We start from the raw sequence: 257952 nt of genomic DNA, 5'->3' as shown, positions 1-257952 counted from the left end.
GAATGTTTCTCATCCTGCCTTTTAGTTCAGCACCACCATCTAGCTAAAGGATGTATTGATGAGGATACTGTTGGATGTCCTGCCAGAAACAACATTAGTTCCTGCTAACATAGCTTTACGTTGTATGTTCCAGGTGGCCAACCCACCAAAGGAAATAGTTTTGTTTAACAAAGGTGGAGAGGCTTTGCCCTTGTGTAATATCACATACAGAGAAAGAAATATGAGTTGAACGTTACCTACATATGAAAAAAGGGGGAATAGAGGGAAAGAAAATGGAAGAGTGTGTAGAGAAAAGATAGTTTTACTAACAAGCAGAGTCTGAGAAAGAGTTTGTTTGCCCAATATGCGTCTGAAAACATTTGAAAAGTGGCCCAGGGCCCCAAGCTTGTGTCAACAGCTGCAGTATTCCCAGATCCGTATCAATAACTGAGTAAATGAGAAAGAGAACTGTTCTGCAGTCTAAAATGCTGTTATTCCAAATCTGTAATGTTTAGAATGACCTTTTGTATTTATTTTACTCATTCTTAAGTTTCATCATTACGCATTGGGAATCAAAAGTGCATCTCAAAATTCTAGTGCTCTCAGTCTTAAGGTGGAAAGTAACCATTATCCTTCTGTAAGAGACTCTACTAGTTGCTGAGTTCATCATCAGCTGGAGCAGGGGAAGAGTCTCACTTCAGCCACGTTACTCACTTCTCTGGGGTACTGGCAACACTTCCTTCTGGTCTTAACAGTTCAGGCTTTTTGGAAATGTACATGCGGTTCTTGCTGTGTGTCTTGCTCTGAGTGAAAGGGTTGCTCTTAACTGTGGTAGGGGGTGGGGATGATTTACAAGCAATGTGATAATAAAGGATGCAGCACTTCTCAGCAGTCTGGCAAGCCTAGTAGGAACAACCACATACCTTTTCTTAAGCAAAAACGTGATACTCCTATAGTATGAGGAATTATGCAGAATCTGTATCCTTTGCCTACCGCATGGGGCTGCTAACCTACCCGTATGCTGTAGGAAGTGACGTTGGCTTTGCCTTCTCTTAACACTGCCACAAGCAAGTCCTGCAGAAAGGTGATTTTTTTGCTCAGCTATCATCCCTTCTGCTTAATACTCATTTTTGAGACTCTGCCTCATTGGCCTCTATGATTGTTCCCAGTGTACCACCAGAAAAGTGTCGAAAAGACCCAGCGAGACCAACTGTAAACCCTGACTCTCTATCAAGCATCTTACAAACATGTACCTTGCATTCCAGTTCCTTGTCCTTGTGTTCCACCCGTATGTATTACTGGTACCTGTTACTACCCAGAATTACAAGGAACCATGAGTAGGTCTGCCTTAGTTCCATCTTAGATCTGTGTAGTGAGCCACAGGCATAGGCTTGAGATTCTTTCTTTGATCATCTTTATGGCTCAGTCCTCTGACCTAGCTGCTCCTGTGGTGAGGGAGAGATCCCATCACACTTGTACCTTGAGTGCCTCTTGTAACAACTCTTCTTCCAATACCTTCAGAACTTCATGCTGGAGTTCTGTCTGTATTTTCCCCACAGCGGTGTCCTAGCCACTGCAGGCAGCATCAGCTGACTTGGGAGTATGTGTCTTGTGATAGAGATCACATGCCCTCATAGTAGGCTTCTCTGTCTCCCCATCCCAATAGGATTAGTTCTCCCATCACCATCGTCAATGAAGCCTTGCTTCTGATTCACAAGAGAAGTCTGAGTTAACTCAGACAGTGGTGTTAGTGTTTCTGGAACAAAGATATTCTGAAAGTTGGCTAAAGGTTTGCCCATTTATAAGGCCTTTTTTCGGGGAAAGTGTGTCTCCTTCACTGCCATTGGAGTTCCCAGCAGCCATAAGCACTGAAGCTCACCTTGGAGTTCCTCTAGGCAGTTTAGTAGCATTGCCTGCATTCAGAGAGGTTGTGCCCTATTCCAGGTTTAATGGTAGCTTAGTAGCAATAAATTTCATGCACTGCCTCATAAAAAAGGCAGGTGGGAAACAGACTTCCCAAAGACCAATTGTAGATGCATGTATAGCAACTGATTCAATTTTTAAAAAATATGAACCTCCATTGTTGCCCTGTCCTGTAGTAACCTTTCTGCATCACAGATTTCTTGGCAGCAAAATCATCTCATGCTTCATGGCTTCTAACATTTTTGTTGTATGTAATTCCTTTTTTTATTGTTACAGAATACAAGAGGGCAGGTTTTTCGTAACAAGGTCTCATGATATGCCATCCATTTTTGGAGTGATAGCAGTAAATTTAAGATCAAGCAACCTGTATAAAGAGCTCGGAATGTTCCTTGCATCTACATAGTATCTTCTTTTCCCTGAATTCCACTTGCATTGTAATTCCCATTTGCTTAATTTTGTTAGACTCCTCTGAAACTCATGAATTCTCTGGTCTCAGGCCAGACCAGAAATCAACTAAGCTATATAATTTTGTAGCACTTGCAATTTTTTTCCAGTTTACTACTTTTTCCAGAAAACTGACATGCTTATTAAACAGCAGAGGTCTCAGTGTAGAGGCAGTCTTCTAATCCCCACTCTCAGGTGAAAGTCGACCTCCCCCTCCCACTGTGACAGAATGCTGATTATAAAGGGAAAGTCTACCTGTTTTCAAGGACATTTTAGTATTTTGAGATAAAGATCTCTTGATTTGATTTGGTGTGTTAGACTGAGAACAAAATTTCTCTTGCACATTCAGAGACTGGAGTGCACCACTCATGGGAATTTAAAAGACAAGATATCCACACCACAGTAAATGGAAAGGCTTGCTTCCCAGCAACCCTGTGCTACTAGTCCTGTAAAAACGAAACATTACTGGAAAGCTTTGCAAACGTTGGTCATGTAAACAGATCTTTGTACACAGCAGCTGGATGCTCTTGGAAGGATTTAAGTCATCTGCCAGTCCATGAGAGACTCCCCCTGGGAATCAAAAAGCATGGGACCAGCTGGCCAGGGAAGCAGGCTCAGGTAGGGCATCTCTTTGGTGGGTGCCGCAGCTGGCTGATATGTGAAGGAATCCCACAGGTCAAGGGGAGGTTGCGGTTGTTCAGTGTCCTTCTTTGGGGCTTTGCTTTGTTTTCTGGTGTCTGTCTCCAGCCAGCTTGCTTAATGTTAAGGCCAATTCTTTCCCACACCATTCCTCTATCCTTGACTCCACTGCATGGATTACCTTTCCCTTTAAAAGGTCTAGCTGTTGGCACCTCTAGTGCTTGGCTGTGGTTTGTCTGACTGTAATACCTATGTCCAGGCTGTAGTCCTACTTTAGCTCATTGGCTCTTTTCTTTCTAGTTTGGTCCCGAGCACAGTGTTCCCCTGAAAGTTCGCTTCGTAGCGCTGGCAGGGAAAAGTGGACCAGAGTTGTGCAGATTATGCAGTATTTGGAGGTTCTGGAAGGTGCCACATTTTAACATAATTTTCATGTGTGATTAAGGTCTTAGCTAAGCTAGAGGATAGGGTTGTGCACTTGGTTCTGTCTTTAGATGTGATGTTACTTGAGAGGTATTGTGTCTACCTTTGTACGTTGATGCATGGTGATACATCGGTGGTGGTCGTCGCAAGAGAAATTAAAAAGGTAAAGGTACTACACTTAGGTGAGATGATGCAGCGAGTACATCACTGGGGGTGCTGTTGCAGAATGTGCTTGGGCAATACAAGAGGGGCTGAGCTTGCTGTGGTTCTGTCCCAGTGAGCTGACAGCCTGGACAGTTGTGGATTCTGTGTAAGTGTTTAACATGTTGAGCAAGATCTCTGAGGAAACCAGCCAACCGTTGAAATCTCACATGCTTAAAAGCTCCTGTTCCAGTAAGTTTTTCTGTTTGCACATCCTGATTCAGAACTGGAACGTCTTCTTGGAAAATACTCTGGGAGATAAACAATTGTGCTTAGGAAAACTTGATGACTACTTCCTGCTGGCAGAAGCTAGCTCTTCTTTGGAGCAGTGCCAGCTTTTGAAAGGAAATACCTTGTCTTATTTCATAGTCATTCCCCAGGCTTTGAAATGCCTTCAGAAGTTCAGAGCCCCTGAAAGTCCTGGCAACTTTCTTGGTTTGTAGTTTTGAAATGAGTTCTTTGTGTTCTTCCATTTGGGTGCCTTCACCTAGTTCTGCATTTTTTATGCAGAAGCCTGCTTCCAGCTGCCATAAGAGACCAGGTGCGAAAAAAGGCAGAGGAAAATTATCAGGAAATGTCAAGTTAGGAATCAGTTCTATCGCAACATAGGTTCAGCGTGACCCAAAATGTGAGGGGTATGATCAGAATTAGCTGTCTCCCTCTGAGGGCACGGGGTAACAGCTGGTGTTCACAGAGGGACAAGTCTATTATGTTTCCTTTCTGGTGGCCTCATTTATTTGCTCTGTTAGCACTTGACTTTAATGATAACTCTTATGTAAATGGTCAGGGACAGTTGAAGCCCTTTGTATACCAATTAAATAGATCGTAGGGTAGTACTTGAATGTGGAAATGCAGTGCCAGTCAGATGTTCTAACTCAGGTGAGTCTTTAATATAATAGATAAATAGAGTGAATAGTTGCTTAACTCACTGTCGCATGAATGAAGTAGTTGTTAATGTGGTAACTCGTTCATTTTAGCCAGCCACATTTTAAGAATGTTTTTTGCCTTTGGTAGTCAGAAGTGGTGAAATCTGTTTGTTGGCTTTGATCATAGCAGGGCTTCATATTGCAGGGCTTATCTACTGCAGTTAGTACTAGTAGCTAATACATGATATACTTTAATAATATGCTTCAAATTTATTTTGTGTTGTTTACATGTTGTTCACTTTAAATAGTGTGTTGCTTGAAGTAAAGACATATGAACAGCAACTTGTACCATATATTTACTCCAGAAACACTGCTAACTATGTTGAATTAAATACTAAGTGTCAATATTTAGATTTTTGGTAAATACGATTTCCAGAAATATGCAGGGTATGTTATTCACGTGTTATTTACATTGGATGCTTCTTCAGTATTATGAGTGAAGTAACTGCTAAGTACTGGCATAATTGAACCCATAAAATTAACAGTAATTGAGGATTTAGTGGGATTGTGACTGGAAGTGAGTAGAGATGATATAGAGCAATCGGGGGGGGGGGCAAGAGCACAGTGAAAGACATTTATATGGATGCATTGGAGGGTGCTTCTTGCAGAATGTATGGATATTGAGAATCTTGCAAAATATGGCTCCAGATTTTTTCCAAATTCATTCTGTTCCCATCTGTCCTTGCAGAGGCGATGATCAAACGGCATATAGCAACAATTTCCTAAGGTTATTTCTTAGTATTCTTTTTTCTTTCTTTGGTAACATGATCTGCTGTGCCTGCATGCTTGGTGAGGACCCTGAAGGGATGCATGTCTGCACTTTGTTGCAACTCTCATGTAAACTTGTACTGCATATTGGACAATAGTTTGCAAAAGAAAAGGCTGTAGTTATCTAAATAAGGGTATTTTTAGTGCAGTGCCTGATTCATTATTATCTTTTCCCTTCAGTAGACAACTGCATATACAGAGAGTGAAGGGTTCCCAAATCAGAGTGTTTCCTCTTCATATAGATTTAAAAGACTACACATTGTTTAAGACATTGGAAACATTAACTTTTCAAACATTAACAGAGAATTTTGTTCAGAAATAATTTTTATAATTAAAGTTGTCATGGCTAGTCTGTTTGTTAATTTGGATTGCGTCAATGCTGAAGCAATGAAAGCTTGCTTCATTACAATGAGCATTCTTCCATACAATTTAGTTGGATAAATTGTGTTTCGAAACTTTAAATAGCAAAAGGCAAAGCTGCATGGCCCTTTTTCTTAATATAAACCTCCACTGGTTTTTATTTTCTAGTCTTCAGTTGAGCTGGCTAGTTACAATAGTTTGATACTGTAATTTAGAATAATTGATGATAACAATGAAAACACGGTTTTCTTAAATATAAAACCATTTTATCCATTACAGTTGGCTTCCTGTTCCAAATTTCAATAGTAAAGTTGGACTGCATGAAAATGAAAGGCTATCGGAGACATCTTTAGTTCAAAATAATGTTTCAGGAGATATTTTGGCAAGTTTAACACATACTCGGTGTGTTTCGCCAAAGGGCAAAGGAACTCCCCAGGCTTTTTGAGTCTAGGGGGTCACCTACTGGTTGCTCTGCCTCAGTGCATCCCGACACCTCCCTGAAGTGCCAAATCAGAAATTACTTAAGGAGCGCAGCGTATCAAAAGATGAAACTGTTGATGCTGCTTCAGGAATGGAAGCTCGTCAAGCACTCAGATACGTTTGAGTAAAGCTTTCAGTCAGTCCTAAGGCTTTGTTTGCGCTGTGCAGTCACGTCTCCAGAGGCGTAGGATAACAATTTTACTTGCTGATGAGGGCAGGCATGTGCATGGCCTTGATTTTACTGGAAAAAGGACATCTCTTGCTTCTATTGCCCATTAGGAGGGGTGGCAATTTAATTTGCTTATGAAATGAGCTGTAGCAGTATTGGTCTCTGCAGAGCATGATGCTAAAACATGTAGGGAATATGGACAGTAGTCAGAGTTATCAGTTACTGAAATCATCTGGAAAGGCAGATGTGGGAGTGTGAGTGAGACAAACAGCTCTCCTTATCCGTCCTGTCGACACTTGGTCTGCTATGAGGACTTCCCAGGTACAGTTTGCTGTGAAAAGAAGGATCTCAAGTTGGATTTAAGAAATGCTTTAATGAAAAACTCTCTGTGCATCCAAACCTCATTCTTGTTGTGCAGAACTCTGGCACGAAGTTGCTTCTGATGCCCATTTAAAACTAGCGTAGATGGCACCACAGTGCACCGTGCAATGAAGGTATGTCCTGAATCCCTCTATGATATTCTTTAATCTGCACAAGGGAACCTCTGACTCACCACCTGCTTCTGAAACTCAAGAGTCCTAACAGCCCAGAATTCCAAGGTAAATGCTAAATAAATATCTGTAGTGTAGGAGGAAGATGTTGAGTCAAATAGTTTACAATTACACGATGGGACCCTTTTTCCTTCACTTCAGTTTACCAGTTTGATTGAAGCAAAAGGCAGATGCTTCTTCCTTTAAGTAGAACAGATATAAGTAGAATTGTATCACAGCAAAAACTGGCTTCAAAGAGAAATGAAGGTTGCAGCTAATCTCAGTTAAAATAAACATTTATAACATTCATAAACCGTTATAAAGAATTCTTAGAATACTTTGACTAGTTTTTAAACAGGAGTTATCAACAAATCCACTGGTACTATCCAGCCTTTCTTATTTTGGCGGTGTTTAAAATGTAATGGTTTATCATAATTCTTCCATTTTAATCTGGGTGTACTGGCATGTTTCTTCCTGATTAGTCAGTGGTGTTTTTCTCAGTTTCTCTTGTGTCTCTGTTGCATTAATAGGTGAAGAAATCTGGCAGAAAATAAACCCCCTTGCAGTCCAGCTGGTCCTCAGATGTCAGGGGGGCTGGAGGTGGCTGGGCTTAGATTCTGGGTGATACCCAATTCAGCACTGTCAGTCAGTCACATTCAATGCACTGAACTACCACGATTACAGATTCTCTAACAGTACGATCACTATTAGTCTAGTTGTGCTCAATGACTCTTCACAGCCAGATTCACTAATAGTGCAGTTTATTGAAGCAACAGAAATACAGTTTCTTATCGGCTTGCCGGTGACAAATGCACTGTCTGCAAAGCACATGGAAGTATAAAGTGCTGAAATACAAAATAACAAGTTTGTTCTCTAAATTTCTGAGGGAATCACTCGATATAACCAAGTGTTCCAGTCGTACCCAACAGGCATCCCTGTGGGGGGAGGAGAGAGGTTCAGCCCGTCAACTTGGTCCCAGTAGTCTGCAATGATATCTTCCCTAATATCCCTCTTCCTTGAGGTCATTTTCTACTACTTTAGGTGGATCTTGAGTGACTCTAGTCATACATACCTTTGTAACTGATTGGTGTAGAAATCCCTTGCTTTGATTTAAAGGTAGAGACCAGGAGAAATTCAGAGCGCCTGCTCAGTGAGAGGTGGTCGTACCTTGGAGGCAGGCAACTTTGGGATGGAGGGGTGTGTGTTGGTATTATAATGAGGTTATAATGAGCAAAGTTCATCCACAGGGCACGATTTTGCAATTGTACAGTGCTGGCCAGGGCATGGTTCCATGGTTCCATCTAGTTCCTGGACCTGCAGTGATTTATGGACAAGCTTGGCCATGGAGCCTTCGCTCCACTCCCTCCTCCAGTTATCTCTCTTAGAGCTAGTGCACCGAACTCCCCAGTGTTGCCAACATCTAAGATTGCAGGTCATGTTGCTTAGGGAATGATCACTGAATGATCACTTTCAGCATGCAACTATATTTCACCCTGGAAGTTAACTTTTACGAAATGTGGATATAACTTTAGCCTCAATAATTTCACCCCCAGTAATTATTCCACAGTCTGATCTGGACTTTGAGTTTGAAAGGAAAGAGAGTGTCTTAAGCATGGGCAAAAAAAAGAATCACTGTGATCAAGCTAGCATGTGAATTTATAACCTAGAACTGTTCAAGGTAACTGTGTACATTTCCACCCTCTAGTTAATGTGAAGTAATCTCATGCCCACAGTTATTTCATGGTAACTTGCTCATGTACCCATATTCTCAATCCTTCCCCAGGTGCTTTGGAGCAATACTTTAGGATTTAGCACACCTGTCTGCAGTCATCGTGCACAGCCCGATTTTTGCAGTTAAATGTGTTTCAGACTAGTATTTGAAGTCAAATGCAGAAGTGAGATATTATTGTTCTTAACTGGGTAGGAAGGATATGATTCTTTAACTGACTTTGTTAGTATAAAACGAATGCATTACATGGGTTACTGATAGGTGCAAGCTGGCACTTACACAACTGTTTCTAACTGTCACTGCAGTAAAGTTCCTCAATAATCACAGTAGTGAAGGTGATCCCTTTTAAGGGAGAATGTGATCACTTCAGAAACAGGATTGAAATTTTGTGTCTGTAATAACAGAAAATTGGGTTTATTGATCCAGGTTCTTACCAGGCCTAAGCCTCTTTCTCACAGACTTTCTCCCCAGTACTCAAACACTGCATTGTATCACTGGGACTATGTGAACACAGAGCAGCGTACCTCCGTTACAGGAAGTCCTCAAATTCTGTGGTAAGTGTGAAGAGCAAAGGGAAGCTCTCCCCCCGACTTTGTCAGGAGGGCCAGGGCAGGCAGCACTGCAAGGAGCTGGGTGGCAGTGCAGGGAGCTGGAGAGCACTCCCACCCACCCGCAGACCTGCCTGCGGGGTGGTCACGCCTGGGCTCTTTAACCCCAGAGCGGCTCGCAATTTTGTGCTTAAAAGCAGTTTTTCATGAGTTGCAAAACGTTATTGACTGTGGTATAGAATATTTAATGCTGTAGCCTTTCCAGCCTTCTTTTGGCCACTGGTTGTAATTTGTTCATATGTAAATAAAGTTTTCATTTTATTCCACTACTTTCTGAGATTACAGGATTTTTTCACTGCTTATGTTCTTCTGCTTCACAGGGATACGTCAAGCACTTTTATGGAAAATACATCTTAATCAAATCATGTGTTTTAACTGGGCGATTAAAAGTAACTCTATCACCATAAGGAGCTAAGATTTCTATACACTTCTTTCTCTAATTCCTTGCCTAGTCTCAAATACCATAACATGCTTCAGTGACGTGTGTCTGTTTAACGAGGAAGAGCAATAAATAGGAGAATAAAAGGTTAATGGGATGAAATTCTGGTTGTTTCAAAGTTAGTGGAGCAAGGCTTTTGCTCATGGAATGAAGCCAGAAGGAACTTCCTGTGGCTATCTAATCTGAGTTTCTTCAATACAGGTACATATAGTTTCATAAAAAGGATTCTTTCATCAAGCCTGAATGTCATGGCTTGAACTAAAATAAAGTATGGTCTTGCTTGTTTATTAATAACTCAAGTGATTAAAAAATTACCATAATTGCTAGCTAAGCTGTAGTAGTAACCTGTTTCCTTGTTTAAAATGGACCCTATCTGCAGCTTGGCTTTATAAAGCTTCAGGTTTTAGCCAAATTCATTTGGCTGCTTTTCCTGTATGAAATTTTCTGTCTGGACAGACAATCCATGGGACCATGATTACTACTTTAGTTTTAATTGAATGAGCTGAGTAGGTTGCACTTCCTAGACTCAGCTGCTCCTCAGGCCAGAGAACTAAAATGCCCCTTGGTGTTCTGTTAAATGTGACTACTTCAGTATCCATTGAATGGCTTGACTACATGCTCTTTTCTAGGGATCTTTTCCAGGAATCTTTTCCTTACCTTGCAATTCTGCAAAGTAAGTCTATTGTTTAAATGAATATTGTGCCAAGGGTGATGATTAGATTTCATGAGATCTGCATTTCTAAACATGGTTATTTTTATGCAGTATTGGCTTGCACTGTAATATCATGGATTGGATTCCTTAGTAATAAGTCAAGACTAAAGTAGTTCCTGCTATGAATCAGAAGTCTCAATTTTGTTTTAGGTATGTTTTTCTTATTTACGCTGCCACTACAGTGACTTCTTTCACATTGCACCTTGTGTCCTTGGTGTGACTGAGGGAATAATTCATCTTATCAACTTGACAGACTATGTGGGTACTTCATAAAATTGCATCAAGAATAAATGTTCTTAAATCATGAAACCAGTTATTTATCAAACATAATCAATTTCCATTGTTCAGAGTAGGGTCAAAATCCCATCTCACTCCAGCCCTCTATCCTGGAGAAACTTCAAGCCTTCTATTTTGGAATCACTGGATTTCCTTACAGAAGCACACCTCTCCTGTATCATCACAGCATTGCCGTGGGAACTAATAAGATGCCCCAGCTTTCAGGAATTGCTCTCAACACTACAAGTTTAACTATTGTTTTAAATGAGGTAACTGGGCTGCCTTTGCAAGTTGTTTATTTTGTCATAGTTATAGCAATGGCCTGGAACCGTGATTATTGTCTAACTTAACTTTAAGATGTATCCACTTATATATAATCCTTTTTATGTTCATTATGTCAGTGCTCAGCTCTTTCAGCATCTTATTTAGTACCATCGGTAGCTCATCATTTCGGCTGGAATTCACTTGGTGACATGTCACTTGGCCCTCTGTGTCAGGTGACAGCCCTCCCAGGACATTACGCCTGCTCATCTACGTACCATCCGTGCTGGGTATGGTCATAAACCTTTCTACTGCAGATAAAAGCCTGATGATGCTTTTGTGACTACCAAAGATGAGAGGAAGGTATGAGGTGTTATGCTGTCATCACCGATTCTCTGCCTCTATAGAATAAGTAAGTAGGAGGATGAGAAGCTGTTGTGCACGGTCTGAATGAATCTGTGAGGTACTGGAGGGAGAAACCACTGTCCTTTCCATCAGCACTTCTGCAGTGGTGAGAATTGATGGAAACCAGTTTTTCCAGGAATAAAATTTCTGTTCATCGGTTGTAATTGCCAAGAAAAGAAGGAAATGAGGACCAGGTTGTTCTATTGAAATATAACCCATTTTTTCACATACAGCTTATTCTCAGTCACATTTCCCATTTGCCACTCTATGCTCAGAACACTTGTATTAATTGGAGACAGCAGCGGCGGTTTGTTGGTTTTTTGTGTGTTTGGGGGCTTTGTTTGTTTGTTTGTTTTTTCAGTTTATGTTTGTTACGGGTTGTGGTTTTTTTTTTTTTTTGAGTGTCAGCTTGTGACTTACATTGAATACCAGGTAGTTAAAGGTAAAAGCAATCTCAGTACTGTCTACGTGGGTACAGCAGCACCCGCAAATACTCACAGCCTAAATACGAAAAGGTCATTGCTCACCAGCGGGGGGAGTTAGTCACTGCGCTCTGCAGCAACAGGTTGTCCTCACCCCTGGAGATGGGTTTCCCATTGAAACGTGGCCACGCTGGGTTATCTGCGTTATCGGATCACTTCTTATGATCAATCATAAGAGTAAGAACTACCTTTGCTTACTGTTTAACATATCTGAGCAGCCCCTTTTAAGAGATTTTTCTTTTTTCTTTACAAAGTGGGTGAGAGATGAACTACGCTCCGAACAAGGTCTGGCTGATACAGAGACAATCTTAATCAAATGAAAATTCAAAATTCACAGTAACTGAAATACTTTGAATCCATGTTCATTGGCTAGTTTCTTTATTTCTTTGAAAAGGGTCCTATTTTCTTTTGTTATGCTAGAATCTAAGTCAATACATGAGGAAAAAAGTTTATTGAAAATTCACACTATTACCGGCTGAAAGTTGGGTAAGTCTTTTGAGTTTTTGACATTATGGCCGTGCTTATCGCAAACTGGATCGTCGGAAACTAACAGCATTGCAGATTGTCAGGAGGCTGGGTTCTGGTAACGTGTCTGAAGAAAACACTTAATTGCAAATGTCATCTGCCCTTCACTGTACTAATAACTGATATTAGGTTTCGGGGAGGGTCCCTCATAACTGGAGGACAAACAAGTTAGTGCCAAAACAGCAGGGCTAAACATGCTTTGTTTCCAAGATATTTGTTCTTAATATCTCTGCGCCCCCGCCCTTATCACCTCCCTTCAATAACCTGAGTTCTTTTTCCTTTCCTTTCACATTCCTTAAGCATCCTCATCAAGCAAAAGACAACATATGCTGTGATTAATCTGCTGCTGTGCTCATACTTTTTTTCTGGCTACTGCCACGCAGAATGTGTAACAGCTGAACTCCACCAACCTCTGCCCCCCGCCCACCGAGGGACACTATTCTCTACCAAACATTTACATGCACGCACATTTACTTTACGTCCTTTCCTAGGGATAACCCCTTAAAATGCAAATGTAGTTAGTTACAAAAGCTTCATGTTATTTAAATGGGACACAATTAGAATGGATTCTTTTTTTTAAAAAATGTAAAATCAACAACGGACTGTTCTTTGGATAGTAGAATTGAAAAAGCTCAGTTTCTTAGATGTTTTCCTGCTGCCCTAGCTTCCCCCATGTCCTTTTTGGATACTGCTGCAGAACCCAGAGTCCAGAGCCTCTGATTTTCACAAAATTTACAGGAACGTACTATCTTAAGACCTCTGCTCTGTCCTCTAAGCTTGGTTAAAATTAGCTAATAGGTTCAGAAGAGCGACAAGGCTGACGGCAGATAGCACAGGTTTAATTTCCTTATGAAATGAGGCTAAAAGAGGCTCTAGAAGGGATTCTCCAGTGTGCTGTATTTGTGGTTGACTGCACAGATGTGACAGAAAGCAGCTTTCAGATGTCTTCAGCCAAATGTATTTTCAATTACAGGGATGGCAGGAGCAGGGAAGCTGGGCTCCTGCCTCATTTAATGGTGAGAATGGCTGATGGACATGTTGCGAGTGGCTACTCAATGTTGTTTTCTTCTTGCCTGATGTTCAGAGCTATACTCCCCGGTGCAATATTCCAGCTCTGCTCTCAGCACAAAATAATTAGTTATGTTTTGGGCTTTTTCTATAACGTTCATCACAGCAGTATGCAGGCACTTCACTAACATTGTTTTCTCTCCAGAGCAACATAGCGGGAGGGTGGTTCTATAATATCCATTTCTTTGCAAGGGAAATGAGATGTAGAAAGTTTTGAGTCAAAGGCATCCTCTAGTGTTGATTGCCCTCTTCTGAGATGCCTGGGGCATGCTTTCTCAGGCCATTTGGCATTATACATAATTTTGTTATGTTCAAATCGCAGTTCTGACTGTCCTCAGTCAGTTACAAATGCTCTAGAGTTCTGTATTTCAGACCCTGGGCCTCAGTTTGTTATGCAGGGAAAAGAAAAGAAAACATATCTGAAGTATTATGGCATAACTGAATTGCGACCTGTAAGCTGCCAGCTGGGAAGGAAGCCAATTACAAATATTTGATTGCTTTAATGATAGACAGTCCATTCTCTTCCTGCAACCTCCTGCTTGGATTTCTGCCCAGGTAGAGGGAACTTGGTGAGCCGAGACCTAATGCCTCGTGTCACTCCTCAGTATTCAACTATGAGGCTACTGCAAAGGCAATTTCGCTGTGTCTATAGTCCAATTATACGGGTAGTTTAGTGGGGTGGATCAGATATTCAGCAACTTTTATTTTAGGGGTAGGATGCTGTCCACTTGTCACACAGAGCCCCATTCCCATATTTTCCACTAGTTATTTTCCAGATTTATTTGGCTGGCGATTTCTGCATTCCTAACTCTCACCTAACCTGGAGAGGCCCTACTTCTAGGCTGTTTCCTAGGAAATATCAAAAAAGTACTGACGATTCTATTTCATTAACAACAGAGGCAGGGGTCTTATCTGTAACATTTTGTTAACTATACTTCGATTTTTATCTACAGTGGGATTCTCCTGTGGAGCAAGACCCTGTGGGAAAAATGTACCCACGTAACAGAAGAATTTCACAGTACACGTGGACAGGGGACAAGATCATCATTTAATTGTCTAATTTGGATAATCCCTATTTTCTTGATATTTAAATTTGAATCTAATCTAATAATATCTCAAGGTATATGTTTATGGAATTTTAAAAGATTAAATAGAAGAAAGAGGAAAAATTAAAGACACATTGTTCACAGATGCCTTGTGAGGGACATTTAAGTTCAATGCATTGAATATTAAGACAGTTGCCTGACATGTGAGCTCCTACACTGCTGTTGCCCTACATCCACTTTATTGACCAGCAGGGAAGGACACAGCATTCTTGATTTTTCAGTTTCATAGCTAAGAATCAGGAATCTCAGGTTCTTCCCAGTTTTTGTAGGACTAGAACTCTGTGTTCCACACACACTGAGCTCTTCTTGTGGTCTCTTCCAGCTCCTAGACTTCCAATTCCCTTCTCCACTCCTAAAGCCACTCTTCCCAATACTATTTTAGCTTGCTGATTCAGTTTAAAAATAACCTTCTCCACTCTGTCCCTGCCCCCTGTTCTGGGCTGCCTTTAGCCCTGGTCTCTTCCCTGATCCAGTTTGCCATACAGCTCCACTAAAGTTACATTGGCATGATTAAGAAGAAATCATAGAAAAGAAACAAATGTCAAGGGAATAGACGTTTAATATAAATACTTCTCCCAAAATAGGCAAATTTCTGCCAGAAATGGCAAGTCATACTCAGCAAAAAACTCATCAATTAGCACAGCAAGTGCTATGGCTGTCCCCGGTCTCTGACTGTGCCTGGGACAGAGGGGAACAAATACCATGGTGCTGCGTGGTTCCTCCCAGCTGTGCAACGGCGTCGTACTGGAGGGCATTCTGTAAGGGGCACCGTTTGTTCATTACCTTCCGTGTGCCAACCTGTGCACACCCCATTGTCCTCTGGCACTGAAATTCCGACTCTTACTGCCGATAACCTGAAGACATGCCCATTGAGCGTAGGACAGTTGGGAGGCCTTGAGTTACAACAAGTTATGACATAAGCTGTTTACCTTTAGTAATAGAACACTGAAAAAAATTGATTGCAACGGCATAAGGACCTTTGCAGGAAGAAAAATACCCAGTGAAAAAAGACATCCTGAATCTGACATGCAGGGCATAAACACCTCTCAATGACTGGAAATGCATTGCTGTTGCCTCTTCTGGAAGGGGTGAGAAGACAGCGGGTTAAAAAGTCTGGGTATCGTTTGCCTAAGCCACTGAAGTTAGTGAAGAGAGAGAATTAGCTGAATGGCAAGAGACTTTCTCCTCACGGCACATGCACAGCCCAGGTTAACAGTGACCATCTCATCATCATAACAGCAACCCCTGCATACATCTCTGCTTTTGCTACAGCCTGTGAAATGATTTATCTGACTCAGCAGGGAAAAAGTCTCCTGGAGTTCTCAGTGTTCAACCTGTTCCTATGTTGTAGGAAACCCTGTGTTGTCTAAGCATCAGCCATTTGCCTCACAGGTGAAGGAAAATCAAGTAGAGGTAGTTTCTACTAAGGGATTAAAATGCTTCTATTTAGTACCCGCGATGCTCTGCGTTTCTGAAATCCCACTGAAATATAATCTAAAATTTGCACGTGCTGACCACATCTAAATTTGTGTAGTGCATTCTCTGTTGTCACCAGGCTAAAGCACCAGTCGTGCTCCTTCCAGCTCTTTCTAGGCATGCGGTAGTTTTGCAGCCTTTGATTCATTTTGCTGAAGTCTTAGGTTTGTGGGGTATTTTGTGGCTTGTAGTAGAAACCCAGGGCGTATGTTCCTTCTTGACCCTTCTTCACTGAAGAACTCTTCAATGATTTGTTAAGCTATCGCTGCTTGCTGTCACGCTAAGGATGCCACTGTTCTTGTCTTCTGGTGTAGCAAGGTATATTTAGGAAAAGAGCTGGCAATTTGCAGACCATGGTATTATTCCTTGTGCCAGTGGGTTAGGGACTCACCCCAGAGCTAGAGGTGGCTTCCAAACATTGTGCTTCATAACCGACATCTTGCATCAGTTTGTCTAATCCCCCTTGTAACTGATTTATACTTTTAGGCTCGGTAACACCTTATGTTAATGAGTTCCACAACTTAGTTGTATGTACTTTTAAAGGAAAACTGTATCATTGGCCGCCATCCAGTATAAAAATCATTACCCGTAAGCCTTTTGCACATTATTCATGGAGGTTTCATAGACTTGCACTAACATCAAGCCAAGGAGCCCGGGTTACCTAGTCTCCTCTAACCGGCGCAACTGCCGAGTACTGAGTTCGAGGAGCTGGATCAGCCATTCCTGCCCTACACACAAATGCGGAGCCTTGTCGGATGCTGGCGTCTGCTGGAAACGGCAAGCGTTACCGGAACGCCGTGCACAGGCCACAGCGGAGCAGCGTCTCTCCAGGGAGGGCCGGTGACTTGGGTACATTTGGTTACCCCCCAGGGGCCGTGTCTGCCCAGGTCCGTGTCCCCCCCCCGGCGATCGCGCCCGGGGCTTCGCGCCTAACGTGCTCGGGCGTTCCCCGGCGAGGGGCGGCTGCGGGCCGCGGAAGCGCCGGGAGGCGGCCCGGCCTCCCCCCCGCCCCAAGCCCGCCGCCCGCTGCGGGACGGGCAGGCCGACAGCCCCGCCGCCCAGGGGGAAGGCCCCGACGGGCGCGGGCCGCGGCGTCCGCCACAGGCCGCCGCTCGCCTCCCCGGGCCCGGGCCCTGCAAGGCCCGGCTCTGCAAGGCCCAGCCGCGTGGGAGGCCGCCTCGCCGAGCGCCGCGCCGGGTGTTCCCCCGCCCGCTCTCCGGGGCTCCCGGCGGCGCTCGGAGCCGGGCCGGGCCGGCTGCCGCTGTGCTCGGCCGGGCCCGGCGGGGGCCGCGGGCCGTGTGTGAGCGCCGAGGGAGGGACGGAGCGGGTCAGAGCGGCGCGGAGGGCGGGGATAACCCCGTGGTGGCCGTCACGTGGAGCAGATGAAAGGGAAGCGGCTTGGCAGGGCGGAGAGGAGCCGGGGCGAGGGACGGGGAGCGCGGCTTGGCAGGCGGCGGCGAGGAGCGGGGCGCAGCGCGGCGGGAGGGCTGCTGCCATGGGGCGCTGACCCGCCCGGGACCCCGGCCCCGGAGCTGGAGCCGCTCGGGAGCGATGCGCGGCGGCGGGGCGCCGCTCCCCCCCGCCGCGCGATGAGGGGCTGCGGGGCCGGCGCGGGGCTGGCCGTGCCGCCGCCGCCGCCGCCACCGCCGCCGCCGCTGCTGCTGCTCCTCCTCGGGTTGCTGCTGGCCGCGGCGCCGGGCGCGGCGCTGGGCAAAGAGACGGCGTTCGTGGAGGTGGTGCTCTTCGAGTCCAGCCCCAGCGGCGACTACACCACCTACACCACCGGGCTGCAGGGCCGCTTCTCCCGCGCGGGGGCCACGCTGAGCGCCGAGGGCGAGATCGTGCAGGTGAGCGCCGGCCGGGGGGGCGCCGCCTTGCCCCAAGATGGCTCCGCGGGGCCCGGCCGCCCCTTCACCTGGCGGCACAAAGCCCGCGCCGGGCCGGGCCGGGCCCGCCGCCCCACGTGCGCCGCCGCGGCCTGGGGACGCGGGGGGCCGCGGTGACAGATGCGCGCCCCGCGTACAAAAGGGCCCCGACGCGGGGTCCCCGCGGCCGCCGAGCCCCGGCCTCACCTTGGCCGGCCGGCGCGGAGCCCCGTTTGACAGCGCGGGGGCGCGGCGGAGCGGGGGGCCGCCTTTTCGCGGGGGCGCGGCGGGCCCCGACGGCCCCCGCTCCGCACGCAGCCCCGCAGCTCCGTGGGGCGGGGGCGGGCCGGCGGTGCGGGGCGCTGCGCGGGGGCGGCCGCTGGCTCTGCCCGGGCGGAGGTGCGGGGCGCTGCCGCCTCTGTGGCGGGAGCGGGCCTGCCCCGCGCCCGGGGACGGCCACCGCGCCCGCCCGCGGGGGGAGCCCGGTGCAAAACCGGCGCAAAACCGGCGCAGGAGCGATCCGCTGCGCCTGGTGCTCCCTGGCCGTCCCCGCATCCCTCCGGACACGGGGTGTTACGGGGGCTGCTGCGTTCTGCCCCGCTGTTGCTCCCGCACTCGGGGCTGATTTTAAGCGATTCTTTCATAACGTGAAATTTCTTCTAACGCTGCTCTCGCCTTGCTCACCAGAGAAATGATTTCTGTGTTTATCTGAACGCAGCTATTCTTTACTCTGAAACTCTTGAAGGGCTTATCTAATTCCTTTGTAGTCGCTTGTAATTGTTGACTTTCTTTTTTTTCCCCTTTGGCTAAGTAAAGAAAAATGACTTAAATGGTGTTTTAATAAGTTTGACTGTTAAGCGATTGCCAATAGCGATCCTCATTTCTCATTAACAGCTGTGGAGTTTGTTTGCCTGAGTTCCATATATGTACACATGCATACACGCATAAATATATATGAAATTTTAAAAGAGCTAAGTGGTGGTCAGTAAGCTCTAAAAACAACCTGCAAAGCTCTACAAGCACAAATACATTACTATCAAAGTAACTTTTTTTTTTAGCTTCTTCTAAAGTAAAGAATACTGCTTTTGAGTGTTTGGTATTTCAAAACAGTTTCAACTGGAAGGATTTCTTATAAAAGTTCTCTTGCAGGCAAAAAAGTTGTGAGAATAAGCTGCTGATATAAGGGTGTTTATTTTCCCAGAGAGAAGATGGGTGGACCAATTATATTTCTGACATTTTTAACAAAGGTAGTGCGAGGAGGGGCTGGAACAGACAGTGGCGTTTTCTGACATTTTGGTGCATTATCAAACAGTGTGTGTGACTGGGGATAACGAGACTCTGAAGTTTCTTTTTGTGTCAGGTGTTAGTGTTAAGAACAGAACAGAGGCCATTTACTGAGGTCATGCTTTCCTTGAGATTGCAAGTGGAGAAAAAACATACTGTTTTGTTAAGGCTGAGTTTTGCATAACTTGAAACAAATGCATTAAACGGACTTCTGTAGGCCTTATTGTGTGCAGCATCAGCTCTCTGCTTCCTTTTCATACCTGAGTAGGCAGCACCCCAAATAGGAAAGACTACGGTGAAAGCCAAATTATGTGGCCCATCTTTTACAGTCATTTATCACTCAAAAACTGTTTTGCATATTCATCTGTACATACGCTGGATAACATACATCATGAACAGGCTATTTTTTCCCCTGAGCCACTGTGTGTAATAGTTTTGGGTTTTTTTTCAGAGAAGGGAATATGGCAGACGTTGCTCCAGAGCAGCTAGGCTGAATGCTGTCAGTCATATTTTCACTGCTTAGTTTTTAGATTACTTATAGCATCTTTGGTCAGTGTCATGCTTCCTTCATCTTTTCCTGAAAGTGGGTTTTTCAGAGCCAAAATTTATAAAGATGTCCACAGCATTATCTTGCCTCCCTTTTTCAGCTAGGCTGTGTATTTATGGAACTATGTGAATCTGCGGTTCTGGATCATTGTTTAAAGCTCACTGTGAGATTTAGAAAAGGACTGTGAAGCTAATGCCACTGAGAACCTGTTCAACAGTAGCTAGTGGTACATCAGTCAGCGAAGCAAGCTCTTCTTGGCCCCAACCACTTTGTCTGTGCACACAGCTCTTTCAAGATTAAGATGCATTTTTCTTTAAACTGGAATATTAAAAATTCTTGAAAATCAGGCACACATTAAAGAATGGATCAAAGGAATTGTGGTTTTGGGACTCCACAAAGACTTACTTTTGTTTATGTTAATAGCACCAATTACTCATTGGTCTTGAAAGTCTGAACAAAAAAAAACCCGAATCACAAAAACCTTAAGAAACAATGCACTTTCAGCTTTCGATAGGTCATACATTTACTCCTAAACTGGTTATTGGTCAGATTCCTATCCGGTGGTGGTATGCTGTTACATTGTCTCTCGTGTTATTGTGAACAAGTCTTATTAGGGTCAAGTGTCTACCAGAATAACTCTTCAGAGAGATGAAATGTTCATATGTTTTCTTTCATGTGGCCACAGTTCGTATTCAGCAAACTCATCCTTAGGTTGCTGTGTCAGCTGGTCCTTAAACTGCTCAAAGGTCTAACCATCTCAGTGGTATCTGGTATACTGGAATATTGTGTGTTTCTTGGAGCAACATCCTGGCCATTAGTATGGTTGAGATTGGAAACTGAAAATGTCTGATTAGCAAGTGATTGTGAAAATAAGACTTTGTTGAAACCTTTAAAATGATATTTTGCTTTAAAACAGATTGTGACTGGTGAACTCCTTATGGTTGAAACTTCTTGTAGCATTCAGACCAAAAGCTCAGATGTAGTTCTGTGTCAGACTAGATGCTATGTGGCCACAGACTTACAGTGTTAGGCCAATAAGCATCACTGATTTGACTAGCAGTGGCTTTTTTGCTCAGAGTGGGATTGCATATTTTAATTCTACTTGCACTTGGCAAGATTCTGGTCCAGTTGCTTATTCTGCTTGATGGCTACGGTGTGGAACATCAAATGCTGTGTTTCTCATAAAGTTGTGGAGCTGATCATGCTGCTCAGGTGAGGTGCTGCGAGAAGAGGATCGAGTTTAACGTTTGTTTTAGATTGCATTAAAAATTGTGACATGTTGAAAACTTTGATTGATATGCACTCGTCATTGTTAGTTCTCTCTTAGTCTTTCTTTTTGCTACTCCTGCCTTAGTTAGGTACACTGCTGAGTACAGTAACATAGGTGTGTTACCAATATATACAATTTTGGAAGAGAAGCAGCATGGAGGAGAGACATAGGAATATTATGCCTGGTTTTTCTGTGCGATAAAAGTTTGGGTTTTGGTTGGTTTGTTTCTGCTTGGAAGCCTCAGCAAGGGAATAATGAACTTTATGTAGCCATTGAACTGGAGTGATGCGTAGATTACATGATAATCTCCGGTTCCATATTTTTTTGTGCTCCAAAAGTAACAGTTTGGGGAGAACAAGCATAACTCCGTGCTTTAAGCTCCAGGAGGAAAATAGAAGTGGGACACTTCCCAACTTCTTGCTTGGCAGTTCCTTGCAGCGATGCTATTATCCATCTTCCTTCTCTTGCAGAAGATGGGGAGGCTTAGAACTGGAGTGCAGGACTGTGTGCCTGTGTGCTCCTTCCGTCTCCATCCCACCCCTTGTTTACTTGAATAGCTTTGAACCTTTTCCTTTGTTTTCTCAAAGTTCAAAAGTTGCTAAAGACTGTAATATTCTGTCAGTTAGGCTTCAAGCTCCGAAGCATTAGCGAAGTTTTTAACGGCATGGAAAACAGTGACTCGAAACAACTGTGCAGATATATAGATGTCTGGCAATGATCAGAGGAGGCTGAATTGGGGGTATGTTTGTGTCCTTTGAGAATGGAAGACAAAAATGTGTATTTTCAGGGTTTTTTGGTTGTTGTTTTGTGAACAGGCAGGTTAAGTTTCTTCTTGCTTGAGTTGAGTGCCTGAAGGCCATTCAAATTGAGGAAGTGGAATTATTTGTGGCTTTGAGTCACTGTCTTCTTGGGTGTTTTCTTTGCTAGTTATCCTCTTAGAATATGAAGACACCTGTGACTGGGTTTGTGTTAGTTTCCATACCTTAACCGTAAAGCTGTGGCTTACAGTAATGATACTGAAGACATCAGGGATAATATGTTTCTCTGGTAAAACTGAGTTCCTATTACCAGTCTTTGGGGCTTCAGGTTTGCTTTGTCATCATGTCCTTGGAATGAAGTATCTTGGAGTTGAGCTGTCATTGGAACATGGCACTTTCATTCTGGTGGAAAACAAAGAGCTGACACCCAGTGGATGCTGAGAACGGGGCGAGCAGAAGGGCTGTCCAGCATTTCCTGTTTCTCGGTTTTGGTACAAAGGCAGGAGACCTGGAATGTACCTGTTCTGTCTTGTATGAGAAGTGGGACTAGGTTACAGGTTTTGTCCTCTCCGATCGTCAGTCTTCGATATTATGAACAGATGCTTACAACTGGCAAATGGTGTGAGGCAAGTGAGAATAGTCATCTTTGAGGTGTGCATCTTCAGCTGTTGGTTCTAAGCGCTGTCCTGTTGGGGCGTCTCACCTGAACTTGCATCAGGCAGGACCATGAGCCGCATTGCCATTCTGAAGGCCTGCTGAAAGTTAAGAAGGTTGTGTTAGACAAGGCTGAATCATGAATGGAAGAGATTTAATTGCTGCTGTCATAAAAAAAAAATTCTGAGCTTTCATAGAATGTATTTCCTGTTTAAAATTTATTTATTTATTTATTTTAATACCAGCAAGTCACTGATGGCTTCGTTTTGGTTATCACGGCATCGAGAGTGTGTCTGTTGTTACGTAGTCAGAGTGGTGAATAACTTCTATACTTGTTGCTTTGCTGCTTTGTGGATCAGAAACCTTGTCTAATCTAAGCGTCAGTTTTTCTTTTGTTTTCTGGTTATCATTGCATTAAGACTTGACTATCCAGCTGGTAGAAACAAGACTCTTCTATACTACAACATTGGTATATGCATGGAATAGCAAAATATTTTACAAGTTTCGATTGTGCATTTCTTTAAAGCATATGTGCAGGTTTTGAAACCTGAACTGGAGGTTGAGTTGGCAGGGCTTGTCAATCCTCCCTGTTATGGGAGAGAATTGATAGGTGAAAAAAAGATGAAAAATGCAGGTTTAGTCCTGTGGACAGCAGGCTCCCCTTTTGTAGTTTCTGTGGTGTGCTGTGCCTGATCTGAGCTTGATCAGTGCTTATTCTTCAGTGGTTTCTGACAGAAGAATGAAGACTGCACATGCCCAGAATTTCCTGGCTTCTTTCAGGGCTTGGTTTCCCTACTCTGTTGCTACTGGTTGAGTTTTTTATGCTGTGAAAGGGAGGCATTTTTCATGGGGGTGCAACAGGTCTGGGTCCTCTACAGGAGAAGGCCAAGATTATAAAGGAAGTGTAATTCACATTTGAAATAAGATATTGTTAAGGTAAAGACTTGCACGGTTTTTTGAACCTGGTCAGCCTTTGGAGCATGTGTAATGCACAAGCAGCTTGCTTGCAGCAGAGGTGGTGTCCTGGGCTTGATCTCCAATTAGATTAGGTGTTGCCCAGTTTTTCATCCCTCCCTCTGTTCCTCCCTTCATTTTTTTTTTAAGTTTCAGTCATGCTTTAGTCCATTGTGTACTGTGGTGTGGGGTAGTACACAGGGAGAGTTGAAGACAGCCCATTGGAGTGTTTTGCATAGGTCGTTCATCCTCTTATATTTTGTCTTGACACTGGGCACTGTCTTCACACTGTGAGCTCCAGCCCAGTCACATCGTTGCTGCTTTAGTTCACAAGAAGTTGCCTGTTCTCATTGGCTTCTGGATGCAGTATCGTAAATAAGGATCTTTATTTTTTATTAACTCTTCAATGTTGCAATAGCCAAGATGTCTCTTGGTGGTGGTGAATGGTAGTGAAAGGACTTCGTAACTCCTTCTGTGCTAGCGACCGGCTGTTGTGTGATGTCCACTTGCAGCTGCAGTGCACTGCTTTGAGAATCCTGTACTTGTGCCGTCCTCTTAAGGTACACTGCAACTGTGGAACAAAATTTCAGAGGGTGGTGTCAGAGACCGTGGTGAGAAGGGACACTTGGCTGCTTAAACCTTCTGCAAGAACATCCTTCTCTCTCCTTCTGTTGGACAGTTTCATGTCTTCTTTCATATCTTCCAGAAAAAGAAACACCTTATGCAAATAGTTAATATAAACTCAAAATTACCGTGGAATTTTAAGGGCTAGCAAATCATATTTACCTAGTTAAAAACTTTGGACTTTCAAGCTTTAGACTATTAGAATACCTTATAATGTATTAATGGAGAGTTAAGGGCACCCGTGCAAACTGCTTCTAAATGAGTCTAAGGCAATAGTAAATAAATGTTTCTAGGCATTACTTCAGGAGAGAAGGCTGTTGAAAAGATAAGGTACCAAAATCTATGATGAATTACTGCTTTTGGAGGAGGCTCCAGTGTCTGTGGTATTTGCACGCGGTTGCAGCAATACCCGAATCGTTCTACCAGAGCCATGTCAGCATGCAAGACTGAGACAGTCCCTTGAGGAGAAGGTGGGAGGCACAGTATAAGAGAACGAGGTAAAAGATATCTAAATATGGAGGAGAAGGTACAATGGAAAGAGAAAAAAACGCTAATGTGACCTATTTAGAGGAAGAAGAATGAAGTAGGTTAATATAGTAAATAGAAGCCGAAAACTTCCAGCACTTGGTCTTGTACTCAGGCCAACCAGTGCAATTTCTGTTCCTTTCCAAATAAAGGTGGGGAGATCAAGTGGGGTAAAAATAGTTTTTGGGAGTTCAGATGACTTTTCCATGTAGACCCTAAGTTCAGTTAAACCTTCCTGCACAGACGTTTAAGGTCTGTGCTGTTGAAAACCTTGCCCTTGCTGGCAGGATGCTGACCACTTCCTTTTGCATGTAGTCCTATTGCTTCTTCAGGAGGTGGAACTAGGAAAAAATCCCAGAGAGGAGTGGTGCTCAAAAATTGTTAAACACGGAGCCATTTGGAGAGCTTTTTTTCATTTAGATGTATTTATGTTGAGACTATATCTATGTGACTATAATGGTTTAGATACAATTACAGCCTGCTTTATAGTGTTACCGGCACTTGTGGCCAGCCGTGCCCCACGGATAGAATTGGCACTTGCTCTCCCTGAGCGCTCCACTGATGGATGTGATTATGGGACAGGGTAACTTCTTTTTAATTGCTTTGCCTAGTGAAGGGCTTCTGAAATGACTCCAGGTGAAGCATGTAGAGGTTATGATTTGATGTGGCATAACTTGGTGAGAAAGAAACACATGCAGCATTGCTGCAAGCAGATCTTATAGGAAAGTCTTGAGTAGTTGTATAAAACCATTGATTAGCATACATAGTAATTTTCTTCCAGTTTATACCATCTTGTGGTGGAGCATGTATTTAAAAATGCTCCCTTTTTTTTATTACAGTCTTCTAGTCCTTGTTTTGGAATTTCAAAGTGAGGCCCTTCTGGACCAAAATAACTTTCATAAACATAGTTTTTCAAAGTGTGAATGCTTTCAAGAGGCCAGCATCTTACTGGTTAAGAAAAGGTAAGATCTGGTGGCAGTAGTCTGCTGTATGTTCTACCCAGTTATGTGAGTGGTACATGTATTTGCATTAATACACTTAGTACATTAGAAGTGCTCCATTTAGGAAGTGTTAAATATTAACTTGTACATACTATCTCATCTTTTGGGCATCTGCACTTCAGTATTCAAATGTGGTCAGACCAGAGCTTGTGGTGCCTACATATGAAAACAGAATGAATTCAAGTTGAATGCTTGGCCTTATTTCTCATGTTTCCTGGCTTGAAGGGAGAGCCCTTCACATTAAAGGAGATTGGCAAAGGAAAAAGAGATTGTTTTTAAACAAAGACATGTTTTGAAACTGTTACAACAGCAACGGAAGATTCATGTAAAAAAATAAATATTTTTTTTCTGCATTTTTCTTGACTGCTTGACACTTGATCCAGAGGTGTCCAGGGGAGCATGATCCTGCAGATACCCAGGAGAGACTGGCAAAAATTGCACTTCACTGCGCTTATCCCATTGATGGAGCTATGCTTGTGTTAGGATTGAGTAGTAGTGCTCAAGAAAATAGGGTTCTGGTGGCTTAGGGTGTCCTCTTCACAGTGGCAAATTGCTTTCATTCATTTTTTTTTAATTTCCTTTTCATGCTGCTTTAAAAGACTTTTGTTGTTGCACTTGGCTTTAAGATGAAAAGCCAGTTTACAAAGGTTGATTAGGTGCCTGTTATGTTCCAGACACAAGTACACCCTTAAATATGTAGCTTAATATATGCAGACTCTCTAGGCTTCCCAGACCCATGTTACTCTGCATTAATGTAAGGAGTTTTTAAAGCTACTGGCCAACTTAAGCTTTCTGTTGGTTTTCTTGAGCTTAAGCTGTTATTTTGCATAATTTTCAGTAGTAAAGCAAACTGAAGAGTCAGTGAGGAGGTGACTGGCCTGACAAAGAACTAAGGGGCATATTTTAGAGTCTGCAGTCATGGTTTGAGGACAACTGTTTAATTAGCTGTACAGGCATGCATGTTGCAAGTACGTGCCTCCTACTGTGAATTTATTGCATGTGCTTGGTAAGCAGCTTTCAAATGCTTCTGATTGTAGTGTTTGAAAAATTGCTTTTAATTCAGGAAAGACCCTAGTTTGTGCCAAGATCTGTTTTCCTACTTTGAGGCTTTTGATGCTTGCCTGCCTTAAAAGAAATATAATAAAAAGTGTATTAAGTGTGGGTGGGAAGAATCCTCCTCTGTTTCTCTCTTTATCCATTCCCCTCCCTGCCCCCCCACCCCCCACCCCAGCAAGCAGAAGAGACTCTAACCAAGCTTTCTATTGAGTTCACCTTTGGAACACAAGGTTTCCAGCCTTAAACAGTGCACTTTGTTGAAAGATTAAGAAAAGTGAATTTGGAGGGCTGACTTGGAGTTGTAGAAGGTGTTCTGTTAATTTTTATACACTGATAGATCAGTTCTAAAACTCTGTAGTTCATGGAGAGGAATGTCTTTTAAAGGCAGTGACTTATTTTTGAATTATTTTTTTTTCCCCCTGCAGAGACTGCCCTTGAAGATTTATAGACTTTCCATTTGGGCCTAATGGTGGTTAAATGGTGGCACTGGGAATTGAGCCTTGATAGGTTTTACTTTAATAGTGACAATAATAATATCCATATCTCCTAGATAAAATATCAACAATATTTATAGAGAGTGCCAGTTGCACACACTAATACTGTCTGTTCTTGCTGCACTGAAGTTTTACCTGTCCTTGCTGGCTTTGGAGATCAGGATAGCGGTTAGGATGTGCAGTACAGCAGTTGCTGCCCTTTTCATAGGCAGAATGGGATTTCTCCAAAGGCAGTCTCTAAAGGGTGTGTATGCTATAACAGGAAAATGTATTGGTTCCCATTGCAGTGTTGTATTTTACAAGGGTCCAGCATACTTTTGCATACCTGTTTTGTATTTATTTAGAAGCCTGTTAGAGCAGATACTGTCTTGCACACTGTGAGGATAAAGGGGAGATGAACACTTTATGGTCTGGATGCCAAGCTGGCAGATGTCCCGAATGATGCGTAGCAAGGCTGGGAGCGAGAAATGAGCCCATGAAACAGAGCCAGGAGATGCTACTGAGTTCAGTATTTAATAGGAGCCAAGGACTGGAGACCTCTTTTAGCTCAGAGGCAAGGTATCCCCAGTCTGCTAGCTGGCAGTGTTTTGCCTGTTTAAAAGATAATATCTCTTGCATCCCAAAACTGTCTGAGGAAAAGACACTGAGGAGTAGTTAATGCAAAAGAACTTCCAAGGTGTGATCTTATTTGGGTTTTTGCTTTTCGTTTGAGAAAGCTGTGCTGGCAGAGTTCCTCCTCCCCCACCACATTCTAACTTCCAGTGATAATCTTTGTAGGTTTTGATACTGGGAATTTACAGAGATTTTTCTGTAGTGGAATAACAGGGTTGCAGTTGCAGACTGGGATAAATTTCTCAACCATGCGTATCTTGTTTATATTCAGTTGCCACCGGGAGCTGAATCTCCTCAAATAACAGTAGTTAAACAAAGTGATCCGGTCTCCTTTTGTCCACCTCTCTTGTTATCTGCAGGCAACTATGGAAAGATAAGTAAGATTTGAAATCTCTCAGGACAGCTTTGGTATTAAACATAGATCTATTCCACAATAGTCAGCCAAAATGTATGGATGGGTGTGTGTGTGTGATGTATGCAGTATGATTAACTGAAGTTACACCAAGGTGAAACCAGCAAAATCTCTGTTTTTGAAGACTGCGTAAGTTGTTTCAGGGGCTTGGAGAGGAACGTGCCTGGAGCCATCCCAGATGTAGAGGTAGTATGGGAAGATACTACCATCCTTGTCAGTAAAAGGGCTGAAGTGTCCTCAAAGAGTTAAGCTCTAATTAGCTCACTCTTGAGGTATTTAATATCCTTATTAAACTCAACTGCTGGTTCGCTTTTTTTTTTTCCTTCTTATGGTGAATAAAATTTGTTGAAGAGCTGAGCCTCTGCCTCTCAGATCAGAGGCTCACAAGTTGAAGCTGGCAGTGCTAGAGGCTAGTTCCTATCTGTGTGACAGCATTTTTAATTTAACAGGACTGGCTTTGATGTTCTCGAATATTTATAGGCAGCTTCAGATCACTCCAGTATGTATTCTTTTTAACTGGAGCAGAAGTTCCTCCTCACACAACAGAATTTCTTTCCCTCTGTTTACTCTTTGGTCCCTTTTGGATTTGCAGTCATCAGAGTGGTTTTATGTTACAAAAATACTGTGTAAATAATTACTTGCGGGAGGAACCACTTGATTTCCTTTCTAGTTTTTGCAGCTTGGGGGTAGTCCAGTTACTGCATCTTAGCTCCTTGTTTGAGCCTCACTACAGACATTTACGTTGTAGAAGAGGCAGATGCAGTGAAACAGAATCTGAGCAAAATGCAGTTATCGTGAAGCGTTCTCCTGCTGTCTCTGGGAGCTCAGGTGTGCCTGCAGTGGATCAGACCCGAGGTCTGCTTAGATCGGAGGTGTCATGGGTCCCCTCAGAAAGACACAGAAGTGTGTCTCAGACACCCTAGAGGAAGAGCAGGTTATAGCCATGGTTTGTGGTCTAAAGAGGAACTGAGAACTTGAGGTTAGGCTCTCAGGGGGAACTGATCAGAAATGGTGGAAAAGAAGTTTTAGTTGGAATTTGTCGATTTATTAAAACGAATCGTTCCACTTGTATGGTTTGACTTGCATGAAACTCTGACCAAGCTCAGGCAGGAATCTTAAAAAAGATACCTGATGGGCCAGCTATCAGCTAAGTTCTTAACCTTGTCTAAGCCTTCTTTGCCTCGGCAGCTTGCCAGACACACCGTCTCTGACTCGAGGTCTTCCAGGGCACCCGCAGCCCGGGAGGTGGGCTGTCTCAGAGCTGGCACTGTATGTCCTTTCAAAAACAGAGATGTAGGGGGTTTTGCCACTTCAAATTCACTAGTTTTGGTGTCTTAGAAAGGCCTGGTTGTGGTTTGAATCTTTGCCTTGATTGTGCCACAGGAGGAAGTGTATCTGTCATATGAAAGTGTTTCCTCAGACTAGCTTTTGCAGTAGACTTCTTTTTTCCTCCTTCCTTTGTCATGTTTCTCATCCACTTTATCCTCTCAGCTGTCTGTTGAGGATCTTGTGTGGACTACCTTTTTGCTGATGTTCCACCCCAGAGAAACCTTTTCGTGGCCAACTGGGACAGCAAAGCTATGGGTTTTTTTCCTAGAACTTTTCTGTGTGGATACCGATAGTTCAGGCAGATTTCTGTGTCCTGCTCTGCTGCGCTTCGCTTTGTTGTGAAGTTCTGTACACTTCACGTTACACAGTGATCTCCTGACTAGAATTATCTTCTCGTAGGCTTATTTGGAACTCCGTTATCAAAGTAGCAGATTTTTTGTGTGTTAATTTGAATGGTTTCACTTTGTAAAAAGTTCTGTCTTTCAGTGATGATAATTTGCTTTAATGCATGGCCTACAGCGGAAAAGGTTTGTGGGTTTAGACATTCCTGCTATAGATGCACTTCTTTGTTGGTACAGCCTTTTCTAGTTCTGCAAGTGAAATCAATTATGTCACTGCCTACATAGCTAAATAGTGCTGGGAAGCAACCACAGGAGGAAAGTGCTTGATTGTCTATTTGATGTAAATAGTTTGCTCAAAGAGCAAGGCTTCTCTTGCTGCAGAAATACTGCCGGGAAACAGAGATCTGTAACTTACTTGTGTAGCAGTGAGAGTTTCTAAAATATGCCAGTAAACAGAACTTTACTAACATACAAAAGTAGGGAAAGATCTTGATACTACTTCTTCCAGAAGAAAAAAAAATCTGCCTTTGGTATCTAACTTTTTCACAGTTAATTTTAAGGGGAGACCTCTTTAGAAAGTGAAGCAGCTGTGTGGTTTCTTCAGGAATTCAGTATTCGTACACATTCTGCTAATGCTGATATGAAGTTGTCATCTAAACTGTGTGGCTGTTGGAGTGCAATTTCAGTGCTTGCATCTCGGGATGGGAGGATGTGATTGTGACTTCATTTTTCTTTAGTTCTGTCCTCCAAATTGTTGTTAACAAAGGTGGTTCTCCTCCTCCCTACATACCCTGCAATAACCTTGTAAGACAGGAAAATTTTGGAAGTATGGAAATCCTGTCTCTGGAAAGGATTTATCCAACAGTCATAGTTAAGTTTTTGTTTGGTTTTGGTAGAGCTTTGCTAGAGCTGTAGGAGAAAGCTGGTCCTAATGATCTAAGGCGGTGCTTTACTAAATTTCCCTCTGTCCTGCCTCTGACATGTGGTACTATTGCTAGTCCAAAAGAGTTAGAGAAACCAAAAGAGACAAAACACAAGCAGTGTATGATACAGTTCTGCAAACTTTTTGGGGTGGGGGGGGGGAGAGAGGAATTCCCCTGAGTGTGGCGTTTTTTTTGAGGCTTTACTGTTCAAGTAGAATTCACATCTTTCATTGAGTTTAGATTCAGTAACTTCTGGAAACGTTTTGGGATGTTTGCACAACCTAGCTAGAAAGTATATCAGCAAAACCACTTATTATGATTAAAGAACTGGCTCTAAACTTGTCATTTAAGAGTGAGCAGTAAATAGTACCAAGGTTGTGGGTCACACAGGAATGTCATTGCAATCTGAAGTTTAACTTTCAAATATGTTAGTCAACAGAAAGTGTGTTGTAATTTGAAAATAGGTATACCTCTTCAAGGCTGTGAGTAGAACTTCCTTTGAAATAAAGTCCTTGAGAAGTTTTGAAGGATGCCCCTTCCCATTCCGGATTACCCAGTACTCAAATTTCAGTTAAAAGCATAGTAGACAGAGAGGGTCATTTTGCTCCTTATCATTGCTTAACATCCAAGTTAATAACCATCATTATCCAATACTAAGATGAAACTGCAGTAAAATAATAATAAAAAAAAGAACAGCTTACTGATTTTTTGACTTTGTAAAGCAGGGTTTTTAATTTCTATAATTTCTTTACTGTTGCTTGTTTTAAGATCAGTTTTACAGGCCTGGTGGCTGCTGTTGACATGTCCTTGCACTTAACAGCTGCTTCTACTTTGCAGATGTTCCCATGGATAAACTGTTGCATTACAACCACCTAAACGTGAGCTACTGAGCACTGAGTTGCCATCCATGAAGTGGGAAGTTAGCATGTCCTGTGTTCACTCTTCCCCAGCTGCAAAACAAAATGTCATCTTGAAGCCACCACATTTTTTTTCCTTAGTATATACTTGGTTATTTGAGCTCACCTCTCTGGAAAGGGCTTTGGGGGTGTAAAATGTAGTTTTGTGGCAGTAAGTCTGATTGCACTGACACCTATTTTGCAAATGAGTGACCCCCTTCTCATAGGGGTTGCTTCCTCTGCCTGTGGTCGTGTGTCAAAGCACCATCGTTGTCAGTGTTCTGTAACTGGGATGGATGTCTCCTCGCCCTTGTTCAGGTGTGTGCTGGTCCCTCCTTGCTGCTGAGCAATCTTGCCTGAAGTCATCAAAATCAAAGCAAAAGTCGCTAAAACGATCCAAATGTGGCAAGTGATATCCCATGATACAAAGCAGGGGAGAAGGAATGGGTTTCTGTGTGTAGAAAATCTGTTCTTGCTTGCTCCTTTCCTGCCCTTTTCAAAAGTGGTTTGAAATAGTATCAAGTGTTCAAGGGTTGGATGGGCTTAAACGACCTCATGCACTAGCAGGATGTTCTGTAGAGTGTTGTGATTGTGCCCATATTGTCTCAAGGTGCAGCTTTTGTTGTCCAGAGTTACATTGGGAAAGAATCATTTTTGTGCTTGTAGCAGAGGCCTTGGTCTCGTCAGCATCCATATTTAGTTACTGGCACAAATGAGAACTGTGTTCTTGCCGTTCAGTTGTTCTTACAGTTTCCAAATCTGTTTCTCTAATGAATATATTTTTCAGTGACTTTCGTGGTCTGAAGTCATTGATAAACACATATGCAAGCAGTAGCTGGAGCCATTGTGGTTGAGTCTGCAGCTTCGTAGTCTTCTTCCTTTCAGGTTACTCGCATGGTTGGACTTTTTAAGTGAACTAAATGGCATGTCCTGCTTGACAAAGGTTGTTCTGCCTTATGTTTAGAGAAAGAATGGACTTTGGAAAATCTTCTACTTTGGAAGGGGTTACTTCCATCTGATGAAGGCTATAGAGCATCTCCTATGATTAGAGAAAAGTTAGTTTGGAAAGCATAATGTTTACACAAGTAAAGGATGCTTTTTGAGATTTTTTTTTTTTACTGGGCTTTAAACTTATTGAAGTGTTTTAAAGTATGATTGTATGAGGCTTTTGACTTATGTGACTGAATTGTGCGATTTTTGAGGCAATGCATTTGGGCAGCTCAGACTATTCTCTTCATATTTAGTGTGGTTTTTTTCACATAACATTATCTCCTTCCACCTTTTTCCCTGCTGTGTTATTGTCATGCATGCGTCAAAAGGCTATCAAACACTTGCTGCCTTGGTGTTTTCTGACTTGCTACCTTAGAGATTTAAAACTCTCTGTCTTACTTTTTTTAAATTACAGATTCCCTAACATTTTTCTTCCAGTGAGGATATGGGCTCCAGTGTGACAATCTTAAGCTTATTTAGTGTAGGCATCCTTTTATTAATTAATTTTTATATATCCTTTTTAAGTAATCCACAAGCTGCAGGTTCACACCTCCCCTTGAGGATGTTCTGTGCCACCCATGTGAGAGGGGACAACACTGATACCTATTTCTGGGTATGGCTAGGATTTTAGAAGTGCTTATGCCAGCACTGATGTGTGATGTTGTTGCCCTGTGGGGACACAAAGCTAGAATATTTTGAGATGTGGGTCAGGACTGATGGTGTAAATCCTAGTATTCTCAAACACAGTTAAGTAGGCTCTGCAAACAGTTTTTCCATCTCTTGTGCTTTGTGTTAGGAGCAGACAGTAGCATACATCTTATTCAGTCCTATTGCAAAGACCTTTTTGCAAATCAAATACAAGTTATTTTCAATCCATAACTTGCAATTAGTGTATTTGAATTGGAACTAGAATTGGTGAAGCTAGGAAAGTATTTGCACCCTATGTAAGTGATACAACATACTGTTGCTGTTAAGGATATTGCTAGCGAATAACCTCCTAGATAAAGACTTTTGTCAGACTAGGTTGCACTGTCTAGGAAGCTGAATTATACTTTTTAGCAGTTGTACTATCTAAGTGCTGCTGAATTTTGAAATCTTGTCTTTATAAACATATTCCAGCTAAAATGGGCACTGCCGTCTTCAAGACAGAATACACAAACTGATGCATCTGTTCTGGAGATTAATGCCAAACATATTCTTAAGGCGGCAGAATTCTGACCTAGGTTAGGACTAGTTCAGCTGGGAAAGGCTGAGAAGAGTAGTAGGAGTCCTGAATGTCTGTCAAGGGAAGGTTGTGGGACAGGGAACCTCGTTTTTTTTGTAGCAATTTTGCCAGAAAGAAAATAATAAAGGATGATCAGAAGAATAGAGAGAAACTGAACAAGCCTTAGAGGAGAGCCATCCTAAAGCAGTCACTGGGCGTATAACAAACTGTAAAAACTGAACAGCTGGAGAATACCCTTTAGCACTTTTTCTGCCTTCAGAGGCATGGTAGTTATGGCTACCCTGCCTTAAGGAATGGTTCATGAACTGTACGATAGAGGAATGTAATCTTTGTATCAGTACAATAATGTGGCATTTCCATGCCCGTTTCCCAGTGCAGAATAGCATTTCTTAGCCTGGAAGAGAATCTGCAAGTTACGTCACAGATTTTTGCTGTTCATGTTATATGGAATTACCACCACAAACTGTGCCTCTGGGAGGAGGAGTTGGTTTTATTTACCTTTTCAAACTGAGACTGCTCCTAGAAGAATATAGTAATTTTTTTTTTTTTAAAAAGTGCTCCTTAGAAATAAATTACATTTGCATTAAAAATATTAAGGTAAAAATACTTTTCTGAAGAATTTCAGGCATTTTCACTGCTTCTCCTTTAGCTTCTTAGTTCTTAAGAATACGGAATACCTTTATAAGCATATAGTAATTTTGAAAGCAATTAAGAATGTGCTCTTTGACTGGGACTTCACGGGTACCTGCGTTTTTGTTTTGGTTTCAGTTTTTTTACTGTCCATTTAGAAACTTGTCAGTGAAATTTCCTTGCAGATGCTGAAGGAAGACTGTTAACAGTGAATGAGGTGAATTATTGGAAGGATGAACAAAACGGGTTAGAACAAAACATATGCTCTGCTTTGCTACAGGTGAGCATATGCTGCCTATCTGAAGTGCTGGAAAGGATAGCTTTTAAATCATGCATGTTTTAGAAAAATATTTATAATATGTCTTCTGATGTTGGCCTGTTCCTGTCTCTCATTAGCTGGTAGGGAATTGCATCTCTGATGTTAAGACTCTAGGATCATGTTTCTATTACTGAGGCAGGTACTGGGTGAATAAACTTCATTCACGCTGTTCAAAACTTGGCAGCTAATCCTGGCAAAGCAGCAGTGCTCCCCTGCTGTCCTCCAGAGATCCAGATTGCTTTTCCAAGCCCACGTTCCTGCTCTCCGGGGTGGAAGTGGCTGGCACTGCCTGGGGAGGGGGAGGGGGAGCAGATTTCCGAAGAGGGCTCCGTTACTGATTATAGGCGTTGTTTCCAGGACTGGCAGCATGGTTACAAGAGCCCCAATGGATAAGGAGTGAATGATGCTAAATGAGGATGGGTGAGCGAGTGATTAAAAAAAATTCTAGGCTTGACCTCTGTTCTCTTTCCTGGTGTCTTTTTCTTGCCTTTGATTTCTCACTTTCTGATTCCTTCTCGTTCCTGTGTGAATTCTCAGTGCATTGCCATGGACACACGCTACTGTCTTTGAACTCTGGGGTGAAACTGATTTGCAAGGTAGAAAATTAATTAAAAGTTCATGATCCTAACATTTTGACCCACACTTCTGCAATACAGATTGCTATTCTGCCTTTGCATTAGTCTCAGTTAGTTGAATAACTAACTGAGCAAATATATTAAGAGCCAAGACTGCCCTTACAAAGAATGTGGTAAAGAGGAGGAGGAGCATAAGCAACAGTGTATAGGATGAGCTCTGCCATAGCATGACTCCTAGAGTTTTTTATCCTGTGTCTGATCTGGTCATTGCTGAAGAACTAGGAACAAATAACAAAAGCTCTTCAGCCGTGTAAGTTAAGGAGTGGAAACTGGCACCACTGTGTGGTGAAAACAAGCTGAGAAATCCAGTAGTTCTTAGACTAAATGAGGATCTTTTCATGCTGTCCAGAAAGGATGGCAATACTGAACGTGGAACAATGGAGAATGGTTGAGGAACGAAGAAGAAGGTATGAGTTTCTATATCTGAGGTGAAAGTATCAAGACCTAAGTTTTCTCTTAGTTCGCGTGGTGGGAAGGGATACAAGACTGACTCTGACATGGCAACTGCTGGATGTCAGTAGAACATTAGGTATGAAGAAGAGTGTTACCTTAGCTGGGGGGCAAGTACAAGAATTGTGCCCTGAGTTACCTTCTTTCACCCACGGTTCTTGTTACATGTGTGAGGTAGATACCCTGGCAAGGATGGGCCTTAAGGTGATAATGTGACTTAATGGATCCTTGGGCTGTGTTCTGTGAACTCTACGTGCATGATTAGCAGCTTGAAGGTAACTGGGGAAAAATATGGAATATGGGGAAGCTGAAGGACGATGAAGAATGAAGAGAAGGACTCTAAGATTTGATGGCATATTGTCTAACTTTTCTAAAGCTTCTCTAGCTTTAATATGGGGAGGTAATCTTGCATGTTGCAGATTTTACATACGTGGAGAGAGACTAGCAAGAGATTATAATGGTGACATGTTTGCTTGGAGAGGACTGGAGCATAGAGAAAAACTAGAGAAAAGGTTGAGGCGAGTTTTGCTGGTAAGCACTGCTTTGAAGTATTTGGCAGGGAGTGGAGTGTCGGGATTGTTGGACCAGATCAAAGGTTGTTTTGAAGAGATGCTAAAGGTTGAGAAGGTAAATCACGCTCTATTCTGTGGAGTCCTAGAGGTGTAGGTGCCATCAAGAGGTGATGGTAGACTTCTAGGAGAAGGAATGGGCATGGAGTGGGAAAGGTCCACATATGGCTTGCCTTCTATGCTTCTGGTAGTGGGATGGGCTTGTAGTGAAACTTAGCAGGGTGGACTTTAAATAGGTGAGATTCAAAAGGGATGTGACAGAGCGTGGAACAAAGTAGTGAGTGGGTATGCAACACAAAGCAGACGAGAGGTGGGAGACATTTGAAAAGCAAGGAAAACGAATAAAACTGAAATTTGTACAGAATGCTGAGAATAGGGAGATGAGAAGCTTGTAATAGTGATTAGTATATGGTGAAGAAGAAGTGAGAGTGATGTGCTCTTCTATGCTAGAACTATGCTGTGGTTTTCCTGAGCCATGGTTGGTCCTCTGAGTCATGCTCAGATAAGAGATGGGACAGTTGCTGCTCTTGAAAAATGATCTAAACCTGCATGCATTGTTTCTGAAGCAGCTTCTCTGCAGGGCAGCAAATGATCTTGGTATGTTCTCAAACCTATCTTAATTTTTTGCCTTTTCAAGGGATTGTTAGAGTTCATCTAAGTGAAAAACAGCAAGCTTGGTATGACAGCAGTATGCAGAACTAAATCCTGTCGTATGAGTGAAGAACATAACTTCCTAAATAAAGCTTCTGCTCATATGTACGCGGTGCATTGTTTGTTTAGATTGTGGGAGTATTCTAACCTTGGGCTTCTTGTGATTGTGATGTGGTGTGAAAATACAGCTTATATTAATAAATCAAAACAAAACCCTTCCAAACAATTTGTCTTACCATCTGCACTGGTGTGGAAAGCTGGAGAAAATGAAAACTTGGGAGTTTTCAAGCAATCTGCTTCTAAAAATAACTTTAAAGTGGACTATACAAAGGAGAAAGTCCATGTCATAGGTCTTTCTTGAACAGGTCCATGGTAGAGGGCTTTTTCCTAATTTAAACAGGACTCTATGGTTTCAGTACCTGTCATTCAGTAATGATTACAGATTAGTAGGTGCTATGGTATGCAGGGGAAAGTTCTCAAGGAATGGTCCGGTGCCCAGCTTTCCAGAGGGTGAATAAGTACTGGGTGTCTGTCTTTTGTCTTCCCTTGGAGCCATAGCACTGAAATAGTGCATTAAATTTTTGTAGATTATCTGAGATAAGATTAGTTTCTGATGTATGATGACAGTTTTTATATGCTTCACCTGTGTGAGAGAGTAAGCAGGCAGCATAAATGTCTTACTTCTTCAGTGCTGACAATCTTCCATATACGTGTAGATAATTTTATATAGAAGATTCTGTTTACTTCAATCTAAGCTGTAAATCACTTAATTTAAATTCTTGATACAAAGATATATTAGAGCAGGCAAGAGTTCTAGAGCAAGGAAGAGTATCAAGGAGTCAGATACCTATACTCTTCATTTAAATTTCTGGTTCTGTAGAACAATATTTGCAAGTGTTTCCCTTGAACAGTGGATTAGAAGACAGGAAAAAATGATATTAAACTCTAACTAATTCAGAGTTAATCTTCACATAGCTGAATTTCTCTTTCCCCTTTTTTTGAGGGTAGAGAAGGAAGCTTTGGGTTGTTCTGAAATGTGGTGCTTTTAGTCCTATGCAGTTGGGGGTACCTGATAAAAGCTAATTGCCTTCGTTATATCTAGGCACAGATGTGCAGTGAAAGAGAATTAAGAAGAGAGAGAATTTCTTGTATGTGATATTCCTTAAGTGGCATTTTTAGTATAACAACTTATCTCTGATCCTTTGATGTGGACCAGGTCTAAAAGGACATTGAAGGGAAACACCAAGGTGTTGTTGGCATTCTCAGCCCAGCCCTGCGGGGCCTGTTAGAATAACTGCTGGTGCCTGAGTCATGGTTACCCCTCATGGTGACTGTATAGGTGGCACTATTTCTGTCACGCTTCGATATTTCATGGTGAAGTTATTTCCAGATGGGTTGCAGGCAGAGAAACTAGGGTTGGTGTTTCTCATATCAAGAGACCGTACCTTTCTTGATTAAAGCTAAATAGTAGTGCTTTGGAAATCAGTTCTGTGCCCTTCATAAAGTCACAATTAGAGATTTGATGGAATTAAAGTTCAAGTAAAGCAGATCCAAAAATTAGCTACTCTGGCGTGCATGTCGTAAAGTTACAGCAGGATTTACTTTTTTTGCTCTAGTATTGCACAAAGGAGGGGTCTTATACATAAATAGTTGCACCAGTGTGCTAGTCCGTTAGGTTGATACCCTACTTCTATAGTCCATATCATAGAATCCTGTGCTGAAATTTTGTCATCAACTTTCATTTTATTGCAAATTTTGTAATGTGAAGTGTTTGCCTACTCCCTTTCCCCAGCCTATTTGCCCAAACCAAGTTTCTGAAATTGTTAGATTTTAAGCCGCTGCTTGGATTGAAGAGATTTCTAGAATGAAATTGACAAAGCCAGAGCTTCATTTTGCACAATTAAACATTAAAACAATCTTTTAACTTTCACAATATGACTTAATGGCTTTTTTGGGCCTGACTCACCCCCTTGCTTCAGTCACCCATGCAAAACTGTTAATCTGTATTGCTTTTTTTTCCCCTCCCATAGTAAGTGTTCTGTTCATAAAGACTGCCTGTGTAAACTTAATACTGCTTCCAGGTAATGGTGATCTCCTGTTATCTTATTAAATACTTTGGATTCTGTCCTGTCTGCCAATTCAGCATTGGTAAGGCTTGGAGCATGAGAATCTTCAGCACCATGTTGGACACTCAGCCACAGGGGTTACTTCATGACATCCTGGTTCCCTGTGACTTACTTGCTCTTGTAGCTCAGTCCTAGCACCAAAGTTTCACAAACAGCCACAACCGTGTTTTCACAGTGCGGTTGAACTGAGTTCGCTCTGGTTTATCTGTACAGGAAACATGCTGTAGTGATTTGCCCAAAGCTGCCCTGGTAGTCTTTGGAAGAAAGAAGTAAAATTTTAGGGTCTCCTAACGTCGAGCTTGTGCTGGCTCTTCAGACTCTGCCAGTGAGCGAGTGGTGCAGCTGGTGCAAATTTTAGCCAGTAGTTGTGAAGTAATCCAGCACCTGGAACACTGAATGTTTTGAGCTGGGATTAAAAAACCTGAATAATGTAGAACTGGCTGTTATCTCTGTATGTTCTGGTGTGAGTTGCTTACCCATTTTTTGTAGAGAAGATGGATGAAGGAGCTCTTTAGACAGCAGTTTGGTTCAGCTATATTAGCGGTACTCTTTAGCCAATTTCAGGTTTGTGTAGGATTGTTTGGCAAGTAACTTTCCAGCTTGCAGTCAAATAAGAAAAAATTCTTATAGGCAGAAACCTCTGTACATTTTTAATCCATTTTTCTTTTGTCTATCCATCTTGTGTACTGAGATAGGTCTTGTAGAAAAATAACAAAATTAATGACTATCACATTAAATGTTCACAGAGGGTCAGAATTTTACAGGTTATCTTCAGTTCTGACTGTTCTTACTTTTGAAACCATGGTTTTTTCCTTACAGTAAAATCCATTTTGATATGGATCTAGCAGCTATCCTGTCATGAAGTCTTTTGCATCTCGGTAGTCTGTGTGGTAAATCTATGGACAACTAGAAGAAAAAACCCTCAAACAAACAAACAAAAAAACCCAGCACAAACCCCTAAAAACTTTTACTACTGATCGTGATCCCTGAACAAGCTTCTTACACTGGGTAGTTCATCTGTTCCATTGTTATTTTTTCTTATTTCATTGAATGAAAGTTCAAACTCAAAGTGAGTTTGAGAACTGTCTGTGCTCAACATTCTGCGTGGGAAGCAGGAGAGATGGGGCTGTTGCTCAGAGTTCAGTGCACCCCAGCAAGTATTGCTGCTTGTACTTCTGGAGTGTGGGAAGCAGAGTGATAACCCACAGGGAGGGGAGTCTAAAGATACTCTCTGAACTTGTAAGACAGAAGGACCCCCACAGAGAGCAGTGCCAAAACATCAGTGTCCCTACAGCAATTGCCTGAACTAGCTACTGAAGAGTTATTGGAGACTAACTCTGTACCCAGAGAAATGTGAAGAAGCAACTCGTGGACTGAATGTAAAACGCTCTGATAGTTTTAGAAGCAAAACTGCAGCCTGTGCCTCTATTCATCAAATGCAGGTCTGGGGCAAAAGCACTCAGCTATACTTCATTCCTTAGCACACCCAAAGTATGTGCATTTAGCATGCACACACCCCTTGGCATATTATATTATGGCTTGTGCTTTCCACACATGCACCCCTGACTTCCCTAATGATCCTCTGTCCTGCTCTTAGAGTGCTGGGACTATGCTCCAAGTAGGTGAGGCTGCTGAAAACGAGGGGGAAGAAAGGAGAAATCTTAATGCCACCAGGCACAAGACAGTGTGGGAAGCTAACTGGCATGCAGTTATTTACTGTGGCAAATTCTGAATCTTTATTATTAAAACTATTCATCATAGATTCTGAATAAATAGCGTTCAGTCAGGAGGATGATAAGAAGTCAATGCTGTGCCGTAACCACTTATCCATCCCTTCCCTGGCAATGGTGCAGCCACGGCGGTGCGCCACCAGGGCTCATGCTGCAGCACATGGTGTTCATTTTATCCTTTGGAGGAAGGGACTTAACTGCTTTATGTACCTGCAGCGCTCTCCAGATGAAACCCTTTGCCATGCTGCAGGTGTTGGGGAACAACTGACAAAGCAAGGAGGAGTTAAATGTACCTGAGCTCTAATCCTGTGTGTTGCTAACAGAGATGCAGTTATTTGAAGTATCAGCTGGGGGTATGGAGAGAAAAGTTGATTTCGGAAGTAAAATGTCCAAACTAAAAATGCAGAGATATCCTACACTATGTTGTAATGCGGGTGAAGGCTTTGGTGCAGTATACCTACCCAGGTTTTGAGTGTTTTGAGTATAGGTGTGCCTTAGGAAGGATGATGCTCCTTTAGTTGGAGTGTAACATTGTACAAATATAAAAGTCAAACAAGGTCCAGCACAAAAAAATAAAGTGTAGAATAATGCGTAACTGGAAAAATGGCATCAACAACCTCACTGTAAGCAAGAGTTTTGTGTGTAAGTAATAGACAACCTCTGCTGTTAATAACCAAGCAAAAAAAAAACCCAAACCTTGGATCCAGTAAAATCCTAATGGGTTTTGCAGATTCTGTAATTGAAATACCTGAGTATATATGCTGATGTCAGACAAAATGGATGGACTTGTTTGACATCACAGTTTACCATCACCAGTTAACATAAAGATGAGTGCCTTTCCCTGGGTCTCTGTGTGTTGATGGAAGGCTAGTTATAAGTGTTTGCATACAATTGGCTGTGAACCATCTAGGCCTGAAACAAAACTGAGAACCAAGGGACCACAAGAAGCAGTGGGCAGTGGTTGGCCTGTGTGCGCCAAGTGGTGGGGAAATAACCGCAGAGCGCAGAAACTCAAGCTTCAGGAGGAACCCCAGAATAAGAGGCATTTTATTGATTCCATTTTCCAGTAAGAGTATAATTTAGTGTCCTCCTCCACCTTTCCAGTTGTCTTACAGCATAAAGACATCCAGGCCATTTTAATATTTTCTGCAAAGAGTTATTTGAGGTTTTGTTTGTGACGATGCCTGTCCTCCAGCTTGTCGCTACAGTGAGAATGAGTGGGAGGCGAAGGGGGCAGTTAATTTTCTGAAGTTTGCAGTGAAGTGCTGAATTTGTGGGATCCTTTGACGGTCCAGCTTGAGAAGGTATTTAGATATTTCTAGCTGACACTACATTACTGAGAGAAATGAGGTCTTCCAGCTGTGTAAGTGAAATTCTGATGTGTTTTGGGAAGTCTCTGTGTGACTCATAAATTTGTTTTATAAATTCTAGTTTCTCTACCCTTTTCCTCCCCTCAAAAAAAAAAAAAAAAGAGGGAGAGGAAGATGGCTATTGGCAGATCACTTTTCAGTTAAGTCATTAATACAACAAACTTAATTTTGAGGCCCCTAGTGAATTTTTTCTTTACACACAAATCCCCTGCTGAGGGCACAGCATACTGGGTACTAAAGGGTTAAATCATCTTGCTTTGGAAGCAGCTGGGCAGTTTACACTCCTTGCTGGGCTGTACAAAAATACTTTTCCTTTGAAGTACTGGGAGGAGCGGCTAAGGGTAAAACCTGGAATGGGGTTGCAGCTAACAGTTTGTAGTGGGCTTAGCTTGGAACAGGCAGCTGCCTGCAACTGCAGTATGAGATGGCAGAGAAGGTCACGGTTTCTTTCACTCTCGCCTTCACTGTCTCAGCATGAAGGCTTTCTTTTTGAAATTCTTCAAATGCTATTTAGTTCTTGGAAAATTCTTGGATTGGGACAGGTTGCAAGAAATATAGATTAAAAATATCCTTTCCCATAACGGCAGGCCAAATATAGGGGTCCCATTGGAAGTTCCTTGGCTGCCTCTGATTTGATGTGGTAGTGAAGTACACACTGCTGCTGTCTGGGGTGAGAAAGATTCACCTGCACTGAGTGGTAGGAAGGAAGTCAAACTCTTGAACAATGTATGTTCTAGAAAGAGCTTTCAGAAGTCCTTTTTTTCCCAATTTGCTAGAACCTGTGAAATCTCAGACCTGATGACATACCTTAGACATGTTGAAATCTCAGTTTAGCAATAAAACAGCTGATGGCAGTTCTGGTGCTTGCCCTGGATGACTGAAACCAAATTGGAAGACACCATGTTTGTAAGAAAAGCCATTAGGTTTATAGTGCTATACAGCAGGAAGCCACCTTCTTTATTGTATGCAGCACGGTACATAACTATGGTTGACATTGCTTGATAGGGCTTCTTAAAAGCAAATCTTTTCATAGATGAAACCTGATGCAAGCTGGGCTCCAGTGCACTCGCTGATCCTGCCACTGCCAGCAGTAGAACCAGACTAACTGAAGTTGCTCTCTCATTTTCTACGGTAATACTTTGCCTCTTGGTAATAATTTCTTGACAATATTAATATGCATTTTTGGGGAAGTTTGGAATCTGAGAGATACTATTGTTGCCATTATAAGAAACTGAGGAAAAGAAATTTCCTTTTAGCAGTCAGTGCCATTGAAGGGACAATCAAAAGCGGTTTACCCACCAGCTAATGAGGGGTAACATTAAAATGCCTGGCTGTATCTGTTGAATAGATGATGATAGTGCTGTATGTCAAATCTCCAAATTTCAAGTTAAATTTATCTTAACTGCCCCTAATAATCCGGTCCCTTCATCTTTACTCATTTAAGGATTTGACACTTAGCTGTTGGTAGGAGCAGCAGGTTTATTTCCCTGCTGCTCTGCCACTCACTCTTTAGCTTTTTAGCTTTCTACCTTTGCCTTTTCTCTGAACACAAAAAGTGCCAAGAATTTACTTGCTAAAATAAGCAGAATCTTCCCCTAGGGTTTCTGCTGTTGTATGAATTCTATAGAGGGTTCTGTCCTTGAAATGCTTGCTTATTAATACCTGAAGTACCTTGCTTTCCCATTTAACAATTCAAATGCCAGGGAAAATATATAGTAATATAGGCCTAAGAATCTCAGAAAGGATGTTCTGCTCCCATCTCAGAGCTGTGGCTGAAAATCTTCCCTTATAATCTACACCAAACACATTCATTTTCTAGAAAGTGAGGGTTAGTGCCATGGCAGAAGTTTAAGTAAAAGGCCCCAGAACAGGATTTTGGGGATACTGTTTTTTTTTTGTGTTGTGTTTTGTTTTTTTTTTTTCCCCCCTGAGAAGCTGCTACCTGTGTTAGATCTCTGCTTGCAAAGGGGAGTTGCCTGGCTCCTTCTGTGTTGGCTGTGCAGGTCTGTTCACGTGGCTTTGCAAGTGCAGAAGTTAAAGAAAACCTCCAGTCCATTTGCCACGTTGGATGATTCATGATAATTGACCCAGTTCAGTTTGATGCCAAGGATGTTTCCCACTTCTGTGTTATAAAGGGCATAAGCTGATGGGCCTCTGTATTGTTATTAAATATCCTTAACAAAATGGAGTCTAGAGAAGCAAGAACGCAGAACTCGGAGTGTCTAGGTTTTGTGGCTGGCGTACAGTGACTTTGTTTTGCATAGCTGAAAGACTAACAATAAGTTATCACACTCAACGACTTTTTAGCAGGAGGAAAAATGTAGTCTGTCCAAATGTTGTTACAGTGGCGTATGTGTATTGACTGTGTGTTTTTATGTGTCTGCCTCTCTGGGGTCACAGGGGCGCACATGCTGTTTCAGTGTGTTAACAAAGCTGCTCTTGGACAGGAATGGGTGCTACTGCCTTTCCCAAAACTGTGCAGGCAAAGCAGATATTATCAGCGCTGGCCCTGGGGCATAAAATAGAAAGATCAAAGCACATGGCAGCAGCACACAGAGGCTCTTCAAAGCCTGAGCAAGGCAGGATTGATAGAGAAAAGAAGAACGCTCTTGCTGATGTAATCACAGCCTGTGAGACAGGTTGGGGTTTTTTTTCTTTTTCTTAATTTAAACAAAGACACAAAGACAGTCCTTGTTTGTTTAGAGAGGTGAAGCGTGTGCCACAGAGATAGAGCAGGGATACCTGAGTGTATAGAAGGTTTCCATGGGTAGTATGGAGCTCAAGCATTTTGAAGTAACTGCAAACTTGCAGTTTTCCTTCTTTTGCTTTGCACAACTTCCGCATGTGGTATTCTCTCACTTGTGGTGTCCATGTGGGATGAAGTAGGAAAATGGCAAAGGAAGGAATGCTTGTTTTCAGGCTGCCTTCCTTATTAAAATGGAAACTATTTTGTTTTGAGAACTCCAGTTAAAAAATTCTGGGATTTGTATGAAAAGAAGTCGAGCACAGACAAGGTGGAGTTAGAGGGGAAGTGATAAGCCTTATCCATTGTCAAGAAGCGCAGGCTTGTTCAGGCACAAACTGTGAATGGGGAAGAAACAGTTGTTCTCCCCCTTTGTGTATGTGGAAAGGAGGAAGGAGAGGTGTGACTTTTCTGGAACAGATGTGCAGGGATGGAAGGAGTTTCCAATCTTTACAAACCTCACTTCTTTTTATGTGCTGCAGCTGCAGAAGTGTGTTTCTGAACCTCTATTTTGATTATAAAGGTGAGGGATAGAAAACAGCTTTTCAAAGGGAACCTTCTGAAATAATGAGCTAGAGCATGGTAGAGCTGCTTTTCCAACCAAAGGTGTATCTGTACAGTATACTGCAGATGACCTGAGCTAGGTCTGATATCCAAAAGCTATGTGACCTTGTGGGCATGACACAAAGCCTGAATGAGTAAGTATTACCAGGGAGGCAACATATATTAGTTAATGTAGTTGCATAGATTTTGTACATGTTTGGAGCTCAGGCAGAACAATCTCTTCTGCTTGGTTGGTGAGCAAAGCCTGAATGCATCTGATCTTAGCATAGATTTAGCGTATGTCTGTGTGACAGAGGGCCTGATCCAATCCCAGCAGGAGGGAGAGCTGCACCCACTAGTCTCTGGGAAGCTGTTAACTCTGAAACTGAAAAACGACTTCACCATTCTGCATTGTTTCACTTACTGATTGTTTTAGAAGAAAGATCTAATGGGATTATCTCAGTCCCAAAATGTATTCCAGGATGCCAGAAACCACAGTGGTTATTTCTATCTGGCAAAATCTCCAGCTTTCCTTCCCCCACAGCCATGAGACTATTTGCAGTGCAGTTCAGATTAGTGCTCAAAATCGTGGCACTCTGAAAATCTATCATGAGGGAAAGGTGGCTGCCTACATTGTTGACTTTCATACTTCATTCTGGGGTTGAAGCTACATTTATAGTCTGCTAAATCAGTTTATTACCTTAATAAGAGTTCCCTGCTCAGAAAGGGATGCATCCTCTTTATTGTGGAGTATGTGGGATGGTACTGGCATTCCTGTGTTGTCTCATGTGGAAATCTGTCCATTTTGCTGGTCGGCATCAAAACTTGTTCCCTCCACCCCCCTGAATCTCTCTTCTGCCATGCTGCTTCCACAGATGTGTCTGATTTGATACTTGACACTAGTAGAAAGAGCTTCAATACACTTGAAATACTCCGATTTTGGTTTCTAGTTACCAAACCTTCAGGCACCAGGAAATTTGCACATTTTACAGAGCTCTGAGATGGGCTCTGACATGTACTTTTGTTACTGCTGCAGGCACTTTCCCCTCATGATATGGAGAGGCTAGAGAAAAATTCTGGGGTGGGAATCCTAGCAGTTAGCATGACTTTCTGGAACTTATGCATCCGCTTTAAAATATTTCCTTTTTGGGAATCCCACCCAGATATGTGCGGGACAGGCTGTTCCAGTCTGTTGTAGTAGACGGCAGAGGTTTCTCTACCCTTAGAGGAAGATGAATTGGAAGGTTTTGCCATCAGTATGGCATTCCCATGCTTTTGCTTCTAGTGAGTGATAGAATGAAAAAAAAAAAGGGTTTAACTGATTTTCTGTATACTCTACTGAGTTTGTGCGGCCACTTCTGTCACCAGTATCCATGGCCTTTTGATTCATGCAACCAAGTGAATTAACGCAACTGCCATGCCAAGTTAACCAAAAGATTCCTCTGCTTCAGTGACTCTCTGGCAGAAGCAAGTAGCAGACACTTGTGAAGGAATGTAAGATTAGAGCAAGCACATGGTGAGAATTCTGCAGTACAAGTTTCCAGGCTCTACCAGCTTCTGGCTTAGGACTTCCTGTTAGCATCAACTAATCCGTGAGAGCCCTTGATGGCGTTTTCTTCCACATTTTTTTCCAGTCCGTTACTTTGCCTGTAGCTTGCTTGTCTGAATTTGAGAGAGCACAGGGAAGATCTCTTTTGGTTTGGAGGGCTTGTGAGGGTTGCTGCGTACTGTGACATTGTATTTACCCTTATTTTTGGATAGCAAAGAAGTCAGAGTTGGGCCATGTAGTTGGAGGAGGTCTAGGACAACAGTTCTTTTGGCGAGTCTGGTAGGTACCCAGCTAAATTGCTCCCTAACAGGAATGGAGGGAAGACAACTAAATCTCCAGAATTTTGCTCATTCTCTTACTGTTCAGCATAAGTTCTGTAGAGGTTTTTTTTGAGCTGCAGGGGAAGAGACGTTGCCAGGAAGTAATTGTTCTTTCTGTCTCTTTCTAATTCTGTGCAGCAGCTGCCTGGTCTTTAGCTGCTATTAATGTTCAGAGCTCTTTGAACAAAGGAGCGTTAGGCTGATGTAACTTCTTCCTCTGTCAGACATTCCCTCTGAAGCCATCTTTTGTCTCGATGGCCCTATTGTAGCCATTCATATACTGATGAATGAACAGGAAGCTGATGATGATAGTGAGCAGATGAGTTTGATCTTGAACAGGTTTTACTCAGACTCCAGCTTGAGGGAGTTTATATAGGAACTGAGCTGTACCACCGTCAGCTACAATGTCTGACTTGTTCATTCAAATTTTCTTTTGTTTAAGGAAACCGGAAAAGAATATTGATCTAGGAGAAAATGTGCTAACTTTTAAAATTGAAAAACAATATTGCAGATTCAAATCCAGGAATTCTGTCTGTCACCTCTTCATGCAAAGAGAAATTTACTTGAATGGCTATGTTTTTATTTCGGTGATTGTGAGTTCTGTCATGTTTGGTTAGAGGTGATGGTCTCTCATTTGTTGTCCTGTTTGTGGCAAACCTCAAACCTGGCCTAAAGATGCTGAGGAAGATAATTTATGGTGCCTCAGGTGACAGTGATTGGTAGGAAGGGAGAACTTCTTCCCTCCAGCTCTTCCTCCACACACATTTTAAAGTGTACTACTTTAGGCTGATGACAAAACGTATCCTTAAAGCCTAACGTGAACAGCATTAGATGTGGTGGAGTTCTTGCCCTTTTTCTTCTGGACTGGGGGAGGACAGCAAGGGGAGCTTATCAGCTGAAGTACGAACAAACGTATCCACATTGCAGAGTATTAAATTCTAGCACAGCAAACTGGTTTATAAAGTTAGTTACTGAAAGGTGATGTGATCTTGCACAGAAAACTCTTGTTAGTCTGGGTGAATGTATTAAACAGGGAGTGGAATGCTACTACTGGCCTGATGTCCCTCCAAGAGGAATGATTGGGGTAAGGGGCTGACTCCTTAATATCGAGAAAACTTTACTCACTTGAGCCTCCTGGGCCTGAAATTACTCCACGTTCTGGCAGGAAGAGGCAGATTTAAAGTCACTAATACATTATTTTTGTACTATAGTAGCTGAGATGGCTTGAGCTGCTCTGAAAAAAAAGGGCAATACTATCTTGTGATATTAGGCACTAGAAGGAAGCCAAAATATGATGATGTTTGAGTTAGATTGTCTGTCTGAAGACTGATGATAAATACTTTTGTCTACTATTAACTACCTGATAGGCCATACATGGTATGACAGTCACCGAAGCATCCTAACCAGAGCTCTTCTAACACAGCTGGTTTTTTTCATGTGGCCTTTGGTGCTTGCTTTTATATTAGCTTTCTATAGATATATAGCTAGCCTATTTTCAAAATGCCTGATGAAATGAAGGGACTTTAACATGAATTTTTAAAAATGTGCACCAACAGTTATGTAAATATTATGGACAAAATTAGCAGTTCCCTAGCAGAGGAGTGCAGAGATGTGTTTGTGAGTGTGTTTGTTCTTTTCACAATGCCTGTCCTTTTCTGTGGTGGTTTGTGGTTTTTTGGTTTTTTTTTGTGATCAGGCACAGATTCCATCGACCTTGTTTTTATTTTTGCGTATGTCACATTTTCTGCAGACCCTGCTCTGTGTTTACCTCTGGCTGAACGTGCCGTGTAAGGACCTTGGTTAAAGGGATTCTCCCCAGCAAGTCACAGCTGTATATACAGCGGGTTATGTATCAGTGCTGATCTTGGGAAGGATCCTGGTTAATTTTAATGCAAGCTGGAGGCATACACCAGGAAGAACAAAGAGGGATCGTAAAAAGCTTCTCAAAGTTGTGGCTAAGATTTCTTTTCCTTCTTAAGTGTATTCTGAAAACCTTACCCTGTTAGGAGTACCGCTGAAAATTTCATAAGAGTGTCGCAGTTACTAGGAAAGGACCAGAGAGCAAAGCAGAAGACTTTGTGGGCACCACTGGGCTCCAAGAGCTTGAACGTTGTGTGCAGTTCAAGTCGGTGCATCGTAAAATAGGAAAGGGAGACTAGAAAAATGAAGAGGTAAATCACAAGCTGTGGATCCACCTCACCATGTAGTCATGATCATGATGCTCACTGAAAAAGATTGAATTTTGTCTGCTTGGAAAAGAGGCTGTTGACAAGAGACTTTGAGTGAAGTCTGACATAGAGGCAATGACTAAGGAACAATTACTGGCTATTCCTTGCAATATAAGGACTATCAGAGCATACTCAGTGAAATTCACATAATAGCTTTCAAGTCAGCAAAACAATGTATATTTTTAAAACAGTAAGTTGTATTGCTTGCTGTAGGGTAGTGCAAAACCCAAAAGTATGAGCGTCATCCAAAAGGGGTTAGGCAAAATCACGGAACATGGATGCATTGCTTACTATTAAACACAATGTTCTGGGTGAAGCCTCAGCTCTGGAAGTCTTTTAATGACTTAATTAAGAGGCTGTATCCAAAGAAGAATCATCCTGTATCTGTTATGCTTTTCCTATTCTCCAAACTTCTGCAGTTGGCTACTGTTGGAGATAGGATACTGTGCTGGTTGGATTTTTGGTCACACCCTGTATGGCTGTTTTTATGACTTGCCCAACATTGCGTAGGAACTCTGTGGCAGAGGAAGCAATCCAGTCTCTTGGGAAGCATTCAGCTGCTTTAACCACAACACTGTATTTTCTTTTCTCATAGTATCTTACCTCATTCATTGCACTGTCCAATTTTTCTAACATGTGAGGGAAACGTCCTGCAGACAGCACTCATTCACCCTGCACTCCCCACACTCCTGCATTCTTGGAGTACAGTTTACACCATTAATTTCCCAATCGGTGAGGCATACCTCAGTGGTGAGGTGCGCCAACAGTAGATACACAGCACTAAACCCAAGCCAATAAGCTTTGCTGGACTTATTAGCATGGGCTGTATGCCAGTGCTACAGGAGTTGGGTAAAAAAAGGAAAAAAGGGGGTGGGGTGGAAGAGAAGTGAAGGGGTAGTCTGGAAGAGAAGAGAGATGAGGCGGTAGATTAATGGCTATAGGAAGGAGGAATCCAGAAAGAGATGGGGAAAGGAGGAGGGAAAACTGTTGTGTATCCTGAAATACAGCACAAGTATCTAAATTTAAGGCTGAATTGGGCTACCTTACATCTTGCATTTGAAGTATGAAACACTTGCTACTCCAGCCTTGGCATTCCTGTATGATTTATATATAAATGAACATGTAGAGCACCAATGTCAGAGAAAATGATTTGGACAAAAAAGCTTAGGTAAATTTTAAATTTTAGAAACTTCTAGTACCTTGGTTTTTTCCCCCCCATATATAGGGTGCTGTAGTATGATAAGCATGTATATTAATATGGTGTCAGAGAAGAAGCTGAGGAAAGCTGTTCTGTTTTACAGTTCTGTAAAACAGTTCAGTTTTGCAGTTCTGTGTTCAAAGTGAAGTTGAATTTTGCTCTTAGATCAGGGATTTAACCTCTTTGTAATGAAAGGGGAGTGCATCGGATCTCCAGGATTTCAGAAACTTTCATTATTGTTAGTTTGACTTTAAATAATATAAAAGGAATCCTTCAGGGACCAAGTGCAAAGTTTCTACAACTGCCTTTGAAAGACGGAAAAGAATGAAGGACTGACAATTTTTTGATTGCAGAATAGTGTTCTGGTTCAAAATGTCAAAGCATAGGCTGTGAGCAGTGAGTGAATCTGTACATCAGTCAGCCTTGTATGCTGATGAAGTGTTTTGAATAGTGCACTGCACTGAGATGTGGAGACCGGTTTACATCTAAGTTGGTTATTTGCTGTGCAAAACAAAACAAACTGAGTCTGCAAGAGAGAAGAATTTCACAGTGTGTGAAATGAGAATATTTGCAGTGACTGTTTTAGCAGTGGGCTACATTAGAATTAGGAATAGCTTTTTATTTTGAAGTCATTCTCCCTACTACAGAACATTCTTCAGTGGTGACTCAGTGTAGAGCTAATCTCACTCAAAATGGTTGCCAGTTGCCACTTAGAACAATAGGACTGAAGCCACAGGCTGCCATCAGGTGGCTGTTTCTAAGAAGGGCATTTTTTTTCCCAGTGGATTTGAGTGTTTCTTCCCCTCTGATAACATAGAAGGTCTCAATATTCACTGAATTCATGTAATAGAAGACTTTGAAAGCAGTGTAGTTACTCATTACTTTATCTGAAATGGAGAACCCAGTGCACCAGATATTTTCTTTTACAGAAAAAAATCCATTAAACCTTAACCTGTTTTCAGGAACAACTCTTTGCACCTGATTAATATGCCATAATACTGGCCAATACTTTTGTTTAAGTACTCAATTCCTCTCTGGGCAGGAGCATCTTTTCCCTATACTGTGAATGAGGAAGTTAAGCAGAGGGAGAAAGGAAAGATTTCCATACAGTTGTAAGGGAAATGACCTCACTGGAACAGAAGTCCAACCACCTCCATCGTCCATTAGGGTGAGATCCGGAGAGCAGGCTGGTCTGTTTGCTCCGCCGTGGTGTCATGCAGCAATGCAACACAAGTCGGCCTGTGTGTTCCTGGCTGCACCTGGCCTCAGGAGCCATCAAGTGAGGAGACTGGACGTAATAGAGGATGGCTGGTGTCTTCCTAAGAGCTGCGTTGCTTACACTGGGGACTCAGAAGTGGGGTGAGTGGCCCTCAGACAATCCTGGATCTGTGGAGCTGGGGGAGATGTCAAAGGAAGTGGCGGAATGCATCCAATTCCTGCTGTGAGACAAGCTGAAGTACGATGAGAAAATCACCTTGCCTTCCGATAAAGGAGATCATGTTCCTTTGCATACAGTCTATTCTGGAGCCTTGTTTCATGTAGTTGCAGCAGAGGCTTTGGCTTCACCTATATTTTCATTTTAAATAGATTGGAGAGATTGTGCTGGTATCTGTTAAAACATTAGACCTGACAAAAGCGGTGTATGTAAAACTAGATCTGATGTTTGGACTTTGCCCAGTGAATGTGAGTGCAAAGCAGGGGCAGAGCATGAAGGAGGCTGTGAAGGTAATTTCTTGAGAACCTGAAGGAAGGAGAGAGTCTAGAAGGAAGAGGAGACGGTCTAGAAGCAAACAGGAGGCTGTACCTGTTTGGAGACCTGTGCTTTCAGAATCAGTTGGCTCCTTTCCCTCTAAAATTTCCCTAACACCTTAAAATGTTTTCACATGGGTAGGAGTCATAAGTTGGAAACAAATCCATTGAAGTACACTGGGTTGTCCAACTGAAAAACAGGTCAAGTGATAGATCTCGGAGAGCAGAGTTAAGGAAAATTTGGAGCACAAAGTGGGGAAACTGGGATATGAGAAGGCATGTGGCAGCTGGAGTTTGAAACAGAACTTCTGTAAACTTCACCTGTTTGTGCATTGCTCCAGGATGGCTTATAAAACATAAACACAAATCTGACCAAAAGGTAGACTTTGAAAAATCATTTAAGATGGAACTCTGTATTTTCAGATTGTAAAAATTGTCACAGGTATTTTCTTGAGCATTTTTTGGTTGCTGTAATGTAAGCTAAAGTTAAATGTAGAGAGAGGGAGAGTGCTTTGTAATTTATGATAAAATTCAATACAAGAATATGATATTTATCATAGGTGACTTGAGTCACCTATTTATAAATCTAGAAAACTTAAAGGTTTAGCTTCAGAGAAATGCATGCAAAGGTAAAAAGTAAGGGGAAGTGTCTGAAATATTCTAACTCTGTAGCAGGATAACGAAGGAAAATGTGTAGTTAAGACCCAGAATACCCATAGCTGATTTCAGTATTTGTCTTCCTCTTATGGCATAAGAGAGATGTGTGAAGGGATTTGCAGTAGACTGGGTCTGAACTAGGCTAGGGAGTGATCTGTGTCAGAGGAGTGAGGAAAGACTGGACAAAGTATGCAGCACAGACCATTTCATATCAAGACAGAGGAATAAAGAAGATTCCTTAGAAATAATGCAACACGAGGAGCAACTGAGAGAGAATGTGGAGGAGAAGATAGGGTGCTGGGAAGTCTTGTCCGGGTGGTGAGAGGAGCAGATGCAAGAATCTGACTTCTGTTGGGCCTGTGCCTCAGGGATGTGCTGCTTGCTCTGGGAACTGAGAGATCATTACTCCCACCACTGAGCTGAGAGCATCTCTCTGAAGCACTGTCTCAGAGGGCTGGTGATTTTTTTTTTCCAGAGAGTAAGCCATGCTAGGAGTGCTCACAGAAGGAAACAAAGCTGGTATACAGTGCTTCAGTTCTCAAGGAAGTTCTTCTCTGGGGTACTCAGTATGTTGAAGACATGGTGACAAATACCCAGGTAAGCACCACAACTCCACATTTGGTCATTGCGTTGTGTGGGACAGGTGGAGGTCAGTTCTGCTGTGTGTGCACGCACAAACTCCCTACCCTCTGCTCTGCTCTTAGAGATATAAAACTCTGAATAAATGTCCAGTATGTAGGGTTTTCAACATGTCCATGGTTTCAGTCTCTTAAAACCCTCTGTTGGTGATGCAGACGCTTATGTACTGAATTTAAGTCTGATGACAACAGGCTTTCTTTTTTTAATCAGCTTTAGCACATCACTTTGAAAGACAAAAAAAGAGTATCGTGTTATGGGCTGTTTAATGTGCCTTGCCGTAGTGGAGGGCAACAGTATTTTCGTCATGTTCAAAAACTTTCGAGAGCGTCTTCCGAGGCACAGGCTGAAGGAACTTCTGTTAGCCAGAGGTTGTATGTTTTACAGAATCTTGAAAGAGTCTTTATATAAATATTCAAAGATTAGTTCACATACTGACCTAAGAAATAGGGTACATCTTTAGGGTATGAGCTATTATGTTTCAGCCTTGAAAAACTTTTTTTCATGGTAACAGGAGTGCAGGTCTAATACTGTGTCACTCGTGTGTCTTTTGCTTCCTTGGTGGTGATTCCAGACTGGCTTTTAGTCAAGGTGGTAATCAGGAACTTTCTAAATATTAAAACCTTCCTTCCTGTAGACCTTTGTATTGCAACCCAGAGGATTTGTTCAGACCATGTAACTCTGTGGCATTTGAATTTTCACTCAAGCTACCGTTGTGTGCTGATATCAACTGAAGCTTCATGCTCCAAAATGCTAAAGAAGTGTCTGTTCATCCTTAGCAAGTGCCAGCTGCTTCCTTTCTTTCTGTCTTTCAGGGAAGTGTCTAGGCATGAGGTGGGAGATAAATATAATGAAATTATTTATATCCTACCATTACCGATAATTTAACAACTGTATTTTGAAGCTGTGTCAGCTAATTACGCTGCTTGTCAGGGGAGGTAGACAGTCATTTTTCTGAAGCAGAGTAGCCCCTAGCTTCTGGGAACTACAAAAGTCAGAATTTTAATTTTTAATTTTTTATACATAAGAGCAATTTTGATTCTTCTTTCCTTTCTGATTTTACTTGATCTGTTAGATTTCACTACTGCATTTGCAGCTTCTTTTCCTGTATTTGAAGACTAGGAGTTTAATTTTTACATGCGATCATCATGTGTTCACCTAGTAAAAAGAGCTAAAGTTCTGAGAATTCTGAGAACCTGAATCTGTGGTTGTTCATACATTGGTTTCCAATTTTTTAATGCAAATGTTGCAGGTGGCTAGGGGTCTGTGTTATTACCTTGTACTTTCTTCAAGAAAAATGATATATGCTTTGTTGGGTAATATTTGCAGGCAGTTTTCATTGTGGGACAGTCCCAGGCTCCAACTGTGAAGATGCGTTTGTATTTTCTGTGAGAAGTAATGAAACTACAGCTGGCTGCGCATTATCTGCTGTACCTTTTGCATCTCTGTTATGCATGTAGTTACTGAGCCAAAATTTTGATTTTGAACCGAGCAGAAAGTTGATCCTTGGTGCTGCCTTCTGCTTACTGCTGCAGTGAGTCTACAGGATGTATCTTGATGAGTTTAAACAGTAGTTCAAATATCTGAAGTGCAAAATGGGTGGAGAGAAGGATTAAAATATCATAACCCTTCTCTCTTGTGCTTTCCCTGTTGCAAAGTGCAAAGCTACCCATTTTGTGTTGCCGCCTAGAGCAGCTCCAGCACTATCCTCCATCTCTGAATTTCATTGCAGCCCCAGGGGAAGCTGCACCTCTGTGGCTCTCTCACAGCTGCTGGACTTTGATGGGGACATGCTTGCGCTCTTTCCACTGGCCTCCCTTGGCAACCAGCCCTTTGAAGATGACCTCTTGCTGTTTGCCTGTTGTCTCTCTTGTGTTGGATTATAGATGAGAGGTTGGCGTGAGGGGAGGGGGATGGAATGGAGTGTTGTGTGTTTTAAGCCTCATTTCTTTCTGCATTCTCAACTTTTTTTTCTTGTGGCTTTTACCTTTCTATATGGATAAAATGTTGTCTTGCATATGGCAAAATGGTTTCTGGCAGAAATGCAGAGTTTCTGCTTTGCATTTGTATATAGGACAAAGGAAGTTTGATTAGTTTTGTGGTGAGGACACTGCATTCTTCCTGTAACAATCTACTCCCATTAGTTCCCTTCCCCCATCCCTCTTTTTAAGGACAATATTGTTCTTAGTTATAGGGCAGCCTTTCTCTGTGTGCATGTTCTGTGTTCCTCTTCCCTCCCTCTGGCCCCAGTGAATGCACCCTCTCAGAGAGAGCAGAAAATATATCACCTTGTTAATGAAGGCTATGGTGTGAAATGGGAAGGGATGTGCTAGAGCCCTGTGGCTGGGTTACATGTTGCACGGACACTGACTGCTTTTGGGAATCCGAACAATGAGGCTTTGCTAAATACTGGCAAAATCCTTCATGAGAGTCTTATAATGAAACAGTAGCTGTAGGATAAGAAGTAAGGTACTATCAGGGATCAAACAAAGCACAGGAATAAATGCCCAGTTTTCACAACAGTGAAAGGTGAACAGGTGAGGTGTTTTAGTACAGAGCACTGTAACTAACACTGTTTACACACTTTTACAAATTTTACCATCTCCTTTCTCACTTATTTCCTCAATGATGGGAATCACTTTAATCTACCTGTGTCAGCACTCAATCTGTCTGAGGTTTCTTCAGGCTTTATTAAAGTTCGGGCATGGAGAGCAGAATGGCAGTTGACATTGCCATTGAGTATTGATGAATAAAGCCAGGAGTTACCCATGTTATAGGGTATTTTACAGCAAACAGGAAGAAAATAACTTGGATGTGCCTGTGTATGGAGTTAGAATGCCTCAGTGCAGCATACTACCCAAAATTAGAAGAATAGGATGTGGGAGGTATGTGTGATCTCTGCATGTAACTAGTTCATCCTTATCTGGAATATTGTTTTTTAATTGGACCTTCTCTTTGGAAAACAATCAGCAAAACCAGTCTTTGTCCTTTCACCCAGCTAGAAACAGTAAACAAAGATGTAAGCTAGTAAAAGTAATAGATTATTTACTTGGAAATCAGAGACTTCTTGGGACAAGGGCAGGGATAAGTTTGTGTTCCCTCTGCTACTTCTCTGAAGGAAATCCAATGTTGCTGTGTTGTCTCTGTCTTCGTGTAATTTGTTCATCCTTATACAACCTGAGCAAATGTAGACCATGCAGATTATAACTCTGTGCTTTGTATTCTAGGAGCTACTAATGTAGATGGTATAGCCTATTCCATGTAGGCAATTGATTTATACCTAATTTTTACTCTGAAACAAAAGTATGATATTTACTGGTTTTCATTTTGTAGTCCTCCTTCAGCCTGTAAGAGAGCATTTCCTTCCCCCTTCTTTCATGTCCTAGTATAACTTGTCTATTTAAGTGAGCTGATTATTGTCTAGGCATAGAATCATAGAATGGTTTGGATTGGAAGGGACCTTAAAGATCATCTAGTTCCAACCCCCGTGCCATGGGCAGGGACACCTTCCGCTAGATCAGGTTGCTCAAAGCCCCATCCAACCTGGCCTTCACCACTTCCAGGAAGGGGGCATCCACAACCTGTTCCAGTGTCTTGCCACCTTCACAGTAAAGAATTTCTCAGGCAAATCTACCCTCTTCCAGTTTAAAACCGTTACCCCTCGTCCTGTCACTGTACTCTCTGATAAAGAGTCCCTCCCAGTCTTTCCCTTTAAGTACTGGAAGGCCACTCCGAGGTCTCCCTGCAGCCTTCTCTTCTCCAGGCTGAACAACCCTGACTCTCTCAGCCTGTCCTCATACAGGAGGGGCTCCAGCCCCCTGATCATCTTTGCAGCCCTCCTCTGGGCCCGCTTGTGCAGGTCCATGCCTTTGTTATGCTGGGGGCCCCAGCGCTGGACCCAGCACTCCAGGTGGGCTCTCACCAGAGTGGAATAGAGGGGCAGAACCTCCTCCCACCCTCGACCTGCTGGCCACGCTTCTTTTGATGCAGCCCAGGATGCGATTGACTTTCTGGGCTGCAAGCACACATTGCCAGCTCCTGTGTGGTTTTTCATCCGTCGGTACCCCCAAGTCCTTCTCCGCAGGGCAGCTCTCAACCACCTCATCACCCAGCCTGTGGGCATGTTTGGGATTGCCCCGACCCAGGTGCAGGACCTTGCAGTTGGCCTTGTTGAAGTTCATGAGGCTTGCACGGACTCACCTCTCAAGCCTGTTAAGGTCCCTCTGGATGGCATCCCTTCCCTCCAGCGTGCCAGCCTCACCACACAGCTTTGTGTGACCTGGAAACTTGCTGAGGATGCCCTCAGTCCCAGTGTTCATCTCAAACATGAAAAATATGTTAAATAATACTGGTAGTATGGACCCCTGAGGGATACCAGTCGTCACTGGTCTCTGCCTGGACATCGAGCCATTGACTGCATCTCTTTGAGTGTGAACATTCAGGCAGTTCCTTATCCACTGAGTGGTCCACCTGTTAAATCTGTGTGTGTCTGTTTTAGAGACAGGGATGTTGTGTGGGACAGTATCACATGCTTTGCACAACTCCAGGTAGATGATGCCAGTTGCATGTTGTAGTTCTGCAAGTCCTGGTATATGCATGTTGTTTTGATGCATGGCATCTATTGAGGTTACTTTGTTTCTTTTTTTAAAGCAAAAAGGATGCCTGGGAAATAATCAGTGTTATTTTTAACTCATCTTTCTTTTCTTCTTCCCTACCGGTCTCCAGTCATCTAGCACAGTTCCCCACAACTGTGTATGCAAGCAAACCAGCTGTGCTTGTTAGCTGCTTACTGCAATATACACAGAATAATATCTTCTCTTGCCAGGAGTCCTAGAGGAGTCTGGAGAAGCAAGTCAGCTTTTAAACTCCATATAACAGCAAGGACTTCCTGGAAAGCCAGGGTCTAGACCAAATTACGTGTCAGAAAAATGAACTGTACTGAGTTTGGAAATCACTCACAAATCAGTCTACACAAGTAAAGAATAGTCACTGTTGGTCTGGAGACTTACAGTATTGTGAAATTTTGGGTCAGCGTGAGATCTGTCAATCTGCTTGCTAAACCTTCTTGCTAAAATACAATCTCTAAATGACTAGCTCAGGGATTTTTTTCACAGAGCTGTGTGCTTTTGTAATATAAAATACTACCTTCTCTGGTGTGCGCACATGTCTCTTAATTCCCTCCCAACGCTTGGAATTTTGAACCCAGCCAAATTCATTCCTTTTCTAAGTGTGCATCATGTGTGCTTTTGGCAAGGGAGTGCAAATGGAAATTTCTTTTAGGGTTCCTTATATGAACAGTTTCAATCAATTGGGGTTTTTTTTTGGCTGTTGAACAGTTATATTAATTCTTTCTGGGCCCCAAACACTCCCCGTGGTCGAAAAAATAGACCCCATTATATTGTACAATGTTTGTCAGGGTCTCTTCATACTTCCTACTCCATTTTCTGCAAGAAAACTTACTTGCAAAGTATTTGTAACTCCATATGAGGCCTTTAACTTAAGCCAAGGAGATTATATGGCACTGACTTGATGCTTCCAGCTTTAAGTCCCCACTTGAGTGCTATGGGACAAACGTAGCTGTTCATGAGATGTATGGTAATCCTATTCTTCCCAGCTAGTTATGATTATGTCTGAAGTTCTGGCCATTAGTGCATTTTTGGGGCCTGTCTTGATTTATATAGGGCCAGAACTCTTTTGTTTTACTATATAGCTACTGGCAGCCTTCTTCTGCCAAAGTAATCTACTAAGGTATCATTTTACTCCTAATTTTCCCTCCAGCTTCCCCCGTCCTTCGTGGCACTGTGCCTGCATCTTTTGCCAGCATCTTTCCACCCATTTAAAGAGGAAAAAAACACAACTATAAACATGACTTTGTTCCCCATTGCTCTGTCAGTACTGTGGTAGGAGAATTTAGTGTAATCAAAGCACTTAAATTCTTGAGAGAAGAAATCTGCCCATAGATTATCTCGGGTATGCACATCTTTTCATGGAGTTTTGCATTTGAGACCCTTTGAAGGAAGGAGAGGCCAGCTTTCTGTTTGAATGGTCTGGGAGCTTCCCTTGTAAAGTGTTTGGAATAATTAGTGTCTGGCTGCTTTGTTGCAGTAGATCACTCAGCTGTATAGCGTGGGCAGTACACTTGATCTCTGCCTGTGCAATAAATCTGATGCAGATGTGCTGAATTTACAGTTTTGTACACATCTGTTACTGTGCGTGTGCTGAGGGTATCTGTAGCGTCTCTCTGACTTGGGGCAATCCTAGCAGGAGCATATCTGACAGTACACTGCTACTGCCAGGTATGTCTTTCACCTGGCAGTTTTCTTCCTCTCCTGAGGGATTTGAAGCTGGGCCATAGCGCAGGTGAATTGCTCACAAGTACTCCACATACTCTGTGAGTCACAGGTTGGGTATCCCTGTGTCAAAGGAGTAAGGGAATGATGTGGCTTCTTGCTTCAGGTCATGAGTGCGCTGATCAACCAGATCGGTGCCAAGGTCTGGTTCCCTAGTTAACAAAGCCTACTCTGGCTGCTCTTCAAAGTTTACCGCTCCTTTTCACAGGATCTGGTGGACTGTGCATAGTACTGGCCTGTCTGCATTGTAGAATTTTTCTGCATGGTGGATGTATTCAACTGCATATCTCTGTTTTTACATTTAATTACAGCATAGACTGGATTTCTCATCATTCCTTTTGGCATACTTCTTGGAGTAAAGTGGCCTGTGAGAGGATTTCAGGAATGCTTGATGCTCTTGCTATAGGGAAAGTTCGGTGGAAGCCACTTGTGGGTTCAGCGCTAACCACTGGGTTGAACCACATGGTCACAACTGATAGCCAAGAAAAGCGCACTGCTGAAATGCTCAGGTCCTATAATGTTATATTTTGTGGTGATTTGGTTTTTGGCAGGATATTCTTCAAAATGGAAAAAAAGTCTGAAAGCAAAAAGAAACTGTTTTAATGGAGTTTTGTACTTGTGCCACAGGCTGAATGTTCCCCTCTGCACAGCAAAGGAGGAGCACAGGGTGATGAGGAAACGCTTCCAGCTTTCACCTTTTTAAAAAAGGCTGCTATGTTTCAGCTGCAGCCAGCATAAAAACCTCACGTTTTATCAGGTTGCAGAAACAACGGCAACTCAACTTTTTTTTTTTAAAAAAAACCTACTCTTTAGTTCTTGAAAGATTCCCCCCCCCCCCATTTGTATGGTTTTGGATTGCTCATCTGTAATGGCACATTCTACTGATGCCTTTTTCAAAAAGCACTGATACAGAGAAGATACAGCCTGAGTCTTTTCTTTCTGGTGGGGTCTTAGTAATGCTGGGTTGGAATCTAGCAGTCAAGAACCTTAAATTACTTCTTTGGCAACACATTGCTCTGCCAATACAGAGGAGTAAACAGAGATGGAAAAGTTAAGTTCTTCATTCAACCGTATTTGATAGTAGTAGGAACAAATACAGTCTTGTGGTGATGCAGTTGTATTAGTAACTGCATTATGTTGAAGATCAAAATCACAGCAGTGGCAACAATCAGTGGGAAATCTCTGTCAGCTGAGATGACTCAAGCCTATCCTGGAGAATGAGTGCAAAGTAATTTTTGTGTTCCTTAAGAAGCAGTTTCTCTTTTAATAGGTAAGAAGGTAAAATTTCAGAGGAAATGCAAAAAATGAGTGGTGCTAACATTAACTTGACTGTTTTGCAGCCTTCTGGGTCTCATATTGATTACTTTAATATATAAGTAATACTTCATACAATTAGTCCGGTCACTATTCTCACTAGGGAGTGTTAGTCCAGTGTCTTGCCTTTGCTCTAAAAAGGCTTACTTTGTGCCCTCATAGAAATCTTCCTAGACAATTACTTTTTTCCTCTATACCCAGTGCCACTTTTTGACCCTGTGCTCTGTTCCTTTGAGAAGATTTGAAGTTGAATTTCTTCTCACGTCAATAAAGTGGAGACTACTTTTTTTTTTAAGTAATGGCAGTATGTAGCAAAGGCTCAGTTAGGTTTTATCTTGTTACTGAAGTAGACAGAAGTTGTTCTGATAGTGAGCTTTAGATTTTCTTCCTTTAGATGCTCATCTTACATGATTTAGGCTCAATTGGGCAAATTCCAAATTCCTGGTGGAAAGTATGCTTGATACAATGGACAAATTAGGTGTTTTCCAGTGGAGTTAACGAATGCATGAGTAACTGTTCCATGTCATAGACCTATCAAATCTGTAGTTCCTGCTGGGACAAAGCACAGACTTTGTTTGACAGGACTAGGTCAGTTTCTAGGTTGCCTTGGTGCAAGGCAGTATATGTGATGAGCTGACTTCTCATCATTGCTCTGACAGGAATTTTCCATGCTTCTCATTTAATATGAGCTAGTACTCTGTGTTGGGTTTTTTTTTTTCCTTTGGTTAGTTGTCACTTATGAATGGAAGAATCAATAGATTTATTCTGACCTGTACCGCTATAGTGAAAATACAGAGTGTCACACAGAATCACACAGAATCATAGAGGTTGGAAAAGACCTTTAAGACCATAGAGTCCAACCGTTAACGTAACACTTCCAGTTCACCACTAAACCATGTCACTAAGCACCACATCCAAATGTCGTTTAAAAACCTAGAGGGATGGTGACTCAACCACCTCTCTGGGCAGTCTGTTCCAAACCCTGACAACCCTTTCAGTGAAGTAATATTTCCTAATATCCAATCTAAACATCCCCTGGCACAACTTGAGGCCGTCTCCTATCGTCCCATCACTAGTAATTTGGGAGAAGGGACCAACACCCACCTCACTTCACCCTCCTTTCAGGTAGTTGTTGAGAGCGATAACGTCTCTCCTCAGCCTCCTCCAGACTAAATATCCCCAGCTCCCTCAGCTGTTCCTCATCAGACTTGTTCTCCAGACCCTTCACCAGCTTTGTTGCCCTTCTCTGGACACACTCCAGCATCTCAATGTCCTTCTTGTCCTGAGGGGCCCAAAACTCAACACAGTACTTGAGGTGCAGCCCCACCAGTGCCGAGCACAGGGGCACTATCACCTCCCCGCTCCTGCTGGCCGCACTATCCCTGATACAAGCCAGGATGCTGTTGGCTGCCTTGGCCCCCTGGGCACACTGATGGCTCATGCTCAGCCGGCTGTCAGCCAGCACCCCCAGGGCCTTCTCTGCCAGGCAGCTTCCCGGCCACTCCTCCCCAAGCCTGTAGTGTTACGTGGGGCTGTTGTGACCCGAGCGCAGGACCCAGCACTTGGCCTTGTTAAACCTCATACAATTGGCCTTGGCCCATTGATCCAGCCTGTCCAGGTCCCTCTGCAGATCGACACTCCCACCCAACTTGGTGTTTGTCTGGAAACCTACTAAGGGTGCACTCGATCCCTTCATCCAGATAACTGATAAAGGTATTAAACAGAACTGTTCCCAACACTGAGCCCTGGGGAACACCACTTGTGACCAGCTGCCAGCTGGAGTTAGCTCCGTTCACCACAACCCTCTGGGCCCAGCCATCCAGCCAAGTTGTTTACCCAGTGAAGAGTACACTTGTATAAGCCATGAGCAGCCAGCTTCTCTAGGAGGATGCTGTGGGAAATGGTGTCAAGGGCTTTACTAAAGTCCAGGTAGGCAACATCTACAGCCTTTCCCTCATCTGCTATGCAGGTCACCTTGTCACAGAAGGAGATCAAGTTAGTTATGCAGGACCTGCCTTTCCTAAACGCAAGGTGACTGGGCCTGATCACCTGGTTGTCCTGTATGTGCCATGTGATGGCACTCAAGATGATCTGTTCCATAATGTTCCCTGGCACTGAGGTCAGACTGACAGGCCTGTAATTCCCCAGATCGTCCTTCCAGCCCTTCCTGTAGATGGGCATCACATTTGCTAATCTCCAGTCAACTGGGACCTTCCCAGTTAGCCACGAGTGCTGATAAATTACCATCTCACTCACATCCTTCGCTTGTTTTCTAATGTTTTTTTGAGTGGGAAATTGGTAACTTGCCACAAGTTCTTACTTCATTTCTTATTTCTAGCATCACTACATGCCTGATATCCCACAGATATCCCACTCATCTGAGGGCACTGAAAGATTCAAGAGCCAAGGGCTAAACAAAAAATATTCTGTAGAACCAAGTAATTCGGGGGCAACCTGATTTGGAAGAAAGGTCTTCAGAAAACATCTAGTTCTCTAGGAATAGGAAAAAGGACAAAGTGAATGCACTGTCATAACTTTGTTTGCTCATGTAATTTTTTTCCATATAGTTTTTTGAACTTTGCATTTTTGGCAAGCGGGTATTCAAGTGTGTGTACATATTTGCCTTTACTGATGTGTCTGGTTCTGTTAGGGTTACACCTTGCTATTGGGCTATCAGAAACATTTTTGATGCTTTATAACAATTGTTGGCAATCTTAAACACACATCTTGTACATCCAAGACTGTAGATGAGGAAAATTAGAGCAGAGATTAGCTGTTCTGTTAGGTGTAAAAAGAGCTGTCTTAGCAGTGTTACACCCAATAGAGTAATTTGCTGTTGATGCTAAGAAAAGATTATCACTCTAGCAAAAGGTAAAATCTAGAGCAGAATCTTACAAGGAAACTTGAAATCCATCACTTTCATTCCAGAGTTCTTGTATGTGTCCTGTGGAAGTAAGCTTTGCAGATAACTTTCCAAATCTGCGTGCATGTTATTTCAGTTCACTGTGACAGCTGTATCAATAGTGTGAATGAACCAACCCTACTGTTCTCCCACCCCCACCTGCAATACATGCGAACAGCTGTACGGAATTGGACAATAGGTTTGCAGTCCAGTATGTGGTCTGAAATTGGCTAGCACCAGCCAGCTTGGAGGAAGGTGCAGACAGCAGATAGTGGCAATTCTGTTCTCTGAGATTTTCTTTTTCCTGCCTTTACAATTTGGTTATTGTTGAAGCTGAATTTAATATTTAAAACTTTCTTACTCAGTCTCACTCCTGCCCCTGTCACTTTTATGTTTCTTTATTTACTCCTTCCTATCGACAGAGAATGAGGATTGAAGCTCTGCAGAGAACTGGAAATTTTTGCCCTACTGAGTTTTCCTTCTATATGCTGTTTATTCTGTTGGTGCAACAAGTCCAACTTTAATACAAATAAAATTTTATTTAACGGGATGCTTATTCATAAACCAGTTGCATGTCTAATGAGATATGTATATTAAACCATTTTATGTACCCCGCAATAGCTTGCTGAAGTTGCAGCATGGCCAATAGCTTTTGCAAATTACTTTTACCTTAATTTGGAGGATGGAACTTAGAATCAAAGAACAATAGAAAAATCTAGGCTCAAAGGGATTTCTGGAGATCATCTGATCCAGTTTTCCATTGAAAACACATCCTTAGCATCCTTATTGATGGCCTTGTCAAGCGCAATCTGGAATATTTCCAGTGGGGGATGTTCTGCCACTCTTCAGGGCAACCTGTTCCACCCTTGAATTGTTCTTACAGTGAAGAATTGTTTCCATATATCCAAACAGATTTTTCCCTGAAGTATCCTTGAGCCTGTTGCCTCTTGTCTGGTCATCATGCACCCTCATGAAAAGACTACCTCTGTCTTCTCTATAGCTACCTGTAAGACTGATTAGATCTCCCTGAGCCTTTACTTCTCTAGGCTGAATGAATGGAATTCTTTCAACCTTTTTCATATGTCAAGTTCTCCAACCCATTTTTTATCTTGGTGGCCTTGTACTGGACCATCTCCAACAAAAACCGGACACATTATTCCAGGTGTGGTCTAACAAGTGCCAAGTACAGTGGAATAATCACATTCCTTGATCTACTGGCTATAAATGTGCTCCAAGCACAGCCTCAGCTGTTGACTCACATTCAGTTTGCTGCCCATCAGAAGCCCCATGAATTTTTCAACCAGGGCTATACCACAGCCAGTCAGACCATATGCAACCTCTACTGCTGCTCAGTATTACTCTATCCTACATGCAAGACTTCAGATTTATCTCCATTAAACCTAATGCAATTCTTGGTGGCCCAGTCTTCCAGTCTGCCACAGTGACTGTGTCTTGCCAGCCCTTCCTTCTGGCATATCTACCACTCCTCCCAGTTCGTTGTCATCTGCAAACTTCACTGAGAGTGGATTCTGTCCTCTCACCTAGATTGTTTATGGTGATACTGAATAGTATCAGACCTAGTATCAGCTCTGGAGAAACTCCACTTGAAGTGACCAGCTGCCACTTCAACTTTGAGCCATTAACCACCACTCTCTGCAGTAACTGCAGACTTTGAGCCAGTTTAGCCAGTTCTCCACCATCTTGTGGTCCAGCTGTCTAGTCCATATCTTAGCAGCTTGTCAGCAAGGATGTTGAAGGAGACTGATGTCAAACACTGCACTAAAATCAAGGTAGATGACATCCACAGCTCTACTGTCATCCATGGACCAAGTTGCTTCATCAGAAAAGGTATTGAGAGTGGTCAAGCATGACTTATCCTTGGTAAATCCAAACTGGCTTTTTCAGTCACCATCTTGTCACTCAGGTACCTGGAAATGGCTTCCATAAGGATCTGTTCCTTAATTTTTTTGTGTGCTGAAGTGAGGCTGACTGCTCTGGGGTTTCCTAGATCTGTCTTTTTGTATTTTTGCAGTTAAGTGTAGTTTTTGCCCTTTTCCAGGCATCGGGGGCCTTCCCCTGATCTCCATGACCTTTGAAAGATAATAGAGAATGGCTCTGCAATTATGACAGCCAACCCTCATAGGACACTTGGATCTCATAGACACCTGTATGTCTGGTTTGCATTGATGATCCCTAACTTGACCCTCCTTTACTGCCAGCTGTTTGTTGCTTGCTTTGTTATTGCTTTGTGTCAACCCCATTTAGTGGCAGACACATACTGCTGGTAATTCTTCTTGCTGTTAAGATACTTTTTAGTTTTGACATCTATTGCCAGTTTGAGCTCCAGCTGAACTTAATGTTTTCCTAACTAAATCTCTGCATTTCTGAGCAATATTTCTATATTCATCTTTGGGAGTATGCCCCCTTTTCCATCTCTCCTTTCCAACCAGTCTCTGGAGATTCTAGCAGCAAAATACTGGATTGTCTCTGGATCAGACACTCTGCGTCCTCTAGCACTTCATTTGTGAATGAAGTTGTTTGTTGGAAATCTGTTTGGTGCCCTATTTTTATTTCATTTGGAAGAAAACATGTACACTCAGTCCACTTTTTGTGTTTAATAGGACTGGTTCGACAGGGGAGCTGTTTACTACAGAAGTCCCAGCAGAAATGTACTAATGTTTTTTGGTTTTTTTTCCCTCACTGTAAAACACTTATGTTGATTGGTTGCCTTATTCCACTTGAGCCATGGTACACTCCAGACTTTGGATCAGTCCTTTAGAAGAAGCTTCCATCGGGGATGGAGTTGGAGGAAGGAAATGAGACCTAGAGCTTGGAAGTGGTGGCTGGACACTGAGGGGCTGGGTAGCTAAAAGTATCTGAAGTCTGCACTGAGTTACCTGGCCCTGCTTCCGTACGCCTGGGGGAAGCTAGGAAGGGAGCTCACTTCCCTTCAGTTACCAGGTGCTCCTTCCACATACACCTGGTTGGGGGGAAAGCTTTGAGATGAAACTGCGTTTCCCTGAAAGACTTCCTATTTGGGTTGGTTTGGTTGTTTTTTTTTTTTTAATTTTTTTTTTGTTTTTGGGCTTTTTTTAACACTGCAAGACCTCATAAATTTTATTTCAAAAGCCAGTCTGGTGAAGGAATGTGAATTCATGCGGAGGGCGATGAATCCACGCCAAGTGCATTCCGGGTTGGGAAACCTATGTAGTGTATCTGTTGTTTCAGGCCCTACAGCAATAAGGAATTCAAGTCTTCACAAAAATACTCAATAGTTCTGCTCCATATTAGAGGCTTCTGCAGTGTAGTTTTTTGAATTTGCTTTTTACTGCAACTATTTGAAACTCCTGATAGTTTTCCCCCTCATAGAAAATAATTAGTTTTATTGTTGCCTTTGTAGTTTGCCCATGATACCTTCTCTTTAGTGTGTCTAAAGTGAAACATGTCTGTGATCCAGAAACACCCTGGATCCTTCCTGGGCCTGAATTTTTGTTTAGATGTTTTCATTCAGCCTTACCCTTTTGTATCCTGTGATCTACTTAGGCTTTAAAGTGGAAAGAGGCCTTAACCCATGCATTCTGGCCCCCATGCCCCAGACCCTTGGCTTCCTCTTCTGAAGGGCAAAGCAAGATGTCTGCAGCTAAGGTGCTTCAGCAAAGACGTGTTTGGGGCTCGACATGGATATAGGATGGAGGAGTGCTTACCCAGCTTTTTTAAAAAGTCAGTGTACCTTCACTTTGTTTGTCTTCCAAGAGAGAAAACAAATTTGGTGCCTTTTCTTTCAATTTTGTGTTGACTTTTAAAGTGGTGCCTCCAGCAGTTCTCACTTGCCTGGAGCCATTTCTCCCCTGATGAGAAGGAGCGTGTTACCTGCGTTGACGTGCTGTCCCTATCTGTTACACCATAGGCACCTAAGGATGGGGTTGTCTGACCTTGTGTATGTGAGGGAACAAAGAAGCGTTTAAACTATAAAGGAGGGATTTTTAATAATTTCTTACAACAAGATTGACACTTGAAACTGGCACTAAAGTTGGCATTTGCAGAGCTCGACTTCCCAGCTGGAATTCAGCTTTACTAGTGAGCTTGGCAGAGCCTGACTTTTCAAGTGAGTTAACCAAGGAAATACACTTTTGGCAGAAAGGAGACCTTTCTGTCTCCTGAGATATGGAAGGGTCTCCTGGGAAATGTCTCCCTTCTCTACTCAGCTCCTTCCTAATCTTTTATTAAAGTAATATGTTGATCTCTATGGAATTTTTTCGGATTTAAAACAGAACAAGCAAACAAATGGATTGCATGTGTAAGGTTGGGAAGGGTGAAAGTGAGCTTTGATAGTGAAACAACGTTGGTAGAGGAGGGATCAGAGCTGCTGTTTCTATTTGAAAATGTTAACTTTTGACTTGTAACTTTGGTACATATTTCAGGGAGTGCTTAAGTATAGCTGATACAGACCCTTGACCAAGGTCTCAATTTCCTCTTTTCCTAGCACACTAATGCACTGCGTGTGTCTTTTGCTGCAGAATTGTGTCCAATGTTTAAGGTGCAGTTAAGTGCTGGAGCTGCGGTTTTTTTTCATGTTAAGCCAAACAAAACCACCACTTTCTACCAAGCTGAAAAAGTCCATTCAAACATTAAAATTCCACACTGTTACTCCAGTTCTAGATGTTGTTTTCTAGAAGTTCATGCTGGGAAAAAATGCTTACTATTTCAGCATGGGTTTTATTTTTGATTTTCTGTTCCTTTCAGTGGCCAAAGTTGTCATGCCACAGTTACCATCTTCCTTTCTAACACTTTTCATTCTGTGCAGTGAAGTCTAGTCAGACAGCTGATTCTATTGGTGTTTATTGCATGAACATCTCCCCAAGACAGAGAGTAAGAAAACCACTGCTTTGTCTGAGAATCAGGGTTAATTCACTTGTAAACCAGTGATGAGAACGGGACAGGCACGTGACTGCATGAGTCCTGTTGCAAGCACCATCTGCCCCAGAGGATGGTGTTTTGCCACATGTAGGCACCTAATCAGTAGAAGTAACACCAGTATTTTAAGCTCGAATTCTTAAATTCACTACCTTATGTTGCACTTTAGTTGATGTCCCTGTTTCAGAAAATTGCAGTATATTCTATCTGCCATGATGTACTCGGACTACTACAGTGTAAGCCTGTGGAATCCGAGCAGAATCCACTGACTGCCTCTGGCTTGATGTGGTGGAGTGCTTTTGTGGACAGAAAGTTTTCTGTTGATGCAGCACATGTCTTACTGGCCTTTGTGTTGACTCTCTGCTTTTTTCTCTATCTTAAATTCATGTTTTTCAGAATCGTGCTAGTGGGTTGACCCTTCTGATATGCACCTTAAACTTAACATTGTTTTGTATTTGAGAATGCAGACAAAAACCTACCATGCCTGCCTTCTCATCTTCTTTTACAGTCTTTAGGACAGGGGTAGGTCTCAAGAGCTCTTCTGTGTTATTTTGTGGTCTTAGGTGTTCTAGAATTTGTACTAACTATGAGACTACAAAAGTATATTTCGCTCTTCTCTGCTCCCGGCATGGATCTGTGAGCCATTTTTAAATCTCTCTTTTGTTAGTTTTGCCCTTACTTCTTCTGTCTGGTAAATTTTCACTTCTGTGAGTAAATTGGTTCTGTGTGCTTAGAGGGATGGTAGTTGCCCAGAGGATGGGATGTGGGTGCTCAGGGTAATGTCAGTGTCTCACCCAATCCCTGCCCCTGCAGCAGTGTCATCTCTGGTTACTGTTGCAAAACCATGAGATTTTGTTATACCTGGGTTATACAAATCTTTCTGTCAAATACGTAGCTAAACAAAGGGGAAAATATTTCAATTTTGTATTTCAAAATGTGCTGGTATGTCAGAGGCAAGAAGGAACCTTAAAAGAATGGAGATGCTTACCAGGATGGGATGTAACTTTAGTTTGGACAGGCAATATCAAGTCTGGTTCTGCTAGCATATACTTCAGAATTTTATAGTGCGTACTCCTTCTTGGCCACGAGGAAGTCATACTTCAGTGTTTTGGAAAAGGATGCCTTGGTACCCTGCCCTTTGTTTCATGAACTGGGAACTAGATGTGATGCTTCTCTGCATATTAATCCTCTGCTGTAGAAAGTGTTACCAACTGAAGTTCCAGATCAATGCAGAGCCCTCTGACATGTATGTAAATCTTTACCTGGCTTCACAGAGGTCCGTTTATTCATGGTATGCTGAATTACTAATAAAAATCAGGCACAGATTCTGGTGGTGCACACTGCATGTGAGTAGATACGATTGCCTTTTGTAGTACACTCAATGGAACAATAAGAATAAGCAAAAGTTGAATGGGTATCTAGGAGACTTACTGAACATGAGACATGCTTGTTTTTTGTTTGTTTTTGTTCTTATTTATTTATTTATTTATTTTTAATTCAGGTCATCCTCAAATATGGGGTGAAGACCCAAAAATGAATGAAAAATACTTACAGCTTGTACCTCTTCCCTTATTATTTGTCAGGAGATAAAACACCTGATTAGTTCTAGGGGATTAAGCACAGAGGGAGATATTGGCAGCTGATTCGAAGGAAGACTAAAATTTAATTGAGAAAAGGATGGGAAGGATAAATAGGTAATTTTAGTGAAGAGGTTCTTGCTTAATTTGATTGTTACCGATCTCGTATTGCTGTGACCAGAGCACACATTGTAAACTTTGTATGTGCCTTGCTATGTTTCCGTACTGCCGTATCGCAGGAAGCCTTTCAAGAGGGGAGCAGAGGTCATGCCGGTAAAGTTACACAGCTGCTGAGAGAAGGCATGCATATAGCACGGGCCATCTTTTAGCTGTTTTTTGCCCAAAGGGGTGGAGGAAAAAGAGCGATGTTTTGTGGCTGGTGGGATTTAAACAGTTGAATTTATAATGAAGAATTCAACCAGAAGAAAGTTTGGGAAGGTAATGCTGAGTCTCAGAGGCATGTTATTGAAGTTTTTAAGACTGTCCAGGTCTCGTTATCTAGATCTGGCTTGTAGTTATTAGAACTGATGTCTTTGCAGGAACGGGGAATAGTTGGGATCTGTTAGGGTTGTGTTGTTTTGTTTTCAGTGGAACTGAAATTAGGGAATCTGTTTACAGTGTTGACATGCTTTGCCTTTCTGCAAACTACTGGGACTATGTAAGACACAGAAATGCCAGCCTGGTTTTATCCAAGCTAGCACAGGCCCCAAAGCAATATAATGGGATCACCCTGATACATGTGGACATGACTGTCTCACTTCCACACCCAAGCTAATAAATATTTGGTGGCATAATATGCCATGTGGATTTAATGGCTTGAAGGTTGAAGCTCACTTGTGATCTTCACATGGTGTGAATGTACCCTTTGTCTTTTTTTGTTGTTGTTGTTTACGCCCTTTGGGATCCTTAATTGTAGTGTGAATTGGGAAAAAAAAACCCACTCCAACCTTATGAATGGACAACTGAAACTGACTTTCCTCTTAGCCATTGGAGTCTCAATATGAAGTGTGAATGAAATACTCTTGGCTGGGATGTGAAGCCAGAGAGAAATTCATGCAGAGAAGCGATCTGTGAGTGGAAATTGCACGCTCAGAGTGACGCACCACAAACATGACTCTAACAGTGGTGGTCAGAAAGGTTACTTGGTGTGTTCAGGGAGAAGAAAGTTGCATTAGGTAAGATGGAAATTGATGAGTTGAAGTATAAAGAAGAGATGTGCGTTTCCTGTAGAAATAAACACAATAAGAGATTTTTGGAAGTGTTGTAAAAATGATATCCAAACCCCCAATTTTTTGTTGAGGTGGGGAATTGAATGTCTTCTCTTGGCAGGTGGGGTAGGGACAGAATTTTGAGGAAGGTGATCATATTGCCCATGGTAATTTATCAATGGGATCAGGACGAGGTTGATGGAGAGGCTGGTTTGAATGGAGATTTAAATGATCTGCATTAAAAATCTGAAATCTGAACAATGTGAACAGATGAGAGCACCCAGAGAGAAGATGAGAAGAGTGCCATCACAGAAACCGACGAGGAGCCCAGAGGAAGAGGTGCTGGAGGGTGGGGATAGAGGTCGTGCTCCCAAGTTCTGGTCACGATAATATTAGTAAATTGGTAGATTGTACAACCTGTCATTGACTGCATAATGGCATTTTACTAAAAGAGCTGAGACTGGGTACTTGAATTTGAGTTCCCTCGATGTGTTAATAGTGACACAGAGATGATGACTAATGTGTCTGCCTTATCACTTAGCTGAGTGTTTGTGTTGGTCCCGTAGATCAACAGATTCACTGGAACAAATAGTCTAGGAACAGTTTGGCTTTGCAGTGCATGTGTTTTTAATTGAACAGTACAATGTTTTTGTCAGTTGTCCCTTCCTGAAACATACAGACTTTGAGGGAATACTGCTGGCATAATATAATTTATTTCGTTAATTATTCTGGTGAGATTTCAGTGTGATGCAATAAAATCCTTGGGAGTTCATAGCCTGCAGATGTACCTAGTAAGTTCTCTACATTTGCCAGCACAGAGCCTGCAGCACTCTATTGGTTTTGCTTACTGCTTACACTTGGTTTTGCATTTGGGTTTGAGGTTTCTCATGTGCAAGATCATTTTGCCATTGTGTGGTGGTTTAATAAATTTTGGTCTCTTCCCTGCTTCAGTCTTCTGTGCACTGCTAGGAAATGTTGAGTAGACATTCTGTGCCTGGGTCGCTGGACTACAAAATGGAATCCACTTGCTGTGGTCACGTTTGTCCTTGCACAGCAAGGTAGTAGCCAGCGTGGCCACGTTGGAGGAGAATTCTTCTGTGACAGCTCTTTGGTTTTGTTTGCTAGCCAGAGCACAGCTTGCTTCTAGTAACTAGTTCATAGTACAACCTTACTATAGTCTGTGAGTAAAAGTGTGTGTTCTCAGTGGGTTCAACTCACGGTTTTGGACAAGAATTTGAAAACTTCTGTTCCTCAGGGTGAATACAACTGTGTGAATGGCATGAGTCCTGTACTGAGGAGATGAGTTCCTGGTTGATTTTTTCCCCATTGTTGACAAACTTGTCAGGGATTCTTTTGTTTAGGTTTTTACCTCAGGACAGAGTTCAGAAACTTCTTAGGAAATGCTGTTCTTTGGACCTAGTTCAAGGAGCAGGAACTGTTGGTATTTGGAAAAGGAGTTTCAGAATGCCATATAGTGGTCAGTAAATGCTGAGCAGAAGTCACCTCTTGCCAGAAGAATAATTTATATTTCTCAGATTTCTTACAGTTCTTCATTCTTACCTGTTCTGTAGTCCGGCTTCATATTCCATGTTCAATTTGAAGTCTCAGGCAGCTTTTCAAAGAGACAGCTCATTTAGTTACACATATTGGTCTTGGTTTTACTACATGTTCCAAAATTCAGCCTCTGGATTTCAAACTTAGTGCCTGGTACCTACTGCATGATACACATGCTGCAGATGATAGTAGCTAATACTGTCATGCATATTTTGTCCAAGACAGCGGTAAGCACATGATGCTCTCTGAATCCTTCTCAATGCATGCAGTTTCTCAGAGTCTTATTTCTCGACTGATCTGAGAAACTGAGGTTAGAGGGTTTTCTTCTAGTCTTTGGACAACATTTAACTTTGCTGGAAATGAGAGTGTACTGGATATGCTGTCTGTTCCTACCTTCTTCTCACTGGAAGGTAGGAGCCCTGCAAAGCTACAGTGCAGCAGTGGCCATCCTTTATGATCTTGGAAGCTGCATATCAACTTTTTCATAGAACAAGCAACAGAGTCCTGCAGTTCCATCATGGAGAACCATAGGGGCAATGAATGTGGTTTGCAGTTTGTCAGAAAGAGATGAGTGCTTTTTTAGGGGTCTCATTATTCCATTTGGGCTGAAGCTAGAGTCAAAATGATTTAGTAATTTCAGCCTCAGCAGCTTCTGCTGGCTTATGGTCTGCTGGAGGCAGGAATCAAATGGTGTGGCAGTCTCCATTTCAGCAAAACTCTGCTGTTGGTCTATCATATGGACCTGGAATGAGACTCAGAGAAGCCATAGTCTGGTTGGTACCTTCTTGTGTGCTGGTTGCTCCATATTATTGCTGCCATTCACAGAACCATAGAATCATAGAATGGTTTGGATTGGAAGGGACCTTAAAGATCATCTAGTTCCAACCCCCGTGCCATGGGCAGGGACACCTTCCGCTAGATCAGGTTGCTCAAAGCCCCATCCAACCTGGCCTTCACCACTTCCAGGAAGGGGGCATCCACAACCTGTTCCAGTGTCTTGCCACCTTCACAGTAAAGAATTTCTCAGGCAAATCTACCCTCTTCCAGTTTAAAACCGTTACCCCTCGTCCTGTCACTGTACTCTCTGATAAAGAGTCCCTCCCAGTCTTTCCCTTTAAGTACCAGAAGGCCACTCCGAGGTCTCCCTGCAGCCTTCTCTTCTCCAGGCTGAACAACCCTGACTCTCTCAGCCTGTCCTCATACAGGAGGGGCTCCAGCCCCCTGATCATCTTTGCAGCCCTCCTCTGGGCCCGCTTGTGCAGGTCCATGCCTTTGTTATGCTGGGGGCCCCAGCGCTGGACCCAGCACTCCAGGTGGGCTCTCACCAGAGTGGAATAGAGGGGCAGAACCTCCTCCCACCCTCGACCTGCTGGCCACGCTTCTTTTGATGCAGCCCAGGATGCGATTGACTTTCTGGGCTGCAAGCACACATTGCCAGCTCCTGTGTGGTTTTTCATCCGTCGGTACCCCCAAGTCCTTCTCCGCAGGGCAGCTCTCAACCACCTCATCACCCAGCCTGTGGGCATGTTTGGGATTGCCCCGACCCAGGTGCAGGACCTTGCAGTTGGCCTTGTTGAAGTTCATGAGGCTTGCACGGACTCACCTCTCAAGCCTGTTAAGGTCCCTCTGGATGGCATCCCTTCCCTCCAGCGTGCCAGCCTCACCACACAGCTTTGTGTGACCTGGAAACTTGCTGAGGATGCCCTCAGTCCCAGTGTTCATCTCAAACATGAAAAATATGTTAAATAATACTGGTAGTATGGACCCCTGAGGGATACCAGTCGTCACTGGTCTCTGCCTGGACATCGAGCCATTGACTGCATCTCTTTGAGTGTGAACATTCAGGCAGTTCCTTATCCACTGAGTGGTCCACCCGTTAAATCTGTGTGTGTCTGTTTTAGAGACAGGGATGTTGTGTGGGACAGTATCACATGCTTTGCACAACTCCAGGTAGATGATGCCAGTTGTTCTTCCCTTATCTACCAGTGCCCCGTCGTGGGCTGTCATGGAAGGCTTCTAAATTTGTCAGGCACTATTTGCTCTTAGTGAAGCTATGTTGGCTGTCACCAGTCACCTCTATATTTTCCATGTGCCATATCATAGTTTCCAGGAGGACCTCCTCCATTGTCTTGCTGGGCACAGAGGTGAGACTGACTAGCCTCTAGTTCCCGGGTATTCCTTTTTTCCCTTCTTAAAAATGGGGATTACGTTTCTCCCATGTTACGTTTCCTGATCCTCCTCTCTGACTAGTCTACATGTTTGTTTCTTCTGGTCATGCCTCTTATTACAGGAAAGAAAATTTATTCTGTAGGTACACTGTTTCCGTGTGGGTCTAACCATGAAGCTCACCTGAGCCCTATAAACATTAGTTTGCTGATAACTATTTTGGAATGCTAAATCCTGCCTTGCCCTTCCCTTCCCAAAATACATCAAGTTAATACTTGTATCATGGTTGAAAAGCTGGAGTTTTTCTTCTAATTAGTAAAGTCTAAAATCGTAAGGAATTGTTAGCTCTGGCAACCCAGAGGTCTAGCAAAGCTTTTTAAGTGATTTGTCGGTTCTTGTCAGAATTGTGGCGGTTATTTGAATTTTGAGGGCTCTGCTGCTTCCAGGCCTATGATTTTTGTCTGCTAAACTGTGCATAGGTCCTTTTCCAGGCCACCTAGCTTTTTGAAGAAGACAGGAGTGTTCAGAAATGCAACTTTGATTTTGCTAAATGCCTGGGAGCTCTGTGCCACATAGAATAGTGCCCTGTGTGTGACGGTGAGATGCTTGAGCTACCATATGCCCAGTGCTTGACTGTTGCAAATTCCTGACTGTCTTGAAAACCCTATTAGGGGCCTTTAGTATTCTACACTGCAAATATTTAACTGTCTTTAGAATTGTGTGTGATTCACACTTTTTTGCTTCTAAATAGGAAGGCTGTCTTCTCAGGTGTTCGGGGCGTTGTTATTGGAGACGGGGTGTCCACCAGTGTTGTCATTGAGAGGGGAACAAAATTACCGATTTCTTTTTAAAGGCAAGGATGCCCAGGCTTTTTAAAAGGAAGAGAAGAGGCTCTTTCAACTTTGGGCTTATCCTCATTTCCAGGGACATAACTGCAGAATGTGCTTGGTGACTATGATCTAAAGGGCTATTCACACTTGGAAGCTGCTATGGAATAACAGTATTCTGGAGAAGAGTGGCTGTGGAAAGAATTTTTTGTTCCTCTTGGCCTTCTTCCAAGATGTTTTCTGGACTAAAGTGGCTAGAGGCAGTATTTATTGTATGGTTGGGAAAAAAAGACCAAAACTTTTCATCTCATTACAGCGTATAGAAAGATCCTGAGCTGTTCATATGGTGGTTTGTAACACTATAATGCCATATCCTGGCACACAGAAAAAAAAGGACAAAAAGGTGGAAGTTTTCTTTTAATCATCAGGACCTTTTTTTTAGGTGATAGAGTTACAGAGTAAAATGTTCCTCCTCTGTTGGTTTACTGTTTGTCTGCTCTGTAACACTAACCCACTTAAAATTTGTGCGGCTCTTTTTGAAGTTATTTTAAACCCTCAGCAATGTATACAGATTCTGTAACCTTGGATAATAGCACCTGAGTCGTGGTTTCAGTTTTGCCCTTTCAGGCGTGTGGAAAGTGCCCCAGCACATTTCAAGGATTTTGAACTAGAAACTTCTTAGATAGGGGTTATGGTTTCAAAGCTCAATTGATACAGCATATGTCAAGGGAATTACATCAAGGGAATGGTTCTCTGTTTCTTTAGATATTTAATATAGACTAAAGCTTTGTGTTTTCTTAAAGGATCTCATTGACTTCTTTTGGGGTTAATTATGTTGGAATATATGCCCTGGCAATTTTGGAGAAAGAACTCTTTGCCTGACTCCCTTCCCTGTTTTTATGTCTGTGCTGAATAGTTTATCCATCAGATGCTGAGTTTAAGGAGTGGTTCATCTTCCAGTGATAGAGTACCTGTCCCAAGCTTTTAAACAGAGTAAGTTGAACGGCTAATCCATGTGAGACTGTGGACAGCTCAGTAGCGTGGAATGGTAACTCATAACAAAAAAAAAGTAGTAGTATGAATTAAGAGTTGGGCAGAGGGTTCTATTCTGTCTGCCTGGTATTGTGGTAGCCTGTTTTTCCCTCAAAATAGGGGTGAATTGGTGATGAATCTTGAAAAATAATGAGTGGTAGGAAAAACTCTGTATTGTGTCAGGTCACTGACGTGTTTTCCATATTTTGCGATAATTACTCAAATTATTCAGAAAGTCAGGGCCCCACAAGATAGTATAAATAGGTCTCCTTGTATTGAATCACTTGCAAAATGAAAGTCAAGGGTCAAGACATGGGAGAAAAGGACAAAATGATAAGCTGGTGATGCAGAAGAGATGGCAGGATTAGTGACCATTACATGGTGCTACTTTGCATGGATTAGTGAGAGATATATATGTAAATTATTGAGCAGTATGATCTTCTATTATGATATGGTATGATTATGATTATGCTGATTATGATCAGCTACCAGAAAACAAAATTGTCAGAGTGTTGATACCAGTTTGTGGTTTTCTTCAGCTAGTTTGGCAAAGGTGAGATTTAAGGAAAGGCATGAGGCTGGATAAAGTACAGACTTTTTTTGCAAAGAACTTTTTCTGCATACATGTTAAAGCATGGAAAACTGTTAGGCAAGGGTCTGTGAAAAATCTGACATTTTAGTTGAGGGAAAAAGAGAACAAGGAGAACATAGTAAATAGTGTAAGAAGTTAATTGTTTCACACCCTATACCCAAAGATATTATCCTAAAGAAGGACAGCAAACTTGGAAAAGACAGTTTAAAAAATTGATGCATAGGAAGCTCCTTGCTGTAGTAAAATGAGAGGAACTATCTAGTGTTGGAAGGAGGAGGAAGAGATGTAATATCTGAAATTAAAGCAAATAATGTATTGTTGCCTTGTGTAAGAAACACACATATCTGAAAGGAGACTGCAGTTTCTCACTTCACGATACCTCCCCCTCATTTGGGCTCAGAAAAAACTGGAGGCTGTTCCACAACAGTTAGGAAGTTTCTTCTATCTTACTTTGAACTACATGACAGGCATGTTCCAAAGCATGACAGACAGTAAATATTGTGCAAATATTAAAAAAAAAAAAAAAAAAAGATAATGACTCTCAAACATTGGTTCTGGATCTTATGACATGTAAAGCTTTTATGAGTGCCTCTACAAAACAGCCTGTATTATTTTGTCAGTTTGCAAGGAAAGGTGGCTTGCAATACAAAGTGGAGCTTTGTATTTAATTATTTTATATCTGAGAAAAGGACTTATCACATTTAATTGTGAGCCTTAAATGATTTTTCACAAGCAAGATGACAGTGAGCTCACATAACATTCCGAGATTTTGTACTCATTACATGCTTCAGAAACATACTGAATTCTTCATATATGCAGCCCTATGTTTCTGTTTATCTGGTGTACCTTAATAGATAAAAGTGTGTTTGTTATAAACTAAGGTATTCAGAAGCAATCTGTATGTTTTTTGATTCTACTGATTGGCTAAATGTTTCTTTCTGATTCTATTTCAGATGCATCCACTAGGACTGTGTAACAGCAATGATGAGGAAGACCTATATGAATATGGCTGGGTAGGAGTGGTGAAACTGGAACAGCCAGAGTTGGAGCCTAAGCCATGCCTCACTGTCTTAGGAAAGGTAAGGAGGTAGTCTGGGGTAAATGCTGCATGTAACTGTTTCTTGGGAGTGTTAGTTCCTTTCTGAGAAAAATCAGCAAGAAATAAAAACAAGACAAAACTCCCTTTACTCCCAAAATATTCCCGTTTTGCCTGTTTTCACACTAGATGCTTCGGGGAAGATAATTCATAACTCAGTTGACAGAGATGGTGATGGGGAGCTGAGAGCACATATTCCCTTTCTTTGCCAGGTTCCTACAGAGCTCAGACTTATGCAAAAATGGCTGTTTAGCAGAAGCAGTACTGGAATAGAAATACGGTGAACTGCAAGTGTGATGCTAACTTGATCAAAGGAAGCTTCTTATCAAAAGCAGTCAAAATGAAAGCATTTTATTGCTTTTTCTTAGGTATAGTTTTCTCAGAAGAGATATATTAATTTTGATTTTTGGGTGAAGAGGAGTCTTCAACTCTATGAGAGATTTCTTTGCTTTAATTGCAGGATAGATACCTCTAATAACAAGTGAATCTTATTGTATTGGTCAAAGAAATAAAAATTTTCATCTTGCTGGAATCTCCCTGTGGAATATGGCCTCTGGAATCTAAATTCCTTGCAAAACATTTCCCTTTGTTTTATGGGGTGAAATCAGTCAGATATCATTACTGCTGCCAGATATGTTAAAAAGGAAAGCAGAAAGCTGGCCTTTTTTTGTTCTCAGCTTAGAATTTTTGAGGATTGAGGTTATTAGATGTTGATGTTTGAAGTCTAGAGTAGTTGGAATTGTGTGAAAGAGCATAGGCCACAAGTTCTAATGAAAAGGAAAAAGAAAAGGCAAGGAAAGGAGAGAGGAAAGGAAAGGAAAAAGGAAAACAGAATAAGGGAGGGGTGGCCCTAAACAAGGAAGGGAAATGGAACTTCTTCCATTTAGAAAAGGAGGAAGAAATTAAGGAGTGCAAGTCTACCTTTCGTTCCTCACTTAGTTTGATTTATCCTGCCCCCAAGGTGGCTTGTCCTGCACTATTTGTTCGTCCAGACAAATACCGTGTTTGCCTTTCGATAGAGTTGTGGTAAGCTCTTGCTTTTCCAGAATTCTGTACAGTAGGCCTGCCCAACTGCAGCATCTCTTGCGGCGATAATGTGGATATTAGAAGATGCAGGGCTGATGCAACATTTCAGAAACATGCTGGCCTCTTGGATATATGAAGTGTTGCATTTCAGCTTTGCTGGTGTTGCTGATATCCAGATATTGTGCAAGTGAGATAAATGGCAAAGCAACCCCTTGTTATACAGGCATCTGCACGAATGACTCAGGTGGGTAACAGAAAGACTTCACCGAATGCAAATATTCTTACCTCCTTAAAACATGTAGTAAAGTGCATAAAATTGAGTGTATGGGGCATTTGAACTTCTAGACTACAGGAATTCTGCTTTGTCTAGTGAAGTCTGACTGTGTGATCAATTATACCTCCTGCTGGAAGCAGGTTTATCTCCCCTTTTCAGTTCCCGTTTGTTTCCTAGTGCTGGAATTGCCATTTGGGATCTTCTAGTATCTATTCTTAGATCTTAGTTGCATTAGAAGCCATTCTGTGAAACGAAAGCCAAATCTTGTATGTTGGGAAAGTGATGTGGTTGGATCAGTTTGACCTATTGATTTGATAGTAGGAATAAAGTTGGTGCCAGGAAGGTGAGAGAAGTAAGGGCTTGCTTTCTTTTAAAACTGTCATGGGCATAATTGAAAGTCTGCCTCAACAATTTAGGGCAAAATAAAAAGACTCTGCCAGGGCACTTGGCTGTGTGTGCACTTCCCTTTCCAGCTTATGGCACATGTCGGCAGTTCTGTTTCATTTGGACACTTTTCACTGAGAAATCTATTTTGGGTATCCTCACCTTTGCTATGAGCTAAGAGGGTACACATGGAGAGTTTTCCTGGCTCAGCTGACAATTACTTAGTCCATCGTTATTACATACATAAGGAATGGATAACCTTGTCAGCTTAAACCTATCATAAATGAATGTGTTTAAAAGCTCAACCTAACTCAAACCATAGAAGTCCTGCTTTAAGGGAGCCAAATTAAACTTGTTTTACTAAAACTGGTGAACATTTGTGTTGAGTAAAATAGTAGTAGAAGCAAAAAGATTACTCCTTGTGTCTCTATGGTGGAATGCATGCATATATGAGGGAATAAATTATGAGGTTTCGTTTAGTTTAACAGTAAAGGAAAAGAAAGAAAACTGAGATGATAGTGTGGAAAGTTTGGAATATTGTGAGGCAGAATGTAGAGACTACTTTAAAGCTTTTTGTAGAGCTCAGTTCCATGATATATGTATCTGGTACAAAGATGTATGGTTTTATTCTTATGGCTGTTTTTAGTTGTTTTAGTCTTTTTTGACTTGGGTGGTTTGGTTTGGTTTGGGGTTTTTTGGTGGTTTTTTTTTTTTTTGTTCTGTTTTTTTTTTTTTGTTTTTAGTAAAACCCTGGACTGTGTTTTCAGAAGCTTCACTCCACTTGTTTATCCATGTGCTAAGTGGGACTGGTAGCTGTACAGAATTAATGTGTCCATTTCCATATAGGTTTTTTAATTGCTCATCCTTCTTAGTCAGATTTATATGGTGTAATGGAAATGAAAGAGTTTTGAAAAAAAAAAGTTATCTCCTGTTAGAGTGCCCGTGAAAACTGAGCCCTGATTGGGAAAGGGGTGTGTGTGGCAGCTGTGATTTAACATTGCCTTTGATCACAGTGCAGCCCTGTTTGAGGCAATGCTGCATGCAGGCAAAGCAAAGGCCTGGGTTTTACTGATCTCATGAGCTCCTGAATAGGGCTAGAAGGGGAATGACAGAGGAAGAAGAAAGCTTTGGAAATGAAAAGGAAACCCCGTGAACCCGACCAGCATTATTGGCTGGATTTGCCTACCAGGGAGCCGCTCAGTTTCTGCCAGGCTAATTCTGCTCCAACTTCTCTCCCCCACACCCCCGACCCCACCTCCCCCTCTCCCTTTCCTTCTTTCAGACTTTTTTTGTTTTTGAGGCATGGCTGTAGTAACTTGGTTCTCAGGCTGGGAACCCACTGAGCTGTTGCCATGGTCACTGGGAAGCTCTTCGTGCCATGTGCTTCAAAGGGAACCTTTCCCCTCCTGGAATTCCTGCCTTCTCTGCGTACAGCACAATGAGACTCCTTCTCCTTTGCCTGCCAGCGCACGTGTTCCAGCAGTGTAACTTTGCTCTGGAGGAAGGGAAAAGCAGTGCTGCCTACGCTACCCGTTGCATGCCTGCATCCACTGTATTACGACCGCAGTACCTGCATGTGTCCTGCACGTTTCAATATACAGCCCCTCTGTTGTTCCCCCACCCCAGTCGTTTCCGAAGCAAATGACATCTGTCAAGACAGTGAAATACAACCAGCGATGCCATTGTTCTTTTATTTCAGTATGGGACAGATAGTGAGAAAATGATGATGATTTGCTTTAAAGCAGCATTTCTTCCCTTTTTGCAGGCTTGAAAGTCCACAGGGGAGGATTTTGTTCTTGTTTCTCTTCCAGGGACTGCTGAAGGATTCTTCTTCTGTATTAATAGGATGTGTGTATTTGAGGATGTGCATCTGAGTAGAACCTAACAAAGAGAGGATGTCCCTGCTACTACAGCTTCCTGTTTTCTTCAGATCAAAGGACTCTGTAATATGAGGAAATTCCTAACCATTCTTCCAGTATCCATTCACTTCTTTTCTCTCTTTTAAGAGTTTATTTACAAAACCATTTACAGAAATACTAACTAGAAGAATCTCTTGTTTTGCCACATCATCATTATGACTATAATACTTAGGTTGGGGCCAAAATCATCATAACTTGAGTCTACATCAAACAGCCTAACTGTGATTCCTAACCTTTTGTCTAACAATTTAGTTTAAATGTAAAGATTCTTATAAGGTAGTCAAATGAGAAACCATGGGGCTATATTTGTAGTTTAGTTCCTGAAGAAAGAGTGATCTGTTCTAAGACTTGAGGAGCAAGAGGGCCTGTGGGGAGTCAATTTTAATCCTTTTCTTTTGGAGTTACTGAAAGTAACAAAAAAAGAAAGGCAAATTAAACAAAATCAACTTACACCTTTATATTAATAGCCTAAATTAAGCATACAGTTATATGTCCAAATTAGAATTGCAGTGACTGTGTAATCATACCTTTTGTTTCTGTACAACATGAATAGTTTTATATACAGTTTGGATAATTTCCTGGAGAAATTGAATACATTCAGTTGTAGAAATGGATGTGAAATTTAGGCAAATGCTCTTCTATGCTAAACTTTTTCAGAAATTAGGACTGAGCTGTGCAGTAGATTAAGATCTAAAATTAACGAGAGACATGTCTAAAACCATTGATCAATGTTACCAAAACTTTGCTTGTTCGGGTACTTTCAGCTGGTAGTGACAGCTGCAGAATCGCACCCTATGATGGGTCCTGTGCCACATGCGATAGAAGATACTGTCACTTTAGGAAAACTTCTTACATTCATGGAAGTAGTTGACATTCCACTTCTGGTATTTATTCCAGAATTCAGGGACCTTTGCTGCCTTCTGTTTGTCAACCCATGTTTCTTCTTTGTAAACAGCATCTAAAAAGCATTTGGAATTCATTTTGAGGCAGTAGTCTCAAAATTTACAGCAAAATTTAATTGGCATGGCTGAAAGTATTATGGGTGACTTTTAAACTGGCTGGTTTGTTTGTTGGTCAGTTTGTTTGTTTCACTGTGTGGCTACATGAAGGTTTGTGTTGGGTAGTGTCCAGTAGAGGTAGGAGCAAGTAGGAAGAGGAGGGTAAAGGGACTGCTCTTTCTGATGGCAGTGCTGGCCTAAATGCATGTCAGACTGCAGACTGAGACCAGTAGAGACTTAACATTGGTTGTTTTGAACTCTCAGGCATTCTGTGTCAAGAAGGAAGTTGTTATGAAGCAGAAGAGAAGTTTCTTGCATGAGACTATACTCCTTTGGCTGTAGACTAGTAGATAAATCTACATTGCACGTGCCAAATATGCCAAAACCGTGGTCAAAACACAAACTACATTTTTTATCAATCCCATTGTTTTGTAATGAAAAAAGAGTATGCGTTTTGAGGGGGGGAAATAGCATCCTGGTTAGTGTTAAAGACTCTGAGCTTCTGAATCAATCCCATTCTTTAAAAGCCATATTCTTTAAGACTCTTCATTAAATTAGCATTTACATTTTTAATTTCCATGGTCTGTTTTCTTAGCACTGCCTAAAATTAGAGTTAACTCTAAAAAGTAGTAGTATATATAATTGTAATCCCTGCCGTGCATGTGTTTTTCTTACTGTATTTGTTCTAAAGAATATATTGAGAAACACAAAGAATTACCATTTTCCTGAAGCACCAAAGAAGAACATAAGTGCTGTAATATTGTACTGATTGTTTCTTTTTATTCCCCACTTCATTATTATTTCTAACATCCAGGACACCTGAAATGTTAACATCCATTTTAAGCAACCATAAAACATCTTTAAAAATTAATATTTGAAGTGATATTGTTCCTTGTGCAAATATATTTGGTGTCATTTATCTTTTGACATTCTTGTTCCTTACTTCCCCAGTGCTAGCAGTGTGATCAGACCTCTACAGCATACAGACATGATGATTTCTGGAGTTCTAACAAAATTGCATGGGTGCAGTCAGAAGAGAGGACAATACATGGTTTTTCAGGAAGAAGCTGGATTTTTATAATGACAGGCAGAAATAGTCAGTCCTCATAATCTTCCTGATGTGTGTGTATTTTACACACAAGTGTGTGTTTTTGAACAAAAAAATCAAATCATATAAAGCGAAATGCTTTTGCCAAAAGCTCAGTGTATTTCTGCTTCCCATCTCTTCGCCTCTTTTTGCATCCCCCACAGATCATACTCTAAGAACAAGCCTATTTTAACATTTAAAAAAAGGGATTTAAATGGGAAAGAAAAAGGAAGGACTGTTGCATGTAAGAGTGTTTGGCTGCAGAGGACGTGGCATGAAGCATCAGTCTCATCACTATAGTTGAAGTCTTGAGTTCATACATACCTTTCTCATGTCTTCCCTCTCTAAACCCTCTCATTCCATGATTACTTTCCACCTTAATTTCAGCAGTCCCTTTGAGGAGAGAAGGGAAAGGTTGAGTACAGGTAAGAGAACTGACAAGCAAGCAAATTAAATTCTGGAGACAGAGGAGAGGTTTGTGTTGTGTATGGATCATACGGTGAAAGATGTGAAAGGAAAGAAAAGAGCTGGATCAAAGCCAAAGAGGGGAGTGCTCAAAGGAGTGGACAAACAAGGGCGGAATCAGCGTATGCGGTTCAGAAGAAGCAGATCTATCAGGTTTTAATTCATGGATTGATGGTGGGCCCTTTTCATTGGCAACTAGTGCTAGCAGTCTGTTACTGTATTATTCTACTAACTTCCTTTTTGTGTTCCCTGCGCAGTTATGAAAAGCAACAGCTATTCATGAAGAAAGGCTGTCTCTTATGTTTCTCCCTCTGGGCACTCCTTAGATTTGCTATTGTTGGATTGATTACTTTAAATAAATGTCCACTTTTAGAGTTGAGTCCTTAGCAGTCCCCACCACCATCTTCACTCCTTTCCAACCAACTGTGGAACACAGCTGCTTCTCCCTTAAGCTAAAGAAGCAGCTGTTGTTGCACAACACGTGTTACTGGAGTCTTTGCTCAGTCAGAACTCCCAGTGAAATTAACGGAAGTCCAAGCTGAGTAAAGACTAAGAAACAATTTTTAAAGATATAATAATAATAATAACAACAACAACAACAACACTACACATATGCTGGGTATGTAAATGTTCTATGTCTCGTAAGTTTTTGGACCCTCATGATTCTATGTGCCTTGTGAGCCTCTCGGACATTGAGAGATATTTTTATTTTACATGCAGAATCTACCTATTTCTCTAACAGGAGAAATGCACAATGGCAGACATGTTGGAAGAACTACAGAAATGGAGTTTGAAGCAGAAAAGTGAGTGGGCAAGTAAGTGCAGCTATGTTGGAGTATAGAAATGAGCACAAAAGAAGGCTGGCAAGCAGAATCAGATAAATGGATCAGAAACTGAAGAAAATAAGGAGCAGATATGGAGGCAGGGAATGGAATTATTTAGGATTTCGTAGATGAGTGACACACCTAATTTTGGTGCACTAAGAGAGACAGAAGGCTTTGAAAGAAATTGGAGAATGTGGGGAATGTAACCAGAGCTGGATCAGAGGGACTCTGATATTCAGAGTAAAAGATGGGCAGATACAATCAGCAATGTTAGAAAATAGTGAGTCATAAAAAATTGCAGACATGAAGTGGGAATGTTTTGGAATGATTTTCACAGCATTAAAAGGGAGGAAAGGGAAAATCTAACACAAATTGTGCTTCATATCCTACTCCTTTGACATAATTTGCCAGAAGTTTGTTTCTGCTCTAAATATTTTGTCTTCATGATGGACAGGTGGATATTAGCTAGAGGAGCCTGTTTGGATGACATGGTGATTTGATGTTTGTACTAAATTCAAGGAATCAACTCCATATGAGTCAAGTGATCATAGTGTGAACTCAAAATGAGTATGAATTGGGCTTTTCAGTGAATGTAGGGAGCACTGGTCAAGCCATTTGCAATTCTAGGAGGTTATTTCTTGAAGATTAGAGCTGGATGTATTTGTGATATGAATTCTCTAGACAGATTAGGCATATATGATCAACATTAGCATAGCTGTTGTCTTAGACTTGCTCAATACAGATTTGAAACTCTCACCAACACTATTAAAAATATCAAAAGCATGTATGTATTCTAGTGCTTTAATGTCTCAGTTGTTGGCCTATTGGTGTTTTGTTCAATTGGTAAGCCAAGAGAATACATCACAGATGATTAATTTTTCTAAATACTCAAAGAACTTGGTCAGTTTTGGACAGGAAAAAAGATGGACCTTAGCCCTGAGGATCCAAATAGTGAGCTTTTAAGAGGTCATGGTGGGGAGGAACACATTTACAAAGAGCAGAGAATGCATAGACTCTTGAGTCCATGAACAGTGTTGAAACTCCCAGAGGGTCCCTTCAGCTGACTGTAAGGGACTAATGAGCCAGCCTGGCTGTTTATGGGCTGTGGTTAACCTCTTGCAAGTTAGGATTTCCTGTCGCCAGCAATGAGCTGTGACCGCCAGCACCACAGTGTTAATGATGAGGTAGGGGCTGATGAATGGCTGGACTCCAGACAGCAGCCCTCACTGGCAAAGAATCAAGTGGCTAGAGGGGGAAAAACACTGATGTCTACAAGAGAAATAATGCAAACTCCAGAACCTATAATTCCCATGTTTAAAAAAAGAAAGGGAGAAAGAAACTGGGGACAAATTCAAACCAAGTGAAGCTTTTATCTCTGCATTCTGAATAGAAGATTGTTTTTCAGCAAAACTGGCTGCAAAAGCCAGGCCAGTTAAAACAATATGCAGGCTGCTTGCCTCCAAGTAACCAGAAATTGTTGGCTCAGAGTAGCCTGCTCTGAGGAGCCAACCTGCTGGGAGACGTTATCCAAGCAACGGCCTGAATGTAATTCCTCCCGCTGTGGAATGGCTCTTTGGCAAATGAAGACCCTAATTAGAGATGGAAGGGTTTCTATTTTGTTTTTTCTTTAATCCTTACCCTGAGGCCTCTGCAATACAGCCATGTCTCTGCTTGTGTGCAGAGAAGTTTCCAGTTTCCCTTTGTAACAAAAATCCTCCACCTTTTTTATTCTTTTTTTTTTTTTTTTTTTTTTTTTAAAGAATCAACAAACTAACAACAAGGGCCCACCACAGTTTGGGACCTTGAAACTAAGCTAATCCAAACCCAGGGATCACTGTTTGAGAGAAAGTCCATGTCATCTTATATTAGCTGGCCCATAGAAAGTTGCTAGATAAACTGGAGTACTGGCCCACTATGCATCTTTTTATTATTGAACTTATTACCCAAGCTGATTCTTCTAGTGGAGAGGGAGAGGGAGGATCTCACTGAATCAGTAGTATTCTACTGGATACCAAAGGAATTTTACACACCTGTGTTCATTCAGAAAGGTTGAAGTCCCTGGCTGGGGGTTACATGCACATTCTGTAGTCTTGGATGCAGGTGCTCATCCCTTACAGAGCGGACAGAATCTCCGGGGAAATGCGCTACAGCGTTTTAACTCTAATGTGTGTAGAAATGAAAAGACATTTGCTGCTTGACGACTCATCTCGGTGTATAGGATGTCTGTTTGAACACACTCTCATAGACTGCATGCAGGCACTTAATAACCCTGCAAGGAGCACTGCATTTTCTGTCACTGTTGAGACTTGGATCTACTGTGCTATCACCTCAGGTTATCTCTGAAATGACCTTGTTTACAGTAGATATCAACCTAAGGATGAAGGCCAGCTACTTAAGGATGAGGCTAAGCAAGACAGATGATACTAAGCAGAAGACACTGTGAATTTTCATTCCTATCAGTTACTTACATTAGAAAATAGGTATATACCCAAAATTGGCCCGAATCACTCCTAATTTTTCATACTTAGTCATGCTTCCTTTCATTTCTTCTCAGCACTTTTGGTGGGTCGTGGTCATATTCTTATCTTGTCTTACCTTCCAGATAGCAGTATGGTATTAATAAGCACAAAGCTCTTCAGCCTTTTGAAAAAATTCTGGTTAATTTAGATGTGTCAGTATATCTTGGACAGACTACTGTACATGCCTCAGACCTGTTCTGTACTCTTTACATAATTTCACACAGGCTGAATGTTTAAAATGTTTCCTCTTTCCTAAAATATTTAAATATTTACCTATAGCTGTGGGTTAGGAACCATGGCCCAAAACTGTTGTTTTGTTGAAAAGAACTTCCTGCAATAAGGTGAAGCTTTTTTTCTCAGGAGGATTGAACTTGCCCATTGAATTGCCTGAGATTGGATGGAATTCCTGCAGGACTTAAAATTTTTGAAAGCTTTGCCTTCTCCCATTCTAAATGCAAGACGTAATTCTTGTAATTCTTTGTTTTCCCTTTTGACGTACATACATACCAATTTATATTTTTAAGGTAGTTTTCTATGAGAGCGCATGCCTTGTGTATCTGAGAAGGGAGGAACTTTTGTACATTCTAACTACTTACATAGCTTGGGTACTACAGGGATGGCTTCTTACAGTGCTCTGGGTTAATAGTTCCTTTAATGTACAAGTCCTCCAACACTTTCTCATATCTCAATTTTTTAATGACTTCTCTCAGCACCACAGCATGCTTGTATGTATGTTTATATAATTATCTTAGGTCTGGTTTGCTGTTTCTAGTTCATCTACTTTCGGTACACCTTCAATGCAAAGATAAAGTTAAGAATTATCTGGGTTGGCTCTAGTGGTGTTTTATGGTATACGATTCTTTAGTACATAATTCCTATTATATACTCATCTTGTGACCATTATATTTTGGAGGTAACATTATATAGGAATTGTTGCCCTGAAAAAGCTTGAAGGGTTATAAAATGTAGGAGCATTTCTGTGTAACACCATCAATTGTCGTGAACGCACCCACCCACTTCAGAACCTAGCATGCTCTGTGAATATGTTACCTAGTTCAAGACCTCAGTCCCTTCCTGTGCCCTCCTTGAGTGCTCACCCTTCTCTCTGTGACTGTGCCTTCTCATAGCAACCAGGCTGCTGGCCCGCAGAAAGGTCTGTGATAGCAGAGGGCAGGTTTTGTGGAACGGAGGCCCATAACTCTCAAATCTGTCTCAAGAGATTTGCAACCAGCAGGCTTCGCTGTGTTCAGGATTAAATAAATGTCTTTTTCATGTTGTTTTTACTTGGTCTAGACTCAGAACTGATAACAGTGTTTCTCTGTAATCCCAGGAAAGAGAGATACTCTTGGTTTTTTCTTCTTCATTTTTAACTACATGAGGGCTTCTCAGTACTGAGTGGTATGGATCACATTGGTATATATTATTAATGTGATTACGTACTGCATGAGCTGATATTTTTCTTCAACCAGAGCACACAGTTTTTAAAGTTTTACAATTTTTTTTTTTATGGAGAAGTACCTTGGTTTTTAATTGTGATTAGATTTTTAAATTTAAAAATACTGCTTTGTACTTTCTGAACTTCTTAATTGGTAACGCAATGGTTGTAATGCCATATAAAGCAGTATTTATAGGGCACATGTATAAAACATATCTGAAAGTCCCACAGAGGTTGAGTATTCCAGTCAGAAAGGGGTTTTATGCTGGTGTGATACTCAGAGATTTTACTATCTTGTCATATTCTGCTTTTGCTTTCAGACAGAAATCTGGAAGTTTCTTTTTCGTTATCTCAGACGAGGTTTGAAATGGCATCCTGCTTATGCTTGGCTTAACTTGGTTTCTGGAATTACTGGGGAATTGTACATTAACAGGGCTGAGGCATCATTTGGTTAATTTATAACTTCTTCTGTTTGCAAAGTAGATGGTGTCCTTTTCTCCTTCCTCCTCTGTCCTGCAGATTTGGCCTGTGGCCTGGCTTTCTAGCTCCAGTGGTGGTTCAAGGGGCAAGGTATTTTTGGTGGTTGTCTGAGCCTGATAGCAGTGTAGGGGAGAGAGAGGGGATGCCTGTATTGTTCAGATGTTGGTGTCTGTGTTCTCTGTAGCTCTGAGAGAAAAAGAGATTTTGCGGTTTGACGATTGTAAGGAAAAGGTGTATTGGACATAATGCTGTGGGGTTTCTGCAAGATTCTCAGTGGTAAGCAGAGTGCAGCAGACTGTTTTGCTGGAGTGTCTTTGCCTGTGGCTGACATTGCATGCTTTTGCAAGTACAATTGTGAGTCTGTGCTAGAAATGGGTTTTATTCTGCCAAGGAGATCACATTATATTTTCTTTTCCCCAACTGTAGCTGCTGCTAACTGAATATATTATGGATAGTCAAACATCAATAGGAAATGCACATCCTTGCATACTTTAGCAGATAGTGTTCCAGATGTATTTTCAAAATCATCTGAATAGTAATATCCACTGTAGTTGACGTTTAGCAGCCAGTATAGTGGTGTTCTTAAACATGCTGACAGATTTTACTGAGCTGTTTTTTTTTCCCTCCTCCTTAATGGGGCGTCTCTCTTGTGCCAAATTATGGGGAGAAGCATCTAAAGCATTCCAGTAGAGGGGTACTTTCCTTTTTGCAGTAGTATGTGTAGTGCTGTAAAGCCTGCTGTGCTGTGATATGGAATCAAGGTGGAAAGAACTTTCTGAAATCCATGTGTGTCTTAGTCCTGATAGGAGATTACACTTGGCTTGAAGAGAGAACGTTTACACCAAGCAGAAGTCACAATCACACAAAAAACAGGCTTGGATTTTATTGCCTAGCTTCACATGATGCCATTTCTGTCGCATTGAAAATCTAATGCTGCCATCCATAGAACAGGGGTGCAGTTTATACCCACTGCTCAGCTTAATAGGGTTCTTTAAGATATACCTCTCTTCTGAAGAAGTTAAGGGCTTTGAGAGCATCAAGGTCAGAATGCCATTCAGCTGACTGAAACGGCAAACAGGCGGTGGCAACACCTGCTTGTCCAGACCTGCAGATTGATCGTGCATTTTATGTAAGAACCAGTGGTCTCTTTCTCATCTATAGAACTTTCTGGGTTTGTCCATACTTAACTGAAGACTACTTAAAACTCAAGAGTCTCTGCAGAAGTTAAACCCTGATAATGTAGGCTCCTGATGCTTATTTCAGCACCGAAGTTGTCTTCTGCTAATAGAACAAAATCAAATGAGGACAAATCTGGAGAAGGCAACTAGAAAAGCCGATATTCTAAAACCTGGTACTGCGTTTTCTGTATCATAGCTCTGGTAATTTTTGTGTACATCTTTGTGGTCTCACTTGATCTTGATATGGAGAAACCAGGTGCAAATCAGTTGGTTTGTGAGCACTAAAATTATTGGAACGGATTTTGCTACTTTGAGTCTGCTCGACAGAAGACCACGGCCACTGAATTGGTATATTCAGTATTAATTTTGGTGGAATATTGCAGATGGAAACCTCATCCATTCAGCTATATTCCCCAGCAGTCAACATTTGAAATTGTTGAGCTGCCTTTCCAGAGCAATAAAGCAAGACACTGGACCTTTTCACTGAAAATCAAGTCCCTTGGAGTTACAGAGTATACAAGTGGCTTGATACTGAGCATTGCTTACATGTTACCAATATGCTCTGTGAGAGGCTGACTGCTTATTTCAGAAGACCAAAGATGGCTGATGAATAGAATTAGCTATAAAAAAAGATTCTACTTCACGCTGCTTGCATAATCCCACTCTTTTGGCAGATTAATGACCACTAACTCCACAATGTGGAGAGTTCTGACATGGAATATTGGATCTGATGGGCTGGGTTAAACAGAAAATATGCCTTGAGTTCAATGATTTTTAGTTCATAGAGGAGTTGAGGGGGGAAACCTCAAAAACTGACAGAGGGAATGCAAGTTTGGTCAGGCTGGCTCAGTTCGCGGCTAAATAAGGATGTATAACCAATTTTCTTGACAAGTTGTTCAAAAGTCTCTGCACAGAGTTAGAGCATCCCAATTATCATATTTTTCTGCCCCAAAAAGCATGAGATGTATTGGAAAAAAAGAAAAAGGAGAAGGAAATGAAAGAGGAAAAAGACACAGTTATACCTGCTGGAGCTGTGCTGTTTTCCTCAGTTCTGACTAAAACCAACATTTTGCTTTTGGGGTCCATAAGACTGTCTTCTGCATATGGTATCCTCACTCTTTCTTCTGCTTCCTGTCTTGTTCATTTTGGAGGACCAGCTAATAGTACATGCTGGCACCTGATGGAATAGAGTTGTTATAGTTTGCTAAAAGCAGTTTACTGGCACCTGTACTGGTTACCACCTCAACCATTGCCCAATCTACCCCTCCCTGTCTTTATAATTTTCTTAACCCAGAGAATAAATCAACTCCCTCATGTACCACATACCATAGTTATAATTAATATTTATCTACAGTGCGCAAAGTTCCAGGAAGAGAATTCCTAGAGTTGGATGAACGATCCAACTAATCCAGGGAGACAGATACTTAGTTCTTAATGTAAGAGCATTTTTGAGAATATAGAGTTAGAACAACAGGATATATCTGTGGGTTTATGCAGGCAGACAATACTTTTAAAGCTTTAAATACTTTTCTCCCTTTAGTCCATCAGTTTTATCTGGGATGCTAACGTTAAAGAAAAAAAGTGTATTTCTAAATAGTAATCTTGTTCTACCAATAGCCATTTTCAACAGAAGGTATTGACTTACTATCCTAATAAATGTGTAATGTATTACTATGTTGATGTAAATGGAAGGGCTAAAAGTGATTAATGGACTTTGTTTTCCCCACCTATGGTTCCAAGCGTCAGTTCTTCTCTCATCTGTAATTTATTCACTTCGCAACCCATCAGATTAGTGTCATGTCCTCATATGTAAATACAGCTGTATATTGTGAGGGAATTCTAACTCTGGCAAAGAAGTAAATGTGATGAATAAAGGCCAATGTTGTTGGTATGGTATGATTTTTCTCTTGAATGGGGACCTTGTTAAGCAGCTTTTCTTCTTATGTTGGTTTCTTCACTGCTGCATAATAACTGACATTAATTGGAATGAGGCCAAACTAGAAAGCAGAGGAGGTGGTGCTTGCAAGGTTCGTATCTGCAAGCATGTAAGGTCCTTCTAGATGTCAGCAAGTGGCCGACCTTCTTACTGTTTTGGTTGTTGCTGTCCTACCTGATTTGAATGAATGAGAGGAAGCAGTGCACCTGCTTAATAATCATCTGGTCCCTTGGGTTGAAAGTTTGTCTCATCAAGGAAGTTGTTGCTTCCTTATTGTATTAGTCTGGCCCACAGGAAGGGAGTGCAGAGCTCTTCAAATTTTCTGGTGTTCTTTGAGGTAATAACTAAAATTTCCTCGGGCCTGGAGATGTGAAGAGATACTTTCGTCACACTTACGTCATACGTGTTTACTCTCATCCTCTCTAGATTACAGGGTCTAGTAAATTCTTTGACATTTTAATCTGAGACAGTATTAAATGTGCATCTTACTGGTAGTGGTTATCAACAGTGAGTTCAAGTAGCTGTCTAAAATACACTCTAAAATAACTTTTCATCAGCCTTCTCCATGAGCTATGACAATCTCTATGCAAGTTAAAACACTACAGAAAAAGAAATTAAGCCAATATTATGTTTTGGAAAAAAAATCTTTTAAAAATGTGTAATAAACACACCGCATCATTTTGTTTACATTTTTCTTTGAGTATAAAGTAGCCAAATGTATTCTTCAGCAGAGGGCTTCTGATAAAATCCTAGGCTGGTGATGTTTAAGGAATTGAGGAAGGGCAAATTCAAAGGTGGTATTTGTATCCCTGATCATTTTTACTTTAGAGGTGCACACATCCAACATTCAACTAGAGAAGACAGCCATATGTCTACCATGAAGAATGAATGAAGTCTAGCAAATGGCAGATCTCTTTTTAATGTTCATTTATAAAGAAAAACTTACGGTGTCATTTGAAAAGATTCCTAAAGTGGCTGAAACTCTTAACAATGCACAGGCAAGGTGCATATTCTCTATATGTTATGATATAGACAAGTACAAATGTTTGCTCATTATTTTAACAGCCTTCTTCATAAGTTTGATTGCCTTAATCTGCTGTTGTAATCTTCTCCCCTCCTGAACAAATTACTTAATCCAAGTTATAATCTTAAATAATAAAGTTTACTGTAAAGGGTTAGCAAAATAAGCAATCCAAAAGAAAACAGACCTTTTTGCACTTTCTCTGCGTTTTCATGACTGGTGTCAGTAAGTACTACTAGACTCTGTCCAGGCCCAGCTTGCACGTGCTTAGGAAGATGGGGTTTCAGGGTTCCTTTATCTCTGCGCCAGGGATACCTTATGTCCATCTTTTGATGGTACTATTTAATCCTGAGAGATTCAATTCTGTTGTACAGTCCTGGGCTTGGTGCATTTAGGGCAAAATAATTCATTGCTTTCTTGCATTTTATTCTGATCCATGTGTTTTGATCAAATCTATAGATTGAACAAGGACTGTGAGATTGACAAGGCTGGACATGCTGCAATATGAGGTTTAATAAGTTAAAACGGGACCCCTAGACACTTGTCTTTTTTGTCCTTTTTATTTTTAGCCCATTCAAACTAGGTATTATGTTTAGTTTTGTAGTATTATTAATGCAGAAGACAGTAGATTTTTGAAGCTTGTGTTTTTCGGCTTTCTAAGGGGAAACACTACTAACTTGCTTGATTGTTCCATGCCTGGCTTATGATTAACTGAAATGTCTCTGAACCACTTTTAAGCTGTTGTATACTACGTCAGAGACAAAGAAGAAAAAATCCAATAGAAACTGCTGTGAAGGACTTGAAAATAGTAATTTTAAATGGCACTAATATAAAAAAAATCTGGTAGTTACTCTTAATTCTATTACCAACAAGAATAGAGATTTTTATGCAGTTCTGAGCTAAGCTGATTTTGCATGTACTTTCAGGGGCTAAAAAAATCACAGAACTTGAAATCAGTACACAAAAACTTTAGTTCAAATGGAGGCTGGATCTCTATACAAGTAAAATCAGTACACAAGAAAAGGTTAGAGTGGATATTGGAATACAGTTTCTAGCATTTGCTGCTGTGATAATTGAAATAAATTGCTGCAAAATGTTCAGTGCAGTTATGGATGGAAATTCTCTGCACTTTAATTACAGCTTTTGTTACTCCAGATTGCTAGGATAAATTCTAAATACAAATATTATTCCTCATCAAGTAGTTTGCTCTGCCTGTATCACCACTCCATAATGTTATCATGCTGTAAATGGGCCTCTTCCTGTTTCTTTGCCCTTTCAGGAATTCTAAAGTTTTATTCTTCCCCTCTAATTGTGCAGTATAGGCTACTTCTGTATGGCCAGTCTGTTACCTACATCCACTGAAAATGCTTCTTGTTACTCTGTCTTCTCTTTGGCCCCTGTGCTTCTGGTGATATTGTAGCTGCATTTATTGGGACATTCTGAAACGGGTCTGTGAAAGGAATTTGCTAAAGTTACTGCTGCTCAGAAGATCTGAAAACCAGAACTGGAGATTTTTTCACAGAATCAGACTCACAGAATGGCAGGGGTTGGCAGGGCCCTCTGGAGCTCACCCCGTCCCACCCCCTGCTGGGGCAGGCACCCCCAGAGCAGGGGCACAGGGCCGCGTCCAGGCGGGGGGTGAATGTCTCCAGGGAAGGGACCCCACAGCCTCTCTGGGCAGCCTGTGCCCCTGCTCTGGCACCCGCACAGGGAAGGAGATTTTTCTCATGTTTAGCTGGAACTTCCTGTGTTCCAATTTGTGCCCGTTGCCCCTTGGCCTGTCGTTGGGCACTATTGAACAGAGTCTAGTCCCATCCCCCTGACACCCACCCTTCAGATATTTATAAGCATTGATAAGATCCCCGCTCAGTTTTCTCCTCTCCAGGCTGAACAAACCCAGGTCTCTCAGCCTTTCCTCATAAGGGAGATGCTTCGGTCCCCTGATCGTCTTCGTAGCTCTCCGCTGGACTTGCTCGAGCAGTTCCCTGTCCTTCTTCAACTGGGGAGCCACAAGTGGACGCAGCACTCCAGATGTGACCTCACTACGGCAGAGTAGAGGGGGAGGATAACCTCCCTTGCCCTGCTGACCACACTCCTTCTAATGCACCCCAGGACACCGTTGGCCTTCTTGGCCCCAAGGGCACGGTGCTGGCTCAGGGTCAGGTTGCTGCCCACCGGCACTCTCAGGACCTTCCCAACAGAGCTGCTTTCCTCCTCCTGTAAGTGTCCAGACCTGTGAGGGCCTTCTCAGCGCACTGCAGTCAGTATTGACGGGGCCTAAAGGCAGGGCTGGTACATGGGAAAGGGAATTTAACTTAATCAGAGCTATCTCTGAGTTCATACAATGAGCAATATGAGATTCAGGCTGTGATATTCTTACACAATTTCCTCATCTGGGGAGCACACAGGGAGCTGGTTAGAGCTAATAGAGGAAAACAGGGCTGCCAGTGGACAGCATGAACCCTTTTATTGCATGCAATACGATTGCGACAAGAGATGCATACAGGAGGACTCCTTGGTTTTGTAACAAATCTCCACAGTTGGAACTTCATTCCTAAAAATGAAAGAAGAAACCGAGGCAATGCCTCTTTTTTTCAGTCATATAGTCCCAGATTTTTATTACATCTCCCTTGCTGTGTTCTACTGAATAGTTTGAGAGGTTGTTTTTTAAATAAGGCAGTTCTCAACCACACCACTTAGACAAAGTTGCATAGGTTGCAAGTGCAAACCATCATTATTTTTACACCATCATTACATATAACACAAGGGGGAAATGCCCGTAACAATCAGTTGCCCCCTGTAAAAATAACGTGTCTCCCTTCCACAAAAAGTACAGTAGTTTCAGACAGTGAGTCAAGGTTATGCTTGTCCAATAAGATTCCAGGTGACTTGTCTCTAGTCTATAAAGACCTACTTGTACCTAACCTATATTTTGTGTTTTACTATGTTTGTACTTGAGGACAAAAGAATTTTTGAATTGCCAATACAGGGCTTGCTGAAGATCGTTGTCATTTCTGGTCCTGCTTCTAGGACCAAGGTGTGCTTCGTGCTCTTTACATGAGTATTTTTGTGCAGTTGAGCCCTGTGTTTGTGCATGCCAGGCATCTAGTTAGCTGCTGATCTATGCAGAACATGTAACTTCCCTGGAGCTCCAGTCGGGATGTGGGGGCACTTTACAGAAAAAAATAAAAGTTATGATGGTGGTGCTTGCATACAGTGGCCACACAGAGCAAACATCTCAGAGGCCAGTGCTCTGTAGTAGTGTAGTATTTCAGACTTGGAATGCAATGAAAGACGGGGAGGTGGTTGTCACTATGATCACGGAGTGATCATTTGAATCACTAAAAGTCCATTTATCAATTTTTTTGTTTTGTTATTTTAGGGGAAAAAAAAAAGGAAGAATAGTGCTATGTAGTGATAGTAATTTATTTTAAACCACGGAAGACAAATCATCTCAGAAAGGGACATGCCTGGCACCTTTACTGCTTTCTGTCAGTTCCATTGGGAACTGAACCGAGGAAATGCTGTGTGTGTTTGCCTCGGGTGTTGTAAAGGCAAAGCACGTACCCCTCATCCAACGTGCATTTTGCTTTTGATCTAGCTTTTTGCCACTTTGCTTAGGAAAAAAAAATTATTTAGGAGCAGTCTTTAAATGCTGGATAGCCCAAAATGAAGGAAGTCACATGCCTATTATAGAGTGGCATTATTTTAGGCGGCACTTACATTGCTGTGTTATTTGGATATTACAGACTGGCATTACTTTAAGCGGGACTTACATTGCTGTGTTATTTTGAGCTGTCTTGAGTAGCGGACAGGATATTTTAACGACGTTTTGCCTTTAATTACCCTACAGGTTGTTGGGGGTGAGGAAGGCGGGCGGAGCGCCTTTGCAGGCCGCCCCCCCGGGAGCGAAGGGGGCGAGCACCGGACCGCACAACCGCGTCCGCGCTCAGGGCCCGGCCCGCTCGCGCTCGCTCCTCAACCAAGTGCAGCCGTTTTAAAACCGAGCCGGCGGGGGCGGCGCTCTCATCTCCTGCCAGCCGAACCTGGCGGGCCGGGCGGGCTGCCGCCAAGCCGCGGAGCCGGGAGCGCCGGAGCGGCCTCGGCGGGGCGTGCCGCCGGCGGGTCGCCTCGTCCGCGGCCCCCGCACGTTTCTCCGGGACCGGGGGTCTCGTACAGGGCCGCGCTCCCCCGTGACTGCGCTGACAGACTGGGGCGCGTCTTCCCAGAGCGACCGCAGCGGCCCCGTCCTCGGGATCGGGACTTAAACCGTGGCACGGGAACGAACTCCGTGTTTCCCGGCGCTCCCGGCGGCCGCCGCGCACCCCCCGCTCCGCGGGCGCAGCGTCACTTCCGCGACGCGGCGGGGGATGTTTGCGGGCAGGGCCCGCGCGCCCCGCAGGGGCGGCGTGTGCGGGGCCGCGCTTCGGCTCCTGCCTGCGGGCAGGGCCGGGCCGGGCGCGTCAGGCTGGACTGAGCTGGGCTGGATTGAGCCGAGCCGAGCGCTTGCGAGCCTTGGGCCGGGGTGGCCGCTGGCCGGGAATGGCGAGGGTGCAGAAGGAAGGGGCGCCAGTGAGAGCCGCTGGTGGAAGGCGGCTCGGGCCTGCCTTTGCCTGGGGCCTGGCACAAACCGCCGGTTGCAGTTGGCCGCATTTAAACGAGCTCAGCAAGTTTGCAGACGGTCCGCCCCGCTCGCTGTTATCTGCTCCGGCACGGTTTTTGAACTCAATTGGTACTTTTCATCTCTTAACATCTGATTTTGCAATACAAAGTAAGGAATACCGATTACATCTCGGTGGTGGGAAACTTAATGAATTGCTGCACCGTGTACTGCTCGTTCGGTGTGTTTGCAAAATGAAGGTGGTTGGGTGTTTTTTTTTCTGAACCAACCTGCGAAATATCTTTAAAAATGCCTTCAGAGATCAAAGTGCCTTGCTTGTTGACTGACCATCCTGAAAAAACAGTCTGAATGGCCTGAACGCTTCTACAAGCACTGAGTGTCTGTAAGAGGTGCCTTCTAGGGAAACCTGGATGAGCTTTCACCTCAGGGCCGCTGCAGCGGAGAGCGTGTAGTACATTCCTTTTAACTTTTCCTCCCCAACAGCTATTAGTGATTAGCCAGGTGTGCTGACTTCAAAGAGGACAAATACCTGCTGGGCTGAGAAGGAGACCCTGTTTGGGAGTTGGCTTCCCTCGTGCACTGTCTGAGGGGCTTGGTTAATTTGAAATAAAAACAAAATATAAGAGTAGAGCAAAGAAAGTGACCTGTAGGTGTTCAAACTAACACCTCTGTACTGACCAACGTTCTTCTTTGGAAACACTGAGTGATATTTAATAATTTATCACTTTCATATATTTCTTTTATAGCCCAGTTTGAGTTCAGGTTCTGTTAGTCTCTGTGAAGAGCCAGTGTCCTCTTGTTTGGTACTGTGATGGCGATAGCTGTCATCGCTTGGAGAAATAGTTACTTGCATTCTGCATCTGACAAAGGCAGTTTGAAAGGCTTTTAAAGTTACTGGGAATGTTTGCTCTGTGGTGCCATTGAGCAACGTTCGAACAGAACGTACAGAGGCATAGTGGCAAAAACTGGTAAAAATGCCGTGTCTTAACCTCGGTGGTTAAAACGCTCTTTTCTCTATCCCAGAGGATTTTAATATGGTCTAGTATCTCCTCTGTGCTGTTGGTAACTCCAGGTTTGGACTACTTATTATGCACTTAAATAGGACTGATCTTATCTGCGTAAGAAGTGTTCTATGCAACAGTTCTGACCTCTAATGGTCAGAAAGAGTGGCATTCTCTGAGGCAAGGGTTGTGAGATGCTAGAGTTTGTCATGACTGAGAATGACAGTAAAAAGGTGTAAAGAACCTGTTGTACCTTTATTTTCTACATTAGTGAGCTTGTCTCTCCACACCAAATCACAGGGAAGATTTTTAATGGTGCTTCCAAGTAACATGGAGAAAAAGAACATAATTTAACTTTAAAAAATTCTTATAAAGTCTTCAGAGAGTGTAAGTCACATTTGAATTCCTTTAAAAGCTTGTTGAAGGAGGAGTTTGAGAAGGAAGGGCCAGAGAGGTTTTAGAAGCTATAGTGAAGTTTAACTACATTCTATGCTGGTTCAGGAACTCCTGTGTTTGTAATTACTCTGTCATTGGTTTTAACTACACAGAAGCACCAAATGTTAAGTTTGCTCTCTGGAGATGAGTAGAGGGAGTAATTTTTGAGGTAAGAAGTCATCTCTTGGGGTGGGACTGAGGATGCTGTCTTTCTTATTGCAGGCAAAACGAGCAGTACAGCGAGGAGCCACAGCGGTCATCTTTGATGTTTCTGAAAACCCAGATGCCATTGATCAGGTATGAAGAAGGGAGCCTAGTTTTCTTACAGCGTCTCTTGGGTTTTTTTAGGGTTGCTGAGGCAAAACTTGGGAGCATAGAGGTCTCAGAGCACACCTACCTTAAGACATGCAGCCTCTGACCCTGGACAACATGGTGCTGTGGTTTTCCTGCTTCTCTTCTGGCAGGCAAGAAGCAATGGAGGTGTTGAGAATGTGGTAGAAAGAGAAAAGTTTGGGGAGTTATATATTTTTCTCCTAGCCTTTGCTAGAATCCAGGTCTGGGATTGAGGTTTTGAGAAAGCATGGAGGCAGATTTTTTGTGGCCCCTTATCTAGTCAAGGTTTTCTTTGCCCAGCTTGTGATTGATATTACTGTTGAGCAGCTGCTATTTTTGAGGTTGCAAAATGGCGTTCAAACCTGGTTCTAAACAAGATTCCTATAAAACTTATGAACATTTTTTGTTGTTGTTATTCGCAGCTGATGATTTCTGGCCTGCATATTTTGTGGACAAACAGGGTTTTTCTTTTTTTGGGGTCTCGGTACAACTTCCATCTTTTCATTTGAAGTGGGTGATGTAATAGCTCTGTGAAATGCTTTTACAAGATCCTTCCAGCCAATTCTGAGTTATTTGAGTAGAGCGAAGATACATAACAAGCACAAAAATAGTCTGTATTTGTTTTAGTTTTGTTTTGTCTTGAAACAAAATTGCTGTTTCTACTACAGCAGAAGCAAGTGAAGCTGAATGTTTTTAAAAGCAGCCTGAATTTCTTGGGGAAAAGAGAGACCATCAGTGTTTACATTGAAAAAGCTGGCTTTAATTCTGAAATGAGCATCTGTTGGGCAAAGGAATGCAGACCCTGTGCAATGGATGCTTTGAGAACTGTGGTCTACATGTGCATCGAGGCTACAGCCTTGATCTTGCAAACCTTCTTAGGGGTATTTTTTCCTCTCTTATACACAGAAAAGTTATTGGCACAAAGATGTAATCTGTCTTCTTCCAGTTTTTTCTCTGTATTACAGGTTCTTACTTTCAGCCATCCTGCTCTGAACTCACAAAGCTGAGTTACTGCCTCTTGCTCTCTTCGCTCTTCCAGCAGCAGCTGTCCTTCCTTGATTCTTGATGATAAACTGTGTGCAACTGTCCCCACTAGCTAGGAAACTAGTGTAGCGGATGAATATTTTGGGTGTACCAGTAAAATGGAAGGAGGTTGGTGGCTTAGTGCAGTAGCTGACAAAGTAGGCTCTGTTAGAGGACAGAGCAGCAGCCTATGCAAACACTCATAAACAGGAGAGGAATGACTAGACCTAGCTTTCATACTCTAAGCGTAAGAGTTATTTGATTGGCTCCCTTCTCATGCTGCTCTGGACACTTGTGTTTCATGTGTTTTGGTTCTCAGCCAAAGTCTTCAGAACCCTTGACATAAGTGGATACTAATTAATTTGTCCCTAAAATAAATACTCACAATGGAATTGTGGAAAACAATGACAGATGGATAACAATAGAGGAAAAACTGATGTGAGTTAATCTGGAGTATCTCTGAATCAAATGGAAGTATTCTAAGACAGTGAAGGGAGCTGTTTAGGAAGCTTTCCCAGGTATGCTTTTTACCAAGCAATAGAACAACTAAAGGAGAGTGCTTTCAAAGGGAGGAGAGGAGTATTATGAAAGGCGATCCTTCCTGGAAGTCAGTGAACAGAAATAGGAAGCAGGCCTGACCAGGAGAAAAATTGTCCTTGGACAATTTGGTAGCAGAGTTGCTACCAAATGAAAGGGCTTTACATACAGATTTTGTGGGTTTTATTCCCATTGATCTGAGAGTCTTTTGCTGTAGACTAAGAATGAACCTTATATTTTCATAAATACTCTGTGAAGTCTGATTTGTTTCTTAGTTTTACTTTTGCATAGTTTCAAGAGGAGTAACAGCACCCAGAGTGTCATATTTAGCAAAAGTCTGGCAGTGTGCAAAAGCTACCGAGGAGTCAGGTGAATTCTTTCTTAGACAAGACAGCTTGAGAGACAATATGTGTCTGGGAGTGTAGGGACAGCGATGGGATTTGGCCTTAGGCCAGCAAGCCTTGTAAACACATAGGATCCCTGGGTTAGATTCAAGCACTTGAGCTAATTTTTAGCTTTCCAAAAGACATAAGTCCTAAAACTAGTTTGATCAGTGTTCTCAGAAGCTCAGTCAAATACTAGGAAGAATCTGTGTTAAAGCCTTGATGAAATCTGTCACCATCGTCTGAACAGTTTAAGTAGGGTACTTTGTAAGCAGGATGGTAGACCAGTCTATTGGTAATTATTTACATGTTTTAGCCAGAAACAAGAGGTAGATATCAACAATGTAGATATGGTATCTTTGCCATATATTACTCTTGTTCAATTTGCTCACACTCCTGTCATCTCATTACTTTCCCCTGTACCATTTCCATCTGCTTGTCAGTGCCTTGATTGTTTTATATCAACCAGCCTCTATACTAGGATTTTTCTTGTGGGTCAGAACAAGCTATATAAGTTTATCATGCTGGTGATGTTTTGTAAGAGAACAATTCTCTGGTCTTGTTATTCCCCTCTCTGGTATATAGTTTAGCAGATTGTTTTTCTGGATTTGTTGGCCAGAGAAGTTACGCAGTCTCCACACTTGAAGGTTTTCCACATCTGACTAGATAAAGCCCTGAGCAGCCTGGTCTGATGACATAGTTGACCCTGCCTTGACCAGGAGGTTGGAGTTGGGGTGTACCTTCCCACCCACATTATTTTCTGGTTCCATGATTTGGCCTTTCAAAAAACTTAGCTGGACCTGGAAGGAAGTTTCAGGGTGAATTAAGCTCTCTGCTCGTATGCTTTAGCCCTTGAGGCCCCCGTCCTGCACTTAATAGGTCTAGTGGTGGCTAGAACCCTGATGACTGTTTGAGTGAGTTTACTAAGTTAAACAGCAGAAATTACAGACTTTAATAAATGGGCTAGGTACAAAGAGCTTGAAAGACAGGACTCTGACATAGTATTGTTCAGAAAGCGAAAGAAATTTGTATGTGAATAATACAACTACAAAGCTGAAATAAGAGAAGGTTCAGAAAATATAGCAAGGCCAATATTTTTGGAATGTGCACTTTTTTTTATTCTTCATTATGAGGTTTAACTTACTACAGTATTAACATATGCACTGGCACATAATGCGGTTAAGTTATAGCTGCTGTTCAGAAATTACATTTGCTTATCCTTAGTGTTAGTTTTGATCAGTTAAAAAAAAGCAACTTAAGTCAAAAGTTTAATTCAGGTTCAAGTCCATTGCATACTTAAGTGAAGGTCTATGCTAGAAGAGAACAATTGGTGCTTGCATCAATTCCACATTCATATTCCTTTACTCTTCTCTCCATTTTCCAAAAGAGAGGTAGTTTTCCTGAAATGTGCCTTTTGAGTAGATTATTTTTTTGTTCTAGCTGAACCAGGGCTCAGAGGACCCTCTGAAGAGACCAGTGGTGTATGTGAAGGGTGCTGATGCTGTCAAGCTAATGAACATAGTTAACAAGCAGAAAGTGGCACGAGCAAGGATTCAGCATCGCCCCCCACGGGTGAGACTTTAAGAAACTTTATCTAGATATTACACTGCTGTTACTTCATGCAGTGCTTGTTAACTGCACTGAGTGTGAAGATGTTTTGATGTTCCCCATGAGCATTAATACATGTGAAATTCTGTTGACCTAAATAAATTGAGCAACTGCCCTGTGGACAAGCAGCTACACTTGATGTAAGTATAGAATCCACAATGTGGCATCTGATGTCTTTCATAAGGATTCTTTTGAATATATAAATGTCTGAGAATTTTATATAATAGAAGTTTTCCCTTTTCTTAATTAACTTAAACTAGTGCACACTCCTGGTAGTTCAGATTTGTAAGGTAGTCTGCCTTGTATTAACTAATAATTCTGTGTGGTATTTTAAACATGGGTTGATTATTTGATATCTGATATTTGTAATTGTAATATAAAATAGTTTTTCTAGAGGTTTTCTTTGAACACTCCCTACATGTAGTTTACAGAAGAACAAAGGTAGAGGTTATCCATGTCCCAGTTACCGCTTTGGTTTTGTTGTATTTTTATGGAATTCATCTGTTAATTAAATGCATTTGAGAAGTGGGCCATTCACTTAAAATGCGAATGTTGATTTTCACTCAAGTATACAAGCAAACCAATAAATCACGAATATTTGTGTTAGTGTGATTCACTCTTAAATAAACTGGGGGTTTTAGGATTGGTTCAGAGACACTGTAAATCTGACATCTCGTGACTGGCATTCTGCGTATTTCACTGACTTGCAATGACACATGAAACCCAGGTTTTGTCTCACAGAATCCTAGTTAATGAACAGAACAGCGCATACTTTGACTTTCGCCGTTGTGACTGTGTACATTTGACAATGACAAAGTAGAGAAGAGAAAGGAACAGTAGATTTGAGTATGATCTGAAAGAAGGAAAATTAATATTTTTGTTTTAATTTTTAAGCAACCCACCGAGTACTTTGATATGGGAATTTTCCTGGCCTTCTTTGTGGTTGTCTCTCTTGTTTGCCTCATTCTTCTTGTCAAGATCAAACTGAAACAGCGACGTAGTCAGGTAAGAGCAGTAACGGGATATTTACTGAATGCTGAAAATCAGCTTCTCTCACTTTGTCCTAGAACAATGCTGGGCATTGACTTAGAACAGCCATCTTTGTGGAAAGGGTGTTATCCATGGATGTAGGCCTTTGGAAAAATTCAGAAATGTCTTCAAAGGAGATCTACACTGCTGTGTGATGTTCATTCAGTTAAATCCTGAAATGAAAAGAGTATGGAAGCAGTCCATTTAGCCATTGGGAAGGAAGAACATTTCTGGTTGTTCAGAGGTTGTTTATCAGCAGCACTGATAAACTCTTGTTGCTGTATTGTGGAGAGAATATCAGGATTGAAAATAAATTGCAGCTTTTTTCGATAGAGTAATACTTATTGATTCTTAATGGGAGAGGTTTGCAAGGTAAAAAGTTGGTTAGGAGAAATTCTAGGTGAGATACTTTTGTGTTTGTCCTGTCAAACATGAAAGGGAAGGCAAATGGAAGCTAATGGAGCCTGAAGTTTGTAGTTGTAAGTTGTCTGGTATGTACACATAAATGGAATGCAAAGCACTGTAGATGCTTAGGTCTCTTTCTTTGAACATATTGAGTAGGAATCCAAAGATGTTATGGGCCAACAGCAGTGTTAAAAAGGGAGATGATAAATTCTACAGTAAAAAGAAAACCACCCACTGCTTTCCTGAACGTCTACTGTTGATTCAATTTGGGGGGAGGGGGAAACGATACAGCTAATTTAGTAACATTTTGTTTTAATCCCTTTCTCAAGTATTGCTTATGATAATATGGTGATAACAGCATAATGCGCCATTACAGTCAATACTGACAGATCAAAAAAAGTTCCTGATCAAGTCTTAGATATTTTGCCTTGAATAGTTGCTGCCTATTAATTGAGCAGTTGCAGTATATCCCAATTGTCAGCACTTTCACCCTGTTTCAATTCAAAGTAGCTTATCATTCTCACTGCTGCGTGTGGCATACATTCATGAGGCTTCTGACCTAAATTCTAATTAGTCTTCTCTCTGCTTAATTTATGAAGTTTTACGTTAGTCTGGGCCTGACGTGATTTGGTAAGATACATTGATTTGATATGGTGGTGTTTCTCTGCTACTACGCTCTAGTCCCTTATGCAGCAGTGTTGCCTTTTTTTTTTCTTTTTCTTTTTTTTTCCTTCTGTTGTAGAATTCCATGAACAGGCTTGCAGTGCAAGCACTGGAAAAAATGGAGACCAGGAAGTTTAAGTCCAAAAGTAAGGGACACCGGGAAGGTAGCTGTGGAGCACTGGACACACTCAGTAGCAGCTCCACCTCTGACTGTGCCATCTGCTTGGAGAAGTACATTGATGGGGAGGTAAAGGATAAATGGTTTCTTCAGCACGGCCTGAGAATGTAGCTGGTTTATTTTAACACAGTGGTAGACAGCTGGCTGTTGGGTGTATTGTGTACTGAGGTTGTGCTGCTTGCCAGACGTTGCACTGGGTAGCCAACTCGGCCTCAACTGCATTCTGCAGCTCCCAAAGAAGTCTCAAGGCCTTTTCCCCATACGAAAAAGTGAGATGTGAGGGAGGTCGTTCTGCAAGGCGCTACCTCCATGCTTTTCTGAGGAAGAACTAAAAAGTCAGGGTTACCTCAGCGTTTAGTTCTCTGTGTATTTTTAGCAAATTGTGTGCTAAGGTGATGATGCATGCAAGCTCTGCTGGATGTAAGGGGTACATTTTGTGTTTTGCTTCTCAAGCTTTGGTTGCACCTTGTCTTTAAAATGTCAGGTACACAGATGCCAAAAGGTTCAGGAACCATTTTTTTGACTCCTCGTTTACCATTGCTGAATTGACATCTGTGTTTGCCTTCTGTAACACGTTTCTATGCGGGGGAAGCAATGAAGGAATGAAATAGAAAATAGGCTCCTTAGAATAGAGGCAGTCAATAATCACAGCTTTAAAGCTGCATATAAAAATTATTTGAGGACATTTTATTTTTAAATTATTCATAAAAGATTAATCATTTTTAAGGCAATAGAAAATACTAGCTGCATTATTTGAGTGCTACAAGCTACAAACAGTTAATGAAGTTAGCTGATGGGAAATTATTCAGAGTAGCAAGGATGAAAGCAGGCAAGAACTTCAGAAGGGTTGTACAAAACTGACTGGACAGGAAATTCATGCGTGAACTTCAGCATGAAGTGTTGTACATAGGGAAGAGCTTCACATATGTTAGCGATGGGTTGTGAGGTGAGCATTACTGCTCAGGAGCAAGATCTTGAAGCTGGTGTGGATAGCTTTGTGAAAGCAGATCGGTGCTTTGTGGCAGCCAGAAAGGCAAATCAGATATCAGAAATGAGCAGGGGAAGTCTAGAGAACTGATCAAAAAACATAATTGCACCACCACGCAAGTTCAGTCATGCTCTCACATTGAGTACGGTGTGCACTTCTGATCTCTTCACAGAAGTTATGTTGGAAATGAAGGGCAGTCACTAAGTGATCAAAAATTCGGAATGGTTTCTGTACAAAAAAATGACTGTGTGGGCTAGGACTGTTTAGTCCTGGATTACTTGGGGGCGGAACGAGTACAAAATTGTGAATGGAGTGCATGAACAGGATTCAGTGCTCTTTTTTTTTTTTTCCAATACAAGATTGGGTGCAATTAAATAAAGCTGCTGGGACCCAATCTGAATCAAAATGTGGTGTTTCTCCACCAACATGTAGTAACCCTCTGGAACTTCTTGCCAAAGCATGTTACAAATTCATAACCTGAGCTCATGGGGAGACATGAGCAGTACTTGGAAGAAAGATCTGTTGCGGGTTTCTGAACTGGTAGATATCCAGCAGGCTCAGGAATTCCTGTAAACAGATAATAGCTGAAGGATGAGAGTGCTGGGCAAAGGAAAAAGCATCATATGTGTTGTGTTGTTTTTGATTTTCCCTGAGTGTTTTCCATTGCTAATAGTTGTAGGTAAGGTGCATTGTTAAATGGACTCCATTGATTTTTTTATATTTTTTTTTTAAAGTTCATTTAACATGTTAAGGAATACTTTAATGATGGGCTCCTTCAAGGTGTTAGGTCATAGGGACACAGAGCAAAAAGCATCCTAAAGAAATGTCGTATATCTGCATGGAGTTCTAACATGCCTGCAGCCTATTCTTTTAGTGACAGCTGGTCACTAGCTGTTGTGCTCTTGGCAGTGTTGGAACAGGTGGCATTTTTTTTCCTTCTTATCACTTCAAGACTAGGAATTGATCTGTGTAGTAGCTGGGTTAGAAAAATTAGGAATAAACCGTGAAAAACTCACTCATGAGGAAGGAGTGGTTTTTCACGTTCCTTTATCTGTTCCTGTAGGAGCTGCGTGTCATTCCCTGCACTCACCGATTTCACAAGAAATGTGTGGATCCTTGGCTACTGCAGCATCATACCTGCCCTCACTGCCGCCATAACATCATAGGTGAGTGCTGCAGAACGGATGCTCTGTTGTGGCATCCATTTCAGACTTAATAGCTTACAAGATGAAACAGAAATTGTGCCTGTTTGTAAGTCTCCATAGAGCCCATAGTCTTTATTGTGACGTAACCGTAGAAATACAGTTAGGACCAAGTTCTTAGAAAACGACTGTGTGCCCTGGAGTAGCAGGTGATGTTTCTGGCTTTCCCTCGCTCTGGGTGCAGTGCCCAGCAGAGGGCAGCGTTGGGCAGCGCCTGGGTGCGGCGGGGGCTCAGCTGTAATAGATGGGTATGTTTTCTCTTGGTAATTATGAAGAAAACACTATGTATTGTATTTTAGTTTTTTGTGGGGTTGTAACTTGGAATGTGGTTTCCTTTACTTGCCCCCTCCCCCTTCCATTTCCTCTGTCTTGAAAATTTTTTTCTGTTAATACACATTAATGTAAAATAATGGCAACAGTGAAAACTCAAGCAGTGACTGCCAGCCTGGCTCTTAATCTGCAAGACCAGGAATGCTGTGTAAGCAGAAGGTTTTGCATATATGAGAACAGTATCTGAAATCACTTCACTTCTTTTCCTCTTTAAGCATATACAATTGAGTGTTTCAGAGGCTTCCAGGCAGATTCTCTTGGCTTACTTTGTTTGTTTTGGTTTTTTCCCTCTGTGTAAAAAGTCAGTGCTTTTTTTTTTAATACTCTGTTGTGTGTGGAATGTGTGCGTAAAGAACCAAATACATTTCTTTCTTTGCATGAAGTATATTCCTTTTTATTTCCTCCTACTTCTACTTCTCCACTCTTATTTCTCTCATTCAGAACAGAAGAAAGGAAATGCAGGTCCTGTCTGTCTGGAATCCATCAACCCCGCACGCAGCCGGCAGCAGAGGGTGATTCTGCCTGTCCATTACCCAGGCCGAGTGCACAGAGCAAACCAGATAACAGCATATCCCACTCGGACAAGCATGGACCCTCATGGAAACCCTATCACAGTACTTACAGTTGAGCGACATGGTGAACAGAGCCTTTACCAAGCCCAGTCCCCAGCCTATATCCGAAGTTATCAGCCTATTCATTTGGACCATGCTATAAACACGCATCACTGCGGCCTGGAACATAGGGCTTACTCTCCCGCGCACAACTTCCGAAGACCCAAGTTTGGTGGACGCAACTTTTCCAAAGCAGCGTGCTTTTCCCAATATGAGACCATGTATCAGCACTACTACTTCCAAGGCCTTAGTTACCCTGAGCAAGATGGACAGCCTCCAGCTGGCATTTCCTCAAAGGGTCCTTCCCGTGCCTTTCAGCCTGGTAGCAGCATGCTTTTCCCTCCTGTGGTACATGTAGTGCCCTCCTCCCGCTTGGAGAGTGGCAGTACCTCCAGCTTTAGCTGCTATCATGGTCATCGTTCAGTGTGCAGTGGATATTTGGCTGACTGCCCTGGGAGTGACAGCAGCAGCAGCAGTTCTGGTCAGTGCCACTGCTCCTCTAGCGATTCCATGGTTGACTGCACCGAGGTCAGCAACCAGGGGGTTTATGGGAGCTGCTCCACCTTTCGCAGCTCTTTGAGCAGTGACTATGACCCATATGTTTACCGCAGTAAGAGCCCTTGCCGAGTGGGTGAGGTTGGTGGTGCAAACAGGGGTGCAATTGTTCTCTTGGAGGGCCCCCACCAGGACGAGCTTCCAGCTCATGGTCACAGTCTGGTGGGTGCTGACTGCCGGCCTGTGCCAGCTTCTTCCTCAGGGGACCAACTGTCTAATTGCAGCATGGATATGAACTATAGCAGTAATTCCTCACTAGAGCACAGGGATCCAAATGGCACTACCTCAGAGGGAGGACATGAGGCCACTCCTGGTGCTGCCTTGGATGTTAAAAGGAACTGGAAGAATCCAGAGATAGCAGGGCCGCTTATGGAGCAAGCATGCGCATGCTGCTTTGAACTCCAGCACTCTGCCCTGGAGCCTAGCAATGGGACAGCTGACTGTAGTGCACTCTTCCTTAGCTCTCCACTGTGGGGGACATGTGGCCCAGGAATAGAACCTCAGTCAGGGAACACCCCGGGCTTGTACAGTATTAACTCAGACCACTTGCATAGGACAGATGGGGTAAAATATGAGGGGTTGCCATGCTGCTTCTATGAAGAGAAGCAGGTAGCCTGTAGTAGCAACAGTGGCAGTGGAGGTGGTGGCTGCTATACAGAAGACTATGCAGTGAATGTGCAGTACACGCTTCCTGATGACACCTTGCCCAGCTGCTGTAAGGGTGTATGTGATCTGGGTCAACGCATTCCCATAATTCCAGAAGACAGAGACTGTGAGCTGATCCTACCTACAGAGTGCCAAGGAACCCATACGGGAGGCTGTAGTTCCTGGGATGGAACACCCGAGCTAGATACTTACCTGCACTGCCAAGGTAGAGGAGAGGTACAGGATGAGAGGGAGGTGTGCTACGAGGCAACGTCATTCCTGCGGCAGAACTACTCTCAGGAGGAGGAAGCCAGAATGCTCTTTCCCAGTCCCACCATGAACTCCCAGAAGCTGATGACGACCACAAAGGCCACAGGTAATATGTGTGCTTTTTTTTTTTTTGATTACTCGCTACCTTTCTGTCCTAGCACATGAAATGCTGCCAGCTTCCTAGGTACCTGCAGCCACAAAGGTTACTGTCATCCTCTGCATAAGACCAAGTTGTTGACTAATCCTTCGCCCAAAATTGCTATTTTCTTTTTACCTATGCTCATTTGATCATAGCTAGAGGAATAGAAGATGATAGTTCACTGTGTTAACCCTATAAGAGCTTTCATACTCATCCTTTGTGGGGAGGGGAAGAAGCGACTATTAATACCAGTGCCCCATTAGAACCGCAGCCAGGGACTCTGTACCAGTCATGGCAGCTGTGGTGAGCTTCCTAAGTAGGCAAGGCCAGAGGGCTGGGAGGGGACAGACAAGGTGAAGGATTAAAAAAAAAAAAAAGAGTGAAAAAAGTTGGAATTGTTATAGGTAAATATGTGGGAAAGTCTCTGCTGTGGGCATACACAAGGGGGAGAAAGAACTACTTGCAGAATGAAGGGGGTATTCCTGCCCTGCCTTGCCAGGGCTGTTTTTAAGGGTGCTCATAGAATCATAGAGTACCCCAGATTGGAAGGGACCTCAGGCCATCACCCAGTCCAACCTCCTGCTCAAAGCAGGGCCAGCTCTGAGATCAGACCAAGTTATTCAGTTTGTCAGATAAGACCAAGTTTATCCAGCCAGGCCATGACAACCTCCAGGGACACAGAGTGCACTCCCTCTCTGGGCCCTTGTTCCCGTGCTTGACTGCCAGCATGGTGAACAGACTTTTCCTTCTATCCAGTCTGAACATCTCCTGTTTCAACTTAAGCTCCTTACCTTCTGTCCAGAATGCATCACTGTGACGACACTGGCTCCGTCGTCGTGACAACCTCCATGTAGGCATTGCAAAGGTGCCCCGAAGCCTTCTCTTCTGCAGGCTGGACGAGCCCCAGTCCTTCAGCCTCTTCTCACAGGGGAAGTGCTGCAGCCCTCTGAGCATCTTGGCTCTCTGCTGAACTTGCTTCAGTCAGTCAATGTCTTGTTCTGGGGGCCCCAAAACTAGATGCATTATACTAGATGCAACGTTCCTTAGTTTTCTTTATCCTTCAGGTGCTGGATCTCATCCCTTGGAGAGAAGCCAAATCGGTGACTAAACCTGTCCAGATGATCCCGGATGGAGAAGCGGAGCTTATCAGAGACTCCAAATTCTCATGGACTTAATTTTTTTAAAGCTTTGACAAACACACAAAAGTGGTAATGTGGAGAAGTCCCTCCCCCACTTCCTCTTCCTCTGTGTCCACATCAGCTTGATTGTCTCCTTTCTCCCTCTTGCCTGAAGCCTTCAGGCCTCCATTTGTGTGCAAAGCCCATGTGGGACGTGGTGTGGAGCATTTCTGAGCTCTAGTGCCATTTCTATATTAATGACAAAGTGTTATTTATATTTTCTTTTTAGAAGTGACCGTGTCAGCTCTTGCTGAGAGGTAACACGGTGTGTTAAATAAGCCAGGCTATGTGTAGATGCTGTTATCTCCTACTTAAAGGAGTCCAGCCTTCGATAAGCTCAGGGCTACACCTGCCTTAGAAACCAGATAGCACCTTGAAATATAGTAGTCCAGAGGGATATAGCTGCTGAACGGATGCTCAGATACCGACTAATCCTAGTAGCAAATCCTAGTAGCCAGCAAGTTATGTGAGCAATTTTGAGGGAGGTGAAGCATTGGACTGTCTTTCTCCTCTCCCCTCTTCCCCCTTTCATGCTGCTCTGATGATTTGGCTAGGAAGGGCCTCCTGCCATTATGAATAGTTTTAACAGAGTGGGAGCAGGGAAACTGGTGGCTCAGAATGTTCTCATTCTCACTTCCTGCTGAACCATGGACCTCATTTTATCTTCTGACTGGTGAAGAATGCTGGGGACCCCTCCCTCAAACAGATGCTAGAAGAAACAGCTTAGAAAGGGTAGTACCTTTGTAGGTAACGAACCTTGCCTTCCATAGGAAATTTTTCAGGCACCTGTAGCCCCTGTTACGGCTGTGAGGAATGCTGGCATATGCAGGAAACCAGCTTGCAGGGTGCTTGCAGCTTGGCTGGCTCATTTTGGGAACATGTCAGAAGGTGTCTTGTTTCCCTATAGACTGCAAACATGCCTAAGGGAAGCAGTGCTTGACACCTTTTGTGCATGTGTGAAAGTGAGGGACTTGGTCTAATCATGCTTTTCTTCTTTGCTGTGGTTGATGTAGCTTCCATAGATTGATCTGTTTTAAAGGTTTCTTGGGCCCAGCCAGTTGTGCTTCATTTTTGTCTTGCGTACAGAGTGTTCTCTGTACCCCATTAGCCTGGGCACATACTTTTGTTCTTGTTCTTGTACTAGTGGGGATGTCTGTTATCATGAGATAATATATGTCGTCACTTCTGATAGCAATTGTTTCCTGTGGAAACAGCGGCTTCTGAGTAAGAGGCTACCATAGCATGGTTTAAATTGCCTGTCATGCTGCATGTGCCTGAGGACACAGTGTCATCCTGTCTGGTGTATTCACAGCAGGAATTCTCCTAAAGGGAAACTAATTATTTAATGCCCACAGTGCCAGTCTTCTGAAAAGATTTGTCCGAAGTTCAGTACACTTTGGAGATACTTACAAGACATGAAAGAGAGATGTACTCTTCACGTTACATTTTCTACCAAAGTAATGTCCTTGACAGCACTGGGCTAATTGTGAGAACAAGCAAAGTTAACTTGTCTGCTTTATAGTCCCAAATTAAATATTTTCAAAGAAGCAAACATTTGAGAAATAACATTCATCTGTTTACTTTTACTTTCAGGACTCAGTAAGTTAGGAGAAAATAATTCTATTTAAAGGAATTCACATTAAATCTTTTTAAATGAACAAACACCAAAATCCAGCTGTTCAGAGAATTAATACAAGGTGATGGAAAATTAAAAGAAAAACTCCAATAATCACATTTTCTGTGTATAAAGCTTATTGAAAACTTACTCATTCTCTGGATGACTAAAGTAAGTGGTATGTGCTGGGAGATTAAACTCTACAGGTTTGGGCTTTTTTTCTGTTTGTGGGGTTTGTGTTTTTTTGTTGGTTTTTTTTTGTTTTGTTTTTAAGTCTTACCTTTCTCCTTCCTCCACTCAAAAAAAAATGCATTGTAGAAGCTATGGTATACTGCCTTGGTTATTCTGCTTGGTGTTTTGTGAGGCACTGTCTAAGGCCACCTGAGATGCATTGTACTCTCTAACTACACAGCATGTTGTGGTAAAATGTGGTTATCAAAAAGAAGTTTGAATATTCTGGCTCATGGTGTTCCTGGATGTACTGGTCTCATTCACATGTTTTGGAAATCTGTGCCAGTACAACAGTCTCTGCAGGCCTTACCACAGAGGTACCCTACACTTGGTTTCTGTGTTTGGTTTTATATTCAACATTTAGTTAATTCCCTGCTACCTGTATGTCTGTACAGACTTACAGGCTAGCTGGCCGTGATAGATGGTTTTTATAACAAAATGCTTTTCTACTACTTACATGAACAGTTGTCATTGTGTTTGGCTCATGAGGCACTATTTAAAATGTTTTTAATTAAAGTTATAGCACTTAAAATTGTTTTGTATAAAATTTGCTGTAAAGATTTGTAATATGGTCAAAGGGCTCTTTCTCCTTCATTACCATTTTAAAAATGTTTTAAAAGCTAGAAAACATCTTGTATATATTCTGTATATGTATAGCAGCACATTTCATTTATGGAAATATGTTCTCAGAATATTTATTTACTAATATATTTATCTTAAGCCATGTCTTATGTTGAGAGTGTGTGACATTATTGTAATAATCATTGAAAATCACTAACATGAGGCCCTGTAAATACATGATAATTGCACACAAAGATTTTACAGTACTTGCCGACCAAAAATGATTTAAGAAAAGTTGTGGTTACCTGCAGTTTTGTAAGAAAGTGTACAAATGTCTGTATTAAAAAAAAAAAAAGGCAAAAACACACAAAAATACAGTTTTATTGCATATACGTGTGGAAGTTGTCCTTCTTGTTCTGGGGGAAAGGACATGGATAGCTGTGCTCCTCCAAGTGTAGTCCTAGGTATACGGAGATGGACTGTAATAAGCAACAATTTTTTTCCTTTTTTTTTTTTAAATAATAGGATCTGTACGTGTGTGTATGTACATACATATCCACCTACCTAACAGAAATGGTCATGATAAAAAGTTCAGAAGTGTTTTTTTTCCTGGAGGCAGCGCATAATGGTCTGTCTCGGGACCATTCAGCTTTCAGCAAGTGCCACAGTTAAACATCCACCAGAAATTAGCTTTTTTTACCCGGTATTGTGCACAGTTTAGGTCCAGTACTCAGTTTTAGCTGCCTTCCTAATGCTGTCCCCAGGTAGTCTCACCCAGTGTCTGTGTTACGTGAGGGCTGCCTGTTGCTCCAGCATCCCTGGTCTCACCTGACTGATGTTGCTGCTGAGGAGGAGGGAAGCTAGATATATTAACTGCAGGAATACGAGGATTACGTAGGAAGGAAAGCAAAGGGCACAGAAGGAAAAGTGAAGGGTTAGGAAAGTAGCGCACCAGAGTACGCTGTGGGAGAGATGGAGTGAAGAGCTCTGCCAGGGGAAACGGGGAAGGAGATGCCGTGAAGCTGAGACTGCAGCGTGGCAGTCCGTAGGTAACAGGGCAGCCCTTGGGCCTCTATACAGTATGCGGGTTACTGGGGGGGACTGTGCGTGTTGTCTTACAACCCCCTGAAGCCTCCAGGCACACGAGGAGTGTGACACCTCTGCTGGAAGGCATCCTTATTTATGTTTGGAGCCTGCCTGCTCCTTGTAGCAGAGGAACTTAATTCTGGTTTAATTTTAGGTAAAAATAATTTATTGTCCTGAAATAAAGCTCTTTTGAGTCCTGAGCCAGCTTGATGCAGGTGGATGCAGCCAGATAAATCATAGCTTGACTACTCAAGCTAGATCCAAGTCCTTATCCTGGATCATGAAATCACTGGTCCTACTGAAGGGAAAATCAGTGCTGTGCTACTCTCTTTATGTCGGCAGGGGGCAAAATTTGGCCAAAGATGCAGACAGCAAAAGAGAGGGGCTTGGAGGTATGTGGAGAGCAATTTCTGTGCGTGTGTACGTATGTATTTACATAATGTTTGATGTTATTGTGTAAACAGTTTCCCTCCGTGCATTATTTATTTCCCATCCAGTGATATACAGACACACACTTCTTTCCAGACTCCTCCAATTTCTTCCTTCTCCCAGAGATTTTTACGTGGTAACCCCCTGGACTTCCCCCCACCCATCCTTGTCCAAGTGCGCTGTAATTCAGTCCCCTCAGAATTCAGCCATGAAATGAGCCTCACTAAGCTCCAACCCTGTTTTGTATGTGAAAACTCCACGTTTGGGATGACAAACTGTTGAACTGAAGAGTACCATTTTGCATGGGACTCTCTGTAGCATGAGGATCAGTCACCATCCTCATCTCAGGTACTCTGGGGAAGCCTGGTCTGTACGAGAAGACAGGCACAGTAATGGAAGAGCAGCAGGCAGGAGGGAGTTAAGCAGCACCGGCAAGTGCTTCCCAATCCAAGTATGTGCCCTTTTTTTGCTTGGTGAACAGAATCCTGGCAATTGCCAATGATAATTTGCATTTTATTTGCAAATTAGTTCATTAAACAATTGTTCTTAAAAAATATCATAAAACTTGCCACGTGTGTGTGGCTGGTACGCCTGTGTGGACGTGTCACATCTGGGTCTCCTTCCTCTTCCCTCCCTCCACCCCCTACTTTGCTATTGCTGATTAGTGGTTTGTTTTCTCATTTCTTGTACTGAAGAAACCAAGGAAGTGATTGTGCTTTAATAACAGGTCCTACCTTTACCCTTGCTGTCCCGCAAAATAATCAGCGAGCCCATACCCGGTCTCTTTGGGACAGCTGTGGGCTGTTGACTGAACTTGAATGTGGTGCTTGGTGTCGTGTGTGTACGTGATATTCTGTCTCTTCTTTGTTGTGGCTTTTTTTTAAAAATGACAATGCTATCAAAAATGGTGAATATTTTGATATTTGGCAAGGAGAGGTTCTTTTCACTGATGAGGTTCAATATTCAAGGAACAAATCTGTGGCAAAATGAGAGTCCTGTGGGCACTATAAACCTGCATGGATCCTTCCTGTGGCAAAAAGCAGGAGCAGGCAATTCTTAATGAGCTTGTGCATTATGGTAACACTTGGCGTTTCTGTAACACTATCTCATTTTTGCTGTGGCAATATTGGGTGCATCTGCCAAATCCTATGACAGCTGTTAGGTAACATTGCTTGTTACTTGTGTAGTGTGAAGAGAAAAGTGTCCTTAAAAGGACGGCTGTGTTCATACCGTGTGGGGCCAGCCTGGCCTAAGTCTTTGGCCAGGGAGAAAACAGCATACCTGAAACCAGATATTTTATCTTGCAATGGAAGCACCGTGCTCCTGGGACTTAAATGCTTCATAGAAAAGTGTCTCTTTCAGAGCAAAGAATACATTTCCCTCATGGGGAATGAAACTGTTGCTCAGGAAACAACAGAAAAAAAACCAAACCAGACAAGAGTTTCCAGAATAAACAGAAGTGTAAGAGGAGTCTCATAACCTGAATGGCAAGAAAGGAGGGCAGAGTGGCCTCCCCTGTGTAAGGGGGGGCCAACCCCCTGTGACAGTAGTGTTTCTAAAAGAAAGAGAGTTTCAGTCCTGACATGAAAAGCTGGAGACAATTTTGGTATCTGCCACTGGTATTCAGACATTTACCTAAACGTAGCTGAAGATTTCTGTGAGAGAGCGTAGCACTCTTTGGTCAGGAGGAGGAATTCGTGGAAGAAAAGATGAATCACAAGAAAGTGAAAACAGCATTACGTGTTGCTGCAATTTGTAGAGAAAACACTGCAGAATCGTTACAGTTACTTCTAACAGTTTGAAAACATGCAAACCGAAAACTTAAATTTGGTGTTACCTCAGAAATTGCTTCTTGGAGCAATAACATATTTTCCCTGTGTAATCATTCTCAGCATTTTCAGCTCAAATATTCTCTTCTAACCTCCACAGCGGCCAATCCTGCTGTAATCTGCTGGTGAACTGCTGCAGTTTCTGCCTCCTTTATTCAATGCTTGTCTACACATTAGCAATGCTAACTGAACTCCTCCTGCAGAAATTCACTGTATTTATTTTTTTATAATTTATAATTATTACTTACAGCCATTTGCTGAATGCAGGATGACCATGTATAAACACAGCACGTATTTCACTGGTGAGTCATTTCCAGTTTGATTTATTCTGTTTTCTTGTCAGTCTTATTTGGTTCATGTGATAGCCTTTGGATTTACAGTAAGTTGTCTTGAGACTGAAATTCAGAATGCCTAATTTCATCCCAAAGCAGAGGTGCTCGGTAAAGTTGAGAAAGTGTGAGCTGCATGAAATGTATGTGTGTCGATGTGGGGGGGGTGTTGTTACAGAAAAAATGGTATGGTCTGAAGGCAATTATATTTTTCACTCTCAAGATCTCAAGGTAGCAGAATGAGAAGGTGGTTCATAAATGTCTAGAATAATATTCAGGTGAAACTATCACTGGACTATTTCACTGGAAGATTGCGAAATTGCATTGCTGCAAGGTATTAAGAACTGGTTGGACAAGTATTTGTCAGGAGTTGTTTTTGTAGTTCACCCTTCCTTTAGGCAAAGTGGTGCACTAGAAAAATCTGTTGGCAGGCCTTCCCACTGCCTGAGAAGGCTTATTAAGCAGAAGATGAAACTGGAATAGCTAGTCATGCTCATTCAGTGGCAGCCAAGTGTCTGCTGACGTGTTTGGCCTGTAGTCATACAGGCTGCAGATTCAGGACAGTTTCCACGGCTATTAGTAAAAATCTCCCATTTATACTATTGCCAGGGGAGCTTGGGATACAGAGACTGTAATTCTGCAATAGCACTGGGTTGTCTGTGTGAGCAATGTGATAAACCTCCTCAGCACTGTACTGGCTGTAGAAAATCTAGCAGAAACAAGCCCTAAAAAAGACGATGTTAATGCTTGATCAAAACAGCAGATGACACGTTTGATGTTAAAATGGTCCTGAGAGTACAGGCACGTGAATTTGCAGAATCTGAAGAACAGCCCGATACAATTACAAGCTAGAAATGAGATTCAAAGGAGGAAAGTGCATCTTAAAGCAGTTGTTTCATCAGCATCTATTCTGCCACAAAACTGAGTCTGAGTTGCCTTCTTCTTGGTGTTCTATCATATACATACCAATGAATTATCTTTGATATTTTTCTATGGTTACAGTGTATAGAAAATTTATTTTTCTCAGAGTGTAAACTAACATCTTTTCTTCCTATAAAATGTTAGCAAGATACAAGCATAATACGCTGTATTAAATAATGGCATTTCCTATACATATATAAATATATATATTACTATGATGGCATATCACACATTTTTAAATAACACAGTCTCTATTTCCCCCCAACATAACAATATTAAGACAAAAGTACATATAAAATCATTCAGTCAGCAAACTAAACTAGTTTTAAATGTAGATTTTGAATTAGGGAGGCCGCTTGTCCCGCTGGCCCCCTTCCACCTGAGTGCCACATACAGGGCAGGCTACTGTAACCGACGCGCTGCAGAAAGTAAGGCGTCAGTCTCGCACGTTGCTGGGCTGGCAGCGCCCGCGCAAGCGCTCGCTGCCCCTGCTTCTGGGGCAGATGGCTCTCATTTTCCTATGGCTTATTGACCACGTAGCTCTGTCAGCTCACCTCTCTGTCCAACCGCCCAATATACAAGATCGGAGAACTCATCTCTGTTAAAAGTAACTCAGGGAAGAAAAAGCGATGGTAATTTTTAACCTGGTCAGTTTATTGCACCACCACACAGCCGGTCATACCAACACAACAGAGTGAAGAGGGGGCCAGAGCAGGGGCTGGAATGTGTGTATATGAGGAGGCAGCTCCTCATGATGGTTTTGATGTCAAAACAGTTGCTTCTAAAACCGTGGCCAATGTCACATTTGCAGCCTGTCCAGCCTGTTGAGGGAACTGCTAGGTAGGAGGTCAGAGGGCCGTTCAGATCAATGCCAAACAAATGCTTCTTCCGCAGGTATTTTCAATTTGTTGAAGAAAATGCTATAAACTCTAACATCCTGAGGTGTCCGTGCCCTCCAGCTGTCGGCACTCAGCTGCTAGTGTCGTTGGGGCGTTTCTGTATGCTGAATCATGTGGGATTACAACAGTTGTGCATGTCAGACTTTTCTTCTTTCTCTCCAAACCCTTATAGCAAAGATCATAAAGTGCTACGTTAATGGACACCATATATGTTGGCCACATACCACCATATCACTGAAGTTTTTGTACTAGGAGTGTGAGTGTCCATACCACAAATGAAATAATCAAATATTAATCACAGCAAAGATCTACCTGCTCTTTATGGTCTCAGGCCTGTATAGAAGTGCTATTTAAGGGACCCTGTCCATGCATTTCTATCTATTGCTCTGTTTCCTAGTATCAGCGGTATCTAGAATCGGGAAATCTAAACGATTTGGGGGGAACATAACAATCTCCTCTACACTTTCATCAGTCTGTTTACCTGTGCACTGTCCAATACCTTATGCTTAGTCATGTTCATTGTTGCCACGGCCAGTTAATCTGCTATAACTGCTGTTTTTATGGGTCTTTTGTGCAGAAATTGGATAAATATTCCCTGAGACAGGCCCATGAAATCTGATATTATTATTCAAAAAAGAGTTGAGGAGCTAAGGGACCGATGCAAAATCTCAGTTTCTAAATTCCCTAAATTTTGCATTAGTAGCATCAGTCATTTTTTTGTTGTTCTTTGTAATGGGCTTTCTCTAATTTTGTAGTGAAATTAAATTATTTACTGAAGAAAAGGAGCTTAACAGGTCTGTATTTTTTCCTTCTGCAGTAGGCAGAAATCAGTCATAGGGTGCTCCTGATGTTTTTTCAGTTTATCAGCATTAGCTAACTGCTTTGTGAATGTCCCTTTGACTGTATATGTTTAACTGCTCAGGAACATTTGATAAGGCAAGCAAAAATGCTTCATCACAATCTGCTCATAACTCAAGGATCTAGCTTTACCTGCTTACTGTCTCCTCTTGGTTTTCCATCAGTGAACCATATTAAGCACGCTTAGGAAGCGAACTTGTTTGTTTTGCTACAAATCTGTGAGGTAGACTCTTTCCCTACACAGCATGGTGCAAAACTTGACTGTTAAAAAGGCAGTTTAAAAAGTTTTGCTGGGTCTGAAACAGATAATGTTTTTTGGTCCAACCTGATGACACGTAAGAGATAACCAGCATATTTTACATCTCGTCCTGTCTTGATTTTAGGTGATACTGTAATTATCTTTTCCTGTATTCTTTCCAGCAGCTCATGCAAGAAAATACTAGATGTTCCCATGATATTCTGTTTTTGATATAAGCAATTCTGTAATTGCTGGCTTAGTAAAGTCTTGTTTCTATTAAGCATTTATTGTGGTAGTGTTCTGTTCTGTTCATTTATTGTGCCAGCTGTCTCTGGCACTCATCTGTGGTACACAAATGGAGCTGGAATGCATTCAATTCAGGTAAAAGACTAGATCTACAATGGCGAGTAAGGCACAGTATTTAATTGTTTAATTCTTAGATGCCCTATTTTTCAGGGAAATCTATAGACTTCATGAAGGGGAGGGAGTTCTATGTTAAAAACAGAACAGCAAATACTATAATGAATTTAAATTCAGGGACAATTCTCTTACTTTTCTTAGTTATCTTCTGCAGATGCCTTTAATAGTTGTTCTCTGATTGCAGGTCTGGTATACACAGACCATTGGTGTATGTTTAAACTGATATTTAGTCCTTTTGTCTTAATTAGAATTACTGTACTTTAATGGCTCTCAACGAATTTCCTCTAACTTAGTTTGAGGAGCTGCTCACTCAGTAAACTTTCCCAGTCAATTTATATGACTTCCGCATTGTCAGTGTTTCCTAAATATCTTGCTGGTCTGGACTTGCTGAGGCTGAAAGACTCACTGTTGATCCCTGGTGGTGGGATGAGAAGTCTGAGCATTGTGGGTGGACAGATTTTCTACCAAAGAGAAAAAATAGTTAATGCTATCTGTTGCAATCCAAGAGAAATTATTTTACAGATCAGATCCCCACTGATGTTTTAGTTCTTTGACAATTAAGGGCATTAATCATAAAAATGCAGTTCAGTTTTAATTTTGCAGGCAGCGAGACGCTTTCTTCTCACAGATAAGTATCAAGGCAACTGTTAGGTATGTGTTCAGGTGCACAGCCTGGCATAGGTGAGTTGTTGATAGCAGGCGTCAGCTTTGTGAGTAGTTTAGGCTGCTAAGATCAGTATCTTTAAAGAGTAAGAATTTGTGTTAGTCAGCCTCACTGTTTAAAACCTCTGTGGATTTACAATTTCCTAGGACAATACTTTAAGAAGGCCTAAGCTTACATCCAGAATGAATGCAGAACTTCAGACTGGAGTACAGTAGTTTTTTAAAGGATCACTGTGAATATGAACAAAATTATCATAATCATTGGTGAATGATGGGCCGACATAGTTTAAAAATCTTCACTGCTTGTGCAGACCTTGACCTGGTGAGCATTCCTCCATCGAAACACACATTTGCAGCTGAAACTCCCGAGTGTTTGTGTCCTGAATTTGATTTGATCTTTATTGTTACATCTCTGCTTGTAGAAACAGAATATGTAGAAACAGCAGAGCCCTGGGCAACCAGGCTGATAGCTTCTCGAAGGCTTTGACTCCCACTTCACTGTATAGTACCAATTAGACTTGTTTAAATTAAGGCCAACAAACTCTGGTTGCTGCGGCAGCTGAACAGGTTATCGGTATCTACCTCTGTCTTCAGCCTTAAGAATAAAGGGACTAAAGTAGCCTAATACAGTGGCACACATAAGTAGGACACAAGAAGCCCTCAACCTGCAGATGCCCATTCAATTACTTCTGGCAGGGGTACAGGACATTTTGAATTTAACAGGTTTATACATGTTTTTTAAGTGCATTGATTTAAAGGCAGTAATTAGCGGCACTACGGATCTGATGAGCACCAGGTATTTCAAAACTGTTGCCTCATTTAAATCTGTTTTCATTAGTATGCCCAAGGGAACAGCAGATAGGAAAAAGTCACTCAAAGGCCTTTGGAAATGGACTTTTTGGAAAACAAGTAGGAGATTGGGAGAAAAAAAAGGATTATTCCCAAGTCACCTGGATTTTAAGAAGATCGATACTTGTAAAATAAAAGCCACCTCAGTTTCCCACTAGCGGGTTGCAGTCATCTTGTTGACTTCGAAGCTTTTTCTTGAAAATGGATATCGATGTGGATGGCTCGTAAAATATAGTCCAGATCTCGCCAGCAGCAGTAACCTCACTGGAATCTTCTGTTTCGGTTGCAGATGGTATCTGATGGGATCTAGGAAATAAGTGTTAATTCACCTTAAGAGTTAAGGTGCTTGGGAAGCTGCTATTATTAGTATGTCTGCGTTACTGTGACACTGGTAACGCAAGCAGCTTCCGCTACATCTGTGACACCTTTTCTTTCTACCTGCTGCACAGGTACGTAGGTTTTTGGAGTGTTTGTCGGTTGTTTCTTGACCAAATGAAACGTTAGGCATTCTGTTGCTAGAATAGTTGCTACCCTAATGAAAGCAGTGATGTTAAGCGAAGAAGTCTGTACCTATTCTATTGCTACCTGTTTTTAAGATAAATTGATTTCCTTGTATATTTAAGCCTGTTTGTGGTAAGTAAATACAATATTCAACATTTATGATTTGTTGATAACTCACCCATCATTCAATGAGTGTCCATCTAGAGGACACAAATTACTTGGTATAAGTGTAGAGAAATACAGTAATAAAATTATGTTGTTTTTAACAGGCAAAAAAATGTATACTGGTTAAGTGTTACACCATAATACAAATTCTCATTTTGGTGATGCTTTTTTGAACCACTTTCAATATTTCAGTAAAAGAAAGTAAGTATTAACTAGTCTATATCTATATCTATATATCTATATATTAACTAGTCTATCATCTATATCTTTTTTCCCCAGTTCCCCCATCTGGGATGAGGTTTTAATTTTTTTCCCCAAAAGTATTATCATAATTTGACCTCTTCCCACCAATGCTAGATGTCTGATTACATTTTCCTCTTTACTATATAACATCACTCAGTATGAGGAATCTTTTTGTTTCTTAAAACACAAATCTTGTCAAGACCAAAAGCGATATTCTAGCAGCAAATGCTATTGTAACAGACAGGGAAGTTAAAAATGTGCCTATTTAGTATCTTTGATGAGGATACAAATATGTAATATATAACTTGGTTTTGAATATGACCAGTCTGACAGTATCAGAAGACAAAGAAATGAAGCGTACCAGGTTTGGTACAGAGGTGAGATGTCAGTTCTCCAGGGACAGTTTTGCTCCATACTCACCTCATGGTTATGTGGAGAAATACCTTTGCCAGTATGGCTGTAACGCTTAGGATGAGCAGTGCTGTGAGACTATATATTGTCCACTCTGTAAAAAAGGAGGGGAGAGGGGAGGGGAGAGGAGCTCAGTACATTCACTTACAATTTTTAAGGTAAGACTGTTGCACAAAAGAAACACATAACCTTCTGATGCTTTATTCAAAACTCTAATTTGAAGATGCCTTAAACCTTTAAGTATTTTCTGCAAAGGCTGGCAGAAACTGGGTAGCTCTCAGTTCCATGCAGGACTGCTCCCTATAAAATTGAAAGCTGGGAAAATCCAAAGCATATACCAGTAAAATTATCTAACTAGTATCTAGGAAAGGAATCAAAACTCACTCGGAGGAAAACTTTTAGCAGACTAAACAACATACTAGAATATATGCTACAAGTAGTAACTGTATGTTTGCAAGGAGATGGCCTAGTTTTATATCAGTAATTATGCAGGCAATCACCAAGTATGGGGTTTTTTTCCTTTCTAGAGTCTACTAAGATAGGTGATCAGTATTTGTGGCCTGCTGTTTTATTACCTTACACTGAAGGGTCATTGTATTTATGTTTCAATTTAGTTGTGGTTGTACCAGCAAGTCAAGCAGGACTCATAGAACAGCTTGATGCACTGTAACATTTGAACTATTTAAGAGACTGGGGCTCGAGGGGAGCTGATTTCTAAATTATTAGGTCACCTTTTCATTTGGACTTCCATAATCTTGCAGTGGGAGGCTACAGCGTGTTGAGAGAGGAAAAGGGATGGCACTAGAATGTAACTCTGACATATTTAGCACACTAAACAGCCTTGCAAGGATCTTGAATTATGAGAACAACTGAATAAAGGCCATCACCTTCAGAAATCCTGAAGCTCAAAGGAGCAAAACAAGGAAGCATAAGTTCTCTCCCACCCAATGCCCCTTCCTCAAAGCATTGATTCTTCATGATGATTGTAACACTATTTTCTTAACTGCTTAGAATCCAAGGGTCCAGTTTTATCTTAGGTCTGTAGGCCCAAGCTAGTTTAACACTAGGCAGCCTAAATGTAGCTGTGTAACGCAGGCACTAGCCTGGGCCTAGTACCAGAATGTCTGCCCAGAATCCTAGGCATGTTCTGCAGCCTGTTTAGTCTGGGTATGTGCAGTTCACGTGCAGTCATGTTCTTACGCTTCAGGTTTGGAATGCAGACAGCTTCAGGACTACAGGACTATTAGAGTGTCCATAGTGTGACTGAGGCCCAGCTTCAACGATATGTAAAAGCAGATGCCCAGGGTAGTTTAAAGATAGGAGAGACCAAGAATGCATTTCCAGTCTTCAATTATTTACAACTCATCAATTTCCTGAATGAAGGGTTGTCTTGAAGGTGAGTTCTAGGCACATGACAGTTCTCAGTGACATCCCTGTGCACCCGTTAACTTGCTTCATTCTTGTCTAGCCCTCTTTGTATTATTGCTGTAGCTTGTGTGAATTAGGAAAACTGGATTGCATTCAGGCTCTTCCAGATTGTACAAAAGCTTGCTCTTTTTTCAGCACCTTTTGCCACCTCTACGGTATGCACTGGTCACTAAAGCAATTCTAGTAAGGAGGCCACGCTGACTCACATCTTATTCTGATGTGCTTTCATTCTCAAGCACTCATCATCTTCACGCTATTTCTAACTGATTTATGCTGAGAAGTGAGTTTTGAAAAGTAATGAGAGCAGCACAGTTAGTGGTAATTAGACTAAATGAAAATTCATCTCTTAGGAAGAGGCACAGTGGGTCACATAATGTGGAGGAGGAGGCAAAGGAAACAGTGACTCTAGATTGTGCCTTGGCAAAATGCTTTTCCTGTTTCCACATTTTTCTTGTAAAATTACCAGGCATGGAGCTACTGGGATGACTTGGGCTGGTTGTGATGACATAAAGTATCTTTGAAGACCGGGCTGCATTGATGCTGAGATTTGCTTGTTCATTCGTCTTCTCTGAAAGGGTTTGATTCACTGGAGTCTTGTTTTGATGCACATTGTCCTTCACAGCTGAAAACACAAGAGTATGATTACAATAACAGTTTCTCAACATGTGTAACTGACTTTAATTTGTGCTTCTAAACAGACATGTGCTGCTCTCTGGTTTACTTAGAGAGTCTAGTAATCAAATTATGTTTGATGTCAGAAAAAGCCTCTACTTCACCAAGTTGGTGTTCTTAGAATTTTTCTGGAAGCTAATTGTTCATCATATCAGTAGCTACAACTCAAGGACTAAAATGTTTTCTCCTGATGACTTTCGATCTGAGTGGAACAGACTGTTGAAAGAGCCAAGATGAACCAAGATGCAGACGGACTACTGGTTTTTTGTTTTGTTTCAGCTTTGCCATTTTCCAATCTGTTTGAAAGGCGGATATATATAGGATTGAATTTTTGAGAATTTAAATTTTGCTATTTATGACATAGCTGACTGCAGTCTTCCAAACGGAGAGAAATTCTAGGGAATTTTTTTGCCCCTGAGCAGTGGCAACAAGATAGATGAAACACCTATAGACATGAGAGTTAAAATATTTGCTCTTTTGCCACTTCAGAAATCTCCCGTGTGAATTAAATGCTTTAATGGCTCATTGAAAGGTAGCAACAGCAAAGTTAGCCTCTCACCTCTGTATCTGATAGCAAATCCCTGGGCCTGATTGATTTCATCTGAGAAGAAGTACAAAATAACAAAATCCAAAGAGATGTTAAAGGTGTGGGGAGGCCGGTTCTTGCCATTAAAACGAGCTATAACATGATAGGTATAGCCATCCAGCAATTCCACCATATCTGTAGCATCTTTGATTTCAAAAAGAGCAAAGTTGAAGTGGATTCGAGATGCTCCTGGAACTTGTATGGTCCAGTAGCAGACCTTGCCTGTGCCGTACGTGTCAGGAAAATCTGGGGAATAGATCACAGCTGTAGCAGAAGTGTAATTCCCTCCACAGGCACCAATATGGGCTGTGAAAAGAAGAGGAGAGGGAGAAAAATGAAAAATGAAAGAAAATAAAGGAAATGGTTATACATTCATTACACACAGTTTTAGCACTCTGTAGGTTCTAATACTCAAACATGGTTGCAGGTACAGACTTGCTACCCAGCAGGATGCACTGTCTCTCAGGTTGGTATTTTTTAGCTTCCACAGCACTGGCAGCACAGTTCTTACATGGCATTAGCTTGCGATACACTCGTTCTCTCATTCCTCTGAGACCTATGTAACAATCTTGAATACTGCAACTGTCCTTTGTCCTTGTATGTAACCACGTACCCATTCCCACACCCCTGCAGGAACAGGATGAAAGCTAAATCACTGATTAAGGGACTTGTATTCCATCCCTATCAGGCAGGCAAGTGGATTAGTGACCGTAACTCTCACTGTTGAACCACTGAAATCCCTCCACAGCCTTATCAAACTTAAAAACCCCAAATCTTCACAGAATAGCTAAGGTTGGAAGGGACCCCTGTAGATTGTTTAGTACAATCCTTCCCTCAAAGCAGGAGACATGGATTTTCCTGTATTTCAGTTTGTGTCTGTTGCCTCTTGTCTATTCACTAGATAACACCGAGTAGCGTCTGGCTTCATCTTTATACCCTTCCATCAGTTATTTATAGAAATCAAAAAGATTCCCCCTGAGCCTTCTTTTCTTAAGGATAAACAATCCAAGATCTCTCGGCCTGTCTTATATGAATGATGCTGTAATCCCTTAATCACACTTGTGGCCATCTACGTGTGCTTTTTAAGCATCCTGTCTTTTGATCTTGTCCAATTAATGTTTCACCTTACCTTCACTAAGTAACTTGAAAAAGATCCTGTTATGAAGTCTAAAGAAAATCTTTTACGTTTGTCGCTACCTTTTATATTCATAACAAGTACACACCCAGTAAATCTTTATATTCCTTGACAACTATCCAGATTCCCAGTGCAAATTTATTTACCAATGAATGCAGAGGGAAACTCAAATGCCAGCCAACTGACTTGATGCATACCTATATATACACATATGTAATTTTAAAAATGTATATAGGTATATATGCATACATATATATATTTTATATATATTCCCTAAATACACAATATTATATATTATATATATAAAATTATATATATTATATATATAAATACACACATTATATATGTATTTCATGACAAAACTGTTGGATCAGAGTTATCACTCCCCCATTTCATAGGCTGAAGGACTGAAGAATCAAAGTAGAATTATTTTCTCTGAGAGCTTCATTAAAGCCCTGTAACAGAGGCCTCTGAGAATGGAAATAAAGGAAGTGAAGTGTTTTGAAGTGTCTCAATTTTCACAGGCCTCTGAAAAAGAGCTTTAATAAATACAAATTAAAAGGGACCTGGGGGAATGAGAACATGAAGTAGCATTTGTCTGCCAGAAAAATCATGTGAAAACATTTCTCTCTTCTTCTGGGGCAAGGCCTGATCATAGCCTGAAAAACCTCACACTTCAGTGCTGCACTGTGAAAGGCCTTACAGAGGAACGGAAAGAGTATGAAAGAAGAATAGAAAGAATGTGAAAGACCCCACGGAGGTACTAAGCCCCATAGAGGAATTTGTGTTTGGCGCTCACACCATGCTAAGAGCTGGTGATTTAATTGGATAGAATTGTTTGAATAGATAGAAGAGATAGAATTGATAGAATTGAAATTTGTCATCGAGATAACAAATTTCCTCTTTGCAAATGGCTCATTGGTATTGTTACATTTGGCTGTGCTGTTTGTAATTGCTGAATCACAAGATGTTCTTCACACCAGCAGTAGTAACCAAGAATGCCAATGACTAGTGCTCCATAGACGCCTAACGAAATACAGCATTGCCCCGTATGGAATGGAAATGCTTTCCCTCTCTCATATCCTTCTAGAGCTGGCAGAGTTCTGTGTTGCAGGTCTGAACGCTACAGCTTTAGGCCATGATAGTAGCACATAAATACATAAGGTTAAGGGGGTGGGGGTGCGCATGTGTCGGGGGATGAGGGGTGAAGGTTCTGGGCATGACATAATCCAGAGAAGAGGAATGAGGGGAGCAGGTGTTGCTCATCCGCAAAAGAAAACAGGTGGCCGTTACTAGTATGACCTCTCTTACCTGGCCATAGCGCTCTCCCTTGCTGTTAACTAGAAAAGACAGCGCAGGTCCTCAGGGTAACATCTTACTGAGCCCTCGGTCATTCCAGAAAAGGAAAGCTACAAAGGAAGTCTTTACCCATCGAGGATTTGGGAGGCCAAGAGCAGAAGGAAGCAGAGGATGCTGCAGTGTGAAGCTACATGCTATCTCAACATTGAAAGCAACATGCAGCTCCGGTGCTTCTTTTCATATATTGGGGAGAATTTGGAAGTGGGCAGAGTGACTAATTCCTGTCTCAACTGAAATGTCTTTCTGTCTTGCTAGCTGGGAACCAGAGTTTTAGAGTAAGGAGATGGGAAGCTTGATTGTGTGTTCAGAAGGTGGAAAATGATGCTGCTTTTAGTTCCAGAAAGTTTATAACTTGACTTAAAAGGTAGCTTCTACATCAGAGACAGTCAAGATCTGAGAAGCAACAATTTGTCAGTGCATACTGTGAACTTTTCCAGTACTCCCACCTATACTGGGAGCCTGTACTGCAGCCAGACAACCGGGTACTCATACCATCAACCTGTGAAGTTACACAGCTGGCACTGGTATGTACACGGAAAAGAAGAGTAGAAGGAGGATTTCTATGTATATGAAATTATTAAATCAGCGATGGTCATAATAGCAACCTGACATGTTTGTACTTCTGTGGTTCACTCCTTCCCTGCCCCAGTTCTACTACTTTGCCTTGGGTTGTGTTAACTGGGTTATAGCAAGTCTCATCTAGTTTAACAAAAACAACCCAAGTTGGTGTAGATTGAAATTTTATTTCAGGTGCCTCACTTAATCATATATCTACACTCTGGTAAAATCAGCTTTGAAGGAGTCTTTCAATGACAAGCTGTTTGTGATAGCTGAGTTAGGACCATCTGTGGGGAAGTAAGAGACAATCTCTGGAGCATGAGTCAGTTGCCTGAGCAGGCATCGTTTCTTGGAAAAGATATTTCACATTATTAGTGGATGTGAATTTTATGCAAAAATGGAAAGTAGCTTTACTTTGTACTGAATTTAGGTGTTTTGCTGTTTTGTGCACGACAGTTCTCATTGCATTTAAACCCTTTTCCCTAATTTGCTGAACATTTGAGGCCTCTCCTTTGGGAAAAACTGAGCCTGTTTCAATACTTACTGTCAAAAAGAATGACTCTGCCATCCCCACCGCAAGGCTGAGTATGGTCTCCAAAGCAAACACTGTTGCATTCCGTACTGGCTGCCTCCCCATATCTCCAGTAGTCAGGATTATTTCCACAGAAACAAGCATAACCTGATTCCATTCCTGCAAACTTTGACAACAAAGAGGCATAAGGAAGCGAGGGATAATATTTAAAGGAGTGACAGCATGAGGTTTTATGAGCAAGAAAGCTGGCAGCAGAATAGTGTGTTTTGGAGAAGTATGATTAGTCAGAGGTCAGAAGTCCCACCACAAACTGTTTTTGTTTGAGCTGTCAGGATGCTACTTAAGCGAGAAAGATGGAAGGGAGGGCAGTTAGGGCACCCTATCACTCGTAACTGCAGTAAGCAAGCATACTTTCTCCTGGCATCCTGGCATTATTAATTGGTCATTTGCCCAGATTGATCTGGATGCAGAGAAAAGGCTAGGTCCCCTGGAGTGGGAGTGAGACCTTAGATCTCCTAAAGGTTAAAAAAAAGTGCAGGGGGAGAAATATGACAGAGAGCTCTAGGCATATTGCCTTCTTTTGTCTTTGAAAACATTTTGTAAATGTATGTCAGAGAAATCACCTTAAATTGTTGACTTCGGCAGGAACTGATGCATGTTTGGATAGTAAGTTTATTGGAGGTCTCACTGGTGCCAGTCAAAGGTGGTGGCTCTCCATGGTCCTTGTAACACCCTAGATTCCCCGGCACTGGCAAGAATAAGAGACAACAGTCATTCTAAAGGTGTGCCTGGAAACACCCAAGACACAGACCACTCTATGCACTACCTGGCTACTAAGCGGCTCTCTATATGTTCTTGTCTTGATTTTGCAATATGGGAAATGCTACTCTATGCCAGCTCCTTGTCAAATTTTCCAAACATGCCCAAGGACAAATTACAGGTGGTGAAATAGCATCGTATCTTCTTAGCAATACACCGGCAATACGCTGTAGTTGATTTCTGTAAGCTGCAGTAATACAGACAAGATAAATACCTCGTTCATTTCTCCTGATAGAGATTTAAAAAAAGGCTAAATGGGTTTAGAGGTTTTGTGTGTTTTTTTGACTGTGATCGTGCATATTCTAACAATGTAAATCAAACAATGTGATTTCTGTCTGATCTTCAAAACAACAAAGTTCTGGATGTTTTCTAAACAGGATATTTCAGGAAGTGAACCTAAACTGTTTCAGGATGGAGTTTGGCAAGTTTTATGGGAAGGACTATATACTCGTATAGGGGAGTTTCCTATTATTTAAAACTCAAATTCTGATATGAATGCAAAGTATCATATTTTATGGTATGTACAAAAAGATTCAAAGTGAGCAATATTACTCTTTTAAAGAAACATTATTTATACTGTATTAATGCAACATTTCAAGGCTCCTTGGTCACTACAGGAGGTAAGAAAGAGTTTTCCCCCTTCAGTGCATACTTTGTCCTCTGTGTTTTGTTTTATTTTTGCACTTTTCATCAAAGCACTGGAATTTAGCCAAGACTACTAGAGAGACAATGTGGGGCACAATACAGTGCTGTGCTAATGGCATAAAATTATCCCTTGCCTACTTGTCATATCTGCTCACATACTTGAAATTAAATCTATTACCAGCCCTGTGGTCAAATAATATTTATCCCTGTGCCAGATTGACAAGGATTATTTTTTGTCCAACTAACCTCCACAGCTCTGTAAAAACGTGATGCAGTCAGAGAACTGTATGAGTTTTACTTATTCAATCATTTGTTATTTCATTACCCAGTAAACCCAACTCTCTCTTCCTCACATTTTGTGGCACAGCACTGTTTCAGATTTTTGACTTACCAATAGTTGTTGGTTTGTTTGTTTGGGTTTTTCTGGGGGGGGAGGGAACACTGAGTTTGGGGTTTTGTAGCCTCTGATAGCATGTGGATTAGCTGTTTTGGTGCTGCTTTTGAACTAGCTGTCTCTTGTACAGGTGGCCCTTTTCTCTATCAGATAACTTGTGTGTTAGTAAACTGCTTCTATATTATTGTACTTTCACATAAATACAATAGGAATGCAATGATGCTTTTTGTACTGAGCAGTCTTGCACAGTAGTCCTGGAAGTATCGCTTCATTGGATTCTGGAAGGCCCATTTCTGTGATTTCTTACACATGTCCATCTGCCTTGAAATAATGCCTTGAACTCAGAACTTCTATTTGTCTAATTCTAACAAAGATGGTCTCATCCCAATTCCTTTGGAGTATTATATACTGAGCATGTAAAATGATGTAAGCTTACCGTTAAAATCTGAATCATCCTGACATCTGGAACTGTTAATATGTCTGTCTGAGAACTTGCTCCCAGACTTAGCCTATGTTGCTTCCTTATTTTGAGCATATCTATTAGTGACCAGCAAATATACTGGCATGTATATGATTATACTCTTAAGGAGGATGATTACAGTATTATAAAGAAGAATTAATGAAGTTGGGAAGAAAATTCAAGTATGTATATTTTTTGAGCAATTAGATACTGTTGCTTCAAATATTGTTCATAAAATAATTTTGATTTCCAAGAATGATACAATTTCAATTATAAATGCTTGCATGGAGTTATGGCTTTGATATGCCCTGCAGCAACAGACGTATAAGTACTGAGACTTCAAGTTACAGCCTGAGTTAACATACCTTTGGAAATCCCCATTTGCAGCCCCACTCCAGCTGAGTACAGCTGGGCAGATAAATCTCACAGAGCTCCATTTTTTGCACGGTGCATGATTTCACTGCCTTGAAAAAGCCTCCTAGTTAACCAACCTAGTCATTTTCCTAGGAGACCCGGGATTTCCTAAAAACACATATTATATAAGTTGGGTTTTTAAAAGTAGCTTTATTGGTGAGACCCTTCAACCTTTTCTCTAGAAGATTACGACTTCAGTATGTTCCATGCTAAGAAACCAGACTGAGTAATTTGAAAACTTCTTACATTTTGTAACTGAATCAAGCATACTCTTTGGGTACAGCCTAAAGCTAATTAGTTTCTTTGGTGTCCCAGCATTATTTTAACTGTTTCGTATCTAGCAAACAAAATTAGTGTCATGTGATTGGGAAGAAACAGGAAAAGCATCAATCTAGCCCAATAGTGAACAGTAATTTCCATGCCAGTGCCCAGCTCTTCAAATTAATTTGATATCAAATCAACAAACTACGTAAGCCCAAGGATATACGTTCAGCTAAAAGCACTTTAGTAGTTCCATATCACATATATGATTAAATGCTCTTCTGAACTGGGACAACACACACACAAAAAGAGGCTCCTGTACATGCATATATGATTTTTGATATGCCAGTTCTTCCTATGGCTGATCCTAAACCTGAGACTCCAGTGAGTTGCTGCTGAAGGGTAATCGGAGTACATATATAAGTGTAATATTAGAGGGGAGATAATTTGTAATCTCAGTTGGAGAAGATCTCATTGGCAAACACTGTTTTTTTATCAGATCCACAGTGATGTGCGCTCGCAGCCCAGAAAGCCAACCATACCCTGGGCTGCATCAGAAGAAGCATGACCAGCTGGTTGAGGGAGGAGATTCTCCCCCTCTACTCTGCTCTCATGGGATCCCACCTGGAGCACCGCATTCAGCTCTGGGGTCCCCAACATAAGAAGGACATGGACCTGTTGGAGTGAGTCCAGAGGAGGGCCACAAAGATGATCAGAGGGCTGGAGCACCTCTCCTACGAGGACAGGCTGAGAGAGTTGTGGTTGTTCAGCCTGGAGAAGAGAAGGCTCATGGAAGACCTTATAGCAGCCTTCCAGTACCTGAAGGGGGTCTACAAAAAAGCTGGAGAGGGACTTCTTTTTACAAGGGCAGGTAGTGATAGGCCAAGGGGTGATGGCTTTAAACTGAAAGGGGTAGATTTAGATTACATATAAGGAAGAAATTCTTCATTCTGAGGGTGATGAGACACTGGAACAGGTTGCCCGGAGAAGTTGTGGATGGAACACTTCCCCATCCCTGGAAGTGTTCAAGACCAGGTTGCACTGGGCTTTGTGCAACCTGGTGTGGTGGAAGGTGCCCCTGCCTATGGCGGGGTGTTGGAACTAGATGATCTTTAAGGTCCCTTCCAACACAAACCAGTCTATGATTCTATGATCACAAATCACTGCTTTTTTTCAATAGTATTTTTAGTATATTAGAATAATAGTCTCCTCATTCATACTACATTAAACTGAATTGGGATGTATGCATAGGAAGCCACTCACCATAAAACTAAAACAAGACAGTGTACATTTATGTATGTGGAGCAGCGCTGAAGAAAAGGCTGTGGAGGTTCTTATAGACAGGGAGCTGAACATGAGCCAGGACTGTGCAGGTCAGCAAGGAAGGCCAACAGGCCTGTATTAAGATAAGCACAGTCAGAGATCAAGGGAAGTGATTGTTCCTCTACTCAGCACTTGTTAGGACCACATCAAGACTACTATGTCCAGTTTTGGGGCCCCCAGAACAAGACATTGACTGACTGAAGCAAGTTCAGCAGAGAGCCAAGATGCTCAGAGGGCTGCAGCACTTCCCCTGTGAGAAGAGGCTGAAGGACTGGGGCTCGTCCAGCCTGCAGAAGAGAAGGCTTCGGGGCACCTTTGCAATGCCTACATGGAGGTTGTCACGACGACGGAGCCAGTGTCGTCACAGTGATGCATTCTGGACAGAAGGTAAGGAGCTTAAATTGAAACAGGAGATGTTCAGACTGGATAGAAGGAAAAGTCTGTTCACCATGCTGGCAGTCAAGCACGGGAACAAGGGCCCAGAGAGGGAGTGCACTCTGTGTCCCTGGAGGTTGTCATGGCCTGGCTGGATAAACTTGGTCTTATCTGACAAACTGAATAACTTGGTCTGATCTCAGAGCTGGCCCTGCTTTGAGCAGGAGGTTGGACTGGGTGATGGCCTGAGGTCCCTTCCAATCTGGGGTATCCTACAACCATATGTGTATATACAAAACTCTATATATCTATGTATATGTGCCTCAATATATAAAGCAATGACAAATCAAAAGTATTTCTAGATAGGTAGTGACTGTTTAGTTACTCTGACCTTTAAAATTTTCCAACATAATCTTTTGCCTTAATTTCCTCTTAACATTTAGCCTACTAGAGAAGCTTTGCAAAAATGAGGTAGACAATGCTCTGTGATTACTATTCATGATGATCAGTGATGTCTTACTGTACATTGTCTTCACCTGTTTGTAGCTATTTGTTCTGTTGTGCTTGAAAGGTCACCTCTTCTGTGCAAGCATGCTATTTTTCTTTTAAGCAGCATCTGACATAATGAGGTCCTGGCAAACACCAGAGCTTCTGCATATTGCATGTTAAGGCACACGTATTAAAACATGGAATTAATGCTTTTGAGCTCAAAACCATGTTCCAGCTATGCTCATCTAGCTGTCTTTCAAGAACCTCCTAGCTTTTTGCAATGGTAGGATGCACCAGTATACTGTCTCAAATTGTGTGAGCTACTCTGTTCTTGTGTTAAAATCTGACAGAGCGATCAGTACAGCTCTGTATAACTTACCTGGCTATGCCATTTAACACTTCATCAATATTTCAGTAATAAATAAATTTATTACATGACATATATGCGCACAGGAGATATGATTCCAGTAATGAAAACTGTTTCTGGCAATAGACTCATGTGGGCCATAAACATGGAGATGCAATTAAGTGGGACAGCAAACCTTTCTTTCTTTTACCTTTTGGGAGTGTAAGTTGTTATTTTCTTTGATTTTCAACCTAACCTCATTAACAAAGAGAACAAAAGAAGTCAGGAATAGCTGCAACATTGCAAACAAACCATGTAAAGCATTGAGTTCTGAATTCTCCATGTGAGACGCACATGTTCTCTCAGGACTCAGAGCTGCCTTCTTGCCTTTTGTTTTATGTCCATTCCAGTCTGCTTAGCAGACAAGCCATTAAGAAGAGGAGAGGAGAAAAAGGAGAGACTAAGCTCCTACTGGGGTAACTACCACTGTCTTCAGTGATTATGCCCATCCGTCCTCATCTAACATTGCTAAATTCTGTATAGCGTGTTTACACATGCAGAATGCCAGAACACATTTCTGAATAAAGCATTTAGTGTTTTGTATAAATATTAGTGAACAAGACACATAATATAATAATGTGAAATCATCATCATAATGAAAAATTTTTAACTGTAGATTCTTAATTATCGTTACAGTGAATCATTGCATGCAAATCTCTAGGGAATCAAGATGCTTCATGTTGTTGGCACTGCAGTGGTATTATTTGGGTATAGTTTATAGGTAAATTATGCTCGAGATACCTGTCTTTTCTAGTAGTAAATACAACTATGGAAAAGAAGCTTAACTAAGAATTTTTTTGACTTCTCTAAAAAAATTCAAATAGGATTTCTTTACACAATTGCTTTATTTGTCTATCACAAAACTCAGTTTTGTATTATGCCCTTCCCAAGTCAGTTTTGATGGCCCTATGATTTAGCATCATACTTACTGAAAACAGAAAATCTGGTAAAGAATAAAAGTTTTTTTTTACTTACGCAGCTTCATAAACCATGAGGTTTGTATTAAGAGTTGGATGGGCTTGCAATGTACAGTTTGTTCTAAATTGCTGCAATTCCTTTTTCTAGTATCCAGTTTCAGTGCAATGCTTGAAGCAGCTGCTACTGGTCAAAAGGACATTTTGTAAATATAAGTCTGGATTATCTGTGCAAGTAAGTGTCCAAGTTTAAATCCTCTGCTCCCCACCACAGAGAAAATGAGTGAGGCTGGTTTTAAAAGGATCCTTTGTGTAGAACAAATGGAGTGGAGAGAATTTGCCTTTCAGCTTTTTTACTGGTGCCATATCCAGAGAATTTGTTAACATCTGTGGTCTTTAAAGAAAATGCAAATTCTTTCATTTTAGACCAAGATAAATTTCTTAATTAGGAGGGTCATGTTTCCTAAATAGGACCTGGTATATTAGAAAAATAAGAGTAAGATGGCCTCTGAACAATGAGTAGCAGAGTGTTGAACAATTTTGTATGATTTAAATTAGACTCCTTAACCTGTATTTAAGTCTAGGTGAAAGTCACCCGACTTATGGTCACACTTATGTATTTGTTTGCCTAGCTTGAAGTTGTGAATCACTCACTCACATACATAAAAAAAGAAAACTGTGGACAAAGTAAAAAAATAACTTTAGATCCATTTTTCTTTGTTTGGTTGTTTTCTTAACTTTGAGTAAGAAATGTACTTCTTCCAATCAAAAGTATGCTTACGTAAGGAGAACTGCTCTCATGCCTAACAGTATATACATAAGTTATCCCTTAGAAATAGAGAGTACTTGCACAGAAGTTAGGAAAGCAAGCAAAGACATTAATGATTAGACAATAATGTATGTAGTGATGGTTGCTTCTTAACATGCAAAACTGGAATATCTTTTTAATATTTAGGCATATTTTAAAGAATGTGATTCTTCGGATTTTATCCTGGAGCATTCAGGAGTGAAAATTTTGGAACATAATGACACAAATCATGACAAAACCGCCACACTTTTGACAAGGTAAATACTATAATACATTAAAAATACCAAATACTGAAAGGAAGCTTCAGGTGAAGAGCTTGTGAATTATGCATTTTAAAAAATCGACCAAAGTCCAGTTTGTGGTTTCACAGCAATGTTAAGCATATGCACCTGCAAGGAACAAAATTCTAGCCCAGAGCTCCCATACACCTAACAAATAGCCACCTTTTTCTTAGGCCCTCTCATACTGTCTTTATTTCTTCCAAGCAATTCTGTGTATGATGTTTTACACACACTAAACTAATGCCATCCATTTTACAAGCTAATTGCAAATGATGGTCACATACTTACCTTGTAAAAAATTTTAAAATGTCCTATTGATTTTTGTTCTCTAGATTTTAATAAATGAGTGACATACTTCTATGCATTCAAAAAACTAGCAGTTCTTCATAAGTTCTGAGTGATTCTTTGTCTGGTAGTATTTGTAAATAATATAATCCAGTAATTCTGAGGTGAGATGAAAGGGATAGAAATGGAGGAATGATTCAGTAAGCTTGTCATTAATGCTAGAGACCCGTTTAAAATACTGCTTAGTCTGCAAATGAAAATAAGCTGATTGGCCTTATCCTAGTTTCTGTTTGAAAATCACTACCCACTGTTGTATAACTGCTAATCTCCATTCAACAGAGATGCAGGCCTAAAAAAATTGCATGGTGCTCTTACTTCGGCAGGATGGAATCTCACAGTATTTCCAATAAATTCCATCCTCATGCTCTGCAATGTAGCACCATGGGCTGACATCTCCATCAGGGTTCCTGTAAGAGAAAAATAGAGAGAGTGAGTGAAAAGTTATCAAATATTTTCAAAAACCACATAAAAATAAATCTTATTAAGCTTTAGTGTCATTACTATTTTTTGCTCTAATACCTATTGAATATTTAACCCATTGGACATATATACCAAGAAAAATACAAAAGTGGTCGGGAAGTTCAGATAACTTTGGTTATTACAGTACACAGCAAGCATAAAATGCTAGTAATTTCTAAAACATAACTTCTTTTTTCTTTAAGTTTAAAAGGTGCAGAGCTGTTTCTGGACAATACTGAGAGAGAGGAAGATTTCCAGCCCCACATCCTGCATACAGGTTCCTCAGACCCCTAAACTTGATTTTTGCCTTGGTACAAAATAGTCCAGACTCTAACTTTCTGTATGTATGACGACAAAACGTTTCTCTGATAAAGTCTTCTGGGAAAGACTGGCTGAGGTCTTTTCTTCCCCTTCAGTAAGTCTGAATAAATCTGTTCCAGTGATCTGATACAGTGATTGATAATTCCTTATGTGTCCATGATTATTCTTTGCTGTTGTGTAGCATCATTTACAAATGCATAACTAATTAGTCATTAGGTTATTTAAAGTTTTTTCTATGTATATTTTGAAAAAACTATTCACATTGAAAAGATCAATGTAAGATAATAAATTGTTATTTTGGACAGTCAGGTTGAAATATGACCTTTTCTTGTAACTAGGGCCAACTGCAATCTTTTTATCATGTACTTTGGCATGAATTCTTATTAATGAGACCCTCCTACACCGAAGTGTCAGTTCAGCTGCACATTGTCATTTGGGCATGTCAACAACTCTTTGTGGGAGATCCAATTTTTGAACTGCCAGGGATGTTTTTTGGTCAAATAACAGAATGCTGAAGAAAACTGGTGAGTTGAGTTCAATTTAGCTGACTAAAATTCTGCTAGTTAGGCTTTCAAACAAACTAGTAAAAGTAGTGGATGAGGAAAGCCTAAGACTAGTGTGCTAGGAATCTAGGTGTAATGGCAGAGCTTCCAGTGGCTAAAGAAAGTAGACTTAAATCAAGGAAAGCTTGTACTCGAAATAACACAATTTTCCTTGTTTTTGCAGTTACAGGAAATTTTGGGTTTACACCTGCATGACAGAAATCAGATTTCTGTAACTGAATCATGGTAATAGCACTCCACGTATAAATGCTTTAAAATGCAAGGAAATTGCAGAGAAATGTCATGAATGTCTTTATAAATCTTTGCCTTGAACCTCAAAAGTGCGTACAGTTAGAAAACAATTGAGTGTCTTTCAAATCTGCAAAAACTTCAGTCTGCATATTTATTATGGTTTTTTGTTATGGCTGAAATAAGGTTTAGTGGAACATGAGGCATTTCCATCTTCACAGGGTGTCTTGCAGTAAACAAAGTATTCCAAGTAAGGACCACCCATGGAGAGATAACATGCTTCTGATTAATGCTTTAAGTGTAGAATTAGATTATTCAAATGTTGTCCCTAAAATTGAGCCTCAAAGCAACATATTATGCCTTCAGAAAGCCTTGTGAGATATGTCTTGCCTCAGAGAAGGGAAGATCAACGTGTCCATTGTCACCAAGCAAATGAATGGCAGAGGAAGAGCTAAAACAGCAGTACCTTCACTCACAAGGCCTCAACAAGATTTGCATGCTAAAGATATGCTCTGACACTCTTAAACCAGTGACTTTCCAAGATTTTTTTCAACAGACTGTGAAGTTAAAAAGCATCCGTTACTTAAGATCATCATTCCGTACACCTGTGAGAATATTCCTGGGCCAAGTGATACAGCGTAAGGAAGGAAATGGCTACCTTCCAGTCAAACTCCATCTCAAGGAGGATTGAGGTTCAAAAGCTGTATTTAGTAATCAAGTAACTTCTCAGCCTTACATACCAGCTTATAGGCTTCTTGCTCCTTGTAACACCAAATTCTCATTTGCTAAATAAAGTGAGACTGTAGTAAGGATTATTTGAATACCTGGCTAAACATCGTTTGTTATGCAGATTTTTGCATAGCTTTTACACATTTTGCTTTGTAGTAACTTACGTATTAGCCAGAGATGACTGCCAAAAGTAAAACCCTGTAGATACAGTCTACCTAGGATACTGCCACACAGCAACAATCAAAATTATGTTCTTGATTCTGCTATTTGTATCAGAGAGAATTCAGTGGCCACTAGCCTTTTTATAGCTCCGTATTAGTATGCATAGTGAGAGAGACAGCTCTCTACACATCATGAGATTTATGCATTTGGTGTTGCTGGGCTGAGGAAAGCTGTGAAGTTGGTGTGAAATGTTTTTGATGGGAAGACTGTCCTTCCAGTGCTCACGTGCCAGTCTGATACTAGACAGCCTGATGAGTTTATTTGGTTTCCAGGCCATTTTCTAAAAAGAATGCCCAACTTCTATGGAGTTTCTCTTGTAGGTGGTGTAAGATGCTGAAATGATTCAAAAGAGAGTCAATTCCGAACCTGGCAATAATGCTTGCTCATTCTATGGCTGAAAAAAGTCCACTGGTGCAACACATTGAACAGTGTTATTTTGAAGCACTGCTGCAGCCACTGGTAAAGATCCCAAGTAAGTCTTTTTCTTCCCCGTCCTTCACCAGTGTTCTTCAATGAGAAATATCATCCTGAGCCATCAAATACTCTGGAAATGCCACTGACTCCTCTCATCAATGTGCTCATCTGTCTGCTGCATGGCACAAGACCTCTTTTCTGTGCTTTCTTACTTACTCGCCAATAACTGGCTGGCTCTGTCTCTGCCATATTTTCTTGAGTGTCTATTTCTGATTAAGTAGGAAAAGCTCTTGGATCAAGAACCAGGACCCTATCTTCATGACATAACCATTGTGCTGAACTTCTGCATATTAATTTTGCCTCATATATCCTGATTTATATTGCTTACAGTGAAACGATTTCAACATGAAGGTGGCACGTGCGTAGGTTCTACCCTAGAAACCCTATAACCTGCTAAGTAAAGGCCCCTTTCAGGAGAACTGAGGTGTGGTTTGAACCTTCTTATGAAGTGCACTTAGAGCTTTAGCATTACAGCTTTTCTTGCTATGCCCCAGGTAACTCAATTCTTAATCTCTTGGTTTAAACATCTCTGTCCGCATCACCCAGTGAGTAAGAGACACCGCTCAACTTCATATGCACCCTAGATGAGCTGATGATTATCACTGTTTAAGGAATATATCTATCAGGTTATTCCACACCTACTTCCATAGAAGGTTTAGATGGCCATAAAAACTTACCTGGTCAGTCCTGCAAAGGCAGAAGTGTATGTAACTTCCTGATGCACAACTTCAGGAATTTAAATGTTGCAGGCTGAAAAAAACCTGCAGAGCCTAAACATCTCTGAACTTAGGTTCTTATTTGGCTCCTAAATTCTGAAGTTCTTACTTAAGTTTCATTCTGAGTTCTATCCGTAGTTATGGAGGACTTCTCTAGAAGGCACGGAAATCAAAGTGGATCTGCCAATGTTTGAGCTCGTTACCACTGACAGCTGAGCTTCTGAGTTCAAATAACAACTCTAAGTCACGGAACAGCTTATGCTTACTGAGAATTTTTAGTGACTACATAACTTTAATTAGCACAAACCTCCGAAGCATAGTGTATAACAGAACCAGGCTTGTGAGTGAAGATAAAAACCATAATGTACCAGAGACTCCTACAGATATTCACTAGTGCTTCTGTACTTCTGACTTGGATCAATTTTTTTATTATGTCCACCTTTTCATTTAAGTAATCTCTGGTCTTCCTCCATCATGCCAAATTATAGATTGGATATATGATATGGACTTCGGGTGAGAACTGGGTTGAAAAAGTTATTCTGCTAGTCGTGCTTGTAGATCCAGGGTACTGATAACATATAAATCAAAACATGTTCGATATGCATGGTTCTGACATTCTTCACTGTATGACACGAAGCTTCCTAATTTTGTGGCAACTGTTTAAAGTAACACTGGGTATATAGGCAGTTGTAGTACCAACGAGTTATTTCTTACCTGCAGTAGTTATGCTCTCCAAGCCCTCCCTCCCCATTGGGATATTTCAAAGTATTATAAGGATGCTCAAAGGTCTCATTCCAAAAAAGACAAGGTTTCCCTGCATATTGGGAGGTCTGGTTCTGAGTGCCACGATAGTCAGCCCCGTTTGCTGTATAACATTCTGGGAAGAAATGGAAATGGAAAAAGAGAAAGAACGTATGTAGGTTTAGTGTTTGGTTATTCCCTCGCCCTCCAGCCCATCCCCAAGAGACCATGTTTCCTTTCACTAACATGTTTCCTGCATTGTTTAGGCAACTAAAGATGCTGCCTGGGATTTAAGTTTTCTCTCAAACATCTATTGAAGAGATTACGATTTCATTAATTTACTAAACAGTGTATAAGAAGTTAGGTCTGAAGAGTGGTTAATATCATTAACATGCATTTTCTGAATAAGCATGCTACAACTTTTACTGATTTCCCCATGTTTTACTCATTAGGATGAACCTGTAACTTGATAATTTTCCAAAAATGAAATTAGATTGTTATCAGTCTGCCACTTACTAGCATACTACCCAAAATCTCATGCCAGTTTAACTAAGGTTGTGAATATCTACAGAAAGTGAAAGATTTTGTAGGCATGGATCCTGCAAACATTTACATCATGATTTAGAAAAATTCTTAGGTATTTTGTTCTCTGACCTGAATTGCCTTAGAAAGGGACCTCCTTCGGTATAGTAAAATCATGATACTGTGATTTGCTATTAAAGCATTTATGCTTTCAAATTAAAACTTAGCGGTCAGTATTCTTCCTCACTCATATTTTCTCCCATTTATATTTGTTTCCTAGCTTCCTAATACTCAGCAAGTTAGAAATCAAAGCAGAGAATTCTCCAGTCATTAAATACACTATCCCCTTCTCTGCTGAACTATAAATCTCATGCTGCCTGGCTTTTCTGTGTCTCCTTAGAAACATAGAATTGTTTAAGTTTGGAAAAGACCATTAAGATCATCAAGTCCAAGCATTAACCTAAAACTGCCAAGTCCACTACTAAACCATGTCCCTAAGCACCACATCCAAATGTCGTTTAAATACCTAGAGGGATGGTGACTCAACCACCTCTCTGGGCAGTCTGTTCCAAACCCTGACAACCCTTTTGCTGAAGAATTTTTTCCTAATATCCAATCTAAACAACCCCTGGCACAACTTGAGGCCGTCTCCTCTTGTCTTATTGCTTCTTACTTGGGAGAAGGGACCAACGCCCACCTCACTACAACCTCCTTTCAGGTAGTTATTGAGAGCGATAACGTCTCTCCTCAGCCTCCTGCAGACTAAATATCCCCAGCTCCCTCAGATGCTCCTCATCAGACTTGTTCTCCAGACCCTTCACCAGCTTTGTTGCCCTTCTCTGGACACGCTCCAGCATCTCAACGTCCTTCTTGTTCTGAGGGGCCCAAAACTCAACACAGTACTTGAGGTGCAGCCCCACCAGTGCCAAGCACAGGGGCACTATCACCTCCCCGCTCCTGCTGGCCGCACTATCCCTGATACAAGCCAGGATGCTGTTGGCTGCCTTGGCCCCCTGGGCACACTGATGGCTCATGCTCAGCCGGCTGTCAGCCAGCACCCCCAGGGCCTTCTCTGCCAGGCAGCTTCCCAGCCACTCCTCCCCAAGCCTGTAGTGTTACGTGGGGCTGTTGTGACCCGAGCGCAGGACCCAGCACTTGGCCTTGTTAAACCTCATACAATTGGCCTTGGCCCATTGATCCAGCCTGTCCAGGTCCCTCTGCAGAGCCTTCCTGCCCTCAAGCAGATCGACATTCCCACCCAACTTGGTGTTGTCTGCAAACTTACTAAGGGCACACTCAATCCCTTCATCCAGATAACTGATAAAGGTATTAAACAGAACTGTTCCCAACACTGAGCCCTGGGGAACACCACTTGTGACCAGCTTCCAGCTGGAGTTAGCTCCGTTCACCACAACCCTCTGGGCCCAGCCATCCAGCCAAGTTGTTTACCCAGTGAAGAGTACACTTGTATAAGCCATGAGCAGCCAGCTTCTCTAGGAGGATGCTGTGGGAAATGGTGTCAAGGGCTTTACTAAAGTCCAGGTAGGCAACATCTACAGCCTTTCCCTCATCTGCTATGCAGGTCACCTTGTCACAGAAGGAGATCAAGTTAGTTATGCAGGACCTGCCTTTCCTAAACCCAAGGTGACTGGGCCTGATCACCTGGTTGTCCTGTATGTGCCATGTGATGGCACTCAAGATGATCTGTTCCATAATGTTCCCTGGCACTGAGGTCAGACTGACAGGCCTGTAATTCCCCAGATCGTCCTTCCAGCCCTTCCTGTAGATGGGCATCACATTTGCTAATCTCCAGTCAACTGGGACCTTCCCAGTTAGCCACGAGTGCTGATAAATGATTGAAAGTGGCTTGGTGAGCACTTCCACCAGCTCCCTCAGAGTACCCTTGGGTGGATTCCACCCAGCCCCATAGACTTGTGTGTGTCTGAGTGACGCAGCAGGTCACTCACCATTTTCCCTCGGATTATGGGGGCTTCATGTTGCTCCCTGTCTTCCAGCTCAGAGGGCTGGGTAGCCTGAGAACAACTGGTCTTACTATTAAAGACTGAGGCAAAGAAGGCACTAAGTACTTCAGCCTTTTCCTCACCCTTTGTCAGTATTTCCCCCCATCCAATAAAGGATGGAGATCCTCCTTAGCCCTCCTTTTGATGCTAATATATTTATAGAAACATTTTTTAATTGTCTTTTATGGCAGTAGCCAGATAAAGTTCTAGCTGGGGTTTGGCCCTTCTGATTTTCTCCCTGCATAGCCTCACAACATCCTTGTCCTCCTGAGCTGCCTGCCCCTTCTTCTAAAGGTCATAAGCTCTCCTTTTTTTTCTGAGTTCCAGACAAAGCTCTCTCTCTTCAGCCAGGCCATTAATGACATCTTCTGATCAAATCAATATTCATATGCATGAACAATCTTACCTTTACTAAAAATGCACAACATTTTTTATTAAATTATGCACTGTGACGGTGACAGAGCACGGGAACAGTTTGCCCAGAAAGGTTGTGGAATCTCCATCCTTGGAGATACTCAAAAGCCATCTGGACATGGTCCTGGGCAACCTGCTTTAGGTGGCCATGCTTGAGCAAAGGGGTTAAACAAAATGACCTCCAGAGGTCACTTCCAACCTCAACCATTCTGTGATTCTGTGATCATCTTCCAGAAATAATCATTATAATTACTGTACCATAAATAAGTCCATCCTGTTTATAATTAATACTTGGTAACATTTATCATCCATGCATTTATTGAAAAAAGGTATTAAAATACAACAGTCTGTGACAGAATTAAAACTGCTGCGTTACACTGCTGTAAACATGTCTTTGTACTGAGTAGCATTACTGGGGAAGGTCACAAATGCTTCCTGCTGACTGCAGGCTGCGCAGCCTTCTGTTTTATCTGATCGTAGTCTCTGTAGAAACCATGTAACAGCTGCAGAGATGTTCTACTGCCCTGAGGGAATGGGAGAGTGCTCTGAAGTGGGGTATGCTGATCTCAGGTGTCCCTCATGAGATGTACTTACAAAACAAGGCTAGAAAGACTTGTGTGGCTGCAGTTGGAAGAGGAAAAAAAAAAAAACAACCCACCCCCACTTAATCCTGATATTAACAGTACACCTTTTTTGTATTTAGAAATACTGTGGGAGAAGGGAAAATGTATTATTAAAACCATGCCTTTGAAATGAGTTTAGTCTGAGCCCACAAATATATGAATGGTATAATTATAATGATTATTTCACAGTTTTTATTACACGGCAGATGAAAGCTGATGTTTTTGTGCCTTCACTGCGCATTTTCATGTCTAGGCAGGTTAGGATTTCTATTAAATGGAATTTTGTTGCTGAAGGCACGCAGAAGAGGTGTCTGCACAGCCGTTAATGTATACTGCTATCATCCATGGACAGAAAGCTATCTAATTCAATAAAAACGAGCTTCAAGTCAATACTCCTCCTTACTGTAATCTACCTGCCTGCCTTAGCCACGCAGGTGAGCTACATACATTTACTTGAAAATGCAAATCTGAGTTTCCAGTTTTCAGGCCACCACGGATATTTGCACACACAGATGAAAAAAACCCACTTTAAAGTCACCACAGTGTTGCAACTTTCTTCAATACTTCTCTTGCTTTGCAGTTAAAGTAAAAGTTATTCTATGTCATAGCTAAAAAATATAAGCTGATGAATTTGGCAGAAAAGAGAGGAAAACATAATCAAACTGGATAAACAAAATAATGTACAGTATAAAGAAGTAGTTTGAGAAGTGATAAACACATCCAGAAAAGATGTCTACTTCAGCTTAGTGGGTTTTTTTGTTTCTCACTTCTAAATGAGAAGCAATGTGTACTAACATCTACTCAGAAATGCAAGGAATGCTACAATACCTGAATGTAATCTGGCACACAGACTAAACTGAAGCTAACATCAGCCCATTGTAGGATCTGCTAAGACTGGCCCATACTTTAACTTGCAGTAGCAACTGCCTTTCATTTTCATGTCAGCTTTATTTTTCTGGATGTATTTTCTTCAAAATTCATTGCATTAGTGCTTCAAGAACATCACGCAAAAGGAAGAGTCAGAGTTCTCTTCATTATTCTTAGCTGTAGTTTTTTGTTCACCCATGTACAATAGGTAGCTGTAACTGTGCCTCCTGGGTTCTTTTGCACTACCAAGAGATTTGGGAAAAATGTGCCAGCAGAGTTGTACTGAAGCTCCCCTGGCTGTGTTAGTACCTAGATGTGGAAGGCGGAGGCAGTGAGATACCAGGTAAAATCATTGATTATCCCAGAAAAATTGAAATGAAAACTTTAAATTATGGAATTTAGCAGCTGTTATCAAATGAAATACATACTTTTTTGTATGTAACAGGGAATTTAATTTTGCCATAGCATTGGAGTGCAATCTTTTCAAGTAAATATTAGCATTTAAAAATCAGGTCGTCAGTCCTAACAGCTGAATTCTTCTTTTTATCACACATAGTGATTTTGCCATATTTTGCTGCAGGACAGCCAAGACTCTACCTTAGTGAGCTCACTATGAAACTAATATTCCCAATGTGTTGAAGGTGCAAAGCGAATGTTTCATCTGCAGACAGACCACTGTCCTCCCTGTTCCAAATCCTTAGGCTGCACTTTAAATACAGAAGTCCTAAGAGATTCTGAAGAAGAGGAGATTAGAACCTCTGTCCTTTTTGTCTTGCACCACTGGTGCAATAATTCTCTGAAAAGATGAGCTTAAAAAATGTCAGCCAGATTCATAAGACATCATCTAAACAAAACAGTCAGAAAAGAATAGACTTCACATAATTGGTAAAACTCCTGGGTTTACTCAAATTACCTGATTTCTTTGGTAGATTATGATCATGTAGAAGGGACGGGGGAAAAAATAAAACAACCACAACCACCACCTCTCCTTTACTGTGCTGGCACCCACTGGATCCAACTGCCTTATGTCAGTTGTTACTTCCATGTTACTTTAGGCTACGAAGCCCTTCGCTTGGAATCTGACATCGGAACAGTGACTCAAGAAAATTAATACCAGTTCTATGAATTTCAGCAAGCCTTATTTCTTATAGTTTTGTAAGAGTATGGTATACTATGACAGAACTTGCACTGTATCCAAGTCCCCTCTGGGTGGCAAAGACAGCAGGGGAAGAGCAGGCACCCTGTGGAGGCTAAAGCTGACAGCTTCCTAGAAGGCATCAGCGTGCCACTGTGCTTGATAGATGTCACATGGTTTCTATTCATGCACCCAAGGCTCAGTTAAACTATCCTGTCAACCATAAACCTATATTAAATCACTAGGGTTTTAGACAGTACATGGAGAAAGCTGTGACCGTTCAAATCTTGAAGTCTCCGACCTCCTCGTATTTCTAAGATCTTAGTCAGCTGGGTTTCAGATACAGTCTGAAGTAGAGGCTTGTGTCAAAACAATGATGAAAATCAACGTCTGTGATGATTTCACTCTATTAACTGCCTAATGACCCTGCTGCTTCTCCTGGTTTGAGGGGATGTCTGCAAACAGAATAATCAGAGAGAGAACCACTCCAGTAGTTCTGGTCATGAAAAGCTGGAAGGTTCCAACAGGTCCTGTTCAGGATAACGCTTATGAGCCTTAGTACAAAAACATGGGCAGCTGTGTGTTGTCAGGGCTGTTTTGTTTTCAACACATCAGGTGCCATAACTGACAGAAAAATAATTCCTTTTTTTTAAATGAATACTAGATAACTACTTATTGAGTGGCAACTGCTAGAAAGAAAAAGCAAAAAATAAGCCTGGGGATGGTTGTCCACAGTGAGTGAATGCTCAGTGTGTGATACAGGTTCACAATTAGTTTTATTGGAGCCAGATCAACATTTGGAAGATCAAACAGCAGCTGTAGTAGAAATTTTTTCCATCTGTCTCGGTTTCTTCTTCGATGTAGGGACTTTCCAATGATCATTTATGCCTTTGTTACTTTGGGACTGTATGGCTGCCTGCGCTCCACATGGGCGCCACTTTAGGATCATTTGAAAAATTAAGGTAGTGCAGAATGTAACAGACTGACTTTTCCACTGAACGAAGCACTGATGATAAAACAATGACGTTTCAGAGTATGCATTGGCTTCCGATGATTTTCTAAGACAGACTTCAAAATATTGGTTTTAATCTTTGAAGTTCTTAATGGCAAGAGGCCCAGTTACCTGAGAAACTCCCACTTCGTGCCACATTACCACAGACAGAAATAATACAGATGTTTGAATTTCATCTGCAGTCTTTTCTGTACAAATGAGATGAAAAGCAAAGAAAACAGCTACTTTTCAAACACTCTTCCTGACAAGTGGGAAATCTTATAAATCTTCTGACCATTCTTCAGAGTCCGTATTTTCTCAGAGACATATATTTAGTGACATTACAAATTGCAGACTGAAGAGATGGAGGTTTCAGGATGGTTTAAATGGCTTCTTAGAGCACTCTTCTAAGTTTGGGGCATGTACGTAGTTTTTGAGACTGAAAATTCAGAATGACAAACCTGTTATTATTTCACTGAAAAAAAAAATAAAGTGACTTGCTTTATTTGTTTGCTTTAAGTTCTGGAAGCTACTTGGAGTGCTGACTAGTGGCCGGAGAGATTAAAGGTTGACAACAATTATCAACCAGAAACTAGCCTATCCAGGCCAGAAATTATCCTACCAGCTACTGCCAAACACGAAGCAAAGTTTTCTTTTAAAAATCTGCACATTAATGAAAGGTACATGAAAGTGGCTGCTATTTATATCTTGGGTTTTGTTACAGTGGTGTGATATCCAGAACATTAAATGTTCTGTAAGGCTGGAGCAAGAAATAAAGGTTCCTTGAGTTTACATGCTGTAACTGCCTGCTCAGTTCACGCTTGTTTTTTCTTACAGCCTTTCAGAAGGGTCAGAAAAATGACTAAGCACAATATAAAGCTATGGAACCAAAGGTGCCAGGTCTGACGATGAGTAGGTGTCAGTTGCTCGATGCATGTGCTTGCATAGCGTTCTAAGAGCATTTAAAGTCATTTCCATTCTACCTAAACTGTTCTCCTTGTTCTTGCTAGAGATTGCAATTTAAGCACTCCTCCTTAAATGAAAGCACTGTATCTAGGTGCAGATGGCAACAGTTACAGGCACTAACCAGATGCTGCAGTCTCTAATTTGATTGAAAGGGTATAATTAGACAGCAGAAACACTTCAATGAGAGAGTAATACACAGAGGAAAGGACAGAAACCACTTAACTGATGCCAAGATACCCCAGCAGTAACAGAGGCAGGGGCCCACGGGTGGAAGGGGCAGAACACCAAATTACCTTCTTCAGATGAGAACATTTTTGTTTCCCTATGGATGTGAATAGGGATTCTATTATCATAGGTTGCCACAGTTCTTCATGTGGGAACACTGATTAAAACCAGAAGAAGCTTCAGGAGATCAAAGAGACAAATATGGCTTCTGTGGTCATTATTAAAAATATTTTTAGCAGTGCAATGGTTTTCTTTGAAGATGCCGTTTTATCGATTGAACCGGCAGTTCATTTGCATACTGTCACGTGATTGGTCAGGAAAAATAATCCCGTCCCATTTTATGCTATGATGCAAAATAAATGCTTTTGGGGTGGGTAAGGCTGCTTTAGACCCACCCAAGTGAACAGTCAGCGTAGTCCTTCTGCATTTCGATACCTCACTATTCCAACTAATACTAATATACCAAAAGCCCTTATCGAAACTATCAGGACTGGGTGCCTGTACTGTAACAGTAAAAAACCCCACAACACAACAGTTGATACAAACTAAATAAAATACCTCAGGAAAGAATGATCTTTGTTTCAAATTGCAATTTTCAAAATTGCTAGAAAATAACTCCCCAGTTGGCTGATCAGCCAGTTAAATTCTGATGTGATGCTATGAGGGCACTTGGTTAGCCGATCATCTCTCCTTTGCAGTGTAGGGGCACTCTGCGTGTCGTTTAAAAATCATCTCTCTCCTACCCTACACACCCACGAAAACACACACACAGACATACGCATATCATTTTTTAAAGACCTCAAATGCAATCATTTTTGCTGGTCATAACGAGTCTTATTTAGCACTGGTCCAAACCAGAGAGTAGTCGCAGTGAATACTCACTCACCTGACATTTGATCAAACTTTGACTTAAGCGTCTGCCTGTCCTGTTAGAATGTACATTCCTGGGAATGTACAGACATGTGGAGTTCCATACTTGTGCTGCCTGGCAGCGTGTGAGCTGTTATATTTGTGACTTGCTATTCTTGTGAAACTTTTATTACTAACCTTCAATCTAATAGCTTTTTCATCACTTTTCCTTTTTTGTTTAAAAAAAAAAAAAAAGGTAAACGCGATCTGACCAGCCAGACCCTTTCTGGAATATGTTGGAAGCAGCCAAATTAGGATATGAGCATAAGAGGCAGTTACCATTATTTCTAATGCTTAAAAGCATGTATTCTGTACCCTTTTGCCCTCTGTTCATAGAATACAAACATGCTGTATTAGCCACAGCTTTGCAGCTGCTGCCTGGTCCTCAGCCGCAAGATGAAAATGCTCTTGCTTGTGATTCTTCATCATAAGGAAGGAAGGGAAGGAAGGGAAGGAAGGGAAGGAAGGGAAGGAGGGGAAGGAAGGGAAGGAGGGGAAGGAAGGGAAGGAAGGGAAGGAAGGGAAGGAAGAGAAGGAAGGAGGGGAAGGAAGGGAAGGAAGGGAAGGAAGGGACGAAGGAAGATGTGGCCCCGTAAGAATTTGTGTTCCTACATACACCCATTTGTTTTCTTTCTTTGTGACGTTTTACAACTGCTGTTCTATTGTCAAGCGTGGCAGACTGAATCCCTTTGGAAATTTCATCAGGATGGGCCATAGCCACTGTGTGGATGGAGGGAGTGGCCAATTGCACAACCATTATGGTGTGATATGACAAAGAATGCAAATTCTGCAGCTGGCAGCGTGTAATCCCTGCCTCCCTCCCACTTCTTTGGCTCCATCCTGCCTAAATCCATTCACATAACTCTGGATTTTGAGTTATGCTCTATGCGTGTACAAGCACGATATGCTGAAGTGTCTGACTGACTATTTCATTTTCTGTCTGTCTGGTTAGAAATGCTTTTTTGAGTATTTCCACGATGATTGCTTAAGGCACATCAAGTAGAACTGCTTCTCTGAATCATCAAGACATAGGCAGAAAAGGATAACAGGAGATGCAAGGTTTGTGAGAGAAAGCTGAAATACCAGCTCAAAGGAAAGACTCAGCTGGAAGGAAAACCAACATGATGACCCAGTATTGCTAAATGGAAAGAAAACAGAGAAAGGAGAAAGAGACTGATAATCATATACATTTCTGATGGGGAAGTTAAATGAACACTATGAATACAGAAACTGGAAGTGAGAACTTGCACCGAATATACAAAATAATGTTTCGTCACTGAAACTAACATTTGCCAAAGGCATTTCCATCTCTTCGGCCTTGTAATACAAAACTCACCAGATTTAGACAGTCCTTTAATATTAGCCAATCTATTCACCCATCTCTTATTTCTGATTCACTTGAGAAATGTGGTATGACTGAAGTTTGAATGCTGCAAATGTCAGTGTTTGGATTAATAGAAGCTGTTAGACATCACACAGCGAAGCAGAAACATTCTGTGAAAAGTAGCACAATACTATGTGCAAAAACGATTGTTAACTCACTCTAATTTCTGACAATTTGAGTCATTTTTCATAAGGCAATTCCAGAAGTTAAAGTTTCTCTCCTATCTTAGCAAATGATAGCGTGACGCAGTCTGTATTTTGACTGCAGTCTACAATAAACTTATTAAGACACGCATTTGATAAGAGGAATACGCATTAAAAACATACTATATGACAAAGTGCCTTACAAAAAAAATATTAACGTTTGTGATTTCAGAATTCTGCTGGCTTCAGGTGCAATCTGACCCAGCTTATTGATCCTGTTTCAGTCCTGCGGGATTAAGGGTCAAGAAGATGAACCTGAGGTATGGTTCGCACAGATTAGCAACTCTGCAGATTTTGTACATGTCATCCAAATTACAGGTCCTTGTTGAAGTGTAAATTCGCACTGGTTCCAGGTTCTTTAGCAGAAGACACACAGGTGGCAGTGCTTTCTAGATCCACTCTCCTTTGCTACCCCTTCACTGAGAGGCATTATATATTCTTCTCCCCTTTCCCCGCCCCAGCTGCTTGTGCTCAGGCATCTCTGTCCCCTTCAGTGGCAGCCAGTGCACCCATTTAGAAGTTGGCTAGAGGATGGAAGTGCAAGTGTGTAAACAGATAGAATGCCCTCAATAGCCTGTGAAGCACACATTCACACTGGGATATATTCTCTACTTGCTGTCATGCAGCCTGCTGTGAGCGACATGGTCACATACGGAGTGTTTTGTCCACAGTTCTCAGAAATCCTACAAGACATCCTTCAGCATAAGCAAAGGAAGGAGTACCTACTGGGTGCACCAAACATGCCCTAATGGTACTGGGAACAGACTGTTAGACGTGGTGTAGGTGTGCCCCTGTCTAGGCAGCTCCCTACACACTTGTCTGAAAATACTCTTGCGTTTTACTCACTTCAGGAAACTTCTGAGAAGTTGTAAAGTTTACCTTCTGAGTCCTCTTTCTGGTAAAAGGCTTTTTTTCCCCCAAGAAAATCTAGGTAAGTGTTTTCCAAATGTAACTAAGTGCACCTACAAAACTTTGATGAGGAAATATCTGTTCATGGCAGAAGGAAGTAGAGCAAATTCTATGTTATAAAGAATAACAATGATCAGAATATGCAAAGCGTATCCAGGAGGGCCATGCATCTGATGGCTGCCACACTGTGATTATCTGCAACAGCCACTTTAGAACTTGCGAAGCAGGGCCCACGTTTATCACAGGAGAACCGCGGTACTCAAAATCATCAATAACAACTGAGATGAGGACAAAAGGCTGCAGAGAAATTTTAAGCGAAAATTTTACACTAACAGGTAGCAAAGCTTCAGGCTTCCCAGATGCCGTGGCCGAATGAGTACCTGACCGGTCAGAGGAGTCCGTGCTCGACGGGGAGCTGGGGCAGGACGCTGCAGGCAAGCGAGGCGGCCGCGCTCCCAGCTCTGGCTCTGCACCCCCAAGTCTGCCCTGCTGCCACCGGCTATTTCACTCCCCAGTGAGTAAGTGCACCTCCGCCCCACACTCCTCTCTCCCTGCAGATGCCTCTGTTCCACAAACCTAGCTACCAAACCACTTTACTAGATAAATGTGCTGCTCTTCTTTCTCTTACCTCATGCTTTCGTACAGTTTTCCGAGCTCCCACCTCAGCGCGCACTGGGAGAGCCTCAAGTACCCGCAGGCTGCGAGCGGCGCGCGGAGGCACCCCCCGCACGAGCAGCCTCGAGCCGGGCACCGACCCGGCGAGCCGGAAGGGCCGTCGTCGCGACCTCGAAGAGGTGCTGCGGCGCGGCGGAGCCCTCCCGCGGGAGCCCGCGCCCCACGGCGAGCCTGCGGGGCTGGGGCAGCGCCTGCCCCGCTCCGGGCCGCGCAGCCCCGCCGGGGGCACGGGGGAGCAGCCCGCAACGCGCCCCCCTCCCCGCGACGCCTCACTCACCGGAGAGAAGGGGTTCGCGGCAACAGCTCAGCGCCAGCCCCGAGAAGGCCAGGAGGGCGGCGAGGGCGGGGGGCTCCATGGGCAGCGGCCCCGCGCCGCGCCGCGCCGCGCCGCGCCCCGGCGGCAGCCCCGCGCTCCGCGGGCAGAGGCGGTCGCGGCGGGCCGGGAAGAGCGCGAAGTGCGGGAAGCGGAGGCCCTACAGCATGTGTCCTGTAACTGCGCCCCGGCGAGGTGCCGAGTGGCAGATGAGGGATCCTATTACCAGCCATGTGACAGGAAAGGATAGAGACCGACATCCCAACCTGCTGCAGCGCGGGACCGCACAGCCGCCGCTTTTACGTTTGACACCGCCGGGTTTGGGCTGCCCGTGCTCGCTCCGGGGCCAGCACGGGGGCGCGCCGGAGCCCCCCTCGCGGGCAGGGCCTCCCGCGGGGCAGCGCCCCGACGGCCCCCGCCGCCGCCCCCAACTCCTCCGACGGCCCCCGCCGCCGCCCCCAACTCCTCCGCCCCGGCAGCGCCCCGTGTCTACCCCCCCCCCCCGCCCCTTCCCACCCGGCTCTCCCCTCGGCCCGCACGCACCCACTCCCCCGCTGCGGCCGGGGAAGGGGCCGGGCCGGAGCCCCCCAGCCGTGGGGCCTCGCCGCGGGCTCTGCCTGCAGGCGGCCGCCGGCCCCGCGGGGGTCCCGGTGGGGGGGGGATTCTGCCAGCAGATGGGAGCGCGCAGGTGCAGCACGGCTCTCATGCCTTGACGGGAGGGGGGGCACGGGGACGGGGGGACGGGATACACGGACGGGGTGGGGGGGAACAAGAAAAGAACGCTACAAACTCCGCACTAGTCCCGTGCGGCTCCAGCCCGCGCACGGCCGCTCTGCGCGGGCGCGGTGCGGCCGCGGGGGCGCGCCCGAGGCGGCGGGGTGGCAGCGCCGCGGCTGCGGGCGTCGTTCGGAACACAGTGAGAGGGCACCCCCCGCCCCACAGGAGCGGCCGGGCGGTGGGGCCGCGGCGGGGCGGCCCGGGCACGGCGGGCGGCGGCAGAAACAGCGGCGGGCACGGCCGCCACGGGGGGCGGAGCTGGCGGGGGCGCGGCCGCGGGGGCGCGGGCAGGCAGAGACAGGCGCGTGGGCGCCCACGCACACCCAGAGACCCGACACACTCGCGGGCGGACAGGGACACGCGGGAACACAAGGACGCGCGCGCGCGCACCCACCCATTTGGACACGCGCGGCGCAGGGGGAGGCGCGCCCCCACCGTGATGCACCATGCGACGAGGCGAGCACAGGGACGCGGAGCGGCTGCGGGACCGCGGAGCCGAAAGCAAAGGAGCGGTGTTGCTCTCCGAGACTGGTGAATGCACGTGCAGAACGATAGCTTTTTTCTCCCCCCTTTTTTACCATCTACGTGCCGACAGCAAAGGGCAATAAAAATGTCAAGGTGGTACATTAAAAAGCTATTGCCTAAACTTCTGCACAAGCCTCTTAGCTGACCCGTGAGACGTTGTAGCAATGGCAGTGCTTCTCTGCTAAGAAACAACCAACCGGGGGGGGGGAAAACCAAACCAAAAACCCCCCAGCAAAACCCACATACAGCCAGGCACACTTGCTTTGTGAGGAACGGAAAGAGGGCAAACGTTCCCGTCCTTGAGCACCTTTACACCATTGCTATGTAATGGGGTGGCACCTTCAAACATCGAAAAGGGCGAGAGCACTCTTGCTGCTCTGAAAGAAGAAGCAACAAAATAAATTTTGAAGGCTTTAACTATTGTATCAATATGCACTACGCGATGTCTCACTCTTAGCGTGCAGAAACCTGCCATCATATAAATCGGTAAGGAAAAATGTGCTAGAATTTGCAGAAAAAGGATTACCTGCTAGCATGGCTTTACATGTATATTTTAATATCACAGCATAATAATGTGCCACATTCTTATTTCTTTGAGCTGAATTCCTAGTGAGTGTAGAATTTTTAAGCTGATGAAATATTGAAGAACAGCAGCAGTGTTCTGTTAGCTTGGTGTTATGCTTTTTTTTTTTTAAATAGTAAACAGGGAAACATTTAGTTCCTCCTAACCCATACAATACAGAAGTATGTTCAGTTATTTGGCTCACTGATCCTGAACTTTGGTTGCACAAGAGCACTGTGAGCAGACATAATTTTGTTGCCACTGAATGTGTGTGTGTGTGTACGTGTGTGCGCACACACGTGTGTGTATAAACTAGGGAATTACAGGTAGCTGTGATGGCAGAGTTACCAAGACTGACCAGAAGGAACAACTGGTGGTGGGTGTTTGTTTTTACCACTGCTTTCTTTATGATGGGCTAAGACAAATAATTCTGATTCATAGAAATTGACTGTGTTCTCAGATTAATGCACAAATTTTTCAGGAGGACCAGGGTTCTAATTCATTCCACATATTCCCTTCCCAGTTGGAGCCACTGTGGTGGGTTGACCCTGGCTGGACACCAGGTGCCCACCCAGCTGCTCGATCACTCCCCCTCCTCAGCTGGACAAGAGAGAGAAAATGCAATGAAAATACATGGGTTGAGATAAGGACAGGGAGAGATCATTCACCAATTACCATTACAGGCAAACCAGACTTGACTTGGGGAAATTAGCATAATTTATTAACAATCAAATCAGAGTAGGATAATGAGAAGTAAAACCAAATCTTAAAACCACTTTGCCCTTACCCCTCTTTTCTCCCTGGGCTCAACTTCACTCTTGATTTTCTCCATCTCCTCATGCCAAGTGGCACAGGGAGATGAGGAATGGGTGTTGTGGTCAGTTCATCACACATTGCCTGCCGCTCTGTCGTCCTCAGGGGGAGGACTCCTCACACTCTTCCCCTGCTCCAGCGTGGGGTCCCTCCTGCAGAGACAGTCCTCCACAAACTGCTCCAGTGTGGGTCCCTTCCCTGGGGTGCAGCCCTTCAGGAACAGACTGCTCCACGTGGGTCCCCTGTGGGGTCACAAGTCCTGCCAGCAAACTTGCTCCACCGTGGGCTTCCCACAGGGTCACAGCCTCCTTTGGGCATCCACCTGCTCCAGCGTGGGGTCTTCCACGGGCTGCACATGGATCTCTGCTCCACCGTTAACCTCCATGGGCTGCAGGGGACAGCCTGCCTCACCGTGGTCTTCCCCACGGGCTGCAGGGGAATCTGTGTTCCAGTGCCTGGAGCACCCCCTCCCCCTCCTTCTCCATGGACCTTGGTGTCTGCAGGGTTGCTTCTTTCACATCTTCTCACTCCTTCCTCTGGCTGCAATTGCACAGGTTTTTTCCCCCCCTTCTTAAACACGTTACCCGAGAGGCACTACCACATTCACTGAGGGGCTTGGCCTTGGCCAGCGGCAGGTCTGTCTCAGAGCCGGCTGGCATAGGCCTTATCAGACATAGGGGAACCTTCTAGCAGCTTCTCACAGAAGCCACCCCTGTAGTCCTGCCACGACCAAAACCTTGCCATGCAACCCAATACAACTACTGACATCAAGTGCTGCTAGCATTCCTTTACAAATCATTGTGCGTGCACGCAGCACTTCCTTGTGGTACATGCTGTCTAATAGCACATGTGACATTACTACTCTGTGATTTAATGACCCACAAAATTCTCCTCTCCAAGGACTGGGACCCCACTGTGTTACCTGTTCACCCAATTTCAATTCTATTTTATCTGGATTCTGTTCCTTAAGGACATGGGAACAGAGAAGGCTTACAAACTTTAATATTGTATTGATAATGAAGTTCACGAAATCAACCTGATATATCTCCAAAAGGCCCGTTCAGTCTTCCAGCACTCCTTGGCAAAATCACCTATGTTCGTTCTGCCGCCCTCTTTCTCCACTAATCAGTTGCGCACACAGCTGATATCTGTGTATACGCAAGTTACACATTTATTTAAAACTGTAGCATGCTGGCAATGGACAGCCAGTTCATTGCTGATGATCATTCCCAGTCTTCCTTCAAAGTTCTTTTTTTAACAAGATTTTTTCTCTCTGTTGTACAGAATTGTTTGTATTTCAGCTTACTCTATTCAAGATCACTTGTTCTCATTTTGTAATTTTCTGCTTGTGGTTTGTGGTCTCTCTTAACAAACAACAACAATGGCAACAGCAATGGCAGCTAATAAATAATGAATAATTTCATACTTTGTAATACATGGTCTGAGGCATTTGTTTCAATTTGTCTTGTTCCCATTATAATGTAAAATCTGTACTGCTTCAGTATTTAGGTTTCCTATACATTTGGTACATAGTTTGTCCTTGATTTTTGAAACAACCATGATTTTCTAGTAGTTTATGAATTAAAGACCTTAGAAAACCAGACCAAACTACCCGCAAAAATTAGCAATTCTTTCACTATCGAAAAGAGTTGCACAATGCAGAACTGACTTCACAAACCCTTTGGGATGTAGGCAAAAGCTAATGGTGATTTTGGTGGGGTTTTTTTGGTAAAAGGAAGCCAATGAAACACACTGTAATACAGCTAGATATTGAAAAATTACGCGTGTTGCAGTTTTTCAAGGAAAACATTGCAAGTTTTGCAAAACATTTTCAGTGCAGGTTAGAAGATGTTTTGTTTTGAAGATGGACTCTAACTGGACAGTTGAATAAAGATAGATTTAAAAAAAATAATTATAAGTTAACCTGGAAGGAAAGGTTTAATTTTCTGACTACTTTCCCTCCCTGTCCCCTAGCTGTAGCCTTTTAAAATGAACTCAGAACTGAAACAAAGATGCCACTTTGAGTCTATGTTTAGAGACTTGCCAAAATGTAAGACTGCGATAGTATCTTCAATATCCTTCCCTACTAAAAAAACCCCAACAATCTGCAAATCCAACCCTACTTGCCACTAGTCCACTTGACTGTGCATCTACTTTCACATCTATCTAAATCAGCCTTACGTGGCCCCAGAAAACACAAACGTTTCTCTGCTGACGGCTAGTGTAGTAGGCTGGGATTGTGTTCGCTTTGCTAGCTTTCAAGTAAAAGGAGAGAAATGCAGAGAAATAATGAACTCTCTTGATTTTGTCAGAACTCTGGTTCTGCTGGCAGAGATGTGACTGTTAGACAAAGCTAATGCCCGTAACCTTGAGAGTGATGCTTTCAGAAGCATTATCCTTTGCTTGTGATAGACAGTAGGCTGAGCCTGCTGTGATATAATCCCAGGAAGTTGGTTAGCATTTCCCATACAATTCAACACTCATTAGATTGAAAGCAGAAATCAAATGATCGCATACTATATGAAACCATTGTTTGTGTTTGGAAAGTCTGTCTTTGTTGCTGTGGACGATTTAATCCTCTGCTCTGCTTCTTCTGTATTTCATTAAAGACTCCTTTGGAATTTCATTGTTCAGATACAACTGGAACCTCTGAAAGAAGTTTCTGCTTGGCTTTGTGTCTTTGGAAGAAAATAAAGAGTTTTAAAAAAACATAAATGCTAGAGATGACTGTTAAAGTAGTTACCACAATGTCATAGCTTTGATCAAGGTGAGAAGAGTATTGGGTTAGGTGGACTAGTAATGTTGCACCATTTTCAAAGGTACCAGTTCTGTGTAATTCCGGTGCACGCCTCCCCCAAGGAACAACATCCCTCCCTTGTCATACACTACTGAGGATTCAAAAGAATTCAATTACCAAAAGTAGTGACTGAAGCACTCCTCCTATTTAAGCAACATTTGATGAAAATAAAGAATACCGAAGGTTTGCCGTTATGTCTGTGCAACAATCAATTTCTGTTTTCTAGTACAATGGTCTAAATTATAGGAGAAAAAGGAGAAACTGGGCAAATGTCACTGGTTTGAAAACACTGATAATGAAGGCTCAGGAAAGAAGGTTGGGTTTTGAGTACAAAAAATGCAGAGGGAAAAATTCTGAGTGAGCAGGGAATCTGGGATTCAGTGGTAAATTCTGGACCTTACATTGACTTTTTTTTTTAACCTAGGAGAAACATATCACCAAAATGTTAATAGATACTTGTGCAACTACCTAGCAACCCTTACACCTAACTGAGAGGGAAAAGCATAAACCAATTTGATTGCCTGCAATTTTTATTCTAAATACTGTGATTCCACCCCTGTAGTCATAGTGTGTTGTGACCATCATCCCCCCCTACCCCCCAATCTCTGCTCATAGAATCATGCGATTGTCTGAGAAACTTATGTTTTGCTTTTAGGATAGAAAGGTGGCTGGGGAAATCTTGAAAGTATAGCCCCTACTTGTTTTTCTGTTTGTTTGTCAAAGAGAAAAGAAATCCAAAAAGCACATAGCATTCAATGATTAGGGTTTTTGTATATTTCTATTGGCCTTGTGGCATTTGAAGATACTTCACTCTATCTTACTATGTAATTATGGTCCTAGCTGTGAACACCGAGAGCAGCTCCTTCTCTGGATGGTTGTCACAGCTGGGTGCAGAGGCCGAAGTTTTCAAAGACCTACAGTATGTAGGACTACTTCGTTCCTTTCTCATATAAAATATATGACTTGTCATAGAGTTATATTTACCCTGAGATCCAGTAGATGACAGACTTTCATGATTCAATAATTGTCTAATACGCCTTCCCTAGTTAAAATTCATCTGTTAAAAAATTTGTTACTGTTATACAAAGGACTGCATCCTCTATTGCTATGCAAATACATGGCCCTGCTGAGTGCTATGGACTTCATTAAACTCTCTCAAAGTTTTTTTCATAAATGATATGCTTTTGGTAGCATATGAAAATTCCCTAGAGATTTGCAAAATATACAAGAGTTTAGAAGGGTTGATGGCGTAATTCTTTTTTTTTTTTTTTAATTAATTTTTGATGCACAATGTTGAGTTTAGAATAGCGGTTCTGTAAGCTGCTCCCAAATGGGAGAAGTCTATGCAGCTGCATAGACTGCCTAAAGGTGGGAATATACTCAAAGATATGTAGAAAGTTACAGTATCATGCAATGCATTCCTTAGATGATACATCAAATTTACCTATTGGTATCATGAGCACACCTGTTCTGAAACAGAACACTGTTAATCAAGTAGCCTTATCACTCAACAAATAAATTATTTTTACCAAAAAGTTCTGTTCCTTCTCAATCAATCACATATTTGTATGTCCTGATAATACAATTCCAACTTTGCTTTCTAGTCTTCCAGCAGGACATAAGGACTATTCAGACTTGATGTTTTTCATAAAAAGATATTAGCAGGAAAATATCATGTTTGATTTCTTTGTGATTGAGAAAAATTATTTAAAAGATCATAACACTTGCTATTTCTTTAGAAGATTCACTTGTGTTTTCAGTTCAATTGAGTCTTACCTCTCTTTTCTACATAAGAATGTCAGGCGTGCCAGGACTGCAAGACTGACTATTCCAAATATAGAGCCAAGAAGAATTACTTCTTTGATATCTGAAAACAGGAAGACATTAATGCATTTCTTCATGTCTGTTTGAATGTAGTCACATGTGGCAATTTTAAAACTTGTATATACAGTGTTTATTTTACTGTTCTTTGTATTTATGGAACAAACTAGTAAAGAGAAGCAACTCACACAATTCCTACATTTGACAGTTAGGGCAGGTGACTGCAAAAGCTGTTCTAACACAAAGAAAGGATGGCCACTGGTTAATATGTAGCCAACGTCACGAATGTACAATATTTATGTAGAACTGCCAATCCCAACAGCAGACCATTTTTTCAATCCTTTTTCCATACAGTTTGATTGCTTTAAAAATTGCCCCTATTTTGGCATTAAAATTTTGAAACTGCTCCTGCTGCTTAACACTCTATGTGAAGCAAAGATGACTGTTCTGATGCAGGTACGGTGAATTGCATCAGACAGTATTAACACACTAAAAGTGTCAATTTAATTCTGTTTCTGCATAATAAGGACACACAAAAGATAGAAAGAAACCAGTTATGAAACAAATTTTGAATAACAAATCTTCTCCTGTTTTCTTATTCTACTAACGAGTTGCAGGTTACCAGTTCTGTCCTTTTCCTACCAACGTAGGACAGTGCTAGCAGGATGCTGTATGGCTGTGGTAAGCAACCGAAGCTAACAGTATCATGTAGGTACATTTTTCATGACACAACAGATTGGTAAAAGTTTAGGAGATGCAGCATCTGGAGTGAACTGTCTGGGAGAAACAATGCTTCCTGGATTGTGTATCCTTTAAGGAAAATACCTGCTGGAGTACCACCACTGAACAACTGCAAGTCCCAGTGTGAGCAACCCTTGTCCCAGGTTCAGTGTCAGAGGGTCAAAGAGAATTGTAGTCACTTGGCTCTGAGACACTGTGGTGTCCTAAGGTCAAAGTAGATTCAATGCTCTGCCCTTATTCTGCACCTAGTGATAGCACTGTATGCGTGTATAAGGGAGCACATAGTCTATGTAGAGATAGGTGAGCAATGGTGCGTCTGAGCTTTAATGCATCTGGGCTGTGTTTTGGCCAGCCCTTCCTTCCATCGCTTCGTCACGCCTGCAGGAAGAACTGCCCACAGCCCGGCACACAGTGATGGCAGGGTGATTTAACAGATACTTCTGTGATCCTAGAATAGATAATTTGGTTTCTAATTTGGTTTACTCTGAAGTTTAAGGAAACAAGTGAGATACATAATCTGTTTCACAGGCATTGGTCCTTCTTCCAGTAACTTCTATACAAGGCTCAAAAACTTCTGTTTGGCTTACACACACCTCACAGGCAGGTACCCTGTCTCTGCCAAGTGACGAGATCCCACTACCGGCCTCGGTAGTTTGGTCCACTAGTGATTTGCCTCTATTGTGAAATCTTTGTATTTAATTTATAAACTCAGGTTATATTTCTTGATTTTAATACGTTTTGCAGCCAGTCTCCTGGAAACGACAGGCAGACAACAATTCCGTAATAAGAAGACCTAATTTTTTTGGCATCCTCATCTTAAAAAAAGTGCAGAAGAATAATGAGATTTCTGACAACTTTCCAAAAAGAACTGTATTTACACAGAGTCTGAGCCTGGAAAATGAAACCTAAAAGTGGGAAGAGGAGAAGGGGGAAAAAAAAAAGAAAAACCCAAAAGACAGACAAAACCAAATTGCACTTAACACCACCAAATTATTGTCCATCACAATCAGACTGTATGTATATATATTGCTAAGGTTTTATAATATTTAGCTGTATTGTACTTCTGATTTCACTAGATTATCCTTTTTGCTTTTTCTGGATGGTTTCTTTTTCTTCCTCTATGTGATCTTCTGTGAAGCGAGGTTGCTGTGGTACTGGCAAGACTTGCAGTGGGATTGTAATTAGAAGCATAGCAAAATAATTATTAGCAGAGGATTTCCATGGAAACTCTAATTCAAGGAAGCAAAACTCAAAAGCAACAATATGCAGGCCCAACAGCATAATTTGTATTTGAAATTTCAAATACAGAAATGGATTTTGCAAAATGACTGGTATTCAGTTTTCTTGTTTCCATCTCTCATCCTGTCTAGTTTTCGCAGTCCTCATGCCTTTAACTGTTCCAGCTTTTGAAAAACAGAAGCGTATAGCCACTAAAAAAACCTCGGTGATTTGCAATACAGAACTTGAATGTGATGTGCCACAAAACTGCAGCAAGTGTAATGGGCACAGCACTGTAAAGAAGTACCTCTGGATGCTGAGAATAATAGAGGGCTGGGCCCTGTGTTCTTGATCAGCATGAAAGAAATAATTCGGAAAAGTGTGTTTTAATAGTTCATGCTGGAAGTAAAAATGTGACCACTAATCACAGTGGCTAGGTCAGTGGTCACCCATTCAGGCGCCCAGAAATTTGGAAGTGCTGTCCATTAATTATGTCAGCATTTTCCTGGCATCAGGAAGGCCCTCTGCCACAGGGCTTGATAAAATGAATGTTGGTGAAACAGCAGCATGCTGCTATGTGAAGAGGAAAACAGTGAAGAAAACTGATCTCAGTAACAACGATTTTGACAACATGAAGACCTTTTCTGTACTTATGTTGAATTCAGAATCAACACAAGTAAAACTGGCACTGGATTTCAATTGTGTCTTAGACTGGAGGAGGAAATGTATTCAGTGGAAAGCAAGTACTAGCTGTCCATGCTATAACAATGCTACAGGTTTAGATGTAAATGAGAAGAACTTCAGACTGTTTTGCCTACCAGCTCTGGAGAGACTTGGACCTGTCAATAAAACCTTGTCAGACAGACACTGATATCCAACAGCATATCTTATGACACAAAAGGAGGAACAAGGCTAGATATGAATGCCATTATTAGGGCACAGCAGTTAAAAAAAGAATGAAGACGTGTGTACGCAATTTGTATTTGATATTGTCTCAATCAGTCGTCAGTGTTGTCAGTATCCTGCTGCTATGGGCAGCATTGCCATGCTCCAACTTCTTGAGGCTTATAAAAATCATTTTTGGCTCACATTACAAATGAACTACAACCCCAAATATCAAATAGTAAGGAAGTTCTTTGTTACAATCAGATCAATACAATTCTTTCACACCTTGCTCTTTGTCATCTTTCAGAAAAACATGTGCTGAGAAACACTGCGGTTTTTGTTTGCTTGTCCATAAAGCTGCGGCACGTCTCCATCATCCTGAATGCAGTTAATATCTGTGTGTCTTCCAATTCCTTCCCTCCGATCTCTCAGGGCTGGCTTTTTGCCCCCCTTTCTCTAGTGTAAATGTCAGCATCCAGTTTGCTTATTGAGGCTGACTGGCTCCTATCCAGTATGTATGCGGTTGATGGCAGCAATGGAAAAATGTTCTTAGTTTTCAGCTTGGCAAAATGTTTTGCCACTGACTTTTTAAGATCTGGCCTTACTTTGTAAAGATTTCATTCTTCTCAGACTTTTGACAGATGGTCTATTATTACTGTGAACTATGAAGCATGCTAAATTATCTGCTGAACTTCTGAATCTCTCATATTTTCAACAGTTAACTAAAGTACTCCATATGCTCTGGCCTATCATATTAAACAGAAATGTTTTGAAATAACTCTAGTTTCACTCTTTCCAAAATAGCACCATTACTGAGATTGGCCCCTGTGAACACATTGGTTGGATATTGGTTACTAGCAATGGCTGGTCCAAGAAAACATTCCATAAACATTCACTCATCTATTTAAAATTAAGCAACATTCCCTGGTTGTATGTGCAAATGTTCAATAATTATTTTTTATACTAAAGTCCATAGTCTGCTGCCCAAACTCACTGTGGTTCACCTCACAAATATCACTAAATGTGCAGAACTGCATTGGACATGAACAAGCAGTTGGTGCAGGCCTGCAGAGGCTGATGAAATGTGTCAGCTGGCCAAGAATTCATTGCTGATGCACTTTCCACATTTCTTTGGAAGGTGCTCGGAATGGAGAATCTGTTGATATGAATTATTTGATGAGTACTTTTGGGAACAATTAACTCAGCATTAGAAGTTCTTCAACATGCCATGTGGTCTTGCATCACTCTCATGCTTTAAAACATTGCCATCTTGAGGACGTTTGGGGTGTAGTGGCATATGAATAAAACAAAGTTGAAACTGTTAGAAAATATTGTGTGGTTTCCTGTAAATTGTGGAGACAGCCTAACTGCTGCTAAATCCAACAATCCAAGGCTAATTGATAATCTAAAGTAGTGAAGCAAGAAGGGTAGTAAATTAATGTTATTTATACTAAATAGCATACATCATTCACAATAATTTTACAGCTGTAGAATAATACATTATGTTTTGAGACAACATAATCCTTTAGAACAAAAGAGTGGAAGCCTTCAACAAGCATGGGCTGTGTTTGCTTTCAAATCACAGAATCACAGAATGGTTGAGGTGGGAAGGGACCTCTGGAGGTCATCTTGTCCAACTCCCTCATTCAAGCAGGGCCACCCAGCATCAGTTGCCCAGGACCATGTCCAGATGGTGTTTAAAAATCTCCGGACAGGGAGAGTCTACAACCTCTCTGGCAATCTGTGCCAGGGCTTTATCACACTCACAGTAAAAAAGTGTTTCCTGATGTTCAGAGGGAACCTCCTGTGTTTCAGACTGTGACCATTGCCTCTGATCCTGCCTCTGGGCATGACTGAAAAGGGCCTGAGTCTGTCCTCTTTTCACCCTCCCTTCAGGTATTTGTACACATTGATAAGATCTGTGACCCCCAAAAACCTTCTCTCTTCCAGACTGAACAGCTCCCAGCTCTCTCAGCCTTTCCTCATACAAGAAATGCACCAGTCCCCTGATCATTTTCATGACCCTTCGTTGGACTTTCTCCAGCATGTCCACATCTTTCTTGTGCTGAGGAACGCAGCGCTAGACACAGCACTGCAGGTGTGACCTCACCAGTGCTGAGCAGAGGGGAAGGATCACCTCCCTCAACCTGCTGGCATACTTTGCCTAACGCAGCCTGGGGCACCACGAATCACAGAATCAGAATCACAGCATGGTAGGAATTGGAAGGGACCTCTGGAGATCACCCTGTCCCACCCTCTGCTGGAGCAGGCACCCCCAGAGCAGGGGCACAGGACCACATCCAGGCGGGGTGTGAATGTCTCCAGGGAAGGGACCCCACAGCCTCTCTGGGCAGCCTGTGCCCCTGCTCTGGCACCCGCACAGGGAAGGAGATTTTTCTCATGTTTAGCTGGAACTTCCTGTGTTCCAATTTGTGCCCGTTGCCCCTTGGCCTGTCGTTGGGCACTATTGAACAGAGTCTAGTCCCATCCCCCTGACACCCACCCTTCAGATATTTATAAGCATTGATAAGATCCCCGCTCAGTTTTCTCCTCTCCAGGCTGAACAAACCCAGGTCTCTCAGCCTTTCCTCATAAGGGAGATGCTTCGGTCCCCTGATCGTCTTCGTAGCTCTCCGCTGGACTTGCTCGAGCAGTTCCCTGTGCTTCTTCAACTGGGGAGCCACAAGTGGACGCAGCACTCCAGATGTGACCTCACTACGGCAGAGTAGAGGGGGAGGATAACCTCCCTTGCCCTGCTGACCACACTCCTTCTAATGCACCCCAGGACACCGTTGGCCTTCTTGGCCCCAAGGGCACGGTGCTGGCTCAGGGTCAGGTTGCTGCCCACCGGCACTCTCAGGTCCTTCTCAGCAGAGCTGCTTTCCAGTAGATCAGCCCCCAGCCTGTGCTGGTGCGGGGGGATGTTCCTCCCCAGGTGCAGGACCTTACACTTGCTTTTGTTGAATTTCATGAGGTTCCCCTCGGCCCAGCTCTCCAGCCTGTCCAGGTCTCGTTGGGTGGCTGCACAACCTTCAAGCGTATCAGCCCCTCCTCCCAGCTCGGTATTGTCAGCGAACTTGCTGAGGTTACACTCTTTCCCTTCGTCCAGGTCATTGCTGAATATATTGAACAGGACTGGCCCCAGCACAGACCCCTGGGGAACACCACTAGTCATGGGCCTCAACCAGGCTCTGCCGTATTGATCACAACCTTCTGATCTCTGTTGTTCAGCCAGTTCTCTGTTCACCTCACTGTCCTCTCATCCAGCCCACACTTCCTTAGCTTGTCTGTGAGGATGTTATGGGAGACAGTGTACAATGCCTTACTGAAGTCAAGATAAACAACATCCTCTGCTCTCCCTTCATCAACCCAGCCAGTCACACCATCACAGAAGGCTATCAGGTTGGTCAGACATGATCTCCCCTTGGTGCATCCACGTTGACTACTTCTGATAACCTGCTTTTCCTCTACATGCCTGGAGATGACCCCCAGGATGAACTGCTCCATCACCTTTCCAGGGATGGAGGTGAGGCTGACTGGCCTGTAGTTTACTAAGTCCTCCTTCTTGCCCTTTTTGAAGACTGGAGTGACATTTGCTTTCCTCCAGTCCTTGGGCACCCTCTTGTTATCCTTGACATCCCTTGCCAGATTAATTCCAAGCGAACCTTGGCCTTCCTCGTTGCATCTCTGCATACCCTGACAACACTCCTATATTCCTCCTAAGTTGCCAGTCCTTTCTCCGCATACAGTGAACCTCCCTCTTCCATTGGAGTTTCTCTAGAAGCTCTTTGGTCATCCATGCAGGTCTCCTGTCTCCTTTGCTTGACTTATTCTTCCTAGGGATGCACTGATCTTGAGCTCGGAGGAAGTGGTCCTTGAATACTCACCAGCTCTCTTGGAACCACCTGCTTTCTAAAGCCCTAGCCCATGTGTTAAGGGACTAGAAACTTGTCTCAAAATTGTTGGCAGGACAGTTTAACCACCATGGCAACCAAGCAGGACAGTTTAACCACCATAACCTCATCACCATGGCAACCAGGACAGTTTGACCCGACAGGAACACATATGCATCCTGTTGCCTCAGAGCAAATAGCCCTAGTCCTCTGCGCTTGTGCCTGAGCCCAGGGCTGGCTGACCATATATGGGGGGCTAGGACCCTCTAGTGACGGTACTGGGCATGTGTACCCATCGCTGAATGGGAGGTGTGGGTATGCAAAACAATTCTGAGAACAATGTTATAAAAGATGAAACCAGTGGAGATCAGCAGAAAGGGAAGAGGGAAGAAGAAAGAAGAACATTCTTTCACCGGATTCAAAGATACATCAGACTGAGGAGACGCCACAGATCTGTGGTGGTAGCTATCGGACTCTCTCCCTTTCTCACTCTTTTTTCTCTCTCTCTCCCCCTTTCCCACTCTTTTCTCTCTTTCTCTCCTTTTCTCTTGCGTGTTTGTTGTTGGCCAAATAAAGTGACTTGGCACTTGACTCTCTTTTGAGTCTTAATTCTGTTTCCGAGAATGTAAAAGGGTTGTCCACTCAAGAACCACGCCTACCTTTCAGTTCCTTTCAGCCAAACCTATAGAAAGCAAAGCATGAAGCCCTAAACCCTTAGAAAGAGTAGATACATTAAATAATAGAAAAAAACCCACACCATAAACCACCTGTTATCTAGATTTGAATATTAGTCTTTCTAGAAACCCAGGGATCTCATGTGCAATGTCTTCCCAAGTAAGAGAAGTTGCTTTTGTCGAGGGCCATCATTGTATACTGAGAGTGCCTTGTTTGTGATTATGATTTCTATGTCAATTTGTAACATTTAAAAGGAAACAGACCTGTTCTCAGGATACAACTGGGTGTGTCTCCGGACCAGGCCCCCGTCGCTCGACAAATTCTTTCCTTTGACCCAGTGAGTTCATAGTCCTGATTGCAGATGAAACTGATGGTTGAGCCCAGCAGGTAGTTAGTTCCATTCTTTCTTCCGTTGGCTGGATGATCCAGCCAGCCACAAGAGATCACTAGTAAAAGAGACATATCTGGTTAAAGTATTTTGGATTTGGACTAGCAAATCTCCATCACAATGACTCAAATGGTATTTTGGTGGCAACTCATGGAAAGTCAAAGTTTTTTAGGCTAACTGAAAGACAATACTTTCTGTTTTATTTTTATTTTTTCATTTTTAAGTCCAAGGAAGACAGGTGAAGGCATAGAAAATGAAGATAAGGATTCTACACTGAGGTATAGTAGTGGAAGAATTGGAAAGAAATTTATTTTGTCTTTGTCTAAGTATCCTACTAGTGCAGTTTTCCTGGTGCAAGGACAGTTCCTCGCAATAACAGTGTTTACAGCTGCGTGAACCTACAGTTACGCAAAGCCTCCTCGATCAGTATTAACTATTTAGATCCCCTGCAGAAAGAACCGTATGCAGAAAAACTGGTGGATGCTTTGTGGAATATATCACCTGGCTTCAGATTTTCTACCAGCAGCTTGTGGTTCTCATGAGATAGTCTTGTGGAATTTCCCACTTGAAGGCTTCTTGTTGTCAGGACATCAAATCTGCAGAATGGGTCAGAGTCACAGAGCGAGACCATCTCTTTCACCAGGGGATCAGCAGGGTCTTCATAAGGAAAGAACACGGGCAGGAAGGAAGCATTGTGCTTTTCCCGATAAAAGAAATTGTTCAGTAATAATTCTGTGTCATAGGTAAAGAGAGAAGTTCCATTTTCAATGGCCCCTTGGGAGACGGAGAAAGAAAGAGAGAGAGATTCGTATGTAACATTGTCTCAGACCTATATCACCTTATTATACCAATTCAAGTGCTTATTTACATAAACACAGCTAGAGCTGGAAGAAATCTACGAAGCCCTACAGCTTCCTTCCACTCAAGATTATTTTCCTTTTCACATGCAGCATCTTAACTTAGCACTAAAGTTAGTGTTGGGTTAACCTGGTGTTTGATCAATTGCTTAAAATTGGATCCAAATAATTGTGTAGCTATGATTTTACACAAAGATGGGTTTAGAAGCCTGCTGACAAAATGGTGATAAAGAAGTACCTCAGACAGATCTAGCTAAACCAAACATTGCAAGCAACACAAATCCTGATCCTGCGTGTCCCTAAATTTAACATGTCTGCATGGCCCTACTTTTTGCTTTCGCTCTGCTAAATTAGAAACTTCCTGAAGCAGGAGCAGTGAGACTTTTCAGTATGATCTGAATCCTCGAGTACAGCTACACTGTGCTTGATACAGAGATCAGCTGGTAGCCAGAGGGTATTTTGCAACACATTTCTGGCCTGTCTCCTAACCTGATGTCAGGAGGAATGCTGTCTAATGCTGCAGGCTAGATATAGCAGCCTAATCATTTTCATTAAATGAAAGCAGCCATTCTTCTACACACACCAACCCACATCCTCCTTTTTAAAGGGACAGTTATTAAATTGTGATTTAATAAATGACTTTTTAAATTGTCAGCATGGTACTTGATGGAAACATTGCTAATATTCTGGAAAAAGATAGCTGACCCTTGCTACTGCTATACTTCTGTAACACTTTAGTGTGGTGATGCTGCATTCAGCTGACCTAGTAGATGGAATTCTGAAAGTGTAAACTCTGAAATATGAGCTCTGGCTCTTGATGGAACAAAGTGCAGGACGCTCCATCATGGTTCCATCTTCAATCATTTGGCTAGGTACGTTATCCACTCAGGTAGAGGACATGCTTCTCTTACTCCCTTCTTTTCCTCCATTACAGGTTGCTTAGCACAGACTTCATTTGCTAGTCTGTAAATCACAAGCCGTTTTGAATTTGTAAGGAAAACATAATAATAGACTAGAGAAATGACTTACAGTCAGCTCCAAACTCAAACACCTGCTGGGGACTTGCATGAACCGACATGGTGGTTTTATTCTTGAAGGTATACTCATCCTCTATATTGCCATTCATTACCCCAAAAAGACCCTGTGTGTGATTCATAAACTTCTCTGGGAGCAGAACTGTCAAGCTCAGAAATCCTCCACTTCCCCTTATTTCCACTCCAGACCCAGAAGAGAACATCACTGTGATGTTCTGATCAGCTCCAGAATGGAGAAAGAGACCTATAACAATGAGAGGGAGAGGACAAAAGAGCTAATTATCTATAGTGAACAGATTGTCGTGCAATTAGTTTTAACCATTTTTCATAAAGCTTTTCCTCCCTTCCACTCTGGGCTACATTCTGAGAAGCATTTAAATGGAGGTCACACCTTCATACCTACAACTGCGGTAAGATGGCTACAACAAAGTAGTAGCAAAAAAAGGCCTACAGTTGATATCAGCAGCACTGCCTTCTGACAGTGTCCCAGAGCAGAAGCTTTAAGATATGAGATGATTACATCAGAGAGTGGCTGTGAGCTGGAAGCTCTCAGTGGTCACAGGCTTCTGCTGCTTCTTGATTGTCTTGTTAAGACCTCCCTAATACAGCTTCTTCTCCAAACCCCGTCACTCTCCCTTCTATTTTTTTTTCTTCTTGGATCTCTCTGCTTCTGCAGCTCCTTATCAATGTAGCCTTCCCTCTGCTCTTCATCATATTTTCCAGCCATTTGAGGAATACTAATTTCTAGCCACAGAAAACTTCCTCTGCTGAATAAGAGGCTTACTGTTAAAATTCTGGTAATGTTTAGAGTATTTGTCAAATTATTATAAAGACTAACCAAATGATCACACCCCTGGAGGGAAAAAATTCAACTTTCAATAATCTTTTTGGCAGAAGAATAGAAGAATAACATATGCCCAATCAAGAGAGCTCCTGATAGGTGAATGTAAAATTCAACTGTATTTTAGTATATATTTTGGTTGTATTTTACTATTTTCATTTTGCTTGGTAGGTTTCATTGCATTAGATGCAGTAAGCTCAGCAGAATGTGGAGCAAGGAGTTTTTAATTCCATTCACCCTCCATGGGGTGAGAAGGAAAACCATTGCTCTACAAGCCACTGAAAGAGGACATAGAAAATGTGGGCATTGAATCCACATATTAAAACACTTCACTGTCATTGCCAGGGTTGCATGCCATCCCTTCATACTCTGCTCTCATCCCGGAAAGTTCAGGCAAGCACCAGGCATTGGTAAAGGTTGTCATTTATGTTATTTGGACATTCTGGGAGAGGAGAACGTGCCACAGACGTGCCTATTGGCAAATCAGATTACTCGGCCTCTTCCTGGACACAGCATAGGTGCTTCCAGTTACAGCTAGGCTAACTGCCAGTAATGCTGATGAGAAGCAGGGAGGTTGCAGGTTCTGATGGGCTCACCTGAACCATGACTCCCTGCTACATGTCTCCATGGGAACACATCTAGCCACAGTGTGCTTCTCTGTAGCACGCTTGATCTGTGGCTATTTGGAAGGAGATGTGTAGTCCATAATTCTGGTGGCTATATTCCTGCCCATATTGTAGCTGTCATCAGTCTCAAAGGCCAGAGGGATCTATGCACTGGGCTAGTACAAAGACAGTGCCAGGTAGGCAAATTGGATGGAAAGGGCATTCTCCCCTGTGCTCTCAATTTTATTTCTTTCACTAAGGCCTATACCAACTGTGCACTACCACTGATTCTGCCTCAGTCTGACAGCAACTGAACTGAAGAAAGTAATGTAATAATAAAATAAATTCTAATAAGCCGAAACATTTCCTGTCCTTTATTTTACTCCTTACATAATTTCTGGAGTGACCTGCAGCCTGTTTTGCAAAGGGACACTGAAAAGAGAGTTGAAACACATGCATCTAGAGATATTTTAAACTATACATGGGCTCCATTGGAATACAATAGCTTACAAGGCTGATATTTGTAACTAACCTTTCAGGTCCATCCAGCGTTGCTCAGAGAAGCTGATGACTTTCTGGTTCAACAGGACCTCCAGATTCAAATCCTCCGAGTAGCGTACTTCAATCACATCAGAGTTGTTCTCCTGCATGGCCACTGCAGACAAGCCTGTCACCTGAGCCCCAGTTCCTTCCAAATGAAAAAACAACAACCCAGAATACCAAACATGACATAAAGTAAATATGGAAGGTTATAATGATACGGACAAAAAAACCCCACCAGATATGTCCTTAGAATAATTAAATATGATTATTTATATCTGAGGGAATTGCTAAGCATAGAAGTCACATAAAACCCCACAGTGTAAGTCTCATACCAGTATAGTATATTGAAAGTAGACTGTTTAATGCTAAAAAAGTCTGGAAATTCTAAATCCTTCATCCCAGTGGCAGTGGCTGAGCTATGTAAGACCGGTTGATCTTCTTCTTGCACATTTGGCCCTACAAGTAAGGCTTGGAAAACAAAAATAATTTTCAGGGAGGGTATGACAGAAAAAGGAAACAGAGTGAACAAAAATTTAAGAAAGCAGTCTTCAGAATGAACTGCTCAGTGGCTCATGGCACTTCTACCACAAACACTGTAAAATCTATCAAGGGCAAAATATTTCCTTGTTAATCTCCATTGTATCCAATGTGATATTCAGTATAAGCATTCATGTCTAGATGGGTGCTGAAACACACAGGCAATTTTTAGTCCATCCTTATAATTCCACCAGAAGTACCAAATCCTTGAAGTGCATCCCTGAGGCCAACTGGAACATTCTTTCCTAAGGCAAGCCTGCTCTTTTATGCACCATAAAATAGCACTAGATATAGGAAAAGCATAAACAAAAGTATCTGACATTACACTTTTCAGGTTGTCATGAGAAGCATGATCCCATTCTGCTGCTTCATACTCTATTTTTCCCTCATTTAAAAAATGCAGGTGTGTGAGAATCTCATTCTTACAGGTTGGTGTGCAATCTGCCCATTCAAATCAGGACGGCCACAGGTACCTCCAGAAATCTTCTGCCCTAGGTTTCATTTTACAAACTAGACAAAAGACCAGGACAATCAGTCCCTGTGAATAAAAGAAAGACCCCCTTAACCAGCTTCCCACCAGATATTCTGTACTTTTCTGCTAGCTTGAGGTGATCAGAAAGAATTCTTTCACCATCCAAAGTATGTTTTCTCAGCTCCTTCTGGGACATTTTTGCTCTGTCAACACATGCATGCATGCATATACACCTAACAGACAAAGAAAGTAAAGCAGGGCATACGCTTACCTGCTTTCTATTAATTTTGAACTACAATACTAGCAAAATGCATCAGCTGGGAGCTACAGCTGTTGACTGATTCCTAGAACTGACCTTATGTTTCCTTATAGATGGGAATGGGCATGAAGAGAAATGAGGATTGTTTTCTTGAGCTCTTAAACACAACAGAAACCCTTACATTTCCATTACTCATACCCAATAAAAGTAGCAAATAATCTTTGAATAGGAAGGTATTTTTTTCCTGAACATTTTGTTTGTCTTCTGATTAGCTTCAAATCGTTGACCTTTCACAAACTGCCAAAAAAGAAGACTAGAAAAGACAGGAGAAATGCTGTAAAGTGCAAATCAAGCAACCTCAGAAGCTGTTATTTGTCATCACTGCTTCCTCTCTTACCAGCTTACCATTGGGAAAGTGTACCTGCTGTGTCCTCCCTTGCACTCTTAGGGATGTGAGATCAGACTCTACCAATGTGTACTCTCCTTGCCCTTTGAAGGTGAAGTGCAGACCATCAAATGTGAGGAAGTGAGGATCCCCAAAAGCAGATGCTGTTTTTAAAAGAAAAAAGAGAAATAAGAACAAGCAAAACTGTAACCCATTACTCCTCCTCTTAGGGTCACAAGAAAAAAAATCTTATTGTGGTGATCCAAAGAATGGCATTTCAACAAAGAAAAAAATGTGAGGCTGATTCATGGTAAATGTGACATGAGGAACAGCCACGACCACCAGCCACTGTGGGAACTGTGAGAAATGTCATTCCAGTTACTCTCATCTTTATCGGCCAACATTTAGGGCTGCACTTTAAAAGGCTGTTATGGGCAGCAACATTTACTTGGTAGATGCCCTTCCAGAATCCTCAGGCTAGAAGCCTCATTCGCATGCAATATATGGGAAGATTTGGACATGAACACAGGGCTACTCCAGAAACAGCTCACCAGGGAGCTTCCAAATGTAGCTGGAAGTGAAGGTCAGAGAAATGGGATGGGGCTCTGAAGTATCATCTGATCTGATCTGATCTGATCATCTGAATCCTCAGCCCCAAACCATCTCCAGAGTTCAGCAGATATTCTTGGTTTTGCCTTTTTAGATCAGTAAGAGGTCAGAAGGCCCCTCTCCCCTCCAGCAAAAAAAGTTGAAGTTGCGTCATCTTATCTGAGGTATGACTCTCAAAGACTAAGGACATCCATGTGACAGGTAGGTTGTTAACTGCTTGATTGTTAAGTATTTTGGGATCATTGTCTCTCTCAATCTTTTTCTAGAGAAAGAGTCCCCTCCATGAACCAGGTTCATTAGACCAAGGGAAAGAAGGCCTTATTTTTTTCTCCTCAGAAGTTAGTGCATTCACTTGGAATTTTCAGACCAAAATGCACATAGCAAACAAACACTCACAACAGAAAATCACAGTGAAAAAGGCCCGCCCCCTGAGTGGCAGGTTCAAGTAACTTCTCCACATTGGGCAGTTGTGGTGTTTAAGCCCAGCATCCCATGTTCCAGGACAGTTCTGTAAGTTCCAAGTGACTTTTTTTGTTTGAGATTATTTTGCACCGCATCCATCTTTAGCATGCTCTGAGAAGCTTTTAGCATTAAGATCTTTGCAGAGGGTTCTGTGGCATTTGAGGGTTTGTTTTCTCAGATGCTTAGGCTTGCACAAGGTTAATGAACACTCTCCTGGCTGTGTGGTAGCACAGGCGGTTTGGCATATAGTTTCTAGGAGAAAGACAAGCATCTGCAGTGCTTAGTGAGAGCTGCATGATGGATTTTTGTCATGTTTGAGAGATGGATGTAATGGCATAAGTACTTTTGGGAATCTTTTTGCAAGACCATGTGCTTCACATGCCTCATCAACATGTCTTTGCTTGAGAGGCATGTTGTAGCCTTTCTTCCCCTAGTGGAACTGTCAGGGCCCTGAGCACACTCATAGACCTTAATTACACTAAGCAGTTTCACTGGGCCCTCTACCTTTACCCTCTGTCCATGGACTCTATCTAAACTCAGGCCCAGGCCTTCAGTCACTGTCTGAGCTATGTCATAGGTGTACCTGTCTTCGTCTCCAACACAGCCATGCCTGCGGTTGGCCATGAACCCTACTGATCTGCACACAGACCTGCAACTGACTTTCTGGCTTGTCCTTGGACATGCCTTTTCAGTATGGACTCACCTGACGATTGCTGGACTGTGTCTCACCCTGGTTACCATCACTGGACCAGACTGTTGACCCTGGTTGGCAGAATGACATCTCAGCTTTCCTTTGGACCTGCCTTGTCACCACAAACTGATGTGGAGATCTGGACTTTAGGCTGACTGCTGCTGCCATCACCGTGTCTGCCCTGCTCGCCTCGCTCAGGACTAGGCCATGGGCTGGCAAGGATCTTGCCCTTCCAACCTTATTATCACACTTGGCTCGCAGCTTCCTACTCCTTTGTTGCTTCCAGACAGGAAAATTTTATGGGGGAGATGAGGAAAGACTTTCACTCTCTGCCATTGCTAGTCCTTGGAGAACCTTGTGCCGTGTCACATCACGTCCCAGCTACCTCCTTCAGCGCCCTCTGCAGTTTTCTCCTTTTTTTGCCTGAAGTAAACCACTGCCTCTTTGCACTTTCCTTCTTTATGGGAGCTCAAAATCCTGCTGGACACCTCAGCACCCCAGTAGCATAGATTAAGGCAAGACATGTGGCAGCAATAGAGATATGGTAAGACTTGAGGACTACTTAAAAGCAAGGCGCAGGAACAGTAGACACACTTGTAAATGGTAGAACTTCCATATTTGATATTAATATAATTTTTCAGCATGACAACTTTTCTAGCTACTGCCAAGCTGCCATTAATGATCCCTAACCATCTTCTTTGTGAGAAAGTGCCCCTTGATGTTTGAAAGTCATGGACATTGACTAGTGACCTTCAGCTATTTAGGTTCCAGGGGTTAATGAGATACTCAATAGCAGAAAATCTTGCAGGACAATTAAAAACCACATACAGATTTTGCCACTGATAGATCAATGGAAACCCTCCATGGAAATTTTCCACAGGAGATTGTACCCTCACCATTGTCAACAGACATACATACATATATAAATATTCTAAAAACCAACACTATCAAAAAGCTATACGCCATAATGGAATTCTGAAGCACTTACCAGCTCGAGGTGGGCGATATGTCCTGCAGTCACTGGAGGACCGCCTTTTCATATAGACATGACAATTATCAGACCACAGGCAGCAGTAATAGAAGCTGATGACATCATAAAGCCAATGGGAAAAACCAGGTATCCGGGGAGGCTTCCTGAAAGGTGGTGAACCCCAGTCATGGCCTCGGTCAGGTGTGCTGCCTCCTGTGGAGTCATGTGTGAGGATTTGGGTCCCTGTAGAGTCATAGCAACACTGCTGTCCTGCCGCGTACTGGGGACTGGTTGAGAAAAGCAGTGAGAAGAAAGTAATAATTCAGCTCTATGAAGTCCATTTGTATTTAGAGGTTACCTATTGCTTTCTTATGGATATAACTAAGTGGTTTGGTTGCCAAACTTTATATGATGTCTAGAGATGATACCTCCCAGTTAGACTTCACACCCTGCCCCCACCACCCTGTTCTTATAAATTAGACCAGATTAGGGACAGGGAAGGAGGGGTTTTTAACCAAGTCAGTAAGGAAGTGCTGTAGGCCTTATAGGTACATGAACATAGCACTTTTAAAAATTGTTCTGACGGAGTGCAAAGAATAACTTGTTGAACTTAAGTAGACAACACAAGAAAGACTTAATTAGGCCTAATCAAATCTCCTTTAGACATTAGGGCTTGTGTAGGTATCCTAAGGTTTAGCACAGTGCAATTAATTGTTTATTAAATCTAAGGCCTTAATTTCACGTCAGCAATGAGGGCCAACACATGAATAAGAGGGAATCAATGGTTGCTATGAACCTGAGACTTGGCAGTCCAAAGACCTTTGTGACTTTTGTGATGCTGTTATTTCTGAGGTGGAACAAGTAATAAAAAATATGTAGTTTTAAAAAATTTTCTTTACCTGGCTTGAATGGCTCTTACACAATGCACAGCACCAGGATGATAAGTACACACGCTCCCCTTTTCAATGTCACAGCCATAATCTGTCTGGAAAAGATCAACGTTCACACTTAACAGGGTTCTTTCCCCATTGTCCTTTCTATTTTTATGTCCTCTCCCCACCCTTTGCCCCTGGTGTATATGTAAAGTCTAAATGAACTGGTTGTGGTTGTGTGTTGAGTAGCATGGAATGATAGGAAAAACAGTGAATTTAATACTGAAGTGATTGGAGCAACATGTTAGTCTAACCCTAGCAGTTTGCAGTCTATTACACCAGACTTTGAAGAACATATGCAGCTAATAGGGAATTCAACTATAAGTGTATAACAAACACAGATCATGCCAGGATACACTTAACTTTTGTCCTATGTTCTTAGACAGCGGCAGTGTAGTAGATCTGATTTTTTTTTCTTCATATGCTTTTAACTGCATAATTTAAAATACACATCATGTTTGGAGCTTCATTACCAAGAAAGGATAGTAAAAAAATTACCTAACTTTTAAAAAAAATGTTCATAAACACACTGCCACCATTTGATATCATAAAGAGAAGAGGAAGTTACCCTATCTGGTCTTCAAATAAGTGCAGTAAGTGAAAGCATAGACTAAATGGCAATTGATTTCTTAGTTTTTGTCAGTTCCTTGTTAATAGTGAAGCTGAGAAGGAGGAATGAAGCAGGAGACAGGAAAAAATGGATTACAGCTGTGGAACTGAGCTCTAAAGTACAAGGCAGAAGGGTTTGCAGCAAATTATGATATACTAGGCAGAGGTGTGGCCTGCTTCTTCTGGCATGTGATATTGCCTACAAACACAGACTGACATCTTGTAGAATCTTGAAGAAGTCATCCCTGCTCCCAACACCATAGAGCTCACTGCCCTCTCTGAGTGTTTTCTATCTACCACTGGAACTACTACCTTAATTCCCTGTTTGAAAGTGATTTCCATCTGCTGGCCTACAGGCACTTTTTTTATTCATACTACCTGGATAAGCTGTATCTGCCTCTGCCATTTGACATGGTACTTGTGCAAATTTAAATATAGTTTCATTTCTTTGTAATGACTTTTAGAGAGGGAACAGGGGTCTGGGGGGAGTATAGCATTCCCTAAGCTTCTACTTGGAACCATAATAAGCCAAAGAGATTGATTAATAACTTACATGGAACCTGCCGGTGTCAGCTCTTGCCTGTGCCAAGGTGCAAGGGCAATCTATAATTTCTTCCATAAAGTTTGGAAGCTTCTCCTCCTTTTTGTCCCATTCTATACATTTTGCAGTTGCCCATGCATTTGGGTCATTTCTGAAGTCTTTCCCAAGGTGCCAAGCCAATGCATGCTCTGAGCTCCAGATTGATGGAATGTTGCTGGAAAAAAAAAACAAGAACCAAAAAATAGATCTGATGGTAGCTGAACAAGCAGTGTTTTGGCAGTAACACTGTCTTAATCACTAACTATAGCTGCAGAGAATCTTTCAACTTGTGAGTTGTTATTTCATTACGAAGGCCACTGCTTTCTTCTTCCTGCAAAATGTTACAGCAAATCAAAATTTTCCCAAGTTAGAAGGTGACATGACAGCACATAGCAAATACGCAATAATCAGAATATATTTTAGCATTTTTGATTCTGGCTTACATGGATCTTTTTAGAGACAGGTTTTCTATTCATGCCTTTTCACATGGCAGTTCCTTTTAGGCCAGAATGAAGAATGTCTGGATTCTCTAAGAAAACCTAACCCTGTGCGCCAGCAGTATCAGGCCTGATGGCAATAGGTGGGGAGAAACCATTCAGAATCCCTGAAGTGTTCCAAAGCTACTTCGGTCTCCCCCCATGAAAAAATATCATGCATGAAGTATAATAAAAAAACCCTCTATAAAAAGAAAAGGCTACCCTTCTGTGGGTAGTGACACCTAAACGCTAAAAATGGTTCTGATGTATTAGTAATATGTTCTGACACTGAAGAGGTGGCATTTATATATTCACAGGGGCTACACCATCTACATAAAGAACTGCAGATGTGGAAGAATTATGAAGGAACACCTATCCAAGCTCAGACTATGTATGGAGGACTTACAGTGGTAAATCTCCAAAAATCATAGGAAAATATACAATGAACTGAAAGGAAGTGAGCATAAAATTCGTAGGAATGCAAAGGCCTGCATACAAAATAGAAAAAAATTAAATGCAGAAGGCGGCCTGTGGCTGCAGTGACAGAAGTTCCACAATTAGGGCCTCCTCCATGGTTGTGACAGAAGAAATCAGCAGTTCCTAGTTTGCCCAGGGTACTGGGTTTGAATGGGGTGCAGTAAGCTTCTTCATAGCAGCCCAAATGGTACCATGTTTAAGATTTGTGACCAAAACAGTGCTGGTAACACACCAACGATTTAGCTATTGCCGAGCAGTGCTTGCGCGTTGTCAAGGCCGCCTCTGTTTCTCACACTGACCCCCAGGGGGTAGGATAGGGGTTGGCAACAGGCTAGGATGGAACACAGTCGTGACAGCCAGCCCAAATTGACCAAAGGTGCATTCCATGCCATAGACCATCATGCTCAGCAATAAAACTTCTGGGGAGTTTTTCCAGAGCACCCGTTACTGGGTGACTGACTGTGCACCTGTCTGCTTGTGGGGAATGGTGAACAATTGCTTTTGCATTAATTCCTCTGCACCCATGCCCCTCTTTACTGAGTAAATTGTCTTTATCTGTATCCATGAGTTTTTCTCACTTCCGCCCTTCCAATTCTCTCCCCATTTTTCATGTGAAATGGAACCTGAGTCACAGTTTTAAACATCAAAGGAGACAGTAGCTTTAAGACAGGAAGCAATAATAAGGTACCTGTGATAAATTAATATTGTAATGTACTTGCCTCTGCCCATCAGAATAGTTGCTGGGTGTAATTCTCAAGATTCCAAAGTCCCACGTACTGTAACTTCCTTTAGCAGGTACAGGAATGAAAGAAAATTTCCCAGTATTGGGGATTTCTCTTGCCAAAGTATAAAGATACTTCCATTCAGCCAACCAGTTTTCTGAGTAACTGTCACCTGTCACACAGAGGAAGAAAATTGTTTTGTATGCTGCTGGAAAACAACACTTACCACAATACTGAAATTAGATATCTCCACACATATGTAAATGAAAAGGAAAAGCTGACAGTATTGTAATGAGTTACTTATGCTTGCAGATCTCTTCTTGAGGCCTCAGTGAAAGTGATCGCATGCTGTGCAAAGCTCCATACAGATATCACACATAAGTTACACACATGATGACTGCTTGCACACAGGTAGAAAACATGTCACTTTACCTGTTTCATGGTATCCCCAGACTTCTATGTTGATGTAGGTTGCTGCAAGTGCCTGGTGTGTCCAGGTAAGAGTTAAGTTTCCATCAGTGTTGGGGGTGCCATAGTATTGCCATTTAGTCTCATTTACCAACGTACATTTTTCGCCATCCAAAACTTTGCTGTGATGTACTGCATTGCAGAACAGAAAAAAAGGATTAATGACATTTCTTCTTTGCATAGCTCTGAAAAGGTGCCACTATATTATTTAAGATTTAGCAGTATTTCCCATGTATGTTTTCTAACAGGATGCATGATACAAAATGAGTAAGCTGAAGCAGAGAGAGCACAACCCTTACTAATGTCTGTAGCCCTTAGATTACAACACCATGATGCAGTTATTTTCCCATAGAAGTAGCTACAAGAAGGGATCTGGTTTGGTCAACATAATTTTTAAGCAGGACTTTTTATGAGTTAATGCTGCTCCTGCTGTACAGCAGCAGAACTCAACTGCTGTGAAAGATCATCTCTCAAAATATTAACTAACCCAAGGGCAGCAAGAGTGATTTTTGTGAGGTCAAACAGTGTGTTAAGGAAGAAGAAAAGTGATCAAAAGGGAAAGGCTTATATAATCTTACATCCATGGAGCAAGAATATAGAAAGAAGAGGGATACTGCAGATTTAGGTAACCTGATAACCAAGATCCAGAGTATGGAAACGTCAGCCCATCATCTGTAGAAACTTCAAAAGGGATGAAACCAGTCTCATACAGCAATGGGGATATGCAGTGGGCTTTTCCATCCTTAGAAACATAGCCACTGGTTTTGATTTTCTGCTTGAACCTGTTGATGTTGAAAACACTTTTCAGTGTCACCATTGAGAGAAGGAAACTTCTTAATGTCTCAGTGGTGTTTTATTAAGCAACCTTGTGTCATGTGTAGATCATTCCAAGTCCCATGGTTGTTTTGCTTGTAGCAGTGAATATAAACTGGAAAAATTCTTGTGTACTTTGTGCTTATGACAGCAGTGTGAATTCTGCTGTGCACTGCACAAATACACAGCAATCTGCAAGCCTTAGATTTACTATTTAATTACTAGGGGAGGGGGGGCATGATAAATTAGCAACAAATAACAAAGGGACAGCAGGAAGACAAAGGTGATGTTATAGGATTAATAGGATTACAGGGTGCCTAACATTGACCATGATATGCAGGCATTGCAGATTTCTGGTTTTGTGGGTTTTTTTTGCTGGTAAGTCCTGTGAATACAACAAAAGTAATTTCATGCTGTTCTAGAGTTTCTGCTGCAAAGATTAACTCAGAACTTGTTGCTCATTATTTAACCATCTGCTTCCAGTTAGGGCTCTTGCCCAGTGCCTAAAGCATAATCCCATCCATGACTCTTCAGGATTGATGTATGGTGACTTCATAGCTACTCCAAGGGAGTGGGAGGGAGTTGGGGTCTGCCAGGAAGTAGTACCTTTGCTTGTCTGCATTGAAGTTTGTATATGCTATGGTAATGCAACTGTGCAGGTAGTTCAGGGTTCACAGTTGTGTTCTGCAGAATGAATGCCTGAGTCAAAGGTTTTCCCCATGAAGAACTAAAAACCTTTTGAGGTGCTCCTATCCAGATGGGAAGAACTCTAAATTCCCACTCAGAACCTTCTGTGGAAAGAATGTCATCACATTGGGGTCAGTAAAATTCAGCGTACCATATGTACTGCATGTGTCACATATGTACCTAAGTGTAATACAGGCTGACATGCTTAGGATCCACAGGTTTGTCTTGCAGGAAAAAGATAAGGTGTCCTATCTCCATTTCTTTCTCGTTGGTTTCTCATTCAGATTAAGAAATAAATACTTCGTTTTCACAAAATGGAAATGCTAAAAAAATGTTGATGACAAAGAGCCGCAAAGGGAAGGTCTTTTAGAAAAGTAATTGTTTTGATATGTTAAGGGAAGAACTAGCAGGTTAATGATTGTATCACATAATAACTTGACTTAAGTTAAATCATCCTGTATAGAAATACAGACACCATGTATCCTTGGGGGTGAGAGTTAGCTGAACCTTTGCATGTTTCAGGATTCTGACAACTTTACAAACTAAGTGTTCACTCCTGTATAGACAAGTTTTGTTTTGTTGTAATTACCTATTGTCAGAAAGTGAGATTAGAAAGGTTCACCTCCCTTTGGCAGAATAATATAAAAATCATGGCCCACCTGCATGTCAGCATAGAAGAGGCATTAAAAGTTGTGTTTTCAATCAAAAAGTCTTTGCCTCCCATCAGAGATCCTGAGGATGGAGAAATTTGAAGACAAAATTCTTTATAATCAGGACAGCAAATCCCCAAGGACTGGCACGTCACCTGGCAAGAACAGGTGCCAAGCAGCTCTCCGCATTGCTGTGAGCAAGAGTCTTGAGCTCCTTGTTAAAGCAAGAAAAAAACATAGTCAGGAATGTTATTGAACTCTTCTAGATGCTCTCTGAAACAGAAATACATAATCTAAGGAACTACTGTAAATAAATTAAGTAGGCTGGTTACGTTAGTTCAGGATGAAGGCTGTAATCATATGCGTATTAAGGTTTCTCCATTTTGAATAGAAAAATGCACTTATTTACCCCCCCAGCCAGTACATAATTTCACAAAATCCGTGGGTATTTTTACATCTAATAGAAAGATAAATCTCCAGACCAGCCTCTCATTGAGTGTCACTAATTGTATTTATTTCTGAGAGTAGGTCTTAAGCAAACTACAATGGGGTCCCATCACTGGCAACCCTACATGGGAATCAATGAGAATGGAAGGCTAGCGCTCTTGGATGAATGGAAAGCTAACATTAGTGACAAAGTGTCCTACAATATGAGATTATGCAAAGCTACTGAAATTTATTTCTTTTGTGCATTTTATTTGAGTCTAACCTTAACAAGGTAGCTGTTAAGATGACTAGGCCTTTGGCTGAGGTCTAGCTGAACACACCATGAGGAATTACTGGATATGATATGAAAAATTGCTCAACACAAATAAAACACTGAGAAATTCACAGACTTACAGTAACACTGTGAGGAACAGTCTTCACAAACAGTTAAGGAGGAGTTAAGTCAAATGGACAAGCTGTATAGACAACTGAGAGCACTGAGGACCTTTTGGGGAGTGGAATCTTGCAAGGGCAAGATTCTATACTACAACTATATCAATAATACCATGCAATGCTGAGATGACCAAGGTAAGGGTCAGAAATTCTAAATTTGGACATGGATGTAGCAAAATTGGGACCAATGATGAAAAAACAATTAGGAGAGTGTTACTTACTTGGGAGGACACAAGCAAAAAGAAAGGGAGTGGTCAAGGTGGATGGTGAAGAATGAGCATGGGGAAATGGAGACAAAGGAACATAAAAGAAGCCAGTCACACATAAACAAGCTGCTGGTCAGTACATTTCTCTGATCGAGCCCTGCACCTGATCACCATAGCCATTTTATTAAATCCTGTTGCTATTTTCTGTGTCATCTCATGTGCACATGCACATGTTATAATCATAAGTTAACTTCAGGAAAAACTAGCCAGTCAGTAGATGGAGTTAACAATGTATGAACAAGACTATGAGAGGAAGAAAGAATTTATAGTCACCCCTCATGGGGCAGAAGAGGAATTGCTTGCAGTACCAGGTATGACAGCTTCTGTAGAATGAGAAAATGTTGCTGAGTGTTGTTTTGTGTATCTGGTGGGGGGACGGGGAGGGCTGTTTGGGTTTTTTGGTAGGATGGAGAGATCAAGAAAAGGAAAAGGTAGTAAAATCTCTCTGTGTTTTTCTCTTTCTGCTGACCTTCCTCCTTTATCCTGGGATAATATGTGGGTCTGTGGCAGGAAAGAACAGCGAGTCAGAAATAAAGTCAGCCTTCATTCTATACCAGAAAACCTGCCTATGATGTAGGTAGAAATGCCTTTTCAATATAGGGAGCTAGGAAGTTGTTTTATGTTTTAAAAAATATTTACTGCATTTTCCAGGTTGTCTGTTTACTTACAGAAAAAAATCCACTGCCACACTGGAAATTGCAGAGGAAGGAGCTGAAAATGACACTGTGCCGGTAAAAGCCAGCTTGTGTGCCTTTGCTTTAGCTTGTGCAAGTCATATCAGTAATCTCTTACTGAGGTGTATAATCTGAAGTTCAGAAGTCAAAAAGTTCATAGTTAAAAGCAGCAAAATTTCTGAAAGTCACTCACCTGCATTCCAAAGAACAGTAAGGATGAAGAAACTGAAGAAAGAAACATCTATGCCAATGAATTTCATATTTTGTCCAGATGATTCAGGATGGCTGACTGTGATAGCCTTTCTGTCTGTCCAGGAAAAGCCTTTTATAGAAGCACGTGTCTAGAAATAAACAAGACACTCACTGTTCAAAGGTTTGTTGTAAATTACTGAAGCAAAACAAATTAAAGGAGATGCTCATTTTCAGAGGTCATCTCCAATTCAGGAAAAGATGGAGGGGGAGGGGGAGGTAGTCAGGAGAACTCCTACACATTATTTTAATAGTTACATTTTTCTGAAATGGAAGGAGATGTGTATTGGTTTTGCAAGCATTTCTGCTCCAAAGTTCAAGACCACAGGGTCATTGGCACAAGGTGTGTGTTTTAATTTTATGGGAGGAACTAAAAGCAGTTATCAGTAAGAAGAACAATAAAGAATAGATGCTGACAGGACAGGTTTTTCAGGAGATAATGAGACATTGAGGAAGCATGTTTACTGCAAAGTATGTGCTGGCATGAGGGTTGTAAATGAGAGAGGTAAAAAGAGATTTGTTTTAGAATCTTCCTTTTGGAATCTTCCTTTAGAAAAAAAGGAAGGTATAAGCGAAAATGGTGGTATGATGTAAGAGCAATGAAATGGACTACAGAAGCCTTCTGCCAGAAGCACAAGGATATTCTGGCAAGGTAGTAGGGCAGAGCTGATGCGGTAACAGCTACAGTGTAACTATCTGTTCCAACCTGTTCCGAGTGGAACAGGTATGATGGAGGGTTTTTAGGGGATACTGAAAGAATGCAAGGCATACTCCACTGATCTGGAATGAAAAATATCAGTGCAGAAGATAAGAACCTCCTCGCACTTGATTATAGTTGGGTAGAAGAATCAAGGACAGTGTAGAGTCCAAAATAATGATGGGAGTTTTGGGAAGTCTATTCAGATAGATAGATATTGTGTAAAGGTGCGATCACCTATAATTTTGGTATAGATGTGGTAAAACTGGGACCAGTGGTTAAAAAATAATTAGAGGCATATTGTTTATTTGAGAGGCATTCAGGTAAAAAAAAAGATGTGCAATGGCAGCAGTGGACCCAACTTCAGAAAAAATAGAATATAAGGTATAGGATCACAGGATAACTCAGGTCAGAAGGACTTCTGGAAATTGTTATTGTCCAACCTCCTCTCAAAGCAGGTTTAGCTATGAGGTCAGACCAGGTGTCTGAGGGTTTTATCCAGTCTGGCCTTGAAAACATCCAAGGATGAAGATGAAGACTGCACGAACTCTCTGGTTCCTCTGTTCCAATGCTCAGCTCTCCTTATCATGAAAAAGTTTCTTCTTATATTAAAACTGAACCTCTCTTGTTCCACTTTACACCTATTGCTCCTTGTCTTCCCACTGTGCACTACTGTGTTTGATTCCGTCTTCTCAGTAATCACCACGTAGATACTGGAAGGCTGCTATTAGCTTCCTCCCCCTCCCACCTGCCACCTTTTCTCCACCCTGGGAAGGCCCTGTTCCCCTTCCCTCTGCCTCTTCTCACACCATGAATGTTCCATCCCTCTCAGCATCTTGGTGGATCTCTCTTGACCTTGCTCTAGTTGGTCAAGGTTTTGTATTGGCAGAGGCCCAGAACTGGGTGTAGTAGACAGATGAGGTCTGATGAGTCCTGCATAAAATGCCAGTCACTTCCCTTAACATCCAGCTGTGCTCCTCATAATACAGCCAAGGATGCTGTTGGCCCTTTTTGCTGCCAGGGCACAGTGGTGGCTGATGTTCAGCCTGCTGTCTGCCAGGACCTTCAGGTCCTTTTCTGCAGAGCTGCTCCCCAGTCAGTCAGTTCCCAGTCTAGATTGTCATGAGGGTTTTTTCCTTCTTGGGCGCATTTGCCCCTGTTGAATTTCTTAAGGTGCCTGCTGGTCCATTCCTGCAGCCCGACTAGGTCTAGTAAAAGAACAACAGAGGAATCCTCTATGATGGTAAAAATGCAAGGTGCCTACAGATGATAGTAAAGCTGATCATTGTATCCCAAGTCCACCAGGACAGTGGAGGAAGAGCCCTGGGACAACAGGCAATAAATGTGATGTGTTTGATTGAAGGCCAATAACGAACAGCTTTATAGTTGCATGGAATAGTTTGCATAATTATATGAATTAATATAAATATTATTTATCTAGCTGATTACTATTTTTTTTTTGCTTTCCCAGATTCCTCATAATGTGTTCACTAATCAATAAATATCATACTCAGTTTATATCAGTTACTTCCTAAGACTCCCATCTAAAAGTGTCAGCAGTAAACCTCAGCAGTGAGAGTGCCCCAAGGCCCTTCATTTTTCCTCTTTTCGTTTCTTTTGCCTCAAGGCATATAAATTGCTTTTTGGTGCCCCTCCATTTGCTCTCTAGTCTCCTCATGATCATAGAATCATAAGGTTGGAAAAGACTGCTAAGATCATCACGGCAACCCAACACCACCATGCCTTGTAAAACATGTCCCAAAGTGCAACATCTACATGTTTTTTGAACACCTCCAGGGATGGTGACTCCACCACCTCTCTGGGCAGCCTGTGCCAATGCCTGACCACTCTTTCAGTAAAAAAATTTTTCCTAATATCCAAACTAAACCTCTCCTGACACAACTTGAGGCCACTTCCTCTTGTCCTATCACTTATAAGTGGGGAGAAGAGACCAACACCCACCTCACTACAACCTCCTTTCAGGTAGTTGTTGAGAACTATAACGTCTCCCCTCAGCCTCCTCTTCTCCAGGCTAAACAACCCGACCTCCCTCAGCTGCTCCTCATCAGACTTGTTCTCCAGACCCTTCACCATCTTTGTTGCCCTTCTTTGCAGACACTCCAGCATCTCAATGTCTTTCTTGTTCTGAGGGGCCCAAAACTTAATCCAGGATCCGAGGTGTGGCCCCACCAGTGCCCAGGTACAGGAGGATGATCACTTCCCCGCTCCTGCTGGCCACACTATCCCTGATACAAGCCAGGATGCTGTTGGCTGCCTTGGCCCCCTGGGCACACTGATGGCTCATGCTCAGCCGGCTGTCAGCCAGCACCCCCAGGGCCTTCTCTGCCAGGCAGCTTCCCGGCCACTCCTCCCCAAGCCTGTAGTGTTACGTGGGGCTGTTGTGACCCGAGCGCAGGACCCAGCACTTGGCCTTGTTAAACCTCATACAATTGGCCTTGGCCCATTGATCGAGCCTGTCCAGGTCCCTCTGCAAAGTCTTCCTACCCTCAAGCAGATCAACCTCCCACCCAATTTGTTGTCATCTGCAAACTTACTAAGAGCATACTCAATTACCTCATCCAGATCTTTGATAAAGATATTAAACAGAACTGTTCCCAACACTGAGCCCTGGGGAACACCACTTGTGACCAGCTGCCAGCTGGAGTTAGCTCCGTTCACCACAACCCTCTGGGCCCAGCCATCCAGGCAGTTGTTTACCCAGTGAAGAGTACACTTGTATAAGCCATGAGCAGCCAGCTTCTCTAGGAGGATGCTGTGGGAGACAGTGTCAAGGGCTTTAGTAAAGTCCAGGTAGACATCATCTACAGCCTTTCCCAGCGACGACCCTTTCCTTCTTGGTCAGCCCAGGGCTCTCAAGTTAGCTTTCAGCAAGCTGCTCTCAGGTACTTGAGTACAATTCTGCTACCCCTGCAGGCCCAACTATCTCTCACAGCCTGATGGCTGTGGCCACCCTGCCCCACTCCCGCAGTCATGGGCTGCAGCTGTGGGTAAGGAGGCTGACGATGGCCAGGTGCAGCCAACAAGTACAGGGGCTGTGGCTATAGGGCATTACTCCACCTTAGGGCTGGGTGAAAACCACAGATTGTGCAAACTGCAGCTACTGCAAGCTGTGGACAGGCACAGACAGTGGAGCTCCTGACAAACTGTGCCTGTTGGGACTGCGGGGTTGTGTGGAGGAGGTGAGCTGGCAGTAAGGGGCGGTGGGGTGGAGGAGTTTGGGGGTGGGGGTTTGTGGAAGAGGTGTGCTGTGCTTGGAGCTCTGTGTCCTGCCTAAGACAAGGGTCTGTGTGCTTGGGCCCATCCTGGGCCACCTGAGAGACAATGGGGTGCCGTGGGTGGGCTTGAGCTGGGTGCCTCTGAAGAAGGGCCCCTACCCCAATTCACTCCTCTCAATTATACCTGTACCACCCATCACCTGATCCCCAAGACCAATCACTTAATTCTTGTTAGTGGTCTCTTGATTTCTTATTGGTTTTCATTGTTGCTGGGCTGGCCTTTATCTGAAGTTACTTCATTCTCTTGGAATTGTCTCCTTGGTCTTTATATTCTTCATTCCACTAGTATCTGCTGGATTCAGCAAGTTCTTTGTTAGCAGTACTAGTTTTATCAAAAAGCTCACGCTCAGTCAATTCTTGTAGCCTGAGGCTTCAACTACTTTATCTGCTAAATGCTAAGCCACTCTAAATAAGACTATTCAGGCAGAGGAATACCAATCCTGGCACCTTTTCTGTGTGAGTAATAGCTGGATGTTTTCAGTTTGGGAGTTGGGACCATCGGGAGGCTAGACAAACGCAGAGCCCCAGTGTTGGTGTGGCTGTGAAAGGGCTGCCAAGGGACGGTGAAGCCCAGCAATAGCATTTAGTCCTGGCACCTTTGGTGCACGAGCAATCTCTGGATGCTTTCAATTTTGGAGCTGGGCTCTAGTGAGAGTGAGTGTTGGGACCATTGGGAAGCTAGGCAAGTGCAGAGCCCAAGAGGGAGCTGGGTTTATTCAGTCTGGAGTAGCAAAGGCTTGTGGGGATCCTAACTGCTGCCTTCAGCTACCTAACAGGAGGGTGCAGAGGGGACAATGTTGGGCTTTTCTTAGAGGACCATGGTGATAGGACAAGAGGCAATGGGCACACATTAGAACATAGGGAACTCCAACTAGGTACATGAGAAAGACTACCATGAGATGGGTCATGTACTGGAACAGGGCCCAAAGAGGCTATGGGATCTCCATCCCTGGAGATACTGGAAGCTCAGCTGGAGGAGGAGCTGAGCAACCTCTTCCAATTGAACTTGCTTGGAGTGGGAGGCTGGTCTAGAGCCCTCCAAAGGTGCCTTCCCACCTGCACCAGTCTGTGATACGCTTACCAGCAGTTAACAGAGTTATCAAGAAAGGTTCAGACACATTTCAATGAAACCAAGCGGGCAAATACACGCCACTGTACACAGCTAATACCGTCTGAAAGGAAAACCCTGTTAGAGAAGGGGAAGACGACTGAGGGTCAGTATACTAGGAGGTAACTGATGGTCTACCCAGGCCCACAGTCCCAGGACAGGCACCTTTTCTGCTTCACACTCCAGCTTTCTCGGTGCATTCCATGTCTCTGTGTGGAAGAAGAGAAGGCCTGACACACCCCCAAAGGGACAAGCCTGTCTGGGAGACAATTTTTGAGGGTCTGCTTGATGCACAGAGCAGATGCCTGCTTTGCACCTCATCCTGAGCAGTTCTAGCAATGCCCAGACGGGCTGCCAGCTCTCCCCAGGCTGCTGGTGGTGACTGTGGACCTCCCTCCCTCTGCAGCGTGCCCTCCGAGTGCCTTTCCGACTGCTGAGCTGGGGGAGTACACGCTGGGGGACAAAGCACCTGGTGAGGGTGGTGGAGGACAAAGCCCAAGTGGGAAGTGTATTGCTGGCGTATCCAAAGTAGTGGCAGCAGGCGACAAATCTGTGTGGAAAAAACCCAGAGTGTCCACCTTTCAGAGATTTTGGTGCATGCAGGGACAGATTTCCAAGCCTCTCTGCAACTCTGATGACCCACCTGGGAGGGTCAGTGTTTCCAAAGAGCTGCTGCAGCTTCTTCTTCCCGAAAAAGAGAATCGGGTTGGAAGGGTGGGAGGTTGTTCCAGCTGTCTCGTCTCAAAGCAGGGCCTTTTAGCTTTGGCAGGAAACCATGCAGCAATGCTGTTCCCTTACACACTCAGAGGGCTAAGCATTACAATTACGATGGCTCTGGGCTCCCACACAGGGGCTACACAAAGGCAAATCAAAAGGACAGCCTCTGTCCCCAAGAGCTCACTCATCACACAAGAACAGGTGCGCAGCGCTCTCTCCAGCTCCGGTGTCCCTGGACACATGGCTCCTCTCCTCACTCAGTCTGGCATAGAGCATCAGGTACAGCAGCAGCATAGCCGGCGGGGCAGGTCTGAGCATGGAGAGGGTTGGGGAGTCCCGTGGGCTGCGGGCAGGGGCCGGGGTGTGGGCAGAGGCCAGGGGGCCTTGTTCTGTGGGAGGCTGTGGAGGCACAGGCTGGGCCCGAGGGGCAGAAACGCCTGGTCAATGGGTCTGTGAGTGAGTCCCTGCAGGAGCAGGCAGAGGTGCAGCCCTCTGCATCCCCACGCTGAGCCGGCAGGAGACCCTGGGACTGGGTGCAGGGGGCCAGGCTTGGGCGCATTCCCGGAGAGCAGCTCCTCCTCCTGCTGCTGCCAGCTCTGACCAACCCTCGGGGCTGGATGTCAGCACGGCTGTGGCAGACCCTGCTGCTCCCTGGAGGAAAGGGCTGGATGCTGGCCAGGCTGGGGGGGACAGAGGTGCTTCCCTCCCTCCCTGCAGCCACTCCTGAGCCCCTGGGCATGGCTCTGCTCCTGGCTGCTGCTGCTGGGATCCAGAGAGGGGCCAAGGCTCTGGCAACAGGCTCCTTCCTGTCCATCCCTGCCTGCGGGGCCAGGCCCAGGGAAACCCAGGCTGCTGGCAGGGCAGAGGCCGCCAGTCTACCCTGGAGTGTGCATGGTGTTCAGGTGCAGCCCTGGACCGAAGGAATAGGATCAGGCCTGGGCTGGTGGAGATGGTCTTGCGCTGCAGCCAGAACAAATGAGACACAAGCAGCAGCTCTGGCAGAGGAGATCAATGCTCTGTTTCTATTGCATGCATGACTGGGCAGCAAGTGGTGGCTCCTTCCTGATGAAGCAGCATGCCTGGAACCTTTCCAAGCAGGCCGAATTTTGCAGGTGGACCCACCCAGGTGACCTAACGCATGAAGTCCTTGAGGTTCCCCTGCCAACCTGGCACAGGGAAGAGAAGTGTCAGGATGGAGGTTGCAGCTGGACTCCTGGTCCTGCAACAGCCTGATACTCCTCCCAGGTATCTTGCAGAGTCTTTTGACCTGTTATTTGTAGACCTGAGGTCCGGCATAGCAGTCCCAGAATCCTCCAAGGAGGCTTCCTGAGATGTGTTCTATCTTTTGGAGCAAAGTCTTTCCTCTGTGATCCAAACAACATATGTCCCAGAGACTTTTAACCTCGGATTTAGAGACTTGAGATAGCTGGTACCAAAAACAGACTTCTACAAGGAAGGTACCTGACATGCATTTTCTCCTTTAAATGAAGCTCTCTGATCTAGGAACCACCCGAGACACCTCCGAGGCACCCATGGAGTCTTTTGATGTCTAATGTAGGGAACTGAGATGCCTGGTAGAAGCCACAGAATCCACCACGAAAACTTCTTGAAATGTCTTTTCTGGAAGAAACTCTTTGTTTGGGGATCCACCTGAGACTCCTCCCTGGCATCACCCAGTGTCTTCTCACCTGCTCTTTAGGGACCTGAGTTCCCTGGTTAGGAGCCCCAGAATCCACCAAGGAAACTAGCTGAAATGCTTTTTCTCCCTTAAAAGAAAATCTCTCCTCCAGGATACACATGTGACTCCTCCCAGACACCTCAGGAATTATTAGACCTCTCCTTCACAGACCTGATATCCAGGATAGTAGCCCCAGATTCTTCCAAAGATGGTACACAGGATGGCTTTTCTCCTTTGGATGAAAAGTCTTTCCTCTGAAAAGCAACCAAGACTCATGCCAGGTTGTCTCTCAGTTACGTGACCTCTGGTTTTGGGAACTGAGTTGTCAGGTAAGGAGGCCCAGACTCCTCCAAAAATGATAGTCAGGACATTTTTTCTCAAGATTTTGTCTCCTCTCGGTTCTGCACAAAACTCCTCACTGACGTGTCCCAGTGTCTTTTATCCTCTTCTTTAGGGAGCTGAGTTCCATTATAGAAGGCCCAGACTCCTCCAAGGAAGCGACACAAGTTGCTTTTTCTTCTTCAAAAGGAACCCCTATCCTCAATGACTGAGCAGAGAATCATCCCAGGCATGTCCTAGTGACTTCTGACTTCTGCTTCTGTGACCTGAGGTCCTGGGTAGCAGCGCCAGACTCCTCCAAGGAAGCTACCCGAGGTGCTTTTTCCTCTTGAAAGCATGTTTCCCTGCAGCGTGGCAGCCCCAGGCTCCTCCAAGAAACTTACGCAAGATGATTTTTCCTCTTTCAAGGACGTTTCGCCTCTGGCATCCACCTGAGACTCCTCCCAAGCATCTCCCAGAATCTTCTGACCTATCATTTAGAGACACGAGATCTCTAGTAGCAGCTCCAGGCTCCTCCAAGAAACCTACGCCAGATGATTTTTCTTCTTCAAAGGAAGCGCTGTCCTCCACGATCCAGCGCAGAATCATCCCAGGCATGTCCTAGTGTCTTTTGACTTCTGCTTCTGTGACCTGAGGTCCTGGGTAGCAGCGCCAGACTCCTCCAAGAAGCTACCCGAGGTGCTTTTCCCTCTTGAAAGCATGTTTCTCTGCCGTGTGGCAGCCCCAGGCTCCTCCAAGGAAGCTACGCAAGATGGTTTTTCCTCTTCGAAGGCTGTTGCTCCTCTGCATCCACACGAGACTCCTCCCAAGTATTTCCCAAACAGTTGTGACATATTCTTTAGAGAGAAAATACCTGGCGTAGGAGCCCCAGACTCCTCCAAGGAAGCTACCCGAGGTGCTTTTTCTTCTTCAAAGAAGTGCTATCCTCCACGACTCAGCAGACAATCATTCCAGGCATGTCCAAGTGACTTCTGACTTGTGCTTGTGGGTCTTGAGGTCCTGGGTAGCAGCCCCAGACTCCTCCAAGGAAGCTACCCGAGGTGCTGTCTCATTCTAAAACATTCCCTCTCCTTTGGGATCTGCCTGAGACTCCTCCCAAGCATCTCCCAGACTCTTTGGACCTGATCTTTAGGGACCTGTGATCCTGGGTAGCAGCCCCAGACTCCTCCAAGGAAGCTACCCGAGGTGCTTTTTCCTCTTGAAAAAAGATTTCTCCTCTGATATCCGCCTCAGACTCCTCCCAAGCATCTCCAAGAGGCTTCTGACCTGTTCTTTAACGACACCAGATGCTCCGTAGCAGCCCCAGACTCCTCCAAGGAAGCGACACAAGTTGCTTTTTCTTCTTCAAAAGGAACCCCTATCCTCAACGACTGAGCAGAGAATCATCCCAGGCATGTCCTAGTGACTTCTGACTTCTGCTTCTGTGACCTGAGGTCCTGGGTAGCAGCGCCAGACTCCTCCAAGAAGCTACCCGAGGTGCTTTTCCCTCTTGAAAGCATGTTTCTCTGCCGTGTGGCAGCCCCAGGCTCCTCCAAGGAAGCTACGCAAGATGGTTTTTCCTCTTCGAAGGCTGTTGCTCCTCTGCATCCACACGAGACTCCTCCCAAGTATTTCCCAAACAGTTGTGACATATTCTTTAGAGAGAAAATACCTGGCGTAGGAGCCCCAGACTCCTCCAAGGAAGCTACCCGAGGTGCTTTTTCTTCTTCAAAGAAGTGCTATCCTCCACGACTCAGCAGACAATCATTCCAGGCATGTCCAAGTGACTTCTGACTTGTGCTTGTGGGTCTTGAGGTCCTGGGTAGCAGCCCCAGACTCCTCCAAGGAAGCTACCCGAGGTGCTGTCTCATTCTAAAACATTCCCTCTCCTTTGGGATCTGCCTGAGACTCCTCCCAAGCATCTCCCAGACTCTTTGGACCTGATCTTTAGGGACCTGTGATCCTGGGTAGCAGCCCCAGACTCCTCCAAGGAAGCTACCCGAGGTGCTTTTTCCTCTTGAAAAAAGATTTCTCCTCTGATATCCGCCTCAGACTCCTCCCAAGCATCTCCAAGAGGCTTCTGACCTGTTCTTTAACGACACCAGATGCTCCGTAGCAGCCCCAGACTCCTCCAAGGAAGCGACACAAGTTGCTTTTTCTTCTTCAAAAGGAACCCCTATCCTCAACGACTGAGCAGAGAATCATCCCAGGCATGTCCTAGTGACTTCTGACTTCTGCTTCTGTGACCTGAGGTCCTGGGTAGCAGTGCCAGACTCCTCCAAGGAAGCTACCCGAGGTGCTTTTTCCTCTTGAAAGCATGTTTCCCGGCCACGTGGCAGCCCCAGGCTCCTCCAAGGAAGCTACCCGAGGTGCTTTTCCCTCTTGAAAGCATGTTTCTCTACCGCGTGGCAGCCCCAGGCTCCTCCAAGGAAGCTACGCAAGATGATTTTTCCTCTTCAAGGGCTGTTGCTCCTCTGCATCCACACGAGACTCCTCCCAGGTATTACCCAAACAGTTGTGACATATTCTTTAGAGAGAAAATACCTGGCGTAGCAGCCCCAGACTCCTCCAAGGAAGCTACCCGAGGTACTGTCTCATTCTGAAACATTCCCTCTCCTTTGGGATCTGCCTGAGACTCCTCCCAAGCATCTCCCAGACTCTTTGGACCTGATCTTTAGGGACCTGTGATCCTGGGTAGCAGCCCCAGACTCCTCCAAGGAAGCTACCCGAGGTGCTTTTTCCTCTTGAAAAAAGATTTCTCCTCTGATATCCGCCTCAGACTCCTCCCAAGCATCTCCAAGAGGCTTCTGACCTGTTCTTTAACGACACCAGATGCTCCATAGCAGCCCCAGACTCCTCCAAGGAAGCGACACAAGGTGCTTTTTCTTCTTCAAAAGGAACCCCTGTCCTCAACGACTGAGCAGAGAATCATCCCAGGCATGTCCTAGTGACTTCTGACTTCTGCTTCTGTGACCTGAGGTCCTGGGTAGCAGCGCCAGACTCCTCCAAGAAGCTACCCGATGTGCTTTTCCCTCTTGAAAGCATGTTTCTCTGCCGCGTGGCAGCCCCAGGCTCCTCCAAGAAACTTACGCAAGATGATTTTTCCTCTTCAAAGAAGTGCTAGCCTCCATGACTCAGCAGACAATCATTCCAGGCATGTCCTAGTGACTTCTGACTTCTGCTTGTGGGTCCCGAGATCCTGGGTAGCAGCCCCAGACTCCTCCACGGAAGCTACCCGAGGTGCTGTCTCATTCTGAAACATTCCCTCTCCTTTGGGATCTGCCTGAGACTCCTCCCAAGCATCTCCCAGACTCTTTGGACCTGATCTTTAGGGACCTGTGATCCTGGGTAGCAGCCCCAGACTCCTCCAAGGAAGCTACCCAATGTGCTTTTCCCTCTTGAAAGCATGTTTCTCTGCCGCGTGGCAGCCCCAGGCTCCTCCAAGGAAGCTACGCAAGATGATTTTTCCTCTTCAAGGGCTGTTGCTCCACTGCATCCACACGAGACTCCTCCCAAGTATTTCCCAAACAGTTGTGACATATTCTTTAGAGAGAATATACCTGGCGTAGCAGCCCCAGACTCCTCCAAGGAAGCTACCCGAGATGCTTTTTCTTCTTCAAAGAAGTGCTATCCTCCACGACTCAGCCGACAATCATTCCAGGCATGTCCTAGTGACTTCTGACTTCTGCTTGTGGGTCCCGAGATCCTGGGTAGCAGCCCCAGACTCCTCCAAGGAAGCTACCCGAGGTACTTTCTCATTCTGAAACATTCCCTCTCCTTTGGGATCTGCCTGAGACTCCTCCCAAGCATCTCCCAGACTCTTTGGACCTGATCTTTAGGGACCTGTGATCCTGGGTAGCAGCCCCAGACTCCTCCAAGGAAGCTACCCGAGGTGCTTTTTCCTCTTGAAAAAAGATTTCTCCTCTGATATCCGCCTCAGACTCCTCCCAAGCATCTCCAAGAGGCTTCTGACCTGTTCTTTAACGACACCAGATGCTCCGTAGCAGCCCCAGACTCCTCCAAGGAAGCGACACAAGTTGCTTTTTCTTCTTCAAAAGGAACCCCTATCCTCAATGACTGAGCAGAGAATCTTCCCAGGCATGTCCTAGTGACTTCTGACTTCTGCTTCTGTGACCTGAGGTCCTGGGTAGCAGCGCCAGACTCCTCCAAGGAAGCTACCCGAGGTGCTTTTTCCTCTTGAAAGCATGTTTCCCTGCAGCGTGGCAGCCCCAGGCTCCTCCAAGAAACTTACGCAAGATGATTTTTCATCTTTCAAGGACGTTTCGCCTCTGGCATCCACCTGAGACTCCTCCCAAGCATCTCCCAGAATCTTCTGACCTATCATTTACAGACACGAGATCTCTAGTAGCAGCTCCAGGCTCCTCCAAGAAACCTACGCCAGATGAATTTTCTTCTTCAAAGGAAGCGCTGTCCTCCATGATCCAGCGCAGAATCATCCCAGGCATGTCCTAGTGTCTTTTGACTTCTGCTTCTGTGACCTGAGGTCCTGGGTAGCAGCGCCAGACTCCTCCAAGAAGCTACCCGATGTGCTTTTCCCTCTTGAAAGCATGTTTCTCTGCCGCGTGGCAGCCCCAGGCTCCTCCAAGGAAGCTACGCAAGATGGTTTTTCCTCTTCGAAGGCTGTTGCTCCTCTGCATCCACACGAGACTCCTCCCAAGTATTTCCCAAACAGTTGTGACATATTCTTTAGAGAGAAAATACCTGGCGTAGGAGCCCCAGACTCCTCCAAGGAAGCTACCCGAGGTGCTTTTTCTTCTTCAAAGAAGTGCTATCCTCCACGACTCAGCAGACAATCATTCCAGGCATGTCCTAGTGACTTCTGACTTGTGCTTGTGGGTCCCGAGGTCCTGGGTAGCAGCCCCAGACTCCTCCAAGGAAGCTACCCGAGGTACTGTCTCATTCTGAAACATTCCCTCTCCTTTAGGATCTGCCTGAGACTCCTCCCAAGCATCTCCCAGACTCTTTGGACCTGATCTTTAGGGACCTGTGATCCTGGGTAGCAGCCCCAGACTCCTCCAAGGAAGCTACCCGAGGTGCTTTTTCCTCTTGAAAAAAGATTTCTCCTCTGATATCCGCCTCAGACTCCTCCCAAGCATCTCCAAGAGGCTTCTGACCTGTTCTTTAACGACACCAGATGCTCCATAGCAGCCCCAGACTCCTCCAAGGAAGCGACACAAGTTGCTTTTTCTTCTTCAAAAGGAACCCCTGTCCTCAACGACTGAGCAGAGAATCATCCCAGGCATGTCCTAGTGACTTCTGACTTCTGCTTCTGTGACCTGAGGTCCTGGGTAGCAGCGCCAGACTCCTCCAAGAAGCTACCCGAGGTGCTTTTCCCTCTTGAAAGCATGTTTCTCTGCCGCGTGGCAGCCCCAGGCTCCTCCAAGAAACTTATGCAAGATGATTTTTCCTCTTTCAAGGACGTTTCGCCTCTAGCATCCACCTGAGACTCCTCCCAAGCATCTCCAAGAGGCTTCTGACCTATCATTTAGAAACACGAGATCTCTAGTAGCAGCTCCAGGCTCCTCCAAGAAACCTACGCCAGATGATTTTTCTTCTTCAAAGGAAGCGCTGTCCTCCACGATCCAGCGCAGAATCATCCCAGGCATGTCCTAGTGTCTTTTGACTTCTGCTTCTGTGACCTGAGGTCCTGGGTAGCAGCGCCAGACTCCTCCAAGAAGCTACCCGAGGTGCTTTTCCCTCTTGAAAGCATGTTTCTCTGCCGCGTGGCAGCCCCAGGCTCCTCCAAGGAAGCTACGCAAGATGATTTTTCCTCTTCAAGGGCTGTTGCTCCTCTGCATCCACACGAGACTCCTCCCAAGTATTTCCCAAACAGTTGTGACATATTCTTTAGAGAGAAAATACCTGGCGTAGCAGCCCCAGACTCCTCCAAGGAAGCTACCCGAGGTGCTTTTTCTTCTTCAAAGAAGTGCTATCCTCCACGACTCAGCAGACAATCATTCCAGGCATGTCCTAGTGACTTCTGACTTGTGCTTGTGGGTCCCGAGATCCTGGGTAGCAGCCCCAGACTCCTCCAAGGAAGCTACCCGAGGTGCTGTCTCATTCTGAAACATTCCCTCTCCTTTGGGATCTGCCTGAGACTCCTCCCAAGCATCTCCCACTCTTTGGACCTGATCTTTAGGGACCTGTGATCCTGGGTAGCAGCCCCAGACTCCTCCAAGGAAGCTACCCGAGGTGCTTTTTCCTCTTGAAAAAAGATTTCTCCTCTGATATCCGCCTCAGACTCCTCCCAAGCATCTCCAAGAGGCTTCTGACCTGTTCTTTAACGACACCAGATGCTCCATAGCAGCCCCAGACTCCTCCAAGGAAGCGACACAAGGTGCTTTTTCTTCTTCAAAAGGAACCCCTGTCCTCAACGACTGAGCAGAGAATCATCCCAGGCATGTCCTAGTGACTTCTGACTTCCGCTTCTGTGACCTGAGGTCCTGGGTAGCAGCGCCAGACTCCTCCAAGAAGCTACCCGAGGTGCTTTTCCCTCTTGAAAGCATGTGTCCCTGCCGCGTGGCAGCCCCAGGCTCCTCCAAGAAACTTACGCAAGATGATTTTTCCTCTTTAAAGGACGTTTCGCCTCTGGCATCCACCTGAGACTCCTCCCAAGCATCTCCAAGAGGCTTCTGACCTATCATTTAGAGACACGAGATCTCTAGTAGCAGCTCCAGGCTCCTCCAAGAAACATATGCAAGATGATTTTTCCTCTTTCAAGGACGTTTCGCCTCTAGCATCCACCTGAGACTCCTCCCAAGCATCTCCAAGAGGCTTCTGACCTATCATTTAGAAACACGAGATCTCTAGTAGCAGCTCCAGGCTCCTCCAAGAAACCTACGCCAGATGATTTTTCTTCTTCAAAGGAAGCGCTGTCCTCCACGATCCAGCGCAGAATCATCCCAGGCATGTCCTAGTGTCTTTTGACTTCTGCTTCTGTGACCTGAGGTCCTGGGTAGCAGCGCCAGACTCCTCCAAGAAGCTACCCGAGGTGCTTTTCCCTCTTGAAAGCATGTTTCTCTGCCGCGTGGCAGCCCCAGGCTCCTCCAAGGAAGCTACGCAAGATGATTTTTCCTCTTCAAGGGCTGTTGCTCCTCTGCATCCACACGAGACTCCTCCCAAGTATTTCCCAAACAGTTGTGACATATTCTTTAGAGAGAAAATACCTGGCGTAGCAGCCCCAGACTCCTCCAAGGAAGCTACCCGAGGTGCTTTTTCTTCTTCAAAGAAGTGCTATCCTCCACGACTCAGCAGACAATCATTCCAGGCATGTCCTACTGACTTCTGACTTGTGCTTGTGGGTCCCGAGATCCTGGGTAGCAGCCCCAGACTCCTCCAAGGAAGCTACCCGAGGTGCTGTCTCATTCTGAAACATTCCCTCTCCTTTAGGATCTGCCTGAGACTCCTCCCAAGCATCTCCCAGACTCTTTGGACCTCATCTTTAGGGACCTGTGATCCTGGGTAGCAGCCCCAGACTCCTCCAAGGAAGCTACCCGAGGTGCTTTTTCCTCTTGAAAAAAGATTTCTCCTCTGATATCCGCCTCAGACTCCTCCCAAGCATCTCCAAGAGGCTTCTGACCTGTTCTTTAACGACACCAGATGCTCCATAGCAGCCCCAGACTCCTCCAAGGAAGCGACACAAGGTGCTTTTTCTTCTTCAAAAGGAACCCCTATCCTCAACGACTGAGCAGAGAATCATCCCAGGCATGTCCTAGTGACTTCTGACTTCTGCTTCTGTGACCTGAGGTCCTGGGTAGCAGCGCCAGACTCCTCCAAGAAGCTACCCGAGGTGCTTTTCCCTCTTGAAAGCATGTGTCCCTGCCGCGTGGCAGCCCCAGGCTCCTCCAAGAAACTTACGCAAGATGATTTTTCCTCTTTAAAGGACGTTTCGCCTCTGGCATCCACCTGAGATTCCTCCCAAGCATCTCCAAGAGGCTTCTGACCTATCATTTAGAGACACGAGATCTCTAGTAGCAGATCCAGGCTCCTCCAAGAAACATATGCAAGATGATTTTTCCTCTTTCAAGGATGTTTCGACTCTAGCATCCACCTGAGACTCCTCCCAAGCATCTCCCAGACTCTTTGGACCTGATCTTTAGGGACCTGTGATCCTGGGTAGCAGCCCCAGACTCCTCCAAGGAAGCTACCCGAGGTGCTTTTTCCTCTTGAAAAAAGATTTCTCCTCTGATGTCCGCCTCAGACTCCTCCCAAGCATCTCCAAGAGGCTTCTGACCTGTTCTTTAACGACACCAGATGCTCCGTAGCAGCCCCAGACTCCTCCAAGGAAGCGACACAAGTTGCTTTTTCTTCTTCAAAAGGAACCCCTATCCTCAACGACTGAGCAGAGAATCATCCCAGGCATGTCCTAGTGACTTCTGACTTCTGCTTCTGTGACCTGAGGTCCTGGGTAGCAGCGCCAGACTCCTCCAAGGAAGCTACCCGAGGTGCTTTTTCCTCTTGAAAGCATGTTTCCCTGCCACGTGGCAGCCCCAGGCTCCTCCAAGAAACTTATGCAAGATGATTTTTCCTCTTTCAAGGATGTTTCGCCTCTAGCATCCACCTGAGACTCCTCCCAAGCATCTCCAAGAGGCTTCTGACCTATCATTTAGAAACACGAGATCTCTAGTAGCAGCTCCAGGCTCCTCCAAGAAACCTACGCCAGATGATTTTTCTTCTTCAAAGGAAGCGCTGTCCTCCACGATCCAGCGCAGAATCATCCCAGGCATGTCCTAGTGTCTTTTGACTTCTGCTTCTGTGACCTGAGGTCCTGGGTAGCAGCGCCAGACTCCTCCAAGAAGCTACCCGAGGTGCTTTTCCCTCTTGAAAGCATGTTTCTCTGCCGCGTGGCAGCCCCAGGCTCCTCCAAGGAAGCTACGCAAGATGATTTTTCCTCTTCAAGGGCTGTTGCTCCTCTGCATCCACACGAGACTCCTCCCAAGTATTTCCCAAACAGTTGTGACATATTCTTTAGAGAGAAAATACCTGGCGTAGCAGCCCCAGACTCCTCCAAGGAAGCTACCCGAGGTGCTTTTTCTTCTTCAAAGAAGTGCTATCCTCCACGACTCAGCAGACAATCATTCCAGGCATGTCCTACTGACTTCTGACTTGTGCTTGTGGGTCCCGAGATCCTGGGTAGCAGCCCCAGACTCCTCCAAGGAAGCTACCCGAGGTGCTGTCTCATTCTGAAACATTCCCTCTCCTTTAGGATCTGCCTGAGACTCCTCCCAAGCATCTCCCAGACTCTTTGGACCTGATCTTTAGGGACCTGTGATCCTGGGTAGCAGCCCCAGACTCCTCCAAGGAAGCTACCCGAGGTGCTTTTTCCTCTTGAAAAAAGATTTCTCCTCTGATATCCGCCTCAGACTCCTCCCAAGCATCTCCAAGAGGCTTCTGACCTGTTCTTTAACGACACCAGATGCTCCATAGCAGCCCCAGACTCCTCCAAGGAAGCGACACAAGGTGCTTTTTCTTCTTCAAAAGGAACCCCTGTCCTCAACGACTGAGCAGAGAATCATCCCAGGCATGTCCTAGTGACTTCTGACTTCTGCTTCTGTGACCTGAGGTCCTGGGTAGCAGCGCCAGACTCCTCCAAGAAGCTACCCGATGTGCTTTTCCCTCTTGAAAGCATGTTTCTCTGCCGCGTGGCAGCCCCAGGCTCCTCCAAGAAACTTACGCAAGATGATTTTTCCTCTTCAAAGAAGTGCTAGCCTCCATGACTCAGCAGACAATCATTCCAGGCATGTCCTAGTGACTTCTGACTTCTGCTTGTGGGTCCCGAGATCCTGGGTAGCAGCCCCAGACTCCTCCAAGGAAGCTACCCGAGGTACTGTCTCATTCTGAAACATTCCCTCTCCTTTGGGATCTGCCTGAGACTCCTCCCAAGCATCTCCCAGACTCTTTGGACCTGATCTTTAGGGACCTGTGATCCTGGGTAGCAGCCCCAGACTCCTCCAAGGAAGCTACCCGAGGTGCTTTTTCCTCTTGAAAAAAGATTTCTCCTCTGATATCCGCCTCAGACTCCTCCCAAGCATCTCCAAGAGGCTTCTGACCTGTTCTTTAACGACACCAGATGCTCCGTAGCAGCCCCAGACTCCTCCAAGGAAGCGACACAAGTTGCTTTTTCTTCTTCAAAAGGAACCCCTATCCTCAATGACTGAGCAGAGAATCATCCCAGGCATGTCCTAGTGACTTCTGACTTCTGCTTCTGTGACCTGAGGTCCTGGGTAGCAGCGCCAGACTCCTCCAAGGAAGCTACCCGAGGTGCTTTTTCCTCTTGAAAGCATGTTTCCCTGCAGCGTGGCAGCCCCAGGCTCCTCCAAGAAACTTACGCAAGATGATTTTTCCTCTTTCAAGGACGTTTCGCCTCTAGCATCCACCTGAGACTCCTCCCAAGCATCTCCAAGAGGCTTCTGACCTATCATTTAGAGACACGAGATCTCTAGTAGCAGCTCCAGGCTCCTCCAAGAAACCTACGCCAGATGATTTTTCTTCTTCAAAGGAAGCGCTGTCCTCCACGATCCAGCGCAGAATCATCCCAGGCATGTCCTAGTGACTTCTGACTTCTGCTTCTGTGACCTGAGGTCCTGGGTAGCAGCGCCAGACTCCTCCAAGAAGCTACCCGAGGTGCTTTTCCCTCTTGAAAGCATGTTTCTCTGCCGCGTGGCAGCCCCAGGCTCCTCCAAGGAAGCTACGCAAGATGATTTTTCCTCTTCAAGGGCTGTTGCTCCTCTGCATCCACACGAGACTCCTCCCAAGTATTTCCCAAACAGTTGTGACATATTCTTTAGAGAGAATATACCTGGCGTAGCAGCCCCAGACTCCTCCAAGGAAGCTACCCGAGGTGCTTTTTCTTCTTCAAAGAAGTGCTATCCTCCACGACTCAGCAGACAATCATTCCAGGCATGTCCTAGTGACTTCTGACTTGTGCTTGTGGGTCCCGAGATCCTGGGTAGCAGCCCCAGACTCCTCCAAGGAAGCTACCCGAGGTGCTGCCTCATTCTGAAACATTCCCTCTCCTTTGGGATCTGCCTGAGACTCCTCCCAAGCATCTCCCAGACTCTTTGGACCTGATCTTTAGGGACCTGTGATCCTGGGTAGCAGCCCCAGACTCCTCCAAGGAAGCTACCCGAGGTGCTTTTTCCTCTTGAAAAAAGATTTCTCCTCTGATGTCCGCCTCAGACTCCTCCCAAGCATCTCCAAGAGGCTTCTGACCTGTTCTTTAACGACACCAGATGCTCCGTAGCAGCCCCAGACTCCTCCAAGGAAGCGACACAAGTTGCTTTTTCTTCTTCAAAAGGAACCCCTATCCTCAACGACTGAGCAGAGAATCATCCCAGGCATGTCCTAGTGACTTCTGACTTCTGCTTCTGTGACCTGAGGTCCTGGGTAGCAGCGCCAGACTCCTCCAAGGAAGCTACCCGAGGTGCTTTTTCCTCTTGAAAGCATGTTTCCCTGCCGCGTGGCAGCCCCAGGCTCCTCCAAGAAACTTACGCAAGATGATTTTTCCTCTTTAAAGGACGTCTCGCCTCTGGCATCCACCTGAGACTCCTCCCAAGCATCTCCAAGAGGCTTCTGACCTATCATTTAGAGACACGAGATCTCTAGTAGCAGCTCCAGGCTCCTCCAAGAAACATATGCAAGATGATTTTTCCTCTTTCAAGGATGTTTCGACTCTAGCATCCACCTGAGACTCCTCCCAAGCATCTCCCAGACTCTTTGGACCTGATCTTTAGGGACCTGTGATCCTGGGTAGCAGCCCCAGACTCCTCCAAGGAAGCTACCCGAGGTGCTTTTTCCTCTTGAAAAAAGATTTCTCCTCTGATGTCCGCCTCAGACTCCTCCCAAGCATCTCCAAGAGGCTTCTGACCTGTTCTTTAATGACACCAGATGCTCCGTAGCAGCCCCAGACTCCTCCAAGGAAGCGACACAAGTTGCTTTTTCTTCTTCAAAAGGAACCCCTATCCTCAACGACTGAGCAGAGAATCATCCCAGGCATGTCCTAGTGACTTCTGACTTCTGCTTCTGTGACCTGAGGTCCTGGGTAGCAGCGCCAGACTCCTCCAAGGAAGCTACCCGAGGTGCTTTTTCCTCTTGAAAGCATGTTTCCCTGCCACGTGGCAGCCCCAGGCTCCTCCAAGAAACTTATGCAAGATGATTTTTCCTCTTTCAAGGACGTTTCGCCTCTAGCATCCACCTGAGACTCCTCCCAAGCATCTCCAAGAGGCTTCTGACCTATCATTTAGAGACACGAGATCTCTAGTAGCAGCTCCAGGCTCCTCCAAGAAACCTACGCCAGATGATTTTTCTTCTTCAAAGGAAGCGCTGTCCTCCACGATCCAGCGCAGAATCATCCCAGGCATGTCCTAGTGTCTTTTGACTTCTGCTTCTGTGACCTGAGGTCCTGGGCAGCAGCGCCAGACTCCTCCAAGAAGCTACCCGAGGTGCTTTTCCCTCTTGAAAGCATGTTTCTCTGCCGCGTGGCAGCCCCAGGCTCCTCCAAGGAAGCTACGCAAGATGATTTTTCCTCTTCAAGGGCTGTTGCTCCTCTGCATCCACACGAGACTCCTCCCAAGTATTTCCCAAACAGTTGTGACATATTCTTTAGAGAGAAAATACCTGGCGTAGCAGCCCCAGACTCCTCCAAGGAAGCTACCCGAGGTGCTTTTTCTTCTTCAAAGAAGTGCTATCCTCCACGACTCAGCAGACAATCATTCCAGGCATGTCCTAGTGACTTCTGACTTGTGCTTGTGGGTCCCGAGATCCTGGGTAGCAGCACCCAGACTCCTCCAAGGAAGCTACCCGAGGTACTGTCTCATTCTGAAACATTCCCTCTCCTTTGGGATCTGCCTGAGACTCCTCCCAAGCATCTCCCAGACTCTTTGGACCTGATCTTTAGGGACCTGTGATCCTGGGTAGCAGCCCCAGACTCCTCCAAGGAAGCTACCCGAGGTGCTTTTTCCTCTTGAAAAAAGATTTCTCCTCTGATATCCGCCTCAGACTCCTCCCAAGCATCTCCAAGAGGCTTCTGACCTGTTCTTTAACGACACCAGATGCTCCGTAGCAGCCCCAGACTCCTCCAAGGAAGCGACACAAGTTGCTTTTTCTTCTTCAAAAGGAACCCCTATCCTCAACGACTGAGCAGAGAATCATCCCAGGCATGTCCTAGTGACTTCTGACTTCTGCTTCTGTGACCTGAGGTCCTGGGTAGCAGCGCCAGACTCCTCCAAGGAAGCTACCTGAGGTGCTTTTTCCTCTTGAAAGCATGTTTCCCTGCAGCGTGGCAGCCCCAGGCTCCTCCAAGAAACTTATGCAAGATGATTTTTCCTCTTTCAAGGACGTTTCGCCTCTAGCATCCACCTGAGACTCCTCCCAAGCATCTCCAAGAGGCTTCTGACCTATCATTTAGAGACACGAGATCTCTAGTAGCAGCTCCAGGCTCCTCCAAGAAACCTACGCCAGATGATTTTTCTTCTTCAAAGGAAGCGCTGTCCTCCACGATCCAGCGCAGAATCATCCCAGGCATGTCCTAGTGTCTTTTGACTTCTGCTTCTGTGACCTGAGGTCCTGGGTAGCAGCGCCAGACTCCTCCAAGAAGCTACCCGAGGTGCTTTTCCCTCTTGAAAGCATGTTTCTCTGCCGCGTGGCAGCCCCAGGCTCCTCCAAGGAAGCTACGCAAGATGATTTTTCCTCTTCAAGGGCTGTTGCTCCTCTGCATCCACACGAGACTCCTCCCAAGTATTTCCCAAACAGTTGTGACATATTCTTTAGAGAGAAAATACCTGGCGTAGCAGCCCCAGACTCCTCCAAGGAAGCTACCCGAGGTGCTTTTTCTTCTTCAAAGAAGTGCTATCCTCCACGACTCAGCAGACAATCATTCCAGGCATGTCCTAGTGACTTCTGACTTGTGCTTGTGGGTCCCGAGATCCTGGGTAGCAGCCCCAGACTCCTCCAAGGAAGCTACCCGAGGTGCTGTCTCATTCTGAAACATTCCCTCTCCTTTGGGATCTGCCTGAGACTCCTCCCAAGCATCTCCCAGACTCTTTGGACCTGATCTTTAGGGACCTGTGATCCTGGGTAGCAGCCCCAGACTCCTCCAAGGAAGCTACCCGAGGTGCTTTTTCCTCTTGAAAAAAGATTTCTCCTCTGATATCCGCCTCAGACTCCTCCCAAGCATCTCCAAGAGGCTTCTGACCTGTTCTTTAACGACACCAGATGCTCCATAGCAGCCCCAGACTCCTCCAAGGAAGCGACACAAGGTGCTTTTTCTTCTTCAAAAGGAACCCCTGTCCTCAACGACTGAGCAGAGAATCATCCCAGGCATGTCCTAGTGACTTCTGACTTCTGCTTCTGTGACCTGAGGTCCTGGGTAGCAGCGCCAGACTCCTCCAAGAAGCTACCCGAGGTGCTTTTCCCTCTTGAAAGCATGTGTCCCTGCCGCGTGGCAGCCCCAGGCTCCTCCAAGAAACTTACGCAAGATGATTTTTCCTCTTTAAAGGACGTTTCGCCTCTGGCATCCACCTGAGACTCCTCCCAAGCATCTCCAAGAGGCTTCTGACCTATCATTTAGAGACACGAGATCTCTAGTAGCAGCTCCAGGCTCCTCCAAGAAACATATGCAAGATGATTTTTCCTCTTTCAAGGATGTTTCGACTCTAGCATCCACCTGAGACTCCTCCCAAGCATCTCCCAGACTCTTTGGACCTGATCTTTAGGGACCTGTGATCCTGGGTAGCAGCCCCAGACTCCTCCAAGGAAGCTACCCGAGGTGCTTTTTCCTCTTGAAAAAAGATTTCTCCTCTGATATCCGCCTCAGACTCCTCCCAAGCATCTCCAAGAGGCTTCTGACCTGTTCTTTAATGACACCAGATGCTCCGTAGCAGCCCCAGACTCCTCCAAGGAAGCGACACAAGTTGCTTTTTCTTCTTCAAAAGGAACCCCTATCCTCAACGACTGAGCAGAGAATCATCCCAGGCATGTCCTAGTGACTTCTGACTTCTGCTTCTGTGACCTGAGGTCCTGGGTAGCAGCGCCAGACTCCTCCAAGGAAGCTACCCGAGGTGCTTTTTCCTCTTGAAAGCATGTTTCCCTGCCACGTGGCAGCCCCAGGCTCCTCCAAGAAACTTATGCAAGATGATTTTTCCTCTTTCAAGGACGTTTCGCCTCTAGCATCCACCTGAGACTCCTCCCAAGCATCTCCAAGAGGCTTCTGACCTATCATTTAGAGACACGAGATCTCTAGTAGCAGCTCCAGGCTCCTCCAAGAAACCTACGCCAGATGATTTTTCTTCTTCAAAGGAAGCGCTGTCCTCCACGATCCAGCGCAGAATCATCCCAGGCATGTCCTAGTGTCTTTTGACTTCTGCTTCTGTGACCTGAGGTCCTGGGCAGCAGCGCCAGACTCCTCCAAGGAAGCTACCCGAGGTGCTTTTCCCTCTTGAAAGCATGTTTCTCTGCCGCGTGGCAGCCCCAGGCTCCTCCAAGGAAGCTACGCAAGATGATTTTTCCTCTTCAAGGGCTGTTGCTCCTCTGCATCCACACGAGACTCCTCCCAAGTATTTCCCAAACAGTTGTGACATATTCTTTAGAGAAAAAATACCTGGCGTAGCAGCCCCAGACTCCTCCAAGGAAGCTACCCGAGGTGCTTTTTCTTCTTCAAAGAAGTGCTATCCTCCACGACTCAGCAGACAATCATTCCAGGCATGTCCTAGTGACTTCTGACTTGTGCTTGTGGGTCCCGAGATCCTGGGTAGCAGCACCCAGACTCCTCCAAGGAAGCTACCCGAGGTACTGTCTCATTCTGAAACATTCCCTCTCCTTTGGGATCTGCCTGAGACTCCTCCCAAGCATCTCCCAGACTCTTTGGACCTGATCTTTAGGGACCTGTGATCCTGGGTAGCAGCCCCAGACTCCTCCAAGGAAGCTACCCAAGGTGCTTTTTCCTCTTGAAAAAAGATTTCTCCTCTGATATCCGCCTCAGACTCCTCCCAAGCATCTCCAAGAGGCTTCTGACCTGTTCTTTAACGACACCAGATGCTCCGTAGCAGCCCCAGACTCCTCCAAGGAAGCGACACAAGTTGCTTTTTCTTCTTCAAAAGGAACCCCTATCCTCAACGACTGAGCAGAGAATCATCCCAGGCATGTCCTAGTGACTTCTGACTTCTGCTTCTGTGACCTGAGGTCCTGGGTAGCAGCGCCAGACTCCTCCAAGGAAGCTACCCGAGGTGCTTTTTCCTCTTGAAAGCATGTTTCCCTGCCATGTGGCAGCCCCAGGCTCCTCCAAGAAACTTATGCAAGATGATTTTTCCTCTTTCAAGGACGTTTCGCCTCTAGCATCCACCTGAGACTCCTCCCAAGCATCTCCAAGAGGCTTCTGACCTATCATTTAGAGACACGAGATCTCTAGTAGCAGCTCCAGGCTCCTCCAAGAAACCTACGCCAGATGATTTTTCTTCTTCAAAGGAAGCGCTGTCCTCCACGATCCAGCGCAGAATCATCCCAGGCATGTCCTAGTGTCTTTTGACTTCTGCTTCTGTGACCTGAGGTCCTGGGTAGCAGCGCCAGACTCCTCCAAGAAGCTACCCGAGGTGCTTTTCCCTCTTGAAAGCATGTTTCTCTGCCGCGTGGCAGCCCCAGGCTCCTCCAAGGAAGCTACGCAAGATGATTTTTCCTCTTCAAGGGCTGTTGCTCCTCTGCATCCACACGAGACTCCTCCCAGGTATTTCCCAAACAGTTGTGACATATTCTTTAGAGAGAAAATACCTGGCGTAGCAGCCCCAGACTCCTCCAAGGAAGCTACCCGAGGTGCTTTTTCTTCTTCAAAGAAGTGCTATCCTCCACGACTCAGCAGACAATCATTCCAGGCATGTCCTACTGACTTCTGACTTGTGCTTGTGGGTCCCGAGATCCTGGGTAGCAGCCCCAGACTCCTCCAAGGAAGCTACCCGAGGTACTGTCTCATTCTGAAACATTCCCTCTCCTTTGGGATCTGCCTGAGACTCCTCCCAAGCATCTCCCAGACTCTTTGGACCTGATCTTTAGGGACCTGTGATCCTGGGTAGCAGCCCCAGACTCCTCCAAGGAAGCTACCCGAGGTGCTTTTTCCTCTTGAAAAAAGATTTCTCCTCTGATATCCGCCTCAGACTCCTCCCAAGCATCTCCAAGAGGCTTCTGACCTGTTCTTTAACGACACCAGATGCTCCGTAGCAGCCCCAGACTCCTCCAAGGAAGCGACACAAGTTGCTTTTTCTTCTTCAAAAGGAACCCCTATCCTCAACGACTGAGCAGAGAATCATCCCAGGCATGTCCTAGTGACTTCTGCTTCTGTGACCTGAGGTCCTGGGTAGCAGCGCCAGACTCCTCCAAGGAAGCTACCCAAGGTGCTTTTTCCTCTTGAAAGCATGTTTCCCTGCCGCGTGGCAGCCCCAGGCTCCTCCAAGAAACATATGCAAGATGATTTTTCCTCTTTCAAGGATGTTTCGACTCTAGCATCCACCTGAGACTCCTCCCAAGCATCTCCCAGACTCTTTGGACCTGATCTTTAGGGACCTGTGATCCTGGGTAGCAGCCCCAGACTCCTCCAAGGAAGCTACCCGAGGTGCTTTTTCCTCTTGAAAAAAGATTTCTCCTCTGATATCCGCCTCAGACTCCTCCCAAGCATCTCCAAGAGGCTTCTGACCTGTTCTTTAACGACACCAGATGCTCCGTAGCAGCCCCAGACTCCTCCAAGGAAGCGACACAAGTTGCTTTTTCTTCTTCAAAAGGAACCCCTATCCTCAACGACTGAGCAGAGAATCATCCCAGGCATGTCCTAGTGACTTCTGACTTCTGCGTCTGTGACCTGAGGTCCTGGGTAGCAGCGCCAGACTCCTCCAAGGAAGCTACCCGAGGTGCTTTTTCCTCTTGAAAGCATGTTTCCCTGCCACGTGGCAGCCCCAGGCTCCTCCAAGAAACTTATGCAAGATGATTTTTCCTCTTTCAAGGACGTTTCGCCTCTAGCATCCACCTGAGACTCCTCCCAAGCATCTCCAAGAGGCTTCTGACCTATCATTTAGAGACACGAGATCTCTAGTAGCAGCTCCAGGCTCCTCCAAGAAACCTACGCCAGATGATTTTTCTTCTTCAAAGGAAGCGCTGTCCTCCACGATCCAGCGCAGAATCATCCCAGGCATGTCCTAGTGTCTTTTGACTTCTGCTTCTGTGACCTGAGGTCCTGGGTAGCAGCGCCAGACTCCTCCAAGAAGCTACCCGAGGTGCTTTTCCCTCTTGAAAGCATGTTTCTCTGCCGCGTGGCAGCCCCAGGCTCCTCCAAGGAAGCTACGCAAGATGATTTTTCCTCTTCAAGGGCTGTTGCTCCTCTGCATCCACACGAGACTCCTCCCAAGTATTTCCCAAACAGTTGTGACATATTCTTTAGAGAGAATATACCTGGCGTAGCAGCCCCAGACTCCTCCAAGGAAGCTACCCGAGGTGCTTTTTCTTCTTCAAAGAAGTGCTATCCTCCACGACTCAGCAGACAATCATTCCAGGCATGTCCTAGTGACTTCTGACTTGTGCTTGTGGGTCCCGAGATCCTGGGTAGCAGCCCCAGACTCCTCCAAGGAAGCTACCCGAGGTGCTGCCTCATTCTGAAACATTCCCTCTCCTTTGGGATCTGCCTGAGACTCCTCCCAAGCATCTCCCAGACTCTTTGGACCTGATCTTTAGGGACCTGTGATCCTGGGTAGCAGCCCCAGACTCCTCCAAGGAAGCTACCCGAGGTGCTTTTTCCTCTTGAAAAAAGATTTCTCCTCTGATATCCACCTCAGACTCCTCCCAAGCATCTCCAAGAGGCTTCTGACCTGTTCTTTAACGACACCAGATGCTCCGTAGCAGCCCCAGACTCCTCCAAGGAAGCGACACAAGTTGCTTTTTCTTCTTCAAAAGGAACCCCTATCCTCAACGACTGAGCAGAGAATCATCCCAGGCATGTCCTAGTGACTTCTGACTTCTGCTTCTGTGACCTGAGGTCCTGGGTAGCAGCGCCAGACTCCTCCAAGGAAGCTACCCGAGGTGCTTTTTCCTCTTGAAAGCATGTTTCCCTGCCACGTGGCAGCCCCAGGCTCCTCCAAGAAACTTATGCAAGATGATTTTTCCTCTTTCAAGGACGTTTCGCCTCTAGCATCCACCTGAGACTCCTCCCAAGCATCTCCAAGAGGCTTCTGACCTATCATTTAGAGACACGAGATCTCTAGTAGCAGCTCCAGGCTCCTCCAAGAAACCTACGCCAGATGATTTTTCTTCTTCAAAGGAAGCGCTGTCCTCCACGATCCAGCGCAGAATCATCCCAGGCATGTCCTAGTGTCTTTTGACTTCTGCTTCTGTGACCTGAGGTCCTGGGTAGCAGCGCCAGACTCCTCCAAGAAGCTACCCGAGGTGCTTTTCCCTCTTGAAAGCATGTTTCTCTGCCGCGTGGCAGCCCCAGGCTCCTCCAAGGAAGCTACGCAAGATGATTTTTCCTCTTCAAGGGCTGTTGCTCCTCTGCATCCACACGAGACTCCTCCCAAGTATTTCCCAAACAGTTGTGACATATTCTTTAGAGAGAATATACCTGGCGTAGCAGCCCCAGACTCCTCCAAGGAAGCTACCCGAGGTGCTTTTTCTTCTTCAAAGAAGTGCTATCCTCCACGACTCAGCAGACAATCATTCCAGGCATGTCCTAGTGACTTCTGACTTGTGCTTGTGGGTCCCGAGATCCTGGGTAGCAGCCCCAGACTCCTCCAAGGAAGCTACCCGAGGTGCTGTCTCATTCTGAAACATTCCCTCTCCTTTGGGATCTGCCTGAGACTCCTCCCAAGCATCTCCCAGACTCTTTGGACCTGATCTTTAGCGACCTCTGATCCTGGGTAGCAGCCCCAGACTCCTCCAAGGAAGCTACCCGAGGTGCTTTTTCTTCTTCAAAGAAGTGCTATCCTCCACGACTCAGCAGACAATCATTCCAGGCATGTCCTACTGACTTCTGACTTGTGCTTGTGGGTCCCGAGATCCTGGGTAGCAGCCCCAGACTCCTCCAAGGAAGCTACCCGAGGTGCTGTCTCATTCTGAAACATTCCCTCTCCTTTGGGATCTGCCTGAGACTCCTCCCAAGCATCTCCCAGACTCTTTGGACCTGATCTTTAGGGACCTGTGATCCTGGGTAGCAGCCCCAGACTCCTCCAAGGAAGCTACCCGAGGTGCTTTTTCCTCTTGAAAAAAGATTTCTCCTCTGATATCCGCCTCAGACTCCTCCCAAGCATCTCCAAGAGGCTTCTGACCTGTTCTTTAACGACACCAGATGCTCCGTAGCAGCCCCAGACTCCTCCAAGGAAGCGACACAAGTTGCTTTTTCTTCTTCAAAAGGAACCCCTATCCTCAACGACTGAGCAGAGAATCATCCCAGGCATGTCCTAGTGACTTCTGCTTCTGTGACCTGAGGTCCTGGGTAGCAGCGCCAGACTCCTCCAAGGAAGCTACCCAAGGTGCTTTTTCCTCTTGAAAGCATGTTTCCCTGCCGCGTGGCAGCCCCAGGCTCCTCCAAGAAACATATGCAAGATGATTTTTCCTCTTTCAAGGATGTTTCGACTCTAGCATCCACCTGAGACTCCTCCCAAGCATCTCCCAGACTCTTTGGACCTGATCTTTAGGGACCTCTGATCCTGGGTAGCAGCCCCAGACTCCTCCAAGGAAGCTACCCGAGGTGCTTTTTCCTCTTGAAAAAAGATTTCTCCTCTGATATCCGCCTCAGACTCCTCCCAAGCATCTCCAAGAGGCTTCTGACCTGTTCTTTAACGACACCAGATGCTCCGTAGCAGCCCCAGACTCCTCCAAGGAAGCGACACAAGTTGCTTTTTCTTCTTCAAAAGGAACCCCTATCCTCAACGACTGAGCAGAGAATCATCCCAGGCATGTCCTAGTGACTTCTGCTTCTGTGACCTGAGGTCCTGGGTAGCAGCGCCAGACTCCGCCAAGGAAGCTACCCAAGGTGCTTTTTCCTCTTGAAAGCATGTTTCCCTGCCGCGTGGCAGCCCCAGGCTCCTCCAAGAAACTTACGCAAGATGATTTTTCCTCTTTCAAGGACGTTTCGCCTCTAGCATCCACCTGAGACTCCTCCCAAGCATCTCCAAGAGGCTTCTGACCTATCATTTAGAGACAGGAGATCTCTAGTAGCAGCTCCAGGCTCCTCCAAGAAACCTACGCCAGATGATTTTTCTTCTTCAAAGGAAGCGCTGTCCTCCACGATCCAGCGCAGAATCATCCCAGGCATGTCCTAGTGTCTTTTGACTTCTGCTTCTGTGACCTGAGGTCCTGGGTAGCAGCCCCAGACTCCTCCAAGAAGCTACCCGAGGTGCTTTTCCCTCTTGAAAGCATGTTTCTCTGCCGCATGGCAGCCCCAGGCTCCTCCAAGGAAGCTACGCAAGATGATTTTTCCTCTTCAAGGGCTGTTGCTCCTCTGCATCCACACGAGACTCCTCCCAAGTATTTCCCAAACAGTTGTGACATATTCTTTAGAGAGAATATACCTGGCGTAGCAGCCCCAGACTCCTCCAAGGAAGCTACCCGAGGTGCTTTTTCTTCTTCAAAGAAGTGCTATCCTCCACGACTCAGCAGACAATCATTCCAGGCATGTCCTACTGACTTCTGACTTGTGCTTGTGGGTCCCGAGATCCTGGGTAGCAGCCCCAGACTCCTCCAAGGAAGCTACCCGAGGTGCTGCCTCATTCTGAAACATTCCCTCTCCTTTGGGATCTGCCTGAGACTCCTCCCAAGCATCTCCCAGACTCTTTGGACCTGATCTTTAGGGACCTGTGATCCTGGGTAGCAGCCCCAGACTCCTCCAAGGAAGCTACCCGAGGTGCTTTTTCCTCTTGAAAAAAGATTTCTCCTCTGATATCCGCCTCAGACTCCTCCCAAGCATCTCCAAGAGGCTTCTGACCTGTTCTTTAACGACACCAGATGCTCCGTAGCAGCCCCAGACTCCTCCAAGGAAGCGACACAAGTTGCTTTTTCTTCTTCAAAAGGAACCCCTATCCTCAACGACTGAGCAGAGAATCATCCCAGGCATGTCCTAGTGACTTCTGACTTCTGCTTCTGTGACCTGAGGTCCTGGGTAGCAGCGCCAGACTCCTCCAAGGAAGCTACCCGAGGTGCTTTTTCCTCTTGAAAGCATGTTTCCCTGCCACGTGGCAGCCCCAGGCTCCTCCAAGAAACTTATGCAAGATGATTTTTCCTCTTTCAAGGACGTTTCGCCTCTAGCATCCACCTGAGACTCCTCCCAAGCATCTCCAAGAGGCTTCTGACCTATCATTTAGAGACACGAGATCTCTAGTAGCAGCTCCAGGCTCCTCCAAGAAACCTACGCCAGATGATTTTTCTTCTTCAAAGGAAGCGCTGTCCTCCACGATCCAGCGCAGAATCATCCCAGGCATGTCCTAGTGTCTTTTGACTTCTGCGTCTGTGACCTGAGGTCCTGGGCAGCAGCGCCAGACTCCTCCAAGAAGCTACCCAATGTGCTTTTCCCTCTTGAAAGCATGTTTCTCTGCCGCGTGGCAGCCCCAGGCTCCTCCAAGGAAGCTACGCAAGATGATTTTTCCTCTTCAAGGGCTGTTGCTCCTCTGCATCCACACGAGACTCCTCCCAAGTATTTCCCAAACAGTTGTGACATATTCTTTAGAGAGAATATACCTGGCGTAGCAGCCCCAGACTCCTCCAAGGAAGCTACCCGAGGTGCTTTTTCTTCTTCAAAGAAGTGCTATCCTCCACGACTCAGCAGACAATCATCCCAGGCATGTCCTAGTGACTTCTGACTTGTGCTTGTGGGTCCCGAGATCCTGGGTAGCAGCACCCAGACTCCTCCAAGGAAGATACCCGAGGTACTGTCTCATTCTGAAACATTCCCTCTCCTTTGGGATCTGCCTGAGACTCATCCCAAGCATCTCCCAGACTCTTTGGACCTGATCTTTAGCGACCTCTGATCCTGGGTAGCAGCCCCAGACTCCTCCAAGGAAGCTACCCGAGGTGCTTTTTCTTCTTCAAAGAAGTGCTATCCTCCACGACTCAGCAGACAATCATTCCAGGCATGTCCTACTGACTTCTGACTTGTGCTTGTGGGTCCCGAGATCCTGGGTAGCAGCCCCAGACTCCTCCAAGGAAGCTACCCGAGGTGCTGTCTCATTCTGAAACATTCCCTCTCCTTTGGGATCTGCCTGAGACTCCTCCCAAGCATCTCCCAGACTCTTTGGACCTGATCTTTAGGGACCTGTGATCCTGGGTAGCAGCCCCAGACTCCTCCAAGGAAGCTACCCGAGGTGCTTTTTCCTCTTGAAAAAAGATTTCTCCTCTGATATCCGCCTCAGACTCCTCCCAAGCATCTCCAAGAGGCTTCTGACCTGTTCTTTAACGACACCAGATGCTCCGTAGCAGCCCCAGACTCCTCCAAGGAAGCGACACAAGTTGCTTTTTCTTCTTCAAAAGGAACCCCTATCCTCAACGACTGAGCAGAGAATCATCCCAGGCATGTCCTAGTGACTTCTGACTTCTGCTTCTGTGACCTGAGGTCCTGGGTAGCAGCGCCAGACTCCTCCAAGGAAGCTACCCGAGGTGCTTTTTCCTCTTGAAAGCATGTTTCCCTGCCACGTGGCAGCCCCAGGCTCCTCCAAGAAACTTATGCAAGATGATTTTTCCTCTTTCAAGGACGTTTCGCCTCTAGCATCCACCTGAGACGCCTCCCAAGCATCTCCAAGAGGCTTCTGACCTATCATTTAGAGACACGAGATCTCTAGTAGCAGCTCCAGGCTCCTCCAAGAAACCTACGCCAGATGATTTTTCTTCTTCAAAGGAAGCGCTGTCCTCCACGATCCAGCGCAGAATCATCCCAGGCATGTCCTAGTGTCTTTTGACTTCTGCTTCTGTGACCTGAGGTCCTGGGTAGCAGCGCCAGACTCCTCCAAGAAGCTACCCGAGGTGCTTTTCCCTCTTGAAAGCATGTTTCTCTGCCGCGTGGCAGCCCCAGGCTCCTCCAAGGAAGCTACGCAAGATGATTTTTCCTCTTCAAGGGCTGTTGCTCCTCTGCATCCAGACGAGACTCCTCCCAAGTATTTCCCAAACAGTTGTGACATATTCTTTAGAGAGAATATACCTGGCGTAGCAGCCCCAGACTCCTCCAAGGAAGCTACCCGAGGTGCTTTTTCTTCTTCAAAGAAGTGCTATCCTCCACGACTCAGCAGACAATCATTCCAGGCATGTCCTACTGACTTCTGACTTGTGCTTGTGGGTCCCGAGATCCTGGGTAGCAGCCCCAGACTCCTCCAAGGAAGCTACCCGAGGTGCTTTTTCCTCTTGAAAAAAGATTTCTCCTCTGATATCCGCCTCAGACTCCTCCCAAGCATCTCCAAGAGGCTTCTGACCTGTTCTTTAACGACACCAGATGCTCCGTAGCAGCCCCAGACTCCTCCAAGGAAGCGACACAAGTTGCTTTTTCTTCTTCAAAAGGAACCCCTATCCTCAACGACTGAGCAGAGAATCATCCCAGGCATGTCCTAGTGACTTCTGACTTCTGCTTCTGTGACCTGAGGTCCTGGGTAGCAGCGCCAGACTCCTCCAAGGAAGCTACCCGAGGTGCTTTTTCCTCTTGAAAGCATGTTTCCCTGCCATGTGGCAGCCCCAGGCTCCTCCAAGAAACTTATGCAAGATGATTTTTCCTCTTTCAAGGACGTTTCGCCTCTAGCATCCACCTGAGACTCCTCCCAAGCATCTCCAAGAGGCTTCTGACCTATCATTTAGAGACACGAGATCTCTAGTAGCAGCTCCAGGCTCCTCCAAGAAACCTACGCCAGATGATTTTTCTTCTTCAAAGGAAGCGCTGTCCTCCACGATCCAGCGCAGAATCATCCCAGGCATGTCCTAGTGTCTTTTGACTTCTGCTTCTGTGACCTGAGGTCCTGGGTAGCAGCGCCAGACTCCTCCAAGAAGCTACCCGAGGTGCTTTTCCCTCTTGAAAGCATGTTTCTCTGCCGCGTGGCAGCCCCAGGCTCCTCCAAGGAAGCTACGCAAGATGATTTTTCCTCTTCAAGGGCTGTTGCTCCTCTGCATCCACACGAGACTCCTCCCAGGTATTTCCCAAACAGTTGTGACATATTCTTTAGAGAGAAAATACCTGGCGTAGCAGCCCCAGACTCCTCCAAGGAAGCTACCCGAGGTGCTTTTTCTTCTTCAAAGAAGTGCTATCCTCCACGACTCAGCAGACAATCATTCCAGGCATGTCCTACTGACTTCTGACTTGTGCTTGTGGGTCCCGAGATCCTGGGTAGCAGCCCCAGACTCCTCCAAGGAAGCTACCCGAGGTACTGTCTCATTCTGAAACATTCCCTCTCCTTTGGGATCTGCCTGAGACTCCTCCCAAGCATCTCCCAGACTCTTTGGACCTGATCTTTAGGGACCTGTGATCCTGGGTAGCAGCCCCAGACTCCTCCAAGGAAGCTACCCGAGGTGCTTTTTCCTCTTGAAAAAAGATTTCTCCTCTGATATCCGCCTCAGACTCCTCCCAAGCATCTCCAAGAGGCTTCTGACCTGTTCTTTAACGACACCAGATGCTCCGTAGCAGCCCCAGACTCCTCCAAGGAAGCGACACAAGTTGCTTTTTCTTCTTCAAAAGGAACCCCTATCCTCAACGACTGAGCAGAGAATCATCCCAGGCATGTCCTAGTGACTTCTGCTTCTGTGACCTGAGGTCCTGGGTAGCAGCGCCAGACTCCTCCAAGGAAGCTACCCAAGGTGCTTTTTCCTCTTGAAAGCATGTTTCCCTGCCGCGTGGCAGCCCCAGGCTCCTCCAAGAAACATATGCAAGATGATTTTTCCTCTTTCAAGGATGTTTCGACTCTAGCATCCACCTGAGACTCCTCCCAAGCATCTCCCAGACTCTTTGGACCTGATCTTTAGGGACCTCTGATCCTGGGTAGCAGCCCCAGACTCCTCCAAGGAAGCTACCCGAGGTGCTTTTTCCTCTTGAAAAAAGATTTCTCCTCTGATATCCGCCTCAGACTCCTCCCAAGCATCTCCAAGAGGCTTCTGACCTGTTCTTTAACGACACCAGATGCTCCGTAGCAGCCCCAGACTCCTCCAAGGAAGCGACACAAGTTGCTTTTTCTTCTTCAAAAGGAACCCCTATCCTCAACGACTGAGCAGAGAATCATCCCAGGCATGTCCTAGTGACTTCTGACTTCTGCGTCTGTGACCTGAGGTCCTGGGTAGCAGCGCCAGACTCCTCCAAGGAAGCTACCCGAGGTGCTTTTTCCTCTTGAAAGCATGTTTCCCTGCCACGTGGCAGCCCCAGGCTCCTCCAAGAAACTTATGCAAGATGATTTTTCCTCTTTCAAGGACGTTTCGCCTCTAGCATCCACCTGAGACTCCTCCCAAGCATCTCCAAGAGGCTTCTGACCTATCATTTAGAGACACGAGATCTCTAGTAGCAGCTCCAGGCTCCTCCAAGAAACCTACGCCAGATGATTTTTCTTCTTCAAAGGAAGCGCTGTCCTCCACGATCCAGCGCAGAATCATCCCAGGCATGTCCTAGTGTCTTTTGACTTCTGCTTCTGTGACCTGAGGTCCTGGGTAGCAGCGCCAGACTCCTCCAAGAAGCTACCCGAGGTGCTTTTCCCTCTTGAAAGCATGTTTCTCTGCCGCGTGGCAGCCCCAGGCTCCTCCAAGGAAGCTACGCAAGATGATTTTTCCTCTTCAAGGGCTGTTGCTCCTCTGCATCCACACGAGACTCCTCCCAAGTATTTCCCAAACAGTTGTGACATATTCTTTAGAGAGAATATACCTGGCGTAGCAGCCCCAGACTCCTCCAAGGAAGCTACCCGAGGTGCTTTTTCTTCTTCAAAGAAGTGCTATCCTCCACGACTCAGCAGACAATCATTCCAGGCATGTCCTAGTGACTTCTGACTTGTGCTTGTGGGTCCCGAGATCCTGGGTAGCAGCCCCAGACTCCTCCAAGGAAGCTACCCGAGGTGCTGCCTCATTCTGAAACATTCCCTCTCCTTTGGGATCTGCCTGAGACTCCTCCCAAGCATCTCCCAGACTCTTTGGACCTGATCTTTAGGGACCTGTGATCCTGGGTAGCAGCCCCAGACTCCTCCAAGGAAGCTACCCGAGGTGCTTTTTCCTCTTGAAAAAAGATTTCTCCTCTGATATCCACCTCAGACTCCTCCCAAGCATCTCCAAGAGGCTTCTGACCTGTTCTTTAACGACACCAGATGCTCCGTAGCAGCCCCAGACTCCTCCAAGGAAGCGACACAAGTTGCTTTTTCTTCTTCAAAAGGAACCCCTATCCTCAACGACTGAGCAGAGAATCATCCCAGGCATGTCCTAGTGACTTCTGACTTCTGCTTCTGTGACCTGAGGTCCTGGGTAGCAGCGCCAGACTCCTCCAAGGAAGCTACCCGAGGTGCTTTTTCCTCTTGAAAGCATGTTTCCCTGCCACGTGGCAGCCCCAGGCTCCTCCAAGAAACTTATGCAAGATGATTTTTCCTCTTTCAAGGACGTTTCGCCTCTAGCATCCACCTGAGACTCCTCCCAAGCATCTCCAAGAGGCTTCTGACCTATCATTTAGAGACACGAGATCTCTAGTAGCAGCTCCAGGCTCCTCCAAGAAACCTACGCCAGATGATTTTTCTTCTTCAAAGGAAGCGCTGTCCTCCACGATCCAGCGCAGAATCATCCCAGGCATGTCCTAGTGTCTTTTGACTTCTGCTTCTGTGACCTGAGGTCCTGGGTAGCAGCGCCAGACTCCTCCAAGAAGCTACCCGAGGTGCTTTTCCCTCTTGAAAGCATGTTTCTCTGCCGCGTGGCAGCCCCAGGCTCCTCCAAGGAAGCTACGCAAGATGATTTTTCCTCTTCAAGGGCTGTTGCTCCTCTGCATCCACCTGAGACTCCTCCCAAGTATTTCCCAAACAGTTGTGACATATTCTTTAGAGAGAATATACCTGGCGTAGCAGCCCCAGACTCCTCCAAGGAAGCTACCCGAGGTGCTTTTTCTTCTTCAAAGAAGTGCTATCCTCCACGACTCAGCAGACAATCATTCCAGGCATGTCCTAGTGACTTCTGACTTGTGCTTGTGGGTCCCGAGATCCTGGGTAGCAGCCCCAGACTCCTCCAAGGAAGCTACCCGAGGTGCTGTCTCATTCTGAAACATTCCCTCTCCTTTGGGATCTGCCTGAGACTCCTCCCAAGCATCTCCCAGACTCTTTGGACCTGATCTTTAGGGACCTGTGATCCTGGGTAGCAGCCCCAGACTCCTCCAAGGAAGCTACCCGAGGTGCTTTTTCTTCTTCAAAGAAGTGCTATCCTCCACGACTCAGCAGACAATCATTCCAGGCATGTCCTAGTGACTTCTGACTTGTGCTTGTGGGTCCCGAGATCCTGGGTAGCAGCCCCAGACTCCTCCAAGGAAGCTACCCGAGGTGCTGTCTCATTCTGAAACATTCCCTCTCCTTTGGGATCTGCCTGAGACTCCTCCCAAGCATCTCCCAGACTCTTTGGACCTGATCTTTAGGGACCTGTGATCCTGGGTAGCAGCCCCAGACTCCTCCAAGGAAGCTACCCAAGGTGCTTTTTCCTCTTGAAAGCATGTTTCCCTGCCGCGTGGCAGCCCCAGGCTCCTCCAAGAAACATATGCAAGATGATTTTTCCTCTTTCAAGGATGTTTCGACTCTAGCATCCACCTGAGACTCCTCCCAAGCATCTCCCAGACTCTTTGGACCTGATCTTTAGGGACCTCTGATCCTGGGTAGCAGCCCCAGACTCCTCCAAGGAAGCTACCCGAGGTGCTTTTTCCTCTTGAAAAAAGATTTCTCCTCTGATATCCGCCTCAGACTCCTCCCAAGCATCTCCAAGAGGCTTCTGACCTGTTCTTTAACGACACCAGATGCTCCGTAGCAGCCCCAGACTCCTCCAAGGAAGCGACACAAGTTGCTTTTTCTTCTTCAAAAGGAACCCCTATCCTCAACGACTGAGCAGAGAATCATCCCAGGCATGTCCTAGTGACTTCTGCTTCTGTGACCTGAGGTCCTGGGTAGCAGCGCCAGACTCCGCCAAGGAAGCTACCCAAGGTGCTTTTTCCTCTTGAAAGCATGTTTCCCTGCCGCGTGGCAGCCCCAGGCTCCTCCAAGAAACTTACGCAAGATGATTTTTCCTCTTTCAAGGACGTTTCGCCTCTAGCATCCACCTGAGACTCCTCCCAAGCATCTCCAAGAGGCTTCTGACCTATCATTTAGAGACAGGAGATCTCTAGTAGCAGCTCCAGGCTCCTCCAAGAAACCTACGCCAGATGATTTTTCTTCTTCAAAGGAAGCGCTGTCCTCCACGATCCAGCGCAGAATCATCCCAGGCATGTCCTAGTGTCTTTTGACTTCTGCTTCTGTGACCTGAGGTCCTGGGTAGCAGCCCCAGACTCCTCCAAGAAGCTACCCGAGGTGCTTTTCCCTCTTGAAAGCATGTTTCTCTGCCGCATGGCAGCCCCAGGCTCCTCCAAGGAAGCTACGCAAGATGATTTTTCCTCTTCAAGGGCTGTTGCTCCTCTGCATCCACACGAGACTCCTCCCAAGTATTTCCCAAACAGTTGTGACATATTCTTTAGAGAGAATATACCTGGCGTAGCAGCCCCAGACTCCTCCAAGGAAGCTACCCGAGGTGCTTTTTCTTCTTCAAAGAAGTGCTATCCTCCACGACTCAGCAGACAATCATTCCAGGCATGTCCTACTGACTTCTGACTTGTGCTTGTGGGTCCCGAGATCCTGGGTAGCAGCCCCAGACTCCTCCAAGGAAGCTACCCGAGGTGCTGCCTCATTCTGAAACATTCCCTCTCCTTTGGGATCTGCCTGAGACTCCTCCCAAGCATCTCCCAGACTCTTTGGACCTGATCTTTAGGGACCTGTGATCCTGGGTAGCAGCCCCAGACTCCTCCAAGGAAGCTACCCGAGGTGCTTTTTCCTCTTGAAAAAAGATTTCTCCTCTGATATCCGCCTCAGACTCCTCCCAAGCATCTCCAAGAGGCTTCTGACCTGTTCTTTAACGACACCAGATGCTCCGTAGCAGCCCCAGACTCCTCCAAGGAAGCGACACAAGTTGCTTTTTCTTCTTCAAAAGGAACCCCTATCCTCAACGACTGAGCAGAGAATCATCCCAGGCATGTCCTAGTGACTTCTGACTTCTGCTTCTGTGACCTGAGGTCCTGGGTAGCAGCGCCAGACTCCTCCAAGGAAGCTACCCGAGGTGCTTTTTCCTCTTGAAAGCATGTTTCCCTGCCACGTGGCAGCCCCAGGCTCCTCCAAGAAACTTATGCAAGATGATTTTTCCTCTTTCAAGGACGTTTCGCCTCTAGCATCCACCTGAGACTCCTCCCAAGCATCTCCAAGAGGCTTCTGACCTATCATTTAGAGACACGAGATCTCTAGTAGCAGCTCCAGGCTCCTCCAAGAAACCTACGCCAGATGATTTTTCTTCTTCAAAGGAAGCGCTGTCCTCCACGATCCAGCGCAGAATCATCCCAGGCATGTCCTAGTGTCTTTTGACTTCTGCGTCTGTGACCTGAGGTCCTGGGCAGCAGCGCCAGACTCCTTCAAGAAGCTACCCAATGTGCTTTTCCCTCTTGAAAGCATGTTTCTCTGCCGCGTGGCAGCCCCAGGCTCCTCCAAGGAAGCTACGCAAGATGATTTTTCCTCTTCAAGGGCTGTTGCTCCTCTGCATCCACACGAGACTCCTCCCAAGTATTTCCCAAACAGTTGTGACATATTCTTTAGAGAGAATATACCTGGCGTAGCAGCCCCAGACTCCTCCAAGGAAGCTACCCGAGGTGCTTTTTCTTCTTCAAAGAAGTGCTATCCTCCACGACTCAGCAGACAATCATCCCAGGCATGTCCTAGTGACTTCTGACTTGTGCTTGTGGGTCCCGAGATCCTGGGTAGCAGCACCCAGACTCCTCCAAGGAAGATACCCGAGGTACTGTCTCATTCTGAAACATTCCCTCTCCTTTGGGATCTGCCTGAGACTCATCCCAAGCATCTCCCAGACTCTTTGGACCTGATCTTTAGCGACCTCTGATCCTGGGTAGCAGCCCCAGACTCCTCCAAGGAAGCTACCCGAGGTGCTTTTTCTTCTTCAAAGAAGTGCTATCCTCCACGACTCAGCAGACAATCATTCCAGGCATGTCCTACTGACTTCTGACTTGTGCTTGTGGGTCCCGAGATCCTGGGTAGCAGCCCCAGACTCCTCCAAGGAAGCTACCCGAGGTGCTGTCTCATTCTGAAACATTCCCTCTCCTTTGGGATCTGCCTGAGACTCCTCCCAAGCATCTCCCAGACTCTTTGGACCTGATCTTTAGGGACCTGTGATCCTGGGTAGCAGCCCCAGACTCCTCCAAGGAAGCTACCCGAGGTGCTTTTTCCTCTTGAAAAAAGATTTCTCCTCTGATATCCGCCTCAGACTCCTCCCAAGCATCTCCAAGAGGCTTCTGACCTGTTCTTTAACGACACCAGATGCTCCGTAGCAGCCCCAGACTCCTCCAAGGAAGCGACACAAGTTGCTTTTTCTTCTTCAAAAGGAACCCCTATCCTCAACGACTGAGCAGAGAATCATCCCAGGCATGTCCTAGTGACTTCTGACTTCTGCTTCTGTGACCTGAGGTCCTGGGTAGCAGCGCCAGACTCCTCCAAGGAAGCTACCCGAGGTGCTTTTTCCTCTTGAAAGCATGTTTCCCTGCCACGTGGCAGCCCCAGGCTCCTCCAAGAAACTTATGCAAGATGATTTTTCCTCTTTCAAGGACGTTTCGCCTCTAGCATCCACCTGAGACGCCTCCCAAGCATCTCCAAGAGGCTTCTGACCTATCATTTAGAGACACGAGATCTCTAGTAGCAGCTCCAGGCTCCTCCAAGAAACCTACGCCAGATGATTTTTCTTCTTCAAAGGAAGCGCTGTCCTCCACGATCCAGCGCAGAATCATCCCAGGCATGTCCTAGTGTCTTTTGACTTCTGCTTCTGTGACCTGAGGTCCTGGGTAGCAGCGCCAGACTCCTCCAAGAAGCTACCCGAGGTGCTTTTCCCTCTTGAAAGCATGTTTCTCTGCCGCGTGGCAGCCCCAGGCTCCTCCAAGGAAGCTACGCAAGATGATTTTTCCTCTTCAAGGGCTGTTGCTCCTCTGCATCCAGACGAGACTCCTCCCAAGTATTTCCCAAACAGTTGTGACATATTCTTTAGAGAGAATATACCTGGCGTAGCAGCCCCAGACTCCTCCAAGGAAGCTACCCGAGGTGCTTTTTCTTCTTCAAAGAAGTGCTATCCTCCACGACTCAGCAGACAATCATTCCAGGCATGTCCTACTGACTTCTGACTTGTGCTTGTGGGTCCCGAGATCCTGGGTAGCAGCCCCAGACTCCTCCAAGGAAGCTACCCGAGGTGCTGCCTCATTCTGAAACATTCCCTCTCCTTTGGGATCTGCCTGAGACTCCTCCCAAGCATCTCCCAGACTCTTTGGACCTGATCTTTAGGGACCTGTGATCCTGGGTAGCAGCCCCAGACTCCTCCAAGGAAGCTACCCGAGGTGCTTTTTCCTCTTGAAAAAAGATTTCTCCTCTGATATCCGCCTCAGACTCCTCCCAAGCATCTCCAAGAGGCTTCTGACCTGTTCTTTAACGACACCAGATGCTCCGTAGCAGCCCCAGACTCCTCCAAGGAAGCGACACAAGTTGCTTTTTCTTCTTCAAAAGGAACCCCTATCCTCAACGACTGAGCAGAGAATCATCCCAGGCATGTCCTAGTGACTTCTGACTTCTGCTTCTGTGACCTGAGGTCCTGGGTAGCAGCGCCAGACTCCTCCAAGGAAGCTACCCAAGGTGCTTTTTCCTCTTGAAAGCATGTTTCCCTGCCACGTGGCAGCCCCAGGCTCCTCCAAGAAACTTATGCAAGATGATTTTTCCTCTTTCAAGGACGTTTCGCCTCTAGCATCCACCTGAGACTCCTCCCAAGCATCTCCAAGAGGCTTCTGACCTATCATTTAGAGACACGAGATCTCTAGTAGCAGCTCCAGGCTCCTCCAAGAAACCTACGCCAGATGATTTTTCTTCTTCAAAGGAAGCGCTGTCCTCCACGATCCAGCGCAGAATCATCCCAGGCATGTCCTAGTGTCTTTTGACTTCTGCGTCTGTGACCTGAGGTCCTGGGCAGCAGCGCCAGACTCCTCCAAGGAAGCTACCCAATGTGCTTTTCCCTCTTGAAAGCATGTTTCTCTGCCGCGTGGCAGCCCCAGGCTCCTCCAAGGAAGCTACGCAAGATGATTTTTCCTCTTCAAGGGCTGTTGCTCCTCTGCATCCACACGAGACTCCTCCCAAGTATTTCCCAAACAGTTGTGACATATTCTTTAGAGAGAATATACCTGGCGTAGCAGCCCCAGACTCCTCCAAGGAAGCTACCCGAGGTGCTTTTTCTTCTTCAAAGAAGTGCTATCCTCCACGACTCAGCAGACAATCATCCCAGGCATGTCCTAGTGACTTCTGACTTGTGCTTGTGGGTCCCGAGATCCTGGGTAGCAGCACCCAGACTCCTCCAAGGAAGCTACCCGAGGTACTGTCTCATTCTGAAACATTCCCTCTCCTTTGGGATCTGCCTGAGACTCCTCCCAAGCATCTCCCAGACTCTTTGGACCTGATCTTTAGCGACCTCTGATCCTGGGTAGCAGCCCCAGACTCCTCCAAGGAAGCTACCCGAGGTGCTTTTTCTTCTTCAAAGAAGTGCTATCCTCCACGACTCAGCAGACAATCATTCCAGGCATGTCCTACTGACTTCTGACTTGTGCTTGTGGGTCCCGAGATCCTGGGTAGCAGCCCCAGACTCCTCCAAGGAAGGTACCCGAGGTGCTGTCTCATTCTGAAACATTCCCTCTCCTTTGGGATCTGCCTGAGACTCCTCCCAAGCATCTCCCAGACTCTTTGGACCTGATCTTTAGGGACCTGTGATCCTGGGTAGCAGCCCCAGACTCCTCCAAGGAAGCTACCCGAGGTGCTTTTTCCTCTTGAAAAAAGATTTCTCCTCTGATATCCGCCTCAGACTCCTCCCAAGCATCTCCAAGAGGCTTCTGACCTGTTCTTTAACGACACCAGATGCTCCGTAGCAGCCCCAGACTCCTCCAAGGAAGCGACACAAGTTGCTTTTTCTTCTTCAAAAGGAACCCCTATCCTCAACGACTGAGCAGAGAATCATCCCAGGCATGTCCTAGTGACTTCTGCTTCTGTGACCTGAGGTCCTGGGTAGCAGCGCCAGACTCCTCCAAGGAAGCTACCCAAGGTGCTTTTTCCTCTTGAAAGCATGTTTCCCTGCCGCGTGGCAGCCCCAGGCTCCTCCAAGAAACTTACGCAAGATGATTTTTCCTCTTTCAAGGATGTTTCGACTCTAGCATCCACCTGAGACTCCTCCCAAGCATCTCCCAGACTCTTTGGACCTGATCTTTAGGGACCTGTGATCCTGGGTAGCAGCCCCAGACTCCTCCAAGGAAGCTACCCGAGGTGCTTTTTCCTCTTGAAAAAAGATTTCTCCTCTGATATCCGCCTCAGACTCCTCCCAAGCATCTCCAAGAGGCTTCTGACCTGTTCTTTAATGACACCAGATGCTCCGTAGCAGCCCCAGACTCCTCCAAGGAAGCGACACAAGTTGCTTTTTCTTCTTCAAAAGGAACCCCTATCCTCAACGACTGAGCAGAGAATCATCCCAGGCATGTCCTAGTGACTTCTGACTTCTGCTTCTGTGACCTGAGGTCCTGGGTAGCAGCGCCAGACTCCTCCAAGGAAGCTACCTGAGGTGCTTTTTCCTCTTGAAAGCATGTTTCCCTGCCACGTGGCAGCCCCAGGCTCCTCCAAGAAACTTATGCAAGATGATTTTTCCTCTTTCAAGGACGTTTCGCCTCTAGCATCCACCTGAGACTCCTCCCAAGCATCTCCAAGAGGCTTCTGACCTATCATTTAGAAACACGAGATCTCTAGTAGCAGCTCCAGGCTCCTCCAAGAAACCTACGCCAGATGATTTTTCTTCTTCAAAGGAAGCGCTGTCCTCCACGATCCAGCGCAGAATCATCCCAGGCATGTCCTAGTGTCTTTTGACTTCTGCTTCTGTGACCTGAGGTCCTGGGTAGCAGCCCCAGACTCCTCCAAGAAGCTACCCGAGGTGCTTTTCCCTCTTGAAAGCATGTTTCCCTGCCGCGTGGCAGCCCCAGGCTCCTCCAAGAAACTAACGCAAGATGATTTTTCCTCTTCAAGGGCTGTTGCTCCTCTGCATCCACATGAGACTCCTCCCAAGTATTTCCCAAACAGTTGTGAAATATTCTTTAGAGAGAATATACCTGGCGTAGCAGCCCCAGACTCCTCCAAGGAAGCTACCCGAGGTGCTTTTTCTTCTTCAAAGAAGTGCTATCCTCCACGACTCAGCAGACAATCATTCCAGGCATGTCCTAGTGACTTCTGACTTCTGCTTGTGGGTCCCGAGATCCTGGGTAGCAGCCCCAGACTCCTCCAAGGAAGCTACCCGAGGTACTGTCTCATTCTGAAACATTCCCTCTCCTTTGGGATCTGCCTGAGACTCCTCCCAAGCATCTCCCAGACTCTTTGGACCTGATCTTTAGGGACCTGTGATCCTGGGTAGCAGCCCCAGACTCCTCCAAGGAAGCTACCCGAGGTGCTTTTTCCTCTTGAAAAAAGATTTCTCCTCTGATATCCGCCTCAGACTCCTCCCAAGCATCTCCAAGAGGCTTCTGACCTGTTCTTTAATGACACCAGATGCTCCGTAGCAGCCCCAGACTCCTCCAAGGAAGCGACACAAGTTGCTTTTTCTTCTTCAAAAGGAACCCCTATCCTCAACGACTGAGCAGAGAATCATCCCAGGCATGTCCTAGTGACTTCTGACTTCTGCTTCTGTGACCTGAGGTCCTGGGTAGCAGCGCCAGACTCCTCCAACGAAGCTACCCGAGGTGCTTTTTCCTCTTGAAAGCATGTTTCCCTGCCGCGTGGCAGCCCCAGGCTCCTCCAAGAAACTTAGGCAAGATGATTTTTCCTCTTTCAAGGACGTTTCGCCTCTGGCATCCACCTGAGACTCCTCCCAAGCATCTCCAAGACGCTTCTGACCTATCATTTAGAGACACGAGATCTCTAGTAGCAGATCCAGGCTCCTCCAAGAAACATATGCAAGATGATTTTTCCTCTTTCAAGGATGTTTCGACTCTAGCATCCACCTGAGACTCCTCCCAAGCATCTCCCAGACTCTTTGGACCTGATCTTTAGGGACCTGTGATCCTGGGTAGCAGCCCCAGACTCCTCCAAGGAAGCAACCCGAGGTGCTTTTTCTTCTTCAAAGAAGTGCTATCCTCCACGACTCAGCAGACAATCATTCCAGGCATGTCCTAGTGACTTCTGACTTCTGCTTGTGGGTCCCGAGATCCTGGGTAGCAGCCCCAGACTCCTCCAAGGAAGCTACCCGAGGTACTGTCTCATTCTGAAACATTCCCTCTCCTTTGGGATCTGCCTGAGACTCCTCCCAAGCATCTCCCAGACTCTTTGGATCTGATCTTTAGGGACCTGTGATCCTGGGTAGCAGCCCCAGACTCCTCCAAGGAAGCTACCCGAGGTGCTTTTTCCTCTTGAAAAAAGATTTCTCCTCTGATATCCGCCTCAGACTCCTCCCAAGCATCTCCAAGAGGCTTCTGACCTGTTCTTTAACGACACCAGATGCTCCGTAGCAGCCCCAGACTCCTCCAAGGAAGCGACACAAGTTGCTTTTTCTTCTTCAAAAGGAACCCCTATCCTCAACGACTGAGCAGAGAATCATCCCAGGCATGTCCTAGTGACTTCTGACTTCTGCTTCTGTGACCTGAGGTCCTGGGTAGCAGCGCCAGACTCCTCCAAGGAAGCTACCCGAGGTGCTTTTTCCTCTTGAAAGCATGTTTCCCTGCCACGTGGCAGCCCCAGGCTCCTCCAAGAAACTTATGCAAGATGATTTTTCCTCTTTCAAGGACGTTTCACCTCTAGCATCCACCTGAGACTCCTCCCAAGCATCTCCAAGAGGCTTCTGACCTATCATTTAGAGACACGAGATCTCTAGTAGCAGCTCCAGGCTCCTCCAAGAAACCTACGCCAGATGATTTTTCTTCTTCAAAGGAAGCGCTGTCCTCCACGATCCAGCGCAGAATCATCCCAGGCATGTCCTAGTGTCTTTTGACTTCTGCTTCTGTGACCTGAGGTCCTGGGCAGCAGCGCCAGACTCCTCCAAGAAGCTACCCGAGGTGCTTTTCCCTCTTGAAAGCATGTTTCTCTGCCGCGTGGCAGCCCCAGGCTCCTCCAAGGAAGCTACGCAAGATGATTTTTCCTCTTCAAGGGCTGTTGCTCCTCTGCATCCACACGAGACTCCTCCCAAGTATTTCCCAAACAGTTGTGACATATTCTTTAGAGAGAAAATACCTGGCGTAGCAGCCCCAGACTCCTCCAAGGAAGCTACCCGAGGTGCTTTTTCTTCTTCAAAGAAGTGCTATCCTCCACGACTCAGCAGACAATCATTCCAGGCATGTCCTAGTGACTTCTGACTTGTGCTTGTGGGTCCCGAGATCCTGGGTAGCAGCCCCAGACTCCTCCAAGGAAGCTACCCGAGGTGCTGTCTCATTCTGAAACATTCCCTCTCCTTTGGGATCTGCCAGAGACTCCTCCCAAGCATCTCCCAGACTCTTTGGACCTGATCTTTAGGGACCTGTGATCCTGGGTAGCAGCCCCAGACTCCTCCAAGGAAGCTACCCAAGGTGCTTTTTCCTCTTGAAAAAAGATTTCTCCTCTGATATCCGCCTCAGACTCCTCCCAAGCACCTCCAAGAGGCTTCTGACCTGTTCTTTAACGACACCAGATGCTCCGTAGCAGCCCCAGACTCCTCCAAGGAAGCGACACAAGTTGCTTTTTCTTCTTCAAAAGGAACCCCTATCCTCAACGACTGAGCAGAGAATCATCCCAGGCATGTCCTAGTGACTTCTGACTTGTGCTTGTGGGTCCCGAGATCCTGGGTAGCAGCGCCAGACTCCTCCAACGAAGCTACCCGAGGTGCTTTTTCCTCTTGAAAGCATGTTTCCCTGCCGCGTGGCAGCCCCAGGCTCCTCCAAGAAACTTACGCAAGATGATTTTTCCTCTTTCAAGGACGTTTCGCCTCTGGCATCCACCTGAGACTCCTCCCAAGCATCTCCAAGACGCTTCTGACCTATCATTTAGAGACACGAGATCTCTAGTAGCAGATCCAGGCTCCTCCAAGAAACATATGCAAGATGATTTTTCCTCTTTCAAGGATGTTTCGACTCTAGCATCCACCTGAGACTCCTCCCAAGCATCTCCCAGACTCTTTGGACCTGATCTTTAGGGACCTGTGATCCTGGGTAGCAGCCCCAGACTCCTCCAAGGAAGCAACCCGAGGTGCTTTTTCTTCTTCAAAGAAGTGCTATCCTCCACGACTCAGCAGACAATCATTCCAGGCATGTCCTAGTGACTTCTGACTTCTGCTTGTGGGTCCCGAGATCCTGGGTAGCAGCCCCAGACTCCTCCAAGGAAGCTACCCGAGGTACTGTCTCATTCTGAAACATTCCCTCTCCTTTGGGATCTGCCTGAGACTCCTCCCAAGCATCTCCCAGACTCTTTGGATCTGATCTTTAGGGACCTGTGATCCTGGGTAGCAGCCCCAGACTCCTCCAAGGAAGCTACCCGAGGTGCTTTTTCCTCTTGAAAAAAGATTTCTCCTCTGATATCCGCCTCAGACTCCTCCCAAGCATCTCCAAGAGGCTTCTGACCTGTTCTTTAACGACACCAGATGCTCCGTAGCAGCCCCAGACTCCTCCAAGGAAGCGACACAAGTTGCTTTTTCTTCTTCAAAAGGAACCCCTATCCTCAACGACTGAGCAGAGAAACATCCCAGGCATGTCCTAGTGACTTCTGACTTCTGCTTCTGTGACCTGAGGTCCTGGGTAGCAGCGCCAGACTCCTCCAAGGAAGCTACCCGAGGTGCTTTTTCCTCTTGAAAGCATGTTTCCCTGCCACGTGGCAGCCCCAGGCTCCTCCAAGAAACTTATGCAAGATGATTTTTCCTCTTTCAAGGACGTTTCACCTCTAGCATCCACCTGAGACTCCTCCCAAGTATCTCCAAGAGGCTTCTGACCTATCATTTAGAGACACGAGATCTCTAGTAGCAGCTCCAGGCTCCTCCAAGAAACCTACGCCAGATGATTTTTCTTCTTCAAAGGAAGCGCTGTCCTCCACGATCCAGCGCAGAATCATCCCAGGCATGTCCTAGTGTCTTTTGACTTCTGCTTCTGTGACCTGAGGTCCTGGGTAGCAGCGCCAGACTCCTCCAAGAAGCTACCCGAGGTGCTTTTCCCTCTTGAAAGCATGTTTCTCTGCCGCGTGGCAGCCCCAGGCTCCTCCAAGGAAGCTACGCAAGATGATTTTTCCTCTTCAAGGGCTGTTGCTCCTCTGCATCCACACGAGACTCCTCCCAAGTATTTCCCAAACAGTTGTGACATATTCTTTAGAGAGAAAATACCTGGCGTAGCAGCCCCAGACTCCTCCAAGGAAGCTACCCGAGGTGCTTTTTCTTCTTCAAAGAAGTGCTATCCTCCATGACTCAGCAGACAATCATTCCAGGCATGTCCTAGTGACTTCTGACTTGTGCTTGTGGGTCCCGAGATCCTGGGTAGCAGCACCCAGACTCCTCCAAGGAAGCTACCCGAGGTACTGTCTCATTCTGAAACATTCCCTCTCCTTCGGGATCTGCCTGAGACTCCTCCCAAGCATCTCCCAGACTCTTTGGACCTGATCTTTAGGGACCTATGATCCTGGGTAGCAGCCCCAGACTCCTCCAAGGAAGCTACCCAATGTGCTTTTCCCTCTTGAAAGCATGTTTCTCTGCCGCGTGGCAGCCCCAGGCTCCTCCAAGGAAGCTACGCAAGATGATTTTTCCTCTTCAAGGGCTGTTGCTCCTCTGCATCCACACGAGACTCCTCCCAAGTATTTCCCAAACAGTTGTGACATCTTCTTTAGAGAGAAAATACCTGGCGTAGCAGCCCCAGACTCCTCCAAGGAAGCTACCCGAGGTGCTTTTTCTTCTTCAAAGAAGTGCTATCCTCCACAACTCAGCAGACAATCATTCCAGGCATGTCCTACTGACTTCTGACTTCTGCTTGTGGGTCCCGAGATCCTGGGTAGCAGCCCCAGACTCCTCCAAGGAAGCTACCCGAGGTGCTGCCTCATTCTGAAACATTCCCTCTCCTTTGGGATCTGCCTGAGACTCCTCCCAAGCATCTCCCAGACTCTTTGGACCTGATCTTTAGGGACCTGTGATCCTGGGTAGCAGCCCCAGACTCCTCCAAGGAAGCTACCCGAGGTGCTTTTTCCTCTTGAAAAAAGATTTCTCCTCTGATATCCGCCTCAGACTCCTCCCAAGCATCTCCAAGAGGCTTCTGACCTGTTCTTTAACGACACCAGATGCTCCGTAGCAGCCCCAGACTCCTCCAAGGAAGCGACACAAGTTGCTTTTTCTTCTTCAAAAGGAACCCCTATCCTCAACGACTGAGCAGAGAATCATCCCAGGCATGTCCTAGTGACTTCTGCTTCTGTGACCTGAGGTCCTGGGTAGCAGCGCCAGACTCCTCCAAGGAAGCTACCCAAGGTGCTTTTTCCTCTTGAAAGCATGTTTCCCTGCCACGTGGCAGCCCCCGGCTCCTCCAGGAAACTTACGCAAGATGATTTTTCCTCTTTCAAGGATGTTTCGACTCTAGCATCCACCTGAGACTCCTCCCAAGCATCTCCCAGACTCTTTGGACCTGATCTTTAGGGACCCGTGATCCTGGGTAGCAGCCCCAGACTCCTCCAAGGAAGCTACCCGAGGTGCTTTTTCCTCTTGAAAAAAGATTTCTCCTCTGATATCCGCCTCAGACTCCTCCCAAGCATCTCCAAGAGGCTTCTGACCTGTTCTTTAACGATACCAGATGCTCCATAGCAGCCCCAGACTCCTCCAAGGAAGCGACACAAGTTGCTTTTTCTTCTTCAAAAGGAACCCCTATCCTCAACGACTGAGCAGAGAATCATCCCAGGCATGTCCTAGTGACTTCTGACTTCTGCTTCTGTGACCTGAGGTCCTGGGTAGCAGTGCCAGACTCCTCCAAGGAAGCTACCCGAGGTGCTTTTTCCTCTTGAAAGCATGTTTCCCTGCCGCGTGGCAGCCCCAGGCTCCTCCAAGAAACTTACGCAAGATGATTTTTCCTCTTTCAAGGACGTTTCACCTCTAGCATCCACCTGAGACTCCTCCCAAGCATCTCCCAGACTCTTCTGACCTATCATTTAGAGACATGAGATCTCTAGTAGCAGCTCCAGGCTCCTCCAAGAAACCTACGCCAGATGATTTTTCTTCTTCAAAGGAAGCGCTGTCCTCCACGATCCAGCGCAGAATCATCCCAGGCATGTCCTAGTGTCTTTTGACTTCTGCTTCTGTGACCTGAGGTCCTGGGTAGCAGCGCCAGACTCCTCCAAGAAGCTACCCGAGGTGCTTTTCCCTCTTGAAAAAAGGTTTCTCTGCCGCGTGGCAGCCCCAGACTCCTCCAAGGAAGCAACCCGAGGTGCTTTTTCTTCTTCAAAGAAGTGCTCTTCTCCACGACTCAGCAGACAATCATGCCAGGCATGTCCTAGTGACTTCTGACTTGTGCTTGTGGGTCCCGAGATCCTGGGTAGCAGCCCCAGACTCCTCCAAGGAAGCTACCCGAGGTGCTGTCTCATTCTGAAACATTCCCTCTCCTTTGGAATCTGCCTGAGACTCCTCCCAAGCATCTCCCAGACTCTTTGGACCTGATCTTTAGGGACCTGTGATCCTGGGTAGCAGCCCCAGACTCCTCCAAGGAAGGTACCCGATGTGCTTTTCCCTCTTGAAAGCATGTTTCTCTGCCGCGTGGCAGCCCCCGGCTCCTCCAAGGAAGCTACGCAAGATGATTTTTCCTCTTCAAAGGCTGTTGCTCCTCTGCATCCACACGAGACTCCTCCCAGGTATTTCCCAAACAGTTGTGACATATTCTTTAGAGAGAAAATACCTGGCGTAGCAGCCCCAGACTCCTCCAAGGAAGCTACCCGAGGTGCTTTTTCTTCTTCAAAGAAGTGCTGTCCTCCACGACTCAGCAGACAATCATTCTAGGCATGTCCTAGTGACTTCTGACTTGTGCTTGTGGGTCCCGAGATGCTAGGTAGCAGCCCCAGACTCCTCCAAGGAAGCTACCCGAGGTGCTGCCTCATTCTGAAACATTCCCTCTCCTTTGGGATCTGCCTGAGACTCCTCCCAAGCATCTCCCAGGCTCTTTGGACCTGATCTTTAGGGACCTCTGATCCTGGGTAGAAGGCCCAGACTCCTCCAAGGAAGATACCCAAGGTGCTTTTTCCTCTTGAAAAAAGATTTCTCCTCTGATATCCGCCTCAGACTCCTCCCAAGCATCTCCAAGAGGCTTCTGACCTGTTCTTTAACGACACCAGATGCTCCGTAGCAGCCCCAGACTCCTCCAAGGAAGCGACACAAGTTGCTTTTTCTTCTTCAAAAGGAACCCCTATCCTCAAAGACTGAGCAGAGAATCATCCCAGGCATGTCCTAGTAACTTCTGACTTCTGCTTCTGTGACCTGAGGTCCTGGGTAGCAGCGCCAGACTCCTCCAAGGAAGCTACCCGAGGTGCTTTTTCCTCTTGAAAGCATGTTTCCCTGCCACGTGGCAGCCCCAGGCTCCTCCAAGGAAGCAACCCGAGGTGCTTTTTCTTCTTCAAAGAAGTGCTCTTCTCCACGACTCAGCAGACAATCATTCCAGGCATGTCCTAGTGACTTCTGACTTGTGCTTGTGGGTCCCGAGATCCTGGGTAGCAGCCCCAGACTCCTCCAAGGAAGCTACCCGAGGTGCTGCCTCATTCTGAAACATTCCCTCTCCTTTGGGATCTGCCTGAGACTCCTCCCAAGCATCTCCCAGACTCTTTGGACCTGATCTTTAGGGACCTCTGATCCTGGGTAGCAGCCCCAGACTCCTCCAAGGAAGCTACCCGAGGTGCTTTTTCCTCTTGAAAAAAGATTTCTCCTCTGATATCCGCCTCAGACTCCTCCCAAGCATCTCCAAGAGGCTTCTGACCTGTCCTTTAACGACACCAGATGCTCCGTAGCAGCCCCAGACTCCTCCAAGGAAGCGACACAAGTTGCTTTTTCTTCTTCAAAAGGAACCCCTGTCCTCAACGACTGAGCAGAGAATCATCCCAGGCATGTCCTAGTGACTTCTGACTTCTGCTTCTGTGACCTGAGGTCCTGGGTAGCAGCGCCAGACTCCTCCAAGGAAGCTACCCGAGGTGCTTTTTCCTCTTGAAAGCATGTTTCCCTGCCGCGTGGCAGCCCCAGGCTCCTCCAAGAAACTTACGCAAGATGATTCTTCCTCTTTCAAGGACGTTTCGCCTCTAGCATCCACCTGAGACTCCTCCCAAGCATCTCCAAGAGGCTTCTGACCTATCATTTAGAGACACGAGGTCTCTAGTAGCAGCTCCAGGCTCCTTTAAGGAACCTACGCCAGATGAGTTTTCTTCTTCAAAGGAAGCGCTGTCCTCCACAATCCAGCGCAGAATCATCCCAGGCATGTCCTAGTGTCTTTTGACTTCTGCTTCTGTGACCTGAGGTCCTGGGTAGCAGCCCCAGGCTCCTCCAAGGAAGGTACCCGATGTGCTTTTCCCTCTTGAAAGCATGTTTCTCTGCCGCGTGGCAGCCCCAGGCTCCTCCAAGGAAGCTACGCAAGATGATTTTTCCTCTTCAAAGGCTGTTGCTCCTCTGCATCCACACGAGACTCCTCCCAGGTATTTCCCAAACAGTTGTGACATATTCTTTAGAGAGAAAATACCTGGCGTAGCAGCCCCAGACTCCTCCAAGGAAGCTACCCGAGGTGCTTTTTCTTCTTCAAAGAAGTGCTATCCTCCACGACTCAGCAGACAATCATCCCAGGCATGTCCTAGTGACTTCTGACTTGTGCTTGTGGGTCCCGAGATCCTGGGTAGCAGCACCCAGACTCCTCCAAGGAAGCTACCCGAGGTACTGTCTCATTCTGAAACATTCCCTCTCCTTTGGGATCTGCCTGAGACTCCTCCCAAGCATCTCCCAGACTCTTTGGACCTGATCTTTAGGGACCTGTGATCCTGGGTAGCAGCCCCAGACTCCTCCAAGGAAGCTACCCGAGGTGCTTTTTCCTCTTGAAAAAAGATTTCTCCTCTGATATCCGCCTCAGACTCCTCCCAAGCATCTCCAAGAGGCTTCTGACCTGTTCTTTAACGACACCAGATGCTCCGTAGCAGCCCCAGACTCCTCCAAGGAAGCGACACAAGTTGCTTTTTCTTCTTCAAAAGGAACCCCTATCCTCAACGACTGAGCAGAGAATCATCCCAGGCATGTCCTAGTGACTTCTGCTTCTGTGACCTGAGGTCCTGGGTAGCAGCGCCAGACTCCTCCAAGGAAGCTACCCAAGGTGCTTTTTCCTCTTGAAAGCATGTTTCCCTGCCGCGTGGCAGCCCCCGGCTCCTCCAGGAAACTTACGCAAGATGATTTTTCCTCTTTCAAGGATGTTTCGACTCTAGCATCCACCTGAGACTCCTCCCAAGCATCTCCCAGACTCTTTGGACCTGATCTTTAGGGACCTGTGATCCTGGGTAGCAGCCCCAGACTCCTCCAAGGAAGCTACCCGAGGTGCTTTTTCCTCTTGAAAAAAGATTTCTCCTCTGATATCCGCCTCAGACTCCTCCCAAGCATCTCCAAGAGGCTTCTGACCTGTTCTTTAACGACACCAGATGCTCCGTAGCAGCCCCAGACTCCTCCAAGGAAGTGACACAAGTTGCTTTTTCTTCTTCAAAAGGAACCCCTATCCTCCACGACTGAGCAGAGAATCATCCCAGGCATGTCCTAGTGACTTCTGACTTCTGCTTCTGTGACCTGAGGTCCTGGGTAGCAGCGCCAGACTCCTCCAAGGAAGCTACCTGAGGTGCTTTTTCCTCTTGAAAGCATGTTTCCCTGCCACATGGCAGCCCCAGGCTCCTCCAAGAAACTTATGCAAGATGATTTTTCCTCTTTCAAGGACGTTTCACCTCTAGCATCCACCTGAGACTCCTCCCAAGCATCTCCAAGAGGCTTCTGACCTATCATTTAGAGACACGAGATCTCTAGTAGCAGCTCCAGGCTCCTCCAAGAAACCTACGCCAGATGATTTTTCTTCTTCAAAGGAAGCGCTGTCCTCCACGATCCAGCGCAGAATCATCCCAGGCATGTCCTAGTGTCTTTTGACTTCTGCTTCTGTGACCTGAGGTCCTGGGTAGCAGCGCCAGACTCCTCCAAGAAGCTACCCGAGGTGCTTTTCCCTCTTGAAAGCATGTTTCTCTGCCGTGTGGCAGCCCCAGGCTCCTCCAAGGAAGCTACGCAAGATGATTTTTCCTCTTCAAGGGCTGTTGCTCCTCTGCATCCACACGAGACTCCTCCCAAGTATTTCCCAAACAGTTGTGACATATTCTTTAGAGAGAAAATACCTGGCGTAGCAGCCCCAGACTCCTCCAAGGAAGCTACCCGAGGTGCTTTTTCTTCTTCAAAGAAGTGCTATCCTCCACAACTCAGCAGACAATCATTCCAGGCATGTCCTAGTGACTTCTGACTTGTGCTTGTGGGTCCCGAGATCCTGGGTAGCAGCACCCAGACTCCTCCAAGGAAGCTACCCGAGGTGCTGCCTCATTCTGAAACATTCCCTCTCCTTCGGGATCTGCCTGAGACTCCTCCCAAGCATCTCCCAGACTCTTTGGACCTGATCTTTAGGGACCTGTGATCCTGGGTAGCAGCCCCAGACTCCTCCAAGGAAGCTACCCAATGTGCTTTTCCCTCTTGAAAGCATGTTTCTCTGCCGCGTGGCAGCCCCAGGCTCCTCCAAGGAAGCTACGCAAGATGATTTTTCCTCTTCAAGGGCTGTTGCTCCTCTGCATCCACACGAGACTCCTCCCAAGTATTTCCCAAACAGTTGTGACATATTCTTTAGAGAGAATATACCTGGCGTAGCAGCCCCAGACTCCTCCAAGGAAGCTACCCGAGGTGCTTTTTCTTCTTCAAAGAAGTGCTATCCTCCACGACTCAGCAGACAATCATTCCAGGCATGTCCTAGTGACTTCTGACTTGTGCTTGTGGGTCCCGAGATCCTGGGTAGCAGCCCCAGACTCCTCCAAGGAAGCTACCCGAGGTGCTGTCTCATTCTGAAACATTCCCTCTCCTTTGGGATCTGCCTGAGACTCCTCCCAAGCATCTCCCAGACTCTTTGGACCTGATCTTTAGGGACCTGTGATCCTGGGTAGCAGCCCCAGACTCCTCCAAGGAAGCTACCCGAGGTGCTTTTTCCTCTTGAAAAAAGATTTCTCCTCTGATATCCGCCTCAGACTCCTCCCAAGCATCTCCAAGAGGCTTCTGACCTGTTCTTTAACGACACCAGATGCTCCGTAGCAGCCCCAGACTCCTCCAAGGAAGCGACACAAGTTGCTTTTTCTTCTACAAAAGGAACCCCTATCCTCAACGACTGAGCAGAGAATCATCCCAGGCATGTCCTAGTGACTTCTGCTTCTGTGACCTGAGGTCCTGGGTAGCAGCGCCAGACTCCTCCAAGGAAGCTACCCAAGGTGCTTTTTCCTCTTGAAAGCATGTTTCCCTGCCACGTGGCAGCCCCCGGCTCCTCCAGAAAACTTACGCAAGATGATTTTTCCTCTTTCAAGGATGTTTCGACTCTAGCATCCACCTGAGACTCCTCCCAAGCATCTCCCAGACTCTTCTGACCTATCATTTAGAGACACGAGATCTCTAGTAGCAGCTCCAGGCTCCTCCAAGAAACCTACGCCAGATGATTTTTCTTCTTCAAAGGAAGCGCTGTCCTCCACGATCCAGCGCAGAATCATCCCAGGCATGTCCTAGTGTCTTTTGACTTCTGCTTCTGTGACCTGAGGTCCTGGGTAGCAGCGCCAGACTCCTCCAAGGAAGCTACCCGAGGTGCTTTTTCCTCTTGAAAGCATGTTTCCCTGCCACGTGGCAGCCCCAGGCTCCTCCAAGGAAGCAACCCGAGGTGCTTTTTCTTCTTCAAAGAAGTGCTCTTCTCCACGACTCAGCAGACAATCATTCCAGGCATGTCCTAGTGACTTCTGACTTGTGCTTGTGGGTCCCGAGATCCTGGGTAGCAGCCCCAGACTCCTCCAAGGAAGCTACCCGAGGTGCTGCCTCATTCTGAAACATTCCCTCTCCTTTGGGATCTGCCTGAGACTCCTCCCAAGCATCTCCCAGACTCTTTGGACCTGATCTTTAGGGACCTGTGATCCTGGGTAGCAGCCCCAGACTCCTCCAAGGAAGCTACCCGAGGTGCTTTTTCCTCTTGAAAAAAGATTTCTCCTCTGATATCCGCCTCAGACTCCTCCCAAGCATCTCCAAGAGGCTTCTGACCTGTCCTTTAACGACACCAGATGCTCCGTAGCAGCCCCAGACTCCTCCAAGGAAGCGACACAAGTTGCTTTTTCTTCTTCAAAAGGAACCCCTGTCCTCAACGACTGAGCAGAGAATCATCCCAGGCATGTCCTAGTGACTTCTGACTTCTGCTTCTGTGACCTGAGGTCCTGGGTAGCAGCGCCAGACTCCTCCAAGGAAGCTACCCGAGGTGCTTTTTCCTCTTGAAAGCATGTTTCCCTGCCGCGTGGCAGCCCCAGGCTCCTCCAAGAAACTTACGCAAGATGATTCTTCCTCTTTCAAGGACGTTTCGCCTCTAGCATCCACCTGAGACTCCTCCCAAGCATCTCCAAGAGGCTTCTGACCTATCATTTAGAGACACGAGGTCTCTAGTAGCAGCTCCAGGCTCCTTTAAGGAACCTACGCCAGATGAGTTTTCTTCTTCAAAGGAAGCGCTGTCCTCCACAATCCAGCGCAGAATCATCCCAGGCATGTCCTAGTGTCTTTTGACTTCTGCTTCTGTGACCTGAGGTCCTGGGTAGCAGCCCCAGGCTCCTCCAAGGAAGGTACCCGATGTGCTTTTCCCTCTTGAAAGCATGTTTCTCTGCCGCGTGGCAGCCCCAGGCTCCTCCAAGGAAGCTACGCAAGATGATTTTTCCTCTTCAAAGGCTGTTGCTCCTCTGCATCCACACGAGACTCCTCCCAGGTATTTCCCAAACAGTTGTGACATATTCTTTAGAGAGAAAATACCTGGCGTAGCAGCCCCAGACTCCTCCAAGGAAGCTACCCGAGGTGCTTTTTCTTCTTCAAAGAAGTGCTATCCTCCACGACTCAGCAGACAATCATCCCAGGCATGTCCTAGTGACTTCTGACTTGTGCTTGTGGGTCCCGAGATCCTGGGTAGCAGCACCCAGACTCCTCCAAGGAAGCTACCCGAGGTACTGTCTCATTCTGAAACATTCCCTCTCCTTTGGGATCTGCCTGAGACTCCTCCCAAGCATCTCCCAGACTCTTTGGACCTGATCTTTAGGGACCTGTGATCCTGGGTAGCAGCCCCAGACTCCTCCAAGGAAGCTACCCGAGGTGCTTTTTCTTCTTCAAAGAAGTGCTATCCTCCACGACTCAGCAGACAATCATTCCAGGCATGTCCTAGTGACTTCTGACTTGTGCTTGTGGGTCCCGAGATCCTGGGTAGCAGCCCCAGACTCCTCCAAGGAAGCTACCGGAGGTGCTGTCTCATTCTGAAACATTCCCTCTCCTTTGGGATCTGCCTGAGACTCCTCCCAAGCATCTCCCAGACTCTTTGGACCTGATCTTTAGGGACCTGTGATCCTGGGTAGCAGCCCCAGACTCCTCCAAGGAAGCTACCCGAGGTGCTTTTTCCTCTTGAAAAAAGATTTCTCCTCTGATATCCGCCTCAGACTCCTCCCAAGCATCTCCAAGAGGCTTCTGACCTGTTCTTTAACGACACCAGATGCTCCGTAGCAGCCCCAGACTCCTCCAAGGAAGCGACACAAGTTGCTTTTTCTTCTTCAAAAGGAACCCCTATCCTCAACGACTGAGCAGAGAATCATCCCAGGCATGTCCTAGTGACTTCTGCTTCTGTGACCTGAGGTCCTGGGTAGCAGCGCCAGACTCCTCCAAGGAAGCTACCCAAGGTGCTTTTTCCTCTTGAAAGCATGTTTCCCTGCCGCGTGGCAGCCCCCGGCTCCTCCAGGAAACTTACGCAAGATGATTTTTCCTCTTTCAAGGATGTTTCGACTCTAGCATCCACCTGAGACTCCTCCCAAGCATCTCCCAGACTCTTTGGACCTGATCTTTAGGGACCTGTGATCCTGGGTAGCAGCCCCAGACTCCTCCAAGGAAGCTACCCGAGGTGCTTTTTCCTCTTGAAAAAAGATTTCTCCTCTGATATCCGCCTCAGACTCCTCCCAAGCATCTCCAAGAGGCTTCTGACCTGTTCTTTAACGACACCAGATGCTCCGTAGCAGCCCCAGACTCCTCCAAGGAAGTGACACAAGTTGCTTTTTCTTCTTCAAAAGGAACCCCTATCCTCCACGACTGAGCAGAGAATCATCCCAGGCATGTCCTAGTGACTTCTGACTTCTGCTTCTGTGACCTGAGGTCCTGGGTAGCAGCGCCAGACTCCTCCAAGGAAGCTACCTGAGGTGCTTTTTCCTCTTGAAAGCATGTTTCCCTGCCACATGGCAGCCCCAGGCTCCTCCAAGAAACTTATGCAAGATGATTTTTCCTCTTTCAAGGACGTTTCACCTCTAGCATCCACCTGAGACTCCTCCCAAGCATCTCCAAGAGGCTTCTGACCTATCATTTAGAGACACGAGATCTCTAGTAGCAGCTCCAGGCTCCTCCAAGAAACCTACGCCAGATGATTTTTCTTCTTCAAAGGAAGCGCTGTCCTCCACGATCCAGCGCAGAATCATCCCAGGCATGTCCTAGTGTCTTTTGACTTCTGCTTCTGTGACCTGAGGTCCTGGGTAGCAGCGCCAGACTCCTCCAAGAAGCTACCCGAGGTGCTTTTCCCTCTTGAAAGCATGTTTCTCTGCCGTGTGGCAGCCCCAGGCTCCTCCAAGGAAGCTACGCAAGATGATTTTTCCTCTTCAAGGGCTGTTGCTCCTCTGCATCCACACGAGACTCCTCCCAAGTATTTCCCAAACAGTTGTGACATATTCTTTAGAGAGAAAATACCTGGCGTAGCAGCCCCAGACTCCTCCAAGGAAGCTACCCGAGGTGCTTTTTCTTCTTCAAAGAAGTGCTATCCTCCACAACTCAGCAGACAATCATTCCAGGCATGTCCTAGTGACTTCTGACTTGTGCTTGTGGGTCCCGAGATCCTGGGTAGCAGCACCCAGACTCCTCCAAGGAAGCTACCCGAGGTGCTGCCTCATTCTGAAACATTCCCTCTCCTTCGGGATCTGCCTGAGACTCCTCCCAAGCATCTCCCAGACTCTTTGGACCTGATCTTTAGGGACCTGTGATCCTGGGTAGCAGCCCCAGACTCCTCCAAGGAAGCTACCCAATGTGCTTTTCCCTCTTGAAAGCATGTTTCTCTGCCGCGTGGCAGCCCCAGGCTCCTCCAAGGAAGCTACGCAAGATGATTTTTCCTCTTCAAGGGCTGTTGCTCCTCTGCATCCACACGAGACTCCTCCCAAGTATTTCCCAAACAGTTGTGACATATTCTTTAGAGAGAATATACCTGGCGTAGCAGCCCCAGACTCCTCCAAGGAAGCTACCCGAGGTGCTTTTTCTTCTTCAAAGAAGTGCTATCCTCCACGACTCAGCAGACAATCATTCCAGGCATGTCCTAGTGACTTCTGACTTGTGCTTGTGGGTCCCGAGATCCTGGGTAGCAGCCCCAGACTCCTCCAAGGAAGCTACCCGAGGTGCTGTCTCATTCTGAAACATTCCCTCTCCTTTGGGATCTGCCTGAGACTCCTCCCAAGCATCTCCCAGACTCTTTGGACCTGATCTTTAGGGACCTGTGATCCTGGGTAGCAGCCCCAGACTCCTCCAAGGAAGCTACCCGAGGTGCTTTTTCCTCTTGAAAAAAGATTTCTCCTCTGATATCCGCCTCAGACTCCTCCCAAGCATCTCCAAGAGGCTTCTGACCTGTTCTTTAACGACACCAGATGCTCCGTAGCAGCCCCAGACTCCTCCAAGGAAGCGACACAAGTTGCTTTTTCTTCTACAAAAGGAACCCCTATCCTCAACGACTGAGCAGAGAATCATCCCAGGCATGTCCTAGTGACTTCTGCTTCTGTGACCTGAGGTCCTGGGTAGCAGCGCCAGACTCCTCCAAGGAAGCTACCCAAGGTGCTTTTTCCTCTTGAAAGCATGTTTCCCTGCCACGTGGCAGCCCCCGGCTCCTCCAGAAAACTTACGCAAGATGATTTTTCCTCTTTCAAGGATGTTTCGACTCTAGCATCCACCTGAGACTCCTCCCAAGCATCTCCCAGACTCTTCTGACCTATCATTTAGAGACACGAGATCTCTAGTAGCAGCTCCAGGCTCCTCCAAGAAACCTACGCCAGATGATTTTTCTTCTTCAAAGGAAGCGCTGTCCTCCACGATCCAGCGCAGAATCATCCCAGGCATGTCCTAGTGTCTTTTGACTTCTGCTTCTGTGACCTGAGGTCCTGGGCAGCAGCGCCAGACTCCTCCAAGAAGCTACCCGAGGTGCTTTTCCCTCTTGAAAAAAGGTTTCTCTGCCGCGTGGCAGCCCCAGACTCCTCCAAGGAAGCAACCCGAGGTGCTTTTTCTTCTTCAAAGAAGTGCTCTTCTCCACGACTCAGCAGACAATCATTCCAGGCATGTCCTAGTGACTTCTGACTTGTGCTTGTGGGTCCCGAGATCCTGGGTAGCAGCCCCAGACTCCTCCAAGGAAGCTACCCGAGGTGCTTTTTCCTCTTGAAAAAAGATTTCTCCTCTGATATCCGCCTCAGACTCCTCCCAAGCATCTCCAAGAGGCTTCTGACCTGTTCTTTAACGACACCAGATGCTCCGTAGCAGCCCCAGACTCCTCCAAGGAAGCGACACAAGTTGCTTTTTCTTCTTCAAAAGGAACCCCTATCCTCAACGACTGAGCAGAGAAACATCCCAGGCATGTCCTAGTGACTTCTGACTTCTGCTTCTGTGACCTGAGGTCCTGGGTAGCAGCGCCAGACTCCTCCAAGGAAGCTACCCGAGGTGCTTTTTCCTCTTGAAAGCATGTTTCCCTGCCACGTGGCAGCCCCAGGCTCCTCCAAGAAACTTATGCAAGATGATTTTTCCTCTTTCAAGGACGTTTCACCTCTAGCATCCACCTGAGACTCCTCCCAAGTATCTCCAAGAGGCTTCTGACCTATCATTTATAGACACGAGATCTCTAGTAGCAGCTCCAGGCTCCTCCAAGAAACCTACGCCAGATGATTTTTCTTCTTCAAAGGAAGCGCTGTCCTCCACGATCCAGCGCAGAATCATCCCAGGCATGTCCTAGTGTCTTTTGACTTCTGCTTCTGTGACCTGAGGTCCTGGGTAGCAGCGCCAGACTCCTCCAAGAAGCTACCCGAGGTGCTTTTCCCTCTTGAAAGCATGTTTCTCTGCCGCGTGGCAGCCCCAGGCTCCTCCAAGGAAGCTACGCAAGATGATTTTTCCTCTTCAAGGGCTGTTGCTCCTCTGCATCCACACGAGACTCCTCCCAAGTATTTCCCAAACAGTTGTGACATATTCTTTAGAGAGAAAATACCTGGCGTAGCAGCCCCAGACTCCTCCAAGGAAGCTACCCGAGGTGCTTTTTCTTCTTCAAAGAAGTGCTATCCTCCATGACTCAGCAGACAATCATTCCAGGCATGTCCTAGTGACTTCTGACTTGTGCTTGTGGGTCCCGAGATCCTGGGTAGCAGCACCCAGACTCCTCCAAGGAAGCTACCCGAGGTACTGTCTCATTCTGAAACATTCCCTCTCCTTCGGGATCTGCCTGAGACTCCTCCCAAGCATCTCCCAGACTCTTTGGACCTGATCTTTAGGGACCTATGATCCTGGGTAGCAGCCCCAGACTCCTCCAAGGAAGCTACCCAATGTGCTTTTCCCTCTTGAAAGCATGTTTCTCTGCCGCGTGGCAGCCCCAGGCTCCTCCAAGGAAGCTACGCAAGATGATTTTTCCTCTTCAAGGGCTGTTGCTCCTCTGCATCCACACGAGACTCCTCCCAAGTATTTCCCAAACAGTTGTGACATCTTCTTTAGAGAGAAAATACCTGGCGTAGCAGCCCCAGACTCCTCCAAGGAAGCTACCCGAGGTGCTTTTTCTTCTTCAAAGAAGTGCTATCCTCCACAACTCAGCAGACAATCATTCCAGGCATGTCCTACTGACTTCTGACTTCTGCTTGTGGGTCCCGAGATCCTGGGTAGCAGCCCCAGACTCCTCCAAGGAAGCTACCCGAGGTGCTGCCTCATTCTGAAACATTCCCTCTCCTTTGGGATCTGCCTGAGACTCCTCCCAAGCATCTCCCAGACTCTTTGGACCTGATCTTTAGGGACCTGTGATCCTGGGTAGCAGCCCCAGACTCCTCCAAGGAAGCTACCCGAGGTGCTTTTTCCTCTTGAAAAAAGATTTCTCCTCTGATATCCGCCTCAGACTCCTCCCAAGCATCTCCAAGAGGCTTCTGACCTGTTCTTTAACGACACCAGATGCTCCGTAGCAGCCCCAGACTCCTCCAAGGAAGCGACACAAGTTGCTTTTTCTTCTTCAAAAGGAACCCCTATCCTCAACGACTGAGCAGAGAATCATCCCAGGCATGTCCTAGTGACTTCTGCTTCTGTGACCTGAGGTCCTGGGTAGCAGCGCCAGACTCCTCCAAGGAAGCTACCCAAGGTGCTTTTTCCTCTTGAAAGCATGTTTCCCTGCCACGTGGCAGCCCCCGGCTCCTCCAGGAAACTTACGCAAGATGATTTTTCCTCTTTCAAGGATGTTTCGACTCTAGCATCCACCTGAGACTCCTCCCAAGCATCTCCCAGACTCTTTGGACCTGATCTTTAGGGACCCGTGATCCTGGGTAGCAGCCCCAGACTCCTCCAAGGAAGCTACCCGAGGTGCTTTTTCCTCTTGAAAAAAGATTTCTCCTCTGATATCCGCCTCAGACTCCTCCCAAGCATCTCCAAGAGGCTTCTGACCTGTTCTTTAACGATACCAGATGCTCCATAGCAGCCCCAGACTCCTCCAAGGAAGCGACACAAGTTGCTTTTTCTTCTTCAAAAGGAACCCCTATCCTCAACGACTGAGCAGAGAATCATCCCAGGCATGTCCTAGTGACTTCTGACTTCTGCTTCTGTGACCTGAGGTCCTGGGTAGCAGTGCCAGACTCCTCCAAGGAAGCTACCCGAGGTGCTTTTTCCTCTTGAAAGCATGTTTCCCTGCCGCGTGGCAGCCCCAGGCTCCTCCAAGAAACTTACGCAAGATGATTTTTCCTCTTTCAAGGACGTTTCACCTCTAGCATCCACCTGAGACTCCTCCCAAGCATCTCCCAGACTCTTCTGACCTATCATTTAGAGACATGAGATCTCTAGTAGCAGCTCCAGGCTCCTCCAAGAAACCTACGCCAGATGATTTTTCTTCTTCAAAGGAAGCGCTGTCCTCCACGATCCAGCGCAGAATCATCCCAGGCATGTCCTAGTGTCTTTTGACTTCTGCTTCTGTGACCTGAGGTCCTGGGTAGCAGCGCCAGACTCCTCCAAGAAGCTACCCGAGGTGCTTTTCCCTCTTGAAAAAAGGTTTCTCTGCCGCGTGGCAGCCCCAGACTCCTCCAAGGAAGCAACCCGAGGTGCTTTTTCTTCTTCAAAGAAGTGCTCTTCTCCACGACTCAGCAGACAATCATGCCAGGCATGTCCTAGTGACTTCTGACTTGTGCTTGTGGGTCCCGAGATCCTGGGTAGCAGCCCCAGACTCCTCCAAGGAAGCTACCCGAGGTGCTGTCTCATTCTGAAACATTCCCTCTCCTTTGGAATCTGCCTGAGACTCCTCCCAAGCATCTCCCAGACTCTTTGGACCTGATCTTTAGGGACCTGTGATCCTGGGTAGCAGCCCCAGACTCCTCCAAGGAAGCTACCCGAGGTGCTTTTTCCTCTTGAAAAAAGATTTCTCCTCTGATATCCGCCTCAGGCTCCTCCCAAGCATCTCCAAGAGGCTTCTGACCTGTTCTTTAACGACACCAGATGCTCCGTAGCAGCCCCAGACTCCTCCAAGGAAGCGACACAAGTTGCTTTTTCTTCTTCAAAAGGAACCCCTATCCTCAAAGACTGAGCAGAGAATCATCCCAGGCATGTCCTAGTAACTTCTGACTTCTGCTTCTGTGACCTGAGGTCCTGGGTAGCAGTGCCAGACTCCTCCAAGGAAGCTACCCGAGGTCCTTTTTCCTCTTGAAAGCATGTTTCCCTGCCGCGTGGCAGCCCCAGGCTCCTCCAAGAAACTTATGCAAGATGATTTTTCCTCTTTCAAGGACGTTTCGCCTCTAGCATCCACCTGAGACTCCTCCCAAGCATCTCCAAGAGGCTTCTGACCTATCATTTAGAGACACGAGGTCTCTAGTAGCAGCTCCAGGCTCCTTTAAGGAACCTACGCCAGATGAGTTTTCTTCTTCAAAGGAAGCGCTGTCCTCCACGATCCAGCGCAGAATCATCCCAGGCATGTCCTAGTGTCTTTTGACTTCTGCTTCTGTGACCTGAGGTCCTGGGCAGCAGCCCCAGACTCCTCCAAGGAAGGTACCCGATGTGCTTTTCCCTCTTGAAAGCATGTTTCTCTGCCGCGTGGCAGCCCCCGGCTCCTCCAAGGAAGCTACGCAAGATGATTTTTCCTCTTCAAAGGCTGTTGCTCCTCTGCATCCACACGAGACTCCTCCCAGGTATTTCCCAAACAGTTGTGACATATTCTTTAGAGAGAAAATACCTGGCGTAGCAGCCCCAGACTCCTCCAAGGAAGCTACCCGAGGTGCTTTTTCTTCTTCAAAGAAGTGCTGTCCTCCACGACTCAGCAGACAATCATTCTAGGCATGTCCTAGTGACTTCTGACTTGTGCTTGTGGGTCCCGAGATGCTAGGTAGCAGCCCCAGACTCCTCCAAGGAAGCTACCCGAGGTGCTGCCTCATTCTGAAACATTCCCTCTCCTTTGGGATCTGCCTGAGACTCCTCCCAAGCATCTCCCAGGCTCTTTGGACCTGATCTTTAGGGACCTCTGATCCTGGGTAGAAGGCCCAGACTCCTCCAAGGAAGATACCCAAGGTGCTTTTTCCTCTTGAAAAAAGATTTCTCCTCTGATATCCGCCTCAGACTCCTCCCAAGCATCTCCAAGAGGCTTCTGACCTGTTCTTTAACGACACCAGATGCTCCGTAGCAGCCCCAGACTCCTCCAAGGAAGCGACACAAGTTGCTTTTTCTTCTTCAAAAGGAACCCCTATCCTCAAAGACTGAGCAGAGAATCATCCCAGGCATGTCCTAGTAACTTCTGACTTCTGCTTCTGTGACCTGAGGTCCTGGGTAGCAGCGCCAGACTCCTCCAAGGAAGCTACCCGAGGTGCTTTTTCCTCTTGAAAGCATGTTTCCCTGCCACGTGGCAGCCCCAGGCTCCTCCAAGGAAGCAACCCGAGGTGCTTTTTCTTCTTCAAAGAAGTGCTCTTCTCCACGACTCAGCAGACAATCATTCCAGGCATGTCCTAGTGACTTCTGACTTGTGCTTGTGGGTCCCGAGATCCTGGGTAGCAGCCCCAGACTCCTCCAAGGAAGCTACCCGAGGTGCTGCCTCATTCTGAAACATTCCCTCTCCTTTGGGATCTGCCTGAGACTCCTCCCAAGCATCTCCCAGACTCTTTGGACCTGATCTTTAGGGACCTCTGATCCTGGGTAGCAGCCCCAGACTCCTCCAAGGAAGCTACCCGAGGTGCTTTTTCCTCTTGAAAAAAGATTTCTCCTCTGATATCCGCCTCAGACTCCTCCCAAGCATCTCCAAGAGGCTTCTGACCTGTCCTTTAACGACACCAGATGCTCCGTAGCAGCCCCAGACTCCTCCAAGGAAGCGACACAAGTTGCTTTTTCTTCTTCAAAAGGAACCCCTGTCCTCAACGACTGAGCAGAGAATCATCCCAGGCATGTCCTAGTGACTTCTGACTTCTGCTTCTGTGACCTGAGGTCCTGGGTAGCAGCGCCAGACTCCTCCAAGGAAGCTACCCGAGGTGCTTTTTCCTCTTGAAAGCATGTTTCCCTGCCGCGTGGCAGCCCCAGGCTCCTCCAAGAAACTTACGCAAGATGATTCTTCCTCTTTCAAGGACGTTTCGCCTCTAGCATCCACCTGAGACTCCTCCCAAGCATCTCCAAGAGGCTTCTGACCTATCATTTAGAGACACGAGGTCTCTAGTAGCAGCTCCAGGCTCCTTTAAGGAACCTACGCCAGATGAGTTTTCTTCTTCAAAGGAAGCGCTGTCCTCCACAATCCAGCGCAGAATCATCCCAGGCATGTCCTAGTGTCTTTTGACTTCTGCTTCTGTGACCTGAGGTCCTGGGTAGCAGCCCCAGGCTCCTCCAAGGAAGGTACCCGATGTGCTTTTCCCTCTTGAAAGCATGTTTCTCTGCCGCGTGGCAGCCCCAGGCTCCTCCAAGGAAGCTACGCAAGATGATTTTTCCTCTTCAAAGGCTGTTGCTCCTCTGCATCCACACGAGACTCCTCCCAGGTATTTCCCAAACAGTTGTGACATATTCTTTAGAGAGAAAATACCTGGCGTAGCAGCCCCAGACTCCTCCAAGGAAGCTACCCGAGGTGCTTTTTCTTCTTCAAAGAAGTGCTATCCTCCACGACTCAGCAGACAATCATCCCAGGCATGTCCTAGTGACTTCTGACTTGTGCTTGTGGGTCCCGAGATCCTGGGTAGCAGCACCCAGACTCCTCCAAGGAAGCTACCCGAGGTACTGTCTCATTCTGAAACATTCCCTCTCCTTTGGGATCTGCCTGAGACTCCTCCCAAGCATCTCCCAGACTCTTTGGACCTGATCTTTAGGGACCTGTGATCCTGGGTAGCAGCCCCAGACTCCTCCAAGGAAGCTACCCGAGGTGCTTTTTCTTCTTCAAAGAAGTGCTATCCTCCACGACTCAGCAGACAATCATTCCAGGCATGTCCTAGTGACTTCTGACTTGTGCTTGTGGGTCCCGAGATCCTGGGTAGCAGCCCCAGACTCCTCCAAGGAAGCTACCGGAGGTGCTGTCTCATTCTGAAACATTCCCTCTCCTTTGGGATCTGCCTGAGACTCCTCCCAAGCATCTCCCAGACTCTTTGGACCTGATCTTTAGGGACCTGTGATCCTGGGTAGCAGCCCCAGACTCCTCCAAGGAAGCTACCCGAGGTGCTTTTTCCTCTTGAAAAAAGATTTCTCCTCTGATATCCGCCTCAGACTCCTCCCAAGCATCTCCAAGAGGCTTCTGACCTGTTCTTTAACGACACCAGATGCTCCGTAGCAGCCCCAGACTCCTCCAAGGAAGCGACACAAGTTGCTTTTTCTTCTTCAAAAGGAACCCCTATCCTCAACGACTGAGCAGAGAATCATCCCAGGCATGTCCTAGTGACTTCTGCTTCTGTGACCTGAGGTCCTGGGTAGCAGCGCCAGACTCCTCCAAGGAAGCTACCCAAGGTGCTTTTTCCTCTTGAAAGCATGTTTCCCTGCCGCGTGGCAGCCCCCGGCTCCTCCAGGAAACTTACGCAAGATGATTTTTCCTCTTTCAAGGATGTTTCGACTCTAGCATCCACCTGAGACTCCTCCCAAGCATCTCCCAGACTCTTTGGACCTGATCTTTAGGGACCTGTGATCCTGGGTAGCAGCCCCAGACTCCTCCAAGGAAGCTACCCGAGGTGCTTTTTCCTCTTGAAAAAAGATTTCTCCTCTGATATCCGCCTCAGACTCCTCCCAAGCATCTCCAAGAGGCTTCTGACCTGTTCTTTAACGACACCAGATGCTCCGTAGCAGCCCCAGACTCCTCCAAGGAAGTGACACAAGTTGCTTTTTCTTCTTCAAAAGGAACCCCTATCCTCCACGACTGAGCAGAGAATCATCCCAGGCATGTCCTAGTGACTTCTGACTTCTGCTTCTGTGACCTGAGGTCCTGGGTAGCAGCGCCAGACTCCTCCAAGGAAGCTACCTGAGGTGCTTTTTCCTCTTGAAAGCATGTTTCCCTGCCACATGGCAGCCCCAGGCTCCTCCAAGAAACTTATGCAAGATGATTTTTCCTCTTTCAAGGACGTTTCACCTCTAGCATCCACCTGAGACTCCTCCCAAGCATCTCCAAGAGGCTTCTGACCTATCATTTAGAGACACGAGATCTCTAGTAGCAGCTCCAGGCTCCTCCAAGAAACCTACGCCAGATGATTTTTCTTCTTCAAAGGAAGCGCTGTCCTCCACGATCCAGCGCAGAATCATCCCAGGCATGTCCTAGTGTCTTTTGACTTCTGCTTCTGTGACCTGAGGTCCTGGGTAGCAGCGCCAGACTCCTCCAAGAAGCTACCCGAGGTGCTTTTCCCTCTTGAAAGCATGTTTCTCTGCCGTGTGGCAGCCCCAGGCTCCTCCAAGGAAGCTACGCAAGATGATTTTTCCTCTTCAAGGGCTGTTGCTCCTCTGCATCCACACGAGACTCCTCCCAAGTATTTCCCAAACAGTTGTGACATATTCTTTAGAGAGAAAATACCTGGCGTAGCAGCCCCAGACTCCTCCAAGGAAGCTACCCGAGGTGCTTTTTCTTCTTCAAAGAAGTGCTATCCTCCACAACTCAGCAGACAATCATTCCAGGCATGTCCTAGTGACTTCTGACTTGTGCTTGTGGGTCCCGAGATCCTGGGTAGCAGCACCCAGACTCCTCCAAGGAAGCTACCCGAGGTGCTGCCTCATTCTGAAACATTCCCTCTCCTTCGGGATCTGCCTGAGACTCCTCCCAAGCATCTCCCAGACTCTTTGGACCTGATCTTTAGGGACCTGTGATCCTGGGTAGCAGCCCCAGACTCCTCCAAGGAAGCTACCCAATGTGCTTTTCCCTCTTGAAAGCATGTTTCTCTGCCGCGTGGCAGCCCCAGGCTCCTCCAAGGAAGCTACGCAAGATGATTTTTCCTCTTCAAGGGCTGTTGCTCCTCTGCATCCACACGAGACTCCTCCCAAGTATTTCCCAAACAGTTGTGACATATTCTTTAGAGAGAATATACCTGGCGTAGCAGCCCCAGACTCCTCCAAGGAAGCTACCCGAGGTGCTTTTTCTTCTTCAAAGAAGTGCTATCCTCCACGACTCAGCAGACAATCATTCCAGGCATGTCCTAGTGACTTCTGACTTGTGCTTGTGGGTCCCGAGATCCTGGGTAGCAGCCCCAGACTCCTCCAAGGAAGCTACCCGAGGTGCTGTCTCATTCTGAAACATTCCCTCTCCTTTGGGATCTGCCTGAGACTCCTCCCAAGCATCTCCCAGACTCTTTGGACCTGATCTTTAGGGACCTGTGATCCTGGGTAGCAGCCCCAGACTCCTCCAAGGAAGCTACCCGAGGTGCTTTTTCCTCTTGAAAAAAGATTTCTCCTCTGATATCCGCCTCAGACTCCTCCCAAGCATCTCCAAGAGGCTTCTGACCTGTTCTTTAACGACACCAGATGCTCCGTAGCAGCCCCAGACTCCTCCAAGGAAGCGACACAAGTTGCTTTTTCTTCTACAAAAGGAACCCCTATCCTCAACGACTGAGCAGAGAATCATCCCAGGCATGTCCTAGTGACTTCTGCTTCTGTGACCTGAGGTCCTGGGTAGCAGCGCCAGACTCCTCCAAGGAAGCTACCCAAGGTGCTTTTTCCTCTTGAAAGCATGTTTCCCTGCCACGTGGCAGCCCCCGGCTCCTCCAGAAAACTTACGCAAGATGATTTTTCCTCTTTCAAGGATGTTTCGACTCTAGCATCCACCTGAGACTCCTCCCAAGCATCTCCCAGACTCTTCTGACCTATCATTTAGAGACACGAGATCTCTAGTAGCAGCTCCAGGCTCCTCCAAGAAACCTACGCCAGATGATTTTTCTTCTTCAAAGGAAGCGCTGTCCTCCACGATCCAGCGCAGAATCATCCCAGGCATGTCCTAGTGTCTTTTGACTTCTGCTTCTGTGACCTGAGGTCCTGGGCAGCAGCGCCAGACTCCTCCAAGAAGCTACCCGAGGTGCTTTTCCCTCTTGAAAAAAGGTTTCTCTGCCGCGTGGCAGCCCCAGACTCCTCCAAGGAAGCAACCCGAGGTGCTTTTTCTTCTTCAAAGAAGTGCTCTTCTCCACGACTCAGCAGACAATCATTCCAGGCATGTCCTAGTGACTTCTGACTTGTGCTTGTGGGTCCCGAGATCCTGGGTAGCAGCCCCAGACTCCTCCAAGGAAGCTACCCGAGGTGCTGCCTCATTCTGAAACATTCCCTCTCCTTTGGGATCTGCCTGAGACTCCTCCCAAGCATCTCCCAGACTCTTTGGACCTGATCTTTAGGGACCTCTGATCCTGGGTAGCAGCCCCAGACTCCTCCAAGGAAGCTACCCGAGGTGCTTTTTCCTCTTGAAAAAAGATTTCTCCTCTGATATCCGCCTCAGACTCCTCCCAAGCATCTCCAAGAGGCTTCTGACCTGTTCTTTAACGACACCAGATGCTCCGTAGCAGCCCCAGACTCCTCCAAGGAAGCGACACAAGTTGCTTTTTCTTCTTCAAAAGGAACCCCTGTCCTCAACGACTGAGCAGAGAATCATCCCAGGCATGTCCTAGTGACTTCTGACTTCTGCTTCTGTGACCTGAGGTCCTGGGTAGCAGCGCCAGACTCCTCCAAGGAAGCTACCCGAGGTCCTTTTTCCTCTTGAAAGCATGTTTCCCTGCCGCGTGGCAGCCCCAGGCTCCTCCAAGAAACTTATGCAAGATGATTTTTCCTCTTTCAAGGACGTTTCGCCTCTAGCATCCACCTGAGACTCCTCCCAAGCATCTCCAAGAGGCTTCTGACCTATCATTTAGAGACACGAGGTCTCTAGTAGCAGCTCCAGGCTCCTTTAAGGAACCTACGCCAGATGAGTTTTCTTCTTCAAAGGAAGCGCTGTCCTCCACGATCCAGCGCAGAATCATCCCAGGCATGTCCTAGTGTCTTTTGACTTCTG

General features: G+C 44.7%; 3 protein-coding genes across 8 annotated transcripts; 1 reads left to right on the top strand and 2 right to left on the bottom strand.

Annotated features, from left to right (window-relative positions):
* Positions 1–17508: 17508 nt before the first annotated feature.
* Positions 17509–115800, top strand: ZNRF3 (zinc and ring finger 3). Of its 5 annotated transcripts, none has more exons than XM_064466740.1 (9): positions 17509–17773; positions 79179–79304; positions 101147–101221; positions 104641–104772; positions 105703–105813; positions 106985–107152; positions 109135–109237; positions 110045–111790; positions 112888–115800. In XM_064466740.1, the coding sequence occupies exons 1-9, from the start codon at positions 17516–17518 to the stop codon at positions 112929–112931; spliced, it is 2763 nt and encodes a 920-aa protein (XP_064322810.1). In that variant the 5' UTR covers positions 17509–17515; the 3' UTR covers positions 112932–115800. The 5 variants fall into 5 exon arrangements, with proteins under 5 accessions (XP_064322810.1, XP_064322812.1, XP_064322811.1 ...); XM_064466741.1 differs by lacking the exon at positions 17509–17773 and adding an exon at positions 53653–53750; XM_064466744.1 differs by lacking the exons at positions 17509–17773; positions 79179–79304 and adding an exon at positions 98926–99599.
* A 3788-nt stretch (positions 115801–119588) lies between these two features.
* Positions 119589–156227, bottom strand: KREMEN1 (kringle containing transmembrane protein 1). 2 transcript variants are annotated; one of them, XM_064466391.1, is made up of 10 exons: positions 156028–156227; positions 143880–144042; positions 139769–139860; positions 132143–132267; positions 131532–131685; positions 127909–128241; positions 127141–127299; positions 125259–125343; positions 124031–124235; positions 119589–121066 (listed from the first exon to the last, which is right to left on the bottom strand). In XM_064466391.1, the coding sequence occupies exons 1-9, from the start codon at positions 156104–156106 to the stop codon at positions 124073–124075; spliced, it is 1353 nt and encodes a 450-aa protein (XP_064322461.1). In that variant the 5' UTR covers positions 156107–156227; the 3' UTR covers positions 119589–121066; positions 124031–124072. The 2 variants fall into 2 exon arrangements, with proteins under 2 accessions (XP_064322461.1, XP_064322462.1); XM_064466392.1 differs by having other exon boundaries at positions 124072–124235.
* Positions 156228–159355: 3128 nt separating this feature from the next.
* On the bottom strand, positions 159356–187960 carry SUSD2 (sushi domain containing 2). Its single transcript, XM_064466451.1, has 15 exons — positions 187850–187960; positions 185847–186051; positions 184318–184469; positions 183652–183819; positions 183217–183391; positions 181518–181719; positions 180323–180408; positions 179442–179710; positions 176712–176855; positions 175028–175183; positions 173045–173293; positions 171660–171932; positions 171034–171216; positions 163314–163404; positions 159356–161418 (listed from the first exon to the last, which is right to left on the bottom strand). The coding sequence occupies exons 1-15, from the start codon at positions 187914–187916 to the stop codon at positions 161364–161366; spliced, it is 2475 nt and encodes an 824-aa protein (XP_064322521.1). The 5' UTR covers positions 187917–187960; the 3' UTR covers positions 159356–161363.
* Between the last annotated feature and the right edge of the window lie 69992 nt (positions 187961–257952).

Source organism: Phalacrocorax carbo, chromosome 15 (assembly GCF_963921805.1).
Source record: "Phalacrocorax carbo chromosome 15, bPhaCar2.1, whole genome shotgun sequence".
In the NCBI taxonomy this organism is placed as follows: Eukaryota; Metazoa; Chordata; class Aves; order Suliformes; family Phalacrocoracidae; genus Phalacrocorax; species Phalacrocorax carbo.
The sequence above is the reverse complement of the archived record's forward strand: the minus strand, read 5'-3'. Positions and strand labels throughout refer to the sequence as shown.

Coding starts and splice junctions, on each gene's coding strand:
- ZNRF3 (XM_064466740.1), top strand. CDS start 17,516: ATGAGGGGCTGCGGGGCCGGCGCGGGGCTGGCCGTGCCGCCGCCGCCG. Junction 17,774..79,178: donor CCGAGGGCGAGATCGTGCAG/GTGAGCGCCGGC, acceptor ATTCTATTTCAG/ATGCATCCACTAGGACTGTG. Junction 111,791..112,887: donor GACGACCACAAAGGCCACAG/GTAATATGTGTG, acceptor TTTATCCTTCAG/GTGCTGGATCTCATCCCTTG.
- KREMEN1 (XM_064466391.1), bottom strand. CDS start 156,106: ATGGAGCCCCCCGCCCTCGCCGCCCTCCTGGCCTTCTCGGGGCTGGCG. Junction 128,242..131,531: donor CAGAGTCATTCTTTTTGACA/GTAAGTATTGAA, acceptor TTCTTTTCACAG/CCCATATTGGTGCCTGTGGA. Junction 125,344..127,140: donor TCCCAGTAGCTCCATGCCTG/GTAATTTTACAA, acceptor CCTTTTTTACAG/AGTGGACAATATATAGTCTC.
- SUSD2 (XM_064466451.1), bottom strand. CDS start 187,916: ATGAAATTCATTGGCATAGATGTTTCTTTCTTCAGTTTCTTCATCCTT. Junction 163,405..171,033: donor CAGTTGTATCCTGAGAACAG/GTCTGTTTCCTT, acceptor TCCTGTTTTCAG/ATATCAAAGAAGTAATTCTT. Junction 161,419..163,313: donor TTCTTATGTAGAAAAGAGAG/GTAAGACTCAAT, acceptor TTTCTTCCAAAG/ACACAAAGCCAAGCAGAAAC.